The 254,786-nt window shown below is 36.5% G+C and overlaps 3 protein-coding genes across 10 annotated transcripts in view; 2 read left to right on the top strand and 1 right to left on the bottom strand.

The window, feature by feature from the left end:
• The first annotated feature begins 16,391 nt into the window (after nucleotides 1–16,391).
• On the top strand, nucleotides 16,392–149,482 carry LOC149806369 (mucolipin-3-like). Of its 8 annotated transcripts, none has more exons than XM_089952196.1 (17): nucleotides 16,392–16,511; nucleotides 29,970–30,121; nucleotides 44,576–44,672; nucleotides 45,908–46,189; nucleotides 70,405–70,703; nucleotides 80,177–80,368; nucleotides 91,779–91,932; nucleotides 99,980–100,037; nucleotides 102,255–102,351; nucleotides 106,337–106,433; nucleotides 114,156–114,274; nucleotides 122,186–122,335; nucleotides 125,800–125,913; nucleotides 127,353–127,475; nucleotides 134,405–134,611; nucleotides 141,659–141,810; nucleotides 143,466–149,482. In XM_089952196.1, the coding sequence occupies exons 4-17, from the start codon at nucleotides 46,021–46,023 to the stop codon at nucleotides 143,515–143,517; spliced, it is 1,983 nt and encodes a 660-aa protein (XP_089808322.1). In that variant the 5' UTR covers nucleotides 16,392–16,511; nucleotides 29,970–30,121; nucleotides 44,576–44,672; nucleotides 45,908–46,020; the 3' UTR covers nucleotides 143,518–149,482. The 8 variants fall into 8 exon arrangements, with proteins under 8 accessions (XP_089808322.1, XP_089808304.1, XP_089808339.1 ...); XM_089952178.1 differs by having other exon boundaries at nucleotides 45,908–46,228; XM_089952213.1 differs by lacking the exon at nucleotides 45,908–46,189.
• On the bottom strand, nucleotides 18,486–28,491 carry LOC149806370 (uncharacterized). The gene is given in 2 exon segments (XM_089952164.1): nucleotides 18,486–24,869; nucleotides 24,871–28,491. Coding segments are annotated over 2 exon segments (1,023 nt in total). The 5' UTR covers nucleotides 25,493–28,491; the 3' UTR covers nucleotides 18,486–24,468.
• A 93,604-nt stretch (nucleotides 149,483–243,086) lies between the features above and the next one.
• Nucleotides 243,087–254,786, top strand: part of LOC149806368 (uncharacterized) — a 17,139-nt gene continuing 5,439 nt past the window's right edge. Inside the window, exons 1-7 of the mRNA XM_089973239.1 lie at nucleotides 243,087–243,168; nucleotides 245,388–245,438; nucleotides 246,428–246,452; nucleotides 247,975–248,240; nucleotides 249,384–249,508; nucleotides 254,226–254,371; nucleotides 254,718–254,786. The exon at nucleotides 254,718–254,786 is cut by the window's right edge and continues 25 nt beyond it. Coding sequence (XP_089829365.1) covers nucleotides 243,160–243,168; nucleotides 245,388–245,438; nucleotides 246,428–246,452; nucleotides 247,975–248,240; nucleotides 249,384–249,508; nucleotides 254,226–254,371; nucleotides 254,718–254,786 — 691 coding nt within the window. The 5' untranslated portion in view covers nucleotides 243,087–243,159. The remainder of the gene's footprint in view (nucleotides 243,169–245,387; nucleotides 245,439–246,427; nucleotides 246,453–247,974; nucleotides 248,241–249,383; nucleotides 249,509–254,225; nucleotides 254,372–254,717) is intronic.

Genomic DNA, 254,786 nt, shown 5'->3' with positions numbered 1-254,786 from the left:
CTTTATCCAATCTGAGAATTGTCACGCAGAGCGAGAATTGTGAACTTAGAAACGCTGGCTGTAATGATAATAGCGCCAAGGCAATTTTATCCATAAATCTAAAGACAAACGAAACAAAAACATTTTGTTCGATGTATGCAGCTGGCAAGTATTTTGATATTTGCAGCGCTTCATTATGGAGAGTCGAAGAAAATATATGTAAATCTGCATTTTCAAAGAAATATAATCAAATGATTACTTTTCATTATTATTAGATGTGTTTTATTTAACTTTTTTGTTTGTATTTCACTAAAATCAGGTTTTTTAAAACAATGTAATTTAAGGGAGATAACTCCGTTAAGTATATGTCATGCAATTAATTTCCTCCCCTTGACTCGTCAAGGTGACTTCATCACGGTAATTGAGCAACACACTACATTGCAGGTAATATTATCCAGCGAGCAGAACTGTATACAGTTATGTTTTTTTTTTAAGCCAATTATAACCGTCTTATTGTATACACACTGCGCCGCAGTCTATTTTCGCATTAACACTTCCGCGTTTGATAAAATCAACAATTGTCAGTACAGGTAAATGTTATTTTCACAGTAATGTTTAGAATCTAGTTCAGAACTTAAATTCAGCAGTAATGTTTAGAATCTAGTTCAGAAATTCAGCTGCAGACTGTCAATAGTTACCTATATGATAATTTTTAAATCCTATATCATTGGATAAGACCATGGTGCAGTGCTAGATGGGATGACTCTCGTCCCCGACTTTGTCAATGCTATTGGATCGAATCTCGTAACGGACATTATGTCGGCGATACCGATTAATATGGTTTTAATTGGGGCGGCAGCCGAAGCCGTTCTCTCACGTCAAATCGTGGGGGTGACGTTTTTCATCCCTGGGATTTGATCCAGGGGTATGTACATGAATGCAATACACAAACAGCCTTCTGAATACTCTAACATTTCGCTTCACTTTCGCTTAGAGAATTCGCTGGAGGTGTGTTTGTGACGCGCCCCAAAATAAACAGTAGCCTTGGATGCATAAAGCTCTACGTCACATGGGTCCCACAAAAATCACGAAGGATGCCGAGAATCTATAAGAAAAGATCTGTAAGACAAAAGTCTCAAAGATAAAATCTCCAAGATAACATCTTGGGACAAAAGTCTGAAAGGACCTCGTGAAAATGCCAGTGCAAGACCCATGATTGATAACCCCTCATCAAGGCTACTGTTTATTTTTGGGTTTTTTTTCTTTCTTTTAAATATATAATTATACAAATAATGAATTACGAATATATTAATGATGTAATTGTTGCTATTAAAAAATTAGAAGAAAACGGAATTAATATATCTGATGAATTAAATCCTAAAAAAATCATGTCTGATTTTGAAGCATTGTATGAGGCTAAATTGGACGGACGGTATATTTTGCCTGCTCAGTATAAATTTATAAAGAAAATCCAGACAGAGTTATATAAATCACTAGCTACAATAGAACAACAGCAACTGGATGAATTTGTCCCTCTCTGCCGTGCAATCGAAAAAATTAGATCAGCATTATCTGAAGAATACGAAGCCAGGAAGGTAATTCATACTCGTGCAAGACCGTTGAAAAAAATTATATCAGATAGTGACTTAAACCCCTTGATGAAATGAAGGTGATTATTGGGAAATGAAGTCAAGTACGTGGAAATGAAATTGAAAGTAGAATGTCAGTCTGGTTGCACTGACAGTAAAAAAAAATATTTTTTACCTGCATCAATCTGATACAGATTTCTTTTTTACCTACATCAGTCTGATCTACATCAATCTGATGAGTTATTTTCACTTGTATCAATCTGACCTGCATCTGATGAGTTATTTTCACTTGTATCAATCTGACCTGCATCTGATGAGTTAAATAATATTTCTTTAAGCCGATCAAATTTAATGCAGGAATGCGCGTAATTTAAAATCTGATCTCTGTCACATGTGATCATACAAATATGTTTTTGCTGCAGTTCATCTAACTGTCCCTGCGTTAATAAAAAGTCTTCATTACCGAATACATCAATAACTAAATCAACTGTGCTGACCGGGGACTGCATAAACACCTCTTTGATGTAGTTTTCAAGTGCTTGCTTGTCGTGTATAAAAACCTTCATATGGTAGTACATTATATAATACTCGTTTGATTAATTAGAAATCAGGGTCTGTCAGTAAAAAATAAATTTCTTATTCTGAGTGACAGTAAAAAAAAAAATACCCACGCTGACTGTCAGGAGAATTATATTTTTTAAATGAGATTTTATGGATAGAAATCCTTAGGATAAAAGTCTTAAGACAAAACCCTTAGGATGAGATCTTTACGATGAGATTTTTAGGATTTCACAAGTAGATTAATATGTAGCGTTTCATGTCTTAAATCCAGAAGGTGGCCAGATTGGTTTGTTAGTTTGAAATTTATTCTTGACAACAGGAATCAGATAAACCTGATTGATCGGCTCTTGCACAATCAGATATCCAGGTTGTTCTTTCGGGGTGAATGAATACAGAACAAATCCTTGCTGAGCTTGATTTGATATACTGTTGTGTCTGTGTTGTAGCTGCCATCAATGACATCACCCACAAGATTGACCGCGACCATAGGGGTTATATTTACAATTTCCTGGGATACATGTCGGCCTGTCCCTTCTGGGTCATTGTTGTGCCGGAGAATAGTTGCCGGTGGCAGTGGATCGATCGCGTAAGCAACCCAAAGAGTTCCTGGACCATCGCTGTTATCAAGATTAATAATTCCGATTTCTGGATTATTCGGTTGTCGTGGTAATTGATCTCGCATAAAAACACCTCTGACATTTTTTATTTTAAGTTGTTTAGCAGCATCGAGTAAATCAAAATTTGACATCGGTGTGTGCAATACTTCGTATTTTGTTAGCGGCGTTTGGGATACCACGAGGACGGAGTTCCTGGAAGTCTTAGACCCTGTCCTTTTTTTGTATCCTTTTCCAGTTGCTTTCTTTAATGCCATTCCAGCAGCTGTTCCAACAGCTCCTAACGCGGCTGCTTTTGCGACAGCTGGGGCAGCAGCAGCTATCAGTGCTGGTATTGCTGCGAGAAGTGGAAATATACCACCGGTTTTGATCATATCTTTGATGGCTTTTGGAGCGAAATCAAGTTGAAACTCCGGTTTTTGCTTGCTTTGCTTTATTGAAATGTTTTAGTTGGGTTTTAGTCAGCGATAACTTGTTTGGACCTCCGCTAGCGATTTGATCATTTTTAGTGTTATCGTTGCCCCACATGCACTCGCGTTTTTCGATTGTAATTTCTTTATCTGACCAGAGGTCAAAGTAACATTAACATGACTATATGACATTTTATAATTAACGCGATTGATCTAATTGTCTACATGTTTTCTACTGGCGCATCAATGATTCTCATTCGGCCACTAATACCTTCAAGTAACATTGTTTTATCACTGAGTATGACCGCGATTGCTTTGTAAGGACCATGAACAATTGGCGGACCAGCCGCGATTTCTGGTAGGGTGCCGACACGAGCTCGGAAGTGTATATCAACGACAGATTGTTTGGATAAATCAAGATGTTCCAGCGAAAAGTAATAAATCGGGTACAACTTTGTAAAATCAAGCTGTGATATTTGCGTCCTAGTATCTATATTTGTGTTACGCGACAAGAATGTCAGCCAGCGATGATATGCACGCGCCACAAGATTATTTGTAAAACTTAATGATATATCTTCGGATGGTTCTTGTTGTCCGTTTATTCTCAACGAAACCTCGGTAACGTCAAGTTTGTCATGTATCATATGAGAGCGCTCTTGGTCATTCACCCGACGAAGATCTTGCAGCGCAATAAAAATATGTCGTGGCGCAGAAACACCTTGTTGTGATGCTATATGCCAAGTAAATACATCTCTGACGGAACTTGGAATGGCATCTGTGGTTACTGTTAACCACGATTGCAATAATTTACCACCTTATTCATAAAAGAAAGTAATCGTGGCTCTTCTGTGGTCGACGGAGTTAATACCGGCATCCACAGTGAAAGTTTTGTTATTTTTACTTGGCCGGCATAGCCAGCTCTTCGCCAAATCGCATCATTATCGACGTGTTTTCTGTAAAGCACAACTGTGTGTTTAGCTCTAAAGATGACCTTTCCAACACTTCTGCAAAATCCAAGAATGTGATCTAGTGGAATCGCGCCTGAAAATTTTTATTTTCTCCTGACAACATTGCTCGGCGTGTTGCAAATCCTAAGTTGTAAGTCGTTCTAGCATCTTTTATAATATCAAATACATCAGCTGGTCTAGCTTCATGTTCAAAATCAACTGGTTGTGGATCGCTTGCAGTACCTTGTGGTGTTTGCAACTTAATATATTGAATATGATGGGCGTTGTCGATAATATCTTTAGCAAACATAATTGATGGACCAGCCGATTTTGTAAAGTCGTCAGAATATCTTGCTAGACCAATTATTGTTGTAGCAACATCGACATCATTCTGAATCGATTCGATATTTTTTCCATCAATCATGTAGGTGGCGCTACTAAACAATGCCATGATCCCGTTGTTGACAAAACCAACTCGGTCATTGGCACCGTAGTTATTATTATCCGCCCTTACAAGTTTACCTTCTACTTCAATAAACGCCTCACAAGGTAGGAAATATCTACTTGTATCATGAACTTGAAGTTCGATACGCCCTCGTTGATTTGGTTCTTTTGCATCATAGGAATAAAATTGATAATCACGCACTGAGTAATCTCGCTCGACCGGCTCATCTATGTTAAATGCTGGGTCGGATATGCGTTTGAACATTTTATACTATTGCGTATTTTTCCAAATGGTGATTATCTTCGTCGCACACGAAGTCCACTTCCTGCTATCAAATTTGCTATCAAATTTGCTGTTATATTTCTTTGTGCGTCAGATTCCTGATTTATTAACGCTGCTAGTCTCTGATTTGCAGCTTGATGTATCACCTTACTAACATCCGCGGGCATAATTTCGGTACTCGGTAATTTCACCGGTGGTTTTCGTCTTATTAATCGCGTTAGTCTTTCTTTGATTGCCGAGAGCGCCTTACCAGCAGCGCTAACAATTGCACCAGGAGCTTTTTCGGCAACGACGTTAATGGCTTTCATCGATAATTGTTTTGCAAGAGGACCAAATTTTGGTGCTAACCCTGCAAATAATCTTTGAGTCACATCACCAAGTCCGTCTCCGTAAGTTGCTCTATAGATTGGTAATCGTGAGTTTACTGCTCTGATCTGCACAGGTGTATGTCTGTTACATATGACCATGTTATGCTATTTACTATTGTTTAATCGCTGTAATCATCAACGAGTTCATCAACGAGTTCTCGGTAAATACTAGCATCCATGACACCACCTTAAAACAATCGCCGACATATATCAGCTGCTTCATTGATTATTTCTGGTAAGTTGTTTCCAGCTCGTTTTCCTCCTATGAGAACTTCTAACCGCGAAACGTCATTGAAAATATTATCAGGGCAGGGAATAAAACCACTTCCCAAACCACTGCCAGTAGCACCGAGGCCAAGATCTTCTAAAAAATCTTTTTGTTGTTTATTTTCGACCTCTCGCATAAATGATAAGTAATCGGGATCGGTTAGGTCAATACGCGATTTTTTAGCAGTAAAATATACTGCAGTAAGCCAATGCTTAGATGTTACTCTTTCAAAATATTCAGGTTTTAAATAACTTCTAGAATTATATCTCACAGTAATATCGATTAAACGATTCAGTGAATACGTTTGAAGATTTTTTTAGGGAACTCTTCAAACATCTCTGCAGGATATGATGGTAATTCAAACCCGAGTTGCGAAGAATCATCTTGGTATTTTTCAGGTGTAAGAGAAGGCTCATGGTGCAGAACAGTAATAATTTCTCTTCCTTTTCTTTTTTCTTTTGTTCTCGTATTTCCTGTTGCCGTTCTCGTTTTTGTGGCAGTAAAGTTTGTCGCTGTTCTCGTTTCTCTTTTACTTCTTTTTACCTTTGTTCTCTCTCTTCTTCTTGTCGTTCTTTTTGATACCTATTATAATTCGTTATCCCCTGCGAATAAATTTTATAATCAGTACTATCCTTGTCTATTTGTTCATCACCTCGATTTATTTTATACAACCAATCAGTCCACGTTTTTTTTACTTACTTCAATATACTTGGGATCTAAAATATCACCTCTGGAATTAAATCTTTCGACAGCAAACTCACCAAATTTGGTTATATCCCGGTGGGTTTTTGTCTTATAAGTTTGAATTTCTTTTAGACCCGCTTCAGTAAATTTCTCCCTAAAATCAACTCCCTTTTTTTTTTCTTTTTTGGTTTTTCACCAACAGCACTTTCAGTTTGAGGCTGGACCGCGGCCATTTTTTCAGCAGTTTCTTTTAATATTTGAAAAAGACTTTCTTGTTTCTCACCTGGTTCCTTTTTAGGTCCCCTAATAGTAGTTGAAACATCTCCAGTAACCGCGGTAATAGGTTTAAGCAACTGTTCCGTTTCCGCTGCGTACTCAACTTGTGCTTCCTGCCGCGATTGCACATTCTTTTTGAACTCCTCTTTTACAGGGATATATTTTTTAAGTGCTTCTTCTCGCTCTCTGGCTAGTCTAGCTGTGTAAGATTCCGAATGCACCATTATTTGGTATAGCAATTTTTAATTCATAGCAGCAGGGACAGCGACGCTCTCAACGCCTCACTGATAATCACGCATTTTTTCTTAAGTTGCATCGAAGAAATAAAATCCCATCAGCGATATTCAGCGTAAACCAATTTGTCGTTGACGGAGTTGTTTTACGCTGAATATTGCATTTTTTTAAACGATTTTTGTGATCCTCCAGGAAGTCGTATTTTGGCGAAATACAGGTGAACCAATTAGAGTCTGTTCGCCCTCCCTGCTGCTTGTTTCCTTCTAACATTGAATCGCATCGAGCACCGGTGGTTTTTCATTAGCAACGTGCCTCTCAAACTGCCATTGACTGCATTGTTACCGGCAGTTACATTACCTGTTTTAGTGAGGAGCGCAGAAACGCTCACGCACGCCTTTTTAAGGTCCCACGGCATAAGGTATGGTTTAAAACAAATTTCAATACAAGCACCGGATAAAGCACCCGCTTCTCGTTGGCTGGTTCTTCAAACAGACGACCTGCAATGTCCGCTTATGCTTTAGAAAAAACATAAATAGAAACACGTGAAAGAGAATATAGGGACATACAGAAATTAATTTTTGAAAGGTTAAAGATTCGTCTGCGAATTTGTCAAATCGGCGCCAAATATAAAATGTTAACTGGCAGAAATATCTGGAGGGCTGAACTTTTCTATTATTCGATTCACATATTTAACTGGTGGTACTTGTTCGGAACTGTAAATTCCGTTGAAAGCAATGCAGTTTCTAGTATATATGACTATCGAATTAGGACCAAAAGTGAGTAGGGAATACAACTTCTTTTCATATCTTTCATATCTTTCCACCTACCTGTTGAAGGGACAATTCACACAAAGTCTACGCTGCTTGTTGGTTATCACAATTTTTTCTTTCTCCCGAGTAAAGAATTAGCAAAGGTTTTACAATGCTTGGAAATAAACATATGGTAGCGCATATGATTTTTCATTTTCCATATTAACTACCATAAAGATTAATTGGGTTCAAATAAGAATTTTATATTCAAATGATAAAATTGTACAAAACGTTTTAAAACTTAGATTTTTAAACACCAATCTTTGTTAACTAGGTAAATAAATCATAGAGTCACATTTGGAAAATCTTATTTTTCACAGTATTTGTCACGACTTTATGGTAAAAAGTACCAAATAAGACAAAATGGTTTTGAAACTGGATTATTATTTTGCTCAGTGCACATATACCTCACCGACTTCAACGCCAGATCTATCTACCTTCCCAACCGTAGCACTGGATATATATGCCTCCCCGACCTTATACTTGGATACATGAACCATTGTCGCCTTAGTGTTTGACATAGTTGACTCGCTGAATTTAGCACCAGAAATACTAACTTTTTTATATTAGAACTATACATATGCCTTGGCACCAGACATATATACATTACCTGCCTCAGTACCAGATATATCAGCACCCCTAACTTTAGCAACTGACATACCACATTTCTGACCGTAGTAGCTGAGATATCTGCCTTTCTGACCTTAGCATCGGACATATATACCCTCACTGACTGCAATGATGCCAAATGTTGTAGAGATAATTTCACAGTACATTCTGTCGGGGTCAGAGTGACACGTAACCAATAAATTTTGATGTATGGTCAAGGCTAGACATAAACTGTTGACTGCAAGGGGTGGAATCTGCTCTGTTTAGGGTACTAATTGAATTTTAATTAGGACTCGCTCGGTTAACGGTTAGAGCCAGATAAAGGTTCAATCTTAAAGCAAGGTAAATATAGATAATGACAAAAGTTTAGACAAACCATACAAGATGTTAGGAAGATTTAGGCTATTAGAGACAGGTGTCATAAAATGATATTTTCCAGAATAGTTATTAATGAAGGCAGTCTGCAGAGGATTTTTCTGACTTCGATGGGAGTGATACAATTGTTGGCCGTTAAAGAAGTAATCCTGATTTGTTAAGCTAATTGAGGGGGTGTATAGTCCCAGACGAAATTCAGGCTGAAAACGTTCCCTTTGTGAAATGAATCAGTCTTAGTTTCTGAGGCGAGCCAGAATTTAGCTCCGGGAAATAAAAGAGTTCGTTAAATTATCTAAGGACGCGTGTCGGAAAGTGAGGGACACGAATGGAGAGAGATTCGACTTCAGAGGGACGTACGGGTCTCTAATAAATCACAAGGTTAGTATAAATTGCATTTAGTGTAGATTTATTGATGTTTGCTTGTAATTATCTGTTGAATTTATTCATTTTAAGTTCACACTTAAATTTTTCTTTCAATGTAAAAGTAATTTCTTGCATGCATTTTGTCTACAATGCTTTATGACTCATGTATTTTATGAATGAGTTAGGATTTAGTTGTTTTGCATATAATATAAATCATTTATAATTAAGATTTCATGCTTTATATAAGGTATGCTGAGAAATGACCTTTTTATATTCTGGAAACGTATGTCAATGAATCGCTAATTAGCAATGTAACGTTGTTAGAACAAGGAGAGAAATCCACTAATTCGTACGTAATTAAATTGCGAATTCACTTCAACCGAGAATCGAGGAGCGTGTGCCGACCAGTATTGTTCGGCTGGTATTTTATAGACACGGCGAGGCATTAATATCATCTGAGAGGACTAGTTATGTCATGGTCTCAGTAGGAATGCGAGAGCAGTTAGAAAAGGTGTAAATTCACGTTAATAAGCTTGTGAGTGTGTATTAGGTGGCGAAATGACAATAGCTAGCGCTGTTGAATTTCGATAGACGATATCTGATGTTGAAAGAATGGGAATATTGGCTGGTCCTAGGTTGGGTTCATATTTTTGTTTGAAGGAAATAGCTCCATACCTAACTGCACGGTAGAAAGAGAGCACAGTCTGGAACCAAATGGCTGATGACCCGCTGAGGCTAAGGAGAGAGAGAGAGAGAGAGAGAGAGAGAGAGAGAGAGAGAGAGAGAGAATGAAAGAAATAAGGAAACGCCAACCTGTTGTTAGCAGTGTTTAGAAAAGACCGGAGGAACCAGGTGATGCTGACATACCGACAATTTGAGTTCGATCAGTCACTCGATTATATGATGAAATTTGTTCTATGAGTATACCAGAACGGCCCACTGAATTTCGAATAAATCGTGTAACTCTGTTTCTGAGAGAAAACGAATCATTCAAATGTCATGTTCGATCTCATTTTGTTTATATAACTAATTAAATTGTTATATTTTACATACGAGGTCTCGTGTTAATCTAATCTATATCTCTGCTCAGAACCCTGCTATTCCGTCCATTCGTTTTGTATTTTCTTTTAATTGCTCGATCCAGGCAATAACACCGTGATCGATCATCTCCTAGATAACGATAACCAAAATCCCATGGAGTGGTGGACCTCACATTATCCCACCACCTTGTGCCACTAATCTTAGCACCACACGTATCTGCCTCCTTGGCGTCGGATATGTCTACCTTCCTGACGTTACCACATGACATATTGCCCATATTAGCATTAGCACATTAAATATCTACCCTTTCGGACCTTAGCACCAGGCATATAAACCTTCCTATTCTTAGCCTGTGACATACTTGCCTTCCTCCCTGATCCTAGCACCATCCATACGAACCTCCCTGATTTAGTACTATAGTAATAATTGATGACCATAGCACAATAAATACATTCCTCACCTTAGCACAATACATTTACTTTCTGACTTTAGCTCCTGATATACCTATATTTCCGACCTTAGCACCAAACATCCTCCCTGATCTTAGTGCTGGACATATTTACTGCCTTGATCTTTTGATCTTAGAACTGGACATATATCCCCCTACCCCCATACCTTAGTTAGCATGGGACACACTTAGCACTGAACATATCTATCTTTCAGACCATGGCACCAGGCATATCTACATTTGTGATCTTAATGCTGAGCATACATACCTAATCTTAGCATCAGACATTACCGTGCTGACTTTAGTATCCAAAATATCTTCATAAGCATGGATTTACTGTCAGAAATGTATACCTCTCTAACTTGAACATCGGACATATTCACCTTCCTGTCATTGGCATCGGACATATCACTAGCCCAGACTTTAAAGACGTAGCACATTCTTACCATAGCAACAGACCTCTCTAACTTCCAGACCGTGTCACTGGGCATACTATCTTTATGAACCCATAACCAGAAATGTATATATTCCACACCACATCTCCGCTAGCCAAGGTTCCGATATGTTAACCCTATCTACACCTTGGTGGATCGAGCAGATATTTCAGACTGCATATAAAAATACATGAACTACATATAATGAAAAATGAATGACACACACTTCAACTGAACAACATAAGACAGTCATGGCATTCCATAGTTAATGGTAATAGTGTTGGCAATACAAAGTTTTAAAAAAATGCAAGTAAAGGGTGATATTGAAATGCATCTGTTTACATTGGCAAAATGATCATTTATGCCATTGAGAAGATAAAACGTTTGTGGAAAATTAAGCCAAAGCAATTTACCAATAAAAAATATAAATGATCAATATTGGTGAGATGGTGTTCGAAAGCAATGGGAGATATATTTCCCAAGACTATACTTTTATTTTGAACACATGTCAGTTCATTTTGCTTACTGAGACCACCAATTGTCTCGTAAAGTTGTTATATTTTCATTGGAAAAAGAAGCAGTTGTCGGTCGAAAGTTATTCTGGGCTCGCCACTGAGTGAATGCGTGAGAGATGTTCGTGCAATAAATAAATATCAAAGCAGAGTGGATTATTCTATTTCTAAACCTCGACAAAGGCATGAAAACAAGCCTAGAAATTTATATCTGTCACACAGTTAAGTATAAAATTGTCTTATCTTCACCGCCCCGATTAAAATTCTTGTGAAGGATGAAATAACGAATAAACACGTTAGAGTTAATGATTTCCTCAGTCTTCGCCAAAACATTCATCCACACATTACAGTGAGATTTCCCAAGGCTAAGAAACTATAAGATGTTGCAGCAAACTAAACTCGTGCTATTTACTTTCTGTTTGCGACTTTTCGTTTCATTACACTCTGCTAGTAACTATTGTAAGTCAACAATCCCACTTGGTTCAGCTGAACTTCCATTTTATTTATTTTTGTTCTTTTATTACTGATGAGGAAAATAGTTCTCTTAGATATATGAGTGACCATAAAGTTTTCATCCAAATGTGGTTCAAATGTGTGCAGTGCTTTTTTAAAATGTTTTTTATATAGAAGTTTCAAATAACAACTATTGGTGTATGACACAAGACTGAATCAGATCTATGCCATAATCTCACTGGGCCTTATATCCAGGTAATCTAAAAAATTCAACCATATCAAATGAAAACTTACAGATTTTGGAACCGGGCAGGTCTACCTGCCAGACCTTAGCACTGAAAATTTCTAGCTGTCACACCAATGAAAATATCTACCTGTCAGACGTCAGCATCTGGCAATCAACTGTACGACCAGATAATACAAAACTTTAAGCCATATCAAAATGCCCATATCCGGACCTTAACACCGAACAGGTCTACTTGTCATACCTTAGCACCGGATATTTCTACCAGTAAGACCTTAACACCGGAAGATGTATGTCAGACCTTAAAAAAGAGTATATCTTCCTGACCGTATCGCAGGCTATAAAAATATACTTCCCCCAACATTGAACTGGACATATCTACCTAAAAAGACCGTAGTACGGAGATATTTTCACGCCAGATTGAAACACCGCAAGCTGTACCAGCCATTCCTTAGCAAAGTATATATACTGCTGTCGGGCATTTCTGCGCACCTAAGGTTTTCGTTTGCAATATTGAAGCAAAACGCCTACCGAATTCGAACAATTGACAAAAATGAAACACAGCAATGCTTACCTTTGAAAAGATGCAATTGTCACCAGAATATTCTGTTCAAAATAATATTAATTTTGGACACAGAATATACCACCCCCCTGTTTTCCTGACTCGCGCTATGTCGGCCTATTCTGCGCATAGCTTTGAAAAGATGTAATGTTTATCCATCGGGCTACAGAAATGAAATATATTACTTTGGACTGTTTCTGTCAGCACTTCAGTCGAGTAATTAGGTCAGGTTTATAGCTAGTTTTACAAAATTCAACGTAAAAATGCCAATAAATGGCAAGAGATATTAAGCAAACTAAACCGATCTTGTAAAAAAGATAGTAAACTTCAACATTTTATGAAAAATAAGCTATTACGTGGAAGAGAAACAACAATGAATAGGATGTAATGTGATTACAACGTCTTGTTGATGGGGAAAAATTACTAAAGAATTAGAAACAGACTATACGCCGGGGAATTTGTTGACAATTTATGTTCTAGAGGCAAGTAGAGACGTTGGGTAGCAGACGATTTTGTATGTGTGGGACAACTTCTCGCAAAATTGGAAACTTGGATTAAAATGCAGTTTTGTTTTAAGGTACACATTTCCATCTTTTATATAATGTATTTATTTGTATGATTCTAAAAGATGCATAGTAAATCGAATTTTCTGGGTTGCAGGTTCAAGAAGGTCATGGAGTGGGTCTTCACGTTGCCATTTAGAAATCACATTGTTATGAACATTTCGAGTCTAAATGTGGGATATTTTTGTACACTTTATGAATATCACTTTTCTTAATTAATGTACGATTGTTCTTTCTGGAGACAAAATGGATTTTTGACCCAAAATAGCACGTGGTCCAATGTTTACAGAAATGACGTATCGTTGCACAGAATTACCCGACGTGCAGAATTGGCCGGCATGGCGGTATCTACCTCCCTGACATTATGATCGCTCTGGTGGCCTAGTGGTTGGAGCGTCCGCCTCGGATGAAGACGGTCGCAGGTTCGAACCCGGGCCGAGTCATACCAAATACTTATAAAAATGGTACTAACAGCTGCCTTGCTTGGCGCTCAGCATCGAGAAGTCAGTGTTAGGACGGGTCGGCCTGGTTCCAGGATAATGTGACTGGGTGGGATGTGCTACATGTCTGCGGCATGATGCCCCAGTGTTAGACGTCACTATAAACTGCCACACTGCAAACATCGTAGCGATACGACTGAAAAATTGTTAAAGCTACGTTAAAAATCTAAACACACACACTCACACCCACACTCACACATTATGTATCTGACATTATCGTCACATATTTCACTTAACTTTGTTCTGGACTATCTGCCTCTCTTAATTTTAACCCTGGACCTATATACCTCCCAATCAGTAGCAGACGACATAGTATATATATATATATATATATATATATATATATATATATATATATATATATATATATATATATATACTTCCCTAACCTACCGGCCAGATATATCTACGCCATAATATTAGCACCCCTAACCATAACAAATGACATATTTACCTCACCAACCTTAACGTCGGGTATGTCTACCTTCTTAACCTTAGCAGACGACATGTCTACTCCCTTGACCTTAAAAACGGATACATGTATATGTCAAATCTTAGCACCGGAAAGATTATAATTAAATAAGTAACAGAATGCCACAAAGAAAGACACTCAACAGTTGAATGTTACTTATTATAACCATATCAAATATCCGCTGCTGTGTTCCCTACACTGGCTATCCATTCGATCCAGAATCAAACACAAAATGTGTTCTCTGTGCTACGTTTCACTGACGAACTCCAGTCCAAAACACCTATCCAACCTCACCCATGTGTACACACCAGAAAGATACTTACGCTCCTCTCCTGACAATCTTATACTCATTATTCCCACTACGAAAACGAAGTCATATGGACAACGCTCTTTTGCATACCAGGGCCAAGCAACGTGGAATGAATTGCCCACTGAACTTAGATACAAAGACACAGTGATCCCATTCAAGAGTGCTCTTAAAACTCACATATTTCGACTGCAAGAACAAACTAAAAGACTAATCATGTTCCCTACCTTAAATATTTTCAGCATGTTTTTTAACTTCATGGTGTTTGTTTTTTGTAATAATATCATTATATATGTTTTACTATGTTATAGGTGTTGTCTAATGTTGTAAAGCGCTTGGAGCTTCTAAAGATTGGGAGCTATACAAAGTCCTCATTATTATTATTATTTTTATTATTATTATATTACTCTGCCTAAGTTATTTCAAATCCATTGCTTTTCAGGAAAGTCTGTGACCACAAGAGGGACAAAAGGATAGGATTTTGACTAGAAATAAAATGGTATGGGGTGTGATTTAAGAAATAAAATGTAACATGCTAATACAGTTGATTCATTGAATTTTGTGTATCATTCTTTTATGCCCATTAACATGATTTAGATGTGTGCTCACACACCTGTTTCTCGTCTCCAGCTATCCAGTCGAATTCTTTGAACAACACATAAAGCAAACGTCTAACTTAAAGCTGTATTCTTTCATCGGTAGTTTGACAGACTGAGATAATGTTAGAAAACGGAAAAGTGGCAGGACTCTATTAATAAAACTGAACTATCTACACTATGCACATACATTGAAAAATATTGGGAATTCCAGAGGTTCTCTGGACAGTTTAACATACTGAGGAACCAGGATGAATACCAACAGAGCACTATGGTATAAATTAGGTCAGTGTGGCGTGTATAAACAGATCATATTTGACTCTGTGTTTGGTACAGCATATGGTGCTCTGAAACCTCCAAGTGTTGCTATACAGCTTTATAAACATTGAAAACCTGGCTTATCTGTAAACGTTTAATCAATCCAATTAAACATCAAGGCAGTCGTGTACGCTTACTGTTCAGGGACAGCGTTCCTCGTTCTCAAATGGTCCAAGTCGCCACTAGGTTTAGATCAAAACACGTGAATTTTAATAACAGGAATTTTCATAAAACAAAACGGGTCAAACAGTACATTCTGGTTGGATTTTCATAGAACACCATCGTATTACGTTGTTAGGCCCTGCCAAAAAGACGCTTATGAAAGTTCTTAAACTTCACATTTAGTATTGAATGAAGCGTTAACAAGAAAAAAGTATCAGCAAGTAATTTCAGTGACAACATTGATATTCTTCCATATAAATGTTCGTGGCTTTAAAAAAAATTGTCAGTACTTAAATTTGTCGATTGAGCAGCAGAGTCCTTTTGACTTCTTAGATAAAGAAAACTGTTCATTTGCTATTTAAATTTCAGATTTTGAATGACAAAGAAATTAGTTAAAATCGACACTCAACAATACATTATTTAATTTCATAACATTGCATTTGGCAAACCTTCAGTCTGCCTCTCCTTTTTTTTTACAGCCATCAATATGATGAAATCAGCAGGTCACGTTGTATTCGACTGAAGACTATGAAACCTATTTGTTTTCTAAATCCAGTCATTTACATTTACAAAAATATATTCTCACTAATTTGTTGATGTATATGATTTCCTTAAGCTCAGATTTTAATCTTCCACAGCAAACAAACTGATCAGAATACTATAGTGTGGATATATTTATTCGCATTTCTTATAAAGATATGAAGATTTCATAATTTCCTTTTTGTCTTCGAGTCTACCCCGTTGTTGGTTTGTCTATCATATATTTACGTCACAAATGGCTACATTGCATTTCTCAAAATTACATTAGTAAACTATGCATTGTATTTATGTGCAAAATGGGATTTATATTCCTTCCTGTTTGCCCTTGCAACATGAAAATAAGGAAGAAGATCTAGCAACGGTTTAAAAAACAAAATGTCATATGCTAAAATAGGTAAGTCTGAACAATAGACGATGTATTTTGAGCTATCCAGTACTGCAGTCAGGGAGTGACATATCAGTGAGGGAGATATGTCTGACGGTAATACATAGAAGGTAGATATGTCTGGTGCTGATATTTGGCAGATGAACTTTTCTGGTGCTAAGGTAAGTGAAGATGGTATGTCATGTGTTAAAGTTAGGAAGCTGGACATATCCTATCACAAGATCAAGGATGTAAATGTGTCCCGTACTAAGGATAGGGGTTCTGACGTCAGGGAGGTATATATGTTCACTGCTAAGGTCCAGACAATAGAATTTATCGGTACTAAGGTCTGGAAGATAGGTATGTCTGGTGCTAAGATCAAGCAGGTAAATGCTAAGGTCGGGGAGCTAAAAAATTAGGGAGTAAGTACAGAAAGTTTAGGGGTTCAGTCAAAGAGGCACCGTTAAGGTCAGGACAGTAGATATTTCCAGTAATAGTCTGGCAGGCAGATATGTCTGGTACTAAAGTCAGAAAAGTAGATATGGCTGATACTACGTGCATGGAAGTATATCTGTCGGTGCTATGGTCTGGAATTGCTATATATTGACTGTTAAGGTTTAGCAGGAATATAAATCTGGTACTAATATAAAAAGCAGATATATTAGGTGTTAAGAAGGAATTGTCTTCCTTGTCGATATCCCGGAGTTATGTACGTCTAGTGGAAAGATATGGCAGATAGACATGACCGCTGCAAAAGTCAGGGACGTATGTCCGCCCTGTGCCAAGGATAAGTAAAGTAGATATGTCTTGTGTCAGAGTTTGATATATCCTGTCCGAAGGCCAGGAAATTATATATTTCTTCTGTTAAGATTAGGTATTCTGATGTCAGAGAAGTAGATATTTCCCGATACTGAGGCCCTCGAGGGAGATATCTTAGGTATATAACTAAAATATGTTACCTTAAGTATGATGCTAAGATCTAGCATGTAGATATTTTCACTGCTGAAGTCTGGAATTAAGCTCTATTCAGTGCTAAGATCAAGGACGTATATATTTCTGGCGTTGTGGTCTGACAGGTCGATATGTTCGGCATTAAACTCTGGCAAGAAATCATTTCTGGTACTAAGGTCTGAAAGGTAGATATGTATGGTGCTAAGGACTGGCAGGTCAACATTTGTCACGTGTTTCGGTATAGGGAAGTAGTCATGTCTGGTACTAAAGACCGGGAAGTAGGCATGGTCTATGCTAAGCTTAGAGAGTTAAATATTTCTGGAATTAAGATGCGAGAGTTATACATGTCTTATACTACGGCTATGTGTTTTGTCAGTCAGAGGGACTGATATGGCCCGTGCTAAAATAAAAAGGTAGAGAGGGACTAATATGGCCCGTGCTAAAATAAAAAAGGTAGATATTTCCAGTAATGAAGTCTGACTGGTAGTTATGTCTGGTGTGATGAGGTCAGGTGAGACGGGCAGGGAAGTAGATATGCCTGGTACTAAAGTCAGGGAAGTAGATATGTCCAGTGTTAAGGTCAGGGAAGTAGATATGTCCAGTGCTAAGGTCAGGGAAGTATGTATATATTTTGCTAAGGTCAAAGAAGTATATATGCCTGGTACTAAAGTCAGGGAAGTATATATGTCCAGTGTTAAGGTCAGGGAAGTAGATATGTCCAGTGTTAAGGTCAGGGAGGTAGATATGTCCAGTGTTAAGGTCAGGGAAGTAGATATGTCCAGTGTTAAGGTCAGGGAAGTAGATATGTCCAGAGCTAAGGTCAGGGAAGTAGTTATGTCTGGTGCTATGTTCAGGGAAGTAGGTATGTTTGGTGCTAAGGTCAGGGAAGTAGACATGCCTGGTGCTAAAGTCACGGAAGTAGATAAATTTGGTGCTAGATATGCCAGGTGCTGGGGCAAAAAAGTTCCTTTCGAATCAAAACATGTGCTCTGCCATACCATCTTTACTTATGTAATCGCTTTTATTTGTACATTGTCAACATCCATGCTATTGACTAGTATTAGTCGAACTGTGGTTTATCTGTGCTTCTAACAAAAGACAAATGAAACTCCGTATGACGTGTTTAGGCTCTAATAAACAGTAACAAAAGAAAGAGTGAAAACAACAAGCTTTGAAAAATATAACAAATAATTTATTTCCCTGGAAAAGCACTGTAAACATGAAAAAATAACTTAAGGTTTTAAGAATCAATTCCAAAATAGTCCAGTAATAATCCACGAATTAAATTTTAGAAGTCCTAGCAATGAAATGTTCAAATGAATTCAAGTTCGAATCCAGACGAAAAATCCAAAATGGAAGGAGATGACGTATACTTTAGTAGGCATGGTGTTGAAATGTCTACATTTCTTTGCTGATTCACAAACAATGATATTCCGGCGTTTGAATTTCCGAATAAAATTTAAATAAATATCTTTGTCCAAGAATTCTGTATGAGCACTCAAATATTTCCAGGAAAAAGAATTAATCTTATAGAATACAAATAAATGAATAAAAATTAAAACATAACTCCAGACTGGTCACAAACAAACGAACACCTTGACATCAAGTGTTTTAAACCCAAACTGAGAAATATATATCTAAAAATCACTAATAAATCTAACTACTGCGCAATTTCGGAAAACCCAGAATTGCGAAATAGGGCTGTTTACAATCTAAAATCACGTACTCCCAGTATGACCTTGTAAAAACCCCAATCATTTTACTCGAGAATAAAATAAAAATAGAAAGTTGTTTACTTGTCTCAGTGATTTTTTAATCACGGTCGGAAACTAAGTCAAAAATACAAACAGTGTTTCTGTTATTCTGTATTTGTGAAAAGATTAGGTCAAACTGAATTTCTGGAAAATATCAAATTCCTAGTAAACAAAATTACATTACATTGACATGTAATGAAATTAAAAATAAATTGTTTTTTTTTTTTTACAAACAGACAATTAAATTAAATCAAATATAAATTAAATCAAATATACATAACACTTCGAATATGTATTTGTCAAGATTGGTAAAGTCAATCTCAGTACTTTAACTACATTACAATACACAATTAACTAAATTACCAAACTGAGAAGGAGAAGTCATATAAAGGTGAGATTGGTATCATATTCACTTGCACAGTCTGTATGCTTATTAAAAATATTACATGTTAATTGATTAATAAATTGAAAACTTCATTATTATTTCCTAATTACTGCGAAACAGCACCCATTGGCTGTGGATGTGGTCTAACTTTATATATCTTTGATATTTGGTGTCCAAAATTTACAATTGACATTGAAAAGATCTGCTCTGAATTACAAGCAGCATTATAAAGTTATTTTGAAAATAACATTGAAGTTACCGAAACACCTTCATTATATTTTATTACATTTAATTTGTTCATGTTATTTAACCTCCACAAAAGACCCCATGAAGCATGGGCTAAAAAAAATAAAAACACCGCTCACACAGCAGGGTAAAATGGGGCGATTATAGAAATGTTTCACTTTCGCCATGAATCACTCCTGTGAAACTGTACTTGTATCTTTGATTGATAAATGGCTGAAAGCATTAGATCAAGGAGAACTGGTAGGCACTATTATGCTTGATTTTCCTAAAGCTTTTGATCTTGTAGACCATGAAATTTTGCTTGAAAAACTAAAAATCTATCAATGCAGTGAAAACTTCCTAAACTGCTTTCGTTCTTATTTAACCGATAAAGTGCAGAATGCATCTTTAAATTGTCAACTTTCTGAAAGTAAAAATATAAATTGTGGAGTACCACAGGGCTCTATCCTTGGACCTCTGTTATTCATTCTATTTATCGACGATTTACCTCTTAAGATTGGAACTTCAATTTCTTCCACTGACCTCCGTGCAGATGATACTACACTGTCTGAGATGGGTAAAACCAAAACGGTACTTGAAAATAACTTATAAGATGCTCTCAACAGACTTCAAGTATGGTGCAAAGAAAACAGTATGATCATAAATACAGAGAAAATGAAAGTCCTTCTAGTTACAATACAACAAAAATGAGCAAGACTAAACAGCGACAAACTCCAGGTTCTATTTGACAATGTGAGCCTTAATATGATCTCTCAAGATAGAATTCTTGGTGTATTCGTAGACAACAATCTTACTTGGTCTATTCACATTAAACATATTTCGAAAGAGGTCAATTGCTATCTTTAGCTACTGAGGAAAATCAAAACATATATTCCTCTTCAGTGTAGAATCATCTTTTATAAAAGTTATATTCAGCCATATATGGACTACGGTAATGTCTTTTGGGGTAATACCTCTAATTCAAACATAACAACACTTTTAAGACTCCAAAAGAGGGTTTGCCATTTAATTCTAGATCAAAGTATAGACAATTACCAGAATGCAATGAGTAATATAAAGGTTTTAACAATACATGAAAGAATATTTCTTAGAAAGGCCAAATTGATGTATAAAGTATCCAGAAAAACCATTCCTGTCTATCTAAGCAATATCTTTCACCAAAGAGATGATGATGGTACTCCAAATTTAAGGTCTATAAGAAGTCAAAATTATATTATACCAAGGCCAAAGAAGGAATTGTTTAAAAAAGTTTTCAATATACTGGTCCACTGGTATGGAACAACATTCCCAGTCATATAAGGCAAGCTCCTAGCATTTCTTCTTTTCATAATCAATGTCTTAAATGGATGAAATCTTTAGAAAAGTGAACATTTCACAAATTCCTATGCATGTGTTCCTGGCATGATAATTTGAATTTTAAAATTACTTAATTATTTAGTGTCAAGCCAGATTCTTCACATTATGTTGTATAGAGTGTATATATTGTACATAACAAACAGAAGGCCTCAAGGTAAATTGGTTCTGTAACTAATTGAGTTACCTTCTCTAAATAAAGTCGTTATTATTATTATTATTATTTCTGGGTAAGCACTCAAACAGTTAATACCTTGACACTTGTTATTTATCTTTAATGAGACTCTGAATCTAGAGACTGCATTGTTCACTGCAGTGCATGCACTACGCTATGCAATAAATTGTATTGTGTAGTGTAAACTTAGAGCATTAATAGTGCATAATGATATTTAGGTTCCGTTTTAGGCACAACTATATGTCTCATGTGCAGGTCTGGAAGGCAGCTATGCCACATCCTCAGATAAGGTATTGATATACATATCTCTTGCTAAAGTCAAGATGTCGATTCTAGACAGTAGTTATTGAACACTTTTTTTTCTTCCTTTGCCATGGGAGATGAAACTTGGTTTATGTGCTGTTGTATTTCTTGTTTTTTTTTTATTTTTGTTCATACTTACTGATTCCTGTACAAAATGGCAATGGGATTGGTCCATTTGAGATCGTAACATTAAAGTCTTCTCCCTTACTTTTGTTACACATAAAGTCACCAATATTGATTCCAAATATTACATCTTTCCTTTGCATGACACTATGAAATGTTACGTATAGAAAATGATGATATGGATAAGGATAAATAATACAGCCGTGATATAATAAACAATATTGCCCAATATAACATCTGTCAGAAAGAAACGCATGCTGGCATAAACCACCTCCTTAAAAAGACATAAAAAGGCGTAGATTTAGGACAGTGCGAACTTCAACTTTTATTCCAAAATCTGTGAATTCAACTTTGGAGTATGGAATACAGTTTAGATTCATATCCCATGGAGCATAATGAAACGTAGAGAATAAAGCCTTAAATTCATCACAAACACAAACTTTATAATAAACCAATTTTTTATGAAAAGCAATTCCTAATACTTGTTTTACAATATTGGCAACAAGTTCTTAAAGATCTACTACGAATTATAAAACGTTGTAAATAAATCAGGTAAGTGGTTTATTTACGTTTATATTAAATAATGTCCAGGTTTAACAGGTGTTTGTTTTTTAAAACTGTACCAAAACGAAAACCTTGTTTGCATGGATAGCAGATGTTGCTCCTTATTGTGATGATATTATTGTATACAAATTAAACTACAGGGACATAATTGCAACTGTGCTGGTAACCATATTATTATGCAAAAACATGCAAAAGTACAAGATTAACAATGGTTGCAAGCTCCAAGGGTCTTAACAAAAAATAGATATCACTACAACATTAAGATTTAATGGTAAATAAATTTTCAGAAGATGTTGACAGTTTAACTAGTTTTTTTTTATAAAAAGAATTGATTGTCAACTTATGTTTGTCTTTTCATTAAAGCAATAATGAAGCTCTTTTTGACAGATATTTGAGAGGCAAATTCAGAATTAAACACATCTTTGCAGAATCTAAATTATATTGCTTACCTTAATAAACAAAAACAACAGAAAACCACTTAGACTTGTTTCACAACATGTTTGGTGATTGAATCCATGAATAAATGTCATAATATGACAATGGCAAAATATATTGGAATATCATAAGTAAACGATATGCATTCAATGAATCCAATAATAGTTTCCAACCTATAGACAAAATGTATATGTAAGCAAAAATCAGCTTGAATAAAACACACATCCATATTGAAATACATATAAAATAGTTTTACACATGTGGTTAAACCAATGCATGGTATCAATTTCAAACTGCATCTTAGAAAGGAAAGAAAGTTATTATACAAGTTACACACATTATGATAAATTATTGCCTCTGGAGCAAACGAAATATGGTGAAAACACATTTTCCAGTGAAGAGTTTTAAATAACCAACTATAAATCATTCTTTTTACTTATTATTTAATTTACATTGATGACTATGACACTCATATTTTCTTTGAGTAGGAAAGCACATGTAAATTAATTACAGTTTCACAAAAAAGTACCTTTTAACCTATTTTTAGTATTTCTTTATAAGCTTTTTCCATATTTCTAATTTAAAGGAAATTAACTGTTCTTTTTGTGGATGGACTAACTTACAAAACAAATAAAATGTACAATATTGAGATAATCCTCTCTATCTATCTCTGCCAGCAATAAAACAAATTCAGAGCTTAAAAGCGGAACTTTACAAATCAAGAATTTTATAAAATATCTGCATATAATTCATTTTATGTCAGTGTACATTAATAATAAATAATATTAATTTAAAGGTTTATACACAACAAAACACAGATCCAGTTAAGTTTTATTTATAATTATACTGTTTGCCTAGGGGGACTGTCTGCTGCTACATATGAAACTGTTTTGGTTCATTCTGTCATTGAGTGATTCAGCTGCTAATGGCACAACGTGGTTGTACAGAGGTCACAGCTGGTCTGTGTAACTCTCTGACAGAATGTTATGGATAACCCTTGGGTAAAGTTTCTTCAGCGGAAACTGAAGGATCCCAGCGAAGACTGGGCTGTCCAACGAAGGTTGGGATGACAACGGCAACTGTGTGGACTTCGCTCAATGGTTTAGTTTGACTACACCATATAGTGCTGACATTAGATTCTTGGGTGAATAAACGGAATGGAATGAAGTGAATGCCCAAAGAAAACATGTGTAGCAGATGTTGTCCCCCAAGAATTAATAGTGGGGAAGCCTTCAGTGTTCAATGAAGAAAAAGAGGGGAAAATATGTTTATACAACATCCGCATATCAACAATAATGTAAAAGAAAGGTATACAAGCATATAGCAATAAGTCTATGAATTATGATAAAATGTCAAGAATGCCCCGGAGTGGTTGCATGCGTTTCTTGGAATACGGCAAAGATGAACTATGGGAATTTGAGAATGGAAACGACTAAGTTACCACATCCAGTTCAGAGAGAAGCAAGATCACATCCATGAAATGGGTAGAAGAATTCCATGAGAATGCAATAACACCTCCAGGAATAAAGAAACTGAATGCATGTATGGCTATGAAAAATATGGATATGCACAAGTGCCACACAAAGAACACTGGAATCATACGCGTGCAGAACTCCACACATAATGGATAGGCACAAGTGCCACACAAAAAACACTGGTATCACACGCGTGCTGACCTCGAAACACAATGGATACAGAAACACAATGAACCACTATGTAAACTGGAACCCCAGGAATTAGATTACATGGTACAGTAGCGACGAAATGGATCCAGAAACACACAGCCAGGATGGAAAAACTGTAAATGTGAGACCTTCTATCCCTGTAGGTTGAATGTAGCATGATCATGGTCACTGTGTAATACTATCCGCATCCATTGTCATGGTCCTCTGCGCTGCCCGAATAGTACCCAGGGGTGTGCGAATGTACCTTGTGTAACAATCTGAAGACCACCGGCCCAGAACTTTGATTACATGGTCTTCCAGCCGGGCCGCTGCCGCTGAAGTAGCTTCACCTATACGGAATGAATGTCCACTATACTGGGAAGTGTCCAGTCCCATCTTACAGTAGACAAGGCGCATATGATTAAGGAACACAACTCTTGATAACGCTTGACCTGTAGTTGTAATGAAAAGTGGGGCATATAGCTGAGGTGATGAACATCTCCTGAATTGCATGAAAGTCTTCAGAGCAGAATATGGACATATAGCACGACCCGTGGCATGTAACTGAATGGTCACACCCCTAAAGAAAGGGTCAGATTTTGATGATTTTAACTTCAGGAAAGCAGTTTCTAAGTGGAAGTGCACATCGCCCACGCAGAGATGAATGGTTGGATCGAAGGAATCCCGAATAGTGAATTCTCCACATCTCAGAAATCCGAAGAAAGCAAATATGCAGACAGTCAACAACAACGAATCTGTGTGTGTCAAATACTCCTCCTCGCAGAATTGTACAAATGCTTGTCAGGATATTGTATGTAATAGGCTTGCGCAGTCTTGCAGACGAACCTTGGGGTTTTTTGATGGCCTGTAGGATGGTGGCAAGACGCGGCATATTATTTCTGTCTGTGGTGAATGGCGATTGCATACCAGCCTGCATGTACTTGAACCTAATGCCACAGAGGTACAATTTTATTGTAGAATGCTTCAAGTTGAGGGCTCTTGCGCAATATGTCACAAAGTATATTAAGGTGTTCTTCGTAATATCTGGCAAAAGTTGCATGTTTGAGGCAAAGCCACACATCAGCATGAAGGTCCTAAAAAATCTGAATGCAGTGTTGTAGGCGATTTGTGAAGCAGGGCTTAGAGCCTGGTTCCATAACAAGTTTACCTTTTTATCCAGGTCCATAAGACCTCCGAGGTTGGGGAGCATTTGCAGGGTTGTAGATCTGCATCCGGAGCCAGTGCATGAAATTTCTGAAATTGAAGGCGGGACAAGGCATCAGCTTTAGTATTGATAATTCCCGGAATGTGTTTGGCAGAAAAATGAAAGTTACAAGAAGCTGCACACCATGCAAGTTTACGCATTAATTTCATTATATGAATACATTTTGATCTCCCCTTTTGAAGTATATTCACTGTGGCCATTATCGCATGTAAATATTATGCGTTTGCCGGCCCATTCTGCACCCCAAATAATGGCAGCCACAACAATAGGATACAACTCCCTGAATGCCATTGAGAAAGCATCCTCCACAGAAAAAAGCATTTGAAGATCATCCGACCATGCAGCTGCAAACCAGTGAGTTTTGAAATAACCCGCATACCCTACTTTGGATGAAGCATCCGTGCATAATTCAAAATCGTCCGATGTAGTGGACTGATTATCAAGAAACACAGAAACTCCATTCCATGAAGTTAAAAATTGGTGCCACATGTATAGTTATTCTTTGCAATTTGCATCCAAGTGTACGTAATGATCGAGTTCCCTGACTTTGGTAGATAGTCGTATGAGATATGGCACAAACGCACGCCCTGGTTGGATAACACGAGTAGCAAAATTTAAGTGGCCCAGTAACTGGAGCAGTTCTCGGTAACGGACACTTCGTTTGTTAAGAAATTGTTTAATGTAGTTCACAATACGCTCCACTTTATTCTGCGGTAAACGTGCTTGCATTTGCTCCGAGTCAGAATTATTCCCAAATATTCTATAACTGTACATGGCCAATGGTCTTGCTTGGAGCTGTAGGAATCTTCAATCTGTTGAAAATAAGAGTCAACAAAGCCATCGTTCTCTCACCACATGCCGAAGGAGGATCTATTGTAAGAAAATCGTTAAGGACGTGCAATATGATGTCAATACCGTAATTATGTTTTGCTATCCAACAAATCGCCTGAGATAAGGTATCAAATAATTTTGGACTTGAACATGACCTGAAAGGGAGGCGAACACAAACATAATAATTTCCTCTCCATTTTACGCAGAACAAGTGCCATTGTGAAGGTGCAATGGGAATCTGTTTGAAAGCGTCTGAAATGTCAGTTTTGCACATAATATCTAACTTACCATAACTCTGAATAATTCGAATGGCATCATCAATCTTGACGTAGCTTAGGGAGCATCTGTCCTTGTCAATAAGTTCCTTGATACTTGTATGCGCATGATCGCCATGGGGAGAGGACAGGTCAATGATAAGTCTCTTCTTTTTTGAATATTTTCCTTCTGCGATGCCGATAGGACTGACTCTATATTCTTGACACGGTGGAGATGGGAAAGGGCCAAACATGAAACCTTTGGCACATTCCTTTCCCAATACCTGATCCACAATATATGGTTGTTTAGAAGCAGAAAGCAAGTTTTTGCACTCTTTTGTAGGCAAGTGAGTTTTTTGCACCATAGTGTCAAAACCGTGTTTCAGACCGGAAGACAAATACAGAACAAAGTTCTGATCTGGATGATTAAGAAGTTCATGCTGCAATATGTTAATATCAATGGGGGTGGAAGCATGTGGCGAGAAAGTAGGTCAGATTTGTTGCATCTTATCTGGCGCTGATTTACGAGGGGTATTGATATTGCGTGTACCCGTGCTGGAAAAACTTTGTAATGCATTGTTTGGGCATGTGGCTGCCCCATGTGTTTTGGCCCTGCACTGATTGCAGGTATGCAAGAACTGGCAAGTAGTACGGTGGCAACCGCGTATGGAATTAAAACTGTTACAGAGTTCTTTTCCATCTATCATCTGTCTAGGCCGACCGTACTTGTCAATATCCAATTTTTTTTCTGTTGGCTATGTTCACTATGGGCGTGGCAGTGCACGTTTTTTTGTGGGCAAAAGTCGGTTGAGTGAGCGACAGAATTGCAGATGTTACATGACGTTGTTTTTCGGCCTCCAATTAATAGCTGAAGAGTTACCTGATCCCTCATAGCCCAGTTTACTTTGAGTTTGTAGTCACGCATGGCAATAACAGCTTGACTAGAGTAGACATTATGGTAGTCATAGAAAATGTCCCCATATGCATCGGAAATTTTAATAATGTCGGCCTCGTACATGTCCAATTCATGTCCTCTGTTGGGGTAAACTGAACAGATGATACGTTTAAATTTTCCGAAAACCGTTATTAACTCACTTAGACTGAGACGCTTAAGTAATCGGGGATCATTCTTCCCAGCCTTGTCATCCTGATTTGATAGATCCGATTCAAAGTGTTGTAGCAAAGGAGTAGCAAGATTGACGTGCTTACCCTCGAGAATCTGCTTCCGCTGGCTTTCGGATAATACGTCGATTGCTGGTAGTATTTCCGGCGAAACTCCATCAGACTGTATCAGCTGATCGAGCGACGACGCAGGCTGGGCTACTGGCAATGACGATAGATGTGTAGGGCCGGTTAAGAATAACTCCAAAGAAGACGCCTGTTGTCGTGCCATGATGGTGGTAATGAAATTGTTTAGGTCAGCGATAGAACGCTGAATGGAGTGGATTAAGTTCATTATATTGGCTGGAGACAACGTGTTTTCAGCATTGACGGCCATGTTGGAAGTAGCCCCTACTTCCGGAATACTACACTGTATTTCTGTTTCCGCTTTATTGGATCCCTCTGCCGCATTAGCATGAACAACTGTCGCACTACGGCGACTTCGACGTGGAGTTAGCTGTGGAATGAGGGATGCTGCTTCTTCTTCCGACTGACGTATGCTGGGTTGCGCGTGAGGTGGGCTGTCCCTCGAATGTCTCGGTAAACGTTCAGCAGGCCGTGAACTCGTGGAAGGTGCATTATCCATGTATAGCTGTCTCAAGTAATGCTTCGGGAGAACCCTGGACACCTTAATGCCTATGGATTCTAGTTTCCGCTTTAAATAAAGAGTAGTCCAGTTGAACGGATTGTCCAAGTAGTATGGGACTGTCCTCTGTCTTGAAGAGCGTGACGCCATTGTTTGTAAACAAAGTAAACTCCCGGAGGGTCCAATGAATAGCAATTAAAACGCCTAATGAAATCCCGGAATAGGAAGATAAAGATAAACTAGGAATTATAGATCCGGTAAGAAAAGTACGTGTTGTTGAAAGTTAGCAAAAGATGCAAACACACAGAAAATTTGTAACAGAGTTTTCCGACCGAAATATGCGCGCTGTCGCTATCAGCTCCAAACTAGAACAGATGAACAAAGGACGCTGCACATGACAGCTGGGACTGTTTTGATTGGCTGGCAAGTGATGTATTAATACATTTCATGCATATTAATGCGGACTATTTGCAAGAATGGTAGTGAGTGGGTCACATATTGCTGTGCATAAAATATGCTTAAGTAATCACTTAAGCAACAATTTAGTGTAGAAAAAAAAGCTCGCACAAATGCACTTGCCAAATCTGATGAAAAATGTAACAACTAAATCACTCCATGTCATTGATGGTGAATGCAAAATTGTATCATTTTTTAAAGGCCAATACACACCTGCCTATCAATACTTTAAGCAACTAAAACTTCTTTTATAAAAAATAAAAGAGAAGATATCCACAACATATCTTTACAATTAAAACTCTTCTTTCTACATATGTTTCACTTTTTAACAAGTTGTTTTGAATAAAATAATTCAGGCTACATAAAGCTATTTAAAAGTAAAAAATTAATGAGGCTTTATCTTACATCCAAGATTCTGAGAATTTATGTATGGTATCCTCTTTTAAAATAAAATATTTCTCACAATATAAACTCTTGATCACCTAGTACACTGTAGTGACCTCAATAAATACATTTTGTATGGAGTAAATTGGGTATAACTAAATCAGTATATTTTAGCAAATGTTGTAACATAGGTTCAGGTATGTCTACATAAATGTAGAACTAATGTGAGAATCCTGACCACAATGTCGTAATCATGATGGCATTTATTAACAGTTTTAAAGCTAGAGTTAATTAACGTGTGGTACTAAAACTTGCAAGTCTAGAAACAAAAATTTGCATTAGTTTATGAAGTTTGAATCATAGTTATTATATAAATGTACCTAACGCAAACTTGAACATAGGTCCTCAATTGAATCCCTCTATATCTAATTAGGCAGCAAGCATTTTTTCTAAAAGGGCACTTGGAGCATGATAATTTTGCTTCCAATGACCATGACACCAAGTGGTTGGGCAAAGAATGAAACCCACTGATCCAACTATTTCTTACTTAATTTGTCATGAATCAAGTAAAAGAGGCACAAATCCAAGCATTTCAGTGAGGCTGAATGGTATAATACAAGAATACATATTTTTTAATAAATGTTAATTACAATCAAATATAATGCCACCTCCATTAACTAATTGCTTTCTATGAAAAGACCTTCTTATGGTCCCTCACACCAACTTCCTGTTAAAATCAAAATTTATTATGCAACCACCTGTATTATGAGGTCATATTATTTATTTCCAGAATCGGTTGCTTAAGATAGATCGGACTGCATAAGCTGTGTGGCCGACCCTGTATAGCGGTAGTTTTATTTTCCGGACAGCAGAATACACTCCTAGGGCAGCACACCACTAGTAGGAAGGCAGAGTACATTGCCATGGAATTTATTACAAGGGGTAACACTGATCATAATATTTATTAAAAAAATCATTTTATGTGCAAATGAACTGGTCCCTTAATGTTCAGCAACATGGAAAGAAATCCATATTTTAGTATTATATCCCACTTTTAGAATTGACGCTATTATCCCATCCAGCCACTGCAAAACGTTAACTTTGTGATCTAATTCTAAATAAGCATGTTCAAGCTTTAATGAGTACCTAAACAGCCATCCTTCAAATGTATCTAGTGCAGTAGATATGTCTCCTGAGATCAAGGTCTGAAATTAATTTTGTAAAGGAACACATAAAAGTAATTTTGTAATTTTGTAAAGGAATACATACAAAAGTAATTCTGTAAAGTAATACATAAAAAGTAATTTGAAAAAGTAATACATATAAAAGTAACTTTGTAATGTAATACATACAAAAGTAATTTTGTAATACATACAAAAGTAATTTGGTCAAGTCATACATATAAAAGTAATTTTGTAAAGTGATGCATATAAAAGTACTCTGGTAAAGAAATACATACAAAAGTAATTTGGTAAAGTCGTACATATAAAAATAATTTGGTAAAGTAATGCATATAAATGTAATTTTGTAAAGTAATGCATATAAAAGTACATATTACAAATAATTATATATATATATATATATATATATATATATATATATATATATATATATATATATATATATATATATATATATATATATATAATTTTGAAAAGTAATACATATAACAGTAATTTTGTAAAGTGATGCAAATAAAAGAAATCTTGTATTACATATAAAAGTAATTTTGTAAATATATACAAAACTAATTTTGTAAAGTAATGCATATAAAAGTAATGTAATACAGCATAGAGAAAAAATATCACTGACAAAACAATGAATCAAGAAATATTTTGAAAACAAGTTGGAAATGTGTTTAACCAACAGGGAGGCCCTCCATTCTTCGTTCTTCTCTGTTTAATTAAGGGACATAATTCTGAAAGAAAATCTTCAGAGTGTGAAAGGAAATACATAATCACATGTTCGTCTGATTGCACTTAAGAAATCTTTTGCTTATGTGTGTCACGTTGTTGTACTCTGAGTGGCACAAGTTGCATACTAATAAAAGACAGGAAGGAAATTCTAGTTGAAGTTCTAGGTTTGGATTTGCGAACAAAGGCTTCTTGAGGAAGTTTTCATGATGGGTATTAGAGTTTGACACCCAAGGATCGGAGATAAGTAAAGAGACATGAAGAGCACGTAGTAGGCGTTGTAGTGATGTAAGCAGTTGGTGTGGAGGTGCAGTGTCGGAAAGAACATATGATAAAAAGCACCAGAAGTGTCCGAGGAACGGATCTGAAGTGCCAGGAGAGCACGTTCTCAAAAGTACCGGAAGTACCAAAGAGAAACGAAAGGCAGACAGTGATTGACTGGTGAGTAAAAGAGAAAACACTAAAAGGAAACACTCTCACTTAAATTTAAATTCATGTAATGAAATAATACCAAGCGTGCAACGTATGCCACTCAGAGTACAGTCTAATGGCTCTCAACTTCTCTATGATCCACCCCTGACAAGGTGCACACATATACTGACTGAAAAATGGATTTAGTTTGAACATAAGCGTTGCTTGTTTAGACTCTGCCCTAGCTTTTAATCTCTCAGTCTTGATTGGATACGGTCTTGTCTTTTTGAAAACTGTCTCGATTAATTTGACACATATTTGTCACTCTCTGGTTCCCATTTCCCCAAAGCCTGAAAATGCTTTCCAGTCGGTTGTGACATCTCTGATGGATTTCAAAGCAAACATCGTAGTCTCTGCCCTGCTGTCCTGGTTATAGATTCCCATTGAACTTACCTCTGATGGGTCTTTGCACAATGGTTAACAACAGACAGGCAGTTGCTTTGTGTCCAGAATCAGGTCTATTGTTGTTGTTGTTGTAGGGTTTAACGCCATTTTTCAGCACACGATAGGCTATACATGGCGGCCAGTATTAATGGTGGAGGAAGAACCCGGGAAATCCCCGGAAAGAATCACCGACCCTCGAGAAGCTACTGGCAAGCTTTCTCACATATCCACATTGGCCAAATCCGAGACTCGAACCCATGCAGACAGAGGTGAGATGGCAGTGATCCGTAACGGAGAGCGCTTTAGACCACTCGGCCACTCGGGGCCCCGAATCAGGTCTATAGTCGTAATCTTATATAATACATACTGACATTTTCCAAGCCACACACAGGTGTTTGTAACTACAAATTAACTACAAGAAATGTATACATGAGGGATCTGCATATTTTAACGCAACATGACTGTGTTTAACTCTGAAATAAAAGAAATCATAAAAGTGTGAGAATAAAAACATATGCCCACATTCACATAATGTTGATAAGGTGGCACTTAGGTCTGGACCATGGGTATTTCAGGTAATAAAGTCAGCGAGGTACATATGTCCAGTACTGAGGTAGGGAAAGTTTATATATCTGATGCTAAGGTTGGGGAGAAAGATATTTCCAGTGCTAAGGCCATGGAGAAAGCTATGTCATTACTAAGGTCAGAGACAGAAAGATATGTCCAGTGCTAAGGCAATGAAGAATATATGTTGTTGTTGTTGTTGTTGTGGGGTTTAACGCCATTTTTCAGCACGATAGGCTATACATGGCGGCCAGTATTAATGGTGGAGGAAGAACCCGGAAAACCCCGGAAAGAACCACCGACCCACGAGAAGCTACTGGCAAGCTTTCTCACATGCCCACATTGGCTGAATCTTAGACTCGAACCGCCGCAGACAGAGGTGAGATGGCAGTGATCCGTAACGAAGAGCGCTTTAGACCACTCGGCCACTCGGGGCCCCGAAGAATATATATATATATATATATATATATATATATATATATATATATATATATATATATATATATATATATATATATATATTGCTAATGTAAGTGTTACAGCACTTGCCTTCTACTCAATGAATAGACGATACAAGTCCAGTATTTGTTATTACTGGGTTTTATTGTACATTGAGGTTGGTAAGTGGAGATTGATACATTTCTCCTGCTTTGTTACACCCTACAAATACAATAAAAATACATTTACTACAACAATAAATAATACCGTCATCAGTGCATTCTTGTTCTGCATGTTTACATTTATTCTGTTTGCAGTACATTCAATACGAATAACTTACTACACCATATATTTATTAATTATCCATCTAGAAAGATAGTGGATCAAATAAACCTAAACAGCAGTGTTTAGAGCAAAAGCAGAGAGTAGACAGACAAGCGTATGGACAGAACGATATGCTCATAAAAGAATATGCAAGTTGATAACCAATTAAAATGTACTAAAATACATCATCATGCATTCCAGAGAAATATACAGAGTACATATAAAGTAAACAGTTAAATTAACCATATTATAAATCTATTTACCTTATCAAGTGGGACAAAGGTCAAAAGGTCAAGTCACATTTTCCTTGAAGCAAAAGTATCATCAGGCACTTTTCTTACTGCAATGCCATGGTCAGCACCCTTCAGAAGCTCAAATTGAATGACCACCACTAATATGCTGTTCATACTATGTTGTTTATACAGACAAGTAGAAAACTAACCAATCAGAAAGTTACTTACCACTTGTCATATAATAGAACAACCCAGCATGGAGAGTAATCAGGGTAGCTTCAAGGTTACCTAAATGACTAAATATGTGTAAAATGTGAATAACACAATAATTGCAACTGATTACTTTATGTCACTCATTATTAAACATTAACTACAAAAAATAATAAAATACTTACTTCTGCCTAATTAAAACATGAATATATAAAATTATAAAATATATGCTCCTGCTATATAAGGAAAGTAGATACGTCCACTGTCAAGGACATATATGCTGTGATGAAGTGCTATGGTCAGGAATATAGTTATATTCAGTGCTAAGTTATGAATGTAATATGCCCAGTGCTAAAGTCTCAGGGGTTGATGCATCTGGTGCAGTGGTTGATATATCTAAGGTCAGGAAAGTGAATAGCATCAGGAAGGCAGACACATCTGGTGCTGAGGTCAGGAGACAGATCTTTCCGGTGGCAACATCAGAGAGGGTAGATAGGTCTAATGATAACATCAGGCAGGTAGAAAGGTATGGTGCTAATGTGAGAATGTAGATATATCTGGTGCTAGAGTTAAGAATGATGCCAAGGCCAGGGAGCTGGATACGTCTTGTGCTCAGATCTCTTCAGGAATGAAGAACAGTGTATGTCCATTGCAAAGGTCAAGGGGATTGATATATCAGGTGCTAAAGTCCTTTGGTAGAAATACACGGTGCTAATTTTAGAAAGGTAGATCTTTTTTTATTGTTAAGTTCAGAAGGAAGGTAGATCTTTTTTTATTGTGAAGTTCGTGGAGGTATATATCTTGCCAGACAAGATACTGAATGTATATATGTACTGCATTCAGGCAAGAATGAGTATATATCTTGTGAATATATCTTATTAATATTATGTCTGGTGCTAAGGTCTGGAGGTATGTATGTATGTATGTATATATATATATATATATATATATATATATATATATATATATATATATATCATTACCCTCTTCGTCCAACAATATATATCGGGTGTTATGGTCTGGGAGGTAAATATGTTTAGTGCAAGATCAGTAAGTTAGGTATAACCCTAGCAGCAGAGAGGTGAACAGACCTTTTGCTGAAACGTCATTTTTGAAAAAATAAAGCCTTCCTACGAAAGCGAAAAAAATTAAGGTCAATAACGCCCAAACCTCTAACTTAACGAGAGTTTCTCTAATTGGGTTAGTTTATTTTTGTTACTTTATCTTTGTCGTTCGAGTTTTTCAAAATTTGTATTTGCGTTCGTTTACCCGCCGAGCGTTTCACTGAGGTCGCACCCTCTCTGCTGCTGTAAATGTGTAAGTAATTAAATCATTATTATATCAATCTCTCGACCAAATATTTTATCAAGACCTTTACGATATCGTGATCGAGAATCGTGTACATTTCTTGTCATAAATCCGTGTGTAGTATTGTGTTTTTGAAAAGAAGTTTTTGAACCTAATCATGTCCATATCCCCACTACGCCAAGTGTAAGGGATATTTCGCAGAGTATGTGTATCGACTCCATTAAAGACATCTAAAATACTGCAGTTATTTCTGATTACTTTAGGCATTTGTGTATATCGCTGAGTAACATAAATCACATCAGTAGTTTTAGGTCTGCTTCGAGAAAATATTCTAGCTGAATTTGACTGTTTGTCCAGCATTACATCATCTTATACTACTAAATTATTAATAAATCAATCGAGGTCATCTACAGATGGGGCTTCGTCAATATCGGTGGTTACCCTCTTCGTCCAACAATTTTGCGTTTACATTAAAATCTTTAAGCACATCGTAACATCTCTGATCATCAATTGACGGAGCTACTAAATACAACTTATCCCACTTGATAAGGAGAAAAACATCTTCCTGGATATAATTATCGTGGTCCTGGAGCCCGACTTGATATTCGACTTGACGAGCGAGATCAACCAAGACCTGGAGGGTATCCAATAAATGATATTGATGAAGTCATGTCACGTTCATGATGTAGCTTTTAAAAATCCAGATCTGCAACAACGACATATTGCAGATGTGAAGTTGATTCACTCGTTAAATTCAATAAAAAATAAATCTTTTAGAGAATCATTAGCTACCTGGTTGATAAGATCTGCAATGAAAGGTTGTTGTTGTTGTTGTGGGGTTTAACGCCATTTTTCAGCACGATAGGCTATACATGGCGGCCAGTATTAATGGTGGAGGAAGAACCCGGGAAAACCCCGGAAAGAACCACCGACCCACGAGAAGCTACTGGCAAGCTTTCTCACATGCCCACATTGGCTGAATCTTAGACTCGAACCGCCGCAGACAGAGGTGAGATGGCAGTGATCCGTAACGAAGAGCGCTTTAGACCACTCGGCCACTCAGGGCCCCCGCAATGAAAGGTAAACTAGTTCTAGTGGCTGGTAATTAATCTACCGATTATTAAAATAATGGAATCGATATATTATAGACCAAGAGGATATTGGAGAGGTAGAGCAGCGATTAGTAAACTCGCTGTTGCAGCAAATGTTACACGTTCTGTTGCTGCAAATTGGTTAGCACGACAGGCAATATGGCAAATTTTACCTACGTCCACCTAAAAAAATTCAGCATGCACATTTTGATGTCATCATTCCTAATGAAGTTCATCAAGAAGATATTTTATTTCTACCACATGATACTATTAAAATTGGTAGACGTCAATCACGTACATAGAAATACGCGTTAACTGTCGTTGATGTTGCAAGTAGATATAAGGAGCAGAACCGTTATCAACTAAAACAGCATCTGAAGTTGTATTTGCTTTTTGAACAAATTTATCAACGAGGACCCTTGCGATGGCCACAGTTGCTACAGCTTGATCCTGACAAAGAATTTCTTGGTGTAGTAACATCTTTGATGAAAAATATAAAATCAGACGAGGACATACTGCAATTCATCGTGATCAGGAAATTTTTGAACACTTGCTGAGCGGTTATTTGGAAGATCTGAGATCTCGCAAATGGGTTTGAAAGATTACCAAGTGTGATAGCGGCAATAAATAATGAAATACTCAAACAATTGCCATGAAACCCATTAATGCAATTACAAAAAAAATATAAAAATAAAAAAATAAAAAAATACCAACCTGGTGAACTTTAATGTGGTAAAAAAAGAGCGACTGCTCCTGTTTGGAGTATTACGACACATAAAAGTTATAGCATGGCAAGATCCACGGGTAGATCTGCAATCTAGATTAGATTCAACTGCTTCTCGACCTGTATTTGTATGCGAGCAATTACAAGTAATTCCTGAAGACACACAATTACCACTGCATTCACTTTTGTAAACTAGCACCTCGACGTCGATTACATTCAAGACAGGTCAGCATCACATTTTCGCGTGTATGACCAAAATTACTAATCTATCTACGGTAAATTGTCTTAGATTATATTTTGAATATTGCCACAACATTTCTTTGGTACAGCTCGCACAATGATTATTCTATTGTTATTTCAATGTCATGATAAATGTCGCCCTTAATTTTTTGACACATTGTTTATACTAATTTTTTCTTACTATATCAATGTTAGTTTCCTGAATTTGATTATTATTTTTCTGTTAAGTCTACGATAACCTTCCGCAACTGAGATATTCTTCTTACTCGAGACACTGCGAGATACATTAAGTTTGACCAATCGATATGATCATTGACGATCCAAACATTTGTATCAGAAATGAATAATCCTTGTGATGAAAGAATTGTCATTGCGTATCCTAGCGTACATGGAGTTTTATCCATAGTTAACGTGCTCTCAACAACATTGACAGGAAATAAAACAATATAATTTAATGCAAGATTGCGTTTCTCTCACGATCCTGGTATATCAAACGTTGATATTCTGTCGTCGCGTATCTTGCTGGTCAATAACACAATGGTATGGGTTGATTTAAAAACTTTTCTGAATGTAATATGAATAATTCTTGTTGAAGTGTATCACGAACTATCAAATCATCTGGTCTCCATAAATTCCAAAAATTGTTAATAAGTTTTTGAAATTATTTAATGTATTATTTCCCATTGAATTTTATTCGGTTGTAGTCTGATTAATTTCTTAAACTTTCTTAATTCTGGAACAAGTGCTCTATGATCATCAGTTATTTCTTCATAATAATCTAAAAACTTCCTCTGCCATTTATCTGGAGACAATCCAACAAAAGGTGGTGGTTGACCATCATTGTCACACATTATTACAGCAGTATTTATTGTCAATAACCAACAAGAAATAATTTTATCGTTATTAATTAAACAGTGCATATTTCATCCCAAACAAAAATCAGTGAAATATATTTCTTGCCCATTCGTCCATGAGTCCATTTATCTTCCTTCCATCGAAAGAATTTATGATAAGTGCATGATTTACTATTTTTCTTTCATTTCTCTTGCGAGTCTTTGTGTAGGTGTTAAGATAATTATATAAAAATTTCGAAATAATTTAATCGCACGAGTTGTTTTACCACAATCTTCAGGCCCATTGAGATAAACTGTTTTATGTCTAGATACAGGATCGAATACAGATGGCGCAGATGACAATTCTGATATTTGATCTTTTTGTTGTAATAAATATCCTGAATTTCAACGTCAGTGGATTCAGAATAATTAAGTATATTTTCTTGTTTTATTCTCCATTCACCCCATGATGCATACGTGCCGATATGTAGTTGTTCTATTATTTTTTTAATGATATAAAATGAATCCGTAGTGACTCTGACAACAAACTCAGAAACACTATTTATCATTGATAATAGATTTATCGAAACGTACGCGAGCATTGAACATCTTAAATGAGTAAAATGACTCACCTTCAATATAACTCACAATTGTACCTAATTTAGTTCCGTCTGATACATTAACATTACTTCGACTTATAAATGTGTTTCTTTTCATTATTTGAGCAATTATAAAATCTATTTCAGCATCATCTATAATTTACCTTGTACAACGTCATTTATGATCATATGATCCTCCTTGGGTAAATTTACCAATTATTTTTCTGCCAAGATCTTTTGTTATTTTCTTCTCAAAATCAGTTATATCAGATTTTCATCACCAGAATATTTCTTTTGTTGTGGAACCAAACTTCTATCTATGGACGATACAATGTAATTGCTTCACTTACTGATAACAATAAAAGTATTTTTACATCTAGCATATATCGTAATAATACTGTTGGTGCCCACATTTCTTCTGAAAAATGTTTGCCAAACCAGACATAACAAATTCGATGAAGATTTTCAGCAAACTTAAATGACACGATACAAGCGAATCCAGTCAACTCAAAATCGGGTAATGGTCTGTTTATCGATACTCTGGTCATCTCGTGTGTTGGATGTCCAAATCGCTCAAAATACTCCAAACACTCTCCCATACCATGTTGTTGTGGTGTTTAACGCCATTTTTCAGCACACGATAGGCTATACATGGCGGCCAGTATTAATGGTGGAGGAAGAACCCGGGAAAACACCGGGAAGAACCACCGACCCACGAGAAGCTACTGGCAAGCTTTCTCACATACCCACATTGGCCGAATCCTAGACTCGAACCCACGCAGACAGAGGTGAGATGGCAGTGATCCATAATGGAGAGTGCTTTAGACCACTCGGCCACTCGGGGCCCCTCTCTCCCATACCAAGAAAACATCCAACCATATCAACCGAGATAACATCTCTATAATCGTATCTGGTATTCCATAATCCACCGTATCCGTATTTGACACAACTGCATTGTATTTCTTCAATAAAATCCAATTGTATTGGTTTCCACGAATTTTCCTCTCTAGCAAAATGAGCAGCACCTGACGGAACGGTAAAACATTTACTCAATAATTGTCCAGGATTGTCATGTGTACATTTCAACGCAAGATTCTTCATTTCTTCGTGGAGAGATTCTGTTCGATAAATATCTCCATTAGGACGTACAAACTGATCATAGTTTCCATTATCAGAGCTTTCAAACAGCCATATGGATACAGGATCATTTTTACTTATTTCGTTAATAAAATCAAATATATCTCCTTGGTAAAATTTAACAATTCGATTTCGTGGAAATATTGTTACTGTATTAGTCCAAGCATGCACATTATGATCAATAATTTCAATTGAAGCTCCTTTCCATTTATACTTTGATTCATAAAAAATCTCTTAGGTTATTATTCTTACAGTTAATGGGAATTTTAATTTCTTTCCTAATACAGCAACATCGTTTATTGTAGCTCCTTTATCCTTGACTGATTAAGCCCATTTATTTTTTTCATGTCGCTGATCTGTTAAACCATTTCCACATATCGCATTAGTAAAATGTTCCGTCACTCGTTTGGCTTCACAATTTATTTTTGAAAATTGAATTGGTTTTAAATCATGAACACTGGGTTTATCATTCAGTGGATAAATTCCATAAATAACCACGATTACAGGATATGCTCTTTTATAATACAGTTAGTCAATACCAATCAACATTCCTGGTTTGGAATTTTTATTTAATACAGCGATATTTTCATCATAAAGGGCAGGGTCTTGTTTGTCACTGATAATCCAAGTATTGACTACTTCCTAAATAAACTTTACTCGGAAAAAATATCTTTGATTGTTGAGATAATTAATAATCGTCACTGCTCGTTCATCGTTCATTGTTGCATCGACACCATCGGTGTTGCCTATGACTTTGAACCTTGACCACAGGAGTTGTGTCAAATTTTTTTTTAGTATTACACATTCTTTCAATCAGAGTTTCCACTGGATCAACAAAAACTCGTCTTCGTGGGTCAGGGGTTATTCTGTCAAGATCAAATCTATATTTAGAAGGCGTAATTTTAATCGCTGATAATAACTTTTCCATATTATAGTTAAAACAAATAAAATATATATTTAAATTGAAATATATATATAATGATTCAAGCAAAGAGACAATGCAAATGGCTTACGATAGGCTATATAACTCCCTGTAACAAAGCTGCATAAACGAATTCTGTGGATTTCACTTACAAAGTGTATGGAGAGGGTGTTTAGAATTTAAACCATGTTTGAAATGTGGTGTTGGGGTTAGAGCAAAAACTCAGTTGTGTGTGCAGTGTGGTGGCAAGAAATAGAGAGCTGAAAAGATATTATGACTAAAAAAACACTGATAATAATGACTAAGTTATAAATAGTTCAGAGGATTATATAGCCAGATTTTCAAAATAATTATTCAGACAAATGATAATTTCAACAAAAAATATTATATAAATAAAGCAAAAAGAATTTGTAAAACAGCCTATTATCAAGAATTACGAGGCATCCCGTGATGGTGTAATCAGGAACTGTCGACTAAAAAAAAGCAGTTGGTAATGTCACTAATACTGGGTATCTCATGATCAATACTAAAGGGAATAAACATTATCTCTGTCATAGGTTTGTCTACAAAAGTTTTCGGGGGGCACTTGAAGACGGTCTTGTGATCGATCATATTAATGGCCAAAAACTTGATAACTCTTTAGATAATTTACAAGCCATTATACAAAGCCAGAACAGCAGATTTGGTGATACTGGTAAAAGCTCAAAAATTGCAAAAGTTGTTAAATCTGTAAATACAGAAACTGGCAAAGAAATAATATTTCAATGAATGAACGCAGCTGGAAAATATTTTGATATTTCAATGCGTTTGGTAAAATGTTTCAGATAATATTACCAGATCCACTTTCTCTAAGAAATATAAACAAAAGATAATTTTTCATTATTGTTGATGGGAGATAACTCTGTCAAGCTAAAACTCTTTGACAGAGTAATTAAGTAGTTGCCTTGCTTATTACTGCGTAATATTTATACAACAAATTCAGATTTTTTTTTATTATCATAAACTAATTATCCATAAATATAATATTTAACTATCTGCATGATAATTAACACAATGCAGCTTAAGAAAATATTTCTAAGATCTCTGTTCACTTCAGAATGCACTTACAGACTAACTGAGAGATAGTGATTCTGTGCCTTTTATAGTCATGAATACGGCCATGCAGAACATTCTAGAATGAGGGGGATTTCCAGAATAATTCCATCACATGATTTTCTAGAACATTCTAGAATGATGGGGATTTCCAGAATAACTCAGTCATGTGATTTTCTGGAATATTCCACGTAGATGTATTCATGACTATAAAAGGTGCAGAATCGTTATCTCTAAGTCAGTCTGGAAGTACATTCAAAAGTGAACTGAGGTAATTGAAATATTTTTTAGTAATCTAGAGGTTGTGTTTGCGCTATATTACATAATTGTATGATATCGTCTTGGCTGAGGAATACAATATATATATAATATATAATATATAATATATAATGAATTTTCAAAATATCAATGCTATTATTTCTGCAATTAAAAAATTAAAACATAAAGGTATCAAAACAATCTGATGAACTTAATGCTGAAAAAATTATTTGTGATTTTAAATCATTACTAGAATGTAAATTCAAAGAGAGATATACTCTACCAGCAAAATATAAATTTATTAGGCTAATTCAACAAGCTATGTTCTAATCACTGGCTAGACATGCCATATTCAACAGAAATCTGAAATCGATTATAAAGAAAGTATGTGATACTTTCTGTTGTTCATCGTTTTGTAATGTTGTGTTAATAAATATATGCTGAGAATTATTATTTACCAGTATGTTCTGTGAAGACTGAATACATGTGTGTTTTTCATAATAATGGAAAATTGGCTTTAGCAATCTCAATTTATTAATAAAAACCAACATTGCTCTTTCGGCTTTTGTTTATTTGGTTATTACACATTCATGGTCTTGTTGACATAAATCTTCAAACAGATGTCAGTCAGTTATGGTGAAATGATCACTTGAACAACAAATGGCTGAGAAAGAAACAAAAACAATTTGTTAGATTATTGTTGTTGTTGTTGTTGTAGGGTTTAACGCCATTTTTCAGCACACGATAGGCTATACATGGCGGCCAGTATCAATGGTGGAGGAAGAACCAGGGAAAACCCCGGAAAGAACCACCGACCCACGAGAAGCTACTGGCAAGCTTTCTCACATACCCACTTTAGCCGAATCCGAGACTCGAACCCACGCAGACAGAGGTGAGATGGCAGTGATCCGTAACGGAGAGCGTGTTAGACCACTCAGCCACTCGGGGCCCCAATTTGTTAGATTAAAAAAAAAACAACTGCAAAACATATAATTAGGCATTGCGTTTGATGGCACCGGGAGTAAATCCCCAAAATGTAACACCTGTATACCTTTGAAAAACTAGCAAATTAAAAACATGCAAAATGATGTTTATTTATGCTAAGGGACACGTACATATAGGTTTATCATTAAAAATTTTACTATGCATTAGCATCATTAGCTATCATTTACATCTCTCTGAAATATATTTCCTGTTTATATTTAACAAACATCATTATTAAGTTTTCATTACAAAATGCCTAGTGCTTCTGCTTGAAGAAGACAAAAGATGAACTGGCCCAGTACTGTATGTGGACTTAATTGTGTTGTTGGATCTCTTGCTTGTGATAATTGCAAGTGTTGGATGCACTCAAAGTGTGATGGGTGACATCTGTTGATTTAAAAACTACTTCTAGACAATACCCTTATGAGTGCCTTGTGTGCATTGTACAGCCGATAGTGGAGTGTAAAAATATAAAAGTGCAACGAACAGGCTAAACAGGGTTATTATTATTATTATTATTATGAAAAAGTGTTTGACCATATGGACAGAAACACACTTATAAATTAGTAAATGAAAATATAGTAAAATGCTTACTATCTTAAAACCAAATGTCAAAGTTTATGTGAAAACGCCAAATGGCTTGAAATAAATATTTAACTGCCCGGCCAGGGTGTTTTATCACCTATTTTATTTTCATTATTTCTAAACTATTTAAAGACACATATAAACACTTTTGATAGGTCCCAAGGTAAGTGCACACATGCTGTTATTACGAACAATATTCTTGTAGGTTACTTGATGCAATTTCAATTTCAGTGTTTTCTATCCAGCCCAATTTAATTTTTTGAGGTTTTGTGCGGCTTTTTCGGGCTTTGTATGACTTTGTCAGGCTTTTAATTATTAGGACATATTGAAATATTTCATTTTCTTTCGATAATCATTCAAATGAACAATTTATCAAATAATACACATTTTACATTCGATTTTGGCTTTATCTGAACTCGAAATTTGCTCCCAAATTTATTCAGTTATTTAAATCTGCATAATTTATGTTGGAAACTAATCCTTCAGTTTGGTTAATTTATTCCTCAAGATAATTTACAATATAAATACACTTGTCTAAAATGGCTTATATGACTGTCAGGCTTTGTGAGGCTTTGAGAGGAGCTGACAGGCTTTGTAGAACTTTGTCTGGCTTTGTGTGATTAGAATATATTGAAAAAATGCATTTTCTTTCAATAATAAGTTAAATGAACAATTTATAAAGTAAATAAACAATTTACATATGATTTTGTCAGACTTTGTTATTACTTTGTCATTATTTGATTTTGAACTTTGTCGCCCAATTTTTGGTCATTTAATTCTGCATAAATATGTTGAAAACTAGTCTTTCAGCTTGGTTGATTTGTTTGTCAATATAATTAGCAATATAAATACATTTTTATTTGACTTGGCATGGATTTGTGTGGCTTTGTCAGGCTTAGCAGTATTTAGTAGATCCCCCTATGGCAGAGTGCAACGTAGGGTACACATGATTCAGGAAACCACACTACATACAAAGTCCCCTGTAGTACTTAATTACAGATATACCAGCTTCTGAATGTGCATTTAATGAAATGCCAAATATCTAAAATGTAAAAATAATAATAATTATTGTCTCTTTTTTTACAGTTTCCCTCTAAAGTCCGCGAAGTGAAAATGACCAAGCGGCGCTGGCAACATTCAGAAAGGTTCACATCAGAAGGCTAAGCTGCCTCGTCTAAAACCGGTACATAAATAATGGGTATTAAAAGTTCTTTTAACAAGACCTTTATAAGTCTTTTATAAATATCCAGTATAACCAGTGAGAAAAACCAATAAAATTATTTTACTTTATAAGTCGAACAATATGTATAACATGAACCTATAGAGCGCCACCCTGTTATGCATGGAAGCAAGCTAATTATACTTAATTTTCTAATACTTACACCATATAACTAGAGGCAACAGTGTGTGTCTGGTGACTAAAATTGAGCCCGTATGCAAAATACGAAACTATAGAGCACCACAAAAAGCGGTAGCTACAATGGGGACCGGAACCAGGCTGCTCGGTCAGGTGGCCTATCTACAGTTTTGTATTTTGCATCAGATTTTTAAAGAAACAAAAAAATGTATAGGATTTCTCACGGGATATATTGCCTGTTTAAATGAGCTCGTATAGTTTTGGTAATGTTCAAAGAACTTTTAATTCCCTTTATTTTGTTGTATATGCGTTACAGAGCAGCATACAGCTTGGCCTTACTTCAGATAGGCATCTTTGAAAAATTGCTAGCTCCGCTTGGTCGAGTTCACTTCCTGAAATTAAGAAAAAAATTGCAGAAAAAAACAAAGAGCCTTTAACCTTTATTACGTTTTATGTATTTTGTAATTCATTCATTGCACCTTCAGAAGCTGGTTTTGTCTACTCTGGCAAAATTCCTTTTCCCCATTTTTTAAATAACTGCTAATTCATTCATTGCACCTTCAGAAGCTGGTTTTGTCTACTCTGGCAAAATTCCTTTTCCCCATTTTTTTAAAATAACTGCTAAAGACAAATTTAGGCTGATTTGTTCAGCACAAGGGAGCAGTCATTCTAATCATCTCATCCTTAGACTATGTACAATTTCCACAAGTACAATATCCAAAGAAATTTCAGCCATAATACATGAAAGTAACGTAAAGGTATACCAGTATTCTCTCCACTGTACATGTTGCAAATGTAAACAACTTCACAAGCATTCAGAAGCTCATACCATTTGTAGTGTCCCCAAAGGCCGATGTCCTGTCTCTTCAGCTCAATGTCGTAAAATACTTCCTTTTTGTTCTTTGCTCTTAAACATAAATGATAATTATAAGTACATTATTATGCTATTTCTTGAAAATATTATGAATTAAACTCTAGAACAATATTTTTTGAGAGATTTTTTTTTTTTTACTACTTCCGCATTCCGACTACCGTATTATGGTTTTGTTTTCTTTCGTCAGGTGACTTAAGGCTTTAAGGCTGAAGGATAATATGTGCTTCGTTTAGAGGTTAATAACAGCATGACTTACTTTGAGAGTGAAGCTTCTACTTAATTCTGTGCTGCATATTTACAATGAACGACTTTAGTTACCATGCTTGCAATGAGAACATAACTGGCGAGGGTCAAACAGAATTCACCCATCGTTTGCGTAAAGAGTACTGTCACTCGCATTCGGATAAAAGTGTCTGCAGACGTCATACACACGCTGGTTCCTTGTCTGGAAGTCATAGACAACACGCAGGTGAATTGTGGCATATAGTGCTTTCATCAGAGAAAATAGGTTTGCTGATATAATTTTGATACAAACATCAACAGTGTGTTAAGTCCTACTTTCCTTTTCTTCACAGAGAACGTCAGAGAGAGAGCGAGAGAGAGAGAGAGAGAGAGAGAGAGATTCCATTTCTTTCCTGTGAATGAGAGATCGATCCCTTTTCTTCCCTATGAATGAGAGAGAGGAGGAGATCACTGATGAATATACAATGATGAGATGAAATGGGGAAGGCCTTAATAGTCATACACATGGCTTGTAAAGTGTTCCTCTTAATACCTTTACTTTCATTAGTAGAATTCTTTTAATATCATTTGTTACTAATAATACCATATATAACACACTGAGTACTGTAAATTATACCCGGTTCTCCACTAAGACGTTGACAACAAAATTGTACACAATGACTGTCAAATTTAATAGTACGATATAGGATGCAATCCTAGAATAGCAGCAGCAGATAAACAACTTTAAAAACATACTATAAGAACATGCATTCATAAATATTCACTTTTCAACAAGAAAGCTTATGAAACAACAAAATTGCACACAGTGGCTATCAAAGTTAGACATACTTTTTAGGATGCATTCCTAGAAAAACATTTATTCATAATTTTCATGCCTTTGTTCTTTGAATGTAGATCACAAGACATAAAAAAGCTGCATAGAAAAGAATGTTGAAATAGACATTACAACACATGATTAAATATGTGGCTATCAGAAAGTCTCATAAGAACAGACAGTTTTATTGAACATTCAAAGTAAAGAAAACAATCACATACAAACCTAAATTCATGCTTAAAGACAATTCCAATTATGTAACTCTATGTGTGATGCAAAGTTAAAACATTTTGATTTAATACTACATATAGGGCCATATTTTGTGATTTTAGTTTACTGTAATAGGGGAAGTTTCTTCAGAATTTATTGATTCTTCTTAGGCAAGACTGAGAAATCAGTTGCTGACCAAGGTAAACGAACTAACACGACTGGATTTGACTGACGACAAATGGAGCAGCAACAATTGCGAGTCTGTTTACCACATGTTAAAGCAGATTGTAGAGTGGAAATTTAAGTCTCTGACAGAAGTTGTATCTTATTTAAATGACTTGGTGGACAGACACTTCAAAGACTTGAGAAATGCATAAATAGGGAATGGTGAATACTGACCTACTGACAGTCAGAGACAATTTCAAATTTCAAAAACAGAATAGGTGGCACAAACTACCGAACAAAGACAAAAACTTTACAGAAAATTCAGAAGCTTGATTGTTACAGTCAGTAAATACATGACTCATCAAACGGACATTCAGAAATTGTGGTTCTGAGAACACACTGAAAGAAACAAGGACAAAGATAGTGGGAAAAAAAACCCAAATGAACAGTGACAAATTAAAAGACTTGAGACAAACAAACAGCATAATTTTAGATATGGTCTGTTGCAATCAATGTACTTCTTATCGCATGGTAATTTCTGTGATCCTGTGTATAAACCTAGATATACTATTAATTTGTTTGAATCAACTCTCTATTTTCAAACTGATTTTCAAAACCGCATACGCCACAAATCCACTATTTGATTGCTAATAAACTGATATCTTTACATGCCCGCATTACTTGCACACATATCTGGATCATGTTCACATTTCATATTAATAAGATTTTATATTATAATTGTATGATTGGTTATGTGATGCAGTGTATATAAAGGTATATAGTAGAACAGGGTGGTCCATCTTCTCCTAACCCGCAGGCCACATCAACCACAAGTGTAATTTGTGGGCCATGCATACTGATTTGCATTATAATTATAGAACTATTATTGTATGAGTGTGGGCCACACAAAAGATTCCTGCAAGCCACATTTTGCCAGCCTTTACTAGAAAATTGTCCAGTACGGCAACATGTTAATTATTTCTTATATTTTAAGGAATATATATATATATGTATATATTCATGTTTTGTTCATGAGAGCATATGCTGAGGCCACATGTCAGTTTAATTGATATAACTTGGGATGTGTTTATTTCTGTTGTTGCTATTTTTTATTCTTATTTACTCTCTGAGTGGGCACGTCAGACTTGCCTTTTTAAACATTTATATGTTATATGAAACAAGTACGTCTTGAAATTGTCTTTGTGTATTAAACCCATTAATACAACTATTCAGTATCACATATTCTTGCAATAGCAGAATAGTTTTGGAAAAGGTTAGCGAAAGACTGATGATATGTTTGAAAGCATACATTAGCCAACAAGTGCTGTACTATGTACTGTTATCTAGTACATGTATTGTATATACCAGTAATGGTAATCAACATGGAATATGTAACTACTCTGAATCGCAAACAACTTTTGTTGTGATATAAATACTGAAAAATAAGTAAGGAAATGATTTGACACACCATTCTTGCACATTTCTTTGCATTTAAACCATTAAAATAATTGTTCGAACATAATTCATGATAGCTACACTTAAACTTTAATGCTGTTTCACTTGTTGTTTGGCGCTAATCTCACACATCCTGGAACTTAAAATAATAAGAAAATGTAATTATTAATAACTACCATATAATAATCAACTTCATGAATCATTTGTAATATTTATTTATTATTAATAGCTTAAGCATTAAACTCATGTATACATAGCAATACACGCTGTTAATATTACGTTTATTTACTTTCAAAACTGTTGCCAAAATGTGCAGGTTCCAGCTTCTTGTTAATTTGAATTGCATTACTTGATAATTTATTATGTAACTAATATTAAATTTCAGATATGAATTATACATACACAACCAGTTTGCACTATGGTATATATCAGGGGTGCACAACATTTTTCGGCTAAGGGCCAGATTGTATTTTCTAAAGCCACTCAAAAGCTGCAAACACCAATTTCTTTAATATAATTACTGTCCACAGGCCAGATTTCTGTGTTGTTTAAATTTTTCCCTGAGGGCCGGACAGAACATGTTCACAGGCTGGGGATGCGCAACCCTGATATACGATATAAATGAAATGCGTTTTGGTGTTTCTGTGCACCCCAGTTTTGTAATATGCCCATGGGCAAAAATACCCTGGAAACTTCAGACTGCCCAAGTCAAATCACACCTTTTCATGGGAGTCAGGCTAGTGGATTTGTAAATACCTGGAACTACTTCTTTACACGGGCATCGAGTGGCAGAGTGGTCTATAGTGCTCACCATTACAGTTCACTACCATCTCACCTCTGCATAGGTTCGAGTTGCGGGTTCAGCCTATGTTGGTATGTGAGAAAGCTTGCCAGTAGCTTCTCGTGGGTCGGTGGTTCTTTCCGGGGTTCTTCCTCCACTATTAATACTGGCCGCCATGTATAGCCTATCCTGAGCTGAAAAATGGTGTTAAACCCTACAACAACAACAACAACTTCTTTACATTTTAACTAATGAATCATACAACACTTTACATACTAAAATATTCCTAGTCCTCCAGTTTAAGACATTGACCCTGGTGGGGGAAAGTCAACATCATAGTTAGATAAGTCTAAAATTTAGGAAGTTTCTACTGGTACCTATCGATCCAAATGATCGGTTACCAAGGTATCCGATCAAAGGGGAAATTCTGTTTACTGTGAATGTGGACTGCTTTGTTGAATGGTTCACACATGCCAAACCTTAAGTGTAAGTATTACTAATATAAGTGTTAAAAAAGTGTAATCTGAGCATAAAAGTAGCAGTCTATATATCACATGCTATTAATTACAGAAAACTGTTTTAAAAACGTACATTTATTTTTGCTAGTTACCTAGATCTGCATTTAAATTCTTGTCACATATTGGCTAAATCCATGTGGATTATTAGTAGCTACTACAAGAGTATAGACTCAAAAGAAAGTGATGAATTATGTATGCATAACACTCAGTTTAACTAGTCTACACTGTCCACAGTAACTTTAGCAAATAGTTATGTCCACAAATGATGACAGCTATATTACATCACTGTCAAATTCTTATTTCAATTTTTTAAAAGTCCTATTGATTTGTTCTTTTCCAGATGCGATGTGTTTTTAAGCTTAACAATAACCTCTCCTCTAACATTTTTCAGTTATGTAACATCCATCAATCACAACAATAAAGCCTGTTTATTATCTCTATCTGGCGCCATTTATTTTCAATTTAGACTGGTGTGCTACTTATGTGGGTATCAAAATAGAATGAATCTGTGACACATAGTTTCACATTCAAGGAACACGTCTGTTTTCTTGGTACTGTTTCATGTAATACTATTAATAGAAAATAAGGAAATTAGAGGTCAAACGATAACAGTTCAATGATCAGTCAGTATGTACTAGATAATAATCAACAACATAAGTTATAAATATGTGCATTATGTCATTTTCCTTTTTACCAATGGGAGGCAGTATTCCATTCAATTGCACTTGCATATTAAGCGGACACAGTCATGGCAATTTTGAGTGGTAGTATGGGAAAATGTGGCATTATGATTGTGGGGGTGTAGTGGTTGTCTAGGGGTGGGGTTCTTCTTATAGACTTTAACGAATTATGAGAAGTTCCCCTGGTCCTTATTCAGAAGGTTAATTCTGGACACTATATTATTTATTGACTAAATATATTTATGGCTACGAGCCCCCAGTCAGCAATGCCGACAGTTAAATTAAAAGAAATACAAAGATGAAATTTAAACAATAACAATTTAATAAATGAAATTTAAAAGAATTTAAAGTAATCAATGTCTCTCTTTCACCCAATGATCCCTTTGATCATCATTTGAGTTCACAGTGTGAGGAGATTTTTCCCTTCTTGAGTGCTACTCATCTAAATCTCTTCGTTCCCTCGTCTTTCTCTCCTTTCGTGATCTCCACTTCCGCTTCCTCTTCTATTATCCTTGTTCCTTGCCGTTATCTTGACTTCCGGTTCCTCTTCTAGTATCCGGAACCCTTGACGGTATCCCTTGAGGTCACCCGAAATTCACTCGGTATCTCTCACCGTCACCCGAAATTCTCTGAACTTCTCTCGTCCCCGAAATTCTCTGAAATTCTTTCGTCCCCCGAAAGCTTCCTGATCGAAGCTATTTCATGAATTTCCTAAATTCCGCCAATTTTTACGAATGGCTAACGGAGTGTGTGTCACTGCGACTCTTAAACACCAACTGACGAATTTCAGGCTTGTACAAATCTTATGTCAGTTTCTCGAATCAAGTCCCACCTACAACGCATCCCGATTGGATGGCGACGGACTCTGGTCATTTGATCGAACTGTCAATCATAAAAATGTCAGTCTGTGTGTCCCCATGTACTGTCCAGCCTACCATTGTCGGCTTCCGGCTCTTTGAAGTTGTCTACGTCACGTGTTCCCATGTACAAAGATTCCCGCCAGATTTCCACTCAAGAGCTCAAACAAAGACTGGGTTACGTAAGAGGATTAGCCAACTTAGGCACTTGGAAAAACAAAGCTTACCTGGCTCCACTTACAGACTTATAAATACATGTATAATACAAGGGGTTGGGGTAAAACATCACATCCCCCCACGCTTGAGAATAAAATCAGGATTTTATTCACTCAAACTAAAAAAGCAAAAGTGTTACACGATATAAAGAACAAAATCAGCAAAATGAACTAAATGCTAAACTGAGTATGAACACGAAAATATAACAAATGATCTATATCATTTCGGCGCTTCTACTCATGAAATCTGCGCCTACGTTTTCAGATCCTTTCACGTATCTGATCTGCATCTGGTACTGCTGTAAAAACAGCGACCATCGCATCAATCGACCATTGGACAACTTTGCCTGCGCCAGATAGGCGAGTGGTTGGTGGTCGGTCTCCAATATGAACTTACGTCCATATAGGTATCGCTCGAACCGTGATATGCCGAACACGATTCCGAGACATTCCCTCTCCGATACTGAGTAATTCTTCTCGGCAGCAGAAAACTTCTGGCTGCCGTATGCGACAGGAAAAAGCGTCTTGTCATGCTCCTGGAGCAGTACTGCTCCCAGTCCCGTGTCGCATGCATCGGTGCGCAGAACGAATTCTTTATCCAAGTCCGGTAGACGAACAACTGCGTCGGATGTAAGTCTATCCTTTAGCGTTTGGAATGCGTGCTCACACGCATCTGTCCAAACGAACTTACTCGGGGTCCGTTTCTTGGTTAGGTCAGACAACGGGCCCGCAATCGCGCTGAAATTAGCGACATACCTCCGGTAATATCCGGCCAGTCCCAGGAATGACCTCACTTCCGTTTTCGTGGTGGGGCGTGCGGCGTTTCTCAACTGCTCCACCTTCGACTTCTCTGGAGACAGCGTGCCTTGGTTCAGGGTATGTCCTAAATAGTCTAATGTCCTGAAACCAAGGTGACATTTGGAAGGGCGGGCTGTCAAGCCCTCCTGACGTAGCCGCTCCAAAACGTCAGCTAACAGAGCGAGGTGTTCACCCCATGTCTCTGTAGCTAACAAGAGGTCATCCATGAAGTTGTGGACACCCCTATCGCGCAAGGGCTCCAACAACTTCCGCATCATTCTGGTAAAGACGCTGGGCGCGTTTTGTACCCCGAACGGCATCACCAACCATTGGTATGTCCCGTCGGGAGTAGCAAAAGCAAGCTTCGGTCGGTCTTCTTTCCTTACCGGAATTTGCCAATACCCCTTGGACAAATCCAGTTTGGAAAAATATTTCGCTTTCGAGACCGAAGCGAAGATATGTTCGGGGTCAGGTAGCATTTCAACTTGAAATTCTGTCACCTGATTCAGCTTCCGGTAGTCGACGCAGAACCGATGGGTGCCGTCCTTCTTCTGCACTAAGACTACTGGTGAGCTGTACGGAGAGTCGGCAGGTTCGATTACTCCCAGAGCAATCATCTGCTCGATTTCTTCCCTTACAACTTGTCGTTTCGCGTGGGGCAAGGGGTAGGGTTTACGCTGAACTGGTCGGTCGTCCACCATCTTTAACCCGAACTCGACAAGCGTCGTCCTCCCGGGTTTTTCTGTTAGCACGTCGGAATATCCGGCCAGCAAGGTCTCTATCTCGTTCCGCTGCCCTTCAGTTAACATGGGGTCACACTCCACGTCCGACGGAGTCTCGGCCCTCGTTAATGGACAGCTCGGGACAGTGTTAGCACCTTCCGTATCGCCTTCGATATCCTCGGTGACTATCGCTGCGACAACAAAATCGCTGGCGGTCTCCCTTTCCCGGTACCTCTTGAGCAAATTGGCATGGTACAATTTCTCTTTCGTCGGTAGCTGTATCCGGTAGGTTTGACCTCCGACCTTCTTGGTGACGACGTATGGACCCCTCCAGGAAACTTGCAACTTGTTGTGTTCCTGGGGCAACAACAACAACACTTTGTCCCCTACTTCAAACTGACGTGGTTTTGCGCGCTTATTGTAATTTTTCGCCTGTTGCGCCTTAGCTCGTTTGAGATTTTCTTGCGCGAGAGAACAAACCTCTTCCAGTTTGTTGCGCAAGTCCGCGACGTACTGGTAGGTAGTGCGTACTTCCTCTACAGCGTGGTCGTCTGTCCACAGCTGTCTCAGTACGGCGATTGGGCCGCGTACGGTTCTCCCGTACAAGAGTTCAAAGGGAGAGAACCCCAAACTCGCTTGCGGTACTTCCCGGTATGCAAAAAGCATGGCCGGAATATACCGGTCCCAATCCTTGGGGCGGCCTTCGCACAATTTCTTGAGCGTGTTTTTCAAGGTCCCATTAAACCGTTCGACCAATCCGTTACATTGGGGGTGATACGGTGTAGTCGTGAGGTGTTTAATCGACATGAGACGATTCACCTCCGCCATCACACGACTCATAAATTGTGTTCCTTGATCGGTCAAGATCTCGTCGGGCACTCCGACTCTTGACCAGATCGCAAACAGAGCTTCCGCGACGGTTTCCGTGTCAATGTTACGCAACGCAACGGCCTCCGGATAGCGTGTAGCATAATCGACAACCGTTAAAATATATCGATTTCCGTGCGCAGACGCGGGTTTTATCGGTCCGATTAAATCCATGGCAACACGTCTAAATGGTTCATCGATAAGGGGCGTACTCCCCAAAGGGATGGGTCGCTGATCCGTTTTCGGTGCCATTCTCTGGCATTTGTCACAGGAGAGACAGAACCGTTTTACGTCTCCCTGGACCCCTGGCCAGTAAAACTCTTTTACAAGACGGTCACGCGTCTTAGCAATTCCCATGTGTCCACCCATGAGACTCTCGTGTGCAAGTTTCAGTACTTCGCAACGCTTTTCCTTTGGCACGACGACTTGCTTGAAGTGTTCGTTGTGTTTCCTGGCGTGGCGATACAAGATTCCCTTCTTGTAGACAAACTTCACCGCGCCGTTCGGAGTTTCCCTTTCTGTTCCCGCTTCTGCGTGTTTGTGCAACTGCGCCAGAGTTGCGTCCTCCTGTTGCAGCTTCCTTAACTCCGCTGGAATAACATTACTAACCGGTGTCGATGTAACTTGGATTGGCTTTTGTTTCGGCTGTCGACTCATGGCCCTGGTTTCAACAGCACTCACTGGCATAGGTGTGCAGGTTTCGGGGTTCGGCTGGGGTAACACATAACGGCAACCCAATATGACGTCATGTGATAGCCCCTCCAAGCAAGCAGCTTCAATTTTCCCCTTCATGTATGGTGAATCGAGGTCAATGACAGCTACTGGTAATGAGTCACGCGCGCAGTTCGCGTACTTAACTTCTATTACCTCCCCTGTATAGTCCTCCGGCTTGACATATTTCTTGTCGACAAGCGCGGGGACGCTGCACCCAGTGTCATACAAGATGGTGGCGCCTTCACCATTGACAGTTGCGGCCGCAAGGTTGGCTGGGTTGCGACTCGCTTCCGGCACACCTTCCTTCTTAGCTACGACATTCACCTGGGTCTGCCTGCCCTTGGGACAGTCCCTGGCAAAATGCCCCAGGCGCTTGCAATTAAAACATGTCGGCGGCCCTCGCCGACTTGCAAGTCCTGGTTTCGTGGGTGAGGCCTGTCCAGGTCGATAGGCGGCAGCCCTACCTGTAGGTGCCCCTCCGACCTTCCCGTCGCCCTGACGGTTACGGACAGCCGGCTCAACCTCCCCCATACGACGCGACTCAGAGGGTCGGGGTCGGTCAGTAACCCCGGAACCTCCACTCTTCGAGTGCGCCTGCTCGTATCGCTCCGCCATGTTAGCGATCTCTTCGAGCGTCCGGTGTTCTCTTTCTGCTAAGAAAACTGTCAACTCGCGACGGTAAGTACCCAGGACATGTTCCTTGAGTATTACCTCGCGTAGCCCTTCGTACGTGCGTTCGACTTCGGCCATTTTCATCCACTTCTCAAATAAACCTCGAACACGGTTGTGGAATTGAGAGTGGGTCTCTGTTACCCTTTTCACCGAGTCCCGGAAAAGTTTCCGGTAAGTCTCGGCGGTCAGCCGATAATGGCAGAGAAGCGCCTTCTTGAGGGCAGTGTAGTCATCAGCCTCTTCTGCAGTTAAGCCGTGGTAGACTTCCCGAGCTGCACCTTGCAAAAAGGCTGAGACATTAATGGCCCAGTGCTGTTCAGGGACCTGATGAGCGCGTGCGAGTTTCTCAAACTGGACGAGAAAATCGTCAATAGCCTCCTCCCTATCATTGAAGCGTGACATGTTGATCTGGACTATCCGGTGGTCGTTGAAAGGTCGGCCGGTTGTTCCAGAGCTTGTACTGGCGTCGTCCCGTCCGTTGGTCCTAGCTTCAACTCTGACCTTTTCCATCTCCAGAGTGTGAGCGAGTCTGGCTAGCTCCAGCTCTTTCTGGGCGTCTCGGTCCGCTGCTATCTTGGCTAACTCTTGGTCCGCTGCTATCTTGGCTAGTTCTCTCTGGGCTTCTCTTTCCGCTGCTTTTTCGGCCTTCCATTCCTTGATCCTTTCTTCTATAAAGGTTGCCAGGCGATCTCCCTCGTATCCAAGATCTTCCGACCCCATGGCGCGGTATTCCTTTATCATTTGTCGTTCGGTAGCCATTATACTAATGTAAAGTGATACCTTGTCTCAAAATTCAAACAATATACAGATATTTGTAATACCAGTTTAAATACTTACCTGTCGACAACAACTAGTTTCGTTCAGGTAAGATATTTGTTCGATATCTGCTTCACACGTACTGCTATGAATGGAAGATCTACAAAGCCTGCACATATGACAATAAAAATACAAGATGAGAAAATCACAAAATTTCAGATACAAAGAATGGAAAATATCTCACACTGTTCACTAATACTTCTACCAATAACTTTAAGTCCCAAAATAATATATATGTCTAATTCATATCCCGGACGAAGCGCCCACTGTGGGGGTGTAGTGGTTGTCTAGGGGTGGGGTTCTTCTTATAGACTTTAACGAATTATGAGAAGTTCCCCTGGTCCTTATTCAGAAGGTTAATTCTGGACACTATATTATTTATTGACTAAATATATTTATGGCTACGAGCCCCCAGTCAGCAATGCCGACAGTTAAATTAAAAGAAATACAAAGATGAAATTTAAACAATAACAATTTAATAAATGAAATTTAAAAGAATTTAAAGTAATCAATGTCTCTCTTTCACCCAATGATCCCTTTGATCATCATTTGAGTTCACAGTGTGAGGAGATTTTTCCCTTCTTGAGTGCTACTCATCTAAATCTCTTCGTTCCCTCGTCTTTCTCTCCTTTCGTGATCTCCACTTCCGCTTCCTCTTCTATTATCCTTGTTCCTTGCCGTTATCTTGACTTCCGGTTCCTCTTCTAGTATCCGGAACCCTTGACGGTATCCCTTGAGGTCACCCGAAATTCACTCGGTATCTCTCACCGTCACCCGAAATTCTCTGAACTTCTCTCGTCCCCGAAATTCTCTGAAATTCTTTCGTCCCCCGAAAGCTTCCTGATCGAAGCTATTTCATGAATTTCCTAAATTCCGCCAATTTTTACGAATGGCTAACGGAGTGTGTGTCACTGCGACTCTTAAACACCAACTGACGAATTTCAGGCTTGTACAAATCTTATGTCAGTTTCTCGAATCAAGTCCCACCTACAACGCATCCCGATTGGATGGCGACGGACTCTGGTCATTTGATCGAACTGTCAATCATAAAAATGTCAGTCTGTGTGTCCCCATGTACTGTCCAGCCTACCATTGTCGGCTTCCGGCTCTTTGAAGTTGTCTACGTCACGTGTTCCCATGTACAAAGATTCCCGCCAGATTTCCACTCAAGAGCTCAAACAAAGACTGGGTTACGTAAGAGGATTAGCCAACTTAGGCACTTGGAAAAACAAAGCTTACCTGGCTCCACTTACAGACTTATAAATACATGTATAATACAAGGGGTTGGGGTAAAACATCACAATGATAGTAAGCCTAACTGGACAGGCCTATAAAGTCGAATGCCTGAGCTAAGATTCGGTGCCAAATTTATTATGCTACGCGAAATCTACCTTGAAATATCAACATTGATTCTTAAATAGGTCACACGAGAAAGGAGAGAAGTATCCTCCATCGTATTATTATATTGTAGATGTGTAACAAGTTAATTTTAAACAAAAATACGAGCCCCAGGGCATAGGCAATGAATAAATTTCCACACGACACGAGCCTCCAACTGTAATCTTTATTCTATGTATCGATTTAAACTTGGAAACATGTTTTGTGTCCTTTTTTTTTTTTTTTTTTAGTACAGGGTTACCAATTGTATTGCTCGGGTTATTCATGAATGGACAGGTACCCGAGTATCCAGGTACCCATTGGCATCTTTATTCATGGTGCCTGAACAAGTGGTGCTATGTTCCAGGGTCAGTCAACTCTAGAACTGGAAGCCAAATTTTTTTCAAGAATATCTCACGTGCATGGCAGTCCATAATGACACTGTTGCACATAGTAAAAAAATTGACATGTTTGATCATACTTTGCTTATTCAGAAATTAAACGGTTCGTGTTCAGTATTGGAATTTGAAATACAGCTGGAATTCAATACATTTGGACTTTACAAAACGTTGTGGACTGTTTGGGATTTAAGTCACGGTACTGTGTTGAATTTTACAAAAAATTGGTTTTTTTGGTCTTCTCTGCTGCTTTGTTTAAAATCATAGAGTCGTAACAGTATGCCATTGCATGCAGTATTGCAACATTTAATCCGTTTTTATTAGTTCTGAAGAAAGCACCAAACAAGATAGAAATTTATCTTTTCTTTACATACCGTATATACTCGCGTATAATCCCGTTCGCATATAAGCCGACCCCCAAACTGAACAGGTATAAACACTAAAAAGCGCATGAACCGCGTATAAGCCGACTTACAACTCCGAGGCATCTCAAGATGCACGAGGTAAGTTCTAAATGCATTCATTTAGGCAAACTTGTATTTAAATATTTTTTTACATGTATACTTATCTTGAGGTTGGTGTGCACGATTTTAAAAATAAATAGAATAAACTTGTTTGAAAAGTAATTTATTTAATTTTCTGTTTTCTTATATAGTTTCGGAAATAATGCTTCTAAAATTATGATAAGACCGTAAAAAGTGAGTTGTTGTTTGGTTTGATGTAAGCGACCTTACACCATACCTGTCCTCCGGTGGCCTTATGGTTAGAGCGTCCTCCTCGGATGCGGGAGGTCATGGGTTCGATCCCCGGCCGAGTCATACCAAAGACTTACACAAATGGTACTAACAACTGCCTCGCATGGCGCTCAGCGTTAAGAGGTTGGTGTTAGGACTGGTCGGCTTGGTGTCAGGATAATTTGACTGGGTGGGACATCATGCTACCTATCTGCGGCATGATGCCCCAGTGGTTGACATCACTATAAACTGCCACACTGCTGGTAGAGATATGACTGAAAAATTGTTAAAGCTACGTTAAATATCCAAATCACAACCACACATACACCATACCTGTCAACTTTCACGCCGAGAGGAAATAAAAACACCCGATTTTTGGGGTCGTTCCACGCCTACCTCCCGATTTCATAATATCTTCTGATTTTTGAAGAGAACTCCTGATTATTACATTATGTCTTTGATTTTCATTTCTTCTAAACAAGAAAAGTCCTACATGTTCTGTTGTATCACCTGTGAATTATTGTTGTGACGAAATAATTATTTTAGTATAAAGCATTCGCTTCTTCACTAAATAGAATGTTAAGTTTAAACATTATTCACGTAAATTAATTATTATTGTTACCTCTGTAATAATACAAAAATAAACCACAACAATAAAATCGTCCACAATTAATTTCAATCCCAAAAATGATACTACGAATGCTGTATGTAACTCCATATGCTATTGTTGCATTCCCACGAAACGAACTTACACGAGTGAACACCTGATATTTTTATACCGTATATACCAATGTTAAACTGGTATAGTTACCGGTCAAAATTCCTTCTCATCACCAGCCCGTTTCAGGGTTTTAATGATTAACTGGCTTGTACTACTGTCGCAAAACGAAAAACAAATTCGCCGACTATCAGCATAAGAGACCGAAACATCAAGCTTTCTACTGTGTGGAAAGTTGTTTGTTCAGCGAAAACACAAAACTAAAATTGATTGATGTTGATCTTAGTTGATCTCTATGAGAATTTTAGACTTCATTATTACCACTCTTCGTGAACATGTAAATTATGATGGTTATGTGCCTTGTACAAATAAACGTACGTACCTTTTCAAAAATATTACCTCAATTTATAGGATCCCTTATATCATTGAAAATGAGTAACTCGTGAGCGCGTGATTCAACGTAAATGAAACAGCTATTAAGGACTAGCAGAGATGTTATCTGGAAGAATGCAATTTGGTCGAAACGATGAATAAACCAACATCTGCATCTGTGTTTGGGAATAAGTAAGGATTTAAGTGACGCTATGCATGCTTTGTTCTGTGTAAGTACTGTACATTATAGTTCAGCATTGTCTCCCTGGTAAACTCAACCGGCCCGCGAATTATGAAGTCTGTATTTACCTTTATTTAACTTCGTGTTGGAGAAATAAGAAAATATGCTCATGCAAAATGATAACAAAATCAATCATAGTACTTTCTAACAGTTTAATAATTGTCGGCTCACCGAAAGTTACTTTTTTTTACATGCCTATGTCTTAGGACACGGAAAAATTATTGTTTCGTGTCCCAAGATTTACAGACATTACAGTAATCAACGAAAAGGTCTAAAAAGTGTCATGTTTACACACTGGCCCGCGGATAAGCCGACCTCCCTTCTTCCAGGCCTTTATTTTTTCCTAAAATATTTGGCTTATATGCGAGTATATACGGTACTTTCCATTGATGATACATGTGAATTGATGAAGCACTGTGATTTTTTTTTTTTGCATGCAGTAGTGAACCCCTTCCATAACATTGTATTCCAAAATTTGTTTATGATACAAATTTGGAACATACATGTATGTGCAATTTTAACATCTCTGACAAAGATGGTTTGAATTTTGGTAGTATTTTATTGTGTACATGGTGAAAAGAATTGTGGCTGATTGATTGAAAAAGATAGAAAGCTGGACCTTTTGAAGACAGAAAAGTTAACAACCTATTATCAGACTCATACATGTTTCATAATCGTACCCTGCATAACAGCTGTTTGGTACCGCGTCTGTCTTGGCTGACCTCATAACCGAACATTTACATTTCCTGCAGGGTCCCCGAGTGGCCGAGTGGTCTAAAGCGCTCTCCGTTACGGATCACTGCCATCTCACCTCTGTCTGCGTGGGTTCGAGTCTCAGATTCAGCCATTGTGGGTATATGAGGAAGCTTGCCAGCAACTTCTCGTGGGTCGGTGGTTCTTTCCGGGATTTTCCCGGGTTCTTCCTCCACCATTAATACTGGCCGCCATGTATAGCCTATCGTGTGCTGAAAAATGGCGTTAAACCCTACAACAACAACAACAACATTCCCTGCAACTTTCACAATATCTTGGCAAAAGACGCTCATTCAAATGATTATTCTACTTTATTACATTAACTCAGTGAACCCTACTCCTATATCTTGCAAAGGTTAACTTGGGTCAGGGAGGTCACTTCTTTTTCGAAGTTGTCTTGGATAATTTTCTCATCGAATCGAAACCTTTGAAGACCACTTTACCCCATATCACTGATACAGTACCATGTATAGGAATACCATATATAAGAATTTATAGTGATAACAGTTTAGAGTTTTCTGTAGAAAATTTAACAGGGTTGTTCAGAATCACATTTCTCCAAAACTTAGCCTATGGTTTATAGAAAACTGTACAAATTTTAAAATCTTGGCATTCTGGACCAGATATTGGTGTTCTGGGAGCAGGTACTCTCGCTATCTAAATTAGTGATGAAATGAAAAGAAGCATCATTATTATGGTATATATACAGGGTTTCTGTTAGTCGCTGGCCCATCATGTTATACAACACAATTACTTTGCCAGGACATCCAGCATTCTACCACTACTGGTTGATTGCCTAAGAACTTGTCTTCTATCTGAATGCCCAGATAATAAACTCGTCATTAGTAAAAACTTTTATCTCTGCTGCAGGGCTCCAAAATTCTTTCATTTTTTAAACCACAGTTTAAATTTTGATAAACCCTAGCAAAATACAATTTGTTTTAATTACCCTCTGCTATCACACAGCTTAGTTGTTCAACACTGTATTATCAGAGTTAGTTATTTATGCTTATAAGTTGCAATACCGAAGAACGAAAGCATTGCTGACTTGCATGTAATTTCTTGTCAGCTCAGTTTTAGTGTCAACCTGGCATGGATATTGGTTATAAACACTCAGTCAAATGTGTTGGTAATGGATTTAGGCATATGTTAGAAAATTGATAATAAAACTGTGTTAATTTCCAGCTTCTCTGTGTACATGTACTATCACTTGCGTTCAAAAGAATCACTTTGAGGCTTTTGCAAAACAATGTTCGGAGTGGCAGTGGAATTGACACTAAACCTAAAAACTAAAGATTTTTATTTTACTACCTTACTAGGTAGTAGACTTCAAAAGGACCGCGCCGGTGGCCTAGTGGCTAGAGCGTCCGCCTCGGATGCGGGAGGTCGCGAGTTCGAACCCCGGCCGAGTCATACCAAAGACTTACAAAAATGATACTAACAACTGCCTCGCTTGGCACTCAGCATTGAGAGGTTAGTGTTAGGACTGGTCGGCCTGGTGTCAGGATAATGGGACTGGGCGGGACATAATGCTACATGTCTGCGGCATGATGCCCCAGTGCTAGACATCACTATAAACTGTCACACTGTAGACATCATAGCGATATGACTGAAAAATTGTTAAAACTACGTTAAAAATTCAAATCACACACACACACACACACACTTCAAATGGGGTTATGAGTGATATGTTCTAATTAGCTGGTTTGTCAATTATACAACTCTTTAAGTAATGGAGAAAAAAAGACATTTTATATTTAACACATAATTAAAGTGATGTTCTTAACAGACGTTATTCACATGACATAGTTAATGCTGTGTATTTAAATGTTTGGTTTGTTATATATATATATATATATATATATATATATATATATATATATATATATATATATATATAAAACACAGGCCTGTACATCAAGGACTTTTATTTGCAAGCCATGATATTTTCCTGCCCAAATGCATCTATCCATTCATGAAAAAATTGATGTAGCTTGTCCCACCACATTGCATGGATGATTCAAATAAAACGTTGGCTAGATATGTGGTTTGTTTAGAATTATGTTTATTCCTTTTCTTTGGCTTAATTTTGAGAATCATTCTTGATAAATTGATGAAAAAGAGTATGTTTGGAGAATTCACGCAGTTGGAGAATTTTATTGCAGCTAGCATGCATTAGTGCATGACCGTCCATTTAGGAGCACCAATAACAAGATTTTAGTATGGGTCAGTACAAATCCTAAGGACTTAGCCAGGAGATTTAATGTGGTGGTGGGGTCAGAACTGACAACGGAGGGAATATTTGTTTTACAAATAAACATTAAAGTTATCAGTTTCTGGGGTTGTAAAATGTGTACAATTTTAACGTGAAATTGCTGTGAAAACATTTCTTTCTACCTACAATTAGGGCAAAAGAAAGGAGTTATATATGGTTGATGCTGTATGAACAGTTAGAATATTTAAAAACTGACTAACAATATAATTCATCAGTGGGAAATCCATACTAGGCGATGATACATTGTTGCTCAGAAATGAAAATGATGCCAGTGTGACCTTCCAAAGATTGAAAAATCGAAATATAGTGACCTCTTCTGAATGGATGACCAAATAAAAATTAAGAAGGGATTCACATAGTAAAAGGATGCTGAATAAATTTTCAGAATGGTTGCCTTGAGGACCTTTCAGAGAAATCTACTTAGCCTGAACAGACAGTCTTAGCAACATACAGTTTTGATGTGTTACAACTCTGTGGTCTTAAACAGAATGAAGCAAAACCAACGAGTTTAGTAAAATCAACTAAATATAATTATATTCTTCAATACAAGGTGAAAATTCAAAAGACACAATATTGTGAATTAAATCCCAAATAATCCTAAATGTTATATCACATGTCCAAAAGTATAGAATGTTCTGAATGAATTCCAGTAGTCTTGGATGTCTTGAAGTATCACAGTGATATAATCGAGAATGTCTTTGAACGAGTCCTCAATAATAATTAAGTAATTTTTAAACCAAAATGCAATGAGCATTTTGTAATTTAAAACAGTTCCTCTCAGATTATATCTGAACATGATTATAAGGGATTCCACAGACTTATCATAAATCAGGAAGGAATAGTTGATACTAATTTTACCTGACCTCAGACTCAGTAGAACTTCCTAGGTAAAAATCCAGGTCTTGAACTCAAATCCAATTAAATATCTTGTTTACTTCTTAGGATCATGACAAAAATCAAGTAGGCATTACCTTGTCTTGAACAAAAATTAAGTACACATTATAGATATACTTAAAAGCAATATGTTGCTGGTTGTGGAAAAAAAAATTGGCGTTTATCAAACCTCAAACATTGAACCATATTAGCCATCTCAGAACGTCTTTTTATTGCTACTAATCCTGCATGAATGGTGGCATTGCCATGATGTTGTCATTACAACAGTTCTTGCAATTTTTTGCAATTTTCACAAGTTCATAATCAAGACTGCAGATCTGACTGCCAACACTTGAGTGAAGAAGTTTTGAAAACCAGATCTACTTTACCCTGGGATCAAGTCAGAGGGCACTGCTTGCATTTTCATTTAGCTTTTAAACATACTGACTTACACACACACACACACACACACATGCATTTTGACCAGACAATGTATTTAGTTGCATTTCATTAAACAGGTTGATAGCACACTGACAATGATTTCAAGTTCAAAGGTCTTGATTTTCAGGTCAGTCTGATTAAAAATTGATCTTCACCGTCCTACATAAAGATCCGACAGAGACCACTTAGGAGTCCTGTTCTGGTGACCTTTGTTATTACTATAATTGCTAATATTATCCGCCATTCAGATGAAGTCTTACACCTTTTCATTGGGAGACCTGGCAGTGAGTTTGAAGAGCATCAATGTGTGCCAAAAGATTTGATTCACTTTCAAATTTATGAAATCTGCATTTCCGTTGGCTAATTAAAAGGTCACAAGAACATGACCCCTGAGCAGTTGCTGTCAGGTCTTCACATAGGACAATTGATATTTGATTTTAATGAGATTGTGATTCAGGGTTTTAGTTAAACTGGCATGCTGGCATGATAAGACATGTACAGACAAGTATAAATGGATTTTTATTCAACCCATTTTGCAAATATCTTTAAAAACTTTTTTTTCTTCCCAAAAATATAAAGTGTGTGTGTTTGTGTGTATATATATATATATATATATATATATATATATATATATATATATATATATATATATATATATCCAGAAACTTATGCTAGTATATATGGTGTACCTTGTAGCAAGATCACAAGACAGTTTAAGCGATTTTCTGTTCAGATATATCAGACTTGAAGTCCATTGCCAATAGAAAGAATTGTGTGCTTCACATAAAACTCCGACATGGTAGAATTTTTTTTTATACCAAATTTAATAGTTCATTAAAAGCATCAGAGATATTTCTGTTTTCAACAGTTAAAAACTGAAAGGACAAATGAAATTGATTTGAAGTGGATTCTGTTTTTTTTTTTTGCTAGTAGGGTGTCGGTGTCTTCAAGGGTCCTTGTTTAATTTTTTTTTTTTTTTTTTTTTTAAATAGAAATTTACAGAAGCAAAGGCACAGAAAAATGTGAAGCATCTTCACAACCACTGGTACAGCTTACTAAATTCCGCACAATTCATCCGAACATTTAGGAAGGAATGATGACACTTTGTTTCTTCAAATACCTATTTTTCAGCAATTCAATGTTTTTGGGTTCAGGATAGAATTTGTGTACAAGGGGCCCCGAGTGGCCGAGTGGTCTAAAGCGCTCTCCGTTACGGATCACTGCCATCTCACCTCTCTCTGCGTGGGTTCGAGTCTAGGATTCGGCCAATGTGGATATGTGAGAAAGCTTGCCAGTAGCTTCTCGTGGGTCGGTGGTTCTTCCCGGGTTCTTCTTCCACCATTAATACTGGCCGCCATACATAGCCTATCTTGTGCTGAAAAATGGCGTTATACCCCACAACAATAACAACATTTGTGTATAACTCCACCAACCACTTCGTTTTGTTTATAAAGTCACCATCAAATGTTTCAATCAGATGGAAGAAGATGTAGTGACAAACTTAAGTCTACAACTTGATTCCTTAAAATATACTGCGTTCTTACTAGATGTGATCACTCGGTTTTAAACGCTTTAATTTTTTTAATGTGACCCATTTCCGTGGCGTGGAAATTTCAACCTGTGTGTTTTTATGGCACACATGGATTTGGGTTGGCATATCACTATCAATTACCCTTCTTGAGCCTCTGAATATATTCCATCTATATGTGCACTGCCTATGACAAATTAACTGTATGTGACATTGCTCGACTGCTGTTTATACCCTATCGTCCGATATTATTGGACATCTGTAAAATCAGTTTAAACTGGGCTAATATGTAACTGATGTCACGCTTCAATTGGCGTAACTGAGTCAAGGTTATATTATTGCGAGATTATCTTGACGATAAGAAAAAATGGGAAACACTTGAATGGAATAACTTTTGATTTACTTTCGGCATTTGTTTGATTGTCCATAAAATGACAATCAGTTAGGCAAAGCAGGAAATATTGAAGCTCGCGAATCCAGTTGGTAGAGGTAAGTGGGCAAAATTTAATATTGTGTTTTATTGGCGATTAATTTTTTAATCGACAAGATGTCACATTTTGATGATTTTTAAAGAAATTATCCCAAAAATGGAACAGGAAATGGCGATTTTTAGTGCATCAACATGAACCTTATATTTAACTTGTGCAATTTCATTACAGTCCTGCACAATGTTACAGCAATATTACATGCTCTTTAAAGTATGGCGTGTTTCATGAATACATAGTACGTAGAAACAATATTGGAAGCAGTTCTGTAAGACAATTAATAATAAAAAAATATTAGTCACAATAAAAGAAAAGGATAAAAGCAAAAGAAAAAAGGAGGGGTAGAATTAAAGGAAAACAGTAGTTAATACCATGATTGTTTCTAGCTTTATGGTATTTATTCCATATAGCCGATTTTATCTTTTGATCACTATGGCACATGCAGGGTATACATTGTGTGAGATAAATCATTATTGCAGATTGGAAAGGAATAATTGTTTAAAATCTAATGTGTAATTAATTGTTTTAAAAGCATCCCAGCATTATATATATATATATATATATATATATATATATATATATATATATATATATATATAACTTTCAAATTCACAAGTTTGGTTTATTTTTATTTATTACCATTGTATAAATCTGTCAAGAGCCTATTGAACACTAACTGAGAATGTTGTCTATACTCCTGTCCTGTTAGTATGGGATGGGGTGGGGATTCTTTTGTCACTTTTTGTCATAGAAAGGAGAAAAGTTGAAATTCATTTGAATGAGAAAGGCATTATCTTGGACTTGTTAGCAAAGAATAAGCAGCTAAATTAAATCAGTTTCCAAATGGGAAAAGTGAGTTATTGTCCAAATTTAAAAAAAAGAAAAGAAATGGGTAGCAGATATTTTTTTTGGTAATTTGATATTAACTTCTTATTTTTGCATCTAAACTTTTTAACTTTAAACTTGTTCATTGGCCTTTCTTTTCAGTCAATATTCAAAACATTTTCCCCATGTTTAGCTCTACTGCTCCTGTACCAACAGAGTTTATGTAAGGGTCTGTTTTCCATTATCCAATATTCATCTGTGATAGCACAATTTTGTTATCACTATTTTAAACTGTTTGAAGGATTGCCATGAAACTTAGCTTACACATTCATCTCATGGTCTAGTTGGTCCTAAATGAAAATGGTAGCAGTCAGAAATTAAGTAGTGTCACCGCAGCAGCCATCTTGAAATTGTTGCTATTGCTATTTCTATTGAATGGGTCCTAAATAAAAATCAGACATCCAATATGGTCACAGTGGCTTCCATCTTGAAAATCATGTTATCACTATTCCTGAACAGAAAGCCACATCAACATGGGGTATTCATCAAAAGACTTCAGGACCCTGGGTGGCAAAGTGGTCTACAGCACTTTTGCCTTTAAAGTTCCCTGACATCTCATCTTTATGTGCATGGGTATTAGTCTCGGGCTTCGCCAGCATATGTGAGAAAGCTTGCCAGTAGCTTCGCATGGGCCACTGGTTCTTCCTGGGGTTTTCCTTGGTTATTTATCCACCTAATATACTAGCTACCATGTGCTGAAAAATGGTGTTTAACCCATACCATCCCACCAGAATTCTTATGATGTATCACCTAAATAGTTACACCTAGAAAAACTTAGAAGGATTGGATGGCCGTATCATCATTAGGATTTCACTAAAAGACTTATGGTAGCTGCTTGGTCCTTATCAGAATGGTGCTGTTCTGACTCCCAGTATGGCTACCCCAGCTAGCATCTTGAAAATCGTGTTGCTTTATGTCCTGAACAGAAAGTTGCTTTGATATGGGGTTTTCACCAGAAGACTTCTTATGATGTCGCCAGCTGGTCCAGAATGAAACTTTGTGTCCTGACATCCAATATAAATGCCATAGCAGCCATCTTGAAAAGCTTCTTATTGACTCTACTGAATCGATGGTCATATCAATGGGGTTTTCACCAAAAGTCTTCTGTGTCTAGTTTGCCCTGAATCAAAATTGTGCCAATCTTACATCCAATATGGCTGCCTTAGCAGCTAATTTGAAAATCTTATTGCTCAAGAAAATCAGAGATCGTTTCAACACTGCAGTTATAATTAAAAAAAAGACCTCTTGCATTCATGGAAATTCTTTTTAGACAGTAGTCTCAGTATGTCCCCTGTTAATGGGGTTTTATAATGTTGCTTTAATTAAAATAATTAAAAATCTTGTAACCATTGGTATAATTGCAGCAGTACAATAGGATGTTGCCTGACTTCTTTAAGTGTATGAAAATTTATAGAATTTTAAAAATAATAATGACTTTATTTTCAGAGGGTGACTCAGTACTTACTAATTTACCTTTAACTCCTCTGTTATGTGCATTTATACAAATAGTAATAAGTCCACAGGCAGGAACCAATTCACGCACATACACAACACATCAAGAGCTGCACATTACAAATGCCATATTACTGAAATAGTAATTGGAGGTGCTTAGTGTAACTATAGAACATAACATGTATCCCATATTCATCATTTCATCCATCTGATGCATCTGTTGTGTAAGGAAAGATACTTGGGTGATATTGAAATATTTATTCCTAACAAGAGTACCTTTAATACTGTTAATAAATATGTGTAGCTTCTTGTTTGGCTTTGGGTATTTTGACACTTTGATCTGTTAATGGTCTTAGATTTAGAGTACCAGTACGTCAAGGCAAATTTTGTAGACACCTGAGGGGTAGAAAAATCCATTGCCTAGGACAACTTAAAAGTTCATACAGTGCAACCATTTTTCCCCAATGAGAATGCCTGGCTGGTCAATTAATGATATAAAAATGATCAGGTTAAAAATTATAATGGCATTGAATGTATTTTTCTGTACATGTACCAGAAATTTGTCATTGATTTGCCCCTCATGAATCATTTCCATGTAATTCTATTGTTGATTGGTGTATAATTGCTGTCAGTAAGAGAGGCCAAAGTAACCCACATATGTCTGCTACTCGTTATATGATAAATTAGTCAAAGTTCTTACTACTAGCCCTTCTGGGAAAACCCCTAAAGAAACAAGACTTGTGAATTTTGTTATGTAACTCCGTCCATAAATACAGAACTGAAGCAATAATGTGGAGACAACTAAAATATGGATGTGATTTGCAAGTAGAAACAATCTAGTACACAGTAGGAGCTAGACTTTCTAGTGGAGGCAGTAGAAGGGTTTCTCTTGTGCAAATCGCTCACAGGCAATCACTGCAGGAATGCACATGCACCACATTCACTAGTGAAAAATGAGTATAGTCACTGAGTATTTGTAGCTTATGTATTTCCCCAATAATATTATATATTATCAAAATTAAGTTGAATTGCTATAACTTGTTACAAAAATAACCATGTCCTATATTGGAATGTAAGTACTGATTTTCTTTTCGAGCCAGAGAGAAGAGTTTATTTTGTTTGAAATATAATTTGTATGATGAAGGCATTATAAGTTACTGACTACAAACATGGCAAGAATTTAAACAAAATGAGAAATTTGTAAATTGATGTTATCTTAGAGAACATGCAGCATTTTAGTGTGCAGTTTTGTACTTTATGCCATGTGGTTATCAGTTGGACTTTATCTGTATTGGGGAGAATTCCATTTCCATGTGTCATATTTGAAGTCTGTAGATAGCTGCTGGAAGGTTTTTCTCAAAATCAGCTTCATTTCTTTGCACATTAGACAAAGATGTGTCATCAGCATACATATCCATTGAAAAGATTATATGATCTGTTTTAAGGGATAGACTTCTGCTGAAAACCCCAATAATAAGGGTCCAAAGATAAAACCTTCAGGGCAAGTATATAAGAAAACTCAGTTTACATGTATTATATGTATCTACATTTTTTTTTAGGAATTCCTAATGTGTTACTGAAATGGGGGAATAATCAGAGTATTTATAAGTAAATTTACATTTCAGAATTAGACAATATGGCTGCTGATAACTGCATGGGTAACAGAGAAAATTATGGATCAATCAATGATCAAGGACCAAACTGTGAAAATCCTCCCATAGATGATCATTTTCACGCAGAAGGTGTTGCAGAAAAACCACCACTGAAGAGAGTGGCATCAATATATACACCCTATATGGAAGACAGACTGCGCCGCAGGTTGAAGTTTTTTTTCATGGGCCCAGATGAAAAATTCCGTGCCAGGCGCAAATGTCCATGGAAGCTTCTTATTCAGATTGTGAAAATCATTCTAATAACTGTGCAGGTAAGACAAGTTAACTTTTCAGAAGTAAGAGGGCTTACAGCTGTTGCAGCATAAATTTATTTTATGTGAAGGAATCAAGTCAGTTGAATTTTTTTCTTGCTACAAACAGAAACAACTCAGGTATCAGAATGGAATAAACTGCAGTTCTGTTTGTTGCTGTATCTTAGTTTTAATTAATTTAGGAAAGTATTGCAACATTTCTGGAGCAAGAGAAAGTACAGTTTAGTGTTGTTAGTCTGGTACTTGCTAAAAACAGTTGGATTATCCTGACTTTGAATTACTTTCAATAAATGGTTCCCACTTATAGAATTATATACTATATTTCCTGGGGCCCCAGGTGACCGAGTGATCTAAAGCACTCTCCATTATGGATCACTGCCATCTCACCTCTGTCTGCGTGGGTTTGAGTCTTGGATTCGGTCAATGTAGGTATGTGAGAAAGCTTGCCTTTAGCTTCTTGTGGGTCGGTGGTTCTTTCCGGGATTTTCCCAGGTTCTTCCTCCACCATTAATACTGGCTGCCATGTATAGCCTATCATGTGTTGAAAAATGGCATTAAACCCCACACCAACAACATCAACTGTATTTGCTCATTTATTCATATAAAGAAAACTGAACCCAAATCTGTATTTATATAAGGCCAAAAAATATGTGTTTTTCCAGCCATTTCTGTTTTTTGTTGCTGACCCAAGTGTATCACGAGGATCCATGGTGACTCAATGGTTAGCATGCCAGACTCAGGACCAAAAGGGTGAGGGTTTGTATCCTACCATCAGGCCATCCTGGATCAGCTGCTATGGTGCATACATGGGCAAGGCACTTTACCACAAATGCCTCAGCACAAGACAAACTACTTGTGATGTTGTGCTGTAATGCACCAAACCAAAGCCAGGTTTATCATGATACAGATTCAGACTGTTAATAACAGATTGATAGTATCATTAAAAAGGAACCGTTTTCAGTCTGACATTCTTCCAATTTGAATGCAGTAAACAAGAAGGCACCCAGGTCTGGCTTTAGGCCAATTGAACCAATTTGACTGTATGTTAGCAATTTCTAAAAATATATCTATAGACAGAAATTTTTTTTTAAAGTGATGGAAGAAAATTTCATATTAGCATTGATTGTTTTTTTATTTTTTCTTTCATCTAATTGTTTTATTTTTATGATATGCTGTTGGCCATATAAAGTTGTACTTTGTAGCAGATCTTCTTGAAAATTAGGTCTATTGTGTACCTGACCAAAGTCACTGATTATGTTTAATTCTGTAAACAGCTAATACACAGGTAATATTTTCTCTATGAGTATGGGTTTAATATTAAGATTATTATTAATAGAAGTAAATATATTTATCTTGGACTGAGTCGGAACATTGTGTTTATTATTTTCTTTGTTATCATTTTAGTATTAGACCTTCTAATTACAACTAAGATTTTATATTGTAAACATTTGGAACCTTCTAGAATGAAATTTTCCATCTGGTAATTGTTTTTTTTTATTTATAGAAAATGCTAATTGTGACATAGGTCAGGTAAAGGAGGATGAAATTTTGTTTGTTGGAAAAATTATTCATTCATGCTGTAGGATCAGAGCCGAATCAGTTATTGTTGTGTGTCTAGCATTTTGTTTGGGCTGGAATTTTTTTTATTCAGATTATTTAATTCAGGTTTATTCTTCTCTGGAAATACAAAGTGCTCAAAAAAATAACATTCTTGGAAATATAACTTGGATTTATAGTGAAATTCAAATAAGGACAGATTCTTGGATTGTATTATTGTGATTTAAGAAAAGACAGTTTTCACATTACTATGACAAAGGGCACCACAGGCACATCAATACTTCCAGTGTTGGATTATTTAATTTATAATACCTTGCAAGTTTTTTTAGAACTTTATTCATTAGGACTTGTGTCAGAAATTCTAAGACTGTTTGGTATTTACTTTGGAATACCATAAGTTCTTTTTACATTTTCACTTTGTATTCTAGGGAAATAAATTATTGGTGAAGTTTACAAGGCTTGTTGCTTTTCACTCTTTTCTGTTATTTATTTTAAGAGCTTAGGCTAGTAAAAGAAAATTGGGCACTCATCCTTGGAATACAAATTTCTTTTAAATATTTTAGAAAACTTTGTTTTTGAAATTACAATTCACCTTGTATGGAACCTTTCTAAGTTCCAGGTATTATTTCACATTGTAGAAATTTTTTGTGAAACCAACAAGTTTTTACAATATCACCTAAAGTAGAGATATCACCTAAAGTAGAGATACGTCTTTTGAATCCTATCCAGGAAGGTTTAGAATTTTTAGAAAATGGAATTAACAGCTGGAAAAGTTGAAATTGGAGTTAAGACAGGTTCAGTTTCAAATATAAATGATGCAAATGCAAAGAGAAAAGGAAGAAATGAAATTTCAGTTTAAATTTAAAGATGTAGAGCTGGTACTCATAGAAAGCACTCAACCACTTTTAATGTTATCAGAAATATTAAGTTAGTACCCCTCCTTGAAGGAAAAAAGAAGTACAGCACACCAATATTTTCTTCATTTTGAGAGCACTGGGCTTTATTATTACAAAGTATTTTTATTGGCAGAGCTCATGATATTTACATTTCACTATCATTACTGCTAGATCTGTTAAATATTTGTCTGCCTGCATATTTTCTGCATTAATACATTGACCTCATTCTTTAGATTGATAACTAATCTACCTCCATTAAAAGTGTATATCATATTTGGCTTTAGTAAGTCTTCCCCCCCACCCCATTTAAATATGAACAAGTGCCTATCCTTGATTTAGTTATATCCACTAAAGGAATTTGATTAGGATAGCAAATGTCAAATTTTACACATGAGAATTCCCAAACCAAAATTGCAAGCTTGTTTTAAAGCTTGCCACAAGCTTATTCATAAAGCTTGCGGCAAGCTTGTATTTGGAACATTGCAGCAAGCTTGCACAAGCTTATTTATAAAGCTTGCGACAAGCTTGTATTTGGAACATTGCAGCAAGCTTGCGCAAGCTTATTTAACAAAAGTGTCATAAGCATGCACAAGCTTGCGAAAGCTTAAGCTTGCACAAGCTTGTTATTTATTTACCTAGTACAATAAGTATACACAAGCTTGTTGCAAGCTTGCAGAGATTATTTCTTGCTACAAGCATCTGGGCTTTCAAAAATCAGACATGATTGTGTTTTACCCCCTTCCAAAAAACCCCCTGAAAATGTGAAAAGGGGGGGGGGGTCTGGGAGTCCGAAGGCCCCTGTCCAAAAATGCATTTTAGACTCAGCTGCTCCTGGTGGACCAAATTATCATAATATATTGCAAAGTTTTACTTCATTCCAATGAAGTAATCTGCATATTTAATGATTAAATAATGCAATCTTATAGTTGCAACACAGTGGAAAACAAATCTGTTCCGCAAAAAACTTTAAGTTTAATTCCATTGTTCAAGTTTATTCATTCACTGCAGGCTTACCCAAGGCTGCAGAAGCTTTATGTGTTCCCCTAGCTGCAAGTGTCACGCCCCTATGAAATGATCATGAATAATGAATGAACTGTTCATGAACTTGGTTCAAGAACCATTCATGAAAGTTCATCAGAAGGTTCATGAATTATTCTAGAATGTGCATGAATTGAAAACAGTCCACAAATTGGATCATCGTCATTCATGAACAAGTGCATGAACATATTCATGAACTATGATGAACAAAGTTTCTCGGTGATTCATGACTTCATGAACAGTGCCTATAAAACAAAATATGATTACCTGACAAGTCACAAATACCTATTCATCCTGAATCATACAATAACCTTAGATGGGGGATGGGGTTAATACAGTATAAAATGCAACATATTATCTTAAAAACTGTATTTGATTTCAGATAAATTTAAACTGACAAGTGATATTCTTTTTTTAACCCTTAGCAACACTTTTTGTATGTTCTGTAATTTTTCTTTGAAAAATGTTCAAGAGATATTGGGGCAGTTGCCTGCAATGAACTGTTGAAGCATATTTCATTGTCATGGGGCTGTCTTTCAGCTGGGGTTTCTCCTGACCAATCTTCTTCCAGAGACTGACCTGTCTGATAACTCATTTGTGAAGATGTTCAGGGTCTATAATTTAATCAAATCCTGTCCATTGTCACTACTGAATGTCTCCTTCTGCAACTTAAGCTGTTCCATCTGATTACTGTTTGGATCTTTAACATTGTTGCAGCAATCACAATTTAATGTCTCTTCCATCTTGAATCCTCCAGTTTTCAAATTTTCCTCCTTAACCTACAAACTTCATCCTCTAACAGTTTTACTTTTCTGCTGTCTGGTCTGAAAAAAAGGTAAAGTTAGTTAATTACAGATAATCTCTGATCAACATTGTTTTTAGCTTTTAGCACATTATCATTGTACCCCACTTTACTTACTGGAATAATATGATCCAACTCAAAAATGATTTAATCCCTTACACATAATACTGAACATTTATATTATTGCAGAATTTTGTCACTGTTTTATATTAACTGAATCTGTCTAGCCATAGGTATAGTCACAGGAGACGGATGTTTTATTCAGTAAAATATGACATTTTTTTTACAACATCGTTACACTGAATAACCGTATATATTACAGATAACGGTTATTTCATGCTTTCAAATATTTTCGCCATTTTTTATTGATAAAACGCCAGGCTTGTGTGGTATAGGCCCTTAGTATGCCACTAATGCATCCACTCCGACTCCGCATGTTGCATATAGCTGCTTCCGGTTTCATCACGTTGTTATTTGCACTTTTATTGTGAACAGTTTCACGCATTAACTATTTTCTTAAGGTTTTTTTTTTTAAATTACCAAAATACATCAGATTATAGAAATAGTGATGTCATGTAAAAGAAAACGATCTCGAACATCTCAACTCCTATCGATATCGAACCACGTCTGGTATCGAGAACTGGGGGGTGGGGGTGATAATGTTTAGTGATTTTCAAAACTTCGATGAGCAAGTTTAAATTAGGTCTGAACAAAATCATGTCATTAGCTTGTTTATAAATAATATGATGACGTATATAAACCAATAAAATATCCATATAACTTCTACTGAAATAATCACGAATGACCAAGAAAAAGATACCGTAATTTTGGTCATCCGGGCTTGGTACGCTTTTCCGCCTAATTTTGCTCTCACCAAATCATTTCCTTCACATTCTTCAAAGTCGCTTCTCTGCACTTCTACTTACTTTAAAAAAATGATATTGAAAATATTCTCATCTGTCCATTCCATGGAGTCCACGGTTTTTGTTCGAGGTTTTTGCCTAACCATCTGCATGATCTTTGGTTTCTGAGGAAGCTTAACTGTTGAAATCGCGCGCGTATATTAACCAATCATATTACGTCTTTTTTCAAAGTCATCCAATCAGAATAATCGTTGTTAATATATTTCGGTTTTTACTGCAAATTTCAACCAGTGACTAAGTCAATAGAATATGCAGTTTATAACAGTAATGGAGAGAAGAAAAAAAACGTTAGGACAAAGTCATTGAAAGCTTTTTAAAGCAAATACATTTTGTTGATGCTGGCCAGAAAATATATTCCCATATTAATCCAGAAATACTCAGGTTAAGTAAACAAGTATTGAATTGAAGATCTGTATGAACATTTATACAGTATATCATTTGAAAAAAAAGAAGAAAAAATTCACCTTTATTTAAATTTCACTAATAATGTGAGAAGTTTGTATGATAAATTTTCATGAACATTTTATGAATATAATGATATAGATATTTAATATACATTTTTTTAAGAAATACCATGGTATTGCATCAAAGTACTTGAATTGTTCATGAACCATTAGTTCATGACATTTCAGGAACTTCAAAGATATTATAATAGTTCATAAAAATTCATCAGTGTGTTCATGAACTTCAAGTACATGATTCATCAAAATTCTTGAAGTTCATGAACTTACTTGAGGAACTTTCATGAACACTTCATGATTGTTCATCAAGTCATGAATTTGTTTTTGTAGGGGCGTGACAGTGATGGTGCCTGCTACTTGGATACATGGTCTCAAACTTTCACAAGCAATGGATATATATATATATATATATATATATATATATATATATATATATATATATATATATATATATATGAAGAAACTTGTTGCAAGCTAGTTTAAATTTACTTTCTGAAACATACAAGAAAGCTTGCGCAAGCTAGTTTAACTTTCTGAAGAAAACAAGCTTGCGCAAGCTAATTTTACTTTCTGAAGAAAACAAGTAAGCTTGCACAAGCTAGTTTTACTTTATGAAACAAACAAGAAAGCTTGTGCAAGCTAGTTTTAATTTCTGAAGCAAACAAGAAAGCTTATACAAGCTTGCGCAAGCTTGTGCAAGCTTGCGGTTATATCCAGCTATCTTGCCTAAGCCTGCACTTGCTTGTACAAGCTTGCGCAAGCATCCATGTTAGCTTATAAACATCAAACTAGCTTATCGCAAGCTTACCGCAAGCTTGCCACAAGCTTTTAGCAAGGATGCATTTTGGTTTGGGTTCCTAGGATAAACAAATTAAACACAAACCGTGACCTTGATGTTTCCATGCTTTTTTACTGATACATTTGCATATAAGCTGAATAAAATGTAGGAAATAATAATAGCCTGAAAGAAGGGAGGTTGGTTTATCCATGTGACAAGGCTTGAACTTGAAATCTTTTTGTTTTCTTGATGACTACCATCATGTATTGTTATGGCAGATTGCAGAAGATGAGATCACATGCTCAACCTGAACCATCCAGAACCTCATGTACTGAAACCCCATGTGATTATGACCATCCATTCAGATGGAGTAGCAATAACTAGATTTTTCAACATGACTTGACCTTTTGGTCTTTTTGTCCAGAGGTCATGCACTTTTTGTTAGTTTTACCTGTTCAGTTTGGGTGGGGTGTTGGCTTATAATCAGATGGGATTATACAGGAGCATATATGGTACATATGCAATACTGTTGTAATGCATATTGTGTAGAGGGTAATTATCTTGCTGCACATCTTGATGCAAAATGGCAGGATGCATGTAAAGAAGTATAACTCCAGCAGACATAAACTTAACTAGATACCTATACTTATGAATATCAGTATATAGATGCATCTTAGGAAGAGTAGCACTGCTGTACTAAAACCAGGTCACTATGACCAAACTTTTGTATTTTCAGCCAGTAATTTATTACCTGCTCAATATATTGAATCCCATTTCATCTGCTCTCATGAAAATTGGTTTCTGGATGCATGAGAGAGAGAGAGAGAGAGAGAGAGAGAGAGAGAGAGACTCAGCCACTTGACAATAGGTCACTTACATGATTTCATGCTTAAGTGATTTTTATATCTTTAGCTTATAATTAATTACTTTCTCAATATTTTGGACTCTAAGCTTCATCTAGGCTATTGAAAATTGGCATATGGATGCATCTCAACAAGAATAAATCAGTTATAATTTTTATGCTTGAGTGACTTGTATATTTTTTCAGCAATTATTTCTTTATATCCCTCTTTCTTGGACCCTATTTCACCAAGCTTTATGAAAATTGTCATGTGTATGCATCTCAGAGTAACTCTGCCATTAAATGAGGTCACCAAGACAAATTTTTTATGCTTGAGTGACCCCTATGTTTTCAGTTATTCATTCTTAATACTCCAATACCTTAAACAGAATTTTAGCAACACTCCTGAAATATTTGGATGCCTCTCAACAAGGGTAAATGAGTTACACCGAAAAGCTATATTATTACCTAATTTTCCACTTGAAAGTTCTTTGTATTTTCAGCCATTTCTTTTTTAAAATTGTGCATCATTAACCCTAACTAATAAAATTTTGTTTTGACACTACACTGATGAAACTTTGAATGTTGATGTTTCTTAATGAAAGTTTGTTACATTTCCTTTCTCCACATGTTGGCATAGTAATGAGGTGATCTGGCATGTGATTTGCCAAGCTTCTTACCACTGTAGTGACTTTATTTTTGGTCAGATTCTGATGGACTTGTTTATCACGGTTATATTAAACAATAAGCTCTCATACATATTTGGTAATGGGCAAAATAATAATGTAATCTGGCATCACTTTGGCCGAGTTCATTTCCATTCAAGAGACTATATTTATATTTGGATTTTGATTAAACATAAATTGGCTTTATTAAATATGCACAGATCTCATTCAGAGTTGATCTTGTCTGAGATTTTGATGATGTAAGACTGTTCAGTTACATGCAGATGGAAACTGAACTAGTAATATATTCTTATTCTCAAAGTTCCTAAAAGCTTAGTCATGCAAATTTTGTATCAAACAGGTTGCTACAAGCCAGGGGTCTTTACTTGACTGAGCGGTGTCAAACCCTGGCACAGTTCCCACTAGAAGTCATTAGTTTACCCAAATTTCCAAAGACTTCCATACAACTTCAGTTGTAAATTAGAAAGCCTGACGTGTCCATTCTATACATAAATTTTACTCTAGTCAGTGCAAGACCACAGATAAAACAACCCACCAAATATCCACCAACCGCACACCTGCACGGCCTCTCTTTGTTAGATTTCCGTACCAAGAGCAGTTCTCACCGTAGAAACTATGCAACTGTCCCTTAACACAGGGAACTATTTTAACTACACCACCTTAGGCCAGTCAAACTATGGTTTCTAGGCACTTTCTGACAGTATAACTGCACTACATTTGCCACCATGGCGACATAAACAGTATCTGCCAATTCCCTTCTTATTGATTTCATTGTGTAATTTACCAGTTTCCTACCATAAATACTGCCATTGCAGTCACACCACCAATGTATACCACTAGATTTTACTTTATTATTCCATGGACACTCATTCGGATTGGACCTGAATCCATGACGAATGTACCATGGCATCATGGAAACTCACTAATGCTTTACTCCATGACATTTGCTCCTAGTAATTGGCTAATTATTTTGGGCAAAGGAATTTCTATTGCACCAAATTCCAGTAATCAGACAAATAATCACAAAATCTAAGAATTCATTAAAACGGGGCACTAGAACCAAATGCACGTACTCCAGATTTATTACAATATATATGATCAGTTTAATTTGCAACAAACATTCCTTTATAATAAAAGAATTTTGTGTTTCACTGGTTATATGTTTTACCAATTTTGAGGCAATACTGGTATCTATTACAAAATATTTATTTAACCTTGGATGCAAACTTTCATCATAAAAACCATATACAAATTCAAAATTATGCATGTATAGCCAGGTGAACAATGTAAAGTGCACTGATGTCTTGTTGAAGGTCCTGTGCAGGAAGAACTGAGAGAGCTTAGTCAATTAACATATAAAGCATTACAATATAGATATGTAGATGTTGATGAACTAATGTGCAGTGGAGCTTAGTTAATAAGTTATTTTGTCAATCTTTTAAAATGTATAAAGGTCATAAATACTCAAAATCTGCTATTTTTTCATTACAGCTAATCCAGTTTGGCTTCACCAGGTCCAGTTTTGTGGAGTATGTTCATCGAACAGGGGTGGCATTGAAACATTTGTACCTAATGGAATGGCAGTCAACATATGAGACCATGCCCTACCCTTCTGCTTCAGGCCCATATGCAGTGTATAATATTGATTCACTGGAGAAACACATTAAATTTGTTTTTGACATAGTAAGTAAAAAGTGAATATTTGTATGCTCATAGTAGGTCATAGATTATTAAGCCACAAAAAAATTCTCAGAAAATTCATGATTGAATGTCAGATGCAGTGATATCATAATAAAAGTTGTGCATGTTCAAAACAATTTGTGCTACTGTTGTATTTGTAATATTTATACCCGACATCATCTTTTCTTGACCCAGTTTGATTGTGCATAGCATCACAACTTTCAAATGGAATTTTTTTCATAACAGTTACAATGCATAGCATTCAACAGTTGGGATTGAATAGACTTTGGTTAAACTAAGTTGGTATTAAATTTTAAAATAACAATTATTATTTAATTTAAGATGAGTAAATGCAACCTATATGATCTATTGACATACTAGTACATTATAAGTTCACTGATTTCTTTTTTAAATACAGATAAGAGTACACTCCTAGCATAAACATAATGCATTAAAAGTGCACTTCATGTAGGGTTTAGTTCAGGCACAAATATAATAATGGAACTCTCTGGACTTGAGCATCAAACACAATCACCAAATTTTATAAAATTTTACTTGAAAGTCTGTGTTTTTCTGATTTTATTCTAGTGATATTTTGTGACAATATTGCTCAGTTAATTTAAATATTGCATGAAAGAAAGCAGATGGATTCATATATGTAGTTGGATAAAGTATTGATGGATTCATACATTTTTTAAGACATATCAAATAAAGAAAATATTGATCGATTCATACATGTTTTATGACATTCTGTAAAGAAAGAATTGAGGATTCATTCATGTTTTAAGACATACTCTGTAAAGATAGTATTGGTTGACTTGTGCATGTTGCAAGGCATACTTAAAGAAAAGCATTGATTGAATCCTAAATGTTATGAGACATATTCCCTAAAGAAAGCATTGATTGATTTCTACATATTATAGGACATATTCCTTATAGAAAGCATTGATGAATTCATACAAGATGTAAGACATATTCCCTAAAGAAAGCATTGATTGATTTCTACATATTATAGGACATATTCCTTATAGAAAGCATTGATGAATTCATACATGTTATAAGATGTCTTCCCTAAAGAAAGCATTGATGGATTCATACATGTTATAAGACATATTCCTTAAAGAAAGCATTGATTGATTTCTACATATTGTTGGACATATTCCTTATAGAAAGTATTGATGGATTCATACATGTTATTGAATTTAAAGGTATCCCTGAACTTATGCTAATTTTGTATTAGCATGATTTTAAATGTTTTTAAAAAAAATGTAATATTTTTTAGTAAAGCTGAAAAAAGTACTTAAAAAATGAAATACTTTAATGAAACTATGAACAAATACCTTTTCTGTAGCAAAATATGTTATGACTTCAGCTTTCAACCTTATCCTAAGGCCTTTATCCGAGGAATGACTTCTGGACTGGAGTGACATTCCAATCTGAAATTGTGGTTCAACACTGGCTTCACCACCATGATTTCAATAATTTCTCTTATATCCCAAGAAATAGTATGCCCTGTTTCTTTGCTGGTAAACATTGAAGACAATCAGGTCATACTGTTTTATACCTATTTTGCTACAGAAAGGTATCTATTCATAGTTTCATTAATTGCAGAATGGCTGTAGGAGGTAACAGTGTTCATTCTAGAATAAAATTATTTGTCTAAAACAACAATTTAGGATTTGTAAATGGGTAAAATGAAAGGTACTAAAGTTAACAAAATTACCTATTTTTCATGGAAATATAAAGATAGTTAAATTAAATATTTAGAGTTATGCTATTTCAAGTTACTCAGCCACTTTTGGGAACAAAACTACTGTATAAGTCGGGTGTTGACTGTTATAGAATATGTACCCTAAAGAAAATATTGATAGATTCATATGAGTGAAAAAAAAAGTCAATCTGTTGAATTAGTTTTAACACTGTACCCTTATGTTCATTCGCAGCATTGATCGTATGTTGCATGTTACTCTATTTATTTAAGAGACCTTAAAGGTCATCATGCTTATTATTGGTGAATTCCTAACAATCACAGATCATAAGTTCTTGAGCTAAAGGCAGTGGGATTAAAATGAAAGCACAGCAAAACCTGCATTGAGAAACCAGCCCTTCTGGTACCAAATATAAGGTCATCACATTGTATACATGTAAAACAGTAGACCTGTGTGTTAAAAAAAGACTTTTGTGACAGGTGGCATTTTATTGTGTTAGGTTTTGACTGTTTATGCTGTTTTTAAGTAAGACCTGTTTTATTTTCAGCTTTTCTTTAGATCTACAAACAAATTTTCAAGATGATGACAGACAGTATTGTTCTAATTGTCATACATAACTACCCAATACATTTTGCATTTTGTGATCAATGATGCTTATAAAAACTCTGCAGTCATTGTATATTTCATTTTGTTAACCATGATTCATTTCTCGAGGGTTATTTACTCTCTTTCATGAGGCACATTGTACCTACACACTGTTTGAAGCATGTTCTGGTTTTATACATATTTCCACATTTATATGTGGAGATCAATTTTGCAGGAACAAAGTTTGTGGAATTCCATGTAAATACAATGCGGAGGCAGTGAGAATATAAAATAAATACAAATATAACAGTGGCAGTCAGCCAGTTGTCTCAGGTAACAGGTACAAGTTTAATACATAATATTATTGTGTGAAATATGCCTGGGAAAATGATGCAGAATAAATTACAACATCCTGCTCACCCTAAATTTGGTTTGCATCATCTTATGTTTGCAGTAATGTTAACGTCATTATAAATTTGTCTGATTTGAATTGTACTAGGATGTGTAAAAGTCAGATGAGGTGGTGACCATACCTATAGATAATTAAAGCTGTACCGATGTCACTTTTTGCCGATTATACCAGTACTGTGTATAGACGATTATTAAAATTGCCCATACCGATTATTTTATTATTATTTGTTTTATAACAATGACTGGTTCAGAAACATAAACCTATTAGTATAATGCAAGCAGGTATTTTGCTGTGAGAGGTATAACAAGGTTGTTTATGTGGCAAGTGAATTTGAACCTCTGTAAAAAAACAAAACAGAAACTGGATAAGAAGTACATTGCTATTTATAGAAAACAATGATCACAAAAACATAAAACTTGAAATTTTTTAAAACTAACAGTGATAAAACTTCTGGTTTGCCAATTCAAGATATAAATGAATGAAAATGTATTAAACAAGTATTTTAACTTGTTTTCAGCGATGCAGGTCGCCATTACTAGATTTCAATAAATGACTAAAAAAAATGTTAATAACGATAGTCCAATAATAATTAAAATTAATATGCTAAGACTAAAGTTAGACATCACTGTACACTGGCTGTAGCTAATACTGAAAGCCTAGCTGAGGTAGGTTGTATTTAAGCAACAGTAACATTTCTCCCTTTTTGCCAAGTAACAATCCGGGACGATGCGAAAAAACTGGCTTGCACCACTAAACAGCTGCTCGCTCGGAACCCTTGAAGCTGGTGCAGACAAATAACATCTAGCTAATTTGGCCAAGATGGGGAACTGAAACCTGTGAGCATTCAACCAGCCATATATGTCTTCTTGTGGCAATAGAGGGCTGGCCAGATACAATTCAAGCATCACGCCAACGGCATCATCCATGTGGGTTGTTTCATTGACGGTATGGACAGATTCATCACAGGCCACAGAAACACATAAAACAAATCCCAGAGACGCGACGTTGATGGTCCAGTGGCATTGGTTTAAGTTTCAGTTTTTCTTTTTGGTTGGGGGTTCCTCCTGCTTTTCAGCTGATGCAACTATGATGCATTCTGTTCTAAGCCATTCTTTGGATCTGGTCACAAGTAATTCTTCACTGAATAGGCGATGCTTGAACCGTGGATCCAAGATGGTGACCAAGACAAGCTTCTTGTTGCTGGCAATGTCAGCAAACTGATGTTTGGCTGTCGCTTACTTCCTTTGGTAATGTCCGCGAATGGGCCTAACGTGTCCACAATATTGTCAATCAAGACCCACTGTTGTGCATTTAGGCTATTCAGGTTATAGAGAGTAGCATAAGTCCCCAAGACTTGATTTTGTTTATATAACGAAAGCAACATATCGTATGTAGAATTCCAGTGTGTCTGGACATCCTGGATGAGTTTCTTATGGGCATTGCCATTTTATTCCTGCTGCTCTTTGAGCTGCTGTTGTGCCAGGATGGAATGCCACAACTAGCTGGCTATGGAATGTTGTATTTCTAGCATAATTTGTCCAGTTTGCTCGCCAAATATTCTCCTGTGTGTGATTCATCAAGAGGCATTGCTGCTAAAATTGCCTGTTTCCGCTGAAAGTCTTCCGTCAGCCAGTGTGCCGTAAGACTCAACAAGGCTATGCCGATGGACGGGTCTGACCATGCATCAGAGGTCAAACTAAGGTCTGATTGGGCAGAAACTAAATCACACACTTTGCTTTGTATCGCCTTATGCATGTCAGGTATCTAAGATGTGTAAAAGTACTTCCGACTTGGAATTTTATAGCGCAGTTATGCCTTGGCCATCAGACATCGAAAAAAAAAGTCTTCAAAAATGGAAAATGGTTGCAACGACTACTGCCATGAACTATACAATAGCTTGTTCCAACTAATAGCTCTTGGGTCATCAAATGCAAATAGCTGCTTCTGGTCCAGCAATGTGTCAATAGTCAGAGTACGAGGAGTTGCTACACCTGCTGAGGTTAACTGCACATCATTTTTTTCTTTTTTATCTGCCAGAAACAGGCAATGTTTGACGATGTGCTTGCAGCGCAAATGCTGGACAAGATTTGATGTATAGTTTTTAAAATCATTTCCACCTCTGGAAATGCATTCTTTGCCAGTTGTGCAATTTGCTTTGGATTCATCGACTGCATTTACTTTGAAGTAATTCCAGACTAAACTTGAGTGTTTCGAGTTCACCATTCTGCATAGGCTTGATAGTATATTTAATTGTGTATATTCGCTAGTCAATATTAATAATCCAAATGATTCATGCTCTTGAAACAATGTTTTAAATCAAGTAAGTTACTACTAAGTTGTCCACATGGCTGGATGGATGCACGCACCATGCTGCTAGTCATGCGCTGAAGCAGCTCAGCAGCTGGGGTATCCAGGGGTAACGTCACTGGTGCTGGCATGCCAATATCAGTGCTGCATAATATTTGTATGTCAGCATTCAGCTGCTTCAGTGTGCAACTGCTATTCATTGATTAGCAGCATTGCAGGACTGGTTAAAGAACAGATTAACTATATTGAGTCATAGTTTTGTAGTAGTTGGAAATTTCACTACCTATCTAATCTGCCTAGCTATCTGCTAATGTGTATGCTGGAAGTTCAACAGCTACACAAGGCCTCATTGGCTGGTTGGCTGCTGTGACTGGGATGAATGCATGAATGGTATTAATTTGTTGTTTGCAGACAATTAGCAGTAGTTTACAGCAAGCTCGTTAAAAGGTATTTACTTCTAAGAATATATTGTCTTTCAATTAACCCCCAAATCAAATGTTTGTTCCTTAATTTCCACTATTTAATTCTGATTTAAAATTCAAGCCATGTGAAGATGAATGTTATGATTGAATTTAAATTTTGGAAATTTGTTTACATCGGCACTGATTATTTCTGCCGATACCGATTATACCAATTGTTCTAATAATTGGCCCAATTATGAGCATGGCCGGTTAATTGGTACATCTTTTTTAGATAATCATGTGTACAGGAAATATGCAGTCAGTCTTCAAACCATTCTTGAAGCACAAGACTAACCATCACAGACAAGTATATTCCTGATTTCAGTCATGTTCTTCTGAACATTTTTTCTTTTATGAATTCCTCCTTCTCAAAATGATCATTTGTACACATCTGTAAATGTCCAGCAGTAATATTGTATATGGTCGCATAATTGTTAAAGAAACAAGCTGAATTCTTTATATCTCCCTTCACACATTTTTTTAACAAATGTGTTGATAAATGGGCCAGAGGAAAATAAGTCAAACATTTATGTATTAACCTACCACATACCTAGCATACACAGTATCACTAAAATGTTCCAAGTAGTGTAGAAGAAGTGATAATTAACCAAATTCATGAAATGCTCTTTTGGGATGTAAAAAGAAACAATTCAGAAGGCTAGAGCCACAATTTCTTCAGGACTGACAGGCATCTCTCTCCAGCTCATGCCACTCCTTCAGCCCCTACTCACCATGTTGCAGTATAGGACTTAGTGCAGAGAGTTTCTATACCTCTTCACCTCTTAGGGACATGGTGATACCAACACACTTTTCAACTGAGTGTCCTCAATGATGTTATCTTGATTCTAGTAGACTAATGAGTCTGACATGGAGGAAGCACAAGTGATGCTTGCTCTTATGTCAAACATCTTTGTTAGATGTGGAAGATGAAGTATGGTCTTTTGAAAAGGTGATGAATGAAGTCTATTGCCTCTTACACCTGACTTATACCCAAAACCTATCACAAAGTCCAAAAAGATCCTCCCCAGTCTGGAAAAGATCTTGGCAGCTCGACCTCAACCAGGCCTCCCTCTCTATCCTCATTCTTCAGTCATTGATGAAATTTTTGAGAGGTTTATGATGGGTCAAACATTCCCTCCTCAACATTACAACCCATGGTCTCTTCTGCCAACTATATGGTACATTCCCAAAGTGGCCCACATGACCTCCCCAGTTTGATGCTGGTGTGGCCAAGGCAGGTATTTCACATACCGACCTCTTCTCAGCAGCTTCTTTTTGTATGCTGAGAGAGGCCTCCTTGAACCTAGCTGCCCTTCAACAAGTGCTGGAAGCTGTGACCAAGACATCTTGGCATGCACTTTGTTTCTCTGGCTTTGTCGGCAGAACTTCTTAACATCCACCATCTACTTGCTTTAGACTCCTCAAAGGTACTAATTGATCATAGTAAAGACCTCCTTAGGGCAGCTCTGGTTGAAGCTGAGAGTCTGTTTGGAAGCCTCATTCCTACTGTAGCATTTCATGACTTGTTGGATCATCAACATAGGTATTTCATAGCCACTCCTGGCCCATCGCAATTGGCCAGGAAGCATATCGATGTGAATCACCTTCAAGGGCCTTCTGTCAAACTCTTCAAGCAGACACAACCCCAGTCCAATATGCATCCTCAAAATGGACCTCCTCCTCCTCCTTGTTCTTCTGGCTCCCAGAAACTGAAAAACAGACGTGCCCAATGAACCTGGAAAGGAAGGAGACAGTTTTCACTGACCCCTTCTTTTTCCAAAGGATGGGGTGGGTGACAGCCTTGGAGACTTGAGTCATCTCCAGTTGCACATTCCTCTCCCAGGCATTCCCATCAGAACTTGCCTAGGCCTCTTTTTCCAAGGTCAGGTCAAGCATCACGGATGATGGTTGGGTCCTTTCAGTAGTGAACGAGGGATACCAACTCCAGTTTTGGGAATCCCGTTCTCTATCCAGGACCCCCATCTTTCCTCACCAATCCACTCTGCTGACACTGAGAGAGTAATTGCACTTCTACAGAAAGGGGCAGTTGAGAGGGTCTTGAATGATCACTGACTAGGCTTATACACCCATATCTTTCTGGTTACCAAGAAAAGTGTAAAGTTTCATATTATAATCAACCTCTCCCATTTAAACCGGTTTCTCCTGGAAGACCCTTTCAGCCCCTTCAGCCCAGAATATGCTTTGACCATCTGATTGTGCAGTCACCCATAACCTTTAGGATGCCTATCTACATGTCCCTATATTTCCTCCTTGTTGCAGATATCTCCAGTTGAGCTTAGATAGGAAGTTTTTCAATTCTGGTCCTACCATTTGGAATTTCTTCTCCACCCAGAGCTTTCAAGCGAGTTATGGGAATAGTAGTGGGGTACCACTTCTGCAGTATTTTGATGATTGGCTGATCCACAATGTTCAAATCCAGTCCCTTCATCAGGATCTGTAACTCTGTTGATCCTTGGTAACTCAGTTGGGCCTTTTGCCCTACCTTGAGAAATTGGAACTCACAAGACATATACACAGGGATGAATTTCCTCACAAACCAGAACTTAGAGTTCCACTGGATCGGATGGATCAATTCCTGGCTCTGATGGAGACACTATGATCAAATATTTCTTGTATCTTTCCCTTCTGGGAACCTTGAATACCACTGCTGACTTGGTTTCATTAGGATGTCTTCATGTGCAACCTCTACAGTTCCTCCATCTTGTAAGGTGGAAACCTCACAAAAATTCCCTATCAACACTGATCATTCTAGGACCAGCATTGCATCACCACTTGCAGTGGTAGATGAATCAGGACAGATTCATGATTGTGGACCCCATGCATACACCGGAACCCCACTCCAGTCTCTTGACTGATGCATATTTTCTCTGGCACTCATCATTATGGCACAACTTGTGGCCCCAAGAAATACCAGCATTCCATTGCATGGATTTCTCCACCAACGGTAAATACTTTCCATTTTCTCATTTTTTTTAAAATCAGTTTAACAGAGCATCAGCCAACCTTCCTTACTGACAAATTCAGCAAAACAATAGCTATGAGTAAGCAATTACTGCAATTAAAATGTTGGTTTTTTTTTTGTCAATGTGTGAAACTAATTTGAATTATGCCATACTTACTCGTAGCTATTGTCAGATGCCCTCCTCCCACCCTGCTCTGATGTCCTGATATAATAGTCATATATGAAAAAGATGATGCTTGTTATGCACATAACATACCAAACACAAGGCAAGTTGCACAAGGAAGTGCATCATACTGACAGTTCTTCGCTTTAAGGGAGAATATATGCACATCAGATGGACAGTGCATTATTTCGGCACAAAAAAGCTAAACAATAGTCGTAGGTAAGTACAGTGTGACCCTGCTATAACACGGTAGGTGGGAGCCATAGAACCCGACCGTGTTATAGACCGAACTGTGTTATAAGCAATCAGATCAGTTAGCTGAAGAAAATGATGCATGTACCTCAAAAAATGTGTGTGTGTGGGGTGTAGGTAATAAATGTGGGCAGTAAAGTATGTGCTTCATCGGCACAGTTACCATCTTAAATTGATGCATATTAAATGAGAAATACGCCTGTAGTGAAAACAGAGAAGGCATATATAATAGTTTACTTTATATAGAGAACCATGAATTGGTATATATACGTGAATACTGTTTATATATACATGTTTAATGTATAGCATGAATAGAGTATCAACACCGTGTACTCACCCGTGAATCTCATCATGTACATTGAATCCACAATACAAGCGATTCCATCGAAAATATGCACTCACACAGATTTAAAATATTCAGTAAGTTTGTCACAGGTCATATTGGTCTGAATTCAGTGGAAAAACATAGCACAATCACATAACGAATGATGAAGCACATCTACTTTTCAGTATGGCCCAAGTCGGTAGAAGTTAGTATTTTAAGCTGCCGTTGGTAGCATTTGTAAGCATAAACTCTTTCCCTGCAAAAGGGAAACTTTCACAGCACATTTAGTGTGTTCCAGTCATGTTGGAAAATGCAAAAATCCATCAGATTCCATTACTTTTGTTTAAGTTTGGTACTGACTTCCTTTGAAGAAAAGTTGTTTTTTTTTATTGAAGATTGTAGTCGGCTTTCTTTAATGAAGGGTGCATGCATTATTTAAGTCATTGCTAAAGGACAGCTTTGGAGAACCAAACAAATGCCCATTTCATATTGTGGCGGCAACATCAAATAATTGCATTGCATAATTGTGTTTTTTCCCATTTGCTGAGTATGTTTTCATAATAATCAATGCTTCAAAGGTAATCTGTTTCCTTTGAAATTTCTGCAAACTATTTTATCTGGGTACATTTTTAAAAAGGTATTGGCCATCATTTGGTTTATTCAAGTTACTGTTCCTCCCTGCCTATTGAATAAACCAGTAAGATGTGTAGGTTCTATTTTTTTTTTTTTTTTTTTTTTTTTTTTTTACATTTGTGGTAGCAACGTGATACTGCCTTCCATGCATGCTTCAGAAATTTAACAAAGGGGTGATCTGAAGGATTTAATTCTGACTGAAAAGAAGAGGAATTTTACCCACCATCCACATACAAATGTCAGTCTTTGTAACTATATTAATTACTAGTGAGCGGTCAAAAATCCAATGAAAGATAGATTACAAGATAATGCCTCATCCGGTTGATCTCCATTACCAGAAATGTCAACAAAAAAGCGGATATCTTTCAACATACAGTACTCATGCTAGATGTCAAAATAAGTGGATTATGATATAACAATGCACTGTTTAGATGGTTTGTCATTATGGTCAAAGAATTCGTTTATGTAACAATAGATAAATTTCAGTGCATTTTATATCCAGTTTGCGGCTTCCTTCTTGGGACCTCTGAATTTATCCACTCCAAACCAATGGTTGTATATACAAGTTTAACAATGCCAGCAATGTCACCAGTAAAAAAAAAATTGCCAGATGGTATATTTTGCCACCAGTAAGGAAAAAAATCCAAGTTGGCAAAGCCCGATGCGATCCTTAATAAACTTTTTACATGTTATTTTTCGTACTTTTAAGAAGAAAAAACTACTTTTTCATGTACAAGAAAAATACATGTAAAATTGCAGGAGCCACACCACGATCGTCTTGTATTATTCAAACGGATCTCTTCCCCAAAATGATAATAAACTTGTAATGTTTTTTTGTTGTACTTTTAAGAAAGAATTTTTTTTTTTCGTGTACAAGAAAAATACATGTATATGAAATTTCGGGAGCCACACTATGACCAGGTTATATCAGAATTCATGTTATAACAGAGCGTGCTATAGTGGGTGCATGCTGTACTGCATTAATTAAAATTAGTTTTGCTCCCCCCCCCCCCCAAAGCCTACAATTTGAGTCTGGATTTTTATCAGAAGACCTCATATGGTATCTTGTTGGTCCTTAATGAAAATGATGCAAATGAACATCAGTACTTTATGTTCAGTTTCTTCCACCTCAGTGGACACTTAGACAAAATTGTCCATTCACTGTATTAGCCTTCACAGCCTGTGCAGTTGCTTCACCCACTACACTGTATTATATCCAGATATCATTGATGAGGTATAGTGAATTACATGCTGCTTCTACTGTGGAGTGTTTGATTCAGTTACAACAGGTTGAGTTACTACCAGCTGTGAGTCCATTAAGGAAAGTGTTAAATACATGAATCACTACGCAGATTAGCCAGATGGATGCCCAATTTGTGCCTGTTATGTTGAGTGTAATTGTGCAGCATGATCTAAATTGCTGAGTGTAGTACAGTAAGTGCCATAATTACATTGTCACTGAATTACACTTGGCATCAGTACAGTACTGCAATCAGTTCACTATAATAATTTGTGTTTTTAGTATTTCAGCTGCCTTGAAGATAATAATTGAATATCTTTTCAATCTTTTTTTTGTTAAATAGCATAACAAGACTGACACCTTTGCTATTGGCTCACTACGTCTACCCAAGGATGAAAATGGAACACAGAGAAGTATTTCAATGTGTCTGACTGAGTACAAGAATGGTACAATATTTGACAATGATACATACTCCATAGACCCCAAAATCAATAAACGTGAGTATACCCTGATGTGCAATATTAGACAATGGTACATATTCCATATACACCAGAATTTATAGACATGAGACTACCCTGATGTTACAGTATTAGACATTGATACATACTCCATGAACCCAAAATCAATAGACATGAGTATACACTGATGGTACAGTATTAGACGATGATACATATTCCATAGACTCCAAAATTAATAGACATGAGTATTTATTAACCTGATGGTACAATATTTGATAATTAGACATACTCCATAGACCCAAAATCAATAGACGTGAGCATACCCAGAAGTATATCTGTGTGTCTGTTTATTTGACTATGAGCCAAATCTTGGACAAGTACAGTAGATGATATCTTATCAAATTTACATTGTCATTATTGTCTAATCTTTCTTGCTTTCATCATATGAGTACTGATGTGTCAGATCACACCTTTGGTCATGGCATCATAGTCAAGATTAGAGGTTTTCTGATTGCTAGTACATTTTGACTTTGTGAACTTTCAGCCTGTAAACTGTGTACATTTAATTGACCTCTTGCTATCATACAACTTCAGGCCAACTCAGTCACGTAGCTAGGGTAAATGATTGCCTTATTGCATCAGCTGCCTACATATTTGGGGTCAATCAGATTGTCATGAAATTTTCACCACAAAAACATCTTTTTTGCAAATAGCAAGATTTTTGTCAAGTACTATAAAATGAATTTTCAAAATTAGTAGGTGTTCCTTTTCACATTTTCCAATCGGACAGTTGGTTTACAGCCCAGTAGCAGTGTCATTGTTGTGCACCCTTTTACAATCCATGCAATTTGCAAATTGCACTGTGTGATCTTTAAGAATCTGCTACAAATTTAAAATTTGCATTTACAATATATTCCATTGTCAACCTTGCACAAAGCACCGATATTGTAAGCAATCTTGACCCCACACTGTTAGACAGTCACCGACCTTTATTGAGGTCAGTATTAGGTTTCTTGAAACAGTAAATCTCACATTGATGTGAAGCAGAGGTCAGTAGGTGTACTGGGTCATAAAACTTAATTTTTTATGGAAACAAAGGTCTGTAATTTTTTATTAGATGACTTAGAGAAACAAAGGGTTTATAATGTGGCTTTAGATTGGTATGGTCATAAATTCATAGACTTTATGCAAGTTTTAGGTATCATGCAGATGAAGTAGCATTTTTATAATTCTAAAGGAAAATATGAAGCCCAAGTGGGTGTGAGATTGTTCACCTGGTAGACATCTACCTAATGGCCAAATGGAAGACCAGTTTGTCAAGATATTTTGGTCATTAGAATGCTATCTGAATGCTATTTGAATGAATATATGTAATACAAAATAATGTGTTAATGTTTCTTTAGTTTTGTCTTTAGCAATATTTGATGGTAAATACCTTGTTAAGCAAGGGTTGTGTTAGAATCAGAGAAAATTTGCATTACCTGGAGGGATGTTCAGTTGCTTTTCTTCATTGGCTACTTTATAAAATTTGTTCATGCTTGGAATGAATCATTTTGAAGCTAAGATAATTCACTGGTGTTAAATGAGATAGTTGTTTGACCTTAGGCTAGCAGTAATAGAATGTGTGTGTTGAGGTTTTGCTTAGGTTTTTCCATTTATTTTTTTCCTAAACCTCTTGAGAGGTTTTCTACATACTTGGGATGAATCATTAGACAGTAGCTTAGACAGTTGATTCTGCAACATGATTGCTCAACCTTGTGACCTTGTGTCACACATTTCACAGAAGTGCTTTGGTTATGGCTCGACATTCAGGCTCTGGCCTTCCGTTTGCATAAAATTTAATGACCTTTGAAATTGGATGCCATGTGCCAAATTAGGTCAAATTCCGTGGCGTGATTTTTTAGATAAAGTCATTTAAAGGTTTGTCTATTGTTAGTAACATCTGGCATATTTAATTACAGATCGGCATTATTTATATAAACTTGAAGCACTTTGTTCCAGAATACTTTCTGTAATGTTTGGTTAACTGATTCGGCCCCAATCCCGTCTGTAGACATGATGAGGCTGTACCCTATTTCCGAGCTCTGCCGCATCAAGGTCATTTAAGATACACTAACATAGTTGGTATTACAAAAAAGCAGACAGATATAGCTCTAAAATGATACCAAATAATCTGGAAGTTCTTGTTGCACTACAAAATACAGAGGAAAAGACCTAATTTTTTGGACCTGTTTTTTTTTTTTTCCACCCCAAATTTGCTTGTGGTCGGAATGTGATTTTGTGTCTGAATTTTAGACCTTTTGGCCTCGGATCTAAGGCAGACCGGTCTGAACTGCACACAGACTGGTGAACCTTTGCAAAAACTAGGATAAGGTGGGCATTTGGAATAAAGAGCGGTCTCCATACGAAAATGATGGGTCCATTAAGGAAAAAAAAAAACCTCCGACTTTTACCCTTCTGCTCCTGCGCAAGCAAAATTTCAAATGGAAAATGATGTTTCTAATACAGCTAGGCATTAGACTCATGGAAAATCGGTTGAAAGCCGATGTATTATTATGTATTGAGAAATTAAAAGCCCCCCAAATGTCTTTCCTACGCGCATTTCAGGCGAAAACGACAAAAATCTCTGGGGCAGAATGAGTTAAATTTCTTTAAAAGCTGTTTTTGAGTAGAAGTGATTAAACTGTTTTTAACAGTTTAGTAACTGCAGCCATATGTAATAGTGGATTTGAATAATTGGTAAAAAATATTGATGTTTCGGTCAAATTTGCTGTTTATTGCTTTTTTAAGAAGGCATGTACATTTTTTCAAGCTTTAATTATGGTGGTCATGGAAAATCAGCATCATTTTTCAGAAGCTTGAAAGCTCTTTATGCAAGAACAATTTCAGTCAAATTTGATCAAATTCTTATAAGCAGTATTTGAGAAGTGTTTAGATCTTTGATAAAGAAGGCCATATGTGATGGCAGATGAGTATCAATATTAAAATATCGAAAGCTCTTCATGCCATGATACTTTATGTCAAACTTGGTCAAATTCTGTTCGATGGATTTTGAGAAGCTGTCAGTTTAATGTTTTCATTTTTTTCATTAATGGTGGCCATATTTTAAGGTAGATCATCATAATTTTATAAACTTGAAAGCTTCATGCATGAATACGTTTTGTCAAATTAGGTCAGATTCTCCTGAGCTTCATTGAAAAATAGTTATTAAAAGGTTTTTCTATTTTAAGTAATGATTGCCAGATTGAATGGCAGAATCACATTATTTGCATACAATTTAAGTCTTACATGCACTGTCAAATTTGAGGTAATTGTCAGATTAGTTTGAGATGAAGTCATTTAAATTGTTTTGTTTTTAATAGTGGTAATATTTGATAACAGATCAGTGTACATGGACAAATTGAAAACCCTTGTTTGGATACTATTTGTTTAATTTGGTCTAATTCTGTTCAGATTTTTAGAAGTTGTTTAAAGATTTAATATATTTAGTAAAAGTAGCCATGTTTTATGGTAGATACTATTATTTGTATTACACATTAAAGGCCTTTATGCCAGGATTCTCTCTGCCAAATTTATTTGAAATTTATCCATTGATTTTGTTGTTTAAAAATGAAGTTGAAAGTGGCAGGTGTTGACAGATGCATAACGCATAAATCACAATGGATGCATGGCCATACTCTAAGCCCATCTAGATAAGGTAAAGATAAAGTCGTTTTTTTCTCTAAACAATTATAGATTTTTTTGTGATGAATATTAAGTTTTATAAACCATTAAACCTACCACGTTGGTGGAAGCTGAAAAAAGCAGTTAATTTTGAATTAATGTGTGTGCCCTTATGTCTACCATGCATACACACTGATGATTAATGTTAAAGTATTTAGATTAAGGTCAGTGATAAAGGTTTTTACTTTGTAACTAAATAAAAGATTTGCAGAGGAAAAAGGAGACTCTCTATGTAGGAAAAAATACTTTAACATAAATTTATTATATTTTTTCTTGAAAATTAAATTTGATAATAAACATTTTATTGTCAAGTCCAAGTTTGTTTTCATGATATAAATTCCCTTTGATTAATCTAAATATCCAGACCCTTTAATTTTCCAGATACCATATTTTCAAAATTAGAAATAATTGTCAAAAGTATATAAAATTTCCTGGCATCATTGACACTTTTTAAAGACTACCTATCCCTCCCCACCCCTAATTCAGACTGGAATGTAAATTAAGAGATGTTTTACTCATACTAACAAATCATGACCATACTACCTATATATATAATCATCAAAAAGATTTAATTGATAAATAATTCCACCTTGAAAATTGTTTTAGTCCTGTTTTGACTATTTAATGATTATGATTAGAGTGTAATACTTAATAACAGGTGGGGCAAGAAGATCATGACGAATTCCTCCCAGTAAAGAAAATGCAATAGTCACAAGACAAGATTATAGTCAGGAAAAGTCTGCAAAATGTGTAGTCATGTATGCTTTGTGGGCTGTGGATAATGTAAAATGATAGCATTGTAATTGTATGTATGACATCATCGTGAGGTATCCAATTTGTGTGACATAATAGTATTTAGTTGTTTAATCCCTGGGGTAGTAATTTAAATCCAAGAATGTACCAACACAGTTTTTCACTATTCTCTTTAAGACATTCATTTCAAGTACTGCTGTGCTTGGTGTACATAGTACTGTTATGCTTGGTGTTCATAGTACTTCTATGCTTGGAGTTCATGGTACTGCTGTGCTTGGTGTACATAGTACTGCTATGCTTGGTGATCATGGTACTGCTATGATTGGTGTTTATGGTACTGCTATGATTGGTGTTCATAGTACTGTTATGCTTGGTGTTCATAGTACTGTTATGATTGGTGCTCATAGTACTGCTATGATTGGTGTTCATAGTACTGCTATACTTGGTGTTCATAAAATATGCTATACTTGGTGTTCATAAAACATGTTATACTTAGTGTTCATAAAATATGCTATACTTGCTGTTCATAAAACATAAATATGAGGACAAAAGCTAATAGGGGCCATGGTGGCTGAGTGGTTAACATGCTGGTCTTACAACTAAAAGGGTGCAGGTTCAAATCCTACCACTGGACCAGGATCAGTTACTGTGGTGTGTCCTTGGGCAAGACACTTTACTCCAATTTCCGGGGCACTAAATAACCTACTGTTTTTGCTATGCTGTAAAGCATCAAAACCAGAAAAGAAATCTGGTGCATATCTGATAGCAAGTAAATGACAGGCATCACAAATCCTTGAACTTGGATGACCTGTCGGTCATTTTGCTGACAGTTTTTATATTCAACTAGTGTGGTTCCAACTGCAATATACAACCAATGGAGCTGTTTCCTTTACCATAACATATGTAGAATCATGCTAAATGAAATGTTAACAGTGGAAATCATCAAGAAATCTTATGTACAAAATCTCTCTAAATAGTCTTTTGAATTGGAAATAATTTTGTTAAAAAAGGGTAGGGTGGTATTTATATGAAGTTTTATCATTTAAGAGTTCCTTGTTGGTAAGAAAAAATATAAAGCAAACTTGTTTAATAGGTCCACTTTATCTGCATTGAACTTGCCAGGTGCATCAATACAAAAAAGAGATATTAATGATCTGGTCAAGATGTTTTCAAAAACAAAGATAATTTTCCTTAGCAGAAAAATTATCCAGGCAAAAAAGATATTTTTTTATGACCAAAATATTGGATAAATCACAGTTGTTAAATTTGCAGAATGTTGCATTGAAATAAAAATTATTGACAATTAAAATTATTTTACATGCATTTATTATAATTTTATTTGAAATTAAGCCTGTATTTGAAGTTGGATCAAAATCAGATCCAATATGTCTTCAAGAGTGGTGACAGACTTGGCCTATCAGAGGCAATATCATGTCACTAATATATGTAGATCCTACTCAGCTTGATGATATAAACTCATATTTAACTTTGATCCAAATTGCATGGGAAATACGGCTTTCCAGAGTGGCAACAATTTCAACTAATCAGATGCAAGATCACCTCACATTACTATGCATGCCTCTTTACCTCACGTTACTATGCATTCCTCTTCTCCTCACATTACTGTGCATGCCTCTTCACCTCACATTACTATGCATGCCTCTTCACCTCATGTTATTATGCTTGCCTCTTCATCTTGCATTACTATGCATGTCTCTTCACCTCATGTTGCTATACATGCCTCTTCACCTCACATTACTATACATGCCTCTTCACCTCACATTGCTATGCATGTCTCTTCACCTCATGTTGCTATGCATGCCTCTTCACCTCACATTACTATACATGCCTCTTCACCTCACATTACTATACATGCCTCTTCACCTCACATTACTATGCATGCCTTTTCACCTCACATTACTATGCATGCCTCTTGCTGATCATTAAACTTGTCCAAGATCTTGATGATATATGCGTGTATTCTATGTTGGATCATAATTGGATTTAAAAAAAAAACACCTTCTGAGTTGTAAGAAGCACATAAAATAAGATGCAAGTTCACCTGATTGAATGAGTGGATTTGATTGTTATTGTACTAACTGAAGATCTTGATGATATAAACAGATTTTAAAGTTTGATCAAATTTGAATCCAAAATCTGGCCTCCAGAGTTGGTAACAAGCTCAGTCATCCAAAGTTCTGTGACTTGTCATACACTACATTAACATACGATCTTGCACATGATTGGCTGGGCTTATTACTGCAGCTCTAGAGACTATTCCTGATATAGTTTTGATCAGTCTTGGTCAGTAGGCTTATATTTTGATGATTTTTGATGAGTACAATTAAGACCAAGATCCATGCATATTAATGAGGTGACTGTGCTTCTGGTCAACGCTTGAGCAAATTTATTTATCAAACTGCATAAATAAACTTGTGTCATTAAGATATACATGTATAATGTTTTTTAATATGAGCAAGATCTGTGCATATCATTGAGGTTGTCTTGCATATGACCGGCTGAGCTTGGATTCTATTTCTGTTCCAATTTCTTATCAAACATGGTAAATACATGTGGGCTAATATTGTCAAGATGTTGGGTAATTTTTATTATGAATGAGATGTATGCATATATATGAGGTGATCTTGGGTCTGATATGGCAGTATTGTTTACCACTCCAGATTGTATTTAGTAGTAGTTTGATCAAACTTGGTAGATAGGCCTATGTCATCAAGATCTTGTTTGAGTATGATTATGAGTGAAATTGATGCATATTAATGATGTGAACTACCAGCTGATTGGCTTGGCTTGCCAACAATATAGCAGATATATTGCTGTTCAGATCAGAATCAAACTTGTTAAACAGTCTTACATTTTCAAGAGGTTGGACAAGTGCATTTTATCGAAGTAATCTTATATCTGTTTGGCTAAGCTTGTTTTACTCTTAAGACTGAATTCAAGTCATATTTTGCACTACCTAAGGCTTGTATTGTCTTTCTCATAGACAGATCCATAAATAAATGAGATTAGTGCATATTAACAAGAGATACTTTGTGTCTGATTGGCTAAGCTTGTTATATGTAAATCTTTGAGAGACTATATTTCTCATTAAGTTTCTATACAACTTGTTAAGTGGGTTTATATATTCAGGATCTTGGAAGACTGATTATGTGTGAAAAACTGTGCATATTAATTATGCCGCCTTTAGAGAGAATTTTATCAAGATATAGGTAAATTCAACAGGATATAAACTTTGGGAGATAGTTTACACAGGTTGTGTTCTTAGAATACTACAAAAGCCTGATTAGTGAAATGGCAAGCTGTTAAATTAAGTAAGCCAGGTGAGTGATATCAGGCATATCAGCCACATGTTAGTGGATTCCTGTGAACCAATGTATATAGTATACAAGATCATCACAAAATATGCAATTTGACCAACCATTTTACTCATGCTAGAGTACTTTCAGAGGAGTTCTGTCTTTTTTTTTTGATATATACTACAGACATATTTCAATTGTAGGGTAGGGGTTTAGATGTAGGAAAGGTGGGGATGTATTATATTTTGTAGCAAACTACTCACTATTCTAAAAAAAATTGTCTTTTACTTTAGATTGTGTATCGCTGGAGGAGGATGTCCATCAGTATCTAAACATAATTGATTATGACAGGTACGTACAATAATTAAAGATATTGACATCTTTACAATCAAGCATATCAGCCATTGTATATGTCAGAGTATAACCACCCATGGTTTGTACCATACCCCAAAAGCAGCATCAAACACTGCATCTCCATTGTACATTTAATGGGAAGCATCACTTCATGATAGAGTTGCCATAGTTATTGGGCTGGATTGGTTATATGTACCATAGTTATTCTATTTAGGTACTGCTAAATTGGTACTTTTCTGTTTGAATGTCAATTTCTTTTAGTAATTGCACTCCTAAACTTTAAAAAGTCTGGATAGATTTAAAAAAACAGAAATGTTAGAAAAACCCATACAGATCTACAATACAGTGAAACCTGTCCACAGCAGCAACCCATGGGAAAAAGGCAAGAGTGGTCTTTGTATACAGGTAAGCTCTGAAGGCAGGTTTAGCTCTCAAACTTCATTTATGACAAAATTATTTATTATGAACCAGATAGCATTATTAGTAGTAGTATTATCATTATTGTCATTATTTCACAATTATTATGATTAGCAGTAGTAGTATGCTACCATGATACATTTATCTATTAGCTATTTAGCAGAAAGAAAAATAACAAAATTTAATAAAAGAAGTTCCACATAAGGATGCTTTGTCCTTATGTGGTTTTTTGACTTGGCAGTGACAGCAGGAGTTGTCTTTTCCTCTATGAGATACCGCTGTGTTCATTTATCAGTCGATGACTCCGCTTGTTATTTAATAATGCCAATCTGAAAATTTAAATATACCCATATCAGAATCAAGAAAATTATAACTATGTACATGCACTCATTTATACATCTTTCACACACACAGACACACACACACACTTTTATCATTTAGCAGAAACAGCTCCTAAATAAAAATTAATAATTGAAAGCTTACATGCAATTGTGAAAAACATGACTGATTTGTATTATGGCAGTTGGTATAATTAGACATGAAAACATGTTCATGCTTTGAACAAATTGATGCATAAGCCATTGCTTAAAGTCACTGAGATCAAAAGACTGCTTTTGTTTGTGACTTTTGATTATACTTTGACCTTTTTGTTGGGGTGTAGGGTCAGAGACGATTGGAATTTGCTACCACTATGCAGTGACAGCATATTAAAGGAAGCTGCTTACAAGCAAGCCTAGCAAACTTAAACAATGTTACATTGAGTCACACTTGCATGAAATCAATAGGAAAATTATTTATTTTCTTATTATAATCATTATGTCTTTAATCTACTGACAGATGAAATGAAACTACAGTACTAATGAAATTTTGCCTGGTATTCACCATTGCATTTCTAGTCACAGGATTACACAAATCTTGCAACCTATGTATCAATTACATCAGAGGTTCAGTAGTCATGTGATATCAATAATTCACCCCTTTCCAATGTTGTTGTACAAAAATATGAAAACATTAAATGAAAGTTACATATTGTATATAATAGAATGAAATGAGACTCAATTCTCATCATATTTTGTCTGAGAACAATGACTAGAAACCTTTTGCAGAAATATAAAGTCAGATTCATCACAAACAGAATCTATGATTGTTTAGTTTTAACATGTGCTCTTGTCTTGATGGATCAGGCTTTGTCAGACACCTTTGAGTTTCACTGGAATGCAGTCAGTACAATCAAAATATGAAATGTTTAAACATTGATTCACGTAATATACCTCTATATATACCATGCCTTGTTCATCAAACAAAAGAAGTTTAATTTGCATACTTCCACAGGAAGGCACTGTGGAAACATTGCTTGGTTAAGAAACACATGGCCAATGATCACAGAAGTCAAGTGACAGCTGATTAAATGACGTTATGTAGGAAATTTGCTACAGGGTGGGTGGGGGTGGAATTAGAATGGCCATTTAAATTAGTATCTGTGATGCCAATTTTGACCCTTCACTGGGACAAGTTGAGGCATTTTGATGGTAAATCAGATACTGCTGAAAAGTCTTGCTTGCTTTTGTTGTAGACAGTGTTTAAGATTATTTAAGTATATTTCTACCTCCTTTTGGGGGTAGGTGGGGAATGCCAGTCTTTCCTGATAATGGTTTATTTCACTCTTACAATCTGAAGGTTCACCCTCAGTTTTTGACCACTAGGTTTTTTTCAAACCTTGTTTTGAAATTGTAGGGAGAACCGTGTAATTGAATGTGCCTAGAAAAAATAAGAATTGCATGCAGCTCTTTGTTTCAGACTGCTTATATTGGAGCTGGAATTTTCTTTGAAAGCATATCGACTTGAGATGAATCAGAGACAGAATCCACCACAGTGTTTCAGTGTAGATGTTACTGTAAGTATATATTAAGTGTGGTATTGTAAATCTGATGTCTACCTTTTTGTTAACTCCACTTGTCACTGTCATCTTCAGAGTTCATAATTAACCAGAGGACAGTGATTTTGCTGAAGGAACACTAAAATCCAGCCATCACTAATCAGCTAGAGCAATGAAAAATTCCACAGGTTGCTATCATAACAGTTAGCAAGTGGTCCTGAGTTGGGTATTTTAAAAAAGACATTTAACAAGTAGTCTTTTGTCAGATGTATCAAATAAAATGAAAGATTACATTCTTTTCATGGTTAATCTGTTAGTCTGTTAATTGAATGCTTATCAACATCCTGCACTTGACAAGTTATAATAAATGCCCACAGCAGAAATAGAACGGAGATTTTTCATGCTTCAGGTATATTAGAGTGATTATTGTCAAAAAAGATTTTGTGCTCATAAAACTAACCTGGCGTACTTGTCCAGAAACTGATTAGTATGAATGATAATGAAAGGTGACGGTTATAATGAAAGGTGATGGTGTTTGCAAATCAGAAAAGATTGGATTGGCAGACTTAACATATAATCCAGGATTATACCAAATAAAATGCAATAATTACATTGTTGTTAACAAATATTCAATGCATTGTGTGTGACAGTTGGAAAGTTATGTAACTTTTTGCAAGGAGTACAGCCACCATTGAAAGATTAGAAATTAGATGATCATAAGTATCAGAGATGTTGGGGGAAGATATATGAATAGCTGAATATGACCCAGGATAGGTAGTGTTGGGTAGGTAATAATTCTGATTATTCATAAAAATACAAAAGTGCCTTTGGTATTTCATTCGTTGATGTCTGTTAAGTCTTTCATACATTATCCTGGGAGTCATGCTGATGAATATGGTACCTAAATCACTAGACATCTAGGAATAGAACTCCAGAGACGTTGTGAATGTGTGGGCATGCTGCTGGACCAAAAAACTGATGTCCAAAGACTAGACCATATGGACCAAGTAACTGATGCCAAAAGACTAGACCATATGGACCAAGAAACTGATGCCCAAAGATTTGACCATATGGACCAAGTAACTGATGCCCAAAGACTAGACCATATGGACCAAGAAACTGATGCCCAAAGACTAGACCATATGGACCAAGTAACTGATGCCAAAAGACTAGACCATATGGACCAAGAAACTGATGCCCAAAGACTAGACCATATGGACCAATTAACTGATGCCAAAAGACTAGACCATATGGACCAAGAAACTGATGTTGAATCATATGTAGAAAATGAAATGAAACTTACAGTGGGTCTTTTTTTGTGAAATAGAGTTGATATTGTTTTGAATTGTTGTTAATGAGTAATAAAATATTGAATTAGAAATTGAACCAGCTTCCGTTAATTTTAGCAGGATCAGTAAGTACTAAGGTGTTTGAACTAAATGAAAAGGTTCTTTGCCATCTTTTGTGAATCATAAATGCAGTTAGGCCTTGAATGGTTAGCCCAGATGACATCAGCATGCTAACTCAGTGCATGGCATAATATATGGAAGATGTGTGGAGCATTGGAGATTATAAAAAATAATTTAAAAAATGTAAAATTTTGAATATTTAATACCACTGTGTCAGATTAGAAATCTTAAGCAGCATTTGCATGCATTAGAGAATTTACATACTTATTAGATTTGATAACTATACATCTCCTTTACTTAAGATTAAGCCTGTGTTATTTTGCCATCCAGGTTAGGATCAAAATGACAAGTCATGTGATCATAGTACATAGCGTATGAAAGAGCTAATATTTGGATAATACAGTGAGATTTTATCCTCTGTTTATTTCCTTACTGCAGCATTGATTATGAAAGTGTATCAGCTTTACTGCTACAATCAAGAGGTGTAAAATAATCTGATTTCTGGTTTTTTACAAATGAATTTAATGCACATCCTTAAAAATAGGTGATCCTTGGAAACATACTCTTTAGTCAGTATACTGGGCAGATGAGACATTTTTACAGTCTAAATAATGAGCACTTTCTGTTTCCACTGAAAAGTCCAAACAAATATTTTTCCTCTCGAATAATATCTAAGTACAACATAAAACATGTCTGAGACTAACAACAGGAACACAAGAAATGAGACTGGCTAGGGCAGGTAGGTAGGTAAAAAAAATTGTTCTTTCATTCAAACAGATTTAAGTTTGGCAGCAACTTGAAAATAAGCATCACTTGAAACCTAAATTTAACTTTGCTCATAGTTACATCCCTTTGTTAATATGTTTTCTTACCATTTCTTTTCTTCTTACAATTTTATAATTTTTTTCCCCTAAAAAATGTGTGGTTGGCAGGAAAAAATACATGGTCGCTTGGGTAAACAGATGATATTGTGTCTGTTTGTCTAAGCTTGTTACCACTCTGGTGGCCATATTTCAATCCCATTTTGATCAAACTTGGAATATATGCTTATATCATCAAGATCTTGGACAAGTTCAGTAATGAATGAAATCTATGCATATTAATGAGGTGATCTTGCATCTGATTGGCTTATATCAACAAGATTTCAAATGTGTTGAAGAATGTGTGCAATTCTCATAATTTAAAATGGAGATCTTGCATCTAATTTGCTAGATTCAAGTCACTCTGGAAGCCATATTTCATATCTGATTTTGATCAAACTTGGAAGATAGACTTACAATCCAGATCTTGCACAGGGTCCATGGATATGGATGCGGAGGTACTGGATCAGCATAGCAGGACTAATTGTTACCATGCAAGGGACCATATTTCTGATTCATTTTTATGCATGTAGACTTGTATCATCAGGATTTCAGATGAATACAGTTACAAGCAGATGTGTGTACTGACAAATAACTGAGCTCTTGTGAATTTTGTTAGAGCTATGTTTTTTATAACTTCAGGTCTGATGTAGAATATGGAAGAATTGTGTGAATGAAACTATGTGAAACTTTGTATACGTTGTGATCATCATTTGAGGATATACTTATTGAGATTACTTTGTTCTTGCAAATTTATTTTAGAGTTGTTGCCCTTTTGGCCCCTCGGAGGAATGCAGTGCAAGACAGAATTTTGTAAACAAAATTTGTCTTAAAGTATTTTGCCCTACTGGTCATAGACCATTAAGGTTTATGGATGGCCTATTGTTTGTATTTTAGTCATCCACCCACTTGATAAGACAAGTTTGTCATTACTACTCATCCTACTTCATGGATTTGCCTTGAAGCCATAAACACACATTGTCCTAAGGTTTAGTTGCTCCTAAATAAACTATGTCCATTTGGGCATACAATATGGCCACCACAGTGGACATCTTGAAGAGATGGTCATATCAACATGGAGTTTTCATGCAAGGCTTCTTCCAGTATTAGGTTGGTACTTCGTGTTAATAAAAATGGTGTTGATCTGACATTCAGTCTAGCTGTCATGGCAGACATCTTGAAAATGTTATTGATACTCCTTTTTGGAAAGCTGAATCAGCATGGTGTTTCAGCAGAGGACTTCTTATGGTGCCAGTCTGACTTCCAATATAACCTACATGGTGGCCATCTTGAATATCTCATATCACTACTCTTCCTGATCAAACTGCTACATTGCTATGTGATTTGCATCAAAATACTTTGTGTAATATCTAGTTGGTCCCCAGAGAAAATGGTGGCAGTCTTTTTTACTACTTTGCAACTCCCATTTTTAGGGGATCAATTCAAATTTAAGGATATTTTCAATTTTTGATGAAATTTAGAAGAGAAAAAAATTAAATTGTTTGTTCTAATGGCAGTTGTTCAAATATATTTACTTATTTGTAATTATAATATAATTACATTAATGTAATATAGATTCTCCAGTGATTTGTAATTAAAGGTAATGTATAATTTCACTTGCATTGAATTCATTTGGTCAAAATACACAGTGTAATAACCAAAATGGGCAGAAAAACATTGAGCCATGATGGCTATTAATTGATATTTAGATGTTATTTTTATTCTTTATGGCAGATCACATTTGATGACAGTAATAAAGATGGGCAAATGCTTGTAACTCTGGATGCACCACTTTCCGAGTTCAGATGCAAGGGAGATTTCTTTAATGAAGGTAAATTTAAATAGGAGCAAATGTCTTTTATTTGAATATTTTAGGATAATGGTGATTATTTAAGGGGTGATTGTAATGTTGCAGCTTGAAAAGGGACACATTACTGGAGTAAATAAAACCAATATTCACAGTAATAAAATCATCATTTACATTCTTAAATCTGCAGACACAAGTCAGTTTACCTCAGTCAAAAGTAAATTTGAAATTGTTTTCAAGGTATTGTTTAAAGTGTATGTTTTCATTTGAATGTATGAAAAAGTATAGAACATCATGATATTTTCATGATATCTCCAAGGTTTTATTGTTTCTAACAATTTCCTAAAAACAGTTTTTGATATTTAACCTTCCCTTACAACCATACACTTTTGGGACAAACCATTATACTTTTTTTGTGTGTGTTTGTATTCTGGTTCTAATCCATATGGACTTTGCCATTTGTGACAAAAATTTGATCAGCTGCAGAACCAAGTTAGTAGCAAAAATAAATGTATCTTTTTCATTGATTCTTTAATTCTGGCATGTAATATATAAATTATGCTTTTTACACCCCAGATATGCTTTATGCCATTGATATTATAAATGATTACCGGTATGATTATACCTGGGATTGGCATTTATGTTTAACAAATCAGGATGCACATTGCAGTCATTAATTTGGCTGAATTCATTTGCATTTTATTCATTTGTTATATGGTAGAATGTATTGTTAAGATGTCTGTCCCTCTGTCCATTCTTTACAAGTTTCATTCCTGAGTGGCTGAGTTGTCTAAAGCACTCACCGTTACAGATCACTGCCATCTCACCTCTGTCTGTGTGGGTTCGAGTCTCAGATTCAGCCAATGTGGGTATGTGAGAAAGCTTGCCAGTAGCTTCTCGTGGGTCAGTGGTTCTTTACGGGGTTCTTCCTCCATCATTTATACTGGCTGCCATGTATAGCCTATCTTGTGCTGAAAAATGGCTTTAAGCCCTACAACAACTACAACTACATTCCAAACAGTACCTCATTTTCTTCAGCATATGCAGTCATCAAAATTTTGGGGATTGCTTGTACTTGGGTAAGGAAGAAGCAAGTAGATTAGCAAGTAAATCACTCTTTGGGTTGAGAAATTGATGCCAAGTCCCAGCCATAAATCAGGAAGCATGCTTTTTTCAAAACCTAGCAAGACTAATATCCATAGAACCCACCATACATTAGAAAACTTTCAAGACCTAGCCAAATAGATATCCTCTTGTGCCTTTTCACTATTTGAGTGATGCTAGGGAATTTTCTAACATAGGGAACATTATGCTGTCATTGTTTCTGTATGTTTCTCTATCACCATCCAGATGAATATTTCACACTTCTTTTGACTAATTCATAATTTGATAGGTAATGCCATTGTAATAGCTGTCCTTAGGGTCAATATTATTCATGTCAGTTCAACCTGACCTTGCTTGTGAATTGTCTCAAAACAATTCTCTTTTGTTACGTGCATTTATTTCCATAGCATTCTTTAGTTGTTATTTATCTGTGTACATTTAACCCCACCCCCACCACCATTCAGCCCTTGTACCTCTTCCAGCTATTGCTGGCTTTGTTGGAAGAAAAAGAAATGATGTACTGAAAACTAATGAAAATAACACAAAGCTTTTTAAACTTATGTTTACAGATAGAAACATTGCTGACCGATTTTCATGCTGTAAGAAAAAGATGAATTATTTATGTATTGCAGTGTGAAAAAATACAACTACCCCTCTTTTATATCTTTTGTATGGTGTGCAGTTCAGATCATATGCCAGCATAGGCTTAAGAAGTTCTACTTGCTATGGACAATGACGAATGCACAAAACAGGATGCAGACTCCTTTGTGCTTTAAGTCAATGCTGCCTTGTAGATATAATGTCAGCACAGACATACTACAGTACTGACTGAGATAGCCAGACTTGAACCCCAAATTACACACAGCTGCAGATGACTCTGTCTCAGCCTATGCATTCAACTCCTGGTACTGGTTATGGTGATCACTGAGCCCCATATTACACACAGCTGCAGATGACTATGTCTCAACCTATGCATTCAACACCTGGTACTGGGTATGGTGATCATTGAGCCCCAAATTACACACAGCTGCAGATGACTCTGTCTCAACCTATGCATTCAACACCTGGCACTGGGTATGGTGATCGTTGAGCCCCATATTACACACAGCTGCAGATGACTCTGTCTCATCCTATGCATTGAACACCTGGTATGGTGATCAGTTTCAAGGCACATAAGTGTCCACACTGTCATGAACATTTCGGCATCAGCTCCGACTGGGATGATAATTAAATCTAGTATTTGGCACCAGAAGTGTGTACAGTGATATATTCCCCTGGTATGCTGATTCCCAGCTTTAAGACAATTATAGTCCCAGTACTGTTTCTGACTCAGATGCCTGTCTTATTCATAATTGGAGTTAGGTGCTGTGTTAACTTTACCCAGTATACCAATTACCAACTTCTAGATACAAATAGTGACCAGCAGTGGGCCACAACAGTTGGAGCACTGGTTCTGACCTGGAGCATATATGGCACTGGAATGGGTGAACTGTTTCACACTACCCAGAACTGGACCCATGACGTATAGCAGACTGGTATTAAACAATTCCTGCACTTGTTTTGACCTGGTACCAACTATGGTGATACTCCATTCCTGTACAGCTGTGACAGCCTCAAACCACTGGAGAAACAGATAGTGAACAGTAAGAGTTAACTATGTCCCAACATGGACAGATGCCCAGTATTTGTTCCTGTCCCCCACAGTCTTTTTCACCAGGTCCATCATTGCAAACCTCACACAAGGCATTTCATTGCAAAGATTGATGCTCACGAGCATCATCTTCTTTTTTCAGTCTGATGATGTTCAGAAAAGACTCAGCCTTCATGGCATCAAGTGACTTGGTTTGTCTTCTAAACCACCTTTGGATTATTGTCGATTCTCACATCTATTACTTTCTTAGGAAAGACCAGTTGTTACTTGGGTAAATAATGTGATGGTCCCAGGTGGCTGAGTGGCCTAAAGCGCATGCCTTTACCAATCACTGCCATCTCACCTTTGTCCATGTGGGTTCAAGTCTCTGGCTCAGCCAATATGGGTATGTGAGAAAGCTTGCCAGTAGCTTCCCATGTGTTGGTGGTTCTTACTGGGGTTTTCCCTAGTTCTTCCTCCACCATTTATACTGCCTGCCATATATAGCCTATCGTGTACTGAAAAATGGTGTTAAACCAACTGTAACAACATTAGAGTATGGGCTACTTACTGACATTCTTGATTTGCTTTGAAAGGCCATTTCAGTACCAAAGTATCTTTTTTTATATACCTGCAACAGCTGTTAAGTTCATCCTTGTGGTGCTGCTTGGCACAGCTGCTTAATTTTCCCCTTTCTTGACCCAGATATAGGCAGTGACATGTTGGGCATGGAACTGTTATACTTCCTCTATGCATCCAGATGGAAGTCCTTCCTCAGCACACAACAAGTGCTTTGAAATGTCATAGCAATAGGACCTATGGGTTGTTCTTTGAATAATATTGTCCTTCCACATGTGATTGAAAACATGAGCAACTACCCATTTCTCAAAGCAGTCGGTAGGCAGTAACAATCTGTACATGGTTTAAGAGCATCCAAGATATACTATTCAATACTGAGGTTCTACTTCCTGGTGTGTTGTCATAATTGGATGTAGCATATCTGGCTATGTGCTTTTGACTTTTTTGGGGTCAAGTTCATCCTGTAAATACTTTGGAGTAGGGGTCCTGCGATGTACAATGATATTCTGAAAAAGGTCTAATGAATTCATTAACATCAGAGCCAAACAGATAGACATTCCCCTACAGCATACTGCAGATGGATCACCTAGAACAGTGTTAGCCTTACCAGTGCCTGTATCCCTCTGATCGTCGCTGACAGCACATAGCTTGCAGATTGTTACAGACGGGGCTACATGCAATACATTTTTTATTATTTTATTTTTATATTTGTTTAATTAATATTAAATTTGGCAAAATTATGCACATAAATGGTATAAATTTCATGCTACATGCAGAAATAAAACTCATGCAGAAAGGTTAAAATAAATGATTTACTTAACAATTTCCCTCTCTTGCTATCAGTAACCGATAAAATCCATTATAAATTCACACCTTTATAATTAACACCATCAACACATGAAATAATTCCATTTTATGTAAACAGAAATCCACTTGTCATCTCTCTTGCAAACTTTGACCTCATGTGAAAACTGCAAAGAGATGGGCATATTTTCCTTGCCCTTTACTTACCTTTCTTTTTTAGAATCCTCCACTGAAAATTTAAAAACTTTTAACATAATATATCACACTGCAATATCATTTTCCTGGTAGTCTCCTATAAGTAATTTTGCCAGATGCATCTTAAAATCAACTACTGTGTGTGCTTTTGTCTGTCTGTTCTTGCTCTGCTTGACATGGTGATCTGATTCTCTCATTAGGATGAATCCATTGGTGACTGTGATATCAAACCAAAAGCAAAAAAGGTACAACCACCAATTTGTGGCTGTTCTGTATTCTCAGCTGGTCTGCTGGGTCCACTCCATTCATGTTATTGTTGTACTCGGGCATGATGGATGGTGCTCTATTTCCCTGACTTCTCCATTTCTGTACTTTCTTCTCTTTGGCTGCTGGATCTTCCTCTGTTGATATGGTGTAGTTGTGCTTCTTGTCCATCCGAACACAGGCTGTTAATTCCCCTCACTGTACTATCTTGAATTCCCCTTGAACCCTCATGTCTCTCTTATTAAGATGCTGTATACAGTATCTTCTGTTGGATCTTACCTTTCCACACGCATATGTACCTTTCTGTAGAAGCCTCTCAAATAAATCTAGACTGGTGAAATAATTGTCTTCATTTACTATGTGGTTTCTTCCCGAAATCATTTGTATTAGATCCATCACAACATGTGTTGCTAATCCCACTTTGGTACCTGCGTCCTTAGCTGTATACTCTGGAAATTCATTGGTGTAGCCGTTCACTGGATCAACTCTTATCCATACCTTGATTACATACTTTGTTGGCTTGGTTGGTAGATACTGGCGAAACGCTAACCTGCCTCGAAATTTTATCATGGCTTTGTCTCCATTTACATTTGTATGGGGATTTTAGTTTTCTAAGCAGCTGTTTTCAACTGCATTATACACTTGCTTCACATGATGCAACTTGTTGTGACCTGGTAGAAGTCTGGGGAGGGGTTATGGTGACTATCATTTATATGAAAATATTGTGACATTTTAACAAACCTATCTATCATTATCCTCCTCACACTCCAGTTTCCAAGTAGGGCATCTGTTGAACAGTACATGGCTGTCTCTGGGAGCTGAAGAATACCCATCAAAATTCTCATTCCCAATTATGCTTTCATTTCTCTCTCTCAGTAAAATCTCTCCAGTTTGGGTCTTCTTTCTCCTGCTTTCATCTTGCATATAGATTTGTCTCGCCACAATCAGCTGAATCTAAAATGCTGGGATAAAGAAAAACAAAATCAAATTCATTTGCATCTGGGTCTAAATCCTTGCTCAGCCCTGGTGTTGGTCCTGTGAATGGCCTCTTGCTGATGTGTGTTCTATAATTTATGACCCATCAATCACCTCTTCTTTCATTTTCTTCATTTTCTTCAACATCCTTATTTTTGTCACTCCCGCTGTTGTCATCAATGGGTATTTCAATATCACTATCAATCCCAGGTGATGAAAATCCTGAAAATTCTCCATCAGAGTCTGTCTAGTAAATGTCTACTCCAAGTTGCTGATTGTTGTCGTTTTCCATCATTGTCAGATCTAAATAATTTGAATATTTCTGCTACTATCAAAGTAAATTTTTTGTACCTTTGTTCAGCAGTGTGCATGCTATCTGTGTAAGCTATAAAAATTTGTGGTTGAACTGCCTGCATTATTATGAAATTGCTTGAAATCACTTTAACTCATCGTATGGGATACAGGCATAGACTAATACTGCCACTCAAAAGCAGCACCTGGGTTACAAGCTAGATAAACTGTGCCACATTATCGTGGCACTCGGGAGATGGGGAAGGTAAAGTATGAGGAGTGATTGTGGTAGCTGGGGTTAATGAGTTAAACCATTGAACTAATTCTATTGCATTTTGTGGGCAGAAAGATAAGATTTTTAAATGTATCCTAATTTAGTCGGTAGCATTCACAGTCATCTGCAGAAGCATATTTCTGGATAGATTTCCTGTTTGTTGAAAGCATACCTAGTTATCAGCTACTATATTTATGCCTGTGACTACTCTCCATATGTCTTTCATTTTGTCAAATAATGTGTCTCCTGTCCAATAAAAACAAAAATTCTAATGTCTCTCAGCTGCTGGATTTCAACAATATTCATTTTGATAGCTGTAGAATTTCTTTTTTAACTATTGATGAATTAACTGAGTATTTGATTACTCATGTCAGTATTTGATTACTCATGTCAGTATTTGATTACTCATGTCAGTATTTGATTACTCATGCCAGTATATGATTACTCATGCTAGTATTTGATTACTCATGCTAGTATTTGATTACTCATGCCAGTATTTGATTACCCATGCCAGTATTTGACTACTCATGCCAGTATTTGACTACTCATGCCAGTATTTGATTACTTATGACAGTATTTAATTACAAATGAGAGCATTTGATTACTCATGCTAGTATTTGATTACTCATACCAGTATTTGATTACTCATGCCAGTATTTGATTACTTTTGACAGTATTTAATTACTAATGAGAGTATTTGATTACTCATAGCAGTATTTGATTACTCATACCAGTATTTGATTACTTATGACAGTATTTAATTGTTGTTGTTGTTGTTGTTGTGGGGTTTAACGCCATTTTTCAGAACGCGATAGGCTATACATGGCGGCCAGTATTGATGATGGAGGAAGAACCCAGGAAAACACTGGAAAGAACCACCGACCCACGAGAAGGAACTGTCAAGCTTTCTCACATACCCACGTTGGCTGAATCCTAGACTAGAACCACTGCAGACAGAAGTGAGATGGCAGTGATCCCTAACAAAGAGCGCTTTAGACCACTCGGCCACTCGGGGCCCCCAGTATTTAATTACTGATGAGAGTATTTGATTACTCATAGCAGTATTTGATTACTCAGATCAGTATTTGATTACTCATGCCAGTAATTACTGATGTCAGTATTTTATTGCTCATGCCAGCTCTACTGCCAAGGAACCAATGTTGACGTTTTTAATTACTTAAAAGATTTTTGTGAGTATAAAGTTGGTATTGTATATTTGGAAAAACTGGTTTCAGTATTTCAAGTCAAATATAATAAATTATACAAAACATAGTTTTCTATATACTACGCAGTATAGTCCTTGTATCTTTTATCCCTAACTTAGGCAGTCTTCTCAAGTGTATATACAAGCTATGATTAATTTTGCTGCTACCTTAATCTCATGTTTAGTGACCTCTGTATGCATTAATTTGTATTTTAACATATTCAGATTAATGCATATATTTACATATATTATTTGTGGTGTTCCATTTTGATGCTATGTACATGTATTACAATACTATAGCCAAAATTAAACCATGTCCTATATAGACATAAGTGTGTTTTGTTTATTTACGTGTATTGATTGATTGATTTGAAACATTTCTTATCCCACAGGCAATAATTGACAGTTAATTTAATAATTTTTCAGAGTCAGCAGAAGTAACTAAGAATTGGTTGATCTTTCTGGACTCGATGATTATTTTTCTTGCTTGTGTGTCCTGCATACTTTGCCTTAGATCTCTTTGGAGAGGAGAAAAACTTAAACAGGTAAATATAAATATAAATATATTCATATACAGAATAACACACATGGACATGTGGAATTTGAATGCTTGGAAATGTTTATGTGTTCATTTTTAATAACTATACTGCTTAAATAAAAATATACAGCTGATCTATGTACAAGTCTTGTACAAAAATCTTTTGCCCAACCATTTATTGCCTTAAAATTATCATGGTCCATTGTTCTAAAACAGTACATTTCCACCATAAATCTGCCTGAGCTGTATACCACCGTTTGTCAGATGTCACTGGGGTGCATGTTCATATTGAATGCCAGTATATTTTGGTATTATTAAACCAGCGATACAAAATAATGGCAATATAAATTTCTTATAATTTAGTATCATATGATATTGACATAAATTTTGATAAAATGTTGCAATGGAACTCTATTCTATTTATAAATTAATTTTATCAATATTTCTCCACATAAAATATTGTCCAATTCAAAATAGCCTATTAAATTTCATTCATGTACCTTCGGTCATCTGCTTCAGTAACATTTATATTTTGTTTCCCTGGGATGTTGCAGGATGGATAATTGGAAGTTACATTTATGTGAATCTGTATCCCTTTGAAGCTTTATCTTAATTTATCAATAAATAAGCACCTTGCTAACACTGATGAATCAATGACATTGACCATGAGCAGCAGGTGTTTCAAGCTAAGTATGACCTGGTGAAAAATTCAGAAGTGTGTTTGTCTATATGGACAAAGTTTGCTCCATGAATGAGAAAAATGTATGGGAATATTGATGAGGCAATTGCTGTGTGCAGAGTATGTGAGGCTCATGTTAAATTTTCATGTGGAATCAAAAATCAGACTACAATATGAACAAGGACCATCCAGGGAAAATTGTTCATTAGATTTATTTTAGATTATTTTTTTGCATTCACTTTATTTCAGTAAATTAATAACAATATGTAACCCTTCTTAAATCAATATATTGAAATAGTATTGCAATATTTCACTTAATATTGTAATATTGCATTATGATTTTCAATTCAGTACCCACCCTTAATTTGTCACTAGTCTGTATACCATCATTTGCCACTAATCTGTATACCACTATTTTGCCTTTAATCATTGTACCATCTTTTGATTCCAATCTGTACACCACCATTTTCCACCAATCTGTATACCATCATTTGCTATAAATAAATCTGTATACCATCATTTGCCACTTATCTACATACTATCGTTTGCCACTAATCTGTATACCATCATTTGCCACTAATCTGTATACCATCATTTGCCACTAACCTGTATACCATCATTTGCCACTAATCTGTATACCATCATTTGCCATTAATCTGTATACCATCATTTGCCATTAATCTGTATACCATCATTTGCCACTAATCTGTAAACCATCATTTGCCATTAATCTGTATACCATCATTTGCCACTAATCTGTATACCATCATTTGCCATTAATCTGTATACCATCATTTGCCACTAATCTACATACTTCAACAAATGCAAAAGGTTCAAAATAGTAGTTGATGTTCATGAAGCATCCCGGTTCTGTACGAATTGCTCTTCATCTCACTTGTACAGTGTGTGCAGTATGGACAGAGAATACATTGTCTAATGCTCTTAGAAAACAGCTCAAGGGCTGCTAAAAAGAGCAGTATCTATTTCTTCTCAGTACAAGGTACTGAACCTATGTTTCAAAACATCTGTCTTGGTGAGAAGTTTCTTCAACTAATTGGCCTGTTCATTGTGGCAGCAGGTGTGTTACACATTGGCTGCCTTTACATACACTCATTACAAATGGCTCACAGTAGGAATACCACTCAAAAATAAACAACCAAAAAACACAGTTTGTACAAAGGACATTCTGTCAGGTTGGGGAGCACACTTGGTTCTGAACTTTATGATGGTCAGTGGCAAGTGGACATATAGAGAGATAGCTTTTCACATCATCCTCCTGGAAATGAAAGCCATACTAGGGGCATCCATCAGTTGGGTAGAATGCTTGCATGAACATACAATCCTAATGCTGTCGGACAATTCATTATTGATCACGTACCTCCTAAAAAAGATTGGGACGAAATCACCAGACCTTTCTGTCATGGTATTGGCTTATATTGATAAATATTGAGCTCTGTAACAAACCAGGATGACTCAGTGTTTTAGCCAGTTCATTGTCAAGGAGGGGACATGTACTTTACACAGAGTGGTCTCTATCCTTCTGTATTCAATTGACATTGTTCCCTATGGGGTAACTTGATGATAGATCTTTTCATGATAAGGTAAAACAGCAAATTCCCCAACTTATCCCCGTTTTTAGACCCAGAAGCGTGGGCTGTTGATGCTTTATCACTCAGCTGGGATAGACTGTAGGCCTATGCGTTCCCTGTTTCAGTCTTGATACAAATTAGCTCAGAAAATGATTCACACAAACTGCCAGATAGTTCTGATCAATCGTCTATGATGGGACAAATCCTGGATCTGTTCTCCCAGACGACAGACATACCCAGGAAAGTCAAGGCCACCTCTGTATCCCAGATCACTTTTGTTCCATCTATGTCCAGAGAAATTACTCCTTCACCCTTGTTGTTTTTTAGGGATGCCTTGCACAAAAAGAAGTTTTTAAGTTCAGTTGCGGAGAGGATTACAACAGAGCTGGAAGGCCATCCAATTGGCTTATGAAGCAAATGGAGTGTCTTTCATAATTAGTGTTTTTAAAATTATGACACATCACTCTGCCTACATTCCTCACCTGGCCAACTTCTTCCTCTTTCTCTTTGAAGCCCCCATCACTATATAGGGATACCGGTCCATGATCTTGGAAATATTTTGACATCATGGAAGATGTTGGACACATAAGGACATTTCTAACTTGGTATCCAGTTTTGATCTATCCAGACCATGCTTATTCAATCACTCTCCAAAAAATGGTATCTTGCCTTGGTGTTGACATGTCTTAAATCATTGAAGTTTGAGTCCCTGTCGTTCACATCCATCAGTCAGTAGGACTTGCTTTTTGATAGGTCTTGCTTCAGCATGCCGAGTCAATCAAGTACATACCCTCTCCATGGACCCGAACTACATGCAGTTCCATCCCAGTGGATCTTTTGCCCTAATGACACAACCTGGTTTCATTGCCAAAATCAGATTGCCATCACCCACCAAGAAAGTATTTGTCCCCCTCTTTTAGATTGATACGTTGAGAGAGGTGAAGATCCAAGCTCTGATATGCAGTCTCAAAAATTATCTGAAGGGTTGAAGAATATCTGCAATGGCTGAGCCTGACGTTTTCTGACTCACAAGTCTGGAAAGCAAGGCATAACACCACAAGTGCTAGCCACTTAGTTAAAGGGAGTTATAAAATTGGTGTTCACTGACTTATCTCAGGGACAGGTATGCCTAATGTAAATCTCTGCTAATGAAATACATGCAGTTTCCATGAGCCTGTCATTCAGACATAATGTCTCCATTCAAGACATAGTGGAGCCATTTGGATGGCATGCCCAGATCAATTTCTGCAGCTTTTATATGTGGGCATGGCCTCTGAGAGGAGAGAACTGAACCTTATTGGGCCAGTGGTTGCTATACAGACAGTGCCCTCACCATATATGATAGCACAACCTCATAACTTGGCCACTTTCGCTGGATTCACCTAGGAAAATCTTTAGAGGTGAGACCGGTTTAGTGCAGAGTCTTATAGGGATGTCCTTGCATGTGTATAACTAAGGTCTACCATTGTGCTAAACTAACATTAGGAGAATTTCATCCATTATGCATGCTCCTTCCTGGGTGTTAGAGATAGAGGTAGGATGCTCAGCATTTCCTCTTCCTTGTACCTGTTCTCCTAATGTGATCTGGTCATGGATTTGCTTGTGGGGGGGGGGAGAAATTTTTTTGTAAATTAAGTTTCTCTTATAACATTTAGCAGATCACATTACAAATAATCCCTCCCAATCTTCCCCACAAGCAATTTTGAAGGCCTTGCTCAAGTAAAAGAAACTAGTTTAAACAGGATATACCAGTAGCTACCTATGCAGTAGAAAGGGGAGTTAACTTGTAAGAATTGCTTCCCTTTGTGTATGTAATATATCGACAGAAAGACGTTTTTCTGACTTTCCAGGAGGGCCGGATTCGGAGGTAGCAAAGAAAGTTATCAAAAGTAATGTGATCAGATAAGCATTAAAAGAGAAACATAATTACTTAAAAATTTGCTTTACATCACATCGTTCAATTCTTGTTGAACTTTTACAATTTATTGGGTAACCCACCTTCATGGTTTGTGTGCCCTTTATTGGGCATTAATCTAAGTCCTTCTGGCATGAGCATTTGTTATGAAATTGAAAGGTTTACATTATAAAAAGGGATTTTGCACTACTGGTCAAAGACCAATCAAAGACCAGAAGAGGTTATGGGATGGCCCATTGTCCATGGTCCTTCATCTGTCATTTGTCCATCCAGTTGCACAAGTTTGTTTTTGCTACTCACATGACACTACAGTGAGGATTGTCATCCTAGGGTCTAGTTGGATCTGAATGAAAATGGTTCTGGTCTGACATCGTGAAAATATTGTTATCGCTACTTCTTCTGAACAGAAAGTTATATTGACATGGGTTTTTCACCAGTAGACTTTTTTCATCATATTATGATTCGGTCTTGAATGGGCATCCATCTTGAAAATTGTGTAACTACTCCTTCTGAATAAATAGTCTTATCAACATGGGGTGTTCACTTTTGCTTTTGATGTCTGTTTGGTCCCAGATAAAAATGGTGCCCATATGTCTTTCAGATTGTTCACCATGGCAGCTGTCTTTGAAAATCTTGTTATTGCTTCTCCTCCTAAACTGAAAGTAACATTGGAATTGGGTTTTCACCAGGAGATTTCTTATGAAGTTGAGTTAGTCATAAATGAAAATGGTGCTAATGTCCAATATGGCCACTGTGGTAGCCATCTTGAAAATATTGCTATTGCTATGTTACCTGAATGGAAACTCATATCAGAATGGGTTTTCACTAGAAGACCTTTGTGGTTTCTAGTTGGTACTAAATGAAAATGTTGCTGCCCAGTCAACCACTGTGGACACTACACTGGCCACCTTGAAGATCTTGTTGATACTACTCAAGCTGAATTGATGGTCAGACCAGTTTGTGGCAGTGCCAGATTTAGGCATAAGCTAAACAAGCTACAGCTTAGGGCCACACAGTCTGATCTCACAGTCTGAAGAGGCCTATACAGCTTCCCATAGCTTAGGGTCTTGCTATTTCTAAATCCGACACTGGTTTGGGGTGTTTACTTAAAGACTTCTTATGATGTCTTTTGGTCCCAAATGAAAATGGTACCCATGTGTCTTTCAGTTTCTTCACCATGGCAGCCATCTCGAAAATCTTGTGATTACTACTCCAAATTGAACGTCAAATATACATTGGGTTTCCACCGGAAGTCTTCTTATGAAGTCTAGTTATTCCTGAATCAAAATTGCGCTAATCTGACATCCAGTATGGCCACCACAGTAGCCATCTAGAAATATTTGTTATCTCTCCTTCTTCTGAATGGGAAGTCACATTGACATGGTGTTTTCATCAGAAATGTAATTATAATGCCTAGTTGATCCTACATGAAAATGGTGTCAATCTGACCTCATATCTTTCAGCCATCTTGAATATCTTCTTGTTGCTATTCCTAAATGGAAAGTCATCAACAAATGGTTTTCACATGAAGTCTATCTGTGGGGTCTTGTTAGTCCTGAATGAAAACATCACCATCATGAAAATCTTTGTTAGAGCTACTCCTCCAGAATTGATGGTTGTATGAACTTAGGGTTTTCACTTTCAGACCTGTGATGATATCAGATTGGTCCTAAATGAACATCATATCCTGCAGACATCTATTTTGGCTGCTGTAATGAACATATTGAAAATCTTGTCACTTGTTGTCTTGAATGGCTGGCTATATTTGCACTGGGTTTACATCAAAGATCTTCAAATAGAGTCAGATTTGTCTGAAATGAAAATTGTGTTGATCTTATGTCCAGTACAGCCACCACAGTAGCAGATTTAAAAATCTTACTGCGAAGCAATATCAGATGGTTTCAGCACTCAGTAATTAAAAAGATCTGGTCTTGTCTTGAATTCCTAGTAATTGTTTTTGGAGAGTACAGTATTTGCCCCTTCAAGGGACTCTTGTTATACCCCGATGTGAATGTGTTATCGTTGTTTATTCATCTCTCTGTATGCTCATCTTTGTGTCTGTCACACCTTGGTTATGTCTTGCTTTTACGTCATTTTTTTTTTTCTCAGTTATTGTTAGCCACAGATTTATGTGATTTATTGTGTAAATGTGTACACACTAGTAGATCACCATCTTACCATCTTACCAAAAGCAAGTTACTGTGACCTTAATTTTGCACTTCATTGACCTTGGGTTAGTTTGGCATTTAGGTCAGTTTTTATTTCATTGTTAGTTACAGATGTATGCAGTTTTGCTTGTGAACATGCGTTTGTGATGAAAATGATACTGTTCCAGAATTGAATCACTTTGACCTATGCTTTATGCCTCTGTGATTTCATTTACATTTTGCTTTTAAGTCATTTTCTTGGGTATTATTAGCCACAAAGTCTGTCAGCTGTATAGGGAGATGCATAGTGAGCACAATGCCATGCTACCAAATGTAGGTCTGTCAGCTACATTTCATGTTTCAATGACTCAAGTTTTGTATTCTATGTCAGTTTCTCATGCACATTTGACAGCAGGGTCATAAAATAATTGGGTGGCAATGTATTTATGTTCTGTTAATGCATTTCCCATTTTAAAGTCAAATTCTGTTAAAATTATCTTTACATGTTCAGTTGGGGAGAGGCATGGGGCCATTAAAATGTTTTGAATAATCAAACGTTTTGAAGTTTAGATATGGTTTATAAAGTAGTCCTTTGCTATAACAATTAATTTTGAGTCTTTACAATTCATCATGACAATGCATTTTCTATAACAATCCATTTTGAGTCCTTGCAGTTCATTATAACAATGATTTTCTTTAACAATTAATTTTGAGTCCTTACAATTCATCATGACAATGCATTTTGTGTAATATTTAATTCTGAGTCGGGGGGCCCCGAGTGGCTGAGTGGTCTAAAGCGCTTTCCGTTACGGATCACTGCCATCTCACCTCTGCCTGCATGGGTTCAAGTCTCGGATTTGGCCAATGTGGGTATGTGAGAAGGCTTGCCAGTAGCTTCTCATGGGTCGGTGGTTCTTTCCGGGGTTTTCCTGGGTTCTTCTTCCACCATTAATACTGGCCGCCATGTATAGCCTATCATGTGCTGAAAATGGCGTTAAACCCTACAACAACAACAACAACAACAACAATTCTGAGTCCTTACAATTCATCATTACAATGCATTTTGTATAATATTTAATTTTGAGTCCTTACAATTCATCATGACAATGCATTTTATATAATATTTAATTTTGAGTCCTTACAATTCATCAGGACAATGCATTTTGTATAATATTTAATTCTGAGTCCTTACAATTCATTATAGCAATGCATTTTGTATAATATTTAATTTTGAGTCCTTACAATTCATTATAACAATGTATTTTGTATAATATTTAATTTTGACTCTTTACAATTCATTATAGCAATGCATTTTGTATAATATTTAATTTTGAGTCCTTACAATTCATTATAACAATGCATTTTCTGTAACAAAGTATATTCTTGATGTAGAAATGTTTTCTGAGTTCTAGTGTGGGTATCCATTTTATTTCAAGGAATTCGTAATAGCAAGGTGCATTAAGGCAAATGGATACTGAATAAATAGGCATTTACATGTATCTGAAGTATATGATATTGCACTGGTTGGTAAAAACCAGAAATTTGGATTATTTAGGTTTGAATAATTGGAGGTCTTTTATTGTTTCAGTCAACAGTTAATTTCTTCAGAAAGAGGTTTGGAAAGACGCTTTCTTTTTCTGATCGTATGGAGTTTTTGAATTTTTGGTATGTAACGATCATCATCAATGATTTGATGACTATTGTTGGGTCCGCATTAAAATTACAGCTGGAGACCAGGGTGAGTTATTTACTTAAATTTTACCTTATGTTCATATAAATGCTAAATTTCGCAGACCATAGTCAAAAGTCATATTGAATGTACGCATTTTGCTCAGGTTTTCACAGTTGGGTATCAGTCACTTTATACTACTATGTTATTAAATGAATGTTTTCTTATTGGTTACATTTTAGGTCTAAGGTCAGTCGTATTGGCTCATTTGGGGTTTTATTGGCCCAAGGCACTAATGAGGGCCTATAAAACCTTATTTGGTACAGAATGACTTATCAAGGACATCTAACAAGGCCAATAGAAAAATGCCCATTGTTTAGATTCTGCTACGTAAAATACAGGGGAAATAGAGATGTCAGTTTGTCTGCATGTCCATAAACATTTTTATTTATAGATAATAACCTCCCAACTGTTAAAGCTATTTCAACCAAACTTGGTAATCTTTTTTGATACATCGAATTGTCCATGACTGATAGCTGTTATGCTACCATGGAGACTCAGTGTTGCATATTTAGTCTTTCACACTTTAGCATGACTCCAAAATGACTGAGACTATCTTTTTGAAACTTGGTTCACATATTAGATTAGATTAGATCCTGATGTGCATTATGCTATATAAAAAAAATTCTTTTACATATGAAAGTTGATCAGAAAAAGTTCTTGAACTGTTTACAATAATTTTTGTAGTACTTCTTGAAAATAGCTTTCAGCTTAATGTACTTCACCCATCATGTGACCCATGTCCTGCAACAACCCATCAGATGACAGCATTCATAGCAACCCTTAGTTCTTCACTTTAGTAATGGTTTCTCTATCATGAACCATTCAGTTTTGCAAAAAGCCAAAAGTCACAAGGAGCTGATTCTTGGCTGTGTGGTGGGTGATTTAGGGTTTCAGTGCCAAGTTTTTTTAATATTGTGACTGTATGGTCTGAAACTCAAGTAACAGAAAGTGCAGAAACTAACAAGTTTTGTTAAAGTCAAAATATACTTTATTTCACTATAATACAAAATTAAAAATAATTTACAATATGGTGAATGAAATCCTAAATATTCTTAAAGTTCTCTCATGAGTCCAAAAGTATTGAATATTCCAAATGAATTCCAGAGGTACTCTAAATGAAGTTCAATCTATTGTGCTGATGTGCCAATAATCTTGATGTATCACAATGATATAATCCAAAATGGTTTTAAATTAATTCAGAACTGGTACTAAATCGTAAAGTCTGAACACTTTGTAATTCCATGAATATTTTAAATAAATAAATTAAATCCTCTCAAATGATCATAACTAAATGACATCACTAAGACTGCTGTTTATGCTAGGAATAATTATTTCTCAAGCCAACATCCCTTATGTAGAAAACAAAGAAGCAGTAACAGAAATGAAAGAGCAGTGTCAGATATTCATTTCTAGGAATAATTATTTCTCAAGCCAACATCCCTTATGTAGAAAACAAAGAAGCAGTAACAGAAATGAAAGAGCAGTGTCAGATATTCATTTCAGAACATTTGCTCTCTGTCAACAGGGTCCAGTACTTCAGCAGTTAGCCAATCAAAAATTATGTCAATCTTTTGTTTGCAATTGATAAACTTGTGACCTGAACTCAAATCACATCAAATTTGTCCATCTGGCCTCTTTTACACCTTCCAAGGTCAAGAAGGCCACATCAACATATTTACCTAACAAAATGACCTGATCTTTAAAGTACAAAAATTAGTATTTAATATGTTACTTACTAAAAGACCCTTACAATATGTAATTGTGAAAATTAACACAATGATATGGCTATACATAACAGTAAGGTCTGCATTACAGACTTGCATCTGTGTGTGTGAGTGCTATCCTGATACAAAACAAAACCACCTCTCAGTAGGTCTGGACACTTTTTGCAGATAGCCCTATGTCAGTTTGATCTAATTACTGTGACAGAGAATTGCCCATTCACTGTGGTGTTCTCTGGTACCACATGGTTGAAATTATGCCTTTTTTGTGTTGAAGAATATAATGCACATTGCATTTCCAGCAGATTTGGAAAGACATGGCAAACTTGTCTGCATCCATACATTGCTTTGTCTCCTATTTTTGGGTTCAAAGTATTGTATCTAAGTTTTACAACATGTAATGATCGTATTTAAGAAATGTGTGCCTGTATAACAATTCCAAGCAGATTTTGAACTTGAAACCCATTTGTTTGTTAAAAAATAGTATGGGCACAGAACAGGCACAAATTCTCTGCATTCCTAATTCTTTAGATTTTCTTTCACTAAAATGTTACATCCATCCACTGATTTCAGATAGCTAGTGCTTCAGGTCCATAAACATCATCCAAGTTCAGCTTTTGTAGAGGATTTTCCTCATTTTGTATAAAATTTTACAATCAATTTCTGTTTGAAAATGGACTTGTATGCCATTTTGTCCCCTCATCTACATAATGACATATAGAAATATCATGTCACTAATTTTGTGACACCATCAGTTTTGAAATAATGTCACATGCTAAATTTGGACATTTTAGAGTTATAGACAGGCAGATTTTTTATTTCATTACGTTGGTTTGTTTAGAAATACTGTATTTGTTCCAGAACATTTGGATAAGTCCTTATGTTTGTTTTATTTTAATCCATTTGGCTAAAACATGTAAAGCAGTTTATTTTTTCATTGCACATGTGCATGAACATTGTTTTGTACCAACCTCCATTTCTCAAACACTATTGCATAAATAGTCCTGAAACTTGATGGATGCATTCCTTTTGAATGTTGACCTGCTTTTCTTGATCTTATGACCTTTTGTATGCCTCTGTTGAGCCAGCAAGTCATATCATTGTTCAGAATTCTTCTCAAAACTTTAAGTAAAATGTTACAAAATTGTATACTTTACTCCCTGGTTTGGAATTAATTCAGTTTTAGACATTTTAGTAGAGTATTGAATGAACATTGTTTGTCACCACTTGAGTTACAAGATTGTTGTAATCATAAAGACTTTCATCAGTCTTTTAAGAAAGCATTAATTGGTTTCGTTATTAAGACTGACTCAGAGTGAACATCATTATACAACTCTGTTTGGTGGCTCCATGAATGTTTACACTGTCATCAAGTTCTGTCATTTCAGATTTGTCCAGAACATCCATGACTTGTCCCAGTTACATAGTTTTATTTGATCAACTGTGCCATAGTAAAACATTGATGGTGCATATGACAGGAGAAATACACTGACAGTCACTTTGGACTAGTTGCTTAAAATGTTAACATTTGGTTCTGTTGATAATATTAAACATTTTTGTTTTTCATTATTTTGCACAATATATCTGCTTGTCATTCTTGTGTATAATTATATTTCTTCCATGTACGATTTTTGGCAACCAGCGTAGAGTGGGATTGGTCATTGCTTTATGTAACAGCATTAAAAGCTTTATTCATCGGTAACTGCAGCCAGTGCATGTAATTTAATCCTTTTCTTTTTTCCATCTCAGAATTTGAAGAGTTCATCCAACAACTATGATATGTGTGCTATCATGCTGGGTACAGGAACTCTACTGGCATGGCTTGGAGTGCTGAGATACATTGGCTTCTTCAAGACCTTCAATGTAAGCTGGATATTGGTCATTGCCACATTTCACTTGTACAGGATTTAGCATAATGTTTCATTGTTTGTCTCGTAGGCATTAACGTATTGTGGGAGAAGTAACATCTTTGATATGCAGTGGCTTGGGATAGGGTATGTCCCAGTCCAAGGGTATATCCCAGTCCAAGGGTCAGAATTTGTGGGTAGGATGTTTTTAGGCATATCCCATGATGCTCATGGGCAAACTGTAAAGTATATAGGAATGAGAGAATGATTTTTTTTCTCTATGGTAAAGTTAAGATTTTATATTAAGATGTTTTGTCAGTGGGGATGGGTTGGGTGTGTGTGTGTGTGTGACAGTGTTCTGATGAAACTTAGGTTGCAGAATATCTATCCTTTTGAAGCCTCTTTGTTAATACTTTACTGAGTACATGTCGATTCCTAAGTAAGCCAAATGTAGAGTAGTTTTTATTGCATTGCAGATGCTGCACTTGTACGTTTTAAGACTATATAACCCAATATCTGATTTTTGGTGTCATAACATATTCAAGTTAAAATATAACTTTACAACCTGCTTGTATTGTGTTGATGAAATCAGGTGATAAATATTCTGTTATGTACACCTGTAAGACAGTTGTTTGTGATGCAACTCTTGCACAGAATGCTAAAAACAGATTATTTTGTTTGATGGGATATGATAGAGATATGGTTGAATAAATATATAATGTTTAAAAGCTCTTTTATTTGATAATATGTTAACTTTTAAGTCATGTACACAATAAATATTGGATCTAACCTGAAGCTTTTGTCCTCCTAAGGACTTTTTTCAGCAGACTGATCTATTCTCTACTGATTGTTAGTATTAGTCGATGGAATATTTTCCCAGATATGCAGCAGGACTTGGTAAAAATCTTAGATCAAGATCAAGTCCAGTTTGAGTGTGGGGTTGAAAGCTTTGACCTACATCCATGTACACTGACACTGAATCGGGATATGGGTCATTACAGACTGCTGAATTTTTTATGATATAAATATAGATGCCTTTCTGCCAACATCCATGATGATGATGGAGAAGTAAAATGACCATTACAATTGTATACATAATTAATTTATGATATTGCAACCGTATCAATTTGTTATGTATCATTTTACTTGCAGTTGTGTAACATGAAACTGATGCCAAAGTAGTTAAAATATGCATTTTGCAAAATGAAGTCTGCTCGTACATTTAGCATCCTTCATCATTATTTCATTCTCATTTCTTCACAAAGAGTTGTGATGAAATTGATCATAATGATTTTTAGTTCCAAACAATTGCCTCAAAATATTTTTCTACCTATTGTTTAATTTTTGACAATGAACTTAGTTTACCAATGTTGCATATACCCAGCTTAAGTACTCTTCTTTTAAATATGTGCAGTATGCAATAGCTTTGAACACACATGTATTGTTTTTCTTCAGATTGTTATACTAACTTTGAAAAGGGCGGCACCAAACATGCTTAGGTTCCTAGTGTGTGCACTTATTCTCTATGCTGGCTTTATGTTCTGCGGATGGGTAGTTATTGGACCATATCACATCAAGGTAGGTTTGCAGGATTTTGTTGGTTTAAGAAATTATACTAAATATGCCTAAGAATTACTTCACTCCAGCTTGAGACAATGTAGACTCTGATTTTGATCTTGTATAATCACATACATGCCAACCATTATGCCTTTTTTCCACCTAATTACGTCTTATGCTCGCCTGTATATGGATTATGCATTTCCAGTACATCAAAAAAATTAAAATATAGCAATAAAAAGTTGTCATTTTTATCATCATTTTATCATCATTTTTATTATCATCTCTTTAATTCCACTCATCATATAAATTTGAGAATATTCTAAAAAGAAAGACTGCTGCAAAAGAATAGTGTAACAGTTAATTTATCCATCCAAGACCTGCATGTACTTTCCTAATTTCCTATTTATAGCAACTGCCTATGACCCATTTACAAGAAAACATATGGGTTTCTTTTATTTGAAACTTTGCCTCACAAAAGAATGTTTTTGAAAATCAAGTTAATTAGTGGACCAGTCTGTACTTGTAAAGAAAAATGGCATGATTTACGGTTGGACTTATGTATGAAAATTGTATGAACAGATGAAAATTATATGAACAGATTGTTCTTTTTAAACTGCACAACATGTCAGATCAGAAAAAGGACAAATCAAACACTTTACAAATTTGAAAAGAATATGAGAGTGAATATAAGATTGTGCAACATCATCATGCTCATTGCAGAATTTATGGACTTAACCATCATTTGACAAAATTTATACATGTAGACTTGTTGAATATAAGTAATTTGTTAGTATGTTTTGTTATGTATTCTTATACCTCTCACTGGGATGTATGTAATCACTTCAGGTTTACATTTTTCTTTGCTGTCAATCATTTTCACTTCATTATCATGGTGAAGGAAATATTTGTGGCAGATGAAGCATCAGTAATGTTTGTCTAACTTATACAACATGAAAGTTGTCAGTATTTAGCTTTCCAGTATTTGAAAGTAGTGCTGCTGTCAGAGATAGAGTTATTATAAAAACATTCAGAGACCTTGAATTTTGTCACAGGGATAGACAAAAGTAGGGCATTAAGCTAAATATATTTAATTTTCACTGGAGTCTAGAACCATATTGGTAATTTGCAGTGGGGGCCAAAGTGGGGGTATCTCTAATTATGATATATAACTAGTGCAGGTTTTATTAAAATTTCTTGAGCAGTTAAAACGTTATCCTCCAGAAAGTGTACATAGTGAAATAATTATTTCACTTGCCTTGATATGCGAACATATGTGATGCACCATCTGGTTATGATATACACATAGGCAGAGTTTCATTAAATCTCTCCAGCTGTCACAAAGTCATGGGCTAGCCAAGCAAATGGAGAATGGAATGACACTGTGTTAAAAATATGCCTAATTTAAGAAAGTTGTGAAAAAACAAACGCATCTATAGTCATAATTTAACATGACACTACAAATGTTCTTAGCTTGACCTTGACCTTGACCATGAGAAATGCCACAGTATATAGAATGCAACATCCTCTCTAGATCATATTCTTCCTAATATCTTAAATGTCTTCGAAACTATGGCCTGGATAAAAAAAAAATTGAATATGTTAATATTTAAGACAGAACCATGAAATTAGTATATGAAACACTGTCAGATTATCATGGAACAGAAGCACATTCAATTTTATCTCAATAATTATGGGTTTTTAGTTCAAGACTTGGTAAGAAATATATGCATAATGACGTATCACCAATGGCTTTGATTATGTAAGTTGCAAAAAGTTAATATGTAAAATTGTAGTGTTGGACAATACTGCTCTTATTGGCTTTAGTATTGTAGTGTTGGACAATACTTTGTAGTGTTGGACAATACTTTGTAGTGTTGGACAATACTGCTTTTATTGGCTTTAGTATTGTAGTGTTGGACAATACTTTGTAGTGTTGGACAATACTGCTCTTATTGGCTCTAGTATTGTAGTGTTGGACAATACTTTGTAGTGTTGGACAATACTGCTCTTATTGGCTTTAGTATTGTAGTGTTGGACAATACTTTGTAGTGTTGGACAATACTGCTCTTATTGGCTTTAGTATTGTAGTGTTGGACAATACTTTGTAGTGTTGGACAATACTTTGTAGTGTTGGACAATACTGCTCTTATTGGCTTTAGTATTGTAGTGTTGGACAATACTTTGTAGTGTTGGACAATACTTTGTAGTGTTGGACAGTACTTTGTAGTGTTGGACAATACTGCTGTTATTGGCTTTAATATTGTAGTGTTGGACAATACTTTGTAGTGTTGGACAGTACTTTGTAGTGTTGGACAATACTGCTGTTATTGGCTTTAATATTGTAGTGTTGGACAATACTTTGTAGTGTTGGACAATACTGCTCTTATTGGCTTTAGTATTGTAGTGTTGGACAGTACTTTGTAGTGTTGGACAATACTGCTGTTATTGGCTTTAGTATTGTAGTGTTGGACAATACTTTGTAGTGTTGGACAATACTTTGTAGTGTTGGACAGTACTTTGTAGTGTTGGACAGTACTTTGTAGTGTTGGACAATACTGCTCTTACTGGCTTTAAGTTATGGCCATGACATCAGAAGAAATTGACCTTGAGATGATTGTTACCTTACCTTTGCAGATAGGATATTGATAATGGTACAAGACACACCATCTGAAATATTTTATTGTCAGTACATGAACAGCATCTGAACTACAGCTCAATCATATCAAACTGAATTATAAAATTATGTTTTGTGAAATGACCTAAGGTCATGATGCATCACTTTTTTAAAATCTCACTTTCCTTGAGAATTTGTGAGTTACAGGCATAACAAAAAAATAAATAATGTTGATCTCTGGTCTAAATCTTGATGAAAATACCAAGAATGTAAATGATAATTCAGAGGTATTGACTTCAGTACAAGTCTAATTAAACCATCTTCAACATTTCTGAGTTACAGTCTAGAATATAAAAATTGAGCAAACTTCACACATGACTTTGATCTTGCTGATAGGACCGTGCTATTGATACATGACTTTGATCTTGCTGATAGGACATACTATTGGTACATGACTTTGATCTTGCTGATAGGACCATGCTATTGATACATGGCTTTGATCTTGCTGATAGGACCATGCTATTGATACATGGCTTTGATCTTGCTGATAGGACCATGCTATTGATATGTGGCTGATTTTGCTGATAGGACCATGCTATTGATACGTGACTTTGATCTTGCTGATAGGACCATGCTATTGATACATGACTTTGATCTTGCTGATAGGACATACTATTGATACATGACTTTAATCTTGCTGATAGGACCATGCTGTTGATACACATAGGTACTTGATATACCCTTAAGTTATGACTTTACAGGGGAAAACATACATTCATTTCATCATATTTAACAAAAGCTAATGAATGACAGTTTTATTTGATCACTTGATATGCACTGTTATAAATATTGTGTACATAACAATTAAACTACCTTAAATTATTCTAGTCACTCTCAAATGTGATGAAAGGTAACAAGGCAACCAAGCAAAAGGAGTATCCATTGTATTCAAAGCTTTGTTTGATAGCTATGGTTCATTATGGAGAAGCAGGTTCCAGACTTTGTAGTGAACTTAAATTCCTGAATTGGCACTCAGAATTTTCTCAAGGATGAGCAGATGTTTCACTGTTACTTGCAATTAAGTACTGGCATCAATATTTCACTAATGAAACAACTTTTAAAATAAGTTTCAGTGTTGATATTTTTTAAATGAAACAAAGGACTATACCAAAGTAATTTTGTTTTGTTGTGCAAAAAGCAGTGATGTAATGCATAATATTTTGCAGGTACCCAGTGAGGCACACAGTTGTTTCCAGATAATGATAAAACAGCTGTTCAGCCATTAAACAGTGCCACTACCCCCCACCCTATCTCTTTACCTCATGCAAGCGTCTTTGGACGCCTGTACACCATTCGCATGGAAGCTTCTTTTGACGCCTCTACTCCAGTCGCATGGAAGCGCCTTTTGACGTCGGCTGTAAAATCAGCCATTTTAGGCCGGCTTTTGTAGCGCTACCTTTGGGGAAAACCCCCTATTAGATACTACATTCATTTCTGTGAATGACAATTACATTAGATCACGTGGTCACTGTTTATGCTGTGGTCGATATCTGCTATTTAAAGTAACTGGGTCGTAATCTCTACTCTCCAAAATGGAGGTCGCCGATTTCATTCAGTACTTAAGAAGTTTTCACGATTAGAATCACAACTATGAAAGATTCAGTAACTTAGGTAAAGGCTCTTATATTAATGTAGGCAGCAATTAGTTTTTATAAATTATCTAATTCAGATGACTTAGTGATGTAGACGCAGACGAAAAACTTGTAAATTTCAAGTTAGAGAAATGGCAGCTATTTTTGGTCACGCGGCCTCACTGACATGACAGTGAAGGAGTTCTCTCAAGATTTTAAAGCACATAAAAAATTCTTCTGTGAAAAATAATTACACAGCTATAACAATCGAACTTACTCTTAAATTTTTCCACACTTAATAGATGTGTACCAAAAATGTAAAATGGTTAAAATTGCTGTTAAACGTAACATACACTACATTACTTAAAAGTTAACAGGCAGGCCTATGTGTATGGAGTCGAATAGGTAACAGGTGTTATATTTATAGCACGCTGCACTTTGTAACTATGCTCTATGAGGTAAAGGGTTAAGGTATTCTCTAATGTTTAGCTAGGATCGCACCCCAGTCTTCATTTTTTAGATATACCTCAGTAACTCACACCCTCACTTACAGTGCACTCCATGTTCTTGGGCCATGTGCACTACATAATGAGGGAGAGTTGTATATACATGCACACACTCACCAGAGGACCAAAAACTAAATGCGGGGCCCTGAGTGGCCGAGTGGTCTAAAGCGCTCTTCGTTACGGATCACTGCCATCTCACCTCTGTCTGCGGCGGTTCGAGTCTAAGATTCAGCCAATGTGGGCATGTGAGAAAGCTTGCCAGTAGCTTCTCGTGGGTCGGTGGTTCTTTCCGGGGTTTTCCGGGTTCTTCCTCCACCATTAATACTGGCCGCCATGTATAGCCTATCGTGCTGAAAAATGGCGATAAACCCCACAACAACAACAAAAACTAAATGCACTTAACACAGCTTATATTACCATGCAGTCTCCATCCATCACTCTGGAGACTTATCCAAGATGATGGAATTGGTCGTGGTTGTCACAATGAATATTTATTGAGATAATTGTTTTACAAACAGATGTCTGAGGTTGGACAGCAGCATCTCTTTAACTAAAAAAAATTATGTGCAGATCATTTGTTTTTTCTTGTTTGCTTGTAAGTTGAAGAAACAAATGAATTGGATCAGTGCTTCTAGCTGTCTGTAATGTACAAACTTTTACTAGGGTACATATGGTACTCATTCAAACTTTGCTTGGTCTCTTTTATCCCATGATAATATATTCACTCAGATGAGGTCTAATAAGTAGCCTGGAAATATTTTAGCTGACCAGTCCAAACACATACCTCTTAATGCTGAGAACCTAGCGAGGCAGCTGCTTGTACCATTTTTATAAGCCTTTGGTATGACTTTGCCTGGGTTCAAACCCATGAAACCCAGCATCCAAGGCAGATGCTCTAACCACTAGGCCACCAGAGCACCAGAGCAGTCTATTGAAGAAATGAAAACCAATGTCAAAAACTCATTATCTGTCTTTCATACAATCATTGGAGCTGTTAAATTATGTTCCTTCAAAAGATGTTGGTTCATCAAACTTGAAAATTTTCAATTATGTTCCATGTTAACGTTAATTTATCAAATAATGCTTATATAATGATTACTTTCTTTGTATTCTTTCAATAATTTATTCACTAATGCATTTGTATATATCTATTATGTTTGGCATATTAAGTGAGTTTCTTTGATTAAACTTGCAATGCAAGATTACTTGAATTGTTCATTTTTATACCAACTCAGTTTGTATGAGATATCTAGAAAGTTGGCAGATATTTTGTTGGGATGAATTGGAAAGAGACAAGAAGAGAAAATATGGAATTCAAACAACTTTTTCGTTAGTAAGTTGGCCATGAGGTTGGTTTGTGTCTCACTTTCACCTTTCATAGTATATATGCACTAAAATCAAACACATGAAAACATGTATTGCTAATACAATTCATTGACAATGATTGTAAGTACTTTATGCTGTGTCTCATCTGAGAATAATTGCAATGCCAGTAGCTGGTAAAGGAAAGTAACATTTCCATTGGTCAGAATGTTACCACGTGATCAAAATGAATTGCATTTATTTCTGTATAAACTGTAAGGATTACTACTTATCTAAGAATACCCACTTCTATAAATAGAGTCACATGTACAGCATAAGATAAACACTGCCAGTAAAGGCAGACACAAAATAAGCATCAAAGAAAAAGAACATTCTTTAAAAAAAAATTTAAAAAATAATTGAATAAATTTAGCTTCCATTGGTTGAAAGACTGGTATTATGATGACCTTATTATGATCAAGCAGGACAATCCCAAGTGCTATAAATAGCTATGTAACAGAAAACCCCAAACATATATTACTACGCTTAGTTAAGATTTTTTTTTTTTTTAATGACACAAACAAAATAATATAGCGAATAATTGAAATTTCAATTATAAGAGTTTAACGTTTTTTTCTGAGTTTATCATGGTATAAACTGTCAGCTGCTGACTCACACAGCTTTGGGCATTATTTGCTGCGAATCGACAACTGACAGTTTATACCATGATAAACTCAGAAAAAAACGTTAAACTCTTAAAACAATGACATTGCTAAGTGCAATTTTTTTAACTTTATATAATTATACATATTAGTAATTAGTCTTTCCAATACCACATGTCTTGATGGCTGTGCAGACAACTATTCTTACATCCTATATCTTTATATATTTCAGTTCAATTCACTAAGCTCTAGTTCTGAGTGCCTGTTTGCCTTGATAAATGGAGATGACATGTTTGTGACATTCTCAGCAACAGTGACAAACAATGACTTCATTTGGTACTACAGCAGGATTTATCTCTACTTGTTCATCTCACTTTTTATATATGCTGTTCTAAACCTCTTCATGGCTTTAGTGATGGAGACTTATGAGACAATTAAGGTGAGCTTTTTTCTCTCAGTAAAATACAAATGTTATCAAACCCAGGTTTCAGCATTAGGTCTGATATGATACAGCCTTTCTGTCTATCCGTCCATCCATCTCTCTGTCATGATGCAATCTTGTGATGAATTACCAATGCAGATATTCATCACATTTGGTGAATTAAGTGGTTATTGATAATGATCTACATGAGAGTTAACTATTGTGCTTATCTATTTGGAGAGGATCCAAGGTCATGGGGACACATTTTGAATCTCAGTATCATTGAGTATTTTGGAATTTGTAGCTGGAAGAAGAATCATGTATGGATAGGATTTATTGTTCTAACCCTCAAAATGACTGTGGAGGGCGGGGTAGAGCATGTGTAGAGGAAACATGGGAGAGATGCATAGCCTTTGTGGCAGAATTAATGGGGGAGGGGGACATAGTCCTTGTTGTATATGAAACCAGTGAGTAGGACATAGTATTTTGGAGGTAGGGGAAGGCATGGAGAGGGTCTAGTCTTTGTGTTCAAGGAAATGGTGGACGGGACATAGTCTTGAAACTTTTTTTATTGAATCTTAAACTCAAAAGTCAAATTAAGAAAGTTTCACAAGAGCAAAGTTAGACTTCTATATCTTTTAACATTTTCATAACTTTCCAACTGATTCCTTTTTTTTCCTTCCTTAAAGGACAATTTTGTTATCTACCTTAGTAATCATTAATTATTGATAGCACACAGAAGCACTGTACTCAGAAACGCCAACACATGCCTTAGAGGTTCATCATATTTAACTTCATTGTTTATGTACAGTTATATTTGGTCTTGCGACCACCCATATCTTGTTCATTGTGTATGTACAGTTATATCTGGTCTTGCGACCACCCATATCTTGTTCATTGTGTATGTACAGTTATATCTGGTCTTGCAACCACCCATATCTTGTTCATAGTGACCAGTCTTTCAGAATCTTCTAATTTTCCAATTTTTTGCCAGTATATTGAAGCCAAGTGCCCAGTTCAACAGCAACAACTGTTTTTTCCAGTCCCATGACATATTGTGAAGGTCATGGTCATAAAACTTTTAACATCTGATCCATCTTTCATAATGAGAAAAAACACTCACTATAACCTAACAACCTGCATATATACCTACCTCTCTATCTTTATTTCCATTTACAAAGAATTCATAAAATTTAATTGGCTAATCACAAAGGCAAGATATTCAGTAAAGACCATCTTTGCCAGGTAACATGAAATCTGGAAGGTAAAATGGAAAATAATGTGGCATCAGCCTATTAAGGATCTCTTCATAGGATAATGTTTAAGATGTTTGCAGGAAATGTATTAATTTTCTTTCTGGACATAACTGGCTGTTGCAAAGAATACATCTGCAAGACAGGTTAAAACGTGTTTAGATTAGTAACTTCGGACTGAAAGGTTGTCGATTCTAAAAAGTATTGCAATTGAATTGGTACTCAGTGTAATGGATTGTTGTAAGAGGAATTAGCTTTTCTATCTGGATATAGATTTTAGCCCATTCAGCTAAATTTAGATCTTGTGAACTTCCATATTCCTAAATTTCTACATTTCAAACAGTCCTACAACCAGGGGCCCCAAGTGACCGAGTGGTCTAAAGCGCTCACCGTTCTGGATCACTGCCATCTCACCACTGTCTGCGTGGGTTTGAGTCCAAGGCTCAGCTAGCGTGGGTACATGGGAAAGCCTGCCAGTAGCTTCTCGTGGGTCGGTGGTTCTTCCCTGGGTTTTCCAGGGTTCTTCCTCCACCAGTTACACTGGCCGCCATGTATAGCCTATCTTGTGCTGAAAAATGGCGTTAACCCTAGAACAACAACAACAACAACAACAAAGTCCTACCACCTTTTGAACTGTGTACTTTTTCTCTTGGATATGGGGGGTGGGCACCATATGCCCCTTAGTGATCACTGCCCCCTCACCTCACTGCCATCTCACCTCTGCATCGGTTTTGAGACTCAGGTTCGGCCTATGTGGATATGTGAGAAAACTTGCCAGTAGCTTCCCATGGGTTGGTGGTTCTTCTGGGTTTTACTGGGTTCTTCCTGCACCATTAGTAATATTTGCCGCCATGTAAATTCTTTCTTGTGCTGAATAATGGCATTAAGCACACAGCAACAATATCTTTTGGCATTGGCCAGCAGTATTGCAATTAAGTGGCTGAATACAACTTCTGGTTTTAGTCATTCCAGTTACTTCATAAATGTGCCTAAAATAACATTTGAAACTTATATTTTGAGTGAAAGATGCTTTAAGCAAAATGTGCATATCATTGGCAAAAGTGGGATGATGTTTTGTTTTATTAAGTTCACACATGGTTGTCAGTTCAGTCTAGATGCCTAAATTCTCTCTTTAAACATGTCCATTGTTTGTGCTGAGGATTTAGTTACAAAAACCCTCTGCATTAATAAATGCCCTTCTTAGATATAGAAGAAAAAATGTCTGGAAAAGACAAATAATTATTTGTCAAGACCTGAATATAATGTATACTATTTATTACTGAGTTACAGCTATTAATGGTTAATAAACCCAAATTGTCTTTGTCCATATTACACAGTTGTAATATCATCTCATTATCTTACAGATAATGTCATGACACATTTATAAAGCAAACACATAATGTCAGAAGCATTCCAAATATAATGCAAGAGCATTCTAATGCACTGTTTTTTCGATTTCATGTTATAAAACCAGTTTATTTTCTTGTGTGGTGAATAGAATCTTACATTTTTTCTCATTTCAGATCAAAATATGAAACTTATATGATTGTACCATTAGTCTTTTTGATTGCCAAATCTTGCTGAAATAAAAATACTTGATTCAAAAAGAATGATATTATCAACGATTTTCAGGATTAGGAAGAGAAAATATTTTTTCGTTGTGTATTTGTGTATGCTTTTGGTCACTGAGTAACTTTTTGCAATTAACAGAATTTATTCTGATATTTTTATTTATATACTCACAAAAGTTTCATATATTATTCTCATATTGTTAAAATGTTTATCTTTAGTAGGATTTAAATACACGTAACATATTTTCTTGTTTCAGTTTGCATATTGCACTAATCATTTATCTCCCTTTCTCTGTTTATTGATTACATTTATAAAAAGTATTTGCAATTAAATGGATGCTACAGTGACTACATGGAAGCATGTTATTGATATGCAGATAATAGTTGAGAACAAGTAACGAAGTCAGTAATTTTCTGATAAACTGATTTTCACTTGAACAGACTGGAGAAGGGTAGATTACATTTTATATTGTTTCTTGAATCAGAGGTCTCTCTAGGATTCTGAAACTAGGCGTCCCACCAGCCAAAGTTACAGTTCCCATTAGCATATGGGGCATACCTGAAGTGGCTAAATGTCCAGATGAGAGGAACAAGTGGTTGTCTTTGAGTTTAATTTTCCAATTTCTTTACACCACTGACATATAGCTCTGGTTTGTCTGTTAGAGTGAGACTGAATTTTATCAATTCGGGGAAAGGCCTTATTCCAAACACTAAGCCAGATATCACACACCTTCTTACACTTAGCTAATGTTCCATCCAAACTATCAGTTCAAGCAACTTCTGCACTCTTTTGAATCTCATTACAATCTTCATCAGTTTGCTGTTTAACCCCAAAGTACTCATCCAAATTTTACAAACAGCATTTTGTTCTAAGTCTCAACGTGTGTTGATTTCAAGGTCATATGCCCTACTTATTTTGCTACACTAGGAAACTAACACAGTAATGAAAGCTAAATTTGTTCATTTGATGTACAACACTGGGTCTTTCTGCCTCTGAATTCAGTCATTGTAAATATCAACATATTTTCTCACCACTGAGCAGCTAGTCGAAGTCTTTGTACTTGCCGCCAAGCTACTGCCCCATGTTCTTTTGATGTATTCTAATGACATGTACATTTAGGGGTATTTCAGCCACTGAATTCTGTCATTGTAAATATCAGCACAGCTAAATTTATCATTTGATCAGCACATTTTCCCACTCAGCAGGTGGTTGAAGCAGGACTGGCAAGCTTATGATTTTGCCATCCAGCTATTGCATGCATACAGAGAACTCCTGTGTAATTGTTTTTTCTGCATCCCAGATTAAAAAAATTGCATCCAAATACATGTAATTTAGCATTTTCTAGACCTCTGTTGAGTTGATGATAAATAAGATATTTACTTCAGTGTCTAATGTTATCCTTGGATTCAAAATGTTATATCATCAAACATGTGGCTATTTGTTAAACTAGAATTTGGGTTTGCACTTTAAATTGCAGTGTAAAAGAAGTTGTATCCTTCCTTGCAAAACCTTTGTTATTGTAATATAGCCATGAATAGTTGAGGTAGCTGGAATTAGCTATAAACACCACTCCCTTAGTAACTCGCACCCTGATAACCCATGAACCTGATTATAATGCAGAATCAGGCATGGATCCTATTTTGTTAGCACCATAAATTACTCAAATATTGCCCCCTCACTGTTGATCACGAAGAAAATCAAGATCAAAATTGGTAACTGAAACCTTGAGATATCGCTTATTTACTGTCTTATGGTTTGGTTAAAGTATAATCATCATAATAAAATGTCATGTGCCCTCTTGGATTCAAACATTCATTCTACGCTAATAGAAGTATATCTTTAAGAATCTAAGTGTCATTCATGCTTTGATCATATCAGAATGTTGGAAGTATTAGTTTTATTGTTACAATGAATTGAAAGTAGACCTGGTTTGTATTATCACATTAATTATGTCTTTTGTCTTAGATCAATTAAAGAGGGCTGGAATAAAAAGTTAAAATGTATGCAGATCCTACCTGCATAAGAGCAAGCAGCCACTGGTTGTGTACAAAGTCATCTCATTTCAATTGATTAATCAGACTCTCTTATAAATACATTATTATTTTGTATCTAATACAATTAAATTATGTTAAATTAGCCTCCTTATTCACAAATGTGATCAAAGATAGCAAGGGAACCAAGCAAATGAGTACCTGGTGAAATAGAAAGCTTTATTTCATAGATATGGTTCATTGTGGAGAAGCAAGTTTCAGAGTTTATGATTAACTTTAAATTCATGAATTGGCACTCAGAGTTTTCCTTAAGGATGAGAAGTTTCACTGCTGTTTGCAATGAATGAACAGAACAATATATTAAAAAATCTTGTTTGATCATGAATTACCAGCAACAAAAACAATGATGTAATACACAATGTTTTGTGTACACGTAAAGGTTGTTGAAAGCCAGTGGGAATCATGTTAACGATCGTTAAGAAGTTTAGCATCTCGAAAAGTAATTTATACTTAAAAGTCTGTAGTTCTTTTAGAAAAAGTACTTTATTGACAATTATTCCCAATGCAATTATAAAACAAGTATTGAGCATTAAAGGGCCAATTTGTGCCCCCCCCCCATTTTTCTCAATGTCCAGCGGGGATGGCATTAATTATATTTTGGAGGTTCCTGAGTAATTTGCACCCTTGCTTATGGAGTGGTCTATGCTTTCGGACAATTTTGTGCCCTAGTTATTGAAGGAGAGGTTAAAGCTTCACAAAATTAGCTACAAATGGAATTTGCTGAAGCTTTTCATTACAAAATTACATTTTGCAGTTCCTTGTACAGTTTAAGGGATTTAAGTCAAACATTAACTGGATAATGTGGAACTCTGTTGGCAACTGAACAAGTGCATGTATTAAATTTGCTGCGCAATCTAAAGGATTACCAACTTGAAAACAAAGTGAATGCAGCCTTTACACGCCATGGGTTTATTAGGCCACGTGCACTGGCAGAAAACCTGGAAAATATTGGGGGGAGGGGGAGGGAGATGGCACATTTATATGAGATGAGTCAGCATGAATAAAATTTTCAGTAAGAAATGTCACCATTTTAGAGAATATATTCAGTAATTACTGTACTTTAACTTTGGTAAACTCGGGGTAAATTCACAAACTGTAATATGTTCCATGATGTGTTTAAGTAAATAATTTCTAAAATTATTTGAATAAACCCATCAAGTCTCAGTCATCACCAGAAACTTATTTACGATTTGACCAGTGTAATAATATATGCAAATTGCTAAGTTATAATATTAGTATTGTTTCACAATGTACAAATTGTTTTTTGTGATAGAATGTATGAACAGAATGATGCACATCTACTCATATTATCTTACCTCTAAAAATTTTAAGATTATCCATCTTTTCCTTTAAAAATTCATGATGTGATGTCAACACAACAACTCCAGATATAATGATGATTGACCTATTGATGATTGTATACAACTCTATATCACTCAGACCGACCACTACGGTGGCCTGGTGGTTAGAGCATCCGCCTCAGATGCGGGAGGTCGCAGGTTCGAACCCCAGCCGAGTATACCAGAGACTTTAAAAAATGGTACTAACAGCTGCCTCGCTTGGTGCTCAGCATTAAGAGGTTAGTGTTAGGACTGGTCGGCCTGGTTTCAGGATAATGTGACTGGGTGGGACATCATGCTACATGTTTGTGGCATCTTGCCCCAGTGCTAGACATCACTATAAACTGCCACCCTGCAGACATCGTAGTGATATGACTGAAATATTGTTAAAGCTACATTAAAAATCCAAACCATACACACACACATCACACAGACTTATCAACTTTACTGAGAAAATGAATTAGCTACATCAAGACTTGGGTATATCACACTGAGTAGTCACAAGTTATGGAGTGTGACAACTATTTTATTGCTGCCCATGCATTGACTTCCTTCCATCAATGGCCATATTCCTAACAAACTGTATTTGCTAACCATGAAACAAATAATATATGAGAAGTTTTTGATCTATAGATCACATAGTGTGCCTATCACTCGATATCAATCACAGATATGCTTAACTAGGGAGTTTATAAAAGGCATAAGAAAATGGGTTCAGAATTCCAAAATATAGAATTGTGTGCTTGTTCTTCTGTTGATAAACCACATTCATAATGATCCAAAATTCTCTCCTGATGGTTCTGTTATCCTTGTTATGGATGACACAAATTGTTCCTTTTCTTTCTGCAGGAATATTATGAACATGGTTTCCCAAAGAGCGAGTTGTTCCAGTATATAGATGAGTGTAAAGATACACCTCAGTCATCCCTGTACAGGAAGGAGGACTCCTCGTGTAACCCCTTGGCAGTCCTTTTTGGTTGTTGCTGCTGCTGGAAGAGAAAGTAAGTACATGCTTATTTCTTCAGATATTCATATTGAAATATTATAATAATTTTTATTACTGGTGTTTTTATAGAAGTTGATAGTCATGAGGTCTTTTTATATGCACTATAATTTGATTTTGCACTTAGACCTCATAAGTAGTCAGCTTTTGGTTAAGAGTGCTGTTGTTTGGAGGTCAAAAGGTGAAAGATCAAGCTTATTTGAAATCATTGTGATTTTGCTTCCACATGATAATTTAAGAAATTACGTTTTCTGTACCCATTTCTCTACAAACTATTGACTACACTTGAGTATAGTCAACTCTCTATTGATTTAAAAGGTCAACATATAAAAGCTCAAGGTCACAACCTTCAATTGTGATTAGGTTTTTGCATGATAATTTAAGTTCCTTACAGCTGTTTCTCACAAAAATACCTTAAACCTTTACCTCAAAGAGCACTCTTGGATGCTTCTACCCCATTCTCACCGAAGCACTAGTGGATACCTCTTCCTTTTTCTCATACAATTATATTATGACACCCCAGCCATTTTGAGCTTGTTTTTGTAGTGTCACATTGGGGAAACCCCCCATTAGATATTACAGCAACGAGGTAAATGACCATTACATCACATCATGGGGTTGCTAATTGAGATCTGACCATAATCTGCTATTTAAAGTAACTGAGATGGATTCTCCATTTTCCAAAAATGGAGGTTGTGGATTTCGTTAGCAATTTGGGTTTAGATGATTAGAATGGAAGGCTTTAATGAATCAGATAGAGGCTTCAATGTCAATGTAGGCAGCACTGATGTTTGATAATTTATCGAATTCAGATGATTTAGCAATGCAAATGTAGACAGTGAACAGGTTGATTTCAAGGTTGAGAAATGTCAGCTGTGGTTGGACACACTGCTTCACCTACTTCATGATGAACAAGTTCTCTCAACATTTTAAAGCAATAACAAATTGTGAAAAATAATTATACAGCCATAAAGGACCAGATTTTGCTCTTAAATCTTTCTACAGATAATACAAAAAATGTAGAATGGTTACTATTTATGTTGAACTTCACATGTACTACTGTAAATTTAACAGGCTTATGCATATGGAGTCATATAGGTAACACATATTGTATTCATAGCACACTGTACTGTGACTTTAGTAAATATATATCAACTTTCCACACAGCAATAGACTCCATGAGGCCAAGGGTTAAACTACCTACACTTGGTAGGGACACCATATTAATTATTAGGTCTTAAGGTCAAGGTCACTGAGCCAAAAATTATGAGGTTGATATCTGCATGATAACTTGGGTTTACTCTCACACAATTCTAATTGCTCAAACTTAAAATGTGGATTGTACTTTTGGTTGAGATGGCTCTTTATGGATTTGAGGGTCAATAGGTCAAAGAGCATGACATATGAGCTGAAATTGTGACAGGTTTTCCAAAAACAAGTCAAGTTTTCTGCAGCTGCTTTTGACCAAATTTTCCTAGGTAAACAAGACATATGTATAGCCATTGATTTTAGTGGCTCAGATGTCAGAGTCTAGAGTGATTAAAAAAATAATACTGCTTACAATATGGCAATATTTAAAAGTATGGGGATTTGCAAATCTGAGTCAATGAAGCGACTGCTCAGTGAATAGATTTTTGTTCCTTCTTTTTGCAGAAAACACAAGGGAACAATGAATGAGTATTCAAACCTTATACGAGATTTCTAATCCATGGACAGAAGATTGACCACCTGAACAATTGTTTGGTTGTTTTTATCTTGATTGATATTAAACATGGTTGTAAAGATGGGATGAATATTTATCATCCACTCCATAATCAATCATTCTTCACAGTTTATTTTTACATTATATTTTTCCATGCTATACTATGAGCATCATGTTTTTTAATAAGCTTTTATGGCATTATTATTTCATGTTCATCCGAACTGGCCCCATTTTTGTCATGCATACATAATGTTCATTTATTTACACCTGATGAAAACAAGTCATTATGGCTTAAATCACCCACATAAATTGAATGCAAATTTTCCTGAACTCATTGGTATTCTGTATAGATAGAAATGTATGTAGACCATGTAAATATAATTTCTGAGAAATATACATGTACTTCATATACTTGTTTATTAGTTGATTCCAACTGCAATATGCACAGACCCATATCTGCTGATGCATAACGTGGCAGATCGAACTCTGTGCAGATAGGTGTAATAAGAATCAAACATCAAAACCTCAGATCTTCTGGCTCAAAATGCAATGACTGCTCTGGGTCTTTGTTGTTTGCACTTGGACCTGACTTGAAGCAAGCATGTTTAGTTCTTTAAATTGGTATTCATTCCATGATTCATTAAACAATTAGCATCGTGCCGAATAACAAACTATATTTTTTCAAGACATAAAATTTTATATATCTGCTGTCTTCAATTGAGCTAGTCTGTTAAGTTTTATTACAATTAATTTCTTTGCAGTCTGGTAGAGCTGGAGCAAATTTAGTTATTTAAATGGAAATTGATGAATATTTGTGCATTTGAGGTTTATAGGTTTGTCAAATTGACTATGTGCAGTTAAAGTTATTTCATACCCACTGGTGTTGTTGTTGGTGGCCTTTTTGAGTGATGTGTTCTTATGAGGTATCATGCATACAGATAATTACTAGTGATACTTAGCATATGATAGATGCAAATAAACATTGATTACACAAATGCAGTTCACAATATTTTTAGAGCTAATTTCTGAGTTTCTCATGCATTAAATACTTGTACGGCAATTTATTTTTCGAGGTACTTGTTAGTATAATTTGTAACAAATGTCAGTCATTTATGTATGTTTTGTTTATCATAACTTTTTCATTTTCATGTAGACCATAGTTTAATGTGCAATTAGATTTCTTTTTTTGCCATATACCTTGTTATTTTCACTGCTTTTACTTATTTTCATGAAATATTTCTAACCTTGACTTCCTTTCGAATTATCCATAATTTGTGCCATATACAGTAAAACCCGTCTTTAAGGACCACTGCTGAGACAACCTATCTTCAGAAACTGGGTTGTTAATATACAGATCTATTGATTATATAGTATTTTGACATACCATGGGAAACCACCTATCTTGCTTGAGTGATCATAATTTTTTGTCAGAAGTGGTGGTCTTTCAAGACAGGGTGTTGGTGTTGTGTGGTTCAATGCCAGTTTTCAGCACACGATTGGCTATACATGGCAGCCGGTATTAATGGTGGAGGAAGAACCCGGGAAAACCCCGGAAAACACCCACCAACCCATGAGAAGCTTAAGACAGGGACTTGTGTATCCACAATATATATATGTATGTATATATATATATATACACACAAACACACACACACACACACACACACACACACACCACTCCCTCGATAATTCGCACTCTGATAACTCGTAAACCCGCTTATAACACAGGGCAGGCGTGGATCCCATTTTTTAAACCTGAAAATACCTCAAAAATCGATCCCTATTTGTTGAACTTGAAGAAAATTGTGATCAAAATTGGTAATGGAAACTATGATGTATCGCTCGTTTTATTGTAAAAAATGGTAGATAGGACCTGATATTTTAATGAACACTATGAAATATCAAATTTAAAAATATTTCATACAATTTTTTACATTTTTTTTCCAAACAACATTCCTAGTACACCGCAATTAACATTATGTAAGGAAATTTTGATCAATGAAAATGTCACACGAGTGGAGGCAGTACTTTAATAAATAAATACAAATTAAATATTATTTTATTATCAATTGAAATCTGTATTCTAGTTCTATCTTTTAGTTCCTTTTAAGTGTAATCATCATAAATGCAATGTGTCCTCTTGTAATTAAATGTAAAATGCGTCAATCTACCGTAACAGCTACGTCCGCAAGCGTTTCTCTGAGAACCTAATTAAGTGCCGACCATGTTTTGATAACTGACTTGCGGAAGTATTTGTTGTATTGTTGCACTGAATTAAAAGCTGGCCTCCTTTGTATTATCACGTTAATTACGTTTTTTGAATATAAAAAAAAAGAGATGAAATAAAAGTTAAAAGGCACAAAAATCCTACTAACTTAAAATTTAGTGGCTTCAGTTGAATGTCAGATGAACTCACTTCATTTGATCAATCAAACACTTATAAATGTTATTGTATATGTAACATAAACTAACTTAAATTAACCGACTCTTTCATAACTGTCATCAAAGATAACAAGGCAACCAAGCGAAATGAATACTTTGTAAAATAAAAAGCTTGATCTCACAGATAATGACCATTGGGGGCAAGCAAGTTTCAGAGAATTCTTGAACTGGCATGTAGAGATATCCTCAGGGATGATAAGAAATTTCATTATTACTTCCAATGAAATCACGATGACATCAATATTGTACTAATTGAACAATAATAAAAAACTGAGTTTCAACGTAGACGTGTCACAAAAAGTGACGTAATACACAGATTTTTTGTGTACACATAATGGTTGTTCAAACCAGTTGAAACGATCTTTCATATGTTAGATATTTTAAAAATAAATGTTATTTATGCAGAATAATGAACATCTTCATTAGAAAAAGTGCATTATTAAAAATTATTATCTTGATTGTAAAATGAGGATTCAGTCATTAAACAGCACAGTTCCCTAATGCCGCTTCCCGCCCCCCTGGTTTTCTTGATGTCATGTGTGTGGACCCTGTTGTGCACGAGTTATCAATGGAGAGGTGTGTGTACGCGAGTTATCAATGGAGAGGTGTGTGTGTGTGTGTATATATATATATATATATATATATATATATATACACACCGCTGACCCCCCCCCCATGGTTTTCTTGATGTCATGTGTGTGGACCCCATTGTACGCGAGTTATCGATGGGGAGGTATATATATATATATATATATATATATATATATATATATATATATATATATATATATATCAGTTCATGAAGCATTTGATCAAAAAAATTATCATTTTATGAATGCATAAATTTGATTTTGGCATGGATTTCTATATATATGGCAGTTTCTGGGTACATCACATATACATGGTGTTTAAATATTAATATATTAATAGCATTATCTGTGGCTTAAATTGTTAAAAATAATTAGCAAGCTTTAAAACTTTTCTCATCACCGTTCTCAGTTGTAATATTCACTATGTAAAATACCTTTCAGCCGTTGTTATCAATATAAAATCTCTGTCAGATATTGTGTCCCTATTCGGAAATGAACTCTGCTACCCTTTGAATTCAGCTATACTGGAAAGATGACAATTTTTCCCATATATATATATATATATATATATATATATATATATATATATATATATATATATATATATGAAATATAGACAAAGGGAAGAAACTTCCAAATTACCTCCCCTACTTATCGCAAAGTTGCTGTTCATATACCCGATGTTTACCTTGTTTAAGCTTTCACTGTAGTATGACTTGCACATGACATCACCTAGTGACAACCATGACAGTCTTCATTATTTATACTTGTCCATTCATAAAATTGGGAATGTATTGCGTTTATAGGTTACTGCATTTGTATGGGACAATATGATTTCTTTTTTTAGTAATACTGCACAAGTTCATATTTTCCCATACAAATGCAGTAACCTTTTTATTATAGACTCATTTCATTTTCCTACCTAAGTCTTAATAATAAAAGAATAATCTACAAGAAACAAAATATTTCAATGTAAATACACAAGAGTAGATTCATCATACTTTAACAATATTAATGCACACATAGCACTGCCCAGCGACCTTTGAACTTTGTTGCATGCTCAACATTAGTTTTAAATAATAATACACCACATGATACGTGTGTTGTACATTATAAAACAATAATGAAAAATACTTAACGGTTCTGACAAAGTAAAGTTAACAGAAAACTATGATCATGTAATAAATTAAGGTTATTACAAGGTATTGTTAAACTTATTTGTTATGTGTAACTGATGTTTGTGCATATTTTTGCAGTTTGTGGAGTGCTTTTCTGATCTGGTAAGTTGCACACTTGATCATGGGTACTTATTGTTTGTGTGTTTAATTGCATATATTGCTTGTTTTTATAATCAGTTATTGAATAATGTACCACACTTTTGGATTGTTAGCTCCATATCCTTTTGATTGGTTGACTAAATGTTGTTAATGCAAGAACTTAAAAGCCAGCTAGGACACTCTTGAGTTGAGGTTTGTGTTGCCTGCACCAAATTTTCCTCTGTTTAAACTTGCAGCGTTTGCTGTATGTGGTCAGAGGGAACATGGTCTGTGAAAGTTTATTAAAGGTGGAGGGAGAGAGAGAGAGTGTCCAAGTCCATGGAGAATGACATTTTGAGCCTTTACCCTAAGACATGCCATTATGGTCTCATCCCTCATCCAATCCCCCACCCCAGCCAAGATTCTTTAAACAAGGTTTGGTTTTGTGGGTTTTATCACCATTTCTCAGCACATGATAGGGCTATACATGGCAGCCAATATATTTGGTGGAGAAAAACTCAGGAAGGCTCCTGAAAGTACCATTGACCCACAGAAAGCTACTTGGCAAGCTTTCATGTATGCCCATTTTGGTCCAGCAGAGGTTCAAACTCATGCAGACAGTTGTGTGAGTGGTCTGTAAAGGCCTCTTCTTGGAACTAAGTTGAACATGACTTGTGGTGAGCTAGAGGGCGAAGGTTGGGGTGAGTCACAGTAGGCACTACCCACAAACCGAGTGCTGCTTTTGTCATAAATAAGGTGATGTACAGGAGGCAACATCACAGTTGTTAGCTTGGAGGGGTTCTATCCATCTGGCTGGCCATACAGAGTGACCAGTGATGTTATGTCAGTCACATCAGGTCATGTCCATGAGCCATACTGCACATCGTTATACATTGAACTGTATAAGGACCCCCATAACTGGTCTATCCATTCTGCCATCCAGTGGACCTTCAGCTGTCAACACATACCACGTCAGCTGCTCAGCTACCAGTTCAATGTTGTTGACTTCTCTGATAGGTGTGTATTGTATTCTATGAATGGACATCCCTTGTATTGTGAAGATGTTATGGAGTCCTTCGAGAGTCTGGTTGAACGAGACTACTGTATGTAGTCAGTTATAAGTAGAGTCCAACTGCAAGCTGCACAGAGCAAGATCTATCATTGCATAATGCCCCGGCAGATCTGGGTCTGTGAAGTTTGTTAAGACTAATCAGTAGAACAAACGACAAAGACCCTGATCTGCAGGTGCATTTTGCTATGTCAGATCAGGATCTTTGTTATTTGCAGTTTGAGTCCACTTAGAACAAGTATGTATAGTAACTTTCTGCACTTTTGCTTTAATGCCCTTTGAAATATGGAAATTAAACTTCTTGTCTGTATATGTGTAGTAACTCAACAGCTGTCACATGGGTCCTATTCAGATTTGTATACTTTTGGGGACTTCACCACAGTAGATTGGGGACAAATATTCACAGAAAATGCTTGTTATTTTATTATGTTTAGACAAACACCAATATTTAGACATGCTTGGTTGTCTCTTGGATAGATTTTCTTTTGAATGTTAAACATTTGAATAGATGTGGTTTGGACTGTGATGTTGTATCATTACATTGTTATGTGTTCTGTATATATCGACATGTCACATCAACAGTAATATTAAGAAATAAAATTTTGAATTTGTTCTTTCTTATAAACAATAATTTTTTATGTCCCTTCTTATTAGTGGTAGTGTCTTATGTTACCTTTGTCCAAACATCCCATCTGACCATCACACCTTAATTAAATTTTGTATTCAGGTAAATTTTAGGAGCTGTGGTAGGGTATCTGTGTTCCATTAATACATCTTTTGTTCTCAGATTATTACATGTACAAATATTAGCATCATATTTGGACTAAACTGATCAAAATATAACATGTTTCCAGTCATAAAATATACATGTCAGTGATTACATAACATCCATAGATTTTGCAATGCCATTTTGTCAGTTTTACTACATGTGATTCCTCTGCCCAGAAATCTGACGTCCTTTTCAGGCCTTATCTCCCTGCCACTATTTGAGATAGTGAGGAAATATAGAATCACATTTATCTACCACCATTGGAGATAATCTGGAAATATCTGGTTCTGTCAGTCTATCTGTCCACCCTATTGTACATCACAAGTTTTGTTTGCTACTTCAGACCACCTGGATGAAACTTTCATCTGTTGTATTTTTGAGCAAGGAGCCAGACTTCTTGTTGGTTAAGCCTTTATATTATTATGTATGCTTGCTTACAGGTCAGATTCAGCTGCAAACTGCACAGACCCAGATCTACTGTTGCATAATGTGCCAGCAATTCAGGGTCTAAACAATTTGCTTGACTGAATCAGTGGAACAAAGAACATAGACCCTGATCAATTCTTCATGCAATGTCACATCAGAGTATTTTGTTTCGAGTTATTAGTGAGTATGAATGGTATCCATTGTAAAAAGGTCATGACTATTTATTTGTGTCCTGTTTGTCTAGCCCTCTTTAGTGGGCAGTAAGACATCGAAGAGGTCAGTTTCAGCAACATCAACAGTTTTGTAAAACTTGGTTGCACATTTCCTAAACTCATTGATGGATTTTATTCATAAAGAAGCATTATGAAGCTAAGACAAATCATTCTGCAACATGCTTACTTTTCTTTTTGGCCATGGATGAAGGTCACAGTAGCAGAAAATTAATATTTAGGTTTAATTTTCTCACTTTTATTTACTCCTTAATGGATTTATAAGTCATTATATATCTTAGTTCATTCTGTGATACACTCATGCACCTCTTTGACCATGTGGTCAAGATCAGTCATAAAAGGTCTGTTAAGTTTTGGTCAAGTTTTTCATTTGATTCTATATCTTATATTACTTGAGGAATTATGTTCAAAACAAGATATTGTTTTTTATTCTCCAACCATATTGAATACAGAGCTGAAACTTGGTACATGTATTGAATAGAAATTCTGGATCACACCGTATAGAGTTTTTGGTTGATTCTCATTTCTAATGGGCTTCTAGGATGATTCAAATTTCTAAAGGGCTTCTAGGGTGATTCACATTTCTAATGGGCTTCTGGGGTGATTCACATTTCTAGTGCTACTACATGGATGTTTCTGTATATCTGAAGTGCACAGCTTTAATGATGTCTAATGCAATCTGTTCTCCTTTTAAATTGAAATAAAGTTTGAAAAGAGCCAGATTATCAAACCTTGATTTCATGCATAAAATATATTTAATATAGCATTTCTGGTTTTCCCATTTATTCTAGAACAATTATTGTCATTCATGCCTACTGTCGTATTATATTCTATAATATGTGACAAAAGTTCAAAAATCGACACATGAGCTTATTGCATATTGTTTTTACAAATCGGTTTATGCTTTTTCTTATATATTACGACAAATGCTGACCTTAATGAGTAAAATACCTGACTTCTGCAGTATTGCATACTTTTGATATTTAAGGACTTCCACACACTTAGAAGGTAGTTATAGATATTAACAATTATAAAAGAAAAAATCCACAAAAATTGAAATAAACGTGAACACATAAAAGATATGCCAAGAAGATGAAAATGGTGTTTTGCATTTTCTTGCCAGTCATAATAAAAGCATACCTACAGTACATATTTAAGTTCAGTGAGTGGTGTTTGCAAAGCTAAGGTGCAGTTTGGACAGTCTAGTCTCTTTACAGTATAGGGAGATAAATTAATGGTGCATCAAAACATATACATGTATTTCATTAGTGATGCTTTGAAATGCATTAAGAGTCTGTGATGAAAGTGGAAGAGTTGCATTTGCTTGGACACGGCCCAGTAATCTGGACGTGACTGATATCAAGGCCTCATTAGCACGTGTTCAGTGCTCACAGCCGACACCAGAATTCATATTGACACACAGGATATAGTACCCCCAAAACGCTGTGCAGGTCTCCATCATAGAGATTAACACCACTAATCAGTGAGGCAGGACTTCCTCCGAGCTGTATTTTCTTATTATATGGTTACCTTTTTTGATTATTGACACTTACATGGTTTTCATTTTTTCCATAAAACATATACTGGTCCCATCACTATGGGTAATTTGAGTGTGTTATTATATGTTCTAACAAATGGAAAAGTACCTGATGTACTGGTAATAAATTTGGACAAGTATCATTATTTCTTTAGTGTGTACACCTATAATTCGATCAAATTTCTCTGCACCTGGACCAGTTATAAGCTGCACAGATGAAAACTTGTAAATTTCATTCATGCATCAACTTGCTGTTTAAAATCTGGCATTTTCGAATTTTAACTTCGTATACAGATTTAATTTATAGATTATAAAACCTTTTTATAAATTAATATTTCATCTAAAATGTAAATTTTATTTATGATACATTTTTGTATTGTTAACATTTTCAGATAAAAATTATCTTGTATTAGAAATAAGTGTTTAGTGCCATGAAGCATTCTTATAATGAAGGAAAATTTGGCAGATTTACTTTTCTTGTCTTAGAAAATTTGGTCCAAAAATTTGCTCATTGTTGAGTGATAATAATACACAGCTTTTGACAGTTGTAAAAGTGAAATATGTGACTCGTGTCACTTTTAAAATTCACCCTTATAAAAAAAAAAATGCTGAATATTTTATGACAAGAACTTTAACTTGGCATAGGAAGATTATTTAGATTAACGTGATTTTTTTTTTTTTGGATATGGACACCAAGCACTGAAAAGCAATTGTAGAGATTATAAAGGAAAAGCAATTATAGAGATTATAAAGGAAAAGCAATTATAGAGATTATAAAGGAAAAGCAATTGTAGAGATTATAAAGGAAAAGCAATTGTAGAGATTATAAAGGAAAAGCATTTGTAGAGATTATAAAAGAAAATCAATTACAGAGATTATAAAGGAAAAGCAATTATAGAGATTATAAAGGAAAAGCAATTGTAGAGATTATAAAGGAAAAGCATTTGTAGAGATTATAAAGGAAAAGTAATTGCAGAGATTATAAAGGAAAAGCAATTGTAGAGATTATAAAGGAAAAGCAATTGTAGAGATTATAAAGGAAAAGCATTTGTAGAGATTATAAAGGAAAAGCATTTGTGGAGATTATAAAGGAAAAGTAATTGCAGAGATTATAAAGGAAAAGCATTTGCAGAGATTATAAAGGAAAAGCAATTGTAGAGATTATAAAGGAAAAGCAATTGTAGAGATTATAAAGGAAAAGCAATTGTAGAGATTATAAAGGAAAAGCATTTGTAGAGATTATAAAGGAAAAGCATTTTGCAGAGATTATAAAGGAAAAGCATTTGCAGTCTTTCCATCTTGTAGTTGATGTCAAGGTAAGTCTCACATTTTCTTGTGTAGATATACTGCAAGAAAATTCTGACAGTAGGGGTTTAAATATTTATGTTTTAACTTGTGATCATGTACATTTTAATTATAATACTTGAAAGTATACAGGTTTCTACAAATTTTTGGACTAATTGGTTTGCCCACAAAGCCAGCTTGTCAAAGATTGGTTGGATCGATGTCGCTACTTCAAGGTGATTAGATGATCACTTTTAATGACATAACTCGCAGGATTCCTGTTTCAAACAAACGTGATCGATTCTATTGATTAACCATCTTGATTCTTCAAAAAACGTCATTGGTGTACCAAACATAACCACCCGTGAGCACTGTTTACCATCTACTGTTTACACGGTAGTTATAGGAGACTGATACATATTTGGGAAATAATTATATGGACGCAAAAACGTGTCAAATAATTCAGGCGTGCAGATAATTACTAAACCACTATCATTTCCAAGACAAGCCTTCATTACTGTTGTATCTATCCAGCTAGATAACTCTATCTTCTCTGACTACCAATTCAAGCATTGCTTTTTATCTCATTTACATATACTGTTATATATATTTCTTGGCAACGTTTATTATTGGCTTGCGTTTTTAATGTGCAAAACAGTAATAAAAAATCAAAATAATGTTGTTGTTTTTTTGTAATATAAAGATAAAATATTTTCAAGAATAAAACCCATATTTTTCATTTTTTTTTAAACTTTAGTTGCGGTAAAGTCACATTTTTGGACAATCGCAACTCTACCTAGGGCAGATCCACTTTTACAGAATTTCATAAAAATTTTCAAGCCCAGAATACATAAACTTAGAAGCTTCTTTAGATAACCATTTCCATGCATTTACTATTTGTTTTGTTTCCAGTGATTGGATTTGTAAACGTTTTAATTATTTGTCAAATGCTTTCAGGTCAATCTATCACAAAATATAGCACACACAGTTCTGAAAAATGATTTGGCATATTTAGTGCTTGACCCACCCAAAACACGAGTTAGAGAGCAGTAGCACAGATATAAGTCATTTGTAGCTTCATTTGACATTTTTTAAATGAATTCTTTAAATTAAAATTTATTTCAAAACTTTAAAGTGAAGATCAAATTTTCATCTAAAAAAGTTCGACAGTAAGTGAGATCAAAGCATACGAAGGAGTTAATCTTGCATTGGATTGGTCAAGTTATTTACGGTAATCAATTATCTGAACTGTAAGGACACTTTTATTCTAATCAAGATCTGTAACACAAAAATGCATTCTTCTGACTGAATTGATTTTAGCCTCGATCTGAAACAAGCTTCCAATAATTGATGAAAAATCTAAACTGGCCAGGGATAACATACATCGTATTTTGAGGTGGATGAGATACATAATTTATATAAAAGTCAACAATAATAGTCTTGCATCTGATTTGCTGACCTTGTTGACGCTCTGTGGGCTATACATTTTATCGTTTTGCTCCGACTTGGAATATGCGCTTCCATCATCAATATCATGATTAAGTTCGATAATAAAGAGCGAATAATAAAATTCTGCCATAAGATGTGGTCTTTGGAGAATAAATTCTTAGTAATTGCATGATCAGTTTCAAATACGTTTTTTTTAATAAAAAAAAAACAAATGGTGTTTGCTTTATTGACCAGTATATGCATTTTGACCCCTTGATTATCAATGGAGTATCATATTTATTTCATTTCGCATTTATACAGATCGTATAATTTACTTTTGAAAATAAAGTTCGTTCTGACCAATGATGATAATCTTGAATCATTAGTACAGTATTTAAGAGGGAATTTTAACCGTGTATCATTGGCAGCAACATGTAAGCATTTCATCGCAAGCAAACTCTACATCCGTTTCACAGCTGGATGCCATGGTACTACAATATAATAATGACAATGGATTCAACCTGCTGAGACCAATCAGCCTGTTCGACAGATTGGCATTGATCTGAAGACTTATATGTTCGAGTCACACTTTTACTCTTTGTTTTTTCTTTACTCGTTGTTGTTGTTGTGAGGTTTAACGCCATTTTTCAGCACCCGATAGGCTATACATGGCGGCCAGTATTAATGGTGGAGGAAGAACCCGGGAAAACCCCGGAAAGAACCACAGACCCACGAGAAGCTACTGGCAAGCTTTCTCACATACACACATTGGCTGAATCCGAGACTCGAACCAACGCAGACAGAGGTGAGATGGTAGTGATCCGTAACGGAGAGCGCTTTAGACCACTCGGCCACTCGGGGCCCCTCTTTACCCTTGAGAAACGCACTTAATATCAATCGATCCTTGCCATACCAGCTTGAGTTGGTTATTGGCATCTGCTGGTGGATTTAACCCACGAATGGCTGGCATCATCACATCCTGGAGGATTCGTGCACTTCCAGTCGATTCTTTTCACGAAGATTTTATCAAGCTACAGCCATTGACTCACCAGACTCTCAGCACAGTTTTCACCTGTACCACTGAAAATACTTCACGATATATTTGGTCGGATATAGATTTGACATGAATCTGATCAGGTCGATGTGGTTTAACAGAATCTCATAGAAGTTGACGATGCAGAAAATTTAGGATTATTTACTGAAGCTATGTTTATTTTGTATCGCACAAGATACCCATCTCACCATTAAAGCAGTTACATATAAAACTGAAAAGGACAGAATAATTACTACGAAAAATATAATATGCGTGTACCTATGACATTATGGACACTTTTTCGAAAACATTTTGCTTTCAATACAATATATATACATGCATGATTATAGTCATCCATTTGTGAAGGAGTGTATGCATGAGCAGACATCAATGGATATATAAATATGAAAGAACCAGTCTTCAAGCAATCTGGTCATAAATGTTAGAACTAACCGCCAGGTTTTGTGACGGACACATGCAAAACAATCACCTATGTCACTGTAGTGGTAGTAGTGGTAGTAGCAGCGGCAGCATTGGAGTAATGATGATGGCGAAGAGGATGAGGGATGGTGGCGGTGGTCGAAATAGTGACAGCAGCTTGAGTTCTGTTGGTAGTTGAGATGGATTTTGTGCATAAATGCAAGATATAAAAATACGAATAGTTTAATAAAAATAAAAAAATATAAAAAAAAAATTAGTGGCTTACTTTTAGTGTCATACATATATGGTCCGAGTTGTTTGCGGCAATTTACGCAAATTCCTAAATAAAAGCAATGTATAACTTATTGGCAACTTCACGTTGGCAGTTGCATCTGTCAAGTATGTTCACTTTATTGAAGTATTTCAATCCGTACAGTAAATCTTCGACACGTAAGAATATGATATCCTTAATTAGCCTGACCAAGGCAGACAAATAATTATTAAAACTAGTATTAGTTCATATTGAAAATAAGTGTATGCCGGGACCAGTTAAAATTAATTTAAATGTATTTTTTCTGTGGTGCTCATTGGAAGTCTTATAGCCACAATTCATAACGTATTGACCTGAACCTTAAACACAAGGAGCCATATTGCCATATGATCAAAACCAAATTGGCTTCTAGCAGAAAATCTTTTTCTCACTGAACAAACAACCTTTCACTGAATATCAGTCATTGTTGGTATTGAAACTGTCATTGTTGGTATTGACACTGTCATTGTTGGTATTGAAACTGTCCAGGACAGATAATATCTAAGCAAACGCACTAGGGAAAAAAGCTGTACACAACAAAATGCAGTCAACAGAAGTAATCAATATTCAGTTTGCATCATGATGAGATAAACTACAGCTGTGAAGCTTATAGACAATATAAAGAGGTTCATGTGAATCTTTCCGTGAAAATTATTGTGAATAAATAATGGCTTTGACAGTCTCTGAAGCGGCACATTATAGAGAAGTCCCATGTTAAATAGTCCTGTGTGTAGGAACTAAAAGTGCGTGGTTGAACCTTCAGATTATTGACTAAATGATCTGACCTTTGGTTCTGGTATGGGGTCTTGAAATTAAGTTACTATTCAGAAAGCCACTATTAAGAACTAATATGCAAACACCATTTATTTTTGTTTTCAATCAAGGGACCACGACGTATGACCTTTTAGATACCAAATGTTTATTTCTTATCTCAAGTACATGTTAGTTATGGCGTTTGGTTACGGTTTTTGATTCAAAACTAAACTTATTGCTCGAAAACCATTTTCTTCATTTAGTCACAGTGACCTTGGCTTTTATATTTATGACCCCAAAGGGATAGATTTATTCCTTACCCAAAGTACAAGCAATCCACAACATTACGGCAAGGTATGTAAAGCGAATCTAATGTTATTGTGCAGAAACCATTAATTCCCATTTTAAACAAAGTGACTTTGACCTTTGACTTCTTGAACCAAAAATCAAGATGCTATTTTCGTATCACCAGTACAAGATATCCACAAGATTTGATGAAGGTGGGGGCTGTAGAACTAAAGTCATGTTGAGGAGAAGGAAAAGTTAACAGACTGAAGTACAGACGAACAGCATCATAAGAATAAAATGTAAACATCGCGCAAGATATTAATTTTCCATATTTAAATAGTGGGTTAGGAAAACCTAACATCTATCATAGATGAATTGACATCTGATTTCAAATAAAACCAACAGATTAGTAAAGAATCTTACCCAACGTTTGCAACAGAGTTCGTACTCGGTGTAGTTCTTAATATAAGGGGGGAAAATATGAAAAGATACAGAAAACAGATGGACAAGAGATTTGGACCGACACGACTAAACTGGTCAGTGTATATGGCAACGAATGATTATGGGATTAAATTATTGATAATTTATCAAATTACTATACTGATTTCAGGTTTACTTCCTTATGCGAAACGAACCCACTGAAGTCATATACCATTAGCTGATAACGATGAATTCAAATATAATACAAATAGCATAGATATTAATCAATGTAACTTGATAAGATAAGCTTTAAAATTTCACCACAACATGACTGGGAGATACATCAAGGGAAACAACGAATACTTGATAGATATGGGCCAGTAGAAGACAAAACTGATCACCAAGGTTTTAAGCGGAACCTATGCTCGATTGTGTGCTAGCTGCTTACAAACGTGAAAAATATAAAGCAGGTACTGTTGAACATCTATTAAGGAATATCTGATTATAAAATGAATTCTTTAACAACGATATACATGTAGAATGGAATTAACACTTTTTGCACACACACACACACACACACACACACACACACACATAATGAACTCGGAGACGAAGGTGCTGCCGGGCTACATTCGTATGCGGTCCGAATATTAAGCGCTCAACTTCATAGCAGAAAAGTTTGTTGTACAGTGCGTTTCGACAGTATCAGATACTGTTACAATTTACAAAGCTAAATAGGCGAACTATTTTAGTAGAGAAAAGGTTGCGACAGAGATGAAAATATTATGGTAAAACGTAAACACTTCACAACAGGTTGGACTTCGTTGTTGGCTACAGTATCGTTCTGTTACTGGGTCATACGATTATGAAAATGGAAATAGTTAGTCGGAAATAACAACTTACAGAAATCCAAAGACTCGTTTACACCCTAATTCAACACCTAGCCCCGACCCTCCAAAATTAAATGGTCATTAACTTATATTAGATGAATTTGTTATGTATATGTTTATTGTTGTATATGCTAGTTGTGACTGAAGTGGGAAAATTAAGCTTATGCTATAGCTGATAATGTGAAAGACATCGTGCTGAGATAGCCTAATAAGTGTTGATAATGAAACCTACAGTTTTATAGCTTCACTATTAATATAATAGGCAGCTTCCTTAAATTTTGAAACATTATCCGTGTATTCGTACGGATATGCTGAGCTATTTAAGTTGCATACCTATCAATTGCTACTGAGTCTAGCAATATCTACATTATTATTTATTTAATATATCTATCTATCAACTGTGAAATCTTTGCTGAAAGAATTACGTTTCTGGTCGTTGCTCTTTATGATTTTTAAAAGAATTACGTTTCCGGTAGTTGCTCTTTATGATTTTTACGGCTTCATATGGATACAATTTTTGCAACTATTTTGTCGAACAAGTTATGGATGAACGATGGTACGACTTTTAAATATTAATAATGTATAGCATACTCAATGAGTGACGGACCTTTGAACTTTCCAGTACAGTGGTTGTGGTCTCTAACTTTATGTTTGTGTATATATTTTATCGTATATATTCGATTTAACATGTACATCATTTTATCGTAGGTTTCGCAATATTTGGCCTCTAATATTCATAAACTGATTTTAGAATCTTACCCAGCTTACTGTAAAATACTTTAATAAAACCTATATATCTAATAATTTGTTTATATCTCTCGTGATGTGTTTGAACTAAAAAACAAATAGTGGGACGTGTTTACATGTTATTTTTTTTAAAGTTTAGAATTGTACTGTAAATCTATTTCGTTGCACAATAGTTCGTATCCGTGTGCCTATTATTTTAGGGATACATTAATAATAACAAACGAACGTTTAATTGACGCAAATAGTTTTAAAATTTTGCAAATTAACATTATTCTGTCATTATATATATTCATTTGTGTTCTAATAAATTTGTCTGGTGCATTTTTAAAGGAATAAAGTATTTCTTACCAAAGCATTTTTTTCTCTCTTTTTTTGGCGTTTTGTGTGTGATGACACCAGTTTTAACAAGTCCTTATTCCGTCATCGTGGTACGTGACCTCTTTTATTATCGTTATGGCCACCATACTGAACTATATTTAACATGTCAACACGCATTTGCCACTTATTCAGTACTTATAATTTTCTCTAACGTAAAATACGTGAATTATAGTGACGTAAAAGTGTCGGAGAAGTAGAATTATTCTGCTAATAAGCAAAGAACATCTCTAACAGATGTCCTAAAAATCATTCATTCTGAGTTCGGTCCATTGTTATAAAGATACTCGCGAATCCATTGAAAATGGCCAAGGTTCTGGAAGACCATTGTCTACACAAAAAAATGAGTGGAAAGTGGGTGCTCTGATGATGCTGGATACACAACTGTAGATATTTCTTTCATCAGGGACCTTAATTCGGCATCTCTTTTTGAAAACTCAGTTTTAAACTCAGAAAGGTTTGCATAAGATGGGTCCTGCATTTGTTGACGGATGATGAAAAACAGACTCAGGCTGAAATGGCGAAACAGCTACTCTCCAAATATGAAAATAGTGAACAGAGATATTTGAACAAGCTTGTTACGGGTAATGAAACATGAACTTACTTTTTTGAATCCGACTCCAGAGTAAATATATCAGTGTGAGTCTGAGAAACAAGCAGAGACCACAAATCGCTCGATGCAGTCCGACTATCAAAATAGTTTTATATGCATCATTTTTAATGCAAAAGGCTCGGTCGTCGAGGTATCTGTGTCTGGCCCTGATAGTATTACTAGCTCCGATTGCAATTTTGTATGTGGATTTTTTCACGTACCTTTAACAATTTGAGCCATATCTCTACGATGACTGCAGTGTTACAGTTTATAGTGATGTGAAAAACTGGGGCATCATCCCACAGACATGCAACATCATGCCCCACCCAGTCACAATATCCTGACACCAGACTGAGATACAAGTCCGACCAGTCCTAACAATGACCTCTTAATGATAAGCGCCAAGCGAGGAAGCTGTTAGTCTTTGGAACCCGAGACGACCCGCATCCGAGGCGTATGAACACTATGCAAAAAAGTTACCAAATAGTTTCATTAAATAGTATCATAATTAGACCGAGAAAGTGTGTAGAGGTTGTATGCGATTATGCGAGTACTTGGAGAGGGTTTTGCTGATGTACTGTTCAGTAATAAAGCACTTTGTATAAGGTCCCTAATATTCAAAACTATTTTTTACTCTTCGCAAATGAAAATTCAATTTATTATTTTTGTTTTTTAATAATAACATTTTAAAGATTTAGAGAATTCGCACTGTAGTAATAATCTCTGTCTCTCTCCCCCCCCCCCCCGAATCTCTTCTTAAATCTGCACATTAAGTCCCTTCGTGTTTTCGCTGAACTCATTTTTTAACGATGATCCTCTTTAGATATAGTTTTTTGCCATTATAAAATTCATACAAATCTTGGTTGTTACCACAGAGAAGCCTATACTCATTTAAATCTCCAATATATGAATTTCGAGTCTTTTGGTTCTGATGCTGTTAAAAAATTTCTGTTGGTACGTCTCAGTTCATTTCTAGTTTGGAAACGAATTAAAGACAGCTGTAAAGTTTTCTAAATTGCATTGGGTTTGGTTGATTGTTTACATACATCTTTACTTTGATGTATTTAATTTAAATTCTAATTTATTTAAGTACCAAAAAGTTAACACATGTTTCAGTATTTTTACTTATTAAAGTAAGAAAAAATAAAAAATATATTTTATTATTTTGATTTATTTAAGAAAACTTTAAATATTTGTTTGACTATATTTTTATTGCAGTAAAAATTGTTCAGAATATGTTTCACAATTTTCATTTATTTTGGTACGCAATAGTAACTAAAGCCCACCGTACCAGTCTGATGTCATACTCCATTTGTTTCAGGATAAATAAACCAAATCCACTTTTTTTTTTACCTGAACGAAATAATTAACTTGAGAGTACAGGTGTGCTCAAATATTAAAGATGATAATTTCCTTATAAACTGTTCCTGACACAATTAATATTTCAACAATATATGACCCATTTCAAAACATATTTCTTTTTATCGTTGTCCTCTAAATCACGCAACCCTTTTTTATATTCTTTTATTAGATTTTCACGATTTAAATTTTCTCATTAGTATTTTAGAAAAAACTAGAAAAAAAATGACATAGAGTTGGTTGTGATATTGCCGCAAAATCTGAACTACTAGATCTCCTATATAAATTCGCCATGGCGATATTAGGTAATTCTGTGAAAAGCACAATTATGAAGTTTATTTTAGCTAGATTTGACACTGGTAATCGCATTATCGATTTTTTTTTAAATACTTTAAATATCAATATTAACATATAGTTCAAACAGTCTGTCGAGAATATGTATCTATATTTAGAACTGTATGAAAAAAACTGAATTACCGGTATATGTCTTTGCTGCACGCCTTCTCATAATTAACAGACGGAATAAATCAATCTGTCAATCATGAGCAGAAGGGTAAATTTTTTAAATTTTTTTGTGCTTTATTTTCGTATCGAGACCACTCTTTATTCCAAATGCCCATTTTATCCTACCTTTTGCAAAGGTTCATCTGTCTGTTTGCACTGGTTTCCCTTATACCCGAGATCAAAAAGTCTAAAACACGGAAACAAAATCGGATTCCGACCACGAGCGAATTTTGGGTAGAAAAAAAATCGGGTCCAAAAAATGAGGTTTTTCCTTCTGTATTTTGTAGTGCAACTAAAAATTCCAGACTATTTGGTATCATTGTAGAGCTACGTCTGTTTACCTTTCTATAATACCTCCCACTTTAGTGTATCTTGCATGACATTGATGCTACAGAGCTCGGCATTAGGCTACTACCTCCTGCCACGTAAAGTCGTCACCAGGGGTTAATGTGTTAAAACATTTGGCATTAGCCTAGAGGTAAATACAAAATATGCTGTTTAGCATAACGCAGTGTGTTTGAGATTTACTTGCACTTTTAATTACAAACAACAAATACTGCTTACCTTTATGTCCAGAATGGAAGAATTCTTGTTAAAAAAATTCCCACTAATGTTTACAATTTTAGTATTTAAATGCATAAAATATGAGGGTAAATATATGACTGCCCGCAAAAACAGTGCTTACATAATGAATAAAAGGACACAAACGTACGATGCTAAAACATTAAATGCACAAGATATTTCACTATTAAAATGGATCAGTGATTCAGAAAATTCTATAAAACAGCAACTGACTTATATTATCTATTAATATTATTTGCCACATATACCTGTCAAGTTTCATGCATTTCGCGTGAAACACTCCTTTTTTTTATTTTTAGTAGAAACCACTCTCTCACGTCCGTCCGAAATTTTCTCACGCATTCTAAAAAATGTCATGTAGTTTAACCTAATGATTCTACGGTTTCTTAGCTCTCTCCGCTAAATTTCACACTAAGAGTCTTAAAAATAGTGACGTCACATTAGTCTGCGCATGCGCTGATGCATTGAGATCCTGCGTAATTGAATCAGCTTTTGCGAGATTAGTAAATGAGTGGGGAGTCGAGTCGCATCGGTAAACCTGTCAAGCCAAAACTTAATGAATTATATAGTACTCAGGTGAATTAAATGGGCGGGCACGATCATTGTGCAGCGTACAGGTGTAACCAACGAAGGGGTAGATTTATTACTACTTGTGGATTTTATAAATTTCCCAAACAGTCAAATCTTAAATCACTGTAGACTCAAGCCTCGGGTCGTACATTGAAAACGTATATTCTTACATGAAAATATGTGGATGTCACTTTGTTTATGGACAATCAAACAGGACAAACAAAATCAGTATAAATTAGTTAACTAGCGTCAAATGACCCCAGATTGATAATTTCGACATGACATTATCCCTGGCATTCATCCAATCATTCGAGTAGGTGATTTTCCCTTTAGACCTTTATCTTCAATATCATGCTATTTTCGTTTATAGCTAAATATTTATTATCAATAACCAATAAAATGTTGAAATATATTCAAAAGATTTTTCCAAGATTAATTTTGAGAAATTCTATGACGAAATTAGACGATGATGGTTTGCAGCTTCAGTTTTCCTTGCATCATACAAACGTTTCGTTTTAGAGTACCTCCCTACTTTTTTTACTCACTGAGCTTGAAACAGAACAGTGAACTGTTAATGGCCTCAGTATAAGTAACATTCTGAAAAGTTATTTTTTTTTAAAAATGCAACAAAAACACGAATAACAGAAAAAACAAGCAAACACACACACACACACACACACACACACATATGTGTGTGTGTGTGTTTTATTCGATGTATGTATATACGATTTAATTTTACGATGAAAGGTGTATACTTGTGTAAAGTATATTGTTCATATATGTATGTTACCCACAATGGTCACACATATGCATTCATTTTAAATCTGTGTGAATACATGTGCGAAGATACACGAGTATGTGTACGTTTTATTATTCTTAATATAACCGGTACCAAAAATTGATGACCACATGGCAGATGGGTCTTTTGTGACCAAATATGTTATCATCATTAAATAAAGTTGTCTTATTATTATTATTATTATTATTATTATTAATCGTGTGGCATTTTCTGGCGCCGTAGTGATTATGTGAATATTTACTATATAAAACAAGTTTTGACAGCTAATGAATAAATACTTTATATTTTAACTTATCAGTTCCATTTTAATTGTATTATTTGTACGCATACGGGATTCGCCCACACTTAGGTCCTACGTTAGCCTCGGGCAGTTGGTCAGATGGACTCCTCTAAACAATCAGCTTTTCAAAATTTGTTTTGATGCATGTGGTCGATTTAGATCAAGATACTTGTCAATAATACAACTTGTGATATTTCTTTGATGAGAGTGTTTGTAAATAAAATTCACGTCGCTCTAATAATTAGATATCAGGAGGATTTTGGTTTAAGGCGTAATGGGTGTAGGAACGATATCACCCTCTAGCTGCTTTTATGCATCCTAAGTGTTCTCAAATCATTATCAAAAGTACAATTGTCAAACATTTTGATGAATGTCGCTGATTTCAAAGTAACCAGGTGATACTTGTCACGTTAATGGATAAAATAAGTGTTTATAAGCCCTATTTAGTTGCGAATAAAAATAAATGACTAGAAACTCTCTCTCTCTCTTTCTCTCTCTCTCTCTCAAAAACATATATTTCCAAACCAATTTATACCTATCAATTTATCTATCTTTATCTAAGTACACGACTATGCCTATTATCACTCTTTTAAGTATATCTGATTCTAACTGTTCTAATTTGCATTTGGTTTTATGGTGCCAACAAAGATACTTTATTTATGTTATTGTTTCTTCATATCGGCATATTATGTTTAGGGTAAGTTCAGATTTTCCAAAGGCAAGTTCAGTTTTTCAGTAAGCCTGGTCTAGTCAATGTGCCATTTCTAAAATGTGTAAATCCCTATATATTATTATACTGAGGATGATAAAGTTGGCCAGTCATATATACAATACAAAACGAGTATTGGCAAGTTATGTATCGAATTGAAGGTTTAGCAAGCCTGATCCTGAAAAATATGCCAGCGATTTTGAAAACTTGGTATCCGCGTAGGGTATCATACATAGAACGCAGAAAGAAATACGTCATAGCGAATGTATTTTTTTAAAAAAACCTGAAACGCATACATAGAGACAACCCTTTACTATATTCTTCCCAATTAGTGACATACAGTAAAGTAACATCATGACGAAAACGCAAATTGAAGATGATGGTTTGCATGAGCGTAGAAGAAGGATGTATACATTCTGCAATTTGGTGCTAACAATTTTCAAATAGCAATACTTAACCCTCAAGTTAGGAAATTATGTTTAAGCCTGTTTTGCCCCTGGTTGAGCATATTGTTTGTGGACCATGTACCGGATTATGCAGTGTGTCTGTTACTCGATATTCAGCTTGCATTGGTTGATAAATGTTTGTTGATTAAGTATGGACCATGTAGTTTTATTCAGCACCTCCATTATTCATCGTTTCAAATTTCAGTTTGTTGGCTGTTTGAAATTTTAAAAAACCTTCTCCATCGCTTTTCTAGCATATTTTACAAATCTGACAGTTCCGTATGATTGTATATACACGTATATCAAAAGTAATACCGATGTCGCCATGAAAGGATATGGTTCTGTTTTTACTCTGTGCTAAAGTGGGACAATGGGATGTTTTAATTTTAATTATTTTTCCCTTACAAAATAAGCATGAACAGTTACTTTGCAGAATTCGTCCATTCATAGTTATGAGTTATGCTTCCCAGTTATGTGTGCTGTGTTCAGGTACATTGCGTGTTTTGTTGATAGACTTTAATGTTTGAAATATGATCCCAATTCATTAGTATATTATCACAATGACAAATGTTTGTCATTGTGCATCAAAGGCGTACTTTCCTGTGATTAAATAAATATTTAATTGACTCAACAGTGCATACGGTTTCAGGCTGTTCACATTTTTGTGCCAAAGGAAATGTATCAGCCTTGGTTGAATTTTATACTTTTGATAACATCAGACTGCCACTTTTTAATAACTGCCATCTAATTCAGATCCCAGATAAAGTATTAGACAAAAGGTTTCAGGTGTTAGTTTTATTGTCAGGTTCTTCAGGATTTAATGTGTATTTTAGGCATAACCGTAATTGTAAGTTTTTGTTGTTCTGAACCATTAGAACAGACCCCTTCCCGAATCATACAGTAGTCACGTTTTATCAAACAAATTTCATTTGGATCGCATAGAACATGCCAAAAGATAATGTCCTTGAACGTGCATTGATTGCTTGAATGTCCTTGAACGTGCATGGATTGCCTGAAAGTAATTGAACGTGCAAAGATTGCCGAATCGTAATTTTTATGGGTTGAAACATCAGGGTTTTTAATTATCATGGGTGATATATATTGTTTTATTAAGAAAGGGGAAAATTGTATATGCATACATAGCAGACCCGTTGAAATCTTAAACCTTTCTACATTGAAACCACTGTTGAAAACTTCAATATCTTCAAGGGAAAAATATTCAGATGTCCGATTACAGCTATGGTTATTTCCGGAGTGTATCTTTAAGTGGTTCAAAATCATTTATTACATTTTTAATTGACCGCTCCGGTGGCCTAGTGGTTAGAGAGTCAGTCTCCGAAGCCGGAGGTCGTGGGTTCGAACCCCGGCCAAGCCATACCAAACACTTACAAAAATAGTACTAACAGCTGCTTCGCTAGGCGCTCAGCCTATAGAAGTTAGTGTTAGGATTGGACGGCCTAGTGTCAGGATAATGTGAATGGGTGGGGCATCATGATACATTTTTGCGGCATGTTGCCCCAGTGCTAGACATCACTATAAACTGCCACACTGAAGACATCGTTACGATATGAGCGAAAAATTGTTAAAGCTACGTTAAAAGTCTAAATCACACTCACACATTTTTAATTAAAATTCATATTACATTTTTTTTAGAACACTAGTCCCTTATTATCGACTCGCCAATTACACGTTGCTAGTGAGAGGTTTAGCAGATATTTAAAAAAAAAAATGGAATAGTCTGCTGACAAGCACATCTGAGCGAAGGAGCGGTTACACTTCGATACGACAACCTGCCACACGACTTGCAGCTTTCATCTTGCCACAATTGCCATAGGAGGATGGCATCCAAGTTTGTTGTTTGTCTAAATAAAATAATCAAAATTAAGCATCTAAAACAAATAAAAGAATTTACCTCTTAAAATATGCCATATACGTATTACACATACCCGTAATAAAATGGCATTGTGGCAATGGCGTAATCTAGTCAGGCGCAACTTACTCTAAGGCGCGTGAGTAGAATCTAATTTTGAATGAAATGCCCTATGATATAAATAAGCGGATACAACCAGGTCGCGGGCAGTAGGTTTCGCATCCCAGGTGTAATAGCATTGACAAGAGGGAATGTAGAAAATTAACACGAGGACAACCAGGTGCCTTTGGTCATGTTTTTGGCCCATCAATAATTGATAAATCAAGCTAAATTCACAAACGGCGTAATCAATAAACATTCTGGACCAAACAACAGCCAGTATTCATACTTTCAGTGATTATCAACTACATCACGAAAAATATTCAAACAGTATGTAGTAAATGTGTTTCAAAAGAGCAATTAATTTACATTGAATATTTTCTTGTGCTCAAATGGTCATACTGAAGAAAAAACAGAACGAAATCAAGCATTTGCCTGAATTTAATAATCCAATTACACCGACGCACCTCCAATATTTATTTTAGGTTACTATAACTTGTTTTATAGCGTATTCACTTTCTTTGGAATTTTGTTGTGTTTATTTGTTTGTAATTATTTTAATGACTTTCAAAAATATTGTTAAGGAATACATGCCATTAAAATATTGCTTCTCCTCACTTCAGTGGCCTTTAGTGTAATGTATATCGGATATGGATATTGCACGTCTTTGATCTCAGAGCTCCAGAGCGTACCGAATAATTCTCTCACCTGCCCAATATCTGTATAATCAATAGTGTTATCGTATTTTGAATTACAATCCAGAATTAAATACTTTCTTCTTCTGTCTGAATGTACGGGGGATAAGCCTGAATATTTTGTTATATATTCTTTGTGTCTTTGACCGTGTCAATAAATTTGGTGCATATAGATAGACAAAATAACGTTCTAAAAATGATCTGCAACTCCAAGTAAATGCAGCTGACAATTTATTTATATGCATATGATATGACATAGGTGAATAACAGCGACGTAAAAATGTCAAAAAAGAACCGTTTTGCTACTGAGTTAAGATGAATATTATAATGTCCGGGAACTCTTAGGGTACTCTCTGAGTGATATCAAGGCTGACTCTTAGAGTGCTTTGGTGTGACGGGTTGTTACGCCGCCACTGTGGTAGGTGTGTTATGGTTGAGATGGGGTGCTCCCAATAGTTTATTTAAATTATTATAGAAGCCCCAGCCAGGCTCGATTCTGTTTTGGAAGTTAAATTAGTGAAAAATAGATGTAAAGCTCCGAGCCCCCAGTCAGTAATGCCGACGGTTAAATCATTGAATATACAAAAATGTGAAGTTCAACGAATAACAATTTAATGACGATTCAATAGCCAAACTTGCCATTTACTCAACTTCCGATCGACCCTGTGATAACCTATTGCATCATTTGATTAGTAGTATGGGATGGCTCTCCACCTGTCATTGTATTCTACTCATCTGTGTATTCTTCTCTCCTATTCCTCCTCATCTTCCTCCGGACGTTCTCCAAATTCCTTCTCCTCCTCAACTTTTCTATACTTCTCCTTCTTCTCCACTTTCTCCTCCTCGACTCCTTTTCCTCCTCCTTGACTCTCTCCATCGACTAGACTTGCTGACTCCGACTGCTCTGCTAGTCTCACTTCCGTCTCCCCTCTTAGAGACTCGGGCCTCAACTGAACCGGAAGTTATGTCCCCAAAAAGCTTCATGTGGAAACACAAGGACGGTACAATATTTTCCTTAGCACTCTCATCTCACACTACACCCAGCATATCATCAGAGAACGGCTATTAAATGTCTTCGGTCACGCATTCATTCACATCGAAATACTCATACGTTCTTGCATGGTAAAAAAACGTCGAAATAGAAGTACGGCATCAATTACTTCTCATACATATATCATTAAATTGCGTCACATCAATACATATTCCTAATCCCATTATACTAACCAATATCACAGCAATCAGCCGCATTTCTTTACGCACATCAACCATTTTCCAAATTCACAACTCAAGCATGTGTAAACTCTAACATATCACATGAAAATGCATTAGTTTACTACTAAGTAACCTAATAGGGAATTCAAAAATTAATTCTGACAACAAGCTAATAATGTACATAATTCTCTACATAATACTCAAGCTCATGTCTCAATTACGCATGTAAATATATATATATATATATATATATATATATATATATATATATATATATATATATATATATATATATATATATATATATATATATATATATATATATATATATATATATATATATATGTATGTATGTATGTTTATTGTTCTGTTCTCGTTCTCGTTTTCAAATAGTCCGTAACCTTTTGTGTTGATTGCTGACATCCTGTTTTGTTTCTGAGTCAAGATCATTTCTGACTGTTGTACATGCCTCCAGAAGTATTTAAGTAAACCGAGCTTTGCGACTGATTTTTGTTTGTCTTCTTGTTATTGTTGCTGTTAATGATATTGCTATGGTTGTTGTTTCAACAGTAATAGAATAAATGTCTAGCTCAACATTTTCCGAGCCAAATTGTTAATGGTGTTACATATATTCAGGCTGAATCAGAAGGGGAGGGTGTCGGGGGTGGTGGGCGTATTACCAAGGCTTCAACCCCTAATTGGTCTTTAATGGCGTTTCTTAAATAAACAATTGTGAAAATAATATAGTTCGTTTTGTGCTTAGTTGTATTTTAAATCTTTATATATTACTCTATATGGGCTTATTTTGGAATTCGATTATTTTCCAAATTTCAATATAGCTAGGGTCCTGGAGCCTCAAACTCTCAAAGTGGCCAGGGCCTCTTTCAACTTCTGAAGATAAATGTTGATATGACATCAATCTAGGAACACTGTACTGGCTTCCAAGCACTTGTCATCTTGTGATGGTATTATCGTATCTGATTATCAATCCAGAACTAGATAATTTTTTACTCCTGTTCATCCTGTTGCTACTGAAAGAGGAATTTTATGATTTTTGTCCCTGCCCAATGTCGAACGCAATAGCGTGTCTAATGCCAGTTCTCATGGTATGCTAACTTGAAACAGGAATATTATTCTCTTCTGCTGCATCATTCCTGAATTTCAGACCGGTTCTGCGGTTTCACGCACAAGATTTTACATTAGAATTCATTTGGTTGATAAAAAGATTTGTTTTTGCTACATTCTCTTCGATAATCCATCGATATATGATCGAGTAATTGACGCGAAAGTATTAGAATTAGAAGAAATCGAAGAAATGTTACTAAAGTAAACCATACGTAATTAGTACAGCCTGTAACGACATTCGTAACTTAAGTACGTGTGAAAGTTTAAGCCATATTTTGTAACGACATTCGTAACTTAAGTACGTGTGAAAGTTTAAGCCATATTTTGTAAAGACATTCGTAACTTAAGTACGTGTGAAAATTTAAGCCATATTTTACAAATATTTTTTACCATCTGTTTTCACTTTTGACAATTATAAACTGACTGACTTCCACTTTTGGCTAAACGATCTCATCGCACTTCATCTCAAGTCATTACACAGCTTAAAACAAAAATTTGAGTACATTAGATAAGTTCATAATTTTAGAGTACCATTTCAGGACTAAATTGGAATCCATTTGTCTTGATACAGAAATTGACGAAATCTCGTGGAAGATAGTATATCGGTTCACAAGTTTCGTGAAACCGTCTTCCACTCCTTTTTTCTTCTTTCTTTCTTTTTTTTGGTGGGGAGGGGGCGAATATCTAGAATATGATTATTCAGCGAACGTTAAAGCACATTCTCATCACCTAGATCTTTTTTGGAATGAAGAGACTCCTTTCTCAAATTTACCCGTTACGATTGAATTTTCTAGGGATTTAAAAAAAAAATAAAAAAAAATTTATATTGGTATAGCTAAAATGTTTATTCCGAATAAATTTTGACTGGTATTTCCTGATCAGTACAATATTTCACATTGTAGAGAAGTATTAGGGATCCCGGCTATGTGACACACTAGGTAACGACAACAATAAATAATGAAATACCGTAGAAGATTCAACATATTCTAATTAGGTATTTAAGTCTCAACATTTAATAAATTGTCCTTACGGCATAATGATTTAGGATATAGTTAGAAATATATTTTTCTGACTATATTTTTAGTATAGTTTTGTCTGTATGTTTTACTTTTATTAAGACAGAATTATTGAGTAAAAGTAATAAGATTGACATTTTCTCTAAATTGTATTAAAAGTAATTTTTGATTAAATTACATTGAATGTAATTTTCTATTCAAATATATTAAGATTAAATCCATTTATTCGGTATAACAATTATATACTATTTAATAAAGACTGTGCCCTTATGGGCAAAAGGCAAAGCTCTCTACCCATTCCCCTTGTATAAATCAGCAAAATCTACACTCACTAACTTGTGTAAGTTGCTGCATTGCGGATGCCTAAAATTCCTGACTAAGCTACAAGCTCCACGCGCAGACGTGGTAGAATTGTCTGTCTAATGACGTACATAGACCCAGACGATAGCCTGTAAGAAAAGATGGAGCCTCACTTTCAGATTCTGGCGTCACACAAGAACTAGACATATGTCCATATTTGGCCATGTCCTAAGAAACTGATATAAAAAGCGTCAATCTGCAGACCCATCAATTCATTCGTCGGTATCTCAAAGAGGCTTGTGTCGCTACAGGTAAGATTATCGTCTATGTACAATTTTTCCATACAATATAAGAGATTTTAGTGTTAAGATGATAATCGAACATCATCAGTACATTGCGACATTGGATTATTTTAATATTTCTTTACTATTCCTTAATTTAATATATTGGAAAGTTTAATTGTTTGAAGAACTTATAATTATATTATTGATAATAGTATTTGTTTAAAAAACAACGTTCGCTACAGACGTCATACTCAGAATAGTTAATTTAGAAATAAAATACTCTTTAAATAATAGAGTTTAATATGTTGACATTTTAGATTAAATTCAATAAAATATATTTCTATTAAATGATTGCGGCATTAGTCTGAAATATTGAATTTTAGATTCTTTAGCTATCGTGAATTTATTCGATATTTAATTATCTGTATTATATTCGAAAAGGTAGAAATTATACAAATGTATGATGTTGGTAAGTGAAGGACTATCTAAGTTTATATTTATGTCTTATATCCGTAATTTAAGTTTATGTAGACTGATATTGGAATGTAATTTTATACGTTGAGTATTTCAATTAAGTTAATTCATTCATCGGAATCTCAAAGAGGCTTGTGTTGTTACAGCACCCGAATTACCTCCGCGACGCCATTTCCCCCAAGATGTAGCCATATTTACACCGTTATGAGTGGCACTCTCTTTCAAGTGAGCCCAGAACTCTTTCTTCTCTCTCTCTCTCTCTCTCACACACACACACACACAGACACACAGACACACACACACACCATGGGCAATGACATTTCTTAACTGATGAGTAATTCCATCTCATAGCAGGAAATGAGAAGAAGGTTATGATATGAGAAAAATCTTTTCATAAAACTTCGTTTGATCTTTAATTATTTGCATCAAGCTTTAAGGCACAGATTGTTTAATTAGTCATATGACGTTGAAAAGCTTTGGATAAGTACATTAAATTAACGAGTCATGTTTAATCTTGATAATAAATTGTGTGCCATTGAGACTTCAGATTTCTGACATATTCTTGCAGTTCGAGAACGGTACCTCTCTGCGCCCCAGCGATGTAACAACCCCTTCATTTTCGGAGTGACACCTCCTCAAACGGATACCAGAACGACACCTATATTTTTCTCTCTCTCTTTCGACATGAGAGTGACCATTAAGAAATACAATTCTAGCAAGTTACATATTTTGTGTACTGCCCTATGATTTATGATCGAGGAATCACCCTCTCTCTTGGTACATCACACTGATATGCCTAACCACTTTGATAGTGAGACCAATTTTTCTTCATCTCCTGGTTTAATCATTGTCCTCTTAAAGACAGATTTTGGGATTTGGAAAGGTTACATACATCGGGCCCAAATATTCAACAAAATAAATAATTCTTACTGAATTTGGTTTTGCTTCCATTACCACAGCTACAGTATTAGCGAGAGGTGTAATTTATATGATCCATATAGTGCATCACGTGATAAAGATTAAAAAAATGACTATTTGAAACTATCACACCCACTTCCACTTACATACACACACACACATGTGTATATATATATATATATATATATATATATATATATATATATATATATATATATATATATATATATATATATATATATATATATATATATAGGAGGGAGGGTTGTGAATAAGTAATTTTCCTCCTTTCGAAAAGGCCAAATCATTTTGATCTAGAAAATGTTCTTTGTAAGCTGTTAATGTGGAAATCTCTATATTTCATAAAATAAATGTGTTCACTTTGAAACTCCTTGTCCATATTGATCGTTAATATAAACCTATTTTATTCCTAGATGATGTTATTGTGGCAATACAATTTTCTTTTTAAGGAAAACATAGCTGATACTGATACAAAGATAGAGATACACCACAACATCATAGGATATTTTTGGACAGGCATTTCTGTCAAACATCCATGGCAGAAACCATATTTATCTCAGACATCCGAAATTTCAATGATAAAACACCATTATCGAAAAGTTTTATTTCCAATATGAGTTACAAAACTAATACGTGCACTCATTTTGATCTGACTTGTGAATACAGACTGTTATTTATATTTTATTTAATTATATCTGATTTAATATATATTTATTTCAATTTAATTGTTTGTCAGTTTTAATTTTTTTGTATTTTTTATAACATGATATTGTAATTTAAATGTATTCACTAGAGATGATACTTAAAAAAACCCAGCTTGACCTTGACTGTTAGTTTAAAAATATCAGGTGTTGATCTAAATCCTGACTGTGTTTCAGAATTTGTAGCAACCTTCGTAAACAAGTTCTGATTTATTTTAAAATGATTGATTGTTTCTAAGGTCATGATCCGACTTTGTCTTTAAGATGCAAACAATTTTTTTCTTTCTTTTCTTAGAGTAAAAATGATTGGTTTTCGTCAGGGTCACACTGGGTAAACGTGATCTGTAACGAGTACTTGCTTCTATAACTTGCCAGAAGATGATCACGTGACCCCTTGTTTACGTTCCAGGAAGACTATATAACCCGTGTTTTGGAGAATTAAGGTCAGTAGAAGCTGGTCAGTTTAACTGTTAGTTGTATGTTGTGCTGTTTGGAGTTATTTCAAAATAATTGGTTTGGAGTTATTTCAAATTACTTGGATTCAAAAGGATAATATCTGTTATTTGTTCTGGAAAATACGTGTGCTCATGTACTATTGTGGAACAAGAACAGTTTTTAATAAACATTTATTCAGCTATCATAAACCGGAGTGATAATTCTTCTTTCTACAAGGAACTGTAGACTTCAACACTACAGATTGCAGCATACGTCATCGTCTTCCATCTAGGATTCTTCGTCAGGATTCGAACGTGAAATCAGTAGAACATTTTATTATTAGGACTACTAAAATTTTATTCTTGGATTATTCTTGGATTACTTTGGATTTGATTCTATAAAAACGTAAGTTCATATGTTTTTCATTTTGTACAGAATATTTCGAGGGAAATAAATTATTGTGTTTTTTCAATGCTTGCTGTTTTCACTCTTTCTCGTTTTACTGTTTATTCGAGTCTAAACAAGTGACATAAGAAATTGGGGAGCTTGTCCGAAGGATTATTTTGAATTTTGTATAGAATATTTCAGAATTCTCATAGTTTTTGAAATTTTTAGTGAAAACGGCAAGCGTTTTCTAAAATGTCATCAAAAGTGGAAATCTTTCTTTCTAATCCTACCCAGAAACTATTAGATCTTTTCAAAAAAGATCATTTGATTCAACTTGCCAGAAAATACGATCTTTCTGAAGTAAAGGCTTCCTTAACGAAACAGGAATTAACAAATATTTTGGTTCAGTATTTGGTAGAAAAGAATGTTTTGGATAAAAGCGCTTTGATTACAGTCAGTAAGTCTGTATCAGACTCTGACATTCAAATGAAGGAATTTGAATTAACATGGAATTGGAGTTGAGGAAGCTGGAGCTCAGAAAGAAGAAAGAGAAATTCAAATGCAAATGCAGTTACAGTTGGAGAAAGAGAAAGAACAACTGAAATTTGAGAAAAAGAAAGAACAAATGAAATCGGAGAAAGAAAAAGAAAAAGAACAAATAAAGATGCAATTTGAAAGAGAGAGAGAGAGAGGAAAGAGAGAAAGAAAAACAGATGCAAATGCAGGTAGATAAGTAAGAAAGAGAGAACGAAATTCAAATGCAGTTACAATAAGAACAAATGCAAATTGAAGAAACAGATAAAGAGATGGAATACCAATGTAAAATGAAGGAAATGGAACTGGCAATTGAACAGTACATTCATACTTCAAATCCAAATTTAAGCTTTGATATTGCAAAGAATATTAGATTAGTGCCCCTTTCAGAGAAAAATAAGTAGAAAAATATTTCCTTATTTTAAAAAAGTTGCTGAAAATTTGAAGTGGCCAAAGGAACATTGGACTCAGTTATTACAATTTGTACTCACTGGGAAAGCTAGCGATATTTACCGTTCACTGTCAGTTCAACAAAGTGGTGACTATGATACGGTCAAAGAATGCGCCTTAAGGGATTATGAGTTAGTCCCTGAAACTTATCGGCAAAAATTCAAAAACTAAAGAAAAGAAGTTGGAAAAACTTTTGTCGAATTGACTAGAGATAAAGAGCAGTCATTTGATAGACGGTGCTTAGCCAAGAAAGTCGAAAAAGATTATGAAAGTCTTAAACGACTTATATTACTCGAGTTCAAAAACTGTGTACATAGCGATATTAAGTCTTATCTTGACGAACACAAGATCGAAACTTTGGAAAATGCTGCTCACGCTGCTGATGAATATTCTTAAACTCATAAAGTTCCTTTTGTTAATAAGACTCATACTCAACAGTTTTTTGGTAGAAACCTATTTCAGCCCAATACAGGCCCTTCTAAAACTCAAACTGGCACAACTTCTAAAAATCAAACTTCGGAGAAGCTTGAATCAAGATTCGTGTCTCTTCCTACGTGTACCTATTACAAGAAAAAAGGACACGTTATTTCTGATTGCTACAAATTGAAAAATATGCACCAGAATCAAGACAGACCTATTCCAAATGCTCTTATTTCTAAGAGGTCAAGGTTACGGTCATGTAATGAAAGTAATACATTTGTTGGGTGTAAAAAGAAACTAGTTTGATTTTATTATGGAGAATTATGAACCATTCATAACGAAGGGTTCTGTATCACTCTTGGGTGATTCGGCCAATCCTATCTCTATTGAAATTCTAAGGGACAGGGGAGGTTCTTGGAGTCTTTGATTGTCAGGTACTTTGCCTTTTTCTGAGAAGTCTTCTTCTAATGAGAGTGTTCTTATTCAGGGAGTAGAGTGCGGCTTTGTTAATGTTCCTCTCCATTGTGTAAATTTGTCATCAGACTTAGTCTCAGGACCCGTGCCAGTTGGAACGGTCTCTGTTTTACCCGTTGAGGGCATTAATTTTTTTACTAGGCAACGACCTAGCTGGAGACAAGGTTGTGGTTAATCCACTTGTAACTGACAAGCCTTGCTTGGATCAGAAAGTCGATCCAATTGAAAAAGAATTCCCTGATTTATTCCCATTTTGTGCAGTTACCATAACTATGGCAAAGAAAGCTCTTGAGAATGATGTTAATAAGGAAAGTATTTCTTTAGCTGACATATGTATTGGTCAGGCTTTTGTTGAGGTCACCTTCACTCCATGTTTAGATCAATCAGAAGGTATTGATCACAGTGATCCTCTTTTAACGAACCATTCTCTTTATTCTAATCAGGGCGATAAACGACAATTACTTGTCGTCGAAGAGGAAAAAGATCCTGAGATCTCATCTTTGTTTCACAGGGCCATTACTGAAATTGAAGGTACTGAAGTTCATGTCTGTTATTTCATTAAAATGGATTTCTTATGAGAAAATGGCGACCTCCCAAGGTACCTGCTGATGACGAAAGGTCATTGAACCATCAAATTGTAGTCAATCTCACCGACAGGAAATTCTTAGTCTGGCCCATGAAACTCCATTGGCTGGTCATTTAGGGATCAATAAAACTTATCACAAGATTTTGACTCATGTTTATTGGCCAAAAATCAAAAGTGATGTTGGTAAATACTTTAGATCGTATCATACCTGTCAAATGGTAGGAAAACCAAATCAGAAAATTCCCAAAGCTCATATACAACATATTCCTGCCTTTGACGAACCATTTAGTAGAATTATGGTAGATTGTGTTGGTCCCTTACATAAGACCAAGCCAGGTAACCAATACATGTTGACTAATGTGTGCGTCAACAAGGCTTTCAGAGGCAATTCCTTTGAGGAATATTACAACTTTGATGACTTTATTTGCTCGATTTGGCTTCCCAAATCTATCCAATCGGGTCATGGGTCAAATTTTAGATCTGGAACTTTCCAGGCTATTATGCTTAAATTTGGCATTCAGCAATTCAAGTTAAAAGTGAAATTACAGTTTGACAGAACTAAAATGGAGAGAACGTTTGAGTTTTGTAATAATGGAGTTGTGTCTCTGTGGACCATTCTTCGATTTTTTCTTCAGTTTAGATAATAAGTGCAACGATCCAGCTAAAATACTCAACAATAAAGATTCAGCATTAAATTTTAAACATTAAGCAGTAAAAATCAGAAAAACCATAGTAGAGGTAATACTCTAAAGTAACCGAACTAAGTACGATCACGCCCATATATCTAGGTTTTTTATATTTATTAATTTATACAATTTTATTTAAACACTTTACTGGTAACAGTGACAAATGTACACGATTGCTAGGTTTCAGACAGTAAAAAATGACAAACAAAATAATTGTAATACCATTCGGATTGCCGAGCGAGATGAGTTTGGTAGGATCACACCACTGTATCAATGTGTTTTAAATGTACTAATTAATACTCAAAGCATTAAAGAAACAAGAATTATCCCACTACTTCCAACATTAAACCCTCGATGTTACGGAACTTTGTGTTTTATTGTGTTATATTCTAAGCTTTTAACGGAGCCAAAGCGCCACCATTAATCTAAATCAATACCCACCAAATAATGTTAAACATTTATCTTTATCTGGACAAGGGGGAACACTAAACACAGACAAAATAAAATAAATTATTAAAATATGTACAAATATATTTTCTATGAACGAAGATGGTGATTTAATTAAAGTGTTAAAATGACGACATCAGATTACCCAGAAGCAACAAGAATATCAGCCTATTATCGTCCTAGAACTAAGCTTAATGGTTCATTTAATAAATGAATTACATAAATATTTAAATAAATAAAATATACTATACAGAAGATGATACGTTTACACAAGCCGTTAAACATTTTTGATAATTACACATTAAAATTTGAAAGTGATCATTCAATAAACAGATAGACAGCTATAGGGATGCAAATTTATGTCGATCTATAAAGAACACATTAATCTGGTCCAGAGAACAATTAAGTAGATTTATGGGGACAGGTGCTTGTTCAATCGCTGTACTGCAATGATTTCTAATACCTGTGTAGGGGAACGAAGTGATTCTTAATTAAGCCTTTGTTTATTTAGCCGACAGACACACTAGAAATGAAAGGTTACCTTCGATTTTTATATCGGAACTGTCAGAAGCCGAGTTTTTTTATTTCTAGAATCAGTTATTCGGTAATCTAGAGGTCAGGCTGATCGCAAATTTGGCGCCTAGTTATAAAAGGCAGTAAATATATTTAGTCCCGATTGGTTATGCTAAATAAGTGGCGTGGTTCACATACGTAATTTCTTAGGGTTAAATTGCCGTCATCGAAAAAAATCTAGCCAGTCAGCATTTTTCCTGCAAGAGTAAAAATATAGGAGAATCCGAGATTGAATTTGGAAACAATTCTCTCGTAAAACATTCGTCAAAAGGACCGGATGTCTGGAAAGTCAACGGACATAATTCGGGCGGTAGAAGCGAACAAAGTTTGAAAGCACAAGGTATTTGCGTCATTCTCATGTAATTAGTTGATACCAATATAATGATTTGTTTGAGATTATTTGGTTATATTTGCATGAATTTATTTATGTAAATTCGTAGATCAATATTCTTGATATGCGTATAAATGTGTTTGAGTTCATCTATCTGAATTCGTACAATGAGCTTCTCTATATAAGTTTGGCGAATTGTTTGAATTTGTCGCCGTGATTGTTATAGGAGTCTAAGAATTTCATGCGTTACTTTAGTTGACATGAGTTACGAGAATCCATGCGATTTTTCCAATCTTAGAGAATTTTACGTATGATAAAGACTTGAATGTGTGTATTCACTGAAAATAGCATAATTAAGACATGTAATGAATTTCATTCATTCATTTGTGTAATTGAGACGAGAACGGAACTGTTATGTCTCGGGTAATGTTAATGGTAATCAATGATGAAATAGCCATTAGGAAGTACATTAATCTTGTGAAACTCGGTTTGTTCATGGTCTGCCATGTTTAGTTTGAGCCGATAGACTTTGGTATCTGTTTGAATTCCGATAGAACGATATCTGACATAACGAGAGGGGAGTAAGGATATGTTCCCAGTAGGACAACTGACAGAAGATATAGGTTGCTTCTCTGTTTATTTTGGAAGGGAAAATAGCTCCACCGATGTATCCACTGAAGTATCCACTGACGTATCTACCAACGTATCCACGTACCTACTTATCCAAGTGTCTACGTATCTACGTACTTAGGTATCCACCTACTGACACAAAGTATGAGGGTCGAAAACGGGCGAGACAGTACGGAGGTTGGAAAAGAGAAAAAGCGAAAGGACCAATAGGAACCACCACAGTGAAGTTGGAGTGGACCGGAATAAGCAGGTTATGAAGTTGTACAAGGCAGTGACTTTGATCGTTCACTCGATTATATGATGAACTAATTCTATCATTTAAAACAGATCGGCCATTTATATAAATATATTTGTGTTTGAAATTCGGTGAAAGATTTATTTTAAAAAGAAGTGTTTTTTTCCTAATGTAATGTAGTATCACAGTTGTTTATGTAATTGATTAAATTTTTGTTTTTCCATTTACGGGAGCTCGTGTCATTCTGTTCTACATATCTGTTTAGATCTCTATTTATTCAGTTTATAAGTTTCATACTTTATTTTAATATTTACTCGATCCGGGCAACAATACCGAGGGCGCTCGCCCTCTAGATAACGATAGCCAAATAAAAGTGACACCTTGTAAGAAGGTACAGCCTCACAACACCACCATCAGTAGCACCGCTACAACAGCTCAATGTGCAACGCAATTGCAACAAAATCAACCGAACAGATCAACGTGAAATAATACTTGAATCAGTAAATTAATATATATGTTTCATGTCTAATATTTACTGGTAAACCATTTTCTGAATCTTAGTAATATTAACGTGCTTCGTTCTTGCTCAGCAACGAATGGTCTTATTTTCAGTTTTAAAAAATCGACACCCAAGCTCCCATCCCATGATGCAGATATAATTTTGTCCAAAAGCAAACACCTACTGCCTATACTTTTTGTAGATAGAACTGTTCCTTGCTCAGCCACAATATGCCTTATTTTCTTTTTCTGAAAAGAAACAGCCAACCTCCGCAAATTAGAAATTACTTTATATTTTTTATATTTTCAACATCAAATTTTGAGATTTGCAAGTTGAGCGTTTGGTGCCGCAGACCTTAGGAAGTCAAAAAAGTAAATGTAAAAATTCTACAATTTTATAATTTAGCCATTTATCATTGTCATTCAAGTTACAATTTACAATTACTAGCAGTGAAAACTCAACTTCAGAAGTAGCGTTTCACCCATAGTCCAATCTTTCACATCTATCATATAAAAACGAAAAGAAAAAAATATTTTTCACACATATACACTTATTTATGTCGCATTGTGTAGGCTGTCTTCAGCAGAGGACCTTAAATCAGTTTTGGGCATTAAAATGGACTAATTATTGGTGACATATTTGCGTGCTGATATGCTGAGGTAAATACATGTCGCTCAATAAAGCCGTAAGAGATATAAGTTCAACGGAAACATGACCATTATGTTAGAGTATTGATTTTATAGCTCAATGACTAAAGTACGTGACACCATAAATTAATGATTTTATTGACTATATCTGCTAACTAAACAGCTTCTACCAGTATGGTAAGAGTAAACATTATATAATTCAAGTTATCGATAGTAATCAAAAGACATTAAAGACTTCAAGGTCTTATATGTACTTAAATTCAAAACAAATAGATTGTACGACTTTCAAATACTCTTTATCAAATTCGACACACAAATAAACATCTGCATCCAAGTGCGATAAAGATAACTCAATTATAGTATCGATCACTAACTCATCGAAAACTGTCTATCTCTGTCTAAAAGACAATCATTTGGATACAGATGTGACCATTTATTCTGCTATCTATACTTTCACAAAACAATTTTTAACGGATTTTTAAAAAATAAATAAAATATATTTAGTGGATAGAACAGTCGTGGTGCCCCAGGATTTTTACAATCCTCAAAGTTTGTGGTAGATATATGATCGTAGTTTTCAAAAATGTTAGTTTTCTTAGATAATGAAAACAAAAAACACTAATACGAAAAAGAACTGGAGATAATGGTACAGGAAACAATATTGCAAATATTATTCATTATTCGTATCGTTTGGGAAAGTATTCATCCGCTCAGGGTCAGTTTACCTGTTTATCTGAAGTTATATGAGTAACTTTTGTTATAGGTTTCAAAACTAATCACATAAACTATATGGTAGAATAGAAGACAACAATCTTCAAATGACCCCGATGGATTTAAAATGTGAACTAATTTATTTATGATCCGTCCTTAGCAACTTCTAACAACTGACCCGTTCTCTGTAGTTTTACATTCGACGATCTGGGAAAAGTGTATAATTAATTAGGGTCATTTCTATCTATAAGTTGGCTTCTCGAAAACTTCATCACAAAAACGGACATATGACTCTGGCAAAGCCAATTCAAAAATAATAAATAACACAAGGGTAAAGGAAGGAAATTAGCTCAGGGCTAAATAGCCTTTGGGGTAATAGTACAACCCTAAAATCCGAAGCTAAATTTGTAGAAATCAGGCCCACTATCAGCCCGGACAAAGGGAAGAAAGTATAACAATAATGCTTTATTACGGGATAAATGAAAAAACTCTAAGAACTCTATGGATAAAAAAGAAATCAACCCTGCAAAATTCTATATCGCATTATTGTTTTCTGATCAATAACACTTACAGAAATCCAAGTGAGACGGGGAAACCCACACCAAAACACACTTTTAGAAAAACAGGGTGTCACTCTAAAGTTCTAACCAGCTATATATGCTGGGATGGAGCTTGAGAGTGTCAACAAAACAAAAATCGAAACCTTCGCCTTCTCCCCAAACCTGCCAGCGAATATTTAGATCGAGCACAAACTTAAATAGGAGTGTATTTTCAGATCCATTCGAACAATTGTCTCGTGTGAAAGGTCAGTATCTAGTGTTCCATTCCCACTGAAATATTTAGTCCGGAGACAACAACATACAAGTCTCCATAACAAAAGATATCGGCTGAATCTTCACTATACACTTTAAGAAGGGAGTATACTTGCAGCTAAAGAAAGAAAACGTATTATCAGCGATTCAATGATTTTATAACACTATAGGGAACATCATGCAAAGAAAAAGGCTAATTTTCAAGAATTGGAATGTGTTTATGTATGTCTGTGTGCGTGAACAATGTTACAGAGGACGAATTTGCCATGTTGATTATAGTAGTTAACTCTGTTTTTGGATGATGTTTTATGAAGTTGAGATTGCTTTAATTACTTATTCTTTTGGCTATAATAGTGTATAATGCATCATAGTGTGGATGATTCAATCGTTCTTTCTCTACCGAGAGAGAAACTGTCCCAAGCAGATTCTATCCCATTATGTTCATTGATTTGTTAGATACAGCCATAGTACCGTCTGTTCTAGTTTTTTATGTAGTATATCCGTTGCAATCGGATGGCTTTTCTTTCCACCGAATCTAGTACTTTGTGACAATCCAAGATTCGATTATTTCCTTGGGATATATAAAACAGGCTAAAATAAAACTAGCTATCGGGTTTGGAGTATTAGGAAAATGGTATTGATTTTGCATTATATGTAATTTACATTCTGGCTTAAAAACGCAAGAACTCGATGTGATGTTAGCAACTGATAAACACGGACCTTTCTTATGTATTTGTTTGCGTTTACACCAAGTATTCAGTGTACACTTGTGTGTCTTATGTCCGTAAAATTCGTAAAGCCTGTTTATTTATTTACTACTATGTATCAGTAATCAATAACCTAAAACTGAGCTCTTTTTTGTACTAATACTGACATACATAAAACTTCTTTCTTTCATAATTAACAAAGTTAAGGACCTGACACATGCTCAGGACGTTTTATTATTTTCTAAGGAACTCATCTTCCCTCTCTAGTTGATAACTAGGAGAAAATGGAATCAGCGCAGATAAATCATGATGATATTTGGTAGTTGTATGTGGACCAAATCTGGCTGTTAAAATGGTCCAGATATTTTACATGCTTATGTCCCCTGAACTTTGGCCTAGAATCACTCCTGAGCTGGAATAGTTACGGACACTCAGCATATGAGACACCTATTGTATTCATCACTATTATATGTTTATTTGCTGATTGTTACAGTCCAAACAAATTATATTCCTCTCAGACAATATCTAAGTACAACATAAAACACGTCTGCATACTTCATGTTACAAAAGGAACACAAGAAATAAGAATGACTCCAAAGTAGTAATGAAATCTGATTGCTCATTTCTCTCCTTATGTTCAAATACGACTATATTTCGCAACGTGTCAGACCATACTACTCATTTCGTTTCAAATAAGAGTTAACTTAATTCTTCTAGAACGGTCCTAATCGATATGTCCAATGAGAAAAAGGCCGAAAATCGCAAACATACATATTGATAGTACTATTATTGGCTTCTGTCAAGAAGTATGTAAGCCTATTTTTTTTAAAAAAATATATAATTTTACGCGTTTAATATATTGCTAAAACAAACCCTAGTCACATAAACAAAATATAACTAAAGAGTATCTTCTCAATTTACAGCCATTAATAAAAATTACAAAATGTAGATAAAATCATGTACCAGAAGTTATAAAAATATAGATATACATAAAACAATAAAAGAATATTTCATAGTCAAATATGGGGCTGAAAAATTACATTCAAATTAGCTTGAAGACAGTCAGCTACTGAGTTTACGCATTTTACACCTTGAAGTTTGCAGATAATGACCTCTCGGTTTTCTGAGACAATGGGACCAGGGCTCTAGTGTCAAACGTCAAGACGATGGGACCAGGGCGCTATTGTCAAACGTCAAGACAGTGGGACCAGGGCTCTAGTGTCAAACGTCAAGACAATAGGACCAGGGCTTTAGTGTCAAACGTCAAGACAATATGACCAGGGCTCTAGTGTCAAACGTCAAGACAATGGGACCAGGGCTCTAGTGTCAAACGTCAAGACAATGATGACCAGGGCTCTAGTGTCAAACGTCAAGACAGTGGGACCAAGGCGCTAGTGTCAAACGTCAAGACAATGGGACCAGGGCACTGTTGTCAAGCGTCAATAAAAATACACGTTGTAACAATAACGTAAAAATCACGGTTAATGCACGGACTTGTACTTGTTGGAAGTGCTTTCTGTTGGTTGTATATGGTAGGAGATACACATGACAGATCACTGGCAAGATAGATAAGGTTAATGAAAACTTCAGTCGGAATGGATGACAATGCGTTACGGAAGGTGATGCAATATTTTCTAACAGAAGTACACAGGCATCTCTCCATGGCAACAATAACACATACATATGACAAAGGTAGATGAATTATATCCCACTATAATAATATGAATATCTGGTATACCGAAGTTTTCTCCACGCACACACACACACACACACACACACACACACACACACACACACAGACACACACACATACATACATACATATCCCTCGGGTGCGGGAGTTCGTGGGTTCGATCCCCGGCCGAGTCATACCAAAGACTTACAAAAATGATACTAACAGCTGCCTCGCTTGGCGCTCATCATTAAGAGGTTAGTGTTAGGACTGGGAAAACCCCATAAGGACCACATACCCACGGGAAGCAATTAGCTGTTACTAGTGAAAGTACTAGTGGTGGTTGTAATAGTAATGACTGTAGTGGGGTAGTATTAGTGATCAGTGTGGTAAAGGTGGTTAAAGTAATGGAATAACATGTTTGCTCGTGAATTCGAAATAGAAACATGCTTCCAGTAATAACTATATGATTTATCTCTATGTATCCGTCTTTGAGTTACAAATTAAAAACTACAATATTTGTAGACATTTTATACGCAGTCATCTAAATAATAGATGCCTCGAGCTTCTGGCCACATAAAAAAAATTGTTATTGCTGATAAGAATAATTGTCAATTACTCCGCTTACTTTGCGGGCTATTATCATAATTAGGGGTCATACTGGGCGACACTTGTGGTTGTACTTGCACGTTTGAATTTGTCCGTCAAGCTCGCTGATTTTTTTGACATATTGTAACTGGTCCAATAACCGATTGCTCACTCGGAGACCACTCACTTGTTGTTCTTCTTCCAAAATGCATCCTACAACCAAATCTATAATTATCAAATGGAACTTTAATTCTTTTTCTTTTAAAATGCATTATGCAACCAAATCCATAATAATTTAAGGAAATTTAATTGATTTTAAAATGTATAAACATATACTAGTATTATGAACCAGTATCAATTTTCATTGCATTTTTATTTTCTTGACCTGAGCACCTTGAAATTGTTCATAATATTGAGACAAGTATGAGGTCTCCTAAGTTTGTCAACTTTACTTAGAATTAGTATTTATGTTTTACACTACGTTTTTATGAACTGTTTCTACTAGTTAGAAGCACAGTTATAGCCAAAAATTAAAGACAGCAATGCATGTAATATTCTTTCTCACAAACATGAGAAACAAGACTCACGTTACATTGTATATAGATAAAACCCACGGTCTCGGGTGTGTAGAATAAATTCGATGCCCTCTCTCTCCCGCATTTCGTAAAAGGCGATTATGGAGGTAGGGGGCAGTGGTTAGCTTGCAGAACTCGCGAACGAAAGGTTACACGTTCAGATCATAAAATAGGATCAGCTAAGGTCAACTACCATAGTGGTTCCTTGGGCAAGACACATTCTCCAATAGCCCTAATAACCTACTTTTCCTACCCAATCGTAAAAAGCCAACCCCCAAAGAAAACAGATCAACTATTTGCTGGGAGCTCATAATGGCCTTTTTGTAGAAAAAAGAAAATCTTCGATACTTTGAGTACAAAGATAGCCAGTTAAAATATTATGTTGTGACAGGTCATACAATACTTTATGCAATGATGCCCCAGTGCTAGACATTGATATTGCATTCTAAGATGTCAAATTAAAATGTCTATCATTTTCTCAACTATTGAATCATATCATAAATGCGAGATGTGACTCAGCGGTCGGCATATGTGTTGAATTCTTAGTCTGTCAAGACAATTGATTTTCTTGCCACTCTGAATTTTGTATTTAGCCATTTGATTTTCGACCTTTGGTCTGTTATCCATTTTACATGAGTATATCAATCATTATCATAAGTGTAATTTGTATGCTTTCTGAGCATAAAAAGGAAAACATAAGTAAATATCATTATAACGTAATATTTACTGGATATGCCAATTCTCCTGAAAGTGGTGTACTCAAGAGTTACGTAATGATTACGAGGGCAAACAATGGATCTGAGTCACAGATTCAATATGGCAAGAACTGTAACTTTGATACCGTGAAATATTCCAAGTACGATATATTACCTGGAAGGAGGGATTCTGTTGCATGGTCTTTGGATGGGTTCTGACAGATTTCGTGACAGAAACGTGTTCTTCATTTCAAACAAAAAATCACTTTTTACTCGCTTTTTATTCTAAAATAAATGCAATACTTTATTTACTATATTCTTTTCTTTTGCTGGTAAGTTTCTTTTTGGCGATTATATGTGAACTTGTCCATGATTACTTTTTCGTGTTTCTGTAATTCAAGGTACGTCCAAGCTACGGGGAAGCCAGAGAAATTATAAGTTTTCGTCATAAATAAGATGGCCAAACGCAGCTGAAGAACGATTAAAGTTACACCATGATTCTGGTCACAAAAGGAAAAAGAACCACATAATAGCTTCATATTATATAGAGAATGTCTTTTTAATTAATTAATTAATTTATTTATTTTGCGTCATTGTTATACATGTTTTTGACATAGAAGTATCAGCGGACACGGGCTGAGGAGCAAGAGGCTATGTGTATAAATTAATCTGACTATTATTATTCTTATAGTCAATCTATTAACAATGGTATATATATTCGTCAAGAAAATGTATACATTCGTGTGCAAAACAAAGTGTCAAATATATAATTTTCAAATGTTATTACTCAAATAATCCCTAAGTCTATCTTCTCTCCTACTGATTGTGTCAAAATATGACTAGATAAATAAAAGGTGACACCTCTTGTCAAGTTATTATTAATAATAATAATTGAAAAAGTGATCAAATTGGCAAATATAAAACCGTCACCTCTGATCAAATTAGCAATGAAAAATAATGCCAGGTGCAACAAGACTTTTGCTTTTATTTTTTGTGGGGAAACTGTGCATTAAGGATCTAAATTAGTAGGGCAAACTATCAGTTTAACGTCGTGTTCGTAGGACGAACATTCATTTAATGGAGCTAAACTAAACATCTTATCTGAAAAATTTTAATTTTTGTTTTGTAGGAACGGTTTTAGTTTTATGCCATTAAATAAATATACTCTCTCTCTCTCTCTCTGTCTGTCTGTCTGTCTGTCTGTCTGTCTCTCTTGCAAACACTTTGAAGCTAACGAGATGAGGTACTGGAACAAAATGTTATCGGACAATTTTCGCATTATCAAGTGCACTGAGAGGAGTGTAGACCTGGCATGACAGAGGACGATATATTAGTATCATAATTTACTACTTTGGCTCGAGTCATTTACCTAAGGCGATACAAATTAGATCAAATTTTATTGGCCGAATAAATCGTAGTTCTGTCCGTGGTATTAACTGTATCACGCATCAATTGGCTCAAAAGGATCCCTAATTCAACCGAAGGTTAGAGGGTGCCATCTGTGTGTTTTGTAACAATTTCGTTCACATGCGATAGCGCATGGTACAACCCTCGCAGTGCAATCAAGTGGATCATTTGGAAAAAAGCAAAATAATGTCGTTGAGTTCAAAACATCTTAACGACAACTCGGTCAGGATGTGTGTGCGTGTGTTTTGGCCATATGCGGTACGAATTTCAAAACTGCACACATGCATGCGAAAAGTAAAAAATGTTTAACACAAGTTAATATTGCGTGAATAGCTATTACAAATTCTATTTTTGTCGCCACTTTCGTTGCTGTTTCAGCAGCAGTAATAACAGATGTTAATATTACTACTACTGCTACTTATAACTATGAAAAAAGCCAAGAAAATAACAATAATAACAACAAAAAAATCCTCTACAATAATTTTACTTATTTTAGATGAAGTTTTTGACTAAGGAATCGAAGAAAAGCAACATCAATGACCCCAACAAGAACAAGAATTCTGATTGCCACTTAAAGCAACGTCTCAATCCAAAAATTGGTGGGTTGTCAGGAGGTGTGTCAATGTTCCATTCAATGCTTTCAATGTGCATACAACAGTAGCATATAATTACGTAATGCTTAGTTAGAAAAATGTCGTACTCTGTCATTTAAAAAACCAAACCAGATTATATATCAATACCACGGCCTAGTTTCTTCAAAGAGTAAATGTGATTGATACCAAATAAGATGACATAGTACTGGTCTAATGCAAGGACGATAAGTACAAGGGTAACACGATTGTACTTCCATGTCACATGACATAAAGGTTAGATAACATTCTCTACTGTGCGACATTCTATAGAAGATTGCATTTCAAAGTGATCATTAATTTCCCCAAAAGAAACGCGATATTTAAATTGCAATATTAACCTTGTTAGATAGATTAGTGAATATTGGGAACTTGTCTTGAATTTAGATGTTTCTTGATAACTAGCAAGATGGATAGATCGGCAGACGGACGGACGGACATACATATATATCGGTAAATAGATAGATAGAAGCTAGATAGAGAGATGGATAGATAGATAGATAGAGAGATGGATAGATAGATAGATAGAGAGATGGATGGATGATCGACGATCGTGAAACCTTGCTTTCCACATTTTTTGATGGGATTATAATATGAAGGACTCTAAATAAAATATTGTACGATGCAACAAGCACTACATATTTAGTAGTTTATATAAAACAAAACGATGACACTATTTTATTTAAAATAGTTTCATTCTTTTCCGTGGGCATTCACCCACCTGAAGCAAATGATGGAAATTGGTTAACTGAAAATTTCAGATTACCGATACATTGTCCTCTCATAAATCATTACCTATTACGGAAACACCTCCAGCTATTGGCCACTAAGCTAGATTTGCAAGCAAGATTACATCCAATCAAAATTAATATCTAAAAGTTAAGTTCTGTATGATTGGATAACACAAAATGTTCAGCTCGAACAGAGTCTCAAGAGCTGCATTACATTCAGTTTCATCATAAGAAAATGGTTATAGAAAAGAGCTATTTCTCATAAATAGTTCTTAGGCACTTAACGGAGATGATGCAGAGAGATGCCGTTATCAACTACTGAGACAACGCCGCCGCAGTCAGAAAAGTGCATGTTATGTCTCACTTACTACTAAAATGGGTTCGACGAGTATTAAAGATCGACTAGTGTGCTCACACATCTTTCGTTTATGTGATAAATTTAATCTTCTAGATGTTATTTTAAAAAGTATTATGTTAAACACCTCATCATTAATGAAAACAGTGACCACAAAACATCGATTTTTTTATCGCACGAAAAAGAGAGCTCCTCGCCGATTTCGCGATCGGCAATTTCCGTATGACAAAGCAGAAGTGACGTGCTGTAGGGAACTGTGCATTTCTACTTTCGTTATTAGTTGCATTCAGTAGCTGGTACCGTACGTTATCAGACCAGTGGCAGTGACAGACGAGATGGTCTGCAGCAGCAGAGGGGCTGTACAGACCGAAACTTTTTGCACAATAAACCCCTCCAGGAAACTATTCCTCGATAGAGGGCTTATTTCGACGAAATAAACCCTTCTATTCAGAATACAGGACAAAAAAAAATGTCCCCCGAAAACTCGAAGAGTTTCCAGGGACAAACTCGTTGAGTTTGCACTGACAACTTGGGTTACTTCAATAAATCTGAAACAGTTTCCGTGGCGGGGTCGTTATTGAAAAATCCATGGGTCGGGTCCATCCCCTCTGCTGCTCTGGGAAATGAGTTTCCAAGGAAAAACATTTTTATGTTGCAAATAGTGTATCAAGTCCAATACGGTATCTTGTTCTGGGATCGTGTAAATTTATTGTCACAAATCCGTGAGGTTTTCTTTGAGCATGACTGAAGAAATTTTTAAATTTATTTAAATCCATATCGCCACCACACCAGGTTTGATGAATATTTCTCAGTGTATGTGTATCAACTCCATTGAATATCGCAAGAAGATTACAATTATCCCTGATTACTTTAGGAATTTGTGTATAACGCTGAGTAACATAAATCACATCAGTGTTTTTGTGACGTCCCCGGGAAAATATTCTTGCGGGATTTTTTTGCTTGTCCAACATAACATCATCATACACTACTAGGTTGTTAATTGATTCATCAAGATCCTCGACGCTGGGGGCTTCTTCGATATCAGTGATAAATTCAACAACATCCTCACCGTCTTTACTCAGCGCGCTTGCACTCTCATTAAAATCTTTTATAACGTTATAGCATCGTTGATCATCTACAGATGGAGCTATCAAATACAGTTTATCCCATTTCATCCACTTCATTATCAAGTTCAGCAACAGCTGTGTTTTACCTGAACCGGATGGCCCAATTATAATCGCGCGGATAGAGTTTGGTAGCACTGAATTATGCTTAACTAGCTCTTTCTTTTTTGTCGCAGAAAAATCTGTAATTTCCATTTGTATATAAAGAATAATAATTATGGATCTATATTGTGTGAAGTGTAAGGCACGAACCCCTACGAATGATCTAACAACCATTACAACAAAAAATAACAGACAAGCACTTTCTGGTAAGTGTACGCGATGTGGCACAAAAAAATTTAGATTTCAAAAAAAAAGCGAGAATTTAGCGGAGGTGACATTGCAGCCAAACTTGGAAAGCTCCCCGGAACTCCCTGGGCAAAGTATCCCGGAGAAAAACATCTCCCAGGATACAATTACTGCGGTCCAGGGACCCGACTAGATATCAGACTTGATGAACAATCTAAACCAAAACCGGGAGAGTATCCGATAAACGCTATCGACGCAGCGTGTCACATACATGATGTTGCTTATCGAAGTAAAGATCTACAAGACAGGCATATCGCGGATGTGAAATTAATTCATGCACTAAGCGCCATAAAAAATAAATCATTTAAGGAGTCACTCGCTAATTGGTTAGTAAGATCAGCGATGAAATCTAAATTAGTATTAGGCGCTGGATAATTAAATAAAAATGCAAGCGATTTATTATTCCCCAATCGGATACTGGAGAGGTAACTCAGCAATTAATAAACTCGCCAACGCGGCATCAGTAACACGCGAGGTTGCCAAAAATTGGCTATCAAAACAAGCAATATGGCAAATCTACTTACCACCACCTCGACAAATCAACTTTGCACATTTTGATGTTAGTGTGCCCAATGAAGTTCATCAGGCTGACATACTATTCCTGCCTCATGATACTGTCCGTAGAAAAATATACAAATACGCGCTAACAGTAGTTGATGTTGCCAGTAGATACAAAGAAGCAGAACCGTTAGCGACTAAAACAGCGTCCGAAGTCGCCTCTGCGTTTAAACGAATTTATCAACGAGGACCTCTAAACTGGCCACGATTATTACAAGTTGATCCTGGCAAGGAATTTCAGGGCGCGGTGTCATCACTGACAAAGCAGCATAACGTTACCATACGACGAGGACATACTGAAATTCATCGGGATCAGGCAATTGTTGAGCGATTTAATAGAACACTCGCTGAGAGATTATTCGGATACCAGTACGCGAGGGAATTCATTTACGATACGAGATCTCGTGAATGGGTTGCAAGACTGCCAAACGTGATAGCCGCACTGAATAATGAAATTACCAGAACAACAAACATGAGACCTGTAAATGCAATCACAAAAAAATATATACCCCGCGTCAGTGAACGCGGACAACAGCAACAAAATGTTTCAACGCAGCCAGGGACGCTAGCGTCCCCACTGCTGGGTAATGTCACCGTTAGGTATTTATACGAACCAGGCGAACTAGAAGGAGGAAAAAAAAGAGCAACCGATCCCACATGGAGTGTTACTACACATAAGATATCCAGCATAACCAGATCAACTGGGAGAAACGCAATCTACAGATTAGATTCGACTGCTCCTCAACGCGGATTTAAACGCGAGCAACTTCAGGTGATTCCCGAGGATACACAATTACCACCCCGATCACTAAAGTGATCCGCACTGAAGTGATTCAATCATTTAAATAACTGCAGCAACACCTCTGCGTCGGTTACACTCAAGACAGGTCAACATCACATTTTCACGTGTATGACCGCGACTGCTATCTATTCTATCTACGGTGAATTGCCTTGGGTCGTTTTTCGAATACTGCCACAGCAATAAACAATTACAACTCGCACAGTGATTATTCTGCTGTTGTTGTAATTGTATTACAAATTCAACATCCAAACTTTGTTTGGGATCAAACTCTCTACCATTTTTTTTGTCGCTCTGTTTGTAACCGGCTAATTTCTTTCTTATTGTGTCATCAGCGATTGAGCTGTCGTTGACAACATCATCTAATACAATTCTTCGTAACTGACCTATCCTTCTTACTCTTGACACGGCTAAATAAACTAAATTTGACCACTCGATGCGATCATCAACAATCCAAACTGTTGTATCTGAAATAGTTAGTCCCTGCGAACTGTGGATGGTCATAGCGTATCCTAGCGTCCACGGGGATTTGCTCATTTTCAGTGCCTGTTCAACAGCATCAACATCAACTGTGACAATATCATTTAATACTAAATTCTGTTTCTCCGGACCCGACGCAGTCAGGCGCCCTGGAATATCAACATCAATATTCTGCAATCGCGTATCAGCTGGTCTATAACACAACGGCACTGGCAACATGGGAAATTTCTTCTGATGTAACTGAAATAACCGCTGCTGAAGTGTGTCCCTGACTATCTTTCTACTTGCCACAATTAAATCACCTGGTTTCCACGTTTCCCAAAAGTCGCTCAGCGAAGTCTCTGGAATTATTTCACGCATTATCTCACACTGGACTTTATTGGTTTGTAGCCTGATCAGTGCCTTAAACTCTTTCAGCGTTTCATCGAGTGCTCTAACATCGTTAGTTATTTCCTCATAATAATCTACAAAAGTTTTCAGCCACTCGTGTGGAGATTCACCTGTAAATGGGGGTGGTTGACCATGATCGCCGCACATCACCACTGCGGTATTTTTCTTTAGCAGCCAATCCAGAAACTGTTTTAATGTATCCAACGGCACAGTGTCTATCTCATCCCAGATGATTTTCTCGGGAATATATTTCGTTCCCATTCGTTCAGGTGTCCACGTGCCGCCGCTGTATTTGAAAAAACTGTGATACGTGCACGCGTTAACATCCCGTTGTCTCATCTCCCTGGCAAGTCTGTGTGTGGGTGTTAGCACAATCATGTCAGAGTTTCTAAATAATTCAATCGCTCGAGTTGTTTTACCAGAACCACCAGGACCGTTCAGATAAACTGTTTTGTGTCTTGTAACAGGATCGTGCACCGGCGGCAACAACGAAGTTGCCCCCGACGAAACCATCGAAGATATTTCTGCGCTGCGATACTCATCCTCGATTTCAACATCAGCCGATTTACAATATCCGTGTAACATTTCATTCTTTATTCTCCACGAGCCCCACGATGGATCATCCGATATAACATTATCCAACAGCGCTGAGTGTTTTTTATCAATATAAAATGAATCCGTTGCAACTCTCACTGCGGCAACAGGGAATCTATTGATCATCGACAACAAATTTATGGATACATAAGCCAGCATCGAAGATCTCAAATGTATGTACTGAGATGATTCTCCGTCAATATAACTAAAAACAGTCCCTAGTTTTTCCCCGTTTGACAGAAACACATCTTTGCGGTTACAGAACATGTTGTTCGTGGCTGCATCAGCGACAATAAGATCCAATTCAGTCTTGTCCATGATTAATCGACTGTGATGTTGTTTATGATCATACGCTCCACCTTGAGTGAATTTCCCTATTATTCTTCGTCCTAGATCTTTTGCTGTGCTTTCATCATTTCTGAGTTTGCTTTTAAGTACTTCAGGAGCTTTCTTGATGATAGCGTCGATAGAAGTTTCTGGATATTCTCGTGACCAATCTTCGATGACTTCTTCTAACGTAACCGGCGTTGGAGTTGGCAACCAAACTTCGGTTTGACGACAATAACATATAATCGCTTCGCTGACCGTCAGCGACAACAGTATTCGACTGTCAAGCATGTATCGCAATAACACTATCGGTGCCCATCGCTTCTCAACGAAATGTCTGCCAAACCAAACATAACACACAGGATGTAAATCCTTAGCGAATTTAAACGACGACACACAAGCAAATCCGGTCAAGTCAAAATCGGGTAAAACACCGTTGACAGCTACTCTTGTCATGGTATTGCCAGCGTGGCCAAACCGTTTAAAATATTCGCTGCATTCTCCACGCCCAAGGAAACTTCCTGGATAACACGCCGTCATGTCCACGGATATCATACCGCGGTGATCATACTGAGTATTCCACAAACCGCCGTGTCCGTATTCGACACAGCTCTGCTGGATATCAGCAAGAAAACTTTTCGGAGTTGGTCTCCATGAATTTCGTTCCCGGGCTACATGCGCGACAACACCCGGGACAGTAAAACAGTGTGTCAGTAACGTATCAGTGTTGCCAGCATGATATTTTTCTGCGAGTTTTTTCATTTCCTGCTGTAACGCCATTGTTCTGTATATTTCCCCGTTGGGTCTCACAAACTGATCATATTCTCCATCTTCGCTACTTCTGAATAACCACACAGACACTGGATCGGTTTTACTTATCTGATAAATAAAATCAAACATGCTCCCAGAATTGCTTTGCAATTCCGGATAATACTTCACAACACGGTCTTGCGGAAATATCCTAACCGAGTCAGTCCAGGCGTGACTGTTATGATCGATAATAGTTATTGGTGTTCCACGGGAATTGTATTTACACTCATACAATACCTCACCGGTTAACGATGAAACCGTTATAGGAAATTTTAGTAATCGCTCTAGCTCAGCAACATCATTTATTGACGCTCCTTTATCCGCTACTCGTGTCGCCCACGCTGTTATTTTAGTTTGTCTTAGCGGTGTTAGGCCGTTTCCTCGCATTGCATTTTTAAAATGTTCCATTACTCGCTCAGCTACACAATTCAACACCGACACCTTCATCGGTTTGAGTTTATCAACGCGTGGTTTCTTCATCGGATAAATTCCATAAACAACTGCGGTCACAGGATACGCTCTGGCATAATATGGTATATCAATCCCAACAAGTACTCCCGGTTTTGAGTCTTTACTTAACAGAACGGTTTTTCCACGAACGCCTCTGGCATCAAGAACAGGGTCTAGTTTGTCTCTGATAATCCACGTTCCCTCGCCGACTCCAACAATAAATTTTATCTGTACGAAATATCTTCTATCGTCGAGATACCCAATTATGTTACGCGCGATTGTATCGTTCATGGTAGCATCAATGATACGGTCACGAGAAATGCTCGCGTTTCCGAGGATAATTTTATACGAAGACCACGTGTGTGCGGCACCATCACGACGAAACTCTTCTTTGGCATTCTTGATAACACCAATTACCTCTGCTAACTCTCTTCGTCGTGGATCAGCGGTTAACCGGTCAAGATCGAATCTAGAACCTGATATGGGTTTTATTCTGGATAGTCTTTCAAAACCCATTATTATAATTAAGACAAATATTTAAATAGACAAATATATTATATGATGAACCAATGCAAGTGGATCAAACTAAATTCATCAGCGCCGTGTAGCAAACCCTGCAGAGGCGAATACTGTGGACAACATGCTCAACAGGTCCGCGGTGGGAGTCTAGGACCGATACCGTGTATCAGATGCGGCATTGGAGTACGAGGAAAAACGCAATTATGTTCAGCGTGTGGTGGAAAACGCTATCGAGAACTAAAACGGTATTATGATAAAAAAAATCCAGACTGTGATAACGCTCTCAAATGCGAGCGTGATTACATAAATAAGTTTTCAGACAAATTATGAATTAGACAATGATTTGCTTATAGTATAATGAATCAAGAATTCGTCCGACATCCAACTATTCCAAATTATGAGGCAAACCGAGATGGCATAGTGAGAAACTACAGGCTGAGGAAACAAGTTGGTACAGTTGATAATGCTGGTTATTTAAGATTTACTGTTAGGAAAGGGAGGTATTTATGTCATCGTTTCGTCTATGAGGTTTTTAACGGAGAGATCCCTAAAGGCCTTGTCATTGATCATATTAACGGGAACAGACTTGATAACAGTATTGAAAACCTTCAAGCGATCACTCAGAGCAAGAATACCATACGAGGAAGAGTTAAATGTAAAACAGCTATAAGAAGAGCAGTGAAATCTGTGAATGTTGAGACTCGTGAAGAAATAATATTTCAATCAATGAGCGCAGCCGGTAGGTATTTCGGTATTTGTCCACCTTCTGTACAGCATGTCGCAGATGGGATCTACAAAACAGCATTTTCAAAGAAGCTCAAACAGAAGATTTCATTCTGTTATATAACTCTTATCGTTGACACAAACGACGATAACTCCTCCGAGAGTGTGTAACGCTTTGCAGAGTTGTCGTTGCTGGTCAGAGGATTTGCTCCCCCTAAGAAAGCCACCTTGATAAAATATTTTATCGAGTTCATAACATGTAATCATTTATTTACCGTAGAATATATATTTTTTTACAAACAATATCCTCGTTTTACTGAATATATCCGACTGTTTTGCTCTTCTGTGCTTGTTATATGACCGCGCTTAAGAAAACATACAATTAAAATATTTTAAACAAGTCCCGCCCACTGCTAGAGCGAATTTCCAACTCGCAAGTAACAGTTGGGTTATATACGAAATCGCTCCCTAAGACCTTTGGGTCGATCGAAAGTCAGCACGCGCAAGCAAAACCATAAATTTAATCCGCCAATGGCGGGTGTCTTTTGTGCACCATCCAATGGTCGATTCAATGGATGGTTTTGCTCTGCTGCTGACCGTAGAAAATGACCCACCTGTGTATGTTTGTGTCGTCATAGGATAAGGTCTTAGGATAAGTTAGGATAAGATTACATGTTCATTGTGCCTTTACTTGCTGTCATACTCGAATCAGAGGTTAAAGGTTGTCTGTTCTGTACCGTCTCTTAGGATAAGATTACATGTTCATTGTACCTTTGCTTGCTGTGATACTCGAATCAGAGGTAAAGGTTGTCTGTTCTGTACCGTCTCTTAGGATAAGATTACATGTTCATTGTACCTTTGCTTGCTGTGATACTCGAATCAGAGGTAAAGGTTGTTTGTGTTGTCAAATAAATGTTTGCCGGGCCTGCTAGAGAACTCGATCCTAGAAGCCAGGGCTGTCTCGTCTTGTAAATAAATGTGCCTCTGAGTCACTTGGCAGTCAGAGGGGTCCGTCCTTAGGATAAGTTACGTGTTATATGTTTGTCCTTGTCAATTCACTAAACACGTCCTCTTGAGCCTATAGAACGTTATTTGACGATCTAGAGGCTCTTGCAGGGGATAAAGTGTTTCGTGTTACATGTTGTATTGTCATGTCGGAAGCAGTCCTCGTGGGGTTCTAGAACGTTATTTGACGATCTAGGCCCTTGCAGGGGATAAATGTTTCCGACTGTCTCGTTTTGTTTTGGAAAGCTAGCGTTTCTCATGCAAAGTGTTTCTATTAAAAATATAAAAATATATAATAATATGAATCACGAAAATATAAATACCATACTTGTTGAAATTAAAGAATTACAACAGCGAGGTTTTAATATTTTACTAGACACTGAAACAATTATGTCAGATTTTGAATCCTTGAATGAGCTATCACGCTTGGGGAAGAACAATCTCCCTGCTCGTTATAGGTTCATTAAGGGTTTGCAAGATCGTGTTTACAGATCACTTGCCGGGATAACTGAAAATCAGGTATCTGAATTTATTCCACTGTGCCGTGCAGTTGAGAAGATTCGTCTTGGATTGTCACAAGAGTATGAGACTCGAAAATTAATTAGCACCAGGGTGAGACGGTTAAAAGGTTATATAAAGAATCTAGACACGGAAATGCCTTGCATTTCTGACAAAAATACTAGTGTTTCTGACTACGAGGCCGACAAGGAAGTATAAACCGCATAGCGTGTGACTCACAGCACAAAGTGAAAGTAGAACCTGAGAACGCTAGCGCCCCCCCCCCCCCCCGCTTGGAGTGTAAAGCACATTTCCACGGGTAAAAAAAAAAGTGTATTATTTTTTTTGCCCTTGGAAACTCAAAGAGTTTCTCAAGTGAAGGGCGCTTTCAGATTTTCAGGATTTGCTTAAGCGTTTCAACATCAATACAGGAATGAGAATAGTTCATAATCTGTTCTCGTTGACACCAAACTATGATCATATGATTTTGCTGTAGCTCTGTTAATTGTGACGGAGTTAACAAGAAGTCTTCGTCACCATACACGTCAATAACTATTTCAACGGGGAAATACTGTTCTGGGAATGTCTGTATTTGAAATGCGGTTTTTATTGCCTCGTAAAGAATTTGCTTATCATGAATATGAACTCGTGCATGAATGTACTCGGGTTGATACATTATACACAACCGTTTTTTTTTAAATGCGTGCTAGCACTTTCAACGATAACTTATGCTGGTTTTGATAGGGTATTTGCACGATAAAATGACGAAAATGGATCAGTGCAGAAAAAAAAACTATTATAAATATTATGGATCCCTTGACTTAGGACTTCACCAGTAAGTTTATACTAACAGTCTCGTCACGCAGGTCCAACAAATTCCCCCTCTGGTCGGTGAGTTTGAAATTTATCGTTGACAACCACGGGTTATGACACCGTAGATAGACCGGATTGATTGGTTCTTGCACAATCAGAAAACCAGGGGGGTCTCTTGGTGTGAACGTATACAGGATAAACCCCTGTTGTGCCGTCGTAGTATCTGATGCGCTGTAACTGCCATCGATGACGTCACATACAAGATTGACCGCAATAACATCTGTGATATTTACGATCCCGGGTGAGATGTGTCTGCCATCGGATGCTGTACTGTTGTCGTGCTTGAGAATAACAGGTTGTGGTTTTATTCGTTCGTACGCGGCAAGAATATCTTCGAAAGATTGATCGATGAGATCAGAGACTGATTTTCTCAGCTCGGGCACGTTATATCCAGGAAATTTAAAATCTGAAATATCATTCACTTGAATACCATATTTAATTGCAAAATCTGCTCTGGCTATCTGTCTATAATTATCATCGATATAGTCTTTAAGATCCAGTAAAGCCTGAATTATTCTTAGATTTATAGTTTCCATGGCCGATGCGAGTTTGTTTAGTTTTTCTATGGTTGTGATAATATTATCACGCGGACTTGTTAAATCAGAAATATAATCTTGGAAATATACTCGCAGGAGTTGTAGCTGTTGTTTATGTACTAGATTGATCGGAATAAATAATTCAGATTCTATATCATCTAGACGGTAAACACGGAGCTCCTGCCCCCCCTTAACACGTGGAGCTTCTATACTCCAAGTATCGGGCATTAAAGTACTTTTTCTTGCTAGTAATTGATCTGCAAGGAGTAAATAATAATTGTACTCGAGGTCGTGTAGTGCTTCTTTATAGGTCATAAAATCCGATTTTTCAGGTTTTGGTGGACGAGGTTTAACCTCGGGGGCCTTTGGCCATCCTAATAATGTTCGGATTGAGCTGTTATAAATATCCACGGCGTATCCTGGCGTTGAGATTTCAATGACCGCAGACAGCGTTGGTTCATGAGCTGTTATAGATATTTTGGCTTCCTTGCCGGTGATTCGTTTTATTTGGCGTTGTATCTCATTATTGATTTCTTCGATCTGATAACTCCCAGTGGGAAGTGTAATTGTATTCCAGTCAAGTTCACCCTGTTCGCCGGAGTCGGCTTTGCTTTTCCCGAACACGAATGAATTATTTGGCTGCAGACCACCAAATGATGCCGACCTAACATTGGGCCAGCTGTGATACACACTGAGCTTTGCTAACGCGATTTCACTCACTGGAATTGGAGTTCGAAAATTAATACCGAATTCTGGTGTCGTCGAGGACACTGAGATCATTGTGGTCCTTACCGGTGTTGTGTTTGTGACTATTTGTTGAAGCAGTTCTATTGACATTATTTATTTGTTTAGTTTTCAAATAGTCATTGTACGCATCTGACATTAGTTTGAATTCAGAATCTGATATCGTAGCGTCGCTACTTTGCACGTCTAACGATGATGATATCAGCGATGATAATTTCTGATATGCGGTCGTGGCTGTATTTAATTTTGTCGTGTAATCGTGTAATTTTGTGTTAGCACATGATGATATTTTTTTTGCTATGATGCCGAAAACTCCAGCTGTTGTTGTGGCCGCGGAAACACAGATCGTGGCGGCGACTGCTGCAGTTACCGGAGTGACCGCTGATAGTATTGCTCCGGCAGATGCAACAACGGCAGATACTGAATAAACCATAATATCCAGCACTGTTATGCGGCGCTTGTATTTTTTTACTTTTTGACTAGTTACTTCGATGACAGTTTTTAACTCAGATTGCCACTCACGGACTTGATTGTATCGATATTGTTGAGCATCTGGCGTCGTTGACATTATTCAATTACGCGGTAACCAATTGAGGCGTTGCAGCGACGAATTCCAAACAAAACCAGTAAGATGTTGCTGTTAAACTATCGTCCTCGGCTTCAAGCATAAATGTTTCCTCGGTTCCGCTGTTTAGTATTACAGTGCAAACCCCGGAATACTTATCGGTGGAATGTCTCCAAGGATATGTTGTGAAGATTTCAAATTTAGCGGCTGAAAACACAGACAACCTGTAAACACCGGTGGCTGTTGCTGTATATTTGATAGTGTTATTTTGTCGTGACCATGTTGCGAATCCCGATGATACCGTGAATACGATGTTGGTGATATGCCCCGGAGTAACTCCAGTGGGAACTTTAATCAAACTGGTTTTGTTAACGATATCAGGAATACCCGATACGATATCCTGCTGTGTTTGTTTGATCGTGTTAACGTCGGTCTTTACATCAGCGAGTTTTACATCGACGACTGGAGGAGTCCCAAAGAACTTATCCACGACCTCATCAGTTTTTACGAAGTTTCTTCGAAATCTTGTAAACGCGCCCACGTGAACATCATGCTCTGCACGCAGCGTATTTAGTTTACCGTTGACGATGTCCACGTATTGTTTGTTTGACGCATCCTGGTCGGATTCGGGATTCGCTAACGCGGTTATTTTGTTGCCGCTCATGCTGAGTTCGCCTGTCATCGTGTCACCGGCTTTTTTCACACATTTATCAACACCTTTATCAATACTGTCTTTGATGCTTGCGATTGATATATTCGAGTCCTTGATCCGGCCGCCATCACTAAATGCAACGAAGTTATCCTTGGTAGCTCCAAGAACTCTGCGAATTATATCATTCCACTTAATGTTGCTCGTTCTTAGTTTTCCTTGCCTGTCTTGGAAAATAGCAACTTCATCTGGGTCAACTCCAGCTATATTCAAAAGATTATCGACTTCATCTTTGGTCGCATATTTTGAGAGATCAGCATCTGTGCTTGGTTTACCTCCTCGTGTGAAAGGTCTTCCGTAAATATCCACCATTATTCTTATTGCTGTTTTTCAAATGCTAGCATTTCTCGATGCGGTATATTCATACACTACTTTATGAGGAGGAGTTGCTAGATTTCTTGAGATTGCATCAAGAACATTTAAAACCTCCCTCCCACAAATGGGCGGATCAATTAATGTTTGTGTTGGTAACGTCGACTGCCACACTGGAACATTAGAAAATCTGCTGACATACTTGAGAAACTCAACTGGCGGTGCTAAACCGTACGAATCAAAATAGATAATTCCACGTGGATCGATCGCGTAAGCAACCCAGTGAGTTCCCGGACCATCTTTGTTGTCGAGATTGATAATGCCAGTTTCTGGATTATTCGGTCGTTGCGGTAATTGATCTCGCATAAATACGCCTCTGAAATGTTTTACACGCAATTTTTTAACAGCATCGAGTAAATCAAAATTGCTCAACGGCGTTAGAATTTTTTTGGATACCATGATGGTGGAGTTCCTGGTAGTCTTAGACCGCGTCCCTTTTTTTTCTTGTATCCTTTTCCCGTTGCCTTTTTTAGTGCCATTCCAGCTGCAGTTCCAACTGCACCGAGTGCTGCGGCTTTTGCTACGGCTGGTGCTGCCGCGGCAATCAACGCCGGTATTGCTGCGAGAAGAGGAAATATTCCACCGGTTTTAGTCATGTCCTTGATAGCTGCAGCAGAGAAATCAAGTCGGACACCGGTTTTTGCTGTTAGTGCCTTATTAAAATGTTTAAGCTGAGTATTAGTCAACGACAATTTGTTTGGACCACCAGTAATCTGATCTCGTTTTAGTGTTATTGATGTCCCGCACGTGCTTGCGTTCTTTGATTGCAATTTCTTCGTTTGACCGGAAGTCAAGGTGACATTAACATGACTGTATGACATTATATCCTAAGTTTGATTTTAATTGCGTTACATATTCTCGATTGGAGCGTCGATGACCCTCATTCGTCCGCCAACACCTTCAAGCAGCATTGCTTTATCGGAGAGTATGACAGCAATCGCTCTGTAACCACCAGCAGGAACACCTACACGAGCTCGGAAATGTAGGTCGACAACAGATTGTTTAACCAGATCAAGATGTTCCAGCGAAAAGTAATAAATCGGATATAAACTCATAAAGTCTCGCTGTGATATTTGCAGGCCAGTGTCTACATTAAGGTCGCGCCCCATAAATGACATCAGACGATGATACGCGCGTGCGACACGATGATGTTCGAAATCTATTAATATATCCTCAGATGGCTCCTGATGCCCATTTATTCTCAACGAAACTTCAGAAACTCCAAGTGTATCAAATACCATTGGATTTCTTTCCTGGCTATCTGTTCTAGCACGGTATTGAAATGCAATGAAAATATGTCGTGGTGCTGATACTCCTTGTTGCGATGATATATGCCATGTAAACAACCCACCATTATCACCCTGAATAACGTCTGTGGTTGTTGTTTTCCAGGATAGCAGTGATTTACCGCCCGTGTCCATGAAAGACAACAGTCGTTGTTCTTCGGTGATTGACGGAGACAACACTGGCATCCACAACCACAGTTTAGTTAGTATTACCTGACCAGGGGCAACAGCAGCATCTCGCCAGATAGCGTCATTATCATCAGGTTTTCGCACAAGTACAACTGTGTGTTTGGCACCGAATATGACCTTCTGGACATCTCTGCAGAATCCAAAGATGTGAGACAATGGAATCACACCTGAGAACTCTTCATCTCCACTTAACATCGATCTACGTGTTGCAAAACCCAAATTAAAATTTTCGTTCATCGATGCAACTGCGTCACCGGCATTATTCATTGTTACATTCCTGTTCTCGGGGCTGTCGGTTATATCCTTTGCAAACATCATTGATGGTCCGGCTGATCTGGTGTAATCATCCGAGTATCTCGCCAACCCGAGAATTGTTGTGACAACGTCGACGTTATCATGAATTGTTTCAATTTCTTTTCCATCTATCATGTAAATAGCGGATTTAAATAACGCCATGATGCCGTTGTTAACAAATCCAACTCGGTCGCCGATTCCGTAGTTAGTGTTATCATTCTTTAAAAGCCTACCTTCAACTTCGATGAAGGCCTCAGCGGGCAAGAAGTATCTACTTGTATCCTGGACCTGTAGTTCAATTCTTCCGCGTTGGTTAGGATCACGTGCTTCATAAGAATAATATTGAAAATCACGTACAGAATCATCTTTAAGTACTGGTTTGGACATATCAAACGCGTCATTGGATTTTCGTGCAAACATTATTATTATTTGTGATGATCTAATTAAAATGTTATCGTCACCGGAAACCACTACCAGCTATCAAATTAGCAGTTACACTATCTTGCAACGCTTTGGAGGTAATTCCTGCTGTTGCGATCTCAGCTAATTTCTGATTTACGGCCTTATTTACTACGCTACTAACATTTGCCGGCATAGCTTCAGTGGATGGTAGTTTTACTGGCACCAACCTCTCGACTGGGTTTTTTTTTCGTATCAGCTGTGCTAGTCGATCCTTGATTGATTGAAATGCTTTCCCGGCAAGACTACCAACAGTGCCAATGGCTTTATCCTTGACAACATCAGCGGCTTTCATCGCGAATTGTTTTGCTAACGGTCCAGCTTTCGGAGCGATTCTTGTGACTAAATCCCTAACAACATCACCGACTCCATCTCCGTAAACAACCTCGTATACTGGTAATCGTGAGTTTACTACTCTGACACTTCTTGGTCTGCGAAAAGAATCGTGTAGTATCATTTTATTTAATTATTGTTTATCTAACTGAATTTGCTAGCAAATTTAATTATTAGTCGCTGTGGTAACCGTCTGCGAGTTCATCAATGAGCCCCCGGTAGATGCTGATATCCATGATGCCACGCTGAAATAGTCTCTGACAGATATCTGCGGCTTCATTTATAATTTCCGGAGAATTGTTTCCGGCACGTCTTCCTCCGATGAGAACTTCCAACCGTGATACATCATCGATGATATTATTAGGGCAGGCAATAAAACCGGATCCTAAACCCTCCCCTGTTGATGGTACAATTCTTGGGGATAAAATGTCTTGAGGCAAACTTTCAGAAGATGTTGTTAAGCTAATTATCGGCGACCTAGTTTGTTTGAATTTTTGGCCCCGCGGACTTCCTTCAGATGCAGCCTCGTATTCACTTAACGGAGTTAGGTCAGGATCTATTGCTCTTCGCCGTGAAGGATATTGTTGTCGTTCTGTGTGTTGCAACGGTGATTTTTCTTCTTGAGGTTGCGATGGTGGAATTTCAAGTTTACGTATAGCATCTACAAGTCTATCGTATTTTGTATCGTCCCTGCTGATTTGTTTTTTATTTTCACGTATACGATACGAATATTTGATAAAATTATCATCTGTCATAGAACCGTGTTCTGGGTTTAAAGACACATTTCTTCTAATCAATCCTAACAGTATTGTCTCAGGTAATTTCTCTTCTGGTACATTTTTAAGAAGTTCAATATAATCCGGCGTAAATCTTTTGGCGGGGTCAGTAATTCTCCCTGTTACTCGCTTACCAGCAGGTACTGACACAACAACTTCATCGGGTGGAGGCGGGGGTTTAAGTCCAGCTGAAATATCCTGTAAAATTTTCCTTTGCTCTATTAAAGCCTCTTTGGTAACAGCTGCGGATTTTTCAGTAGCTTTGGTCACGGGTTTAAATAATTCCTCCGTAGTCTCTGCAAAGCCTTCCCGTGCTTGCTGTCTTAGTTGTAATTTTTGTCTGACACTATCACGGACAGGAAGAAATTTCTGAATTGCTTCGAGACGTTCTCGAGCTAATCTAGTCGTATGTGCTTCTCCAATATTTGCCATTATTTATTTGTCAATGATTTAATTCCGCTAACATAAAAATGTTTTTCCTTGGAAACTCATTTCCCAGAGCAGCAGAGGGGATGGACCCGACCCATGGATTTTTCAATAACGACCCCGCCACGGAAACTGTTTCAGATTTATTGAAGTAACCCAAGTTGTCAGTGCAAACTCAACGAGTTTGTCCCTGGAAACTCTTCGAGTTTTCGGGGGACATTTTTTTTTGTCCTGTATTCTGAATAGAAGGGTTTATTTCGTCGAAATAAGCCCTCTATCGAGGAATAGTTTCCTGGAGGGGTTTATTGTGCAAAAAGTTTCGGTCTGTACAGCCCCTCTGCTGCTTCTGCAGTGACCAGTCGAGAGACGACGATTTCGTCACCTAGTATTACGACCATCAGACGACTCCTGCCAAATGCAGTACCAAGCGTGTTTTCTCGCCAGATAACCGAGTCCGTGAACACCCGATCAACAAAAACCAAGGGTTACGTCAGGGCTGACAACATGTAAACCAACAGAGCTTGTACAGAATCGAGAGCTAGCGCGGGTAAAATAGTTATACATCTTTATCTTGCTATATTGTTGGTTGTCATCCCCTACCCATCATCACAAATATACATAACAAAAGAACGATCAATGGGAGAGGGCGATTTTAGTGGGAGGGTGTTCGCAAACCATAATAGCCCTACCCCCACCCCACAACGAATCCTGCTTTACCAAGACGAGCGTGTGTGTGTGTGACCCCTGGATTTTAGTTTTGCCCACTCCCCTAGTATTATCCCCCCCCCCCAAAAAAAAAAAAAAAAAATTCATTTGCATACCTATGCTTATTTCATGCCTGTTCAACAATAATAATAATAACAACACAAGTTTTATATTAAGACTAAAATGATGTGAATACTAGATGTATTGATTGTGTTTAATTGTAAAGGTTAATTACCCCTTCGTGTTGAGGCACTGGAAGTCAATTACCTTGTTTGCCAGAATATACACCACTGTGTCAACGGATGCTGGTCTAGATCAGAGTCAAACCCACGACCCATTGCTTGTGAGTGTGAATAGTAATGTCCATTCAATGTGGAGAGTACAGTATTATTATTAACAATATGTACAGAACCATAGTTAAAAGGACTTATATATATATATATATATATATATATATATATATATATATATATATATATATATATATATATATATATATAGCGGTTTTAGGTACTTAATGTTAATTTTGAGAACCAGCACCCGAAAGATAATGCACTAGAGAGAACCGAAGACAGTAGATGGTGTGACGTATCCGGTGTTACATTTTGGTGTCACAGTGACTTTTCAATTAATTCTTTGTTTACATGGCTTGTATAGCTTCATAGTTGCTATGGATTCTTAAGACCTCACAAATTGCATCAACATATGAGTTGATAATTAAGTTATGTATTTTGTTCATTGCAGAAGAACTACAATGTATTGGTAATATGTCAAATATGATCAACCCTTAGTTGTAAAAGTAAGCGAAAAGATTTGGTGCATTTGTCAACTGTTGTTCAGACATGCAAAACACTCCATGTGTGACTACCATATTTACTGCTAAGGCATGAAACACATTGTTCATACTCTTATTACAGGGACTAGATACGCCATCATGCAGTATTACTGTTCAATGTCAGACTGATAGGATACTTAAGAAAAAACAAACAAGCAAACGAAACATATAACATTGTATTAACTAAGCTCAGTATGATTATGTAAGCATTTGACTCGGTAGACCAATCACTTGTGACTTGTTATTATTTAGTAATGCCACACTTTAAATGTTACACATATTCACGAGAAATCCTAATCTGTGTGGAAACCACGATGATCCGTTACGCGTCTAAGATTTCACCTACTACACAGGTTGTGAAGTAAATGTCCAGCAAGTAAAGAGATGGAGCAAAGGCATTGCAAACTTTCATGTACTTGTCAGCATTCACACGCGACACTCATGCAAGAAAATGAGCTTACTTTTTCAATGTTGATTTTGCATAAGTCCATTTTTAAAATTTTGGTAAACACATTTAAGCTATTTACAGATGATGTCACATTTCAAGAAATATAAATATTGTTAAATTTGCTCAACACATTTTTCAAAATCTCTTTTGGTCAGAACAATGAAGCGAAGAGTAGTTATGGAGAAAGAGGGACTTTCTAGAGTAATAAAAAACTGCAGAACCACAGTGTGAAGGTGGACACTATTATTAAAGACAGGCATATTCAGAGCAGAAATGGATCAGAGAGAATATAAGAGCCACACGCTATTATGTGTGACGTGAGTAGTTAAGTGGGATACTATAGGGACAATGGGACTTAGCATTAAAAAGACCCCTGGGACAATATAGGGACAATGGAAATTTAACATGGAGAAAAATCGTGGGTCACTTTAGGGACAATGGGAATTTAACATAGAGTTTGGGACTGTCTAGGGACAATGGGAATTTAACATGGGAATAGACTTTGGGTTTGTCTAGGGACAAGGGGAATTGAATATGGGATTTTTTTTTTAAAAAAGTTTTTTTTAAATTTAAATTTAAATTTAGAAAAGGGGTAGGCTATGGAAAGGCTATCTCTTTTCGAGAAATATGGTTGGCCCTGAAAAGGGCCTTTGGGTTTTTTCTTCTTTTAACTTCTTAACTTTTTCTAGGGACAATGGGAATTTAACATGGGAATAGAGTTTGGGTTTGTCTAGGGACAAGGGGAATTGAATATGGGATTTTTTTTTTTTAAAAAGTTTTTTTTTAAATTTAAATTTAAATTTAAATTTAGAAAAGGGGTAGGCAATGGAAAGGCTATCTCTTTTCGAGAAATATGGCTGGCCCTGAAAAGGGCCTTTGGGTTTATGTTAATATTAATATTAACATAGATGGCATCTGTCACATCTTCTTCTTCTTCTTAAACTCCTTCTAACTACCGGTCCATACACAAGTACCCTCTTGAGACATCCTTGTCTTTCTATGTAAACTCTCCTCATCCATTGACTAGTATCTGTCCTATCAACAACAGTCCACTTGGACCTGACATACATGAGCATGTCCGTCCTAAACATCATGGAAGACACAAGGGTGGATGACTCAACTGTGGTCCACATCTTGAAGCGACGAGAATAGGTGAATCAATGCAGTGAACTGTGCTTATTTATAGGTACAGGAAGGATTGAAACGGATTGAATTCATTCACCAATCCGAACACGCGTTACAAAATTCAGTCAGCTCGCATCCAATCCGAAGAGAGCAGTCTGTGACGTCAAGTGGTCTATATAGATTCGTTAGCGCTTGTGTGCAGTCAATCTATGCGACAGTGATTCAACATGACGGAAACTCAGAAAACGATCCATTGGGGTGCACCAGCAGGGGAGACTGCCCAAGGGAACCCGGACTTACTTTCAGAAGAGGTACACTGGGATTTTGTGGATTTTCTTACCTCGCAAGAATTTGTTCCAGAACCTTCGTTACCTTCTTCATTACCGCAAGTGGAGAATTTTAGACAGAGACAGAAAGAAGAATTGGAGAAATTTATGCAACGACAAAAGGAAGCGGAACAAGCTTTTCTCCTACAGCAACAGCAACAGCAACAAGAAGAGGTAAGAAAAAAACAACAGCAACAACAGCAAGAAGAAGTAGCAGCAAAGAAACAAGAGGGTGAAAATCAAACGGCTACGGTACTGTTGGACATTTTAGCGGAGTTAAGAAGTCTGAAACAAATGTATCAGACTTCTTTATCACGACCGAAGAGAATACAACCTTCCCGAGCTAAACACGCCAACCCTGTGACTAAGCCTGTCGTACCACCCTTAGTGATTTCAACCCAATCATCAGAAGTAGGCCTTGGCCGTGGCAAAGGCTTAAGGCAGTTAAAGTTGATTGGTTAAACTCACTCCTACACCAAAATAAAAAGGCCCTTTTCAGGGCCACCCACATTTCTCGAAAAGAAATACAATTTCAATTTGCCAATAACTCAAAAATAAACCCCACCCATTTTACCCTTATAGTACGTGTCTGTGTATGAGTGCGTGAGTGTAGCTTCTTATTTTAAAATCAAAACTCAAAGACACTTACCTTATATCATTCATGTATTCTTTTATCCATTTTTTTACAATCCAATTCACAATTCACCACAGAACACTTTAATTAAAAGTTCATTGACTTCTTCTTTCTCCTTGTTTAGTCTCTCTGTTTTTTGAATTTCTTCACCGTTTTTTCCTCATTTTCTTCCCTTCTTCTTTTCTTCTCCTGTTTCTTTGCTTCTTTTAAATAGAATTGTCTTCTTTCTTCCTCTTCTTCCTCTGAAGAATCCCTCTCTTCTTCCGAAGAATCCCTCTCTTCTTTTGAAGAATCCTTCTTTTCTTCTGACTCCTCTTGTTTCTTTTTTGGGCAATCTGGAGACCAATGTCCTTTTTCTTTACAATAATAACAGGTATCTTGACTTTTGTCTCTTTTAGTCCCTGTTTTTGTTCTTTTTTGATGGTCTGGACACTCTGAAGACCAATGCCCTTTCTTCTGACAGATATAGCAAGTATCTTGACTTTTATCTCGAAAGGAAGGAGAGTAGTCCGTCGGCTGGTCTGAAGAGAATTTTCTAATGACCCCTCGCAAAGCTCTGACGAAACGTTCCATCTGGGTAGTCTCTTCCATCGTTGTGCTCAGCTTGAGAGTGAAATGAATAGTGAAAGGACAAGACACACACCCTTTTTATATACGCTGGTTTGCCAAGACTATAAATTAGTCTGTGGTGTTTAAACTTGAGTCATTTGACGTTTTGCACTCAAGATGAAACGATCCCATTCATTCGAGAAGAAAGAAGAAGAAGAAAGTAAGAGGCAGAAACGTGATCTATCGCCTCGTACCAGGGCTGAAATCTTGGCACAAATTCATGCCAGTGATTTTGAAGAGGACATGAGTGAACCAGAATCCGAACCCTCTAAACCAAGTTCACCACCCTTAGTCAACCCTGAAAAGTACTATTCCATTCGAGAGACGGAAAAGCGCTCCTCTAGAAAATTTAGAACCACGGCTTACACCTACACGGTGAAGTTTAAAGATTTCAAGGCTGACGTACCCTTGGAGAAAGCAGAAGGGTTTATCACCGAGATGTGGGATTCTTTGCTCACCTCACTCAAGCGACAATGTCAACCCAAAGAAGACGATCGCTTGACACTATCCATAGATCACGACGGTTTGAAATCCCCTGTTTGGATCGAGTTTAGCAGACCTGCAGAACTAACCCCTTCCAAAGTCATGGACAAGATTCAACACGTACAACAATCTAATGACCAGTTTGACATCACCGATGGTAAAGCCACACTGAAAATGGCTCACGTCTCTCTTCCTCAAGGGACAGGACGCAAAAAGATGTTATTGGTGGACGACCTTCGCAACATTAAGCGTAGTCTTGTCCGAATTAACAACCCTCAAGACCAGATGTGCTTAGCCCGTGCCATCGTGGTGGGACGAACCTATGCCAACAAGAACGACACGGTAGAATGGAAAAGAACCTGGGAGAACATTCGAAAATCGAACCGAACCAAACAACGAAACGAAGCAGAACTCCTGTTGCAACAAGCTGGCCTGTCCAAAGACACACCCTGTGGCATTCCTGAGATGCAAAAATTGCAAGATGCCCTAGCTCCACGCTACACCTTGAAAGTGCACCCTCAAGAAATGCGCGGGTCTCTGTTGTTTCGAGGCCAAGACTTTAAGGACGGAAAATACATTCATGTCTATCATCACGATGACCATCTCGATACCATTACCAGTATCACTGGATTCCTGGGATACGGTTATTATTGTGAGAAATGTGATTATGGTTATAACAATCGAGAGCAACACAAGCATTGTGGATTGAAATGCCCAGGATGTTTGGCCTCTCCACCCTGTCTGAGCGAAGAACCAGTGCCTTGTTCAACTTGTCTGCGTACGTTTGTCAGCCCTGCCTGTTACCAGCAACATCTGAAGACGCAAGGTTCACAGCAGAAATGTGCTTGTCAACTCTTGAGATTGTGCTCTACCTGTGGACAAGGCATACTTACCAACAATGCCAAGGCACACGTATGTCGAGGAAAGAAAAAATGTCACATTTGTCACCACATCGTGGGCTTGGAACACGAATGCTACGTGCAAAAATACCAACCCCCACCAGATAAAGAGGACGGTCACAAGAAGAAAGGCAATTTCATCTTTTTCGATTTCGAATGCATGCAAGAGACTGGCATTCACATCCCTAATTTCTGCGTGGCTCATCGAGCGTGCGAGAAGTGCATTCAAGAACCTATCTTCAGTCATTGGCCTCACTGCAGCAAGATTCCTGGAGGGCGTGAAAAAATCTTTCGGAGACCAAACACGTTAGCCGATTTTGCCCAATGGGTCTTAGACCCCATCGACAAGACGTGGAGCCAAGAGGACATCGAACGTTACGGAGATTGTCATCGTCATGCCACGGTGATGGCTCACAATTTCTCCGGATACGATGGACAGTTTCTTTTGAGGTACTATACGGAACATGGCACCGAACGTCCTAAAGTGATTTTGAACGGAGCCAAAATCATTTTCATGCAAGTGGGACAAGTACAGTTTAAAGATTCGATGAGTTACTTGGCCATGCCTTTGAGCCGAATGCCTAAAACGTTTGGAATGACAGAAATGGCTAAAGGGTACTTTCCACACTTTTTCAATACGGAAGCCAATCAACATGCTGTTCTACCACATTTGCCTGAGGCTCACTATTACGACCCCGACAACATGCGTACCGAACAACGAGAAGCTTTCTACGCTTGGTACCAGGCTCACGCCTCGGACCCTTTCGACTTTCAGGAAGAAATGTTAAAGTATTGTCGTTCCGACGTGGACATTTTACGGCGTTGCTGTGGAAAATTTCGAGAACTGTTCATGGAACACGGAGGGGTCGATCCTTTGAAAGAAGCTTGCACCATTGCCAAAGCGTGTTCCTTAGTGTACCGCCAACGATTCATGCCTGAAAACACCGTGGCTGTCATCAGTCCTCAAACGACCCACTATGTCAAGCGTCAATACTCGGTCAAAGCCCTACGTTGGTTACATTACTTGTGCGACAAGGAAGACAAATGGATTCAGCATGCCCGCAACGGAGGAGGCGAAAAGACCATCGGAACGTATTCGGTAGATGGCTGGGACTTAGAAAACCCCAAGATCGTGTACGAGTTTAACGGTTGCTTATTTCACGGATGTCCCGTCTGTTACCCTGACCGTGGCACTAAAAATCAGTTTTTGCAACGAACCATGGAAGACTTGTACCAGGACACTTGTCAGCGACGCCTAAAGTTAGAACAGCAAGGATACCAAGTGGTGGAAATGTGGGAACACGAGTACGATCACCGTTTGAAAACCGATCCCGAGTTTAAACGCCTCGTGGAAAGTTACCAGTTCATGGACCCGCTGAACCCGAGGGATAGTTTGTACGGAGGAAGGACCAATGCCACCTGTTTGCTGTACCAAACCGACGAAGAGAAAGGAGAAGAAATCAAATACTTGGACGTGTGTTCGCTGTATCCCTACGTGTGCAAATATTGTCGCTTTCCTGTAGGGCACCCGCAATTGTTGACGGAACACATCGACCTGAAAAACATTCGACAATACGAAGGCTTGATCAAGTGTAAAGTTTTGCCTCCCACGAACCTATACCATCCCGTCTTACCTCACCATTGTCAAGGCAAACTGATGTTTCCCTTGTGCCGTACTTGTGCCGAAACGTGCAACCAGGACCAACCTTGCCATCACAGCCAGGAAGAACGTGCCTTGACGGGAACCTGGGTCAGCGTGGAATTGTTCAAAGCTCTGGACATGGGATACCAACTGTTAGAAGTGTACGAAATTTGCCACTTTCCCAAGACACAACAGTACCACAAGGGTGACCCTACTCAGAAAGGCATTTTCGCCGACTACGTGGATGCCTTTTTGAAACTGAAACAAGAAGCCAGCGGCTATCCTTCCTGGTGTCACACTCCCGAAGACCAAATACAATTCAAAGAGAAATACTACGCACAAGAAGGCATCTCCTTAGACCACATGGAAAAAAACGAAGGCAGGCGATCGTTTGCCAAAGTGATGTTAAATTGCTTGTGGGGTAAAATGGCACAACGACCGTGTTTACCCAAGACGGAATATTTGACAGAACCTTCCCGCTACTTCCAGATGATTCACGACAAAACCAAATACATGAAACACGTGGACGTCGTTCGAGAGGATTTGATCTTGGTCAATTACGAAGAAGATCTGGACTTTGTACAAGACGACCCTTTTGGAAACTTCATCATTGCGGCTTACGTGACAGCTCATGCTCGCTTAAAATTGTACGAAGCTTTAGAACTGTTAGAAGAACTCGTCCTGTACTTTGACACGGACAGTTGCATTTACATCCATCACCCGATTCAACAGCACCCTGACATCGAAGGAGACCGTTTAGGAGCCTGGATAGACGAGCATCCCGACGACAAGATTCTAAGTTTCGTCAGTGGTGGTCCCAAAAATTACGGCTACGAATACCGGGACAAACAAGGAGAAGTGCACACGACGTGCAAAGTGAAAGGACTGACTCTGAATCATCGTACCAGTCGAGTGGTCAACTTTGGGGTATTGAAAGAAGCCTTGCAATCGGGAGAGGATGGAAACTTTAAAGTGACCACCTATCAACCGAACAAGATTGTACGTTTACCCACTCACCACATCGTCAGTCGACCCTTGGAAAAAGTCTATCAAATTGTATACCAGAAGCGAGTGCGACTTCCCAATCACTTCACCTTACCGTACGGTCACGTTGGTATTGGTCTGTATATGAAAAGGAACCCTAGGCAAGATCGATAGTTCATTGTTCATTGAAGTAACTTACCATGTCGTTGACGAAGAAGAAACCAGATTGGTTAGGAGTCAAATGTTGGACATCACCGAGACCAGGGTTTTGAGGCTTGGACACAAGAGGTGGCCCAGTATGCACGAGAGTTATTCAAGGAAAAAAGTTACTTTTCAACCTGTGTTAGTGACGGTGCCAGAAGAACCCGTCACCCAGGACAGGACTGTCGTGGACAGGCCTGAAAGACCCTTTCGGGAGGACACTTGTGTGACCTTACCCCTACTATAGAACTGGTTAGAACTTTACCCAAAACATGTTGTACAGACACTTGTGTTTATTCCACGTTCATGGTTATCATGTGCCTTTTATTCTTGTACTTAAGCCTTTAGCTTTTATGCATTTTTGTCTTTCGTATTCATGTTTGAAAAAAACATTCAATAAACGTGTTCTGAAAAAGTATATAAACTCTTGTCTTGTTTGTTTTTCGTGTCACAAGTGACATTTCTCACACCATGGCTACCTCTGCTGTCCCTGCTCCCTCTTCCTCTACTGTCAAAGTCATCGACGAACACTTAGATCGTGCCAGTTGGGAGGCTTTGTATCTTCGCCATCCCTTTAACATGCTCATTGCTGGACCTAGCGGTTCGGGCAAAACCGAATTCGTCAAACGTTTGATCGAACATAAACATCATTTGATCGATCGACCCCCTCAACAAATCGTGTGGTGTTACAAAGAGTGGCAATCGGCGTACAGCCTCTTGCGAGAAAGTCAAGGCGATTCCATCGTGTTTGTGGAAGGCATTCCTAAAGAAGACGACGGCATCGTCTCTGACTCCCGTCTAACCCATTTGGTCATTTTCGACGACATGTTAGGAGAAGACGAAGAAGAAATTAAACTGTGGTTCACGCGCAAAGGGCATCACCGTAATGCCAGTGTCGTTTACATCACCCAAAATTTGTTTCAACAAAGTAAAGCCCATCGCACCATCAGTCTCAATGCACATTACGTGGTCTTGTTTAAAAGCCCTCGAGATAAATCGCAAGTGCAAGTCTTAGCCAAACAGTTAGGAACGCCTTGGCTGACTCAGGCGTACGACGATGCCACTCAAACTCCACAGGCCTATTTACTCGTCGATTTGAAACCTACGACTCCCGAGGATTTACGATTTCGTACCCACTTGTTTCACCACTGGTGCCAAGACAGAGGGCCTGTCCTGTACACGTCTCCGTCCTCGACTTCATTTCACTCCCCATAAAAAATCTATAAAAACCTCAGACCCTTTTTCGTCTGTCTCACTCTCAGTGCGAACATGACGTCCCTTCAGTCGCATCTTCCCGTCAAATTGATTCGTGCCTTGTATGGCATCAGTCGAGAAAAAGATCCACAAACACGAGCTCGTGTCTTAGAAGCTAGTCTCAAAGAAGTCTTACGATGGTTCACGGTGACGGCACGTCAATTACTCCAAGGAATCATTCAGATTCCTCATCAAACCAAACGCTTTTTCGATCGAAACAAAGTCGCTTTGGTCCAACTGGCCGATCCCCGCATCGACACTCAAACCAAAAAACAAATCATTTTGAAACCTGGAGGGAGCGGTACTCTAGGAGGGGTCATCATTCGCTCACTCTTAAGATGGGATCCTAATGCCCCCAAAGTTATCCCCAAGACAAAAGTCCAACGAAGCCCCAAGAAGAAAAAGACCAGGTCCCCAAGGAGAACTTCTCCAGTGGCAGGACCCTCCTCTGACCAGACACCACCCCGGAAAAAGAAAAGAAGCCCCCAGAAAAAGAAAAGTCCACAGAAAACTAGTCGCAAGAGAGGCACTTCGGCCAGGACGCAACCTTACACTCGCAAACCACGACCTGTCACGGCGGTGACTGCGTCTCCGGCAGCTTCACGTTTGTCCACTTCTCCGTTAATGACACCCAGAACTGAAGAGTACTTGGAGACGTTGATCACACCAAGAACTTCTCCGTTGATGACCCCCAAAAGAACTTCCCCAGTGGCAGGACCTTCCAATTTAGTGGCAGTGGCTGCTGCTCACAAAGTACCTTCTCCCAAAATCAAAGTTCAAGAAAGATCGGGCATGTTACAAAGTTTACTGGATTTGTCCAAGCAAGAACTGGCTCGATTTAGTCCGTTGCGTACCCCTGCACGACGTGTCATGCCTGTCCTCAAACTGATACGACGTCAAGACAATCAGTGGCGACGCGTTCCAGTATAAAAAAGGCCTGTGACCAAGTCGGGTATCAGTGTTTTTTCGGTGCTCCTGAAGACTCAAAGATGTCACCCTCCAGAAAACCCCAAGGAAAGAAAAGGAAAGGACTGCCACCACGTTTAGCCAAACATGGGGACATGTTATCTGTCCTGTCCAAAGCTTCTCCACCCCTACGAAAAAAACTCATTCAAACGGCCTCCAAAGAGGTCATCGATACCGTGTGCGAATGTTGTTTGAACGTTTTGAAAGGCACGATCCCTTTGTCCAAACACCAGAAACAATGCTTAAGCAAACATCGTCACGTTCTTCGCCAAATGGTTCGAAAGAAAATTCCCATTCGTCAAAAAAAGAAGATGTTAGTGCAACGTGGAGGTATTTTACCTCCCTTGTTAGGCCCCATACTGAAATGAGTCTTGGGAACCATGTTGGGAGGACTGGTGGGAGCAAGATAAAAAGGCCTTCGGAAGTCCCAAGATCTCAGAATCGACCCCTGACAACCCCATGGAAGGACGAAAACTTGCTTTAGTGCCTTACAAACGATGGATGGAATACCATCGGTGGCAAGAACAACGCACCCCGCATTTACCTCCCAATCCCCATTTGAGCGAGATGTCCCAGTTACAACACGAATTGCAGTCCTTGATGGATCGCCAAGATTTGTCCGAAACAGAAAAATCGTAAAAGTACGGTCAACTCTTGCAACGACTGCAATTCTTTCACCAGAAAGCTTTAGACGAAACAGCTCTACCCACTCTGAAAGATTTTAAGACCTTGATGAAAAGTCCAGCACCATCACCAGTACCAGTACCAGTACCAGTACCACCAGTACCCGTGACCAAGACAGAAAAAGGAGAAGAAGAGGAAGGGTTTCAAACTCCACCAGAAAAAGTACGCAAGTTAACAACACCACCTACCTCCAGAATTGGATGGATTAAAAAGATGATGGCCACCCCTTCTTCCTCACAAGAGAAAAAGAAAGTGAAGACAGAAGTGAAGACAGAAGTGAAACAAGAACCGATATCCCCCGCTCAGACATCCTTCTCCTCTTCGACGCCTATTGCTGGCCGCACACGCAAAGCATTGCAATCCAAGAAAATACCCCAAGAGAAAAAGAGTAGCATCCTCCAAGAGTGGGTGTCTTATTAACACACCAACCAACACAAAAAAAAATGGAAAAAGTCTTAGCCAGCATTTACTACGATCCCTCGCATCCTGCAGGTTACGCAGGAGTTCAAAAATTGTATCGTGCTGCCAAAACTCGACTGAAAAGTCTCCGTTTACCTCAAGTGCAACGATGGTTACAAGAACAAGCTACCTACACTTTACACAAACCCATTCGACGCAAGTTTGCCAGAAGTCGCACCCGAGTGGAAGGCATCGATCATCAATGGCAAGCCGATTTAGCCGATGTCTCTCATTTGGCCAGCTACAATCGTGGCTACAAATATTTCTTTTGTGTCATCGACGTCTTTTCCAAATTTGCCTGGGTCGTGCCCTTGACTTCCAAATCGAGCAGCGAGTTAGTGCGAGCCCTGCAACGAGTGTTGAAACAAAGCGGTCGTCACCCTCTTCGATGGCAAACGGACAAAGGTACCGAATTTCTGAACCAAGCTTTCCAAAAAGAATTAAAGAAACGTGACATTCATTTTTTTACCACCGAGAATCCCGAAACCAAAGCCAGCATCGTGGAACGTTTTCAACGCACTTTGAAAGAACGCATGTGGAAATATTTTACGCATCACCACACTCTGAAGTACATCGACATCTTACCGCACCTGGTGCAAGCGTACAACCAATCTTACCATCGAAGCATCGGACGTGCCCCGCAAGACGTGACTCCCGAGAACGAAGTGTTGGTGTTTGAGCGCCTGCTTGGTACGTCCCCGACGAGGGCTGTCCCCAAGAAAAGTGGAGAGTTGGCCGTAGGAGATTGGGTGCGCATTGGCAAAACCAAACGCACTTTCGACAAAGGTTACTTACCTAACTGGACGACCGAATTGTTTCGCGTCACTGGACGAGTGCATGGCCGTCATCCTGCCGTCTATAAATTGGAAGACATGAACGGAGAAGTGCTCAAAGGAACGTTTTATTTGCCCGAGTTACAACGTGTGACCAAAAAAGAAGACGACGTGTACGACATCGAAAGCATTCTCGAACGCAGAACCCGTAAAGTGGGCAAACGACGTGTCAAAGAAGTCAAAGTACGTTGGAAAGGATATCCACCCAGTTTTGATTCTTGGATCGACGCTTCGCAAGTCATCGACTATAAAAAGAAGTGACCATCATGCCTTTTCACACAGCAGACGCAGCTACGTCGACCACTCCTCCTTCCCCTAGTTCTTCTGTGCAAGATTTACAAAAACAACCCTTGTGGGTGTGGTGTGGAGAACGTGTGCCTAAAACGCAAATCGTCTTTTTCTGCCAAATCTTTGTGGTGTATTGTGTCATCGGGGCAGCCATCGCCAATTTGAGTTTGCAACAAGGAGACAAACAATTGTGGACCATTTTATCGAGCAGTTGCATCGGTTACCTGCTTCCTAATCCCTCCCTGAAATTCACCTCGAACGGGAACCCCGGGAACCTTGTGTCCAGTGCCAGTGCCAGTCACCACTTCAATCACAACCAGAACCCCATTTTAGACGGAGACACGCCTCTGACGTCCAGTAACCCCTCGGACAGCCACAGAACTCTGGAATTATGAGTCACCAAAACCAATTTTACTTAACTTTACCCAGTGACAGTTCCATGGAGGTGTTTCCCAAGAACACGTTGTGCTGTTACACGGCCAAATTACCTCAGGCCATCCAGTTAGATCACGAAGCCCATTGGGAAGTGGCTTTAGTAGAAATGATTCACCCGACCCAAGTCCTCAATGTCCTTCCCAATCAAAATTTTTTTGATGTGGAAGTTCATGACGAGCAAATGCAACAGTGGATGGATAGCAATGTCAAATATGACAAGAAAACCCGTACACAAAAGTACACCACCTATCACTTGTTCATTCCCCCAGGCTATTATTTTAGTGGTCAACATTTGGTCAGCACCATAACCTCCAGGTTTAATGTCGTGTTTCTGAAAGCTTTGGAGCATGTCAACAAAAATGTCACCATGGAGTACCACAAAGCAGCTCGTCGCTTCTTGATGAAATTTGAACGAAGTAAAATCGTGTCCATTTTATTTTGTCCTGAATTGTTTGACATGTTGGGCGGAGACATGGACATGAGAAAGGCCATGCTCAAGAAAAACGAATTACCCATCGTTTACGACAACGAGTCTTTTAGCAAGTTATTTCGTACCCCGGTAGAACTGAACCAAGGACTGAATTTGATGTTCGTGTATTCCGATGTGGTGGAGTACAGCGTGGTGGGACACACCTCCGTACCGTTACTGCGTGTCATTCCTTTCAAAGTGGATTCTGCCACGAACGCTGACGAGGAAGGTGGAAACACTTACCACGTCCACCGCGAATTTGTCCATCCTCACTATTTGCCTGTCAGTAAGTCGTATTTGGACACGGTCAACATTGCTATAAAAGGAGATCTGGGACAAAATATTCCATTCACCAAAGGAAAAGTCACGGTGAAACTCCATTTTCGAAAACGGTTCTCTCACGACTCGTAAGTAAGTCATGTATCCAGTGTACCGAGGGGTTGCTCGACAGCGAGGACACGGTTTAGGAGACATGTTAAAATCGGCCTTTCGTTCGGTGGCCCCGGTGTTGAAACCGATGGTGACACGCGGATTGCACGCCTTGAAAGATGCGGCACTGACGCAAGGCAAAGAATTTCTCCAAAATGTCATCATCGACAAACAAAACCCTAAAGAAGCCTTCATGAGGGCAGGCAAAAATGTCTTGCTGCAAACGGGCAAAGACATTTTAGGCCAACGAGAAACACCTATAAATGCCCTGCACGCTACCGAGTCAGGCATTCAGCAAGGACAAGGCAGAAAGAGACGACGAAGAAAACACCCTTTCACCAGACTTCAAGCGAGAAAGGCCAAGAAAAGAAGAACCGTTCGAGACTTAGACGTTTTCGATTATTGAGAAAAGAGACAAAAAAATGATGCACCGAGAATCTTGCGCTTGTTCCAAGACGGAACTGGATCTGTTTGCCATGCCCCCTACCATGATGACCATGCAAGAATCCCAGTGGGTGGAATTTCACCCCGTCTTCTCACTGACCGATTCCGCTCCCATCGAGTTTGAAATCAAAGGACAGCCCGAAGATTACATCGATCTGAATAGCAGTTACTTGTACCTGAAAGTCAAAATTCTAGATAAGACTGGAGGTGCTATAGACGATGAAGCAGTAGCTCCCGTCAACAATTTCATGCATTCCTTGTTCAGTGGAGTGGACTTGTACTTGAATAACAAACTGGTCAGTAGCAGCATGGATACTTACCCTTATCGTGCCTACCTGGAAAATCTCTTGACGTACGGAATAGATGCCAAGAACACTCATCTCAATGCCTGTGTGGTATGGGAAGCTGACGAACCTACCAAGTTTGAAATATTGGAAACTGATGAAAAGAAAGACAACAATGATGGATTTCTAGAACGAAGAAAGAGAATCACGGGAGCCGACACAAGTTTAGAACTGATGGATCGTTTGCATTTGGACATGTGGTTGCAAGAAAAGTATTTGCTGAACGGGGTGGATGTCCGCCTGAGACTGAATCGTAGCAGTGCCGCTTTCCATTTGATGGCTGATAGTGACGGTTACAAAACCAAAATCCTAGAAGCCAGACTCTACGTACGCCGTGTGGAAGTGTTACCTAAAGTGGGAAACGACATCAGTTAGACGTTGAGTAGAACGACCGCCAAGTATCCCATACGACGCGTGGAAGTGAAAACCTTCACCATTCCCAAGGGACAGCGATCCATGATCGAAGATCATCTGTTCCAAGGACAGTTACCCAAACGTTTGATCGTTGGTATCGTCGAGAATACAGCCTTCAACGGAGCTGCCGAAAAAAATCCTTTCTACTTTCAACACTTTGGCGTGTCCAAAATCGAAGTCAGTCGCGATGGCAAGACCTTGTGTACCCGACCTTTCGAACCTGACTTTACCAAGAAGAATTACTTGAGATCGTACTTGTCCCTGTACGAAGCCACCGGACAGTTAGGAACCAATACCAGTCACGGTATTACGTACGAGGATTATGCAGGAGGCTACGCTTTGTGGGCTTTCGATTTCACTCCAGACCAAGGCAGCGACGAGGGACATTTCCACCCTATAAAATCCGGCCAGATTCGTGTGGAAATTCAGTTTAAAGACCGAGACCCTGATGAAACGGTGAACGTCATCCTGTATGCAGAATTCGATAATACCATAGAAATCAACAGTTTGAGAGAAGTCATCCTAGATTACTAGAAACCATGGAAGACTGTTATCCCTCTTTACCTAGTGGAGAAACTTTTAGTGTTGGATTATTGTTAAAAAATGTTAGAGTTCTTGTTGTTTAGTGTTAAGTGATTTTTGAATAAAAAAAATGTTGTGTTTTGAAAAAAATTGTTTGATGTTATATTGTTGGATTATTGTTAAAAATGTTAGAGTTGTTGTTTAGTGTTAAGTGATTTTTGAATAAAAAATGTTGTGTTTTGAAAAAAAATGCCTTTGTCTTTTGTTTAGCTATAAGAATGTTGGATTGATGCTCTTTCATTTCTTACTATCCCTCTCATGACACTCACTAAACGTTGCGACTCAAAAACCGTGTGGGGGATGTTTTCCTTCCCGTCCGCGCTTTAACTTTAAGAACCGGGTTGTTTCCAGTCTAACCATCCATTGTCGACTCATCCTCCTAAGAAGATGTGCTCCAAACTAGCTAAACTCAACGAAGCCTACGTGAATTTGCATAGGGTCAGACACAGTCTGATACCGAAGCCAGAAGAAATAGAGAATGTGAGAATGTTAAAAATCACTGAAGACCTGATAGAAGAGCTCTTCAGAGAAGAAATGAACAGGGAAAAAGAAGAATGGACAGAGAAGTACAGACTTCAGAGACAGCAGCAACAACAACAACAAGAGCAGCAGCAGCAGCAACCTGAACCTGACAGAGGCTTTGTCGATTGCCGTATCGACACCAAAGAGTTCTTCTTTTCTTTCCGAAGAAGCAGACCTATCGCCAGAAAGTCTATCCTCAGAGGACATCGCATTCTTAGAAACTAAAAAAGAATGCCATAGCAAACAAAAAAACAGCCCTTTTCAGGGCTACCCCAATACTCTAGAAAAGAAATAACGATCGATTTGCCAATGTGTGTAGGTAGAGTAGTGTGAAAATAAACACTAACTCTTTTTTAAAAAGTGTGAGGGTATGTGTTTGTGTGTTAGTAAGTGCTTAAGTAAGTTGGTATGAATAGTAGATTAAAATCATGTTTTTTTGGTGTTTGAAGTGTATATTTGGAGTTAGATTGGATTGCTTTGCGTATGTGGATAGTCTAATGAAGTGATTTATAAAAAATTTTAAAATAGTGATGGGTAGCATAAAAAAGTGAGTGAGTGTTTCTTTTAGGTCCGCGCGTTGTTGTTTTTGGTCATGATGTAGGTAACGTCAATTTTATGTTTTTTTAGGGGGATGTTTTCCTTCACGTCCGCGCTTTCACTATAAATTGAAACTCGCTGGGCAGTCTAGCTACCCTTGTTGATTGATCAACACCAAAAATGAACACGAGACTGTCTAAACTGTTGGAACTTCATGTGCATCTGGAATATGCCAGGCGCCTGTTGAATGAACTGGCCGCGGAAGCCATTGTGGAGGAGGGAAGGATAAGAGAGGAGGAGGAAAGAAGAAAAAAAGAAGAGGAGGGGAGAAGATATAAAGAAGAAGAGGAAAGAAGATACAAAGAGGAGGAGAGAAGAAACAAAGAAGAGGAGGAGGAGGAGAAGGAAAAGAAGAGAAGAAGAATAAATTTCAGAATCCCAGAGAGCGAAAATTGGGATTCTGAAGCGACATATCCTGCCTCTGCTCTCTCCCCCAAAAAAGTAAAAAGTAACTGGGGGATAAGATGTGTATGTGGCGCCACTCCTGGAAGGTGCCACCATTAACCAGGTGTCCATGAAGTTCCAAAAAAACAGCCCTTTTCAGGGCTACCCAATACTCTAGAAAAGAAATAACCATCAATTTGCCAATGTGTAGGTAGAGTAGTGTGAATATAAACACTAACTCTTTTTTAAGATAGTGTGAGGGTATGTGTTTGTGTGTTTGTGTTTGTGTGTTTGTGTTTGTACCCGCTCACGTACGATTGTGTGGATAGTAGATTATGGATTTGTTTATTGTTTCTTAGCGTATGTGTTTGTGTTTGTGTGTTTGTGTTTGTACCCGCTCACGTACGATTGTGTGGATAGTAGATTATGGATTTGTTTATTGTTTCTTAGCGTATGTGTTTGTGTGTTTGTGTTTGTACCCGCTCACGTACGATTGTGTGGATAGTAGATTATGGATTTGTTTCTTGTTTCTTAGCGTATGTGGAGAGTATAGTTTGGGTTTGATTATATGAAATGAAAAAGTGGGGGATGTTTTCCTTCACGTCCGCGCTTTTCGTATAAGAACCCACAGTATTCGTCGTTCAAACCATTCTACAAAGAATAATCTAGACAAGATGACGCAAGTGACTGATTTATTTAATCAATTGAGGCATATCTATTTCTGGATAATAGATGCAGAATATGCTATAGAAAGGATACAAAAGGAATGGGAGTATGAAGATAAAGAACACTTGGTAACCAGTCAAGTCGAACGTATAAAGGCCGCCAGACATATAATAGAAGGAATGATAGAAGATGAAGTCAACAAATCAAGAGGATTTATTGACCCACCTTATGTAAGAGTGGGGAGTTTGAAGGAAGCACTGGATTATGTCATCCAAGTCCGGTGCTTCCTAGAACATATAGTGTATTGGACGGAGTTGTCATATATGAAGAGGGGACTGAACAGGTTGAAAAAAGGAGAAGAAATAATGAAACAAGTGATGACCCAAGAAGTAGAAAACATAAAGGAAAGGTGGACTAAAGAAAGAAAGGAAGAACAGAATAAGAAGAAGAAATTAGAATTCGACCAACTGAATAACAACTGGATGAAAATACAGGCCAAGTTCCGAGCCATGGGTCACCCGGACTGGATACCAGAAACAGAAAAGAAAAAGAAGAAAGGAATGATGGACAAAATAAGAGGATGGTGGAAAAAGTTAAGAAGTTAAAAGAAGAAAAAACCCAAAGGCCCTTTTCAGGGCCAACCATATTTCTCGAAAAGAGATAGCCTTTCCATTGCCTACCCCTTTTCTAAATTTAAATTTAAATTTAAATTTAAAAAAAACTTTTTTAAAAAAAAATCCCATATTCAATTCCCCTTGTCCCTAGACAAACCCAAACTCTATTCCCATGTTAAATTCCCATTGTCCCTAGACAGTCCCAAACTCTATGTTAAATTCCCATTGTCCCTAAAGTGACCCACGATTTTTCTCCATGTTAAATTTCCATTGTCCCTATATTGTCCCAGGGGTCTTTTTAATGCTAAGTCCCATTGTCCCTATAGTATCCCACTTAACTACTGACGTGTAGCCATGGATATGTAGATATTGCAATTTGTACTACACTGAATAATACCATTTGATAAAACTCGCATACAGGCACATATAGTAATATAACAGTTCTATGTACAAAGTTATATTTAAGTTGGAGTGAGCATATCACTTGGAATACAGTCAGCCCCCTCCTCCCCGGCCCTGTACATACAAACACAGTCAGCCCCCTCCTCCCCGGCCCTGTACATACAAACACAGTCAGCCCCCTCCTCCCCGGCCATGTACATACAAACACAGTCAGCCTACTCCTCCCCGACCCTGTACATACACACACAGTCAGCCCCCCTCCTCCCCGGCCCTGTACATACAAACACAGTCAGCCCCTCCTCCACGGCCCTGTACAAATACACACAGTCAGCCCCCTCCTCCCCAGCCCTGTACATACAAACACAGTCAGCCCCCTCCTCCCCGGCCCTGCACAAACACAGTCAGCACCCTCCTCCCCAGCCCTGTACATACAAACAGTCAGACCCCTCCTCCCCAGCCCTGTACATACACACACAGTCAGCCCCCTCCTCCCCAGCCCTGTACATACAAACACAGTCAGCCCCCTCCTCCCCGGCCCTGTACATACAAACACAGTCAGCCCCCTCCTCTCCGGTCCTGTACATACAAACACAGTCAGCCCCCTCCTCCCCGGCCCTGTACATACAAACACAGTCAGCCCCCTCATCCCCAGCCCTGTACATACACACACAGTCAACCCCTTCCTCCCCAGCCCTGTACATACAAACACAGTCAGCCTCCTCCTCCCCAGCCCTGTACATACACACACAGTCAGCCCCCTCCTCCCCAGCCCTGTACATACAAACACAGTCAGTCCCCTCCTCCCCAACCCTGTACATACAAACACAGTCAGCCCCCTCCTCCCCAGCCCTGTACATAAAAACACAGTCAGCCCCCTCCTCCCCAGCCCTGTACATACAAACACAGTCAGCTCCCTCCTCCCCGGCCATGTACATACAAACACAGTCAGCCCCCTCATCCCCGGCCCTGTACATACAAGCACAGTCAGCCCCCTCCTCCCCGGCCCTGTACATACAAACACAGAAAGCCCCCTCCTCCCCAGCCCTGTACAGACAAACAGTCAACCCCCTCCTCCCCGGCCCTGTACATACACACACAGTCAGCCCCCTCCTCCCCAGCCTTGTACATACAAACACAGTCAGCCCCTCCTCCACGGCCCTGTACAAATACACACAGTCAGCCCCCTCCTCCCCAGCCCTATACATACAAACACAGTCAGCCCCCTCCTCCCCGGCCCTGTACATACAAACACAGTCAGCCCTCTCCTCCCCAGCCCTGTACATACAAACACAGAAGGGAGACACCAACTATGGAAAAGCAACTTGAAAGATTTCAATCAAAACAAAGCTAACACAGATTCTTTTTTGTGGCACATATTCAAAATCATATATTGCAACAATTTTTTTAATTCATTCATTCATTAAACTATGATTTATATGTATGTTAAAATGAATACCATTTTAAGTCTTGTTTCCAATTCCATTAATTCTCTTTGGTAAATTGTCATTATGAATATAGCCAGTTGATGACATTTTTTATTTTCTTGAATTATTGGGGTAACAGTTTTGTTTTCTTTAGACTATGCTGAAGACTTGGTGACAGTGCTGGAGGAAGCGGTCAGGAAGCCTTAGTCAGTTGATAGACAATTATTGTCACCTCGATGCAGCCATGTGTCTATTATGACTGAAAATAGAATAGACAGCAATTTTTAAAACTTGAATAAAGTTATGTTATTTCGTGTATCCAGGTTTTCTGTCATTAAATTTTATGTTTTCAGAGTCAACGCCTTTAGCATCAAATTAGATTTGACTACAACAAGTGTTAGAAAGCTAAATGAATCAAATGTGAACAATACGTTTTTAATGTCATAGTATAGAATTTGTTCAAGAAATGGAATTGCAGAGGAGTAAAGAATATTTCATGAGAAGTTCCAACGTACTGGGCAAATGATTTTAGCGGGATCAATTATCAAAATGAAAGGTTTGGGTAAAAATTTCATTCTCAAGTATAATGATAGTACTAATACAGTTTGTCAATAAAGTAGGGATTTTATGAAAAGGGATTTTAAGCATAATTTTCACATGCATATAAAGCAATCACTTCCTCAGTATTGACTCTGATAGTGGCACCACAAATACGGTAAGAATATTTTGCCTACAAGTGTTCATGTACTCGGACAGAATTTCCTTGCAATTTCCATATTGCTATCTTTAGGCACAGTATGCTGCTTCCAGGACATATTCATCGAAGCAAAGAGTATGAAATCTTGGATGATCCATGATACAATCCACCTTGACCTCCACTGTCTCATTCAAAATCATGATCTCTTTACAGCATCTACACTTCTCGACTATTTATTTCCTGCTGCAATTTCCACAGGTACACTAATATACATGGTAAATAGACACCATGATTCACCATTGTATTAGACAGCGAATTTGTGATTAAAATGTATGAGAAGTTCTTGATAAAGTATGAAATATATGTATATGTGATGCATGGTTAGACTTTTGTTCCACAATAATGAATATTTAATCAGCAATGTATTATTCTCAAGATTTGTTTCCCCATACATCTGTAAACTTCCTCTGCCACTAATATTATACATTTAGACCCACAGAGAAAATATATGCTTGCTAAACATCTGCATACACCAGGTCTATGAATACTTTTTCTTTTTAATGAAATTCTTCAATTTCGCTATCTGTTGAGGGTAGTGAACAATCACACCCAAAGTACATTCGGGGTGTACATTTCACCACGGTTTAAAAGAACAAACTTGTCATACTGTTAATAAAGTATTTATTTCTACACCTCTCACAGTCGAAGTCTTAAGTGTTTAACTTTACACAACACTAGTTACTGATGAACCACGCCTACATGAAAGAAACTCTGCTCTGAAGACATTCAAGTTTCTCCCAAATTCGTGTCCTTCTCTTTTCATTATGAAATTGAAATAACATTAACGAAATAATAATAATAATAATAATAATAATAATAATAATAATAATAATAATAATAATAATAATAATTGTCATAATGATAATAGTAATTACAAAATGAATAGCCCTAGCGCTGCTCAGCCTCAGTATGCCCTATGTTTTCTTTAGGGTCCTCGTCCACGTTCGGGCTTAAATTGGTATTGTTTAACGTCAGCGAGCAGAATCTTCTCAAGATACATTACGCTCGTAATCTTCTAGGAATTCAGTTTCCTCACACGACGAAAATGACATGACAAATTTGCCGTATATTCGCTTGAATCATCACTAGATTCAGCTATCATCATCACATACGCTGAACTTTGGGGACTTCCCGACAGTACGTCACTTCTGGAAATCCTATTATCACCGGAAGTATGCGCACATTATCTTCATTTTCTTCTCTGTGAGTTCTGATGTTTAGTAATACATTCTAGCTGGTACCGCTCTGGTGGTCTAGTGGTTAGAGCGTCCGCCTCGGATGCGGGAGGCCGTGGGTTCGATCCCAGGCGGAGTCATACCAGAGCCTCACAAAAATGGTACTTCCAGCTGCTTCGCTTGGCGTTCATCATTAAGAGTTAGTGTTAGGACTGGTCGGCCTGGTGCCAGGATAATGTGACTGGGTGGGACATCATGCTACATATCTGCGGCATGATGCCCCAGTGAAAGACATCACTATAAACTGGCATATTGCAGACATCGTAGCGATATGACTGAAAAATTGTCAGAGCTACGTTAAAAATCAAAATCACATCATAGCACATCACATTCTAGTTGATCTGTGCTGCGTTGGTTAACTGATTATTTATTGATTAAAAAGATGTTTCGGCAAATAGTGCTTGGAGATCCAGTATCAACGATAAATATGGCGGCAAAGAACCATTAGATGCTTATCGATAAAAATGACTAGTCTGAATAATTGTATGACTTCCAGCAGATTAATAAGTTGTCCCTGACTACGTGATGATAACATGAACGGAAAATGTCGGGTTTGAGAAATCCATCTCAATGGATGGAGAGTTGATGTTTTGAAGTTGTACTGGTATAATATGCAAATGAATATTAACTTATGTCCAATGTGTACACACACACACACAAACACACATGCACATACATACATACATACATACATACATACATACATACATACATACATACATACATACATACATACATATTGTGATCCGCACCAGGGTGCAATAATACGAATGTGTAAACATTCTTTCAAACTGCAGGCGTTTAGATCAATGATGAATTTCCACTCATTAATCATTAATTTCGGATGAAAATAACCATATATTTTATTAACAATCCTCGTTTTCTAAATGAATTTAACATGGTACACAATTTCATGGCAATCCTTTCATTTTGTGTTCCCACTTCTAAAAGGGGCAATAGACGAGGAAATATGGAGTGAGAAAAAAAAAACCAATTTGGGCTGGATGAAAACCTGAAAACTGAACCTGCACTAAGAATATGGTTCGTCATAACGGTATGTTTACACTTTCCTTGGGATTTATCTACAGTGTTCATTAAAGTCAATGATATATATATAGTTGCAATAGCCTTTCGATAGAATACGTTAAATTTGTCGGTTACCGGGCATACATACTGTAACCTATTATAATGTACAAAAATATGAAAATGGACAAACGGCGCCTCTCTCTCTCTCTCTCTCTCTCTGTCTCTCCCTGTCTCTGTCTCTGTCTCTCTGTCTCTCTCTCTGTTCGTCCGTTTGTTTGTCTGTCAATCGTATATACAGGCACACAGAGAAATGCATACAAACATATTCATATAACTCACACATACGAATGTAACAGACTGGATGTCTTGAAAGTAAACTGTGTAGAAAATTCGGTATTTACAACAAATACGGTATTTACAAAATATATCCTTTCTATCACTTTTGTAAGTTATAAATTCTTGATTTCTTCTCTATAGACGATTTTTCTGATGTACATCGTTTCATATTTGTAAGCTCTTCAGATGTGAATCCAAATAAATTCATCACCTGTGACATCGATTAGTATACTCCGCATGTGCGACTCGATGACAGTAGGTTTATGGTGAATCAAAGTATTGACAGATCTTAGAAAGTTTTGATTTAATTTGAATATAACTTGATTTCATATGGGAAAAAGTACACATCTTAGGAGCCTTTGCTAAAATGTTGAGTTTCACAAAGTTGGTTGTGCAAAACACACATCGTTATAAACTGCTCCGACGCATGTCTCTCTAATCTGATTTTTTCTTCATTATTTGCTATATAGGTTTACAATGAAATTTATTGGATATATTGGTAGGTAAGCGAATAGGTATACATACATATAGTTAATCAGGTTCACAGTAGCGTAAGTTATATATCTTTTGTAACTCTTGAATCGTCTGCATCCATCGATACAAACACGCCTATACCTATTTCATCGTATTTGGTATGATGGACATATTTTTGGCTACATTTTATTATAATTATGATGCATATTCCAGTGTGTTGTCCTGACTTGCCCTGGACACTCCATTCTTTATTCTTTGGGTTTCCTATATCATGACACCTGACTTGCCAGGGACACACCGTTGTGATGCTGCCAGTTTCTGATATAAATATGTCTCGCCTATAGCAACACGAAATGAGTAAATAAGTGTTTCAACAAACACATTAATAATAAAAAGATTTGGTACTAAGACCCAATTTGGCCGTATGATCTATATGCATGTATGTTCTTAATTTTACACATCATTGCCCAAACACATACACTAACCTTGATGCATAACAAAGCAGATACTGGCAAATAGCATACATTTTTTATTTCCTTTTAATTCTGTCCTGCTGGGATTTTGCCAGTTCTTTAGGGGTTGACTGGACTATTATTTTTGTACCAGTGTATGTATGTATGTATGTATGTATGTATGTATGTATGTATGTATGTATGTATGTATGTATGTATGTATGTAAGTATGTATGTATGTATGTATGTATGTATGTATGTATGTATGTATGCATGCATGCATGTATGTATGTATGTATGTATGTATGTATGTATGTATGTATGTATGTATGTATGACTGACTGATTGACTTTATTTCCTCTTCAACAGAGATTACATCAGATTAATCAAATTCAGGATAATACAAAATCTTAAAATAGAACAGAAAATTGACAAAAATACAATAGTAATACTGTGTCAGCTACCGTATTGACAAAACGAAATATCTCAATACCTGCAATTATGCAAATCTGCAATCATTTGGATGAGCATGGCACTGATCTTTTAACAGTTGCTTGATGATGATAATATTTCGAAAAGTTAATACGTCTATAGTGTTATGTGCTTAACATTAAGTTTGAGATAGCAACGAAAATGAAATGGAAAACTTATAACAGTGTAATTCCTTATGTAGTTCTTTTCATATGACACATGTATTTATGCATATATATACGTGTTTGCGCGTATGTGTGCGTGCATGCATTTATCTATGACTGACTGTCTAAATGACTTAGTAATCTCTACAACAAAGAGTATATCAGGTTACTAAGATACATATTATACATATCATAAGATTATGAGACACAGTATAGACGAAAACGCAAGCATGATATACATCGTCAACTAATGCATTTACAAAATGAGATATATAAATACAGAAAACCATATAGAAATCTCTAGGAAATATACATAAACAAATACACACACATACATATATATATATATATATATATATATATATATATATATATATATATATATATATATATATATATATATATATATATATATATATATATATATATACATATACCCATACACGCACACACATATGCATGCACACATACACATACACACACACACACACACACACACATATATATATATATATATATATATATATATATATATATATATATATATATATATATATATATATATATATATATATATATATATATACACACACAGATACACACATATATATATACATACATTTACACATACACACATATATTCATATACACATACATACACACACATTCATATGCATACATACACATATATACACATATACATACACATACATACACCCATACGTACATACATATACACATATATATACATAAACATATACAATGTATACAGCTGTGATACAACAAAATTTGCGGATTTGACAAGTTCCTGGTGATCCCAATGGCAGTGGTAAAAACAGATATTACCGTATCAATTACTGAAATCTTGATCGCTCGTATTTTTGCAATGAAGTGTGAATGACAGAATAAGGCCAGTTTAGTCCAGACGTGCCCGCTTGAGTATGTAATAGCAGAAATCTCTATAGGTCATTTCAGAAAGAGACATCCACCTATTGGTTACAATTTACGGATGTATGCTAATTTGCACTGATGTTTTAGAATTTCAATTCATCCCCTGGGACGATTATGGAACGTGTTGACTTTTTGCATATAAGTTTCAGTTTTGGCGAATTTGTGTGTGCATGTGTGTGTGTGTGTGTGTGCTTGTTTGTGTGTGTGTGTGTGTGAGGGGTTAGCCATAGGGAACTGTACAATCGTCTAGAGGTTTCTATAAGTTTCAGTTCTGGCGAATTTGTTTGTGTGTGTGTGTTTGTGTGTGTGTGTGTGTGTGTGTGTGTGAGGGTTAGCCATAGGGAACTGTAAAATCGTCTAGACGTGCTTTTCCACCAGACTCTAAGCAATTAATCAATTAATGGTGTGCTTTCTTTAATGGAAACCTTTCTATACTGCAATTTGGCACCACACAGATAATTTTCAAAAATCTCGCTTCAACTGTAACAAAATTAAAGAAAAACACCCACAAAAACAAACACAGATATTGATTCCCCAAACTGTCTATGTATCTAAATCACTAGGGTCCAATTATTAACTGTCTATGTATCTAAATCACTAGGGTCCAATTATTAACTGTCTATGTACCTAAATCACTAGCGTCCTATTTTTAACTGTCTATGTACCTAAATCACTAGGGTCCAATTATTAACTGTCTATGTACCTAAATCACTAGGGTCCTATTATTAACTGTCTATGTATCTAAATCACTAGGGTCCAATTATTAACTGTCTATGTACCTAAATCACTAGCGTCCTATTTTTAACTGTCTATGTACCTAAATCACTAGGGTCCAATTATTAACTGTCTATGTACCTAAATCACTAGGGTCCAATTATTAACTGTCTATGTACCTAAATCACTAGGGTCCAATTATTAACTGTCTATGTACCTAAATCACTAGGGTCCTATTATTAACTGTCTATGTACCTAAATCACTAGGGTCCAATTATTAACTGTCTATGTATCTAAATCACTAGGGTCCTATTATTAACTGTCTATGTATCTAAATCACTAGCGTCCTATTATTAACTGTCTATGTACCTAAATCACTAGGGTCCAATTATTAACTGTCTATGTACCTAAATCACTAGGGTCCAATTATTAACTGTCTATGTATCTAAATCACTAGGGTCCTATTATTTACTGTCTATGTATCTAAATCACTAGCGTCCTATTATTAACTGTCTATGTACCTAAATCACTAGGGTCCAATTATTAACTGTCTATGTACCTAAATCACTAGGGTCCAATTATTAACTGTCTATGTATCTAAATCACTAGCGTCCTATTATTAACTGTCTATGTACCTAAATCACTAGGGTCCAATTATTAACTGTCTATGTACCTAAATCACTAGGGTCCAATTATTAACTGTCTATGTACCTAAATCACTAGGGTCCAATTATTAACTGTCTATGTACCTAAATCACTAGGGTCCAATTATTAACTGTCTATGTACCTAAATCACTAGGGTCCTATTATTAACTGTCTATGTATCTAAATCACTAGCGTCCTATTATTAACTGTCTATGTACCTAAATCACTAGGGTCCTATTATTAACTGTCTATGTATCTAAATCACTAGCGTCCTATTATTAACTGTCTATGTACCTAAATCACTAGGGTCCAATTATTAACTGTCTATGTACCTAAATCACTAGGGTCCAATTATTAACTGTCTATGTATCTAAATCACTAGGGTCCTATTATTAACTGTCTATGTATCTAAATCACTAGCGTCCTATTATTAACTGTCTATGTATCTAAATCACTAGCGTCCTATTATTAACTGTCTATGTACCTAAATCACTAGGGTCCAATTATTAACTGTCTATGTATCTAAATCACTAGGGTCCTATTACTAACTGTCTATGTACCTAAATCACTAGGGTCCAATTATTAACTGTCTATGTATCTAAATCACTAGGGTCCAATTATTAACTGTCTATGTACCTAAATCACTAGGGTCCTATTATTAACTGTCTATGTACCTAAATCACTAGGGTCCTATTACTAACTGTCTATGTACCTAAATCACTAGGGTCCAATTATTAAATGTCTATGTATCTAAATCACTAGGGTCCAATTATTAACTGTCTATGTATCTAAATCACTAGCGTCCTATTATTAACTGTCTATGTACCTAAATCACTAGGGTCCAATTATTAACTGTCTATGTATCTAAATCACTAGGGTCCTATTACTAACTGTCTATGTACCTAAATCACTAGGGTCCAATTATTAACTGTCTATGTATCTAAATCACTAGCGTCCTATTATTAACTGTCTATGTACCTAAATCACTAGGGTCCAATTATTAACTGTCTATGTATCTAAATCACTAGGGTCCTATTATTAACTGTCTATGTACCTAAATCACTAGGGTCCTATTATTAACTGTCTATGTATCTAAATCACTAGCGTCCTATTATTAACTGTCTATGTATCTAAATCACTAGGGTCCTATTATTAACTGTCTATGTACCTAAATCACTAGGGTCCAATTATTAACTGTCTATGTACCTAAATCACTAGGGTCCAATTATTAACTGTCTATGTATCTAAATCACTAGGGTCCTATTATTAACTGTCTATGTACCTAAATCACTAGGGTCCAATTATTAACTGTCTATGTATCTAAATCACTAGGGTCCAATTATTAACTGTCTATGTACCTAAATCACTAGGGTCCTATTATTAACTGTCTATGTATCTAAATCACTAGGGTCCAATTATTAACTGTCTATGTACCTAAATCACTAGGGTCCTATTATTAACTGTCTATGTACCTAAATCACTAGGGTCCTATTATTAACTGTCTATGTACCTAAATCACTAGGGTCCAATTATTAAGAAATGTTTTGGGCAACATGAGTCATTAAATAATGGTTCACCCATATTGTCCGGTATATGGTTGTTGAGAATTTCAATGTACTTATTTGATTTACAGCCATTATATAAATAAACTTAATTGATTGACAACCATTATATAAAGCCAGACCATTTTTTAATCGATTAGGCGTCGCGTTTTACCTTACTTCACCTTCAATATCATATCCACAAGGAAATCACAGGACTATAAAGTGCCCCCATCCCTTTCCGAAAATGAAATATTTTAATCGGTTAATCATATAATGTATGATTTCTTCTTTCTTCTGTGTATACGTGTATGTATTATTTTCAAAAGGTGATACAATTTTGATGACAAATAATTGTTTTTGCAACGTCTCTTGTACGTTTCTGAAATGGGTACTGGATTGGAGTTTTGTTTATGAGGTCTTCTCTTTTTCCACCCCTTATGTTCCTTGCTGGAAAATATTCATTTGCTTAGTTATGGTAGCACATGGACAATCAAGCCATTTTTATACAAGGCAATTTCCCCCACACTGTTATACTGGCACGCCTTAGAACATATTGATATACTTTTGCGTGTGTGTGTGTGTGTGTGTGTGTGTGTGTGTGTGTGTGGTTTGGATTTTCAACGTAGCTTTAACAATTTTTTAGTCATATCGCTACGATGTATGTAGTGCGACAGTTTATAGTGATGTCTAGCACTGGGGCATCATGCCGCAGACATGTAGCTTTATGTCCCATGCAGTCGCATTATCTTGACACCAGGCCGACCAGTCCTAACACTAACTTATTAATGCTGAGCGCCAAGCGAGGCAGCTGTTAGTACCATTTTTGTAAGTCTTAGGTATGACACGACCGGGGAGATATACGTCTGTACGAAGTACATCAAATTGAACAATTAGATGACTTTTGATAAGAAGAGGGTGATCTTTGCTGAATACATAATTTTACGATGCCGCTTCGTCCTGTATAAAATTGTCAGATAGCCGTAAAATTATCAAGTCAGAAAGAAAAGCTTTTTATGTGGCCATACTGAGATACTTGCAATGTTTGACCGCGCCCACGTTCTTTATTATAAACGTTCCTTAGATGTCTACATTATGAAACATTCATGGAACTGTTAGTCTTTATTAAAATATTGGCAACAAATTGGGTATAGTATGTTTGATTGATGGTTCAAATATAGAATTATTTCAGAAATGTGACATAGTTTGGATATATTAACAAAGTATTGAAAGAGTCAATTGAGATTAATGACCGCTTGTCACCAGCACTAATGTTAGAAATTAATGTAGGGGTTGTCTGGTTTAAAAATTTCAAACTTGTTTAACTTAACAATGTCTTTAGAAAATAACTAATAAGGATCCTAACATTTGCAGGTAGATTGAATCTAATTCAACAAATCTAACAGTTTCTTCTTCCTAAATGGGATACGTGTATTTTGATAGAAAATTCGTTCATAAAAATTACTTTTAAACTGGCTTAAAGAACATTTACATATTTAACCTTGTTCTCAGAAACTCATTTTTGAACTTACAAAGTTTCACCCCAAATAAAAATTTGCAGAAAAGTATTAATAATGTCTGAATATGTTTATGTCCAGTTTAATGGCTATATTGTAAATAACCACCGATATATCAATTTATCGCATCCCTCATTTTTAATCTAATATTGTCATTTATACGTCATTTAGTATGCAACATAGCTGAATTGGATAATGTGTATACATTTGAACTGGGAGTCGTGAGGGTGAGCTCATAATGAGGTGGTTTTCCCTACCCCAACGCACGCACACCACCCAAGCCCCCCCCCCCCCCGTGAAAAATAGAGTTTCAAGATTTTGTTCTACCAGTACAGCATTAAAAAGAACTACATTTGGCTGACACGTGCGTGGCGGAAGTGAGATAATTTAGTATGTGCTCAGTGTTTGCACACTGTGAAAGACCGAATAGATTCTGCGTAGCTTTTCGAAACTGGGATTCTGAAAGTAATACAAAAGTTAGATATGCATAAAACTTGTTCTCAGGTTTAAGTTTCGAAAATATATTTGATATCCAACCTAATTTTTCAACTTGCTTTATCTGGATTGATGTGTTCTATCCATTTTTTGTACAATAAAGCTAGATAGAATAAATCATGTAAAATGGAGAGATATTATGCTTCGATTTATGTTCTAAGTGGTATTTATCTTACTGTAGAAAATGTTGGTTCTTCAAAAACTTCTAAATTCGGTATTTATGTAAATAATTAGTACGAAATTCAAAGTTATGTTATAAGTAATGATTAAGCAATATTTAAAACCATTCCAGTCTACTTATATCTAATTGAAGATAAAATTGCGAAATGTATATGATGTTGTATTATATTCTTTTCTGAAAACATTATTATACATAAATTATCTATCCCATGTATCTTTTCTTCTGTCAGAATTGAAGATCTTTAGATAATTTATTTTCGAGTGGACATTTCTTTTTCCTTTTCCATTGATATAATCATGGGTGGCTTTAGAGTTTATTGATTATTGTTTATGACGTCATACAAAATGCGTATGTGTGGGATAACATTTATTCTGAATCAATATTCACTAGACATCCTCCGCCTACTGCTACAATGTGCCTGAAATAAATGCCTCATTCCTAAACTACAATTAGATCTAGAAAAGTCATTTTCATGTTCATGTTCATTTTGCAGACAAATACGTAATATCTAGAAATCAAGATAGAATATATGATGGATACAAATAAGAGTTTGAATTCGAAATTGATACTGTCATGTGGTCTCTTTGCCGGACACAGTACTTTCGAAGTAATTTATGAACTAGCATGCATCTCAAAAAGAGCCTCAAATAAGTGACTTGAATTACACCTATTACATGGAACGATATAACGATGCGTGTCGGGAATATCGACATGTTGTGACGATGCAGTACCATTAATCGCCACTCCATACTGCTATACGAACGGCATAACATGAGGACAGGAGATAATTTTGCAATTTTATAGTTCATATTCTAAATCAGACGAAATTGTGAGAATAAATGACTGCTACAGCGTCTTTCTTATTGTATCAATTTTCGTTCATTTTTTCCTATTAAGGTAGACTTTGATGACTCTGATAACGATGCTGTTTGAAGTGCAAGAAATACTAATTGATACTGAAGCGAATGAAGCTTATCTTGGCTATTTAAATGTAAATAATCCCAGTATATGACTTAATAAAGGCGCAAATACAAACGATTTTCCAACAACTTGCATATACAAAACAAACACTTAACACGAACGCTAAGAAAAAATTTGGTTTCCTACATATACAAAAAAAAACTGAACTTTCCGGATAGGAACGTACGTAACATGATACGTATTCTATCGCAATGTATCGGAACGTGATGATACATATCTCTTATATTTACGTGTACGGCACTGAAATTATGATAGAAAACAAAATGAAAATAATTCCGCAGCCTTTTGCTAATTCAAAATTAATTTTTAATATAAATGTTTCAGGTAAAATCATTTTGTTCTGTTGGTTTGAGCTTGAATTTTATACTAATATAATATTAAGAAGGAAGGCTTGGGCTACACTGACGTTTTGTTTGCGATTTGTGTGTATGTGCGTGTGTATGCTTGTGTGTGTTTGTGTGCATGTGTGTGTGTGAGAGAGAGAGAGAGAGAGAGAGAGTTGTCAATAGTGAGAATGAATATTGTACATGTGTAGAAACTGTTAGTAATTTCTTGTACCTATTTTGATGAGCTAATTCGTATTTTAAGTTGATAAAAATGTGCTGTATCATCAATTTATAGACAATCAATGTACATGAACGCGGTGATCTGCAATTCGGATTTTAAGTTGACAAAAATGTACTGTATCATCAATTTATAGAAAATCAATGTACATGAACGCGGTGATCTGCAATTCGGATTTTAAGTTGATAAAAATGTACTGTATCATCAATTTATAGACAATCAATGTACATGAACGCGGTGATCTGCAATTCGGATTCAGTGATAAATATGAAAAGTGAACTACGTTTGGGGACACTGCGGAGATCTGACAGATGATCAATAAATGAATCATTGGTTTTTCTTCTCCACGCAGATAATATGAATCATTGATTTTTCTTCTCCACGCAGATATTATCGAAGTCGTAATTGTAATTTATGTAATGTATTTAGGACATGTATTATTATACTACACATATTCCTATAACCTCGAACTCTTATTTCGTGATGTAGATACCATTACTTAGTCTTTTATGATAAATACTCTACTACTACTGCCATGCGGTATGTTTTAACGGTACGTCAGCACAACACACTAATATTTGAGAAGGAAAGTAGTAGAAATCGGATATGTTTCGAAAATGGTAATTGTAAAGCAAACCAGACGTACGTTTTCCGGAGATTTGATGTAAGAATCGTGCTTAGATATGGATGAGCATCCCAAATACGTGAATTAATGTCTTAAGCATTTCAAAATTATATAAAAACAAAATTAGATGTCTGAATTACATAAAGAAACCAAATTAATATTTTCATAGCTTCTTAACTGATTGGAAACCAGAAATGGAAAAATCAGTGTTAAAACATTCTTTAATACTTCTGCCTAAAATCACGGACAAAGGTAAACTTCTCATCCTTTACCGGCGAACCGGAAACTCAGGGGATTCATCTTATAGCCCTGACAGTGGAAGAAAACTCAACCCGTAGGAGACGTATTCACTCGTAGCATAATGCATAAATATGGAAGCGGTACAAGCCCTATCACAAAAAGTGAAAGGGATATTATGCTACGCCCAAAGAGAGAAGCAGACCATGGGGGGTGGGGTGGGGGGATTAGAGTCTCATACGCTACGGCAGCTCATATTACGAACATACAGGACCTGCTAGATAAATTCGAATCCAAACCATTGTAAAGTCTTATGATACCAGAGGTCTTATGGCATTTAAATCTAAGACTGGTTTATACGAGTTTCACATGTAAACAATAGCAAGCTAACAAATGGAAATTGGTCTAGTTGGATTAACCACAGAAATCCCATTAGAAGCAACAGTTGAAAGAGTCTTCAGATGTTCTGTGTGTGAAAGCAAGGAATCAAAAATGGCTACCTTTAATCACTACCCTGTAGTATACCTATATACGGCAAAGATTCTGCAGTTAGAGGAAGAGCATGTAAAGAGACAAAAACAAATTTCCGTGCCCATGGTTTTCTCGGGAAATCCAGGTATAGAGGCTGCATCCATGACCGTAAATATTATAAATGTGTCTAGAGGCACTCATAGAAAGGAACATACCAATACAGAACTAAAAAAGCAGGTGCTATAGCACAAGTGTGAAGTGACGATCTTTCCAAAACACGAGCCAAACGTCTGAAAGAAAACACACAAACCTAGAAAATATACAAAAATCAGGAACTGCATAACACTGCATAACACCGCAGAGAAACAACTTGCAAAGTCTAACAAAGAAGTAATACAAAGGGAGAAAATAAAATGCGACTGGAGAGAGAAAAGAAATACCAGCACATGAAACCAATCAGAAAAGAATAATCCAGATGAGAGGACAAAGAGAAATAACATATTATCTTTCCAGCAAATAAGACCGAAAGCAATATATATATATATATATATATATATATATATATATATATATATATATATATATATATATATATATATATATATATGACAGCCAAGAAAAACCTTTCATTAAACGTTCGTAACTTGTATAGGGAGGAAAGGTACGTGAACCCGTAAACCCGACCAACATGAGAAGAAAAAAAAACGTGAAGGGAAGGGAGTACTAATCGAGAAACCCTAATCTTTGTAAAACTTTGAATTTAAGAATACAACAGAATCATAAGAACCATATTCAATTTATTTTCTCTAAAATGAAATCACTGTACCGTTATAGTCTTAGGAATGTTAGTGAGGTGTCATCTATAATGTTCTAACCAGCCCTTTATGCTGGTATTTGGAACGTTAATGAGAGATCATCTCTAAAGCTTTATCCAGCACTATATGTTGGGAGGTGACAACAACTAACAACGTCGGCAAAATACTGGTAACATTATACCGATTAAAAGGCAAGTTCTTGAGATGCAAAATAAACAGTTGGAAAGAATATGACAATATGCACTGAAGCAGTAAAAGCACCGTAAATAAAAGCAGGTACCTTTACGTTTGATTAACTAAGGACATTCCTTGTGGTAAAACAGCCACTGCCACTCCCAAGTTTTTAAAGTTGTTTTGCCACATGCCAGTACAATGGTTGGGTAGGCTCATAAATATAAATTGTTTTAACTGGGCAATCATTGCAAAGCACTGTGAACTTTTGTCTCACCTATTATTGGTTTTTTAATGAAAAGTGTTGTAAATAGGTCTGGAATATGGTTTGCAAACATGTTTGTTACAGCGTCCTTGTTGCTATAACTACGGATTAGACATATAAGATCCGCCCGGAAACCTGGGGCAGTCGTTTCTGGTGTCTTCTAGGAGCTCATATCAACCCGTGTGTGCTTTTTCCTGGAGGTATTATTGGTAGCAGAACCAAGTTACAAAATGGAAAAGGTAAGGGCTGTTCGTTCGGAACGACAACGACGACGGTGATGATGTTCTAAACAACGAGAATAATTCCAGCCTTAAATTTGTTCTAGCTTTATAAAATAAAACGTATTTTGTGAACAGCTTCCGAAATTTGAAGACTAAAATTTGAAAGAAAGGAGAAATAATGATATTAAGAAGCATTTAAAACAAGATTCTCATTGTCATTACAGGTTCTGAAAGACAAAACAAATTATATCAGTGTTTGGAATATACGTTCATCATGCAAGATTTTTTTAAAATATATAGACAAATAATTACATATTATAATGAAATTTCTATACTGTATTTATACGTCAGTCAATATCAGTTTTACATAAATAATACTATATTTAATTTGAATATTTTTAATAATATCTAGTTTTCGAAGTTCGAACAATTATTTTTTCTCTCTATAAATTGATTCCTTAGGAAAAATATAATGTGGCTTAAACTTTTTCACTTATTGCTTATTTATTGATTATTGCCCGATACCCTATGCAATTTACCAAGTTTATGAGTTATTTAATTTTTTCTGACTGATTACTCTGTATTGCTTCTCTTTCGTTTTCATTCGCGACATTATCATATGCCAACAAATTAAGAAAATAAATACATTGTCGGATCCTAAAAGACGAAATTTTGATATTTTTTAGAAGTTTACTATGATGAAAGAAACGCAGGAGCATGAAATTAGATGAGAGATTAGATGAGAGAGAAGTGAAAACAATCTGCATAATTGATTAGATCAGAGAGAGAATGTAATTTTTGCCCAGGATAAAAGGTGCAAGAAAAGCTGATGTTATTAACCTATTTTCTTACAGTTGAAATTACAAATTTTAAACGTTAGGTTCGAGAATGAATTTTCAAATATATCTCCTGCTAAGAAAGAACTAAAATTACATTATATTATATGTCAGAAATGCACGAATTCCTTTTATCTGGTTTCTTTTGTAGATCGACATATATTCTGGAATCAGTACGTTCACACTTAAAACAACTAGGTGTATCGGTACTCGGTAGTAGTTTGGAACTACAAAAAAAATGTCAAATAATACTCTTTGCTTTTATAGGCTGCAACCATAGCATAAAAAAATCCAAAAGCTTCAACACGTTTTGGAGAAAATCACTAACAATTTGTCTAGTATACTTTGAAATTGACCATGAATGGAATTAAGTTTCGTGTTATACTATGAATATTTATTTTTCTTAATGATTCACATTTAATTTTCCTAAGCTTTTTTAAATTTGTTTTTAACCTCTGACATGTAATCCTTCTAAAAGCAACGAGTAAGAATCTTGGAAGTTTTATTTTTTGTTGCAAATCATGCAGAATCTTATTACTGGAAGTTTAACAATGCCCCTGAACGTATGCCATATGTGGGTATGAGAACCTAACGTATATATACGCTCAAATTATGTATGGATGTACGGGTGGAGGTCTGAATGACTCTAATGTAAATCCTTAAAAGAGAACATGCACGGATATGAAAGAGAAAAAAGTTTGCGTGTTCTTTCTCTCTCTCAAAAAAAATAGAAATATTGATACTAGCTGTGCTTTAAATTGGTTCTTGTTATCATTATAATGATTATTATTATTTACAATATTATTGGTTCGTGTTATCATTATAATGATTATTATTATTTACAATATTATTATTATATACACAGTTTGTCAACGATGAGAACAAGACCCCAACCTCAGCACCCTAATATGTAGATCTTTAAAAAATTGCAAGACAAAATAAGATATATTAAAGTCACGTGTCAATTGCCTCCCTGTAGTATATGAAGGAAGACAAATTTATGCAACGGTGAATGCGGTTCGCAGTTATATGATCGATATATAAAAACGTTGATACAACGATAAATATGACGTCAGACGGATAATTTTACTGATTCAAAGTTAAAATTGCTGCCTGAAGTGCATTTGTTTCAGGTTTGGTGATACTAATAATCATACTTGGTAATCAATTTATTTTGGTCGAAATCAGGATTTGCTACTTTTACTGACAACCGTGATATTACGTTTACTTTTGCAAAGGCGCACTCCATCACCAAGATATACACCCGTTTTAAAAAACGAGCAATAATTTGTTATTGTGCGCCTATGAAGCACATCGATATTTTTTGTTACCTTCTTTTTTGCCTGATAAACTTTCTTATATATACACTTGCAAGTACATTCTACATATTTTGCTTTACAGATGTTAACTGGTCCGACTTTCGTACTTACCCTGTTTTTTGCATTTCTAGTGGTAAGTATTCATCAATAAAAACTATGAAAGATAGATAATAAAAGAAGGAGAAGAGAAGGTCGAGAAAAAGGAAGAATAAGACGGAAAGGGGGAGGAAGAGGAAGAAAACAGTATAGTTTATGAATGGCCATCCCATGGAGTATTTTTACCAAAACTCCTTTTTTTTTTTATTGTAAACTATATTTTATGTCAATTTTACTAGATGTAATGATATTATTTTAGTGGTAGGATGGAAGTAATTTTGTAAATACCATCGAACACTTTCAGTCAGAAAGTTTTGTTCTCGTTTCCAATGTCGTATTCGTTAATAAAATAGATAACAGGTAACAAAAGAAGAAGAGGAGGAGGAGGTAGAGGAGAGGGAAGAATAAGGCGGAAGAGGAGGAGAATGAAAACAATAGTTAATGAAATGGGCATTCATTTTGGATATCTTTACCAAACTTCACTTTTTAATTGTAAGATATCTAAATGGAATTTAGACTAGTTATAATTCTACCTTGTATTCGTAGGATGGAGGTGTTTTTTTTTCTTTCTTTTCTTTCAGGTTTTATGACTTGGGCTGAACGATGCTAACACTTACAGTTTTTTTTCTAGCTTCCATTTACACTGATATTGAAAGTGCCAATATATTGTACGATAAATATGAAGACAATACTAGGGGAAAATATTGAAATAAAGAAAGTAAAAAGAAAACTGTAGAGAGATCGACGTTTCAATATCAATATCTGTCAATGTTTTATGAACATATTAGGTAGAAATTGATAACGTCATCTAAAATGTCTTATTTGGGGGAAACATTAATTTTGTAAGGGTGTAATTTAGATACAAAATCTTAAACTCTAGCCTTAGTTCCTTTTTAATTGACTTAATATTTACAAGTGTGTCGAATAAAAGGAATATAACTATAAGCAAGCATAAGAAATCACACTTTTGTGCAAATATAAATATCAGCGGAGTGCTTTTCAATTTTTTTTTATTTTCTTTTTCAGGAACCGACCCAGTCTACATTCACATGTAAGTAATTACCTTTAGCTAATTTCCGACTTGACACATTTAATTGAACTTGGAATTTTGATAAAACTATTCCATAGGAGAAAAAGAAAGAAAAGTCAACTACTACTGTATGTTACTCTACTTTCATTAGAATAGGGGATTTATATCTGCCATTTCTTCATGAGTTCTATTAAATGATAACGTTCGATTCAGACAGTCCCTATCAAATGGCTATTGGATATATGTTATCTGTTTCGCTGCAAACAATGTGAAATTTAACAAATCGTGCTTTTCACAAGATTGTTTAACAATGTATTTGATCAAATTTGAGTTCTAAGTAAGACAACGCAGAAACATATACTAGTAATTTTGTTTAGTTCATCATGTTAAAGTTCTCTCTCTCTCTCTCTTTCTCTCTCTGGCAGAATCTATCCGAGATTTGTATTTTTGTATCGTTATGTTTAAAAAAATATATATTCCCATATTTTATAAATAAATGTGTTCAACATGAACTCTTGTCTGTCCAGCTATGGCATCACTTGTTGTTTGCGGGGATGCATTAAACAAAACGGCTGCATTATCGTAAGTGGAATATCTGCGGTTTTATGGACAATACAACACATCTGTCAGGGCGTGGCAATGTCCCGTCTGACAATGAAATGCTCCTTTCTCTGTATGTTGCAATCAGTATTGTAGTATTATAAACAGATAGTCTATCTTGGCACATCCAGGAACTCAGTTTGGTCAGCGTACTTGAAATTAAGGATTACATTCAGCATAGCGTGGCGAGTATGCCAAATCATCTGAATAATCTTGAATCTTGAAAGACATTGGTCTTAAAAATCGTTGGGTTCCACTTAAACCAGGTCATATCAATATTTCATCAGCTTCAGAGCCATGCAAATTTTTCCTCGAGCTGAGAAATCATGCCATTTGTTTACGTGCACGAATTAAAATCCGATGTTGATCGGAGACACGTTCGAAAGTTGGCACACGAGATCTGATGACGCGACCGTTGTAAAACACGAGAAACTAACGCTATGCTATCTCAGATTTTATTTAGCCCAAGTTCGCCCTTCGATTTATATTGTAGAGCGCGAGCTGATCACCAGTATTCACACGAGCCGTATTTGCATAAAAATTGATTCATGTTGCATGCTGTTGTATTTAATCACTAATGGAACTTGTCGAATGTATCACATGACTACTTTTGGCGCACTCTGGAAAAAAGATCGGAATTACAAGCAACTTCGTTGACCGAATTATGGATTGGCACATCTTAATTTTAAAATGGCTGTGTGTACGTCGTTTAAACCAATCATCTTGATTATTTCAGAGAACGGTTTATCTCAGCTTTTTCTTTTAATAGATCATTTCCTTCCTTCCAGACTTTAGTTAGATTGGAATAATGGTGAAATTGGGGCTTTAAATAAATCGATCAAAAACGTTAGAAGAACACGGTCTGTCAAACTTTGGCACTATCGACGAGTCTTACCATGTCGTTAATTACTACACTATCTGTTGTAATAATTGTCTGTTTCAGACATGGCTCAGTGCAACTATGATGCTACTAACGGCTTCAAGACGACGGTAGTGGTGGAGAAAGCTGCAACGGACAACATTTACCAGATCTCAGCTCTGTCATCAACTAACGCACTAGCTGTCGGCTGCGCGATAGCCCAGGTGGTTGGCACCACTAATCAGTATACCTCCATTTTCACGGTGGACCCCACTGGAACTACTTTTAATCCAACGCAGTGTGGAAGCGCCTTCCAAGTTGTAGATACAAATTCTGACGGAACTAAAGATGTACGTATAAAATCAAATTTTTAATATTATTTACGTAATGGATGATGGTAGGTAGTATCCAATCATAGTGATTGCATTTTCATTCCCATACATCCGAAAAATAAAAATAAAAACCCATTATGTCGAAAGAAATAGAAATTATCAGATGGAAAGATTTACTTATGGTTACATGTAACTCATTATAACAAACTGTTTTACATCTTGGTCTGAAATCAAAATAAATCACAAAAAAACACAAAAGAAAACAAAACAAAACAAAAACGAACTGACAAAAGGAAAGGAAAAAGAAAAAATGCAAAGCAAACCCTGAGAGCGAAACAAAGGGGTGCAGTTTCAACTCTGATTCTATATTTGCAATGCTACATATAACTTTATATCATTTTATAATAGTGTGCAGGAGAACTAAAACTGAAATGGTACGAGAAATATATTGTAAACTCGTTCTCAGTATCATTCAGAACGGAGTCGACACCATCATGCCAGAGGTTCAGTATCGCTTGATATTGAAACGGAAACATATTCCTAAAATGTCTACCTGGCCCTGACTATCTGTTCATCATTCATCATTGGCGACTCATTCTCGAGAGACCATGCGAATAGCGCCCTTGCGGTGTTGTTCACCTCTTATATAAATAATCATAGCCTTGTTTGACGCATTATTTTCGTCATTTTCTTCGTTCTCTTTGTAATGGGAATTATCATAATATAATCACAAAAATTTCATTAATCCATAAGTGGTTGTTAGTCTACCTTCCTATACTGTTCTTCGTGTTCAAGAATGCACATTGACATTTTGTTCTACTATTTTTCTTTTTATATTTTTGCTTTATTGCTTTTGTCCATTTTTGTTTGATAATTGTAAACGCCCCTATAATAGACTGAAATCCCAAATGAACGGCTTCCGTAACCTTGATTTTGCTTGTTGAAAATTAATTATCGGCTAACATTCGCATACACATATTATACGGAAAATGTGACATATACAGTTTGAAATCAACTAGTTATCTTCGTTCAATCACGACAAAATTTTCAAGCATTCTCAATCCTAGTGGGACCACAGATCAAATGATTTTCCAGATATAAAACCTGGATATGAATGATGACAAACCAAACTCACACATACGGTATCTTCTTTATTTACAGGAAGTTTATTTTACCTTTCTCATCCAAACCACCGATGGTTACGTATTTGATACAGATGTCGTATTTAAATGGAAATGTACAACAGATGATCACAATAACGCGATTGTGGAAACCTTCACTATTTCGTGAGTAGCTTTTTCTGTTATCTCCTTCTTTCTAAGGAACTATTCTCGTCTGGTGTTTTCTGGTGGTGTATAATGATAATGCCCGAACCCGATTTAGTATAGCACGTGGTACACACTCGGATGTTCAGGAATATTAGTAGTACCATGACATGCTCGACGGAAAGGCGGTCTTTGTTTAGCGATGGCCTAGATATATGATAAACACACCCATGCTAGAACTGATGTGTATTCATTTTGGAGAGTTATACAGTCAGAACATCCAACTATTTTTAGGGATATATAAATGAAATGAAGCAAAAACTATGTACTTGTGAAAAATATTTTCCCTTAAATTTGAGAACTGAGAGAGAGAGAGAGAGAGAGAGAGAGAGAGAGAGAGAGAGAGAGAGAAAATGTAACTAGTGTTCTTTTTTTAAGCATTTATGTTTTTAACACCACACACTTCCTATTGGTAATATGAAACTAATTTCAGTCTACTCAGTAAGATCAAAACGTTAAAGTAAATTTGGAGCTCTGTAAATCTGTAAATGGATAAGTAAATTAGTTGTCATGGGCGACATGAATAACAATTCGGTCTAAATAAAGGAAATTGGGACGCAATTATACAAAAGACAAAAACAAAGATACGAAAACAACAAACGACACAAAACAAAAAGAGACACCTCTCTAAAAGTCTGCTCTGATACTTTATGTTTCCGCCACAACAAGGTACGTTGTGCTTATTCTAGCAAAACTGCTTCGTGTAGTGAAATGTGTCTGGTTTAATATGACAGATTGTGTTCATATTGTTGTAAGGATTTATATATATGTAATTGTAAAAAATGTGCCTGATTCTATTAATATAATTGTATATTCTGTAAATTGAAATTGTAACAATTAATTTTCAATTGTTTTTTCATACGGGATGAGAAAAGCTATATGTATTATCATGTTACGTGTTTAGGCCCGAATAAACAGTAACAAAAGAAAGAGTGAAAACAACAAGCTTTGAAAAATATAACAAGTAATTTATTTCACTGGAAAACTACTGTAAAAATGAAGAAAAAAACTTACGGTTTTAATAATCAAATCCAAAAATAATCCAAGAATAATTCACGAATTAAATTTTAGAAGACCTACTATTGAAATGTTTTAATGAATTCAAATTCGAGTCCCGACGACGAATTAAAGATGGAAGGCTGTGACGTATACTGTATCCTATGAGGTGTTAGAATGTCTATAGTTCTTTGTTATTCACAAGCAATAATCAAGTGTTTGAATTTCCCAATAAAATTTACTGAAATGTCTTTGCCCACGAATTCTGTACGAGCACTCATATTTCCATGTTAAAGAAATATCCTTTAGAATCCAAATAATTCGAATAAAAATTGAAGTAGAACTCCAACTGACACCACAGACACTTTCTAATGTAAAGTAAAAGCCACGACTGAGAAAAATCTCTAAAAAAAACAATGATTATACAGTAACTTGAAACGAAAAATAAATTTCCGGATGAGAGTCTGCTTTTCAGAACCTTGGAGAAGTATTTACGTATAAAAGCCCGTAGTCCCAGTATGACATTGACAAAAACCAATCATTTTACACCAAGAATAGGATGAAAATAAAAAGTTGTTTACTTGTCTCAGCGATTTCTGAAATCAAGGTCGGGAACTAGGTCAGCTGTAGGTGTTTACAACTGAATGTCAAACTATTTTCTGAAAAAATATTGAGTTCCTAGTAAACAAAACTACATTTTAATTTGACATGTAATGAAATTAAAAATAAAAAGATTTTAAAACTTACAAACCATTAAATTAAATCAAATATAACATTATGTAATGAAGGTTAGTGAAATGGTGAACATCCCAAGAAAATGAGGCAAAATCCTCAGGTTATTTGTAAACCTCCATACTATTTCCCTAGGGAAATACATTCTAAGTATTTTTAAAATACAATTAATATCACCAGTGATATTAGTTAATTATTTTAATTAGTTAATTATTTTATAAAACACTGAAATGAGTCCACAACAAAAGGTAAATCGTCATGTAGTTCTTAAAGTAATTTTGTGAAAATAGAAATTATTAATTTAATTATCAAACTTTTATATGAGTATTCATCCAAATTTGTTCCTAAAAAAGACATTATTAGGAATCTACTTTGAAAATAAACTACCATACACTGTCACTCACTATACTGCCCCTCATTATTACTCATATATTTTATTACACTTGTTAAAAGATATTTTGTTACTTATGGTAAGTGGTAATTAATAACATTTATATTTATATAACGCCGAATGAGAACTAATTATTCAGAGCTTGCCATCATTAAATGCCCTGTCTAAAATGGGAATTATTTATAGAGTGGCTCGATCAATAAATACCATGTTTAATGGGAACTAATGGCATTGTGTCCCGTCACCATTATTGAATACAATAGCTTTTATTTATTTATCCATGCACTATTTGACAAATCATCTTCGGAACATGCTTCACCATACGGGAAACTCATGTATGTATGTATGTATGTATGTATGTATGTATGTATGTATGTATGTATGTATGTATGTATGCATTGAGAGAGACAACGACATACAGACAGAGCGTTACCTCTGAGGGATCCCAGAATAAGGCAGCAAATAATCATGCAAATAAATACCACGCAATCATCAAAACAAACGTTGCAAAAACGTGATATTGAGAACCATGCAACGATGTAACTCAGCTAACGGATAGAATGAAAACAAATAATAAAAACGTACCTTGAAGGAAAACGTAACGTTAGGCAATACGAATATAGTCACCTAACAGAAATATGGAAGCTGACCGGAACAAATAGTAATTACGAATACTTTCTCAGATTCAGGAACTCGCATTTTTGAAGCCTTAGAGGCATGCATATATATATATATATATATATATATATATATATATATATATATATATATATATATATATATATATATATAATCATGTAGTATTCATGCAGCTTAAAGACATACTTAGTGATCAAGCTAATCTCTGTGTTTGTGTTTATGTACATATGGACCGCTTTGAAGATTTTCTCGTTCACCTCGACCGATTTAGAAACTGATGGGTAACCCATAGCATCAATGAGATTTTAATGGTGGTCCATAAGAACATAGTTACTATAAAAAGATTTGCTTGACCACTACTTTTGTCTTCACTTTAAGCTATTATTTCTCAGGTATTTATTTTGTTATAATAGATATATACCACCCGAGTCGAAGTTAGAAGTGTTATTGAGTGCATTATATATATATATATATATATATATATATATATATATATATATATATATATATATATATATATATATATTTGCCTGAAAGAACTCCTTGAAACAATTATATAAAGATATAACCGTGCAGCTATCAAACTCGAATCTGCAAAATATCTAATGAGAACTAGTTACTATGTGAATCTGCATCATTAAATACCCCGACTAATAAAAATTAGCTATAATGTGGCTTTGCATCATTTGCTACAGTTTTTGATGAGAACGTATATTTTGACTTCGAAAGGTTAAATACCTTGTATTTATATTGCTGTGCTCTACTATATGACAAAGCATTTGTTGAAGCATACTTCACCATATATATATATATATATATATATATATATATATATATATATATATATATATATATATATATATATATATATATATATATATATATATATTTGCCTGAAAGAACTCCTTGAAACAATTATATAAAGATATAACCGTGCAGCTATCAAACTCGAATCTGCAAAACCTTAAGAAAACACAGTTCTGTAAAGCTAACACCCACGATATGTTTTGATGGAACAGTAATGGTGAAGAGTATAATTAAATTGTATATGGGGAAACTCAGAGAAAACTATCATATAAAGTATTAACATTTGCCATCATTAAGCTCAATTTTTACCACCATAAACTTTATGTAATTTCTGAGGGAATAACAATGCTAAACAGTATTTTATTTATTTATGTGAAGGAACCCAGTGAGAATTTCATGCAAAGCAGTATCTAAACCAACTCAGGAATAACGTTCTATACTTTTACGAGGGAAATAAAAGAATTTCTAAACTTCGTTGCTAAACATTAAGTAAATCAGTAGCGAAGCATTCGTCAAAGCTACACTGGACCAAATCTTCTAGAACTCAGTTAAACAATAAACGTAAAGCAACAGCCATTCAATCATCTATTCATATCTGGAAAATTCCCTTTTCTTGAGGGAATATTTTGAAACTTGTTTCTTGCGAGAAACTGGTGAAACTCGAATATAAAGTAATACCAATATAGTCAAAACAAGCATAAAGCAAAATGTTGTTCCCCCCCCCCCTTCAATAAAACATAAAGTACTACAGGGTTCTTGAGAGAACAGTCGTAGAAAACAGAACATTAACTAGTTTTTTGATGAACCTCTGTACGGTGGACCTTATTCTAATAGCATTAGTCTTGCCTCAGTAAACTACACTAGTTATGAAAGTACTCAACGAAAATTCCTTTAAAATATTAACTAATAATTCAATCATACAAAGAATCCAAAGCGGGGGTGAGGAGGTGGGAGGGGGGTAGGGTGAAAGCAACACGCGAAGGTTATGAAACGCCTAATTCAAAAGATTTTCTAAGTTTTTAAAATTTCGTATATACATCTGCGAAGCATGATGTCTCCTCTGGCATGTAAAATATCCTGTCAGTGTTGATGTTTGGCATTTGCTTTTTACAGTTCCTTCACGGTAGACAATTTGGGACTGAAATCTAAACTTGCGCTTGAGGTCTATGACTCCACAGATGCACAAAAAACGTCTGGCAGCGAACTGACGTTTGGCGGCTCTTACTACTTAAAACTGAAGCACACTTATGCAAACTCCCGTTAGTCTCTCTCTCTCTCTTGTTCTCTCTCTCTCTCTCTCTCTCTCTCTCTCTCTCTCTCTCTCTCTCTCTCTAATAGCCTGTTTTTATAAATAAATAAATGCGTCAATGATATATTAAGCAAGAAACATTCTTTGGACGCTTTACACTTAAATAACTTTTGCGCAATAAAATTGCTCTCAGTGAATCTGCAATACGTTGCCATTATACTTAACGTTGTATGTTACATTCTTTAGCATGCTTAATTTATACTTTATTTCCTTAGATATTATTTAATCTGAGACGAGAAATAGAACACTAATACATGGTTTTCAGTTTAATTTTAAAGTAATTCTTTCCTCCATAGAAAACAAACAAGTGGGAATATACGTAAACAGGTTGGTCTTTTATGAGGGAGCTGATTCAACAACTACAC

Source organism: Sinohyriopsis cumingii, chromosome 1, assembly GCF_028554795.1.
Source record: "Sinohyriopsis cumingii isolate HCF-2022 chromosome 1, ASM2855479v2, whole genome shotgun sequence".
Classification (NCBI taxonomy): Eukaryota; Metazoa; Mollusca; class Bivalvia; order Unionida; family Unionidae; genus Sinohyriopsis; species Sinohyriopsis cumingii.
This window is presented reverse-complemented; position numbering and strand designations above follow the sequence as displayed.

What these genes read in the sequence shown, in the direction of transcription:
- LOC149806369 (XM_089952178.1), top strand. Translation starts at nt 46,021, where the DNA reads ATGAACGACTTTAGTTACCATGCTTGCAATGAGAACATAACTGGCGAG. An exon ending in GAGGAGAAAAACTTAAACAG is followed by an intron (nt 114,275 to 122,185) that starts GTAAATATAAAT and finishes TTATTGTTTCAG; the next exon opens with TCAACAGTTAATTTCTTCAG. An exon ending in TGCTGCTGCTGGAAGAGAAA is followed by an intron (nt 141,811 to 143,465) that starts GTAAGTACATGC and finishes TTCTTTTTGCAG; the next exon opens with AAAACACAAGGGAACAATGA.